Here is a 275,853-nt window from a genome sequence, read left to right on the forward strand (position 1 = left end):
CTCAATAACTGAGAAGGCATTCTTCCTTTTCTTCCTTTTCTTCCTTTTCTTCCTTTTCTTCCTTTTCTTCCTTTTCTTCCTTTTCTTCCTTTTCTTCCTTTTCTTCCCTTTTCCTTGGATGCACATTCATGGAAAATGAGCTATTCTGTGCCATCCCAGGCATTTCAGCCATGAAGAATAGCTGAGCTGATGTTTTTAAGCTCTTCAATGTCTAAGTTTCCCCAAAGCTCAGGGGGAGTTCGATACCCAGCATGTCTCTGGTCCTGGGAAGCTTTTACCCTTGAGGAACTGTGCAGTTGATGGAGACGTAAAAGCACAAGCTCTTCAGGTCACCATCAGGTCATGGAGCCACAATGTCTGGCACATGCCAGGTCTTCTCCAGGTCTGTGACAGGCTGCTCATTCAGCAGTATTTAATGTGGAATTTGGAGTAGCACTCCTTGGGTTCTGGAGTCACAACCGAGATGGTCCAAGTTGGTTCTTCCTTTACAGGTGACACCTTTTTGGGGCTAGAACAGCTGCTCACCAGGCTCAGAGCACAGCTGGGAATCATCACAGGAACACTCATGGCCTTGTTCCTCTTACTGCATGGGAGTGCAGGAGAGGAGGATGGGGGGACAATCAAGGATGGGGACATGCATCCAAGGGCAAACATGAGACAGAGCACATCACTGCCTTTTGGAGGGGCTCACCAGAATAAGCAAGTCTGTATAAACTGCTTTTCAACTTTTTTGAGCAGTGGTAGGGATTAGGCAGCACACATAATCTGTTACTGTCTAGCCAGTAAATATAAATATAAAATGCATCTGTAAATATAAAATGCAATCATTTTCTTCCACACTGGATAAAAATCTCTTCTATAAAAAGGAATTTAAGAAAAGCTCACCAGGCTGACCATTATGTACAGTACTAATTCCAATTCTGTTCCTTCATCAAAACAGTTCTTTCCAAGAGGCCAGCTTTCATCAGTAGATTTGCTAGTAATTATTTGCATTTTTAATGTTGGTGTTTGTGAGCTGTCAAAAAGATGTTTGTTTCACCTTTGCATTATCCCAGGATTTAATCACCCACCAAAAGGGCATGGTATCTTTCCTTGTTCTCTGATCAGGACTTTCAGTGACAACAGCAATCAACTCATTGACCAAAACCAAATTGGTGCTAATGAGTGATTCAACATTCAGGGATCAATTTTGGAAAAGGCAGTTTAACTGATTATTCAGAGAGAACATCTGTAGTGCAGACAGATGTTCAAAAGGCCTTAGAAAAATATAGAATTTATTAGTTGCTATTTTGGAATTTAAAATCCTAACACATTAATGATTTCACCACTTAGCTGTGAAAACTTTCAGGTTTAGTTACATTTCTTTTGCATAGAACTGGCCATTGTACCCATTGTTCAGAAGAATCCTCTACTGTAAATTTATGCCCAGCATATTAATGAATACCATTCTTCATGTATTAATATCCTATGTATTCTTGTTTATGTTTGATATCTAATTCCCCAAAATAACAGTTAATTGAACTGAATAAATCACCGTTTTTTGTAAGACTTGTTGTCTTAGTCTCTGTAGGATTTATTGCTTCCTAGAGGAGGATGTTGCTTCCTAGATTGAAGGACATATGTTTATCTCTTACACAGCATTTAGAAAGTCACAGTATTTAGAAAGTCACAGTATTTGGAATTGAATCCTTCGTTCTGCAGAAAATTCCAGCTTTTTAAATGTTTTATATTTGGAACTGACTTCAAATGGCAGCAGAAACCTGAAAGGCAGCAGACCAGCTGAGTGCAACAAGGCCAGAAATATTACTCTGGAGAACACCCATCTTCCCAAACAGACATTTCTTGTATCTTTTATTATGCAATGTCCACCTAGATTTAATAATGTCAGATCATACCACTGGGGAAAGGAAAACATTATCTTGTAATTAATTACACATCTGTAAGTGTCAAAGCAACCCACCAAAGACTATAGAGAAGAAAAATTCATTGAGTGTAATATGTTTTAGTGTGAGAAATGCAGAATAAATGGATTTAGCTCCTTTTAAGAGGAATTGCAAGGCCAAATTAATCCCTGGCCTAACTCTCTCTGGCTTTAGCAGAACAGCAGCTGAGTGAAGGTGGCCCACAGTTCTTTTATGACAGGAGTTCCCATGAAGACTCTTAGTACCTTATTAAGTTGGTTCTATTATTAAGATACTCTTACAAGTACCTTATTAAGTTGGAGTCTGCTGAGTCACACTATTTTGGATACTCCTTCTGTTGTCATTGGTAAAACATGGCTTTGTGCTGAAATCTTAACAAATAGAGCTCTATTAGCTTCACACCAATTTAATATCAGATTGTTAAACGTTAATGCACTGCACCCTATAGCTTTAAATAGGATTAGATATGTTTACAGCTTTGGTTAAATGCACCTTGTTCCTCCACATTAAATTTTATTACTGGAATCCTCCATCAGCAAATAGGAGTAAATCATATTAGTGTCACAGAATGTGTGGGGGTTGAATCTGCAGCCCAAGGAAAAGGTATTTTATGGCTCTTTATTACAACTTTCTAATTGGTAGGTGTGGTCAGCATGTCATTATCTCTGCAACTGCAAGCAAATTATTTGTTTTAGTATAACTGTAACGTAATTGTGGGGTTCTCTTCATTAAAAAGTTCAATAAACTTGTGTCCTTAGCCAGGGTCTGGCCAATTGTTGCTGGCAAAGAAGGACTCAGACCAGAAAAGATTGCATTTAATGTTTAATATGTAGGTTAAATTCTGCTTTTAGAGGGCTTCTCCAAAACATCTCTGGTGAGTGACATCCAGATGCAAAGACCCTTTTTGGTTTCAGTCTAACCTGCCAGGATAAAAGACAAAATTCCTAAATTTTACTGCATAAATGGTCATCTCAGTTGCCTGCACTGATGGAAATGTACTCATTCCATGTGCTTTGTTCCACAGCAGGCTTGATTCCATTTTACTACCTTGGTTGGGCAGATCAAAAGACTGCATGTCAATGGAAGACTTGCATAGCAATAGGTATTTCAGGAATCTTCTTGAAAAATCCCTGGCTTGGCACCTCGTGTCTCTCTTGCTCCTTACCAGCATTGCTGGGCTGTTTCCAAACCCCACAAAGGGCTTTTCAGTCTTCCACCACTATGGTCAGAAATGTTCTGGCAGCCCTTTGTGGGCACCCTGCTGAGACCTGCTCAGCTTTTCATTTTAGTGACAGGGACAGCAACTGCAGCTCTATTTCCCTGCTGTGAGGATCTGAGACCTGCTCTCTGAGGATCTGCCCCTGCATCCCACACCAGGCAAATAGAAGCTCATGTCCACAGAGGCAATCTCACTTGGGTTGTGGTCCTGGCTAGGGAAAAACTCAGGGGAAAGGGACTGGTTTGGTCAAACACAAACTTTCCCTCATGGACTTGAGTTAAGCCTTGTTAAAATCCTGTCTATTTGTCTGAAGCAATATTTTGCCATAAGGAAATGAATAAAACTTCCTACAAGAGTGCTTTAGGGCTTTGTACATATAGCTGTGACAAGACAAGATCACCTGTGGGGCTTTGCCTTCCTGTTCCAGGCTGGCATCATCTTGGGCACAATTAACAGCAGTACATAATTACCCACAGCTCCACATCTTTCCTTGAGAAATTAGCCATTGATACTTTTGGATTATCCTGAGGAACTAAAAGGCCTGCAGAAACCTCTCTGACTGCTAAGACAAACTCTCTCCTGACACTGGGGAGGGTGGAGGAGCCCAGCACAGAACAAAGACATCACATAAAATATACAGGGCAAAAAACCACATGGGGATGGGCAGCAGCTGTCACTTTCAAACAGTAACTGGGTGGATGTTCTCCCCTTACCAAGAAAGCAAATAAAAGTCACTGAATACTGCTCAGTGGTGCTGCACCATTTCCTCCACCTCTGATTCTTCCTGCTGTGCATAGGAACGAGAATGAAAACTGCTCAGCACTGACTGTAAAGGGATTTTTCAGGCAACCAGTTAAGCAGCTTTACACATCTCTTTCTCTTGAACTAGTCCTGTGGGGCTGAAGCCAGAGAGTTGGACCAGGGATTAATTTGGCCTTGCAGTTCCTCTTAAAAGGATCTAAACCCATTTGTTCTGCATTTCTCACACTAAAGCATATTATACTTGGTGAAGTTTTCTTCTTTGTAGTCTTTCAGTGGGTTGCTTTGATACTTATAGATGTGTAATTAATTACAAAATGATGTTTTTCTTTCCCCAGTGATGTGATCTGACATTATTAAATCTAGGTGGACATTGCATAAGAAAAGAACCATGGTCTAAGTACTCAGGTCAGAGGAAGGTCAACAATTTTGCTATTCAGCTGTTATTTTCTACACGACACCTCTTCCTCTTAAATGGTCCTGCTTTGCAACTGTACTCTGCTCTCAGAGGAAAATATGCCCTTCAAATCCCCCAGGCAAACATAGCTGTGCTCACTTCTACCTCTACTTCCTCCTTGCTTGCTTTCAAAGAGACAGGAGAGGACAGAAGAGGAACTAACACAAAAGCCAAAATTAGTAAATCACCATGCACATGATTACAGCAAATGGCAAAGGCCACTGCTATGTATCACTATAAAAAATAACACTAATTGGGATGCTTTGCAATTTCCTGTACAACCCATAATTAGGTTAGATAAGAAACTAGCAGTGTCTAAGTGCTATAAATGTCTAAATTAAGTTATTTTGAAAGTGCTTGGCGCTTTGACATTTGAGAGTTCAGAGTAATTGGGGTATAGAAATAAAATTGCTTCTGTTATTTAAAAGGTCATTATCTTCTTTGGGTAGATATATAAGGACTATTTTCTACTCTACTGAGCTGGTCTATTTGGTTCAATTAGACCTGCTTCAGTAGATTTCTAGTGGCCTTCCTCCCACTTATCACAGCCCCAGCACTGGCACAGAGAAGGGCCTGTAAATACAGAGCCCAGATATGGAGTATATATTCAGCTGATAACCAGGCTCTGAGGAGCTCAGAGCTTCCCCCATGAACACCACAGGCTGCTGTACAAGGTGGCAAATGAGTCCTTACACAACGAAAGCCAACAAATGCTGGCTGGAGCCAGCCTGCCTGGCAGAAAAAGGCTTTGGAGCAAATCAGGATTTCACCTTCCCAACCAAATCATCTCATAGCCTGGCAGCAGCTCTGGTTATTTCCATAACTACTGGAATTCCTTGTTTACAACACCCACTGTCCCACTGTCACACAAAGATATGCCTTCCTGTTTGCTTACTAGATCTGGTACTCTACAACTGTGTCAGTCAAAGGTGGGAATTGGAATGACTGCACCTTGACTGCATTTGATTTTGGTCAGTCCAGCAGTGTCAGTAAAATGAGTATAAAGACAGGACATTGGCCAAGGAGACTTAACTTACCACCACTTCTCCACTGGAGATGCCACAGCCAGGAAAAGGTAGGGAATGGACTGGGCACTGGAGGGACCAAAGAGCTCTCTCACTATTCCCTCCTGTGGCTTACTTCATGTGCTCCCCTCAGGAGAGCAGAGAAACCCATCAAAACTGGAGTAGTTATGGGAACGTGAGGTTTTGTTGTCTCTCTTGGCCAGAGAACGGATGTGCAAGGGAGAAGCAAAGTCCTGAGAGTCTCATGTCCAAACGGAACAAGGAGACAATTTCTGACCTGAAACAAGGAGCATTCCCATGCTGCTGTTGCCCCCATGACTGCTCTACACCGAAGTCTCATCATGCATAGAGTTGCAACACCTGAATATGAAACACACCAAGTGACTGCTGAACAGAGGCACTGCTGTCCCCATCAAAAGGGCAACATTTGCTGAGAACTCATTACAGCAATTATTAATCCTGGTCACTAATATTCCAATGTACTGCTGAAGGCTGCCTGGTTCTGGGCACCACATTTCTGTAAGATATTTAGCCTTAGTGCAGGGAATAAGGGTGAGCCTTTTCAGATGACCCCTTTAAAATTTTTCATGTGGCAAATTTTCATGAGCTTTCTGATGCTTGGGAAAAGCTCTGATGACAAACTGTCAGAAAAAAGGGTTGGCATTCCTCCACAGGAATTACACCAGCCTGTACCCTCTCACACCCCATCAGCCTGGCTGACTTCAGTGACAATAATCGGCATGCACACATCTGAACACGACACCAATGATGCAACAACTGATCCCTGAGTTGAGAAGAGTAGCACATAGTGACAAGCACAGGGAAAATTTTCCTGTGGGAATTACAGATTGCCTTGCATAGATTTCTCAAAGAAGGTTTAAGTAAGTTCTCTTTTTTGGCAATGCAAAGGCCTTGCAGTGCACAGGCAAATATTGTTTCATGAGTGTTAACTAGCCTGCAGAATGCTAGAGATCAGACTCTATGCTCAATGTAATACTTTCATAAGACTTCTGTTGCTGAACAAGGAAGCAAGATGGTCTTTGTAATAACCAAATAAGTGTAATTAAGGCATTTTAGGATTTATGGTACTCAATTAGATTAAACTGGTTTTTAAAGTCTCAAAGGTTTGGTTATTCCACATTTCTTCATTTCCCTATAGGACAGAGTTAAATCTTATTTCTGCATTTCTTATCCTAATGGCATTAGATTTCTTTTAAGGATAATTCTCACCCTGAGCTACTTACCCTGTGCAAAAGTTGGGTCTGAGATAATTATAACATTCTGTTGATGTTCACACTGTTCCACTTACAGAAACATTGGAGTTGTGCTAAAAGTATTTGCTGTGGAATTGCTTTATTTAATTTTTCAAGCATATTCTATGTCTGCAACCCATACATCCCAAGCATGTGTCACATCAGGATACTCACAATTCACACCACTACTGCCCCTGACCTAGCACCAAGTCTTATCTATGTATCAGCTGATGGAATTTCCTGGACATTTTCATGAACATTCAGAATTTACCACATATGCAGGTGACCAAAAAAAAAATCAAACCAGGTGATTGCAAGAGGGTTGCTTTCAGGTGATCCTTCAAACATTTATTACAAATTTTGAGCAAAAACTTCCTGTCCCAGAGACTTACCTGTAGAAGAATGACCTGGTAGCACTCTACCCCTGTCACACACACTGGGTGTATCAGGCCTAGAAAATTTGATGACTGCAACATGCTGACATTTGTGCCTTAACTCTGCAGTCTGAGTCATGCTTTTGGTATTCACAGTGTGTGTTTCTTCCCATGATTTATGTCATTTGGGAAAAAATTCTCTGGAGCTAGAGAAGAACCCAAAATTTTCTCAATTAAGCGTTGTTGTTCAGCAAATCATTCCTAATGATTTTACCAGGATGAAATTGCAACCCACTTCTATTCATCTGCCTTTTATGTTCTCCCAAATTGCACTCCTTGAAGATGAGAAGCTTCACTTGGGAAAACATTTAACGTGCTGACTACCATTCACACACTCTGGACCTGTTCTCTGTGATGGAAAACAGTGCTGAAGCAACTATTGAAGATTTAAGAGAACTGATGTTAGGTACAAGGAGATGAGCCTGCACGATGATCCATGCATGGCCAGCCTACAGCTGGCCTCTTCTTGTACCAAACACAGCCAGGTTGATGTCTAGAGCATTGGAGCCATTAGAGCAGCTGCCCAGGCCAGCTCTAGAACAGGGAGCATCTGCTCTCGGCAGACAGGCTGCATGAAAAGGCTGAAGAGGAGGCAAGCTATTCAAGATGCTTACCAGGTAAATGAAAACACAGGTAGTGACCTTCTTTCACAGCTCTTAATCACCTTTACCATGGTTCAGTAAAGCTGTATTTGCAGCTGACAGGAATCCAAGTCTCGCTGTCCACATATGCAAATCACAGCTTATTTCTAAGGAATGTGCTGAAGGAAGAGGAAAGAAGTAGTATACTTTTGTTGACAATTAGCATTTCCCTAGTCCTTAGGAAAAATAAAGATAGGCACAGATCAGCTTTGCTCTGTATTTTGATTTGAATATTGGTGTGTCTCATCCTGTTGTCAGTGTATGTTTCCCTCAGCACACAAAGATTAGTATTTGACTCATCAAGTCCTGCACTTGGAGGTCAGAAAGGATTACCAGGCAGGTCATCTGTGTAGACATAATGCAGAATTCCTTGTATGCCTGCATCATGAGCTTACATCTAATTACTGCATTTTCCACAGGCAATTACCTCACTCACTACAGAGACCAGGCTGAACCATGGGGAGGTTGTGTGGGGACATGTCTCAGCACTCTGTAGGGAAGGAGACTGTTTGCTACAGGAAGATTTGCTCACTCAGCAACATAATTCAAAAGAAGAGTCATTAGCTAAGCAGTGTCCTATAGGAAGAAGAAAGTTGATCATACAATTAAATGATGACTGGTAAAAACCTGTGTTCTATTCCAGGTTCTTCCTAATGATGCTAGCAAGTCTCTAGCACCAAGGTTTGGCATACAGCAGCTCCTCATGTGCAGCACGCATGGGGCTGCACTCCTGCAGTGCTGTCCAGTCCCAGTGCACTGGAAATCAGGGAACTGTCTGCTCAAGGATGTGTTTGGTGGTTTGGAAAAAAGAGCCTTCATGCCCACAGTGTCCTTTGTGTTCCTCCTGGCACGCAGTCTGTGTGTTCAGGACGCTGCTCTGCCCGTGTGGCAGCTCAGCCCTTCTGTATATGAGGTAAGATATTTAATCTCTTCACCAGGTCAAGGAGGAGCAGAAGAGAGAGGGAGTTATCAATTTAGTTCCTTTCAATTATGCTAAAATGTTAAAGAGGCTGATTTTTCACAGTTTTTCTATCCCCACTAGGGACACAAGTGGCACTTGAATTTATTACACTATAGTCTCAGCCTTCATTTACTGCAAATACTCACTTTTACCATAAAGGGAGATTGTGGAGGTAAATCCTGAAGTATGTCTAATATACTGAACTTTCAGAGAGTATAAGGAAAAGCTTAGAAAGAAGAAAGAAAATAAGGAAAATTAATTAATATGTTGACTATATCAAAGCTTTCTCCTCACCTATTCCATATATTTTTCCTGCCTTACTTAAAAAAAAAAAAAAAAAAAAAAAATCAGAGATAGGAAATATTGCACCACAACACGTGTTCACAGTGGGGCTTGACAAAGACACCAGCACCAGGCTGGGAATTCCAAACTTCACTTTGCAAACAAAATAGCTTTTCAAAAGGCACACATACATTTTTATGCAGATTCAGGGAGAAGGGAAGAGTAAAGAATGGAGATATTAATATTCTTGCTTATCAGTGAAGAACAAAAATACTGGAACATACTCACCTGTTTGAAGCCTGAGTATTTTTTATCTCATGATATTAAAAATACAATAGGTTATTATTAAACTACACTGTTCTTTGGCATAATCAAGGCAGTTTTATTTGCTAAATAATATTGTGAAATACAATGTATCATGTCAAATTCAGTATCTAAAATAACATTTTAAATACAAAAGTTTTCCCAAGACAAATACTATAAAAATCTCATTGTCTATGTGCGTATCTGTCAGTTTTTCTCACAACTTTGGGGTCCAGTGTCTGATTTAAATTATGCTTGACTGCAGGGTCAGTCCAACAGCTCCCTTAAGATTCAGTCCCAAACCAGAGGCATCCTGTTTCTCTGGTTCTCTCATGCTTTGAAGGGTAAATTTTCTCTCCATCCAAAAAGTTGAAAGCACAAGAACTCTTGGCTATTTCTTCTTACCCATCCACAGACCAACAGCAGAGTCTTCCCCAGTCATCACCAACTAGGAGCTTGGAGGAATTTCTTGATAAAGAAAGAAATAGACAAAGAAAAGCATGTCTAAGAAGATGATGAAAATAGGATCAAGGTTTTTTCAGGAGTGTACATTATCTTTAAAGTTAAAATTGAAAACCTATGTTAGAGAATATTCAGAATTTGATTCTTCAAAGATTGAGCTTAGAATTGGGTCCAAAATTTCCTAGAGTTCAGTGGATGATTTGGGGACAACTTAACCAGATCAGAAGCTATTACCCTTCTCTGAGATTCTATGGATGTTAAATAATCTGTCCAGATTCAGAATTCAGACTTGTTAGCACGATGTCCTGGTTTCAGCCAATGAAATCTCTGCTGTATGCAGTGCCACCAGCCCTTATGAAACTAACCCTCGCCCAAATGTTCCCCCTTTCAATGCACACCAGCATCACATGAACCGCTCTAAATCTGAGCATGCAGAATGCAGGAACGTTTTATCAACTGCCAACATTTCAACACTTTTGGAGAAAGAGACAGTAACAGTTTTACAGGACATCATAACATCCTGGAGTAGGAGATAGCAACAGAAATTACAGCCAGATGACTGCAGGAGAGGCTTGAGTAAACTAAAATACTGCTGGTTGTGCAAACTGAGAGGAGCTGAACAAAGTTGTCCTTTGGGCAAAAACTTCCTGTTCACATTTTAAGGAGGTAGTATCTCCAGTAGCTCCTGAGATAGGAGTTGTTTCCGTGTTGCAGAGATGGTGTAGCAGCTATTCTGGCCAAAACTCACTATGGCAGCTGGCTTGACTCTTATCTGTCCAGGGACTCCCCCAGCATCCTTCATTAATGCACCTAGCCAGGCCAGCCCCTTGAGGGGCTGCTTTAGGCTGCAAGAGGTCAGACTGACCTCTCAAAACCCCCAAACAGAAGGAACAGCCTGAGCCCAGCCCTGGTGATGGCCCCACCTGGACACGGCCAGCGCCGTCACCGCCGGGCTCGTCCTGCTCGCCTTGCCAGTCAGGGCAACGCTGGGATTCAGCTCCCGACAGAGAACAAGATGTTTTCCACACTTGTTACCTGTTGGGTGGTTTAAAAATAAATATTTAGAAAGTGTCTAGGGGGCAGCATGGATGGGATTGTTATTATTTACGGTCAGCAAGTTGTTAAGTTGAGAACAAATATATTTAATCTTGGCCCGTGCTGTTGCAAAATAGGCCCATCCCAATTTAATTTGTGGCTATGATAGTTACATGTGCTGACGTGCGGCTGTATCAATTGTGTGCTAAATTGGATTTGTGTATTATTGCTTTCTAAATTGCATGCCTAGTTCAGCAAAATTGTTCATCAGTTTTCACTGGCTCTGTGCTTAATAAGATGCCCCACAATACTTTGCTGCCAGGATATAATACAGCCCATAATTGCCTAGTAAAAAGAAATTACATAAAGCCCTGGTATTATCAACTTATCTAAATCTGCTCATAACAGAACCAATAATTAAATGCTGCGGACATTTCACATACACACACACGAACACACGCACACCTAACAACATAACTCAATCACAGTTACTCTGGTCTTTTTAATGACTGTGTTTTGTATTAATTTTATTTTCTTTAACGCACAGAATGAAATGTGAGAATATTTGGTCATTTAAAATAATTCCGAAGTCATCTGAATAGGTTAAGGGAATATGACCCTGCTTTGATTACACCTCTCAACTGTTTATTAAAGAATGCTGTTCCCAAATACATCTGAAAACATACAGCCTTATGTTCATGTGCAAACAGGTGTTGTCTCTACAGATCACCAGATACCTGGGATATGGTCCTCTTGGAAAAAAAACCACAAACAAGAGTGTTCTGCTGTCCTCCCATGGATGTCTTTTAAGTCTTCATTTAGAAAACTGTTTAAGATGCACATTTACAAATAGCTAAAATATCAGTCTGTTAAAAAACATGCATATGCAATTATGCCTGAAAAGACCTGCCATGGGAAGTCATAGACAAGAACTTCAGAAATTCTTAAATCAAAGCAGACTTTTCTATAGGTAAAGACAATCCACAAAATGAATACAGAATACCACAGCAATTTTGGAAAGAATGTTAAGTCTTTTGGCTTTGACTTATTGACAAAGCAAACTTCGATTAGAGATGAGAACAAAAACAAATATGAAATTACCACAGTCAGACTATCTTACATATGGCATCTCAGGTGTTCTTACACCTTCCCTAGAAGCATCTGGCTTAGGCTACTCTGAGGCATGACAAAAGGTCTGATAAACATCAGGTTAGGGCATTAAACATACAGAGGCATATTGGAAATATTTTCACATAGCAATCTAAGTAATGTTAAAGCCAAGTTCCATGAACAGCACTTCTGAAGATCTCTGTGGTAATGCCCAATTACTGTATAATATCTTTTTTTTTTTGCAGATGTTACATCTATGGCTCTATATTTATGCAAATTGCATGCCTAAAATTGAAGTAATAGAGAATGTCTGTAATGAGGACCATGGCAAATAAGTGGAGTAAATTATACATAATAACACCACAATTCCTTTCTCTTAGAAGAAGCGTTGGGAAAAGAAGAAAGCTGTGCTATTTAGGATGTGCCTTTAAAGCTTTCTGACAGGTTTCAGCTCCTGTATTTGTTAGCACAGGGAAGTGAGGTTGAGCTGTTTTTAGTACCAGTCAACACCACAGTCCCACAATCCTATTAACCTCAGCTCTGTGAGAACTCCATGGTATCAGCTTCAGCTGCACACAGCCTTGAATAAACAGTTCTAAGATCTAGGGTCTGCTGCTGGCCTCCCACCAGTTTGAAGGGCCTCTGACTTCTTTTTAGGGGGCAAAGACAACAAACTTCTCTGTTCCATCCCAGAGCAGGATCTGGCACTGCCCACTCTGACATGATGCCACAATACTTTACTACAAACCATCAGCAGAGGGGCCAAGCCAAGGCAGTGGACTTTTTGGAGCCAGGACTATTTCCAGCCATTGGTTTCACAGGTTCATGCAGAAAAGTAGTCTTCTGAGGCTGACAGAACCCCTGAGAGCCTGGGAAAAAGCCTTCAGCTCCATCCAGGTGTGCCCATGAGATGGCTGGCTCAGGTGTGCTCTGTCTCCAAGGTGAGGCAGTTGCCACCCACCACTGCTGCTGGTCAGACCAGTTGCCCACACCATGTCCCCTTCACACCACCGTGCTCACAGCCCCTCTTGTTCCCCACAGCCAAGCAAGGCTTGCAGCACTGGTCACACTGCAGGTCCCAGCCCACCCTGTGGCCGTACCTGCGCCGCCGGGCTCTTCAGCCGCGCCGCTCTGCACTCTCAGTCCAGCACCTTGCTCTGGGGTGTTGCTGTATTTCATCTTCCACAGCTGGGCCAGGCAGGGGGCAAAAATGGAAAACAATAAATATGGATTGCAACAATGAGAGAAAGATTCAGCTCCTTCTTCTCAGCAAGCGTAGGGAATTGGATTTCTAACACCAGAAGAGGATTTTGCAGCTCTCTCCCTCTGTCACTGTGCTGCAGGGTGTCACACTGCAGAGAGCTGGTGGGGTGGCAAGGCTGACACACTATTGAAAATCCCACTAACCCAGGAAGTTCACCTACCGTACTGGAGGCAGAATCAGCAGTGAATTCCTACTCACAAGAAAGGAGGACTTAGTTTGCTGAGCTGTGAACTCTCAGAAACCATAGTCAAACATGTTTCTGAGGAGTGATAGAATTCTTGCTTTCAGAATCACCGCAGAATCACATTTTCAAAATTCTCCCTGAATGGCAAGAAGTCCTCTTGTCAGGAGGATAGAAGTTGATAGGAAGCAAATATTTTACTCTGATTTTCATTTTCTCTGCCGCACTGTTAAGAAAGTGGCATGGGCTTTTAGTAGCTGTGTCCCTCCAGTCTACAATGAACCAGGATTCCTTTTCCTCTCTCCCATCCACCTACCCTCACCACCCCATCTGTGCTTCCTGTGACCATGATGCTGCGTGTGTCCCAGTCCATCACTTCAGCAAAGCAGCAGCAAACGATGTGGCAGGAGGGGCTGCAGGCAGTGCTGATGCTTGCAAGAAGCTGGCCATTGACTGTCCACAGGTACAGGCAGGACCCCGCACAGGAGAGAATGTCACCCTGCAACACAGCAAGAGGCAGTGTCTTCAAGTCCTACACTCATAACATTTAAATGCTAATTAGAAACTGCTGAATTGCTCTGATTTAAATTCTGACCATTGTTTGTCTTCTGGGCAGATGATATAAACCAGACAAAGTAAAAATTACTTTTTTTTTGTTGTTCCATGATAAATTCTGACATTTTTGCAACACAGAAACCTGAAACAACTGTCTCAGATTTAGCAAGAAAAAAGTTTTTTAAATTACTTAATGACATGTTCCCTTTCTGTTTTGCATAAAATCCAGGTTTTTAGAAAAAAAGCAGATTGACAGACTGACCTAGCTACTGTCAGGGACAGGGGCTGTGCACAAGCAGCACCTAGCACAGGTTCTGGGCCAGGACTAGTGCTTCTATAAGTTTTACAAATAAGCATTCTCTGAAACAAGGACGTGGTGTTCACCTACTTAGGAAGCCTTTGGTGATTTCACAATCCTCCTCTGCCCCTCACAGGGAGCTCACTGTCATCGCATTTCTGCTCTGTGTTCTGCATTTGACCAATGACCAGCTCTGCATCCAGTGACCTGCACTTGTGATACAGAAAGCATCCTTTGCACAGCCCCTCTCCCCTCCATTCCATGCAGTTCCAGCCTTACCAGAGGCTGCTTATAAGGAGCAAATACGCAGGTAAGTGCTTAGGGAAACACACAGAACCAAGAACCAATGCTGCAATTGTAAATGATCTAATCTAATCTAAAGTGCATTTTGATCAAGTTATCAATTGAAATTCTACATAATTTTTCTACTCTTGATCCACACTAAGAATCAGTTAAATAGAACCTCATCAGCAAAGTCATCTGATTCTGAGAAAGGACAGTGTGTCCTTAAGTTAGCAGTGTGTATCTGGTTTAAGTCAACAAACACCTTACTTCACCCCTGCCTCATTTGGGGCCAGGGCTCTTCACACTGCTGGGCAGAATTCTGAAGATAAAAAATGATAGCTTGTCCAAAAGAGAGCTGCCAATAATTCAAGAGATTAAATTTCAGCTACCTTATCTGCACGAGAGTACATGATGTCCAGGCATTTGGCAATGAACTACAATGCTTTCCAGGCCTGGATCAGGGATTTAAAGCTGACTGAAATAATTAGTTACAGCAAGCTTTTACAATTCTCCTTAGTTTATGAACTTTTTGGGACAGTTCTTATCTTGTTTCTATGTTACAAAAATACCATGAGGTTTGGATCTATAGATGGAACTTATAGATGCTCAAGCAACTCCAACAATCACATAATGAAGAGCTAATAAAATAGCGTTCTTATTTCACCAATTTTTTTTTTTCTTCAAAACTTTGCCTTGAACCATTCTGAATTTTTTCAGGAAAAAAATCTTGCTGCCAATCATGTAATTTTGTGTCAATCAAAATACTGTAGAACAAGGGAAACACTTTTTTTTTTCTGTTTTCGTGTTCCTCTAGACATGCATGCAATTCTGGCCAGGCACAAACTTCAACAGTTATACCCATGGCTGTCAGGAGCTCTCCCCACATCTGGGAGTAGAAAGGAAAGCAAAAAGCCAACATTGTCACTGCAAAGATGTAAGGCACTTGCCAGCTGAGCGGGCAGACTGCAGTCTAACATGTCTCAGCTGCATGAATGTGCAGCCAGGATGAGGCTCTGCTGCAAGAATGTCAGGAGAAATTAATGAAATAACAGGGCAACAAGGTTATGGGTAAGCCAAATCCAGGAGGTACTAGGGTAATACTTCATGCTCCATAAACTAAAAGTTGTTTAATCCTGCTGTCTCTCTATCCACAGATGCTTCTACTTAGCTACTCAGTCTAAGATGTTGCTTTTAGTGCTCGCCTCTCATCATTAACAACACTATTAGCAATCTCTCTAGAAAGAAAAAAAATCAATGTTATCAGACTCTCAGGATGTTTTTATGTTGGGAAAAGCACCCATTACAGTATCATGAAATGTTCATGGATGCATCAGAAGGAAGATGATAAATGAAGATCTTACTGTTGAATTGTTGATGGCAAGAGAGCGGAGGCTTTCCTGGTGGGCAGGAAGCTGGTTTATGAACGTCAGCTGGTTCAGGTCCCAGATGATGCAGCTCCTGTCATCGGATCCACTCACAAAGATGCTGTAGGTTACAGATGCAGCAAGGCAGGTCACTGCCTGAGTGTGTCCATACAAAGCCTGGTGGGGAAAACCCAACCAATAAACCACAGCAGATGGTGGGTGATTTACTAGGGAGCCACAGTCCTACCTCATTTGCTTAGTAAGAACCAGCAATCTAGTCATTCTTTGCAGAGCTGAAGAGGGAATGAGGGGGAAATACCAAAGGATATTACAGAGAAGCATCCTTGTCCTCAACTCACAGTTGAAGAAAACTGAGGGTCCAAGAGATTATATGACTTGCCCAAATTACACAGTGATTCATGGCCCTTGGCCATGTCTTCAGACTCTAAGACAGTGCTTTGTGCACTGAAATAATAATTTTTCACTTTGGTCCATGCAGTTTTAACTAAAATTTATGATTGGAAATTTCTCAATATTTTAAAAACTTTTTGAAATACAATTTATCAAGATGCATTTCAGTAACCTTCTCACTCTTATATTTCTGTGTATCTGAATAAGTACTAACACATTTCTAACACTGGTTAAGAAGAGAAACAGCATTTATGGAAAATTCTTGCTTTAAAGCCAAGTAGGAGTTCCCTTCTTTTTCATCATTATACAACATTCTTTTTTTGTTGTTGTTTTATAGGTTCAGAGACATAAGGAATGCCCTATTAAACTCAGCCTTATTTAAACAGTTTCTTTTAAAAAGTAACATGCTTTAGGCAATTTAACAGCACAGATAGAAGGCATGGATTGAAGCATACTGCTAACAATTGTTTTATGCAGCATTCTCAAGTGTACACTTCTTCTACATACCCATAGTAAATGACAGTGAAACCTGTAGGGCAACAGAGGAAAAGTCCTTCACAGTGTTCCCAAAAAGCCTTTCAGGGCTCACTTTTTAGCTGCCTTACTGTGAAAAATCAGACCCACCAGTTTCATATTTTGATTTCCCAAGGAAATGCCGATTGCCTGCTGGCTTTCCTTCCATGACATTATTAGCACATTTCTAGGTTCTATCTCAGTTGGAGCAGGGGAGCCGCAGGTACCAGATGACTTTTGTGGACACACCTCATCCCTTTTGCAGCGTGGGACAGCGATGCCCTGCCACTTGCCAAGGTCACCAGGACAAGAGCAATCAAACATGAATCCACTGGGGAAGGAGCTGAGCTGCAGCAGGCTCTGGATTACTGAAGGTGGCCCACAGCTGTGAGGGATGACTTTCAGCTTGGGAGTTACTCCATTCACATGAACTGTCAGCTATAATTACTGGCACAAAATTAGGTCTCTAACTGTGGTTTTCAGAAGTCAGAAGCACTCTCACCTAAGCATGGAAAAGAAGGCTCAGTGATAGCTTTGGACTGGCTGTAGAACATTGTTTTTACAAAGGACTGGGCAAAATCAAGTGCCCATACTTGAGAACTGTGCAAGACTGATGATGCAAAAAAGGCTGGGACAAGGCAGGGTCAAGGGCTCAAAATTTCCTCTCCTTTCTCCAATGCATAAAAGAAAACATATCCAGTGCGAAAGCATCCAACTGCCAAATCAAGCCAAGCTAAGCTCCTGCACAAGCTTCACTAAGACATTGTTCCTCTTTTATTTTAACACATGAAGATCCTACATGGCAGTGAAACACTTTAAATACAAGCTGAGTGTGGAAGAGAGGGATAGACCTGCACACAATTACAATATCAGCTTCAACCCAGCAGTCTCAAGGCACATTCATGAAAAACATCTCATGCTTTTGGCTCCCTACATCTTTTCATTATCACTCTGCAAAGACTGACAGATTTTTCCTTAGTGGGAAATATCCTGCAGCATATTTGCATAAGGATCTCAAGGCTTATTTCCAAGGTATTTTAACAAATATCAAAAGACAAAAAAGAAGGCCAGCTTCACTGCAGGAATGTTTGTCCATGAAAACTTAAACCAAGTTTGACCATTCAGCTTAACTGGCTGACAAGGACACAGACACTGTACAGACAGGCTCCACACCTTCCTGAGAGGTCTGTGAGGCACAGAGCACACCTTGCTCAAATGTTTCATTTGGCCCAGAAATTCTGGCAACTGGATTGCACAGATCCCTCTGCCAGTAAATTGCACGGATCAATACACTCAATCTTTAGTGTTCCACAAAACTCTGGAAGCAGATCCCACTAGAGAGGCAAAAGCTCCTTTTTCTGCAGAAATATAGTTTCTGTACTTTGCTACATTCCAAACCAGAATGTGTTGGTCCCATGAGACAGCTGGTAAGTGAATAGCATCCACTTTATAGCACATAAGCTGTTCTTAAGCAAAGCTCACTCTCTCAGGAAATTTTTTTGTTCAGCAGAAAAAGCAGCCACCATGAAACAGTGAATTACATGAAAGCAGAAAGTAATTCACTGGAAGACATTTAGAACCATAGTTCAAGTTTACATCCAGTCCAGACAGTCATAAAAATAAAAAAAAGCCTCTTCTAGCAAAGTAAAGGAAAAATACAGAATTTGTTATTGCATGATCTCATACCACTTTGTGGATTTTGGGTAATACCAAATTAATCACAGTGGAATACATCAGCAAAGCTGATTTTAGATTGTTAAAGACATTATAATGCAGATAAAAGACAGCCTCTTTGGTTGCCTGAAACTCAGACTGACCCCTGACTGGTATCATTTAGATGCTGATAAAATTATTGCTTATGCTTTTCTCTACTGCTAGTCCCTTCATTTCTATGTTCATGTTCTCCTTTGGAATCATAACTGACTGGATTAAAAGGTCATCAGATCTTGTCTCATATTTCTGTCTTCTACAGCATTAAACATCATAAACCTCAAAAGAGAGGATGCTCTGAAACAGTTTCCCCTGCTAATTTCAACACAAATTGCAACAAGGGCTTTGGATAATGAGGACAAAAACTATAGCATCCTTATTGGATGCATCCCTCCCTCACAGAGTGACAGATAAACCTTTTATGTTCTGAATTCAGGCTGAGAAAAAAGAATCAAGAGCTTTGCCTGGCTGAGCCTTCATCTGCACCAGCTAAGTTTGCAGGATATTTTAAATATCCTGTCCGTTGCTGTAGCAGCCCAGAACAAATTATAAGCATCTCTAGATGATACTTGTTTTTGAAAATAACCCAGGGGCTGCACTTCAAGAGAGGAGAATGTGCCTTATCTTTATTATTTCTTTTATCATGATGAACTTTGAAAATGCTACTAAAGGGAAAAAATCCACCAAGTGGCACTAATAGCTATGAGCTGGTGGTATAAGGCATTTTATCAGCTCCTGCCCTGATACAGACTGTCACATGATAATGCTTATTACTGCCTTTTTCCTGCCTTCTTATTCAACAAAGGTGCTACTTCTGACAATCATCCGAGAGATAAAAACCTTATCTTCTGAGTTTCATTAAGTTTCCATAGCTGAGGAGCCACAGCACTTACCTGTCTCAGGTTCAGACATTTCACTTTGTCCTTGACCAGGGAGAATTCCCAGACACACACAACTGAGCTTGTTCCAGATGTGATTAGGGTAGTTGCTGAAGGACACACTGCACAGAGGCACTTTCCCCAGTCTGCCATGCACTCAAATGTAGTCACATTCTGTTCAAGAAAGCATCTCTATGTCAAATGCTCATCTGGTGATACCATGTATTTACTATGACCAAATGACAGATTCAATTTTCAAAACTGACCCTCCATATTTTAAGTCTAAGAAAGAAAAGCTCATCATAACCAATCTCTATGTGAGTACAGCTGTGAACATATGGACATGCTGTGCCATCTTCCAGGGGCTAAACAGGAATGCCGAACAAAGTTCAGTATCTTACGTCTTAGGAGATCTGGATCCTGATTCCTCTTGTGCCACACTTCCTACACAACTTCAGGAAGGTTGTTCTGCCATCATATTGTAAAAGAAGGTAAACATTCCATGTAGATTAAAAAGAAGTTTCAGGTCTTGATGACTGCTGCTAACAGAGTTACTGCCAGGCCCTGCAACCTGGCCTCATCTGGATTGAAAAGCCAAAAGACAAAGCACTAAATTCTGTTCTGTGCTCTGTTAGCAGCACTCAGATCAGCCTAAAGCAGTGTCAGGTTCATTACACACTGCTACAATTACAGCACAAGCATCCTCCGGCACATTCTGCATTCCCTCTCCCCACACAACCAGGACAACACCGTGGTGCCAATGATTCTGGTGCAGCTGGATGGCAGAGCTACAAAACCCCTACCACAGACAGAACAAACCTTTACCTACTTACAACAAGGACTAAAGTTTCTGATAATCTCATGCTCACTGGCACTGTTGATCCAGAGAAAATTCAAACTGGACTCAACTCTTACTCACAAGGACTGTGTCATCACACACACTACGCTCAGTGTCACCCCAAGTTTTGAAGTGACAAACTAAATAATTGATGCCTGCAGCAACACTGTGAACTGCTAAGCACTGATTTTATTAGACAGGGAGCAGAAATTAAAATATATCTCATGGCTTTTTCATTTCTGTTGACTTTGGGTATGTCTGTAAAAACATAATGAATGCCACTTGAACAAATATCCAAGTCACTATCTTGCTGAATTACACATTAGGCTATTCTGGTACCTAAGCTAACTCAGAATTCTTTGCATAACATTGTCCCAAATACATTAAAAAATCAGTGTATTTGTGGTAGAGGAAGAAACTAGATCTATCAAGTGCCCTAACAAGCAGTGTGAAGATATACACCATTTATTTTTAACAGCAAAGGAGTATTAACTTCATTATTTTGAATGAATGCACTGAGCTATGCTGGAGCCAGAAGGGAATTGACAGATGGTTCTGTCTTAATTCCAGCAGAAATTTCTGCACAATGAAATTTCTAATCAGTAACCAGACCTTGTGATGTCCTTACGACCTATGGACAACACAATCACTGGATGGAAAACTTGAGATAATTTAGATGCAAATGCAGATGATGTTTTTCAGCAGTGTAAAATGATTTTACACTATCTTGAATATCCAACTTGAGATTCCTTAAGAAGCTTGACTGTGAGAAAGTCCTGTACAGCATCCTCTGAAATCAGCTCTCCAACAGCCTCTGAAAAGGGTGCCCAAAGCAAAGACCACAACATATAATTAATTTCTTGAATTCTTAGAGTTTGTCTTCTTTACCTTCTCAGATCCATAGTTGCCAAAGCAGCAGGTGAAGTCCTCAAATCCCCAGCAGAATGTTTTGCTCCAAAGAGGAGGAATCAAAATTTTATTTTTTTCGACAGCCAGAATGCCTTTCTCTGTATGAACAATGTGCCCAATAGCTCCCTTGGGGTAGTCTGTCAAGACAAAAAAAATATATATTTCTGTTGGGTTTAGAGCACTCATGTTAAATTTTCTCCTCGTGTGTGAGGCTGGTGAGTCTCACATCTGGGCTCAGTGTGTGGCCAGGCCCACAGACAGAAATCCCCTCTGAAACTGAGATTCCACACACACTAGTGGAATTGCTCCTCTCCAGTGGACTGCATGAATCCATGCAGACAGGGTGATGTCTTAAACAGAAAAATCTGTTCCAAACTGCAATTGAAGTTTGAAGAAGTTTTAGTGCCCTCTCCTAATACAAAGATACAAAAATCACAATTGGCAGAAGGGATCTTGATTGAACCAACTTGTACAAAGCTGTGTGACTACTTTTGTGATGTTGAAAATCCAGATTCATCCTATCCAAGAACTGTGTACTTGTTAGCTCAGAAAATGGATCACAGCCCCTGCAGCACCTTTTATGGTAATTGGTGAGAGCTTCAGATTTTGCAGACTGCTCACAAAAGGAGGAAGAATTCCACTTGAGTGAAGGAACAGCCCAGTCTCTCTTCCTGCTGAACTTTTCCCTTGAGCATTCCTAGATGGATGTGGCTTCGTGAAGAGCTAGAACAAAGGAATGTAATTGAAAAATAAATCTCTATTTGCAAGACCATGCAGGAGAAACACCTGTTTAAATCATTAATCACAGACTCCAGGACTGCCATACATGACCATCTCAATTAAAATAAAAACTTATACATACTAGGTTTTCATCAGACTACATCCCTCCCTCAGGGAGGGACAAAAGCTAATCCCAGCAATTCTGGAGAAGAAAGAAAAGTGCAGGTGAGACTTTGAGCTGAGTTTGAGATGATTAGACCCACTCCAGACTAGTGATCACTGGTGTCACTGTACTGAAGGAGCAGAACCCAGAGCTGATGCTGCAGCTGTGTGGCACACAGCAGGAGAGCATGGTTAGGAATGGGGGTGCATTCTCATGTAGCACACAATCTGGAAAAGCCTACAGCTCATCTTTCAGCAGATTTACATCTGAAGATGTTTCTGATTTAAGTTGCTATTACTGGTTTCCAGTCAAAATACTGTAAGATCAAGATGGATTATGTTCTTTACTTTCATGATAAAGTGGTACCTGCTTTGGTATCTGTCCAAAGTTGCTGATAAATCCCAGGATAGTGCTCTTAATCAGAGGATCTTTAATGTTGTTGAGGTCCATCTTGTCTCCATAGAAGTAAGGGTGGTAGGTGTTCACTGCCTCCACTGCAGCTGAGCCATGCTGCTTGTGGCCAAAAATAAGGTCTATCCAGCGATGGAGGTGTGCACTGACATAGTCACTTTCCAGTGCCTGAAACCAAAACAAAATGACTTAATTCACAGACTGTATCCACTACAAATGCATTACTGCTTTCCAATCTTGCTGGAGACAAATTCTCTGCAAGACTTTCATCACGCTTTCAGTTCCTCCAGTACCACCATTCTCAGCACATCCTCATGAAACACTGAAAGAGACTGAACTGGACCCCCAGAGGAAAGAGAAGGACAGAGTTCCACATGTTTGACTTCAGAGACACCAGGAGCAATATCCTCAGAGACAGCACAGGTGGGCTCCACAAAGTAAAATGAAAGCATTCCACAGATCTTGGCACCCGCAGTGATTGGCACATGGCTTAATAGGACCACAATGAACAATTACTACTGGACAAGAGATGCTACAAGGTAATATATCCACCTAAATGTGGGCTCTGTAGAAAGCTCAATGCAATCCCAGAGGAAAACTTGTGCTTGGAAGACCCAGACAGCAAGTTCATAAGCAGGGGACACAAGTTCAAGCTGAACCTGTGCCCACGACCAGGTTATCCAGTCTTACCTGTGAGGCTTCACTAAATACTAATGCTCCTGCCATCACCTGCCTCACCAAATTTCTGTGTGTTCTCAAACAGCCTTGCCCAATGATTCAAGCAGCAGTGTCAAGCATTATTAAAAGCACTTTTCTATCTCTGAATCATTTGACTGAGTAATCCCTGATGTTCAGTGAAAGGTCTTCCAAGCAGACCAGCCCACCCAAAGCACAGCAGAAATAAACAAACTAATGGAATCCAGAACAATGGCTCATTTCACAGAGCAGCCAGTTGCCCAGTGCAGCTGGTGTAAATGACCCTGCCCACAGCTATAATGATCACAGGGCAGCTCACAGAAGAAGCACAGTGCACAATCTGTCCCTGAACAGACTCAGAACTCATTAATAAAAGCAGTTAGTCCATGAATTACAAACTGTAAATTTTGACTGGCATTCCTGCCAAAGCAAAACAAAGCAACTAACAGAGCTGTAACTGTGCAGCCTCTCAGTATTTCACTGAGCACCATGGCAAGCCAAGCCAGGGAGGGAGAACTTGTGCTTTAGGGAGGAAGTAAATACATTTATTTAGTGAACTAGATCCCTAACTTATAAAGCATGAAACAGGAAGCTGTTCAGAGTTTTATATCAAGAACAATTCTTTGCTCTCATATTGTTGAAAGCAATAGTCAAATCTCAGAACAGTGTCAACCTCTATCTGTTTTATGCACAAAACTCATTGTGAATCCTCCTAAAAATGGCCACAATACCAGCAATTGATCCCTCCAGCCTTTTGGATGATTTCAGAGGAGACAGAAACCTTCATGTTTCAGAATTCAAGATCTCTGACTCTTCACTTCTGGGTTAGACAAAGTCTCCCAAGCAGGTTAATTAAGATGTTTTGCATTCCCCTCTGGAGTACCTGGTATCAGCTATGGCTGAAGAGACAATACTGCACTGACTGTAAGGAAATCTGATCATGTCTGGCAAATTATTAAGAAGACAAGTCTATAAACATGATCTTTAATTTGCTAAGCTATTCCTATTTGAGATTTAAATTAATTTATCAGCTGTGCCAATGTTATTAAATACTGCAGCCCAGTGGAAGCAGTTGTGTAGACAAATGGTAGAGAGCACCCTGAATCCACATTAAATGCACTCTGGGGGCTTTATTTCCAACTACATCCAGACTGCTCATGCAGGCTGAATGCTACCAGCATCTGGAGCACACAACTTTTCTTTTCAGAAAAAAGAAATCAGCTTCAAGAGTGCAGCTTTTTTTTTTCATTTAATCCAAACAAATCTAGTTCACACAATCTGAGGTCATGCTATGGTGAGAGCAAACCCATGCTAAGCAGGGATGACTGTAGTTTCATTTCCAAACTGCACCATTACTCCAAAGCACAAGGTAAAAGCAGATTTCTCATTGTATCCAAGTGCCTTTGGAGTGTTACACAAGCAGTAAGGAGCTCAGTAGTTTACACTCCAAACAAGCCACAACAGAATAGACAGGATGTCTCCCCACGTCTTTCTTTAAAAAGCATCAGTGTAAAATTGCAGCATCTTTCAGTCATCCATGGCTTTTTGTCTGCAGCACAGCTGGTAGGGAAGGACAGTGCTGCATTTCCCATGTTTGGGGAAGTGGAAAACAGAGATTGAGCACCTTGGAAAAACCACAAGACAGAGCAGTGAAAGAAACCAGACAGCCCCAAAACCTCTATGCCTTCCATGGAGCCTCTGAGGAATATGAGGGAACTTGCATATTTGACCTCAATGGCCAAAACCTATTTGCAACAGGTAGGAGACAGGGCATTCACTGGACTCAACTCTTCATTTTAGCAAGGACTGTACTTCCAGCAGCAAGTCTACAGAGCACACAAAACTTAAATGAGGATCTCCTTCCTCCTAGTAAATATATCATCATGTGGTTATGGGCATTGACAAAAGCTCAGATCTGTTTTCCCTTCCATCATCTTTCAGTGTGAGCAGAGTTCTGAACCTCTAAATCACTCTCTACACAGCTTCAGAGATATCTGTCTCAGTAATTATTATTGTGTATGCACAGGAAATTATGCATTCTGAACACTGCTTTTAAACTATTTCAGTTCTTTGGCAAAAAAAAAGAACTCTGGTGGATGATTGCATTTTCAAAATTATTGAAGACAAAATTTTTAGGAGGTTATCCATAACAAAAGTTATCCATTTCAAATTAGGTAAAGCAGCAAGACAGAAATTTTACTTCCTTTAAATAATTTTTAGCATTGTTCTGACACAGATGTAAAGTGAAGTGTTCAGGTCATAAATTCAAAATAGAAACTAAAGAGAGCCTCTTAATCTCTTAAATGAAAAGATGAAATATCTCACTATATAATCAACAGTCACACTATATAAGCAACAGTCATTAAAAAAAAAAAAAAAAAACCAAAACAAAGGCAGTATTATTGCACTAAAAAAAGTAGGCATGCACAGGCTCAGATCATATCCATGTTCACTCACAGGAGTAACCTGAGTGTGTGTGGATGAAACCAGAGTTGAACTGGCTCTCTCTCATACTCAGTCATTCACAAGCCAAAGAGTTTGCAGCATCAGGAACCTTCCATACCTAAGGGGAGGCCTACAAGAAAGCCAGAGAGGAACTTTTTACAAGGGAATGTAGTACAGGATAAAGGGGAATGGATTTAAACAGAGAGGGTAGACTTACATTAGGTATTAGGAAGGGATTGCCCGCTGTGAGGGTGCTTAGAATTTAGAACAGATTGCAATTGTGGATGCTCCATTCCTGAAAATATTCAGGGTCAGTTTGGATGGGGCTTTGAGCAGCCTGGTCTAGTGAAAGGTGTTCTGGCCCATGGCAGAGGGGCTGGAACTAGGAACTTTAAGGTCCCTTCCAACCCAAACCATTTTATGATTCTATGAAAGTAATGGAATCTTAGTGGGAGCATCGTGGTTGCTGTTAATGGTTCAGAGAACAGTGAAGAAAAGTATTTACTTTTACTAAATAAGAGTATGACCCTGGTTTTGTTCAAAAGAAGAAGTTAGGGTAGTAAGGAGGTCAGAGGATTTAAGCCAGCAGTTGGAGAGGTCAGCTAAGGAGAGGCTAATTTGGAGATACCAAAATAGAAAAGATGGTTGTATCCACAGGCTTGGATGCAACCACCTACAAAGTGATTATTGAGAGAGAAAGTTGAAATCCCAAGGGCAGGACCTGCAGGGTGGAGGTAAGAAGAACCCAGAGGCAAAACCTGAAGCAAACATGACAAACCAGGATAATGTAATGCCTTGAAAAAAATCATGGGCTGTAAGTTTAGCCCCACCAATGGTAACACATGTATTCATCACAGCTGTACACAGCAACAGTCAGTGTGCACTCACACATGCAGCTCACCCAAAAAAATCTGATGGGGTCCTGCAGGAGCACTAGAGAGACCTGCACTGTGATACTAACGCTGCAAAATCTGAGTTCAATTCAACAATCTTCATACAGAATGCTCTTGCATTCACTTTTATGTAGATGACATCACATGGAAGACTTTCTAACTATTAATAGATAGCACTAATTGCAGTAAGTCTCAGGACCTTAGAGCTATTTGCTTTCAGATTGCCAAGGCTGACTCCATTAAGGGCAGAGAATTACATTAGGTTTCCCCCCTCTAACCCCCAAAACATAAAAAAAAAACCCTTTAGTTCTAGCATGACTCAGAGATGGAAATAAATAATTTAAATAAACACAAAGATTATTAGCAACAACATGGAACTGTATGCATATAAATTCCTGTGCATTATATTATGTTCTGTTACACTTGTGGGCTGAGATATTTTCATGCCACAAACCTGCATATAATCCACATCTGGTCTGGAAAGTTTGCTTTGATTCAAGGTGAATTGTTAGGCATAGAAACAGACATGCAAAGTTCAGAATCAACACAAGCTTCACAAAGGCAGGATGCATTTTGATCTAACATTTTCATTTGTGACTGTGGCCTTCAGAGCTTCATGTTCAGTGGGACTCAGGTAGGATTTTGTCACAAATCTTTATATTCACTGACCTGTCTGTGCAGGAGAATGAATTTATGGGGGTCCCCATCTGCCCAAGGAGGAAGCTGCACATCTCCCAGCACTGTTCCATCCTGCATGCAGCCTGCAGGAATTACAAAGGGAGAATCCAAAACAAGAATCAGACACACTGAAGATAGGGACAACTTTACTAAAACACTGAAGTCAAAGGAAATTGAGGTGATTTTCCCACATGCGGTTTCAGGTTCATAAAATTTAGCACCACAGGAGACTGAAGAACCAGGGTTCTGGGATTTCTAATCCAGTAATAAAGCAGTGAGAAGATGTTCTAGTAATTGTCACTAATGCAGTAAAAACATGCATGTCCTCAGTACAAACTGCTTTAGTACAGAATGCAAATGCAGACAAGACAAATGTGTTTGCACAACTTTCTTTTTATACATAATCCTGGGGCCTAACTGCCAAATATTCCTACCAAAGCAGCCACTGAGAGGGATTTTGTTCTCAAGTCCTTTGCAACCTGATTCCTTCCAGAAGATGAGCATATGTTCCTAATTCAGAGCACAGTGTTGTGCAATTGGATGAATTCACATCTAAATTGAGGTTCAGGTCTGGGACCACAAGTTTCCCTACAATTTAGCAGCAAACAGATTTGAGTTCTTGGCTTTGCCTATTTTAAAATCTTCTTGTATATTTGCTCCATATTGGCAAGATTCTGGTGTCATTTGGATGTCCCCATTCAATTCCACTCAGGTCAGTCTGCATTTTGATTTTAGCCAGGTTTTGTTTCTTGGCCTCCTCTCAGGAGGAAACTACCCTAATTCTTTTTTATCTTTTAACAAACTTCTAACAGGTTTTTTTTCCTTATTCTTATATATAAATATAAACTTTACTATCTTTTAGTAAGAAATTAATGCCTCATTTCACTGAAACCTTAAATAGAATTATAGCTAGATTTCAATGGGTTAATTTGCCTTTGTTGCCACAAATGCAGGGTTATTCTTTAGGTATTTTTCCTCTGCCTTATTTGTTAACCAACCAGTTTCTATTAAAGAGAGCAGCTTTGCATTGCAAATGTATGAAAGTCCTGTAAAGTGAAGTGAACCAGAACTACCATGCCTATTTCTGAATAGTGTTTTTTCTGGATTCTCTCTGAGCCTTCATCATGGATGCAGGAAGGTCAAGACACAGTGGAAATTCTGAAGGAATTGTGATCTGCTTGAGGACAGGGAAAATATATCAAGTTCATGTGAGTTGTGCAGAACCTTTGAAGATGAGTGTCAGAACATTTGGAAACTAATCACCTTGTAATCTCATGCAGATTAAACAAAAAAAAAATAAAACCACCTTTCACTAACACCATTTAACAACCATTTGACATATCTCCTAAAGAATAACACATTTTCAATAGTTACATGGATGTGATAATACAGGCAAAACTTTCAAAAGCAGTCAACTAGCTTGGTTACATAAAACTCCATTTTTGTGTGACAAAATGTGTAATTCTTTTGCCTAAAAATTAATAGGAACTACTTGCTCCTTCCTGGGCTGGAAACTTGGTTATTCTGACATAATTCAGTTTTCAGAAGCTTGTATTCTTGTAGTGTTATTTGAATAAAAATTGATCTCATCATTAGAAAGACTCACCCACACAGTCCAGGGACCAACTCTCAACATATGATCTGGATCTTTCCTTTTGGAAGGGCGCTAGGCACACTTCTAGAACTCACCAAGTTCAAAGTGATTTGCATTGGTTAGGAACTCTGGCAAGTAGAAGAACTCAGGGGTGAGCTCCCTGACGTCACTCATGTTGTCCCTTGATGCTGATTCCCACGTGCTCTTGACACTGTGAAACATCCGGTCTGCAACATCAAAACTCCCACCCTGTGAAATGGAGACAGACAAAAAGACTTCAGTGTGAGTACTCTGTTAAATTAAAAGCATCTTAGCCAACTTTGCAATGCCCTTTATCACAAAATTGATAAGGGGATGTCTCAAGATCTGTCCCATCTCCATATACTGTGGTCCTGTTAGGAGCTGTCAGTCCTGATTTGTTGATGTGTATGTTGAGAGCACTTAAAGCTTGGATTCTTAGCACAGCCTGCAATAACAGAGCAACAGGAGTCATCATGGGCAGCTTGAGAATATCCCCATGCCCATTTTTAATACTTCTAAAAACAATTAATTTATTTAATCCCAGAGTGATTTGCAAGCAATGGACCACTTCACTTGTGACCCAAACAGTTGCGAACAATCTTATGTGCAATTCTCCTGTGAAAAAAGTCCTTGGAGAAGGGGAGGTTACCACTGAAGTGACATTAATTAGATCCAGGAAAACAGGAAAGACCCAGTGCACAGGAGTGTGCAGGGACTGGTCATTCTGTATGGGAACGAATGAAGAGGGGAGAAAAAAAGAATTTTGGGACCTGGGTTGAGCTGGTAAGTCATGATGGAGGTAAAAAAACTACCTCACATCTTGAGAATATTTGAACAAGTTTAGACTAATGAGAGCCAAGCATTAGACAAAAATGGCCTTAGTTTCCCAGGACATCATTCCAAACTAAGGCCTCAAGAGGAAATTTTTTAAAAAGTATTTACTGAATGAAGGATATATGCCTTTAAAATTAATTATTCCTTCATAATTTCCTAATGGGATTTCAGATATTGTATGCATTTGTGAAAATCCAGGTTTACCTTTACATATGGAACCCTACATGGAGTATAGAAGAATTTAATGTAACATAAAATTTCTATAATAATGGAAATAACCAAATAAAAATCAGTTTGTCAGAAACACCAAACTATTTTAGACGAAAACTGACTTCTTAACTGTATTAAAGTGACAGAATTGAATTGTTTCTCAATACCTAGTTCAGATGCTGGCAGCAGTGCTCCCAGGCTAATATAGATATTTCTCATTGGGGTTAATTAATTTGGATCATGTGTCATGGGACATAACTCTACAGCCCACTGCCAAGGCTCAGGAGAGATTGTCAGAGATGGAATGAGTACCTTTAAATAGTTCTGCAGTACAGTGAACATGTATGAATGATTGCTCACCCTCAACAATTCAATCCTCAGAGCTGCTTCCCTAGGCAAAAAGAATAAACCAGTAGGATTGTATAATGAAGACACTAAAACACAGATGAGGTGCAAGAGTCAATCTGCTAAAGACATGAGATGGAGTCAGATCCTGCCTATGGCTGACCTCTTGGGAAAACAAAACCTTGAGTTAGTTTATTCTCTGCCTGTAGACTGTTCCAGATGAGGAGGATGTTGTACTTCTGCACAGTAACAATCTGCTGAAGTTTTGACTTGCAATCTATCATATAGGCAAACAACATTTAAGCACTGATGCTGTGAGGATGGGATCCCACTCCCATGGATCAGATGAAGCCCAGCAGCAGCTCCCACACGGGTTTCTGATGCTGACAACCACTCAGTCTGGCAACTGCAAGTCAAGAAGTAATTTTTGCCATATCTTTGGTTAGGGAGAAAATACCTTCATGGATAAGTTCTCAGAAGACAGTAGTCAATAAATCCCAAGTGCTGAAGCCCCATTCCTAGCTTGTCTTTCGAGATAAACTCACACCAAAACTTAACGTGTATTCCAGTTGGAAAGATCCCACCCCTCCTTCCCCCAAGGGAAGGCTTCTGGCCCAGCCTCATCTCTAAATGACAGCATAGCTCAGCTTTAGCTCCTTGTCCTTCTTCCTTATACCAGTGACAATTGTGAAGCCTTCCCACACCATTCAAGGGACAGAGTGAAAAAGTGGCTAATCACATGAGCAAGCCTATCTGGAGTTAATCTGATGCACAAGGTCATCTTGCTCTTGATCATTATTAGGCAGGGACCCTTGGAGTCAAATTCAAATTGAAATTAAAACAGAGTAGAAGGAGGACTATAAATAAATCAACAGCTAACAAGTATCTCATTGAAGCATATTAAAGGGCTTTGTATATTTAATCTGCACACAGTGTGCTGTGTCTGGTGGTGATTGATGCTTTTTCATCTTTTTTTGCAGCTTTTATGAGAGCTGGTGGTAATCTCCTGAGAAACAATATGATTTGTAATAAAAAGATTACCTGTATTAAATAAAAATAATATATACATAGGAAATGCTGTTAGCGCGACAAATCTGGTTAAAGATATTACCACCACGAAAAAATGTGATTTTTTCCCTGGCTGTCTAATTCATTTTAGGGAAAAGTAATATCTTTAAAACTTAAGCCTGTATTATTTATAAAGGAAGCAATAACTGATTTTCCCATTTCCTATATTAATAAATTTATTTGCATATATTTATATCAGAATTAATGAGTTTTCTCTCTCTATGAATGCAAAAACTGCACTGAAAGGGAAAAAGAGAATCAGGAATTGCTTTATGCTTTTAGATTGCAAGAGAACAAACTCGTATGACTTTTCTACAGCTAGACTCAGTAGTTCTCTGTGTTCTTTCCTTTCGGTAGAGGCCTTACTGTCATCAAAATACTGGAAAAATATGCTTTTTAAAACTACAGTCCAGCAGGGTATATGCAAAGCAAGTAGGCAAAATGATCCCTAGAGAGAAGTCAGAACTTCCCAGATTTGTAGCACCTTGGTGGTGCTCTAGACCCAAAGACCTCAGTGTATCTAAGAGTTGCTTTTGAAGGTGCAAATACTTTCAACGTGCCCAGAGATGGTGAGAAGTTGTTACCTGCTGGTAGTGCTCAAATGACTGCTCCAGAGACAGTAACACCATGAAAGACCCTGCTCTCTGTAACTAGTTTTGAGAGGGAAATGTCAGGAAAAGTCAACCTGATAGCTGACATGCAAGAAAAGAAGGGGATAAAAAAGCTGAGTTGACCAAAAGCAAATCTCAATATTGAGGACAGGAAGTCCTAGAATGCATTTCCAATAAAGACACTGAAATGGAAACCTTTACTGCTCTTTTGGGGTGCTGAGACCAATTCTTGAAAGAATCCCAGGAGGTATTTGACCAAGATAAAGTGGGAGGTAACAACCAATAGCTGTTTGATAACAAGCCAATTTTTCCACCATTCCAGTACAATAGGCACAGCACATACAAACTTTTATTTGGAATCAGATTTCGACACACTTTAAAAAAAGTGAAAACTGTACAGTCCCATTACTGAAGGCAATGCTTCCTCACTCCCATCTTCTGTGGTCAGGTGCAAATCAGCTGTTTGACTTGAGAGACAAGACGTTATGCCAACATCAGTTTTTCACAGAGTGCACTCAAGTTGTTTCATGTCCTTGTCATGTACTCAGACTGTCCATTTGCAGATATAAATGTATCTTTTTCACTTTTTAAGATGCTGAGAAGCTTTCACAGCTCCCAAAGGCAGCAGCATCCTTCCATGAGCTTAAGTGTGGGAGTTCTCTTTTTGCAACCTGACATGGATTTGATCATACAGTTCTCAGATCTGCTGTTTTCCTAACAGCATCTCACAGTTAACAATTCCTAAGCTACCACAGGACCATCATCTGGGGGAAATGACAGCAATGAACTCAGCTGAATATGCCCCAACATAAAAGCAAAAGAATAAAAATAGAAAGATTCCAACAGTTTCTTTTAGTGGATCTACACCCAGAAAAATGTTTGTGTATTTCAGATCTCAGTAGCCTTTGAAGATAAATATCCTCACAAAACTGCTGGCTACCTGCTACTCATACAAACACAGCCAGAAAGCATTCAGACTGTGAACTCATTATGCATGAAAAGTGTGCCAGGGAGATCCAGCAGCCTTTGTTGTTTACAACAAGAAATAACTGCTCCACAGTCATTCATGACTGCAGCTAACATATGGCTCACAGAGTGTGATGGCAGCCATTGCCTCAGGTGGTTCACTAACCCATCAGCTACTGCTGGTAACAGCCGATATCACAGGGCTTATTACTTAATTAACACAGCACTTTATTTGTATTACTTCACTGAAAAAAACCCAAACCAAAACAGCAAAGCACTTGGAAAGCTGCAGGAGACATGGCCATCCCTCACTATGCATACAGCAGTCTCCAAGTGTGAAATATTCGGGCCAAGCTATCTTCCTGTATTTCTCAACAAGGATAGGTAGATTTCAGCAAGAATAAAACTACACCTTGGAGGATCAATCCTCCTGGCAGACCCCGTTATAACACAACACATTACAGAAAAGAGGGTAACAGCCCTCTGCTACAGCCCAAGTTCATTTGCTTGAGCATTAGCAACTGCCTGCTGAAAAGGGGCAATCAGGAAATTTAGTGCCCCTGTATGCTGGGCAGATGGGAAAGGTACACTCAACGTTCAATTTCCATAAATTCCATGGTGAGTGCCAGCTTAGCCCTGTATAAACAATAGCAAATTCAGAACAAGATTACACAAAATATTCCTTCTGGAGCATTGAATGTAATCTCATCCCACTTCTTTAGGAAGTTGATCCCATGATCTCTATAATTTCCCACCTACCAGAACCTGTATGTACTCACCTGGCCCATGAATGCTCTTTATGCCACCACAGCAAGCTCCAAGTAGTTGGCAGTAGCCACATGACTGTGCTTGGGTTTAGAAGACCTGCCATTTTATAGAATATCATACCAAGTCTCATCTGCCCCAAAGTCAGAAGCTTGTGGTCCGACAGGCAATAAAACATTATTTATTTACATGCCTCAGCTCTCACAAAGCTAAATAATCTTTCTCCCTCGCATGAGTCATGGTCCCCTTAAGACGTTTTCACTGAATTCAACATCCATGGCATAAACGTTGCCCCAACGAAGCCCCAAGTCCACATATAGAGTACATCAAATATCAGATCATCACACAGCCACAGTAACACACATGGTTCATAACACAGTGTGGGAGGGAAGCTATCCTGCCCCCTTACCTGCAGAGAACAGAAGGTCTGTGTAAATGGCTCCATTCGGACCAGGTAAGATGCCACTATAATTGCTGATGAGTAGTGAGTACAGTAATGGCACTGCACTGACAGGTCACCTGGAAATTGCACACAAATCAGATTCCAGCACAAAGTCCCTCCATTTCAAGCCCACAGCATCCAATTACCACAGTACAACTAAATAGGGAACAGATATTTTAAGCAGATATGTTCAAAGACCTGCGAGCTACAGCACACCTTGCACTGAATATGTGCATTGAATGTGCACAGTTACTATTGAACTGTTCATTTTTTTGCCTTCCACATTTCATTTTCTGAAGAATAAGAAACTTTAATATCTTTTAACTTTCCAGACCATCCCTTTCTCTAGAAGTGCCAGAAAAGGTCTTCATCTCCAGAGGTCAACAGCCTCAACATTCTGTTTCCTTTCCTTAAGGTAGCTGTCAGTTAACCTGCGTGCAGCAGTCTTCTACATGTAGCTTAGCTAACAAATAAGAACAATGTGTGTAGCTTTGCTAACAGCACAGTCTTTTCCAGGGAACATTGATTTTTGCTGTAGCTTTTCTTCCTGTCCAAAGGAAGGGAACAGAATGCAGCAGTACAAGGCACATAAGGCAGTACTCGCAGGAATTTCTCTTTGAATTGTTTGTGTACAGCAGTGAGAGAGGCGCTCCTCTCATGGTGTTTCCCTTAGCCAGAGCTCTGCAAAGTTATTGGGTGTTCTGAGGGGACTCAAGCCTCTGTTGTCTATTAGCCTTCTCAAACACTCACCCTCAGTTTTTTCCACTTCATTGAAGCGCTGGATGAATTTGTGTTTCCTCTCCACAGTCTGTGCTCCCATGGGCTTTGACAGGTCTCGAAATGTATGAGGATCAGTGAGGTTTAGAGTCTGAAAAGAAACCCAGCAGACAAGGAGATTTTTAAGATCTTAGACATCATAACTATCCCAGTGACACTGGGAGGTGGCAAGGCTGTGTTGGAAGTTTCACTCATATAACAAGGTCACTGGTTTACCCTCCTCTGGAACTTCACAAATAAAGGACCTGGCAGGTTGTGAATTGCTCTCAAGGCTTTTCTGTCCAAAACTCCTTCTCTGTGTTCACAGAAACCTGTCCATGCCTATATTCTGAGCAGATGCAGCATGTCCTTAACTAGGTCTGTATTAAACAGATGTTCATCCACAGAACATGATCATCGGTATGCTGACTTGAAGATAAAGCTAATCTAGATGGAATCAGCACAGTCCAAACTAACTACTTCAAATTTTAAACCATTGATCTAGACCCCTCTGCTTCAATGCCATCATTCACCAATCCTTTGTGCAGTTGCTACCATGGAAAGTACAGAATTCTGCAGCCAGCACTGACCTCAGAGTGGTAGTCAGCAAGGACCCACGGAAACACAGGATACTGCATGTAATCATTGTAGCTGCGGCCAGCCAGAGTGTTCAGGTACATGAGGTAATCAAAGTTGCTGATCTCCCTCTTCTGCAAGGAAAGGAAACAAGCATTAAAATCTCCAGACTCTGCCCCTAAAATCTCTGCAAAGGCACCCTCACAGGACTGTGGTTCCCAGGTTCACCAGGACAAGAATTATTTAAATAGTGAAATAAATCACCCTTTGCCATTTAGATCAACACAATAGCTCTTACACAACAATCTGTGTAACAGAACCTCTCTTCATTCAGTCTCTTCTTCAAACAGGCCATTTGCATTTGTCTATGATCAAGTGGTGTTTTTATGCTGCATTTGCAAAACAGGGCACTTTTTCTGGATTTAAAAGAGCCAAATGCATGCAGCCTGGATATTGGAAAACCCTGGACAACTGCCTATACAGAAAAGGCTACACGAAGTGCTACATATAAGAAAGAAGGTATGAAGAAGGTATGGATTTCTTAATTTTTCTTGAGTCACTAAGACCATGACTACAGGAAAGTAAATATGTCTCCCAGCTCAGCAAAACATCTGTGCATTGATTTAGATGTATACATGATCTGTGAACAGGCATTCAACTAGGTGGTTCTCTTTGGTCTTGCTTTAAAAATGTGCACAAAATCACACTTAATCTGCCAGACAGTAGCACCATATGTTTCATAGCAGGAGGAGTAAAAACCCTGCAAAAAACAGATGTAAATATTGTGCTCCTCTTGCCAACAAGCTCACCTCCAGCAGTGAGAGAACAGCTTAGCCTTGAGGTACTTATGTGTACACACACAAATATCTGTGTGCAGACATATCTGTGTGGTGAAATTCTTTGCTTAATCATGTGCAGCCAAGATTTACCTTACCTGCCATTTCTGGAGCATTGTCTTTTCCCCTCCTGAGTGCTTCCTGTACGGAACAAACATTTGATTGAAACAGCCTACTTCAGAACAATAAGAGAAAGTCAACACATTAACATCTGTGCTCCCTGCTACCATTGCACAGAAATGAGAAAACACCAACGCTGGAAGGCTGAAGTTTCATCACTGACCAAATAATTCCACAACCAGTGTCATTGATAAGGTTAGTGCTGTTCTGAGTTAAGCCATGCTGCTCAGTCTGTACTCCCAGTCTCCTGCCATTGTAGAGCTATAGATTGTCAATGACAGGTACCATTAAGCCTGTCTGCTTCTATTCTGAAGCCTTATTCTCAAAAGCTCATGCTTTTCTGAAGCATTTAGAAAATGCTGGCTTAGAAACAGAAGTCTCTCAATCTCCATATCAAAGACTGTTGTTGCACAAAACACTTTGAAACTAATGTAGGTCTTAAATAGTGGATCGTCATTTTGATATTTTTTAAAGTAACAAATATGTGTTTTCTACTTTTTTTGTTCTCAAAATGCAACTTCTTATTAAAACTTGAACAAAAAAACCCCCGATGAACTAAAAGCAGGGCAATTCACTTGAAAATAAGAAAGAGTCAAAGGTTCTGAGAAAACTAAAGTTGTATTTCAACTGTACTGAACCAGAAAATATGTCAGTATTTGAAGACCATGGACTTGCTCTTGTCAATATCTAGAGACCAAAGTGAGACACGGGACAACTGAATTATCATGGTTTAACCTCAGCTGGTAAATGAGCCTAACACTCATTTATGCACTCTCCCTGCATAGGGATGAAGGGATTGTAGGAGAAAAAGTGAGAAAACTTGTGGGTTAAGATAGTTTAACACATAAAGCATAGGACGTGCATGCAAGCAAAACAAAACAAGGAATTCACTCACTACTTCCCGTTGGCAGGCCGGTATTGAGCCATCTCCATGGCTCCATCACATGTAACCATGACTTATGAAAACAAACATCACTTGGAATGTCCCTGCCTCTTATTCCCCCCAGTTTATATTCCAAGTGTGGTTTGCTGTGGGACACACCTTTGGCCGGTGGGGATCAACTTTTTATGCGCCCCAAGCCTCGTCATGGTCCTGGTGGGACAGTTTGAGGGACAGAAAAAGCCTTGACCCTGTGTAAGCACTGCTCAAGAATAACTAAAACATCCCTGAATTATCAACACAGCTTCCAGCACAAATCCAAACACAATTTGTTTCTACAATGAGGAAAAATTATCCCAGTATGCAGACTGAAGAAACTTTTCATCTGCCAAAGTGAACAGGCTTGCTGGTGTGATACAACGCTGATGGTAAGAGAGGCTCTTCCCTTTAAGAGTAAAACAAATCTTAAGGTACCAGCTCAGAGTCAGAAGTGTATGGAAATCAGTTCAGCATAGATTATAAAACTACTTCAGGAATAACTAGCAGGAATAACTATTTTTCACTCCTGTGCTCTCTATTGGATCACACTAGAAATCCACAAAGCAAGGCTTAAAGTTGCTTCAAAGATCTAACTAAAATACCTGAATGGTCTATGATCATTACTTTTTAAATTGAATTTGCAGTAGTAAATTCTTGTCAATCACCTCTCATGATTATGAATAATTGTTTTACTGCCTATTCAACCCTGGACCAGTTAATAGTATACAGAAAGGAAAAACACTGCTGTTTACACATTATTTTATTTCTTGCTTAGGACTCTCTTCAATGAAAAGCGTGTGTCTGAGAGAGGGATTTTGAATGCATAAACATGAAAGACAGGATGAATTCTAGCACATGGCCTACAATTCCTAAGCTTTGCTTAGGTCTCCTGCTAAGGGTATGAAACCTAATAATGATAGGCTATGTTTCTGGAAACCAGTAAACACAAAGGTGTAGAGTTCACATCCAGTACAGAAAAATATGATCTTCACTCTTTGTCCAAAAAAAGAATCGATTATACAATTTAAATAGTGTAAATCAGAAGAAATTCTATTGACAAGAGTAGTTGTGTTGCACCCCCAGTTTGAGCAACACATGGCTCATGAATGTGGGAACTCCAAAGCACACAAGAGGTATGAACACTTACCCTTTAAAATTAAGTCCTCTCACACTCTAAGTACATTTCACAGAGCTTTGCCCCAGTGGCCTTTGTAAGGCCTCCAAGACACATTTGGAATTCAGAGAGGGTATCTTAAAGGGATGTAACAGGATCAGGATTCCTGGCATTATTTGAAGTGTGGCTGGATTAGGCTGTTTGTTACAGAGCGATCAGGTTAGGTTCTTCTCTTTCCACAGGGGCATACTAAAACCATCCAGGTTTATTTTGGATTTCTGGCTGAGTTAGAAAGCAGGGGAGAGCATTATAAAATGCTTCACACAGGACTAAACTGGGCCAGTCTCGTGTGTATGTTATGCAACTATACGTATGTTGACTTGTGGGTGCCATGACTCCCTAGTGAAACACTCGCTCTGCTTCTCACAAGCCCTAAACAGGTAACAAGAACATACAAGGGTCAAAATAACCTACATAACTCAAAGATGTTGACAAGTTCACCATGTAATGAAAACAAACAAGGCTAAATGTAGCCTGTCCCCTGTAAAAGCCATCCTCCTGGGTCTCAGAGGATGCTCCTTCTAATTCCCCAGAGATCTGAAATTCTCCATTCTCCTCTGTTGACTCAGGGCCTCAGAACAAGAATTGCATTACAGGCAGCTCAAGCCTCTTCCTACCTTCTCCTTGATAACCAATTAGCATTTTTCCAGCCAACACCTCTCTAGACAGCACAGTAAAAGCTCAGTGTAGATGAAGGTCAGCTATCCAACTGCAGCAAGTGCATTTATAAATAAATAAATAATCAAAGACTGGTTTGTAAAAGAAACTGAAGTATTTTATAAATATAAATAACTAAAGTTCCAGAGAGAGTGAAATTATATGAACTCAAGAGAAGCACGTACAGATCTATCTGTGTCTTAATTTATAAGGCATTTGTAGGGTACCAACCATGGCAGAATGTAAACACGATGTGTACTAATGATGATCCACCTTCAGCTACTCTATCCATAAGTGATTTATTAATCTCTCTTCCATTAACATCAGACTATGATCTCACCCTTGTGATAGCCAATGTGCCATTTGTTAGAGACAGGTGGACCTCAACCCATTTGGAGATTCATTGCAGATGAGATAATCTCAATGAATGAGATTCTACCCTCACTAAAATTAATACTAAAATTTCAATAAACTTAATAGATTCTTAGATTTCACAAAACAGCTTAAATTTTATTTCTTTTCTTCCATCCTCCAGACTACAATCTAAAAATGTGTGTCGAGGCCCCTCTAAGCCAATTTTTCTTTAAGAATCTTTGCAATTACCAAAGATACTTTAAGGAAAAACTTCTTTTTGGAAAGTCACAACTTAGGTCCAAGTCGTATTATTAACAGAGGAAAGAAGACTTCAAAAGAAATACCAGCTTTCCCATGTGAAAAAATCAAGTCTCTCTCAAACTTAGAAAAGTGTCAGGTTAGATTATTTTATTCTAAAGGTAGTGTCTTCCTTTTTTGACTGCACCAGTCCATCTTCTGTTTTTGCTTAATTTAAAGAATTAGATTGCTAAGAAATTGAGACAAAATTCAAAATAAAAAATAAATACCATATTCAAGTAAGGCTCCTTGAAGCAGGGTGTCTTGAAGGGGCTATGAGGGGGAGAAAGGAATCTCCCTCATTTATGGAACACTGCTTGCACCATGTGCATTCACAGTGCTTAGACCAAAGGGATAAGATTTCCACTGTGGAGATGCTGCACTCAGGCATACTTCAGGTCAAGAAGAAACACATCAAGTAAATACAGTTAATTTGTGTAGGTGAGCAGGATGCAATCTCCAGCTCTGGAATCAGACAAGTACATTGACATCATCAGCTTCTCTATGCCAATAATATCTTGGACCTATTATCAGCAGAGAGGCCTCAATGTTGCATCTCCTGTGAATATCACCGAAACAAACCACTCAGTTTCTTCTCTTCCATAGTAGGATGGATTTCAGATATTATTTTGGAATTATTGTGATCAGTTACTAAAAGCTTGAGCTTGGTAACCTCAGTCATAGATACAAATTTCAATAAATTCACATGCTCCAGAGGGAAATCATTATACCAAGTGCACTTTTAAAGGATCACTGATAGGTATTGCAGAGAGATGCGACAGATAGATACATATGCACAGATTGCTGCTCATATATTCTCTGCAGCACCACTGAATGAGCCTTCCCTCCTGTGTCCATACCTATCCCATTTGGCACGTCCTAAGGATGGTATCACAATGTTGTGAGTTTTAACACACACAGACAGGAATGTCTCACTCTGCTACAGCCAAGCAAAATGAAATAGTCAAGTGACTAAAATGGACAGTTAAGGCAATGTTGGAAGCAGCCTAACAGCATCTAATGAGCTTCAGATGCTTTTTATTTCATCATAATTTGAAATATAACATTTCCAGGCACTGCATGCTATTCAGTTCCTTCCATCTCAATCTTGCATTCTGGAACCAACCATTATGCTAATGATCTCCAAGGACATAGCACTCCTGTTGCTCAGTAACACAAGTTTCATAAGCAGCAGAAGGAGCATTGAAGAGCAGGACTCTGGAGTTAGGGAAGACCTTCTGCCACTCCTCACCGTGGCACGCTCACACAAGCTTCTTGAAGAGCTGACATTTCCATCAAGGAAGTACGATTCAGAACTCACAGGACTGTGGAAACTGTCCTGTGTTTTGTGCTCATGGGTTTATTCACAGACTGAAAGACTAATGCATTATTCAAAGAACAGCAGACAGAGGACAACGGCACAGTAACAGACTATGACTGCTCAGCCCACACTACTGAGAAAACCTGAGCGGTTTGTGACATCTGCACCTCACCCTCTCGGCCTCTGGAGCTACTTAGCTGGTAAGATCAGATGCAGGGGGCAGCCTGGCAGAATTGTTAAGATTAAACTGTTCTTACTTATTCTTGGTGGGCCTTGGTTTTGCAAGAGACTTTGCACTGTGTGATAGTACAGTGGCCCTGAAGTTATCTGGAAAAGTAAGAATATTAAGAAAGGAAACTTTTCTCAAACTATGAGCTCATGACTGCATTTAAGACAGTCAATGAATTAATTTCTTCCACAACAGATCATATCCAACAAGAAATGGTAACAGGTTTGTAAGCAGGGAAGTGGAACTGCTTGTCTCCATGCAGAATCACTTGCTGTACCAATGCTGGTTTAAGCTCTGCATGCAAGTATTTCACTATAGATGAGAGTATCACCTGTTCCATGGGTGAATTAGCACCTCACAGCCTTCCTGCCACCACAGAGGTGCAGGGAATGAGGAGCTCTGCTGGGCTTGCCTGGCCTGCTCTGCAGCACATGGAATTCCAAGAGCAAAGACACAGGAAATTTCACACAGAGTGGTTCAAGATGGGCTCAAGATGGTTCTGTGCAGCTTTGGGTGCTGCAGTGAATTAGGAAGCACCAACCCTAGAAGAAAATAACAGGCAGAAGCACGGAGAAGGAGGTCCTGAAGCACCAAGCAGTGCTGCCAGCAGAAGGCCAGCTCTTCTCCCGCCTGGGCCAGGAAAGGAAAAAGAAATGTTCAGGGTCCAAATATGCAGTCTTTTAGGATCAGATCGTCTCAGGGCAGGCTTAAGATGCAATGGGTCATGACTGACCCCTGTGCAAGTGCTTAAATGCAGGTAAGGAATAATCCCCCCTCCTTCCTTGCCCCAGAGAGACACTGACAGTCTTACTGTGATGCTCAGGTCTGTTCCATTCCTGCAGCTCCCAGCACCACTGACAGCATGATGCCCTTGACATACATTTTCTCTTAATTTCTGTATTGGACCAAACTCTAGCCTGTGGGCCTGTTAAACACTCCCAAAGCTCTGGGCTTTCAAAAGCCCCTCCAAGCCAAAGATTCTGACAAGTGTGGATAGAAAGGGAAAGGGTTTTCTAGTCAAGATCCATTTTAGTGAGACCTTATCACAGAAATACAGCACCCTCCATCCCAGGCTTGCTAACAACTCAGGGGGTGAAGCTGGCAGTGGGGTGAAGGTTTAGAGAAAACAGGTAGAAAGTCTCATCATCATTTCTTAGGTGGTAGGGTAGCACATGTACCCCTCTCTGCCATTCCAGGAGATGCACTGTGAACGTAAGATTGAACAGGCATAACTAACATTTAAGCAAGGAGGATTCCTGTGGTTCCTGCATTTTTAATATCAGTGGCTACAGAACTGGGGCCCTCTTACACAGAGCCAAAGACAATGAGACATGGCTAAGTGCTAAGTAACCTCCATTATCTCCAGCTACAGCCCTGTAAAACACTCATAATTAGTTTACAAGCACGCAGAGGCAGGAGACCTGTTCATCCCCTTCAAGCTGCAAGCACACTAAAATGTTTCTGCAGTCCTGTAGTACTAATCCCTGTTTTTGGAATTGCAAATTATATTTTTCTAAGTTTGAAATATGGCTCCAACTATTAACCCAAACTAAATAGCACTTAGAGTGAGTACACGGGAGGGACTTGATCAGTGCATCGGAGCTGGATTTTAAAACATCTGACTAATGAAGGCTGTGTGAAGAAACTCTTTGGAGCCTGGACATTACACAGTGCATCACACAAAGAGATTTGCCTTGAGAAAAAACACACTGATCTGTTTGTCTGGACTTCTTAAAAACCTGAAAGGTCCAGGTTCAAACTGTATTAGCTTGGAAAGGGTTACTGACAGGGCAATTCTCAAGCCCAGCAGGCTGACCTGCAGCACTGGTCCTGCCAAGCCTGGAGCGCTGAACCTCGTACGCCAGGCTCCCTCTAGTGCTGCCAGGCATGCACAGCGCACACCGGCACCGGCAGCCAGGTACCACAACACTGGCACAACCGAGTGACTCTCTGCCTAGATGGTATTTTTTAAAATAGGAAAGGAAACCGTTTTGGCTCAATGTTTCCCTCTTGGATTTTAAATGAAAAGTAACAGAAGAAAATGCATAGGAATGCAATACTACGTTTTCTGAGATTTAAACATGTTTTTAAAAAGCATTTTAAAATAAATTATAATTTTGAAATTAGGAAAAAAATGTTTTTCCTTGAGGCTCCCATTAGTTTTTTAAAGGCATACTTGTTTGAGAAGCTTTACTTATCAAAAAGCACTGAATGTCTTGGTCAACTCGTCCAACACAAAATTCAAACAAAAGAAAAAGTCAGACCCAAAGGTCAACTGGTTCATGTCAAGTACAGGAAGCAGAAAGTCTCTTTCCATTCCATTTCCAACACATAAGAGAGCTCCCGTATGGATCTTTTTCTGAAGCATGGTAGTCACCCCTGCTCTGTGCACCAGAAAGGACTCAGGGTATCCTGTACCAGCAGCAGGATTCCCCATACTGCTCAACTTTATCTTCACAGAATTGCCAACAAGAATATTGCATAAAATCCTTAAAATTAGAGAGCTGTGATTAGAAAACCCTGCTGTTCTGACCTCTAGAACTTTCTACTCACTCTTGGGGCAATTATTTACACTAACATCAACAAAGGTGGAAAGAGTACTTATTTACATTCTAGAGTACAGTAATTTCACGAATACAAGCCGCACCAATTTGACTAAGATTTTGCTCCTAAACCGGAAATGCGGCTAATAATCAGGAGCGGCTAATACAACCTCAGAAGTGCCTGCCAGAGTGCTGAGCCGAGCAGCTGCAAAGTCGGCATTTTGCGATTGTTACAAATCGCTACTCTGTTGCACCGCGGGTGGAGCCTGGCTCCCTGTAGGCAGCACGGGGGGTGGGGAGAGAGGCGGGAGAGCTCTCTTTCCTCCTCTGCCACAGCCCAGGGGAGAGACGGGGGGGGCCCGGAGCCGCCATTGCCGCGGCCCGGGGAGGAGAGGGGGGACCCGGGCCGCCCCTACCGCGGCCCGGGGAGGGGGGGGGGAAGCCCGCGCCGCCATTGCTGCGGCCCGGGGAGGGGGGGAAGCGCGCGCCGCCATTGCTGCGGCCCGGGGAGGGGGGGGAAGCGCGCGCCGCCATTGCTGTGGCCTGGGGAGCCGACGGGAGCCCCGCGCAGCCATTGCCGCGGCTCGGGGAGCCGACGGGGTGCTTTGTCCCCGCCCGCCGCCGCGGCGGCAGGAGCGGGGAAACTCCGTCCCTGCCCGCCGTCGGCGCCACGGGCGCGGGAAAGCTCCGTCCCCGCCCGCCGCCACTGCCGTAGGAGCGGGGGAAGCTCCGTCCCTGCCTGCCACCGCGGGGCAGCGCCGACCCGGGGTGACCGAGCCCAGTGGCAGCACCGGCCGGCCCCGAGCTGCAGCACCGTGCTGGACCACCTGGCCCCGTCAGCGGCCCCTAGCGGGCCGAGCCTGCACAGCCTTAGCTCAGCCAGTAAACCCCACCCTCCCGCGGTTCTGTTACTAATTGCACGCGGGTCCTCGCTGCGAACGACAAAGCGGCTTATATTCGGGTGCGGCTTATCTATGGACAAAAACCGAAATATTTGCCAACACCCAGAGATGCGGCTTATAGTCAGTGCGGCTTGTATTCGTGAATTTACTGTACTTCAGTTACCAGTCAACATACCGCTAGAATAGCATTGACATTGCCCCTTGGTAATATGGTTCTGTAAGAACTCATGAGAGACAGAAACATGGGAGTGACACACAGAAACATTTCACTGTGTTTAAATATTTTCATATAAAATAACACAAAAGCTATTTTGGAACACACCCTCAGGGCAAGACTGAATCCACGGCACTGCTTCTAGTATTTGCTGAGGCATCTGCCTCATTACAGAGCTCTTGGGAGAGTGGGTGGTAGCTGGGTTAATGCTTTTGCATCATTTTGGGCTATGGCATGTAATTGAAAAGAAGCTGAAATGCCTTAGTTGTAGCTTGAGCTTCATGTATTCACACATGATTAATGAGTAGCCAAAAAGCCTGAAGGGTTTGTAGTGAAGTCTTTCTAATAAGGACATGTATTGTCGACAAATCCGTATTTTGTCCTAAACAATCATTCATCAAAGCTGCAATTTGACTCTTCAAAATTAAATGCCAGAGCACCCAGACCTGAGATTACTCAGCTGTAACCTGTGCTCCTCTCCAAACTGAGGGACGTTGACATCCACTTCTAGGGAATCAGCCTATTTCCTTTGCCACTAGCCATAATTAGCATATTTGATGACCTTTGATCAGAAAGAGTTCACGAAACCTGAGAGTAAGTGGACTATACTCTTACAGACCTCATTCCAGGTAGCATGTAGCACATGCTGAGCATCAGAATGAGTCAAAAGTCTGACTACTACACCTACATGCATTTTTCTGAGGGCAGGGCAGTGGGAGACCCTCTATCCCACAGCATGAACAAAATAACAAGGTTAGAGTATCCAGAGGAGGAGACACTTAGCAAGGGCGTGGTTTAACACAGCATTAAGCAGCATTGATACCAATCCTTGTCGCAGTTTGCCCTGTAGGTGATGTATGAATTGCCAATAGTTCTGGCAAATCTGGGAGCCCATCATGCTCCTGAGTCCTGCTCAAAATAAATTATTAATAATTTCCTTTAAACTTTAAATCTTTCAATAACCTCCAGAGCCCAAATCTCAAGTCCTTTACCCAAGAAATTTAAACAACCTGTTAGCAAATGCCAGGCCTGCAAATACAGTGTCTGCTCATCTAGGGTAGAATGACACAATTTTGGATAGCTTCTTTTAATGCAGTCTCTAAGGACTGTGTTGAGACCCACAGTACAGTGATTTCACGATTATAAGCCACACTGAGTATAAGCTGCACTTCTGGGTGTCAGCAACTTTTTGTTCTTTGTCCATATATAAGCTGCACGTTACAATACAGAGTGTGATAAAAGGTATCTATTCTATCACCATCTGTTGAGGGTGGGGGCAGTGATCCTTATCTCCACAGGAGACATTCTGCTAATGGGCCATCCATTGAAACCAGGCAGGGCATTGTTCTTTATCTTTTCACAACCCATCCTTCCTCCAGCCAGTCATTTTCTGCTAATGGCCATTGAGTCCCACTGTGTGACTGATAAAATTACTGCATCCCATTGGAAGTTGCTCCAGCCAGGGGGAAGAGCCCAACATTTCTTACCAAGATAAAAACAGAGGTTTTGGGACACTAAGGTAGCCCCTTTCTCCACTGGACTCCAGAGGAAAACCGGATTTCTCCACATCACCACTGGAGCTCCGGAGGGAAACTGCACCTTGTACAGCAGCACTGCTCCAACTGAATCACATCTGTCACTGCAAGGGACTGCAACCACCATTGAATGGGATTGCTACCAACACCCTGCCTGATGGGGTGCCAGGTTGTACTCTGACTTTGTCAGGGTTTGGAGTTTGTTTCTTTGTAGTACTGTATTTCTATTTTAATTTCTCTAGAAAAGAACTGTTATTCTTAATTCCCATATTTTTGCCTGAAAGCCCCTTGATGTCAAAACTATAAAAATTTGGAGGGAGGGTGTTTACATTCTCCATTTCAAAGAGAAGTCTGCCTTTCTCAGCAGACACCTGTCCTCCAAACTAAAACAGCAACTTTTTGTTCTTTGTCCATATATAAGCTGCACCTGATTATAAGCCACACTTTAGGTTCGGACCAAAATTTTAGTCAAAATGGTGTGGCTTATAATCATGAAATTACTGTATATTTTTCTCCAGTCCTCAACCAGCTGATGTTTAATAACATATTTTATTCAGCTTCATTATATTCTAAGCTCAATTCAGTATTTAGGAAAGAGACAGCAAATGTCTCCCACTTGTGATTTCACCCTGCAATGTCATATAGATGTTACATTGCCATGAAATAATATTGTAAATTATTAGAATTTCACCTACCGAAAATACTTTCTGGAAGAATTTTCAGAGTTGCAGATTACCAGTTGAAAATTCTGATGTCAAAAAACCCACAATTTCTGAAAAGTCTTGCAGTAATATTAACATATAACTGTGTGATTAACAACCGTGGCTTTCAAAGGCTTTCTTAGAGTTCTCACATTTTATCCACAGTGTCTGTCTGTCAGCAGAGAGATGCCACCCAAGGGAAAAGGTCCACAAGGAAAAAGGATCACCTTGAAAATGGCCAAAAATTCAGTCCGGGTACTTTTTAATGGAAGGCGTCGTCTTGAGTTAAGCAAAATGGGCATTGCCACCTTCCCCAAGTGCCTTCTGGAACTGGCTGATGTGGAGGAAATTGATTTGAGCAGAAACATGTTAAGAAAGATTCCAAACTTCATTGAGAAGTTCCAGAATCTGATGTGGCTGGACCTGCATAGTAATCAGATTGATGAGCTGCCACCAGAAATAGGCACACTTCAGAACCTTACTTTCCTGAATTTATGCAACAACAAGTTGACCACGAAAGGTCTACCAGAAGAGTTGACCAAACTCAGGAACCTGCGTACTCTCAACCTTGGCTTGAACTGTCTTGAGACTATTCCCACCACTCTTGGGTCTCTGAAGGAACTTATTGAGCTAGGTCTCTTTGACAACTCCTTGACCATCATCCCGAAGAGCGTGAAAAAGCTCCCCAAGCTCGAGAGACTGAATGTAAAAAGAAACCCTTTGCCAGAATTTGCGAAGGAAGAAGAGCCAATTGACACCGTTAAACGCGTAGAATCGCTTTACTTAGTAGAAAAGAAAGACCTGTGCAGAATCTGCCTGCAGGTGTGTCAAGGTGAGAGGGATGAGCTGCACAAGTTAGAGGATGCGACACCCGGCCCCTCAAATAAGCCAAGTTTCCCTTCACTCACTACACCCAATTCCACTGCAAGGGATAACCAGGAAGAATGGAGAATGAAAGAAGAAGATGACAACCAGGAAGAGTTGAGAATAAAAGAAGACGACGATAACCAGGAAGAACAGAGAATAAAAGAAGACCACAATCCTTGAAATATACCAAGGCACTCTACAAAACATGTTCCACGAAGTCCAGCCCAAGCAAATAAAAAGCTGATCTCCTTCTCCATTTTCCTGCAATTCTGCTTCTTTAAAGACCAGTTTTGTTTTAGAAGCAGATCTCTGTGGTCTCTAAAATGAAAACCAGAACAGCTCAACCAGATACGTATTTGAAAAAGACCATTTACATCTGGGCCTGTCCTACAACATGTGCTCTATGTTTGGGCTTTTTGGGATCTTTTGTGTGTGCAGTGTCCAGTGAAGGGATTTTAAAAAATAGGTTTTTCTAATAAATCCATTCCCACCACTAAGCCCCAAATATTATTTCTGTTCATTTTCATAGGGTGAGATACAGCTCAACTAGTCTCAGGAATTGCCATTTGGAGGAAAAGGCAAAGACCTGGGAACCTTCTGCTGCTGGTGCCTGCCACCAAGCTCTCAGAGTCTCAAATAGGCACTGGCAGGGTAGGAACTGCGTGCCTGTTCCAGTTCAGCAGAGGCAGCAAACAAATGTTATGCTCAGGAGTAACTAAGCAGTACAAATACAATGCTTAGAGACAGACAACCAGTAATCCTGGGTGACATCAGGGGGCCGGATTCTGCAAGTTCTTTGAGATTTTGAGTGCCATACCTAGGTGCAGCAATCTCCAAGCTGCACAACACAAACAGCACAACTGCCCATGCTCAAAGTGTTCTGCCAGCCTCTGAGTCTCCAAGGAAGGTATAGAAAGGGTAGGAAAAATAATTTTCTTTTTATGGGTCCCAGGCTTATTACTTAAGCAGTGACTAAAGTGATTAAGAAGAGTCACTGTCTTTCATGATCCAAGAGTCAGCTTCTGAATTGATGAAGTCAGAATTGGCATCTCCACAGCACTGTTTTCTGTTGACATGTACATATGCACGTGTGCACCTGAGCACACACATTCACTTACTGAAATCACATCCTTGGGGCAGAGAGTGCTGACATCCTGCAAACAGCAATATACAGGGACAAGAAATGAGCAGATTATAAAAGCGCTCCAGCATGACATGAGGAGGGCTGGCAGTGGTCATAATAACCTATGGTGACAGCAATCATTTAAGTATATTTGAATGAAGAAAAAAGTGCCAGGAGCACTTCATTTTTTAAATCAGTAGAGCCCGAGAGTCAGAACTCCTATGTATCTCCTACGGACTAGGTGAAAAAACTGATAAGGGATTTTCCAGAAATTCTATTACCTCAATGTCATATGAAGCATCAAACTTCTTTCCATGCTTCAACTGTGCAATTATTAATAGTGTGTCTGAGCAAAGAATTTAGTCTGGCTTGACTCCTTGTCTCAGGTATGGTAGAAAAAGCTGGAAAGCTGTGGAAATCCCCCTAGATGGGGAAGGAGCCTAGATGGAAGTTCCCCCTAGATGGGGAAGGAGCCCCAAGTGCTGCTTTTGAAATTTTCTAACTCTGAAACAGCTTCAAGAATTCAAACAAGGGAAAAGTAAACTCATCAAGAACTCAGTCTGTTAGCTCTGACTGGTGAAGGGAAGCACACCTACTGAGGTAATTTCCTCTAACTTTCCACTCAAATACAACTTTTCTGGCTTCAGTACTTCAGCAGTGATTATAATAAATGTTTATTTTATTTCAGTTCATGCTCTAACATGGTCCATGTTAAGCCAAATGCCCTTTATGTTCTCAGAGTGAGTATGTTGCATATGGGCTTCTCTCAGCTAGTGGAGAAAAACTGAAGACAGAGCCTTACTGGGATTCAGGACAGACTACTTTAGACCTAGGCATGCAGCCTGTCTCAAATTCTCAGGTTAACCATGAATCAGGTGTTTCTTGTAACTGTAACCAGCCCAGTTAAGCCCAGATTTTTTGATGCTCTTCTGCATCTTCTCTCAAGACATTCACGCCTCTTGAGCTGCCAGCAAGCAAGGTGAAAGGAAATCCTAGAGTGAGTTACTGTTTACACAGAGCAGATATCACCCACCACAGCCAGCCAGCACCTCTGGCATAGCTTAGGCTGGTTCCATACTGCACTGGTACTTTTAGACAGCTGATGACTGGAGCTCAGGGGTTAAAATGCTCACTTACAAGATAGGTAATGATCTGCAACAGGTAGGCTGAAAATTAAAATGGGTATAGCTGACACAGGCAGAAGAGTTACAGTAACTCATGGCATGCATGAAGCATTCTCTCAAGCACCTCCCACTAGGAGAAAACTTTTTTCCTGCAATGGCAAATCTGAGGTACATGTTAGAATCTCCACTGTGCAGCTACTACAACATGCCAAAACATCCATGTGTCTGCCCTGAATGCAGTGAATGCAATGAAGAGGTTGTGCAAAAGCATTATGGATTAGCTCTGTCTTCACCTCAGTATCTCTCCCCACAGTAACCATCTGTGTAGAGTTAACCAGTAAAGTGATATTAAGGATGTAACAATTATTAATCATCTATGCACAGTCAGCTTTTTGACACTCATCTTCATACTGTGGTGAAGCATGCTAGAATGCTTTTTGAAGTTGTCACAACACTTTTGATTCTTTAAAAGGAAGGATATAAACACTTCTATATGCTTTTTAAGGTGCAACTTATGCACATAATTGCATTTATTACAGTTATCTAATGTCTCTCCTATGTTTTACCTTATATTTAAGGATTCTTCTGTTATCCCCTTTGACTTCAAAGCTGATTGGAAAGAGCAAAATCTACAGGAGATATGAAAGATCACATTACAGTCATGCAAATGGCTATTAGGACACATTACACACACATATATATATGTACATATACATATATCTATATAACTGTTATGTCCTCACAACTTTCTTCAGGAAGCCACAGCATTGTCCTGAGATTCTAACCCAGGACAAAGCTGTAAGACAGCAGGCAAAAGCATACATCTAATACTAAGGAGTTGCTATGGGCTGGATAAAAGCAGTTTCTTTTCCCAACAGGACTTTGCATTTACATACAGGGTTATAGACTTTCTGGTTTAAGGTGCTATTAAGTCAGAGAATAAGAACCCACCCAGACATTTATTTAGCAAAAATGGCAGAAAGAGCACCAACCCTCATCTCAACCATTCATATTTACATTTGCTGTGGGTTTATGATACCAGACAAACTATACCCTTGAAATATATAGTTGTGGTGATCTTCAGTTGAGGATTAAAACCTTGAACTGCCTTTGAAAAATTCCCCCAAGAGATACTTGCAAAAGACAGCAAAGATAAGGGCTGGCTCTGGGGCAGATCCTGGTGATTCTAAGTAGTCACCCTGTGCAGCATGCTTGGAAAGGAAGAACAAATAAACCTGCACTTTTTAATTCAATACTGCAATAAGGACTGTTCAGAGATTTCAGGAGCAGAAGGAATTTCTATGATTCTTTAGAAATTAACAGTACCAGTGCTCAGTTCAGGCTGCAGAATTTAGTACAGGAAGCACTAGTACTGAAGCAGATTTTCCTGTGTAATGGCCAGTGAATGCAATCCTGATATAATGGCCAGAACTGCAGTAGGCAATAACATGCAAGAAAACAAAGTGCAAATTAATCACTTCATAGTCTTACTTGCAAGTTCCATTTAACAAAACAAGCACATAAGAAGATTTTTTTTTACAAAAATGCCATTGTTAAAGTAAACTCTAGAAAGATAAAGTTGGAGAGAAAAAAATGTTATTCCTAAAGAATCTAGTGATACTATGGTGGTTGGAAGAAACAGGAAGAAATTTTCTTTCACCCAGTACTGTGAGGTAAGGTGGAGGTGGCAGGAAGGAAAAGAGCTGCAGTCAAAATTTCCTGGGATGCAGGGACACAGGACACACCACTGAGTGCTAGAAACATTAGATCCCTTGGTAAGTCAGTGGCTAGATAATGCTCCAAAGAATTCACAGGTCAGCAAAAGGAAATTTTCACAGCTAAAGTCTAAGTTAACACATTAAACCCATTAAAGCTTAAGGAAAAAAAGGAAAAGAAACCTCCAGCAGCAACACAACACAGACGCCTGACTCTAGGATAAATCAGGGTGGTATAGCAGGAGCATCACCAGGAGCATTCCCACGTTATTGTGAGACAGTCATTACCTTTTAAATATCTTATTTCGGTCACTGTCATGGAAGACAAGAAATCTGGAGTAACCATTTTTGAAGAATATTTCCAAGGCGATCTCCTGGAAAGGCAAATAATTCACAGTGTGAGGAGCTGCAGAGTAAAGCCTAGTGCTGCAAAGGGTCCATGATGGCCTGCCCAGTTCTTCAGGGCTTTAAAAAAAAACCTCAACTTTTTTGACAAATATGCAGAACTAAGGCAAAATATGGCTAACATCCTAAATTTCATTAGCTGTAGGGATGGTCCTGCTAGGTGACTAGGAGTTCAAACACTTCTTTAAAACAAAACCAAACTCCAGATATTGGTTCCATCACTCACCTTTTCCTGCTGCTTCTGAAACATTTTTATTGTGAAATCTCTGTGTGATTAATAAGACAATAGTAGCATTAATTTCCAACTAGGTGATAAAACTAACACAAAGAGGGGATTCTAAATAAGAGTTTCTTTTAGAAAGCAACCATACTGATTTCTAAATTAAGACAGAGCTCAACAGAACTGCCAAATAATTTCTCCTGACTAGAAGCACCAAAGGAAGAAGGGGAGTTTATGATATTTCACATCAAAACTTTGAGGAATTAAAGTTGAAAAAAAACTTCCCTCCCTTTTCCCTCTGATGTCTTCATACATCATTTTACTGGGCATTTGAATATAATCCTATTGTTTACTTAATGAGAGGTCCTATTTTCCTCCAAGTCATTCAAGTAAAACTATAAATAACATCTAGTGTCTGGGAACCCAGACACGAGTTTCAGTCCAAATGTGGCAGGTGCAATACAAACCTAGAGAAACACTCAGATGGCAGGTGGCCCATACATGATTCACAAATAAAATATAAAGCAGAAAGGTAATATGAGAGCAGTTATGACAATAAACAGCTTGCAGCATTTGCTCTGAAGCTCAGCTTTCCGAATGAATTCTGCTCAAGTGTTGCCATGACAGAATTGGGCCAGTGCTTTACTAGGCTGGGCTATGTGCATGGACAAGATTTCCATGCAGGGAATACTCAGGAATCAGCCTTCCTCTTTTTCCACAACAACTTCTTTCCAAGAAGTTTGTGGCATAGAATCCCAGCACAAGCCTGATATAGATACCTGAGTTTCAGTTCATTAACTGAACAAAACAACCCTGGAACAACCACAAATAACCATGGAACAATAACAAAAATCCCCAAACCACAAAACCCCTCAAACCAACAAGCTTAGCTTTTGCTCCAGGCCCATTCAGACTTTCTACTCATCTCCACTTTTCACTTTGGGTGACACAAAAAATTTCTATTTTGCATGTTTAAAAAAATCCATGCCTACACAAATGTGAATACATGAGTAGCTGGAAGTCTTCTGTTGGCAACTTTGATGCTATCCCCCAAGAAGAAGAGGTGACAGTTCTGCTAAGACTGATCACCAGTGATCATTAGTAAGCTTCATACAGTTACTCAGAACATGACTTACCATTCCTGTACATGCTTGCTGAGTGACCTAACCACTGCAATATACTGTATGCTGAAGCAAGTGTCACCTACCAGAATTTCCCAGTTTGCATCCATAATTAAATAAAAAATAAAACAGGGCCGACTCATGGATGAGTACCATAATACATGACATAAGACATTTATTGGCCCCATTTTCTCCAGCTTCTGAATTTTCTAAATGATTTTGTAATTCCCAGCTGAATCACAATGTTCTAAAAATGGATTCAAAATAATGAATACTAGTTACAGCTGCTTCCAAACTCCATATTTTTATCAAATCTGTGAATTACTCCTTAGACTGTGGCAAAACCCTCTAAAGCAAGTACAGGCTCAGTGTTGCAAGAAGCTCTAGTTACAACTCTTCTGTGATTCTCCTCACAGGTTCACCAAAACAGACAAAACTGAAAGGGAACCAAGGTCCCTGGTGATGAGTAGCTCCTGGGTATTACACCTACAGGCACAGAATCCTCTTCTTTGGCTTATTGGTCTTTAATTGAACCACATGCATGACTTGAAAGTTATTCCAAGAGGCCCAGGATAAGTGTGTTAGTAATCCATTGTACACTGATGCCATGGCAACTGAAGCCTTGGCAGTCAGGAGCTTACTGGTAGCTTCCATAAAAATAAAGAACATCAACTTCAAGTCTAATTTTCAAAAACGTTGTGTGAACAATGCCATTAACCCAGCAATTAATAAGCCAACCACTCTAGTCAGGGTGTTTAAACACTGTGCTGAGTATAGAAAGGAGTTTGTATGAGCAAAGGCTAATGAAGCTATGATGGGACCACAAGCATTTTCATACTCAAGGAAAAAACATCAACAGTCTTAGTGAAAACTGAACAAGCAGTTTTCAGTCACATGTCATTACTGCTGCTGCAGCTCTCCCTCAAATGACTGAGCACATCAGTTCCTACCTGTAGGAGGAAGCGCATCAGATGAATCTCCTTGATATCGTGATACGAATAACGGGAACACATCTGGTCTCCCATTGCATGATCTTTATGACATAAGTTGAAAATAAATGGATCGCTGATTCTGGAGGAGAAAAATAAATTTAAAAAAAATAATAATTTGAAACAAAAAAGACCTGGAGAGCTCTCTTGAACATTCAAGTTTTCCCCTAAAGAAACAATACCAAGAGATATCAAGATCAATTGGGGCATACATAAAATGAAAACAAGCTAAACAAATAAAGCTAAATACTAAAGGCGGATTTTATACTAGTTACCAGAATAAAGAGCCTGTGGAGACTAAGGGTAGATTTGGAGTTACTTTAGTACATGAAAATAGGCAGACAGCAATGTTTTGCACATATTGAAGTCTGATAATCAGCAAGGGAAGAAACTTGTTGGGAGAACCTGAAAGCCCAGTCAAGGCTAAACATCATATGGACACACAGCTATTGTAAACAGCAATTACTTGGAATTAATAATTAAGCAATTAATTATTATTTTAGATGTACATATTAGAATTGTCATCAACAGTCTAGCCCACGGAAAATCCCTTAGAAAAACAACCTAAGCTTTTATCAGATCCAGTCCAATCGATCCTTAAGTCATCTGATCAGATTGACTGATATTAGACTTCATAAGATTCGGATGCAGAGCAGACAGTCAGGGAGTAAAAATGCTGAGCTACTCACTGTCCCACTGGGCTTTGCACATGAGCACACAGTATGCACAAAGAGCTTGATCTAACAGACTCATTTTCAATATTGATCACTTTCAATAAATCATGAGTCAAGAGATGATAGCAGTGTGCCAAATATTAATTACCATTCTGTCTTGGAGAAACAAACAAAAAACTTACGAGACAATGAAGCTAAAGGTTCTTGTACTAACTATTCCATATGAATAAAAGATGTGAGTTACTCAGAAAGAAACTTTAACAACACTATAACATAACTGAAAACCAGCTATGTATGTGTGAGACTGTCCACCATCTCCATCTCTTGAAGATGGGTGTTCCCATGGCCCCTCCAAAGCCTGTGAACAAACACCTACGTTAGTTATGTTAAACAGTTTCTTAGCAAATGGAAAGGCTGGCAAACTTCTGGCTGTGCTATTATTCTGCCTGAAATCCCCACAAAATCTGTGCAAATTCAAGGTATCCAAGTGCCAATTCTGAAGCTGACCGAGCAGATGTGTGGAAGGAAGGAAAGAATGACTCACCTGGACAAGCAGTGACGAGTACAGTAGACTTCCTGCAGAGGGGACAACACAAAGCACTCACAGATGTAAAAGTGCTCTTTGCCAAAGAGCAGCACCCCTTCCAGTGCTGTGTGACCCTGCACAACCGCCACAGAGCACTTGAACGTCACCTAGAATGGAGGCAGGCAGAATAAGGCCAGGAGCTGGTAACACAGGAGGCAGAGGCAGCAGGGAGCCAGTGCCAGGGATGCAGAAGAACAGATGTTTGTCCCAAAAAAGCCTGCCATATTGATTGGCAGGTTCATGGGGACAAAGTCACAAAATCACCATAGGACTGACAGAAGTCTAATCAGAATATATGAATCTATCAATTGCCTTAAAGATTTAGATAAACATTCTAGAAAATATTTTAAAATTTCCCTAGGCATCCTAAGACTCAATTTCTTGTTTTTACTCCCAAGTAAACTAACTTGGCCCTTACAATAGAGGAATTTCTGAAACACAATTTAAAAACATGGGGAATTTTTCAGCAAAATATTTTGTTTATCATGTTTATGCCAGTTCATAGAAAGTGTTCTTGGGACTTAACAAGTTTTGATAAAGAAAAGAAAGCCTTTTTTCTGGAACACTTTCTATGGCTGAAAGATGGTGCAGAAAGTAAACAAACCAATTTAGAGATCAGAAAATGATGTGGCCTGCAGAAAATTTTAAAGTTCTGATTTTAAATCAAGCAGTAGTTCATTAAAAATAATTTCCCTTACATTTAGAAGCATGGAGTTCCTTATTTTTATCTGCTCATAAAATATTCTATATATAATCACCTTCAAAAGCTAAGTCCACTGGTTAGTACAGTCAACTGGGATGATCAAGGTCAACTCAGCACTAGTTGTGCCCAGTTTCTACCAGTTTTCCACCAGTACCTCCACTGGTCCCAGGAAGGGGGCAGTAGTTTATCATCTATCAGCTCAATCTCAAAAATATTGCTCCCAAAATCTTAAAAAAACTACTACTTACTACTACTTTACGTACTAAGAAAACTGCTCACTGCTGAGCTCCTCTTGTAAACTAGCACAATCCTGAATTGCATAGAATCCAGAAATTAATGTAAAATTTTGCAAGCTGAGTCCATCTGAAGCTGCAGTGACCAGAGGGCTACATACAAATGGATTAGAGGGGTATTTAGATAACAGGAGAACTTTCCTGGTTCAGAAATGTAATGCAATGCCCTTAAGAGAACACACTGACAAGCATGAGAGGTATCACAAAATCTGTTTTTCTCTTAGGATCCAAATGATCTTATCTCTAGCAATCTTTGTAAGAACTAGGGAGTTGTGTTATTTTATAGGGCATGCAAAATTTTCCCAGAAATGGCATTGGTTTTACTAGATCATGGAAATTTTATATGATAATATGTAGATAAAGTATTGTTCTCCTTTGCTCTTTGCCTTTGTTCCTAACCTCACTATTTCTGGAGTCAAATCTACAACCTTCCTTGCCATCCCAAACTACACAGGGTCCAGCTAAGGTCAGCTGGAACAGACCCACACTGCTTCACTAAAGCTTTTAGTCTTTGATGTCAGGACAGCATAAATATTAAATTCATAAGTAAATGAAATAAAATCTTGTGTTTCCACACTTAAATACTTTACTGAAAAGCAATTACTTTACCAACAAATGGGTGCTTCATTTTGAAATCACTTAGTGGGCACAGAAAGGTGTTTTCTTCATTCTGGTTTTAAGGGAAAAAGCAGCCCTGGGAGATTTCTGTGAGTAATTTTTCATCAAAATCTCTTCAAGAGGAAGGTAGCATTTTTCCATCACCTCTCCCACAGGAATGCCTGTCTCTGCAGGGATATGCCAACCACAGAACTCCGGACTGGAGATGGGTATGCTTGCACTGAGAATACTGGGGAATTCTGCTCACATTAGCAAACCACATGGTTTCCTGAAGTAATTAAATAGGAAAAAGATTGCTTCTTCCCAAAAGGAAGGTAACTGAATATTGAAACATCAGGCAGTTGCATAAAGCAGCTCACAGACACAAAGCTGAAATTCAGACTTCTAAGAAATCCACCTCTTCAAACCCCGAGATCATGAGTGTGGGTATAGGAGGCACATGGATCATGAAGGAGGACTGCTTATGATCAAAAATGGTCTGGCACAAATAAAGACTTTGCTGTTCTGCCTAAGGCAGAACCAGGGAATGTTAGTAGGCCTTGTTGAGGGAGAAGAGCACATACCTCTCTTTCACAAACCTTAAACTCTAAGCCTAAGTATTCTGTACTGTCCAACCAGAAACAGTCAATAGTGTCAATCCCTCTCTTCAATTTTATATTATTTCTTCAAATTGATTTTATTATTAAATAATCTGCATTATTTAAATACAAGAGCCCTGAACCTGAGTGATTTTTTTTTCATTTGGGGAATGTGACTTATATTGTTGCTGATGAGTAATAAAGATCTGACTGAGGTCTACTGCAGAATCTCCACCAGGACAGTGCTGTACCTGCAAGTCTTGTACCTTCAGTCTTATATTGAAACACCAAGCAGCTTGAAATTACCATAAATTTAACAAAAACTTTCATTTTCTGTCAAAACAGATCCTAACCCAGTTCACAAGCTACTAGAATCATTAATCAATGAAGCAAACATGACATAAAATAATTGAATAATTACCTTCTAAGATATTGCCCAAAGCCCTACATCTCTTGATTGCTCTGTTCATTCAGATGTACAAGGGAACACACTCACTCAGAATCACACACACTCACACACACTCAGTGACTTTTCTGAGCAGTGCAGGAATTGAAATGGCTCCAGTTGCCTGATTAAAGTGCAGAGAGCTCAGGAGGCAGCCCCTGACAAGGCAGGACCGCGGTGCACTAAGTGAGCACAGGACAGCTAATGTCACCCCCCGCTGCTTTTGTTAATACTTCTGTCAGCTCGGCGAGGCACTGACTGCTGCTGGAAAAAAACATGCCTGGCATTTCTGATGGCTTCCTGCAGAGTTACATGGAGAAGAGACAGACAGCCTGAAGGCTCAGAATGAGATCAGCGCATGGAAATCATGCCTCGCATTTTCATACCCATCGCCTTCTGCTGGGGAGAGGTATGGGGAGGAAGGGGCAAAAGCAGGAGGGGCAGAGAAATGAATTCTGTTACAGACACAGACTGCACCAAAAACTCTGAGAAAGTCATATTAGAGAGCACAAGTGTGACCCCTTAGCCACTAGCAAAGCATCAGGAAAATCTGGTGATGGCATTGAGATGTTTTAATAAAACAGTTATTTCTATATCGATGTGCAACTATCACAGCACTGTGATGTCTGAGTTTAAATACTACAAGTATTTGGCTTCCACTATGGGATGCTAACTCCTGAACCACTGAGAGAAAGATGCCACTGAAAAAAACAGTGCAAAAAGATCAGGGAATGAAGCCAGGTTGTCAACTTCATGGAAGTTGTTTCAAATTGACATCAAAGTTACATATTCCTTCCTAAGTCATCCTTATTTACTCATCTCCTTCCCCAGTGTTCCTGAACTTAAGCCTCTTCCTTATATTGGGAAGAAACCTTGGTGAAGGGCATCCAGTCCAGTACAAGAGCAGAGAAGGAACAGAAATGTTTTGAACAGCGAACACGTGATGGAAGCATCAAAGAGGAAGCATGGAAAGTTTCTATGGCCTTAGAGGGAAGAATCTGTCCAGTACTCATGGGGAAAGAGAAAGAAAGACATGTGAAAGGAGGAAGGCAACATTTTCTGGTATTCTTCAGGAAGATATGCAAACACCACTGAACTAGCAACCTATACAAAACTAGTATAGTCCTCCAAGGGTTATAAATAAATTCAATGTAGGCACTGCTTTGAGCATGAGTAATGGTTCTAGGGCAGCACAGGAATTCTCAGAGCATCAGAATTTCCCACATCTTAGGCAAATTCAGACAATAGTGTCTCATAAGAGAACATCTAGCTTGCCATGCCCAAATTTTTTTCTCTTACTTCAAGGAATTAAAGTTAATTGCTCTTCAATAAAAGTCTGTACAGGAGTTCATATAGAGGGTAGAAAACTGTATTTGCTCTAAGGAAACAGAGAGTAATGATGTCTATAGTCTGAATCCACCTGAACCCCAAACTGAAAGGAACAGAGAGGCCTCCATATCCAATTCACCCTCTAAAATGCCATGTCCATAGAAAATTTTCTAGTTCACCTTTCCTACCTTTTCATTCTCTACAAATTCCTGCAATATAATTTGTCTCTCCACACACAGTTCCAAGAAGTCTTCTGAATGGAAACTTTCATGTAGAGCTGGGAAGAATGTGAGCTGGTTACAGTCCAAACCCTCCTGATCCATCTCCCTCTCTGCTCCATTTAACATCAGCTCCCCTGTATCAATATAAAAGAGATTGCAGTTTTAGTGGCAGCCAGATGACACCAAAAGCATTTGTAATTTAGTCTTTCACTCAATCTATTCTACCTTGGGAAACAGCATTATTTATCAGCAAAAAACAGGCAAGAGGATTAAAATCTGTGACTGCTGAAGAAGGATGCTTATTTCAGGGAACCAAAGACAGATACATGCTGTCAGTCATAATTCAAACAAAATCCCTGTAATCACAGAAGATTAGGAAATTAGGAAAAAATTTAAATGGTAGTCATTTAGGGATGTGGACTGAGCAGGATCTTAAGAAAACCCAAAGAGAGACAACCCACTTATATTTTGCCCAAGCTGTGTCCCAAGTTTTGCAAACTCATGCAATGCATGCAGATAGCAAAGGCACAATCAGCCTTCTTACTCAGGCTGGCTGTAACTGCTTCATGCAGAAACCACCTAGTGCTTCCAGCTTGTTTGGAGTCTAAAACAATGAGCTCCACTCATGTGTTTGCTCATGTTTGTTTCTATTACAGAAAAAAAATATACAATACTGCATATTTCCAAAAGCACTTCTTTAATTTTTAAGCAATTTTTAAGTTTAAGAAATTGGGAACTTTCCAGGTGTCCAAAAGCGCCCAAAGCTTACACTTCAAAACAGCTTTTTTGCTTTAGACCTTTCAGGTGGAAACAAGTGAGCAGCAAATTCTGAAGACAGTTGATATATCACCTATGAAATTTGCATCAGTTTTGTCACAGATGTTACAGTGACATTTTAGCCCAGAGCACCAACAGAAAGGGTTTTTTTGTTTTTTCTGGATTAAATTGTGACACTAATTCCCATTATCTTTTACTGTTTATGTCCACTGTCTTGATGATGCAATGTAGCCCTAAAGGGTTACCTGGATTCACTTCAACAGGGGAAGTTGTTTCCTTTATGTTTGCTAGGAGAACCTGAAAAGAGACTAGATGTGACTACAGTGGAACATGAAGGTACATAAACATAACTTAGAACCTTCTTGGCAGAGAAAAACAGAGATTTAGAACTATGCTGCAAATGCCTTGGAAATTCAAATTAACTCATTGGAAAGGAACAAATAAACATCGCAGGAAAGGAACCCAGAGGAAGACATGTCAATAATTAAGCAAAAGAACTATTATCTTTCCAAAGAAGATCATGCACGAGGTCAGTTATAGGATACAAATAATATTATTCAGTATACAGAAAACTGCCAGAATCCAAACAGCACAAAACCTGCCTTAGAGATGGGAACCTTATTTTCAAGTGCTTCAGCCTTTCATTGATAGAATTTGGCATTTTGACATTAGACAGACAGCAGTAAATACCCCACATTCACAGTTCAATCTTAGTTTAAACCTCCTATCTCCCCTTTTGGCCATTCACCACTTTTAGCAGCACCAGTGACTGACATACGACTAACAGGACAGTGCAGCCTTCTCACTGGACTCTGCTGCACACACTGCTGAGATACTACTAGCAGAAAAGTATGGACAGCTTACACTGGGGAGATTTTATGCAAAAAAAGAGGAAAAATCATTTAAATACATTGCAGCCTTTCTTACCCCTCAAAACCAGATCCCTTTAGTGGGCTCTCTATACATGGACCAGCGTATTCAGGAGCCAGGTGATGAGAACCAGAGGAGAGATGCAGATATTTGTCAAAGGTTGGACTCTATGCTTTTGAAGGTCTTTTCCAATCTTAATGTTTGTCTAGCTCTATAAGTCCCCATCAACTGTTACAGACATTGTGCATCTCCTGCAAAAGCTTTCTAAAGCTCTGTACCTCACTCTTGGTTCTCACTGTTGCCAGCTGGGTGTTCACGTGCTGAATCCTCCTCCTCATTCGCGAGGGCCCCTCGTAACAGTCCAGAATCCATCGTGCCTCCAGTGGTCGTGAAGCATCTCTCCATGAGCCTCCTCTGCAGAAAAGTTGCTCCTCAAGTCTCATCCAGTCCTTGGCTGCTTTGCTGTAAGCACACTGCTGCATCTGTGGGACAGAACTACTTTGTGCTGGCTTTTGGACACCTCCCTCCTCTCAGCCACCAGTGGCACCACCCCAGAGATTCAGAGGGATTTACCCAACCCACCAGACGGGAGTATTGCAGAGAGAGAGCTGCAGACCCAACAGACACAAGTCCAGCTGACCACTGGAAGTGTGCTGCAGGAGATGGTACTGTGATAAAACAGTGATAGTCTGAGTAGATGACACAGTGACAAATAAAAGCGTGTCACAAACTTGGAAATGGCTGCTATTATTAAATTTCCAACTCAAAAGCAGTGAGCCAGGACAACTGCATCACAGAGGTTTTTATTCACTGCGTTTTCTTCTGGTAAACGTGTGTGACAAATGGCAACAACCAGGTTCACTGAAAACAGCCTCAATGATTCGGTTGTAAGGGTACTGTACTCCCTCTGAGTAAGGCATAAATGTAATTATTTTTAGGTGTTGTGTGCAAGAAGTTAGGGAGCACCAACACATCAATTTAAAGGAGAAAAGAGGTGAGAATTTCAAAGAGGTACAAGTTTGTTGGTCCCTGATGGTCAAACCTGAGACAGAAACATACCTGTGATGTTTTACTGTCTATGAGCTCGAGATCTATTTTAAAAGTTTTACTGGCTACTAAAGAAAAAAAACAAAGAGAGGTCAAAGTTCTTACTTTCATTTCTGCCACTGGAAGAGTGGAATAATTAATTTAAAGAAAGGGAAAATAGGTCCTGAAAATAAAGTGGGGAGTCTAATTGCTGAGTGATGCTGTATCACACTTCAGCAGAAATGTCAGGGGAGGAGTGTTGCCTCATCAACTCTCAGCAATTCTTTATGCACAATATTCATCTCATTTCTAAAATGCTCTGTTTCTCAGGGTAGTCCAAGAGTAACCTTTCAACAACAGAAAGCTGTAGCCAATATTCCTGTCCTTTACCTGTACGTGGTCCTTGTACAGAGAAGCATACAGCTCCTGCCCAACTCTTCGGTACCGTTCCATACATGACACAAATCCCTAGAAAAAACATCAGCACACATTATGACAAGGTGCTGCAGGTGTAAATCCCATGAGGGGCAGAATCAGGCATTAGTTGCTCTTTTACAAGAACAATTAAGGAATATGGTCTGTGCCCGCAAGTTTGATGGCTCTGCAGGTAGTGTAGAGATGAGTCAATCACCTGAGAGCAAGCTGCACGCTTACATCAGGAACATAAACATAGATATAGACATCATCTTAATGAGGGCCATTAGTGGAACTACTCAGAACTTTCTCAGAAGGAGAAGGAAAACATCAAATACAATTTAAGACTCCTCTTTTTGCAGCTGAATTGTACTGCAAATAGCGTAAGTGACAATTATCTGTTGCAGAGACCCCAACTGAGGTAAGGATCTATAGTGAGATTACACAGGACAGGTGAGTGCCCCAGTGCCATAAGAAGGCTGTCACATCCAGCTCAACTTCCCTGACAAATGTGAGATTCCTGTGAGTCACAGCATGAAGCTACACTTGCTGTGGAAGTCCCAGCCTTGTACTACCTAAAGCCAGGGATCAGATAGGTAACTTTGAAATGCAGGGACTCTGTGCCACGCTGGCAGTGATCCCTCACAGCAAACTGCCTGGCTGCTGCTTGCACTGGGCTCTAATTAAGTTAGCATACAAGGTCTGGGTGTTGTGCGTTGCTGCTGGCTGCCAGCCAGGTCTGTAACCCTGCCGCGAAGTCACATTTATTGGTGTTTCCCTGCAGGAAGCTCCTGTTTTACACTGATGAAAGTCATTATAGTTTTGTTTGTTTAAAGCATCATTAAACCTGTAATCACAGTTGTGGCCTCACAAAACTATTCCATAATTCATATAAAACTCCCATAAAGGCTGACCTAGAAAGCAACAGCATCTCTGTGCTCTTAAACCAGTCCTGGTATAGGAGAAGAGCTGAGATCCTAGCTCTGTGTGGACTTGAGGCAAAACCAGAGTAGAAAATAATCCATTTTAGATATTGACAGGCCATTCAAGCCAAGTCAGTGCTCTCCTGGAAGCTATTTCAGCGTTGCTCACAGTCTGTATTTCACTCAATGAGACCCCTAAGGTCAAAGTCCACATTGCAAAGATTCTCACTGACACAGCTCTTAGCCCTTGAAACATATAAAGGATCCTAAGAAGTAAAACTCTTGCTGGCCACATCTGGTCAATTGAAGACTAAGCACCTTGGCTTTCAAATGAGCTATAGCTAGCCAGTTTCAACCATGTCCCTATTGATCTCACAGGAAAACCCTCTGGATGTAAAGTGAAATGAACAGTTAACAATAATGGAGATGGCTATGATTGGAACAAAAAAAGAGAAAGCCACGCAAGTCAAACCAATACACAAAAAAAAAACCCCTGAAAAAGATAACCAATACACATGGAGAATACAGACCAGGTTATTATTTACTAAGTGTTCAGTCAAAACAATTGTACTGTAATGCATAATGAATAGCTAGTGCAAACAAGTTTATAACAAATAAACAGGTTCCATTAAAAACTGTGGGTGCTTATCCTTTAAAAGAGCAACTCTTTATGGAGTAGATTAAATGCAGCAGTGCCACAGTAAAATCTATCTTGAACAAGAACATGCTGTCTTTGATAATTGTTAATGTAGTATAACATAAGGTTTGAGTTTCATATGCAGAAAAGTAGGTGTAAATGTAAAAACTGTAATACACATTTTTGGGAAGGGCATACTAAGGGACCTTCCTGATCAATCCTTTCCTAAAAATCTGAGTAGGAAACCATGCCTTTTTTTATACAGATTTCTCTACTATGCAGCCTTAGGCAATCACATTGTATCAGATGAATCAGATCATTTTGCTGCCACATATTCCCCAGCCAATATTTAGAGCTTGAAAAGGTGATAGAATTCACGAGTTATTTTCCTATTAAAAAACCAAAACAAATCACAGACTCAAAAACTGTTTCTTCTCTTGCTGCATGGAGCCCTCAAATAGGAGAGAAAATGATTAGCACTGAGGAAATCCAGGGTGTGAATTTTCTATAATTTCTTTCAAGTAAAGCAATTGAGAGAGTGTTTGTAATGAGAAACAGTTGAAGAAAAGATTGAAGTGTGACTTATAAGTTAGCAAAACTCTACTGAGCTTTGGAATGCTTTATGTCTGATTTTTTTAAAACATATATATATAGATCACTTAACACTCCTGCACCCCATAAATATTCAGGCTTGCCATAATATACTCATACTGCATGATACAGACACCACACATACCACAGTTCTTTCCTAAAGAAACATTAGGTCACTGGGGCTCTGCACTTGGAGGTTTTCTTTGTATATGTTGTGTTACAGAATACACATGCCCACAAAAGTATGCCAAAACTCTTAATGAATGAAAATAAACATCAAGACAAGTTAATTTTGGACTTATAAGAGACACAAGGAAAGCCCAAGTGTTCAAATCCCTCACTGGGCCAAGTGAATTATCCCATGGATGATAGTGACAATACCCACATACTAGTTTTGAAGCATGTCTTTTATTTGTTGGTATGGTAAGGACTAGAACTAGTGATATTAGTCTACTAACTTTAGCTCTTCTGAACAAAACAAATATTGTAAATATATAACATACATAGTAAGAGCATTAATGTAGCATCACAGCTATAACCCTTGTGCAGTACTTATCTTAGATATCTTCATGAAAGAAGACAGTCTTTAGTTTAAAGATGGGGAAACTAAGTGAGTTTCTGGAACATCACAGAATCATGGGTTTGGGCTGGACAGGACCTTAAAGATCACCCAGTTCCATGGGCAGGAACATCTTCCACTAGACCAGGATACTCAGAGCCCCATCCAGACTAGTCTTGAACAGCTCCTGGGATGGAGACTCCACAACCTCCTGTCACTGGGACATGGTTGCAGGGATAGGGGGTGTATGATGGACAAACCCAACCTGAATTAATTTGAAACAGCCTGATAAGCCCCCAAAGAAGATGCATATGGTGAAAGCATGCAGTAGTGGGAGAGGGAACCCTTTTGATGAACCAGTTTGGAAGTCCCTCCTACTCTTACGTTCTCAGTGGCAGAGAGTACTCTAACATAGCTGATGTACCAGATATTAAATCTCATATCCTAGGCAGAGTTCATGTACTTAATTCCTTTGACTTGGGCTTTCACAATTCCACAAGGAAGGTTTTTTAAATCTAATTATGATTATTCAAACAGTCACTAGGTTTTGAGAAAGTATTTATTTCATGGGCATAGAAAAAACAGAACAGCAGGGAGTGAGCTCTTAGGCATGCCAGAAAGTGCATGTGAATAGCATGTGACAGTAGCAAAGAGTTTGTGCACGGCAGAAACAGATCTGATGACTCTGATTCAAGAAATGACTGTGTTTAGGGATGTGCTTAGGCATGCATTTCACAACCTTTTTGTACAGTTTGGTTGCTAGTGAAGGGGGGTAGCATTGCCTTTAAACCAAGCATTAAAGATATCAACTCACAGATAATATATATGCAGCACTAGGAATTCAAAAGTGACAATTAAAAAAACTTAAGATCTCTATGGATCATAACTCCAAAAGAAGAAAATAGGAAATTAGCATCATTAGAATGAGAAAAATTACATTATACCAATGTGATAAACTTCACATCTTGAATCAAACAGAAAAGGAGATTAAAAAACCACTAAGGAAATGTCAATTTAAAGAGCAAATTGTTCCATTTTTCTTTGGTATATATTTCCCAGCAGCCCAACATTAAATGGTACCCATTTTGGTGCAGCATTGCTCTTCTTGGCAGCCCCATATGCCACCTCTGTCTGCTGGACTGCATGCCCTAACCTGTGTGGATGAGGATGTGACCTAGTCAAGAAGGAGACAGTTTCTTACAAAAGCAAATTATTTTTGCAGGCATCATCTACAGCCAATAATTTTTCCATGGCACATTCCTGAACTGCTATGACTTACTCAGGCAAACAGCCAGATTGTCAGTAAAGTTTTGAGCCTAAACTCTTTGGAGATATGAAAACTATCTTCTTGTATTCATGGAAGTTCTCACACTCCTTGTTCTTCCACACATCTACCCAGAATGTGCAATTAAAGTTCAATACTTCTGGTCCTTTCTTCCTAAATCAATCAATCCCTTCCTCATCAGGTTTGCTATAGAGGACAGGATTACAGCTACTATGGCAGCTTTACAGAGAAGCACTAGAGTGCTGTAGTAAACTACTGGAGCTGGGCGAAGTCTCCATTGCACCAGCCCTGATCTATTCAGATAGACACAAAGCATGTAACATCTCCAAATCTGCTCCTGCTACTCAATCTGACACAAGGACCAGGTACACTGCTACCTTGTGCAAACAATAAGCCACCCATCTTGAGACCAGATTGCTTTTCAAGTAAGTGACTATGCACTAGGCAGGAAACAGGTGCATTTCAGAAGAGGAAAAATTGTTCCATTACTCCCTGAGTAACAATCACTAAACTAAGGCAGATAATGTTTTCCTTAGCAGTTTAAGGAGAGTTTATCCTAGTCCTTCACATACACTCTCCACACTGAGGGTTGTTTGCAGGCTCTTTAGAATCACAAAATTGTTATTGCTGTGTGGATTTTATTGTTGCTTTGCCAAAATTCATTTAGCTTTTCAACAGACTGAGTTCCAGCAGTTAAGTGTTGCATGGCAGCATCGTGCCTCAGCCCTCTAGGAGGCTAATGCAGTGTGCCAACTGCTCCTAAGGATCATGGATGCATTCCTGGCATTGCCAGTTGGTTGGGGAATAGCAGACCTAATGAGAAAATCCTCCATATTTCAGTGCATCATCAATGTACCCACACACAGGGGTGGGTTTCAAAGGGTAAACCTAAAGTGTGGTGTGTACATGTGCTGAGACTTCCACCCTGTATTTATCAGCTAAGCCCAGCCAGTACAGAACCCAGTCTACTTCCAGAGTAACCATCTGTCTGTATGTGTGCATGCATACACACAGCCCTTCCACAGATGATACTGCTGAAGGATAACTTGCAAAAAAGCCACAATGAGAGTCAAGGCATGTTTGTTCTTTAATCCTATCTCTGACAATGGCTGCTGTGACTTTGGGATCATTCATTCAACCTCTTGAGGAATCAGTTTCCATTCTGTTACAGCAGAAGCATTAGGTTTTGCCTCTGAAGTGAAAGGTGAAGCTCTGAATTTGGCATTATGGGGAATAGCAGGGGAGTCTCTTCTTGCCTTCACTTGTTCCTACTCACTGTTTTCTTATTTCTATTTAAAATGTGAAAATCCTACAGGTGTATGTAACTTGGGCTTTATTACCCACTATTATCTAACGCATATGTCCAACAGCCTCAATGCACTAACATTTTCTGTGTGCATTTGAATTATGGTTTTTATTTAAGAAAATTTGCTCTTATAGTCCCTTAGCTGATGAAAGAATTCTGTAAACATCAGTATATGCTTAGAGGTCAGAGTACAGAAAAAAGAAACATCTCTCTCCTGGCCTGTAAAAATAACAGTTTTCCTAAATGAATTAAATTTAAAGGTGACAAGACTATTTCTAGAGTATTTTAGTGCATGTAGTTCAAGCTGCTCTGCAGCAGAAAGCATAAATAGAGCCCAAATAGACACAATCAAACTCTAATTTGGCTAGCAATGATGAGATCAACAAATGAATGCTCACAGACTTCAGCAGAGTTAGCAACCTATACCTCACTTAGAAGAAACATTTAACTCAATCTTGCAAAGATGTATAGGACTTCCCTTAATTTTCTGTTCTTTATTTTTCATTTTAAATTGACACTTCAGTCTTTTGAATTCAAACCATTTCTTTCTGAAATTATTATAAATAAAATGTTAAATAAAAAAACTGGAAGAAAACAGACATATTTGAACCAAGAAATATGAAAAATTATATGTCTACATGATGCCTTGGGTTTCAGCTTTTATATTTTTCAGATTCTCTGCTGCTTAGTGTGTAACTCTGAAACTTCATATTAAGTGTTAATAAGGTCTCTTCTCAGGGTAGTTAGATAAAACAATCCCTTTCTAGCTAGAGAATCAAAGACACCCATTACCCAGAAAGCAGAAACAATGGCGAGAGAAAGGGGACAAATCGGGGCTGAGACTTCATAGCCTGGAGCTGTGGCTGGACAATGGACCCCAATAAGTAGATGAATCAAAACTTATACAAGTGGAGAAACTTGTGACCAGGATCCATCATGGATTTGACTTGGGTGTAGCCCCAGCCAGGCTCTTGCACTGCCCAAAGTGCATCCTTTCAATAAATACCTATTTTATTCCTTCTGATCTGCCTACTCTCTGTTCCAGGTCAGCCTTTCCAGGCATCATATGTATTCAGCAAAGAAAAGAGTAATCTGTCTCAGTGGCTAGCACACATTTCTAGGGTTTTTCTGCAACCAAATCAAACTCCTCTTTCATCCACGTTGACACCACTCAACTCATTTGGCATCAGCTCTGTTATGTGCAAATAAAACTGCAACCAGCAGCTCTTGAAAGATGAGACTTTGGTGCCAACAGCTTTAAACATTAAATTCCACTTGCTGAAATCCTGTATCCAAAGCTTAAGCTTGACCCAGCCACAATCTATAGCTTGAAAGGAAAAAGTGTATTTTAAAACAACATGCAGAAGAAATAACAGGCAACATTAAAATGTGCAATTCAATGAAAGGACTTCACTCCCACAGAAGACCACTGAGTTTAAAAGCACAGGAAAACTCCCTCTGAACAGTTACCCACTCTTGTAAATTCTAAGTAATATCTCTTGTGTCTCAGGTTTTAAGATGAAACTGATACCAATCAAGAAAGAAACTAATTTTGCTAGGATAGGAGATCTACTGTGCACTGTGCTATCACACACCACCTCCTGTAGCAGCCTCTAATGATTTTTAGGGCACAGACAGAGGGGACTGTGAATGTGAGTCAGCCTAAAGACTTGTATTCATCACACAACATTCATATTCCAATTCTCAGCTAAACATTTCTCTTCAATGAATGGGGAAATGATTCCCACTTGTTTCAGAAAGTTCAGTGATTTGTATCACATAGTATGAGATAGCTCTATATTTTATGGTTTCATGCAATTCTTATCTAACACTGACCTGTTGAATTATTTCTTTATGATCTTGTAAACAATTTGAAAATTATAAATGAGCAGCACGTCAGATAAGTGTGTAAGAGGACATGAAAATTTCTTCGTTCAAAGTTAAAGAAACTTTTTTCAGCTTGCTACAGCATGCTGTAATTTAGCTTTGAGCCAGTTATTAAACAAGACAATAATATTATAATGGAAATTGTTTAATATACATCATTAATAGTAAAGTGCCTGCTTTCATTGAAGTAAAAAAAATGTGTGCTATGAGCAGTTTTGAAATGAATATTTGATTCCAAAGTTCCCTTGTGCATTTAATGACATGCTAATTTACATTTTAATTACTTCCTAAGAAATCAAAGCATTTGTTGACAGAAGAACATAATGTCAACTTCACGGTGCACTGTTGGTGGATAGTTAATGAACTTAATTAGATAATTAGTGATGTTAATTATCCTTCTATTATGAAGATAAACATGTTACACAAATGATGCTCTTTTCAAAGAAATATCATTAAATGTTTGCTTGTTTTAACTCAGTTAACTTGAAAAGCTGATAAAAGAACAACTGAGTGATCAGTAAGAAAAAGATTTAAGTAACATTTCTGGCTTTGCATTTGCATGTTGGGAGTCTCTTAGCCTCTTCATTCTGAAGAATGGGATTAAAAAGGGAATTTAAAAAGACCTTTTCTATTTCTTTTCTATTTTTATTTTTAAGTTATATGGGCCTTGGGCATAGAGAAATTAATCAACAAAAAGAGTAGAGGACAGGCACGATCAGGCCCCCTGTAAAACTGAGAAGGCTCTGCATTTCTTGTAAAGAATAACAGCTGTATCTACAGTTCTGAGGCAGTGTGTCAGATGGAAGCATGGTGCTTGTAACCTTGCTCAGGCACTCATCCTAAAGAATCTCAGGACAGCTATGGAGAAGCTCTGACTGGTTTACAGTTGACTGAAATAAAATTGCTACAGTGGTTCTTTGCTGCTTTTGCACTTTTTTTGAGATATCAAAACCAGTCCTGGTCATTGTTAACTTACAAATTAAATACCTATACCAGATTTTGACAGTAAAAATGGGCAGAGGGGAAAGGAGGAAAAAAAGCAAGAGATCCAAAGGCACACTTTGAAACAGGAAAATCAGTGATTTGAAACCTTTGGCACTTCCTGCTGGCAAATTTACCCAAGTCATCACCTGTAAACATAAAAAAATCCAACTTTGTACAGTCCTGCTTATGCTTCTGCATGACTACTCAGACTTCCAAGAAAATACAATTACCAGAGCAGATCATGGCATTTCTACTACCAGAAATGTATTTATACTCTCTCTTCTAAAGGATCATCCTTCCGAGACAAAGCCATAAGCAAAGCATGAGCTAGCACAGTGTATTCAGAAATATTCAGAAAACACAGCTGCGTTTGATGGCTGATTTTCATACCACCAAAAGCAGGAAATTGGCTTTGCTGATGATGGAACATGAGTAAAAGTACAACAGAAGCATGGGGTCTGATCTTTTGTTGGAGTGAATAGTTTGAATTTTGCTGTTTTTTCCAGACGGAGGATTGGCTCAAAAGCACTCTTCCTAAATTGTAAATAATCAAAGGGAAACATTTAAGAGGAGCATTTTGCTGTGGTTTTTTTGCTTGTTTTAATCTGCAGCAAATACTACTACTGCTTCAATGTCTTTCTTTACTTTTCAGTTGATAAAGGAATCAAGTTAATAACCCAGTAAACAACCCATTTCTTCTTTCTACTGGGCACACCTCTGGAATCCTGGGTGAATTTCTGCACTTCTCTCAGTAAGGAGCAAATATTTTTATTTTACTATGGCTTTTAAATTCTTTGTTCCTCACTGTGTAGTTCATGCTGTTATTTTTCCTTTAATCTCCAGGTACCCATTGCTGTAGGACATAAGTCCATAACTGGCAGAGGTGGAGATCATCAGTAGTGATGACAGAAGTCACGGGACAGAAAATGATACAAAATTACATTACAGCACTTTTAAAAGTGATTACCAAAGTCGTCAAACATACAAGTTAAAAATCAAAATACTATTTACTTTTAATGTAACTTTTTAAATGTAAGTGTATGAAGGAAGAGGGCTGTTGAGAGGCAACTCAACATTTTCTTCCTCTTAGATTTCACCTCTCTAAAAAGTGCATCAGACTCTGAAAGGCATGCTGGAGGGAGAAAGGGGGAGAGGGAGAAAGGAAAAGAACATTTGGAACTGTAGCTTCATATCTCATTGAGAAGAACAATTTATCAGAGCTATGGAGCTGTCAGTACTTGACATGATAAGGAATAACACCAAGTGAGTAATGTTTCTTCCAAACCCAGCTCCTTTAATTACAAGCAGCTTCCTTGCAGAAGACAGACAGAAGATGTAGAAACACCAATTTCATGCACTTGTGCCTGAATAATGTCTCCGTGCTGCCTTTTCCAGATGGCAACCTTTTCACTGGAGGAACTAATGATGTGGGCATATTTAGGGAAAAACCAATAACAGAGTCTTTAACCTTCAACAGCAAAAAGCATGTTGTACAAAATGTTCCTTGGGATACATTTACAAATATCAATTACATTGCTCACTGAGGTGTAATCAGCTGTAATAATCAAAATTAATTTTAAAAAATAATTAAACAGACCCCAGGGCAAATAGTCAACACTGTTGTAGTATGACATCATAGTATACATATGTACCTGGGAAGAGCTTTCTCACTCTGTAAGCAGCAAAGTGATTTTAAGGAGTGAGAAGGATTCTGTGGCACGCTGAAAAAACCCTTGCAGCTCAGGAAGGCACTACCAGACACATTAGCTGGGTGTCACAGTCTTCTTGGTCAACATACCTGAAGTGAACCAGCATTACCAGGCAGAAAGCTGCAATCTCCTCCAGCTTGAGCTAGAGGGTTAAGGCCCCCTAAAGTGAGGCTAATAACAGACTCATTGTCTCCTCAGGAGGAAAAAAAAAGACCTTAATATGTTGAGCACCACAGTAACATAAGCTTGGTTTTAAAGCTCTGAATATTCTGTCAATGCGCTTCTGCCCTACCCTATAGCTAATTACTCTACCCCTGTACATGTTAAAAGTAGCATCTATCTAGTGTTTTTTATGTCTGTTTTTGACAATGCTAAGCAAAAGCATGGAAATTGCCCTTTTTTTAGCAAAGAAGAAGGTTAGGCATGGAAAAGAGAGTTCACATCTTCACTGCTGACAGTAGGAATTATGCATATCCTCCAAACCCATCCCTGGATTATATACCAAGACTTGTTTCCCTATCTCTAGGGGCTAAATTAAAATTTTGACCTTTAAAACTTCACATTGAGTAGAAAATAGGACAATACTATGACAACACCTGAGCCTTTGTACTAATTCAGTTCCTGAAAGACAAGGCTTACATAGGGGATGCAAGGCTACAGCAGCAGCAGAGCTGGCATCTCCTCACTTTGCTCCACCTCAAGCAGAGCTGTAAGCACAAACATTCCTGGGCTGCTTAGGTTTTCCAAGTGCCATAACTGGGCTCTATGCAGAAGGCATGCATTATTAGACTGCATGAACAGGCTGCCAAGAGCAGTCCTTCAGGTCACTTATCCTTGTGATTATTTCCAGTAGCCTAGAACAGGAGCCTCAGTTGCTGTCTAGTTTACAACGGAAATGTCAATCCACAGACACATTCAGAAGCCTCCCAAATCCAGAAAAACTCTCCAGAGCTATAGAAAAGGCAGACCAGAAAAGATAGACCCAGAAAATATAAAGGGCAAAATTTACCTCTGATTTGCATGACATTTCCTTTGTGCTTCGGCCAGGTATGAACCTAATAGCTGAAGAGAGGCTTTCACTCCAGGAATTGTGCTTGCTCTGGGATGTGCTTGGCCCTGCTCTATTCTGGAGAAGCTTCTTTTCAGATACTGCAAGGGAAAACAGACAAAAAAAGCTTTTAAGGCTTGAAGTTAAGCCTGTCAGAAAATAGAGGGGTTCTAGCCCCATTACACAAGACAAAACAACATGGCAGTATGTCACTCCAGGTGAATAAATCTCTATTTTTATGAGAAGTGAATTAACACATACTTCTCAAGCTTTTATTTACAAACCTCACAGAGGTCTGCATAGATCAGTTTCATTACACAGGCATGAACTTTGAATCACTGCAGCACTACACACATTGCAATGCCCTTTTTCCAAACATATATATCCTTTCTTCTAAATCTTCCTATGGGCTACAATCATCTAAGGAGATTTCTCTTTCTTGCAGTTCAACATGAGCCCTGTGACACCACCAGGTGATTACAGAAGGGCTGGGTATGACACAAAGTAATGACAGAAATTGAGAATCTGCTTTCTCAGCAGGTGAGGAAAGGTATAACCAAGGAACAGCAGCTTTCCACCAGGCACCCCATTCACCACAGAGCTTTTGCTTACTACAGTGAGTGTTCCATAAAAGAACAGAGACCTAGCAAGTGCTGCCAAGCTTTTGTCATAATTTCTTCCCATAAAGGAGTGATCTCTGTTATCTTCATGTCCCTCTCTTTGTCATTTCCTTTTACAGAAAGATCCATCTTGTAAGTGTCCTCCAGAGCCTGCCGCCTCTGAGAAATGAGCTGCTTCCAGATGATTTCTACTGCTCTCAGAATCTCCTGGTGGACTAGGAAACAAAAGCAAAAAATAAGTCTTCATTTATGTTTTCAAGTCAAGCAACAGGTAAAGCAAAACCATCTCATTTGGAAAAGCACTGGTCCAGAGTAACTGCTGGAGTCATTGGAGTTGTTCCTTTTTGCCCACTGTCTCCATAGATTGTAGGTAGATTAGTTAATCTAATACAGAAAACAACAGGACATTGCTTTTATATTTCAACTCCTTGAAAGAAACAAGCAGGAGTGACTTGTGGTTTTAACTGGTTTCTACTTTGGAAAATCATTTAATCAGAATTTTGATGATCTTATTATCATATATAGAATGCTAAAGCACATAAAGAGCATCCCTTTATGTTGCCAAACATCAGTGGAGACAGAAGGACAAAGGTAACCAAGTTGTGTAGCAATTTGATACAGCAGGAGGATACTGTACAAGGAAGTGCTGAGTTGTTTTGCTCTATTTTGCTCTATTTCCCTGCAAACCAGACTGATTTGTTTGCATTTTAACCAAGCTAATACATATTAAAAAATAAAAATAAAAAAAAAAAAATCAAAACACTGCTCTGCTGCAGGATTCAGCTGACCACACAGAATCCAACCCAAAATTTTTTGTGTTTCTCTGAAATGCTCAAATATTTCTTTCTGCCTGTAACAGATACGGGCTACAAAGAGAGCTACAAATAGTATATGTATGTGGCACCTTATACTTGCCATAACATGGAGGAGAGCTCTCCAAACTGATACTCACTGCTCCTGAGGATGCTGGGTGTGACTTTTGAATAAAAAGGCTTGAGGCAAATACAAGTAATTTTTTAGCACAACTGTCTCTGTGCTGTGCCTGCAGTGCCTGTACACCAAAGAGGAAACGAATGGCACTTGCACAAGCTGCTCTGAGACTACTGCTTGAGACAGGTATTTTCCTTCTCTGTAAGCCACAGACAACACGAGCCATAAATTACCATCATCTGGAGTGGGCAGGCTGCCCTTTTCCTCTTCACTGGGTGCAAGGAAAATCTGGTGATAAGAAGCCAGCTTTGGTTTTGCATCCACCCCAAAACCTTCTGAACAGCTGTGACAAAGGGGGAGAAAAATAAAAAAGGGACAGGTGAGGAAACTAGACTTAGAACAAACTGAGGACAGTGAAAGAGCTACAGGTGTTTCTGCACATCCAGTCCTACTTGACTCATTTAGAAGATGAGTATTTTCAGGTTTGAGAGCTTATACAAGTCATGTAATACCACGGAATTTTCAGCAAGTGGGAACTTAACAACTGCCAGTCTGGTTTTCAAAGCAGTCATCATGACTCTGTAGATCACTCTCTTGTATGTGCCTTACCCCTGCACTTTACTGCACTTCTCTCTACCATTCACCCCACTTAGACAGAACACAGGGCTGTCCTGATGCAGCCAGTCTGCATCCAGCCTTCTTGCACCTCCCCTGGGCATCTTGTACTTTGTACTTTACACTGAATTCCTTTCCTAGAGGAATCTGCCACTGTGTGGAAAGCAGTGTCTTACTGTACCCTACACTTGAACAGCTTAGTCTGAGGTTTTTGTATCAATGATGATTCATTCAGTTTCTGAAGCACTCAGCACAAAAAAGCTATAAAATTAGCAAAATAGATACTGTTAGCATGTAGATGTGATTACTGAGAGCATCACCCTGGCCAAGAGAACTTCTTTGGGATTGGAGTCTGTGCCACAATCTACAAGTCAGGAGGTAAAGGACACTAGGAACATCAGTATAGCAGTAATAATTACCAAAAAAAAAAAAAAAAGAAAAAGAAATAGGCTTGCTTAAGGTATCCAGACAATCTGGAATTTGCCACAGAACTGCCGTCAATAACAGCATATACAGCCACTAGTAACACACTAAGTTCTTTCAATTCTGAACAGGCTCTACTGGGAGAATCAAATCCTTGGGTATGCAAAGGATTTTTTGTTTCTGATCTTCTTTAAAATACCACAGTTCTGATACCCTGGACTTGCTATGTTTAGCTCTTGGATAACAAACCATTCTGTACTTCAGTTTTTTAAAAGAAGTTTTTGCTCTTACTCCATAAAAGCAATCCTTAGCCTATCTCAACAGGTTTGGTGTGGAAATTATTATCTGACTGCAATAAGAACATCCAGAAAAGACTTCAGGAAGTGCAGCTCATTTCTGGTGTGATACTGTATTAATGGATTCAATTCAGACCATCAAAGCAGTACAGAAAGTTATCATTGAAACAAGAAATATTAAATTGAAAAATGCTCCTGCCAATATGTGATTTTTTTAAACAAAACTAAGCTTCCAAGCTAACTCCCCAGCTTACATTAGCAAGAGTACATCTGTTATAGCAACATCTGTAAGAATAGCAAACATGGGTATGGATGTTCTAGCCCTACCCAGTGGCAAAGGGCAAAAGTCCCAATGTCAGAGCAACTAAAATGTTGCAGCTCATATCCAAATAACAATAACACAAAGATCACAAGATCCATGCACACTTCTATATATGTTTTAAATGTACCCCCACACAAATGACTGCTGGATCAGAAAAAACATCTCTCTCAATTACCCCATGCAGATGTCTTGGAGAATGACCACCTACAGGATTGTGGAGTGATCCTAACCCACATCCCAGGAAGATTGCCAGATGCTCATTTTCCTGATGGGCTTGTGAACCAGCTCCCCTGAAATCAGTTCAAGCTTGTTAACTGCAGTTACTACTCTGAAGTGAGCAGGCTGCTGGAATTGTCGCATTCTCAGCTTCCAGTGATTGCCCAGACTGGACATTGCCTAAGTTATGTGACATCTCCCCCTCTGCACCCATTTCCATAGGTACAGCACAGAGATATAAGGAAACAGAACAAGATGAACATTTGTACCTGCCCGAGTTCAGCTGGCAAAGGCAGTACATCAGGCAGATGACAAAATTACTGTTTGAGTTGTAAGTTGCAAAAACAATGTCCCACTGCTCTTGCAGAACAATGAGAGTATTCAGGACATTAAACTGTTCAGGCAGTGACTGTTGTGGTCTGGATAGGCAGTATAGGATGGCTCTGTTTAGGCAGCTGTACAGGGCACTGATGAAAACTTCCTTTTGAGAAGCAGAGCTTTCTAAGACCTGTGAAAACACAAAACAGCAGAGTACTTGGCTTGCTCCAAGAACTTTCTCCCCAAGGATCCACTCTTCCCACGTAATTTAAGCGTTGGAAATTTATTTCAGCAAAATGCCCCTGAACTGCTACATAAAAATACTATTTTTCTGTATTTCTGCTAAAGTCCCCAGAACTGTGGAAGACATTAATTTATCCCAGTTCAGCAATGTGTACACAGCCAACAGTGTCACAAAAGAGTTAACTATCCTTTCTTTTTGCTGTAGCATCTATCTGTAATTATAATTTACAGCTGTTATGTTCTCATGCAAAAAAAACAGGAATAATAACAATCACCAAATGGATTACAGCCATCTTCTTCAGAATTGCAGAATCACGACTTCAGTGTAAAAAACCAGCATGTTACAGCATGTTGATAGAAGTTGGGGAGGAAAAAAGTGACTCACCCACACAATCTGTTTGGCAATGAAGATCAGGATTTGCTTGGGGTCAGCAGCAAACATTCTGCTGTTCAGTTTCTCAACCAGCTTCTGAACAAAATAAGCAATATTCATCATGGATAGGGGTGCAGCTGATTCTGAAGCACCATGAGGATCACTGCTCCCTGGAGAGGATATAAAAGGGTTGATTATTCCATAACAAGAGGAAATTTTAAAAAAGGTGAAATGTGAGATTGCCAGAGCTGAGAAGGAACATTCTCATGTCCTAATATCTCAGAGATGGGACATGTCTAAGACTCTAGGTATAGCAGAAACACCTTACTCAGCCTGGAAATGACAGCTTCATCTTAAGGATGGAACCAATCTCACTAAAATGCTGTAATGAAGAACTGTTTTAACTAACAGCTCAAAGGAGACCAGCAACAACTAAGTTAATGGGACTGCTTCCAGAAGCATTCAAGGATAAACCTAGGTTTCTTCCTACATACTCCCTTCTCAATATTCAGAATCTCTTCCAAAAAAGGAAAAAAGGAAGAGGCTCTCCATAAAAATTATAAAATTACAATAACTTATGCAAATTGGCTTACAGCAAGATGGAATGGAACCTGAGCTGAGCTGGACTGTCCTTCTAGCTATTGTTTCCAAACCTTTTTAATAATTACACCTACATGCTAAATATCAGTTAGCATGATATTTAAACAATAATTAAATGATCTGTTTCTCACCACGCACCTCTTGGTCTTGTTTTCCCCTCGCCTTGGCTGGCAACTTGAAAGACATCCATAGCAGACAGCAGAACTTTTGTCTGAAAAAGTCTCTTCTGCTCACTGGTGGCACCTTCTGGATAAGCCTACACAGTGATGGCATACATATTAGTACAGCAGGAAAATGGAAAATCTGACTCCACTTTCAGCAAGAGTGCATATGTGGACAGCTGCTGGACAACAGATGAGATGGCAGAACTTCATTCCCAGCTGGAAAACCAGGAAATCTTGCATAGGACTACACCATCTAGCTGACTGCCAGCACAGTCACCCTCTGCACACTGAACAGAAACAAGGTTTTGCAAAGGGCCAGAATTTGGCTCTTTGGGAACAGGTGGTTCCCAAGAGGTCTTGTGGTCAGAGACTTTGAGCTCCATTAGCAGGCTCAGGATTCAGTCAGAAATCCAAACTCTCTTTTAACTGTGCCAAACCTTGGGATAGTATATGTATGTCAATCTTCAGGGAACTGTTGCTCCACAAGAGGATTTAACTCAGTACAATTACAGTCAAGCTTATGTTGATTACTATTCATATTACTAAGTTAAGTCTGCATCAGAACTCACATTTGGGATACCTGAACTATTGACAATTTGGAGCTGAAGCCTGAATTTTTCATTTTCCCCTTTTTCAGACTACTCTGATTCTCCTCCAGAGTGCTTTGAGTGGTTGAAATCTATTATCCAGACTCAGCTGTTACAGCTCATATTGATCTGTATTTAAAGTGGAGACAGGAGTTTTTTTGTTTATTTGAGAACTGAGATTTTTTTATCTCACAAATTGGTACACAGGATGCTCCATGTGAATATTTCTGTTCTTAACAAATTCAAGGGGGGTCCTAATGCAGGTACTTCTAAGGAAAAGAGATTTTTTTTCACACCTTTCTTCAATATTAAACATTGCCTGGAAAATGTCTTTTATGTTTTCCAGGGACAGCATTTTCTTAGTTCACATTAATGCAGAGGAATTAGAGAAATCCTTTCCTTTTGCCACTGTTAGCTCTTTTTTTACTAGGTCACTAGCAGGATATGTCCTGTCCTTCCACCCCCAGTGCAAGGTAGAACAGCAAAGCCTGCTGATAGGAGAAACCTCAAGAAGCAGCTCCAGGGGATGTCCTTGCTTGTTTGCTGGGATGTTGAGAAGACTGTCCATCAGGAGGACTCGCACAAAATCCCACACTTGTTTCTTGGCAGGGTGTGGCAGGAGTGGGAGAGAGGAGGGATCAGCACAGCCTTTCCCTTCAGCAATGGCTGGACCATCAGGAGTCAAAAGGCCTTCAGTGCCACCCTGTGAGAGCAGACAGCAAAACATTTTCGCTCAGTCTACTGTAAATTGATTTTTTTTTTCTCAGTGACCCATCTCTGGTCTGAAGGGCTTATGCTGGCTCCTATACACATACCTTGGGTGGTTCTGAATGAAAAGCAAGCATAGCCAAAGTTTTCAAGAAGTCAGGACAGTGCCACACGGGGTCCTGTGTATAACTGTGATAGATCAAGCGCAGAAACTCGATAACATTCCCTGGATAGGCAATTGCCCAGGAGGCTTCTGCATCTGCAATAGGCTGAACAGACAAATGTGCATCTGATCAAGGCAGCTTTCCTCTCATTCATGAAAACCTATCTTTGTTTCCTCTTTAGGTATTCCTAAACAAACATCACACAGCCACAAAAGTCACACAAGGTGCCAGTAGCCAACTCCCACCTTGAAGACTGAAGATACACCCAACCAGAAAGGTGACATATCATCATCAAAATGAAAAAAATGTACTGCTGTGGCCAAGATCTGTCTGTGGTCTCCCTTAAACATGAGTCCATCACATCCTGTGCTACATAACCAGGGCAGCAGTTGTGTCCCTTGGAAGTCCTGCTCACTGTCATGTCCAGTACTGCCCTCTGGGGCAGAGCAGGGGTTACAGGTAAAGGGGGTTACAGGTAAAGGGGGTTACAGGTGAAGGGGGTTACAGGTAAAGGGGGTTACAGGTAAAGACTGCCACCAGCATCTCTCACACCTGGGCTCTTCATTCAGCCATTCCCACTGCACTGGCCTTGCACCAAAACACCTACCTTGTCCACAGTGAATCTAACCATTTCCAGCAGTAACACTGCTGCCTCTGCACACAACCCAAACTTGGAGACATTCTCTGTAAGGTGGTTCTGCAAGAGCCACTGCAGCATAGACTCAAGATCTTTCTACACAGGAAGAAAGATACTTCATTAAGAGATGGGAATTATTTAAGATACATCAAAAACAATGCCTGCTGTCTCTACATCAGAACAAAACCAACATGTGTCTACCTCCAGCAGCTCTTTCCTCTCCTATTAAATTTTTAACATTTAAAACCTGCATGAACAAGGTTGTTCTGAGCATAAATTTTCTTAAATCAAAGTTAACTTAACTTAATTTTAAAAATATGAATAGTTTTCATTATCACAAAACCCAAGTAGGGTTAACTTCCCTGAAAATCCCCTCATGGAAGAAGGCATAAAATATCAAAATAGTAATGGAGTAGCAGCTTCAGGTGATTGTCTGCTATTATTTTTTTCATACCTTGACAGCTTCAGGTGGATCAGACTGTGGCGTTGCCAGAAAGAGCTCTGCCACAACCAAGTAGATCTCAGGGATGTGAACATGATCAGTAAGACATCTTTGCAATACAGAAAATCCAAAAATTAGGAAGTAGCCATTGTCAGGAAGTGGAGGATGACTTTTTAAATTATCTTTAAAGAAAAAAAAAAGGAAAGTGTCTAAAAATAAATGTCGTATCAGCAGAAGGATTACTGACACAACTTTATCCTCATTTGTCTCTGTCCCAGAACACTCAGTAGTCTGCTAGTCTGCAGTATGAACAGTTTAAAACATATCCCTGGACTAATAGATAACAATTTTTCCCACTATCACTTTTGTTAAAGGACCTTATCCATGAATTATTCTTCTTCCTTTCTCATCCCTTTCTCAGAACCCCAGGTCTAATTATCAAAAAGTAGCCTGAACAAATCTTTAAGAAGCAAAAGTTTTCAGAGCACAAGTTGACATCTGAACACCTTACAGGCTTATCAAGTGCCCTGACTTTGTGCAGATCCTGCAGATGCTAATCAGAATTGCTAATTCCCTGCAAAGGCTTTCCACTTTCCAGCACAGAAATGCTGAAGCACCAGAACAGGTTTGCCCTAGAAAGTAATTTAAACTCTTGGTCTACCGAGATCAGTGGGAATTCTCCTATCATGTACACAGTTATCTTCTCTCACTGAGCTGGATCAAGGCAGCGATTTGGGAACACTAACACATACCTATCAGAATACTCAGCCCTGCAGAGCTGTTCTCCAGCCAACGCCCAGCCACTATCCCCTCCTTGAATTTGTTCAGCAGCAAACGATCGTGGAGGAAGCACAGCAGCAGTTTGATTCCCAGGACAACTGTGCTGAAGTGCAGGTAGCTCTGTGTGAACAGCAGAAACCAGTCTGGCCCCAGTGCCAAAAATGTCTTCTCCTTTTCCCTAGGACAAACAGGTAAATGAAAATGAAGGGAACATGATGGAAGACAGAAAGGAAATATTATTTAAAATTATCTTGAAGTTATTTAGAAGCTCATGTTTCTCTAGGAAAAAAAAATCATATTAAAGGTGTACCACAACAGAGAATCACAAAGATTTAACAAGACTCATCCACACAGCTGAAGTCATTCAATTCCTGCTACATCTAACCTTGTATTACTGTCAGCAAAACAGTTCCCCTTCTGAGAGTGTGTACTGATAACTGAGGCAAGCTACATCACAGACTAGATCTTTCAAGTTATGAAATTCAAAATTCTGGTTTGAATTTTCAAGTTCAAGATGTGCACAGTTGCAGCTCCCAGCTATGAAATCTGCCTTTCAGTTATGAAAGGTAGAGTTATAATAACAGCATTCTCATGGTTATGATAGAGGGGTGCAAGTAATCCCACACTGGACTGACTTGATTTTCAGAGACAGATGGGATTTCTTCAATGCCTACTATACAGAAGAAACATCAATATCCAAGTTCCCCTTCACCATACTTCCTGAAAACATGAGACTTTTTGCAAAATGGAAATCAGATGTGTGATCAGACCACACAGCTGTGTTAATGCCAGATAAATCATGGACAAAAAAGCCTCTCTGAAGCCAGTCTGCACTTACTTAGTATTTGTTGAAATTCAAATATTATCTGTATGTTTAGTCCTGGTTAAGCACCAGGAAGAAGAAAAATCTGGAAGACAGAGACACTTAAAATCCTAAATGTTTCTACTTACTCAGAGGACAGGTGAAGTTTGTCTGAGCGTATTACATCCAACAGCATCTTCAGTAGCTGGTTTCGAAGACAGATTGTCTTTCCAGATGTTTGGTTTGAGGCTACAAATATCAGAAAGTAATAAAGAGTAATGAAGAGACAAAACATGTTCCATTGCTTTGATGAACAATTTTGTTTGCACCAAATTAGCCTTGCAGAAGTACTTATATCAGGGGTTTTTGGAGAGTAAGATGATGCAGACATCAAATTTTAGACGTAAGGATTCCTGCTAACATAAGAAACAACCTGAGCTAACATTGCCAAAGTCCTCTCTTTAGAGTTATTTAAAACTTGTTCAGACTGCATGTTGAACAATAACTCACAGGAAGCAATCTCAGGTTCACTAGAAAGGGAAATGTAAGCAGGCAATCCGACTTGTATTGCCTAGTTGAGATGTCTATATACAAACTACAGTTACCAGGGTCTCCTTAACATCATCTGTTGTTTAGAGGTGCAATAACAATAAAGCCTCAACTGGCAGATCACAGTGAAAGGCCCAAATGACTGGATGTTCCTCCACCTGAACCTATACTTTAAGAGGTGCAGAGTTCAGCATTATTATTTGCTAAAACTGTAAGGGTAGTAAAGTCTTCACAGAAAATCCAGGAAGCCTATTGAAATTTTATTCCTTGCAACAGCCCAGTAAGTTAGTTTGGGGGCAATTTCAATTTAATGTCCTTTCTCTCTGTGTATATCTGAAATCCAGCATTGTATCAGCTCTGGACAATGCAGTCACCGTTCTGCTGGTTTATTAGCAGAGAGAACAAAAGGGTCATCTCAGTGCAGCCTGTCCCTTTCCACACGAAGAAATCTGAATTTTGCATCTTCCTGCCACAGGGGGCAGAAGCTCTAATGCTGCAATTAGGATTCATCAGGTTCTGGGGAAGGAGGCAAATACTGTAGTTATCTATTACAACACATACCCCAAAGGCAGCCCTCACCTTCAGTGGGCCTCTCAGCCACACTATCCAGGTAAATCTGATTTTCATCCACAGTAGACGGTTTCAAGGTGTAAACAAGGAACAATCCAATCCTAGCAGAGGAGTGAAGCAGTTGTGGTCAACAGAAAGATATTAAATTAAGTACTTGGAGATTGTATGCAAAGCTGAGTACTGGTTAACGACGATATAACAACCATCATTAGAAATTCTAGTCACTTCAGAAACAGGATGAAACCTTCATAAATTAGGAAGTAAATTAAAAGGTCACAGATTGTGCTGTGTGGGAAGGTACCACAAGGATCATCAAAATCCAACTCCTGGCCCCCAGCAGGACACCCCAAGAGTCACACCTGTGCTAGAGCATTGTCCAAATGCTTCTGGATGTCTGTCAGGCTTGGTGATATCACCACTTCCCTGGGGACCCTGTTCCAGTGCCTGACTACCCTCTGGGAGAAGAAGCTTTTTTCTAATGTCCAGCCTAAACCCCTCCTGACAACTTCAGGCCATTCCCTCAGGTCCTGTCCCTGTCACCACAGAGCAGAGGTCAGTGCCTGTCCCTTCTCTTCCCCTCACAGAAAGCTGTACCTGCAGTGAGGTGACCTCAGTCTCCTCTTCTCCAGGCTGAACAGACCCAGTGAACTCAGATATTCCTCATCTGGCTTCCCCTCAAGGCCCTTCATCTTCACGACCTTCTTTGGATGCTCTCTAATAGCTTGATATCTTTCTTATATTGTGATGACTGAAACTATCTACAAATCTAAGTAAAACATATTCTGCTATGGAAATGTTTTCTCTATCTACTTTAAAGATCTTTTACCAAGAGGAAAGGAATACTGAGTAAAGCACTCAGTTTATATACAAGATTCTGAGCAGCCTGTGGCATTCCAATATCAGTGTTATCACCACTTGGTTTCCAAGCATATAGAGGAGAACAGAGAAACCTTAGCAAGTCCACTGTGAGGAGGACAGTAATTTTTTCACCAGTAATTTGCTTTAGCACATTACCTGGTCCTAAGGACAGAAAGATGAATGTGATAAATCACATTTAGTGAAAGTGCTCAATCTCCTCTGCCCACAAGAAGGATATTTCTTAAGGGACATAACACCAATTGTTCTGCAGGAATGGCCCACACAGTAATTCCCTCTAGAAGTCCAAATTTGGGACCAGCAGAAACTCCAGCACCTCCAGTGCTGCTGAGAGCTGGAGCTAAAAGGACAGGGACTGTGTCCACTCTCTCAGCACTCAGGATTGACAACTGATCATATTGCCATGGAATAACAAGTCATGATTGTTGAACAAAAAATGCTCATTCACACTCCTTACAACAGGACAAATTTGATACACTAAATCCATGGCTCTCACCTGTCTCACCACCTATATGAAAAAGAACAGACAAATTCTTACAATCCCAGGGCAGGAATATACAGACAGGTAATACATAGCCAGGAGCACACATTCACAAAAGAGCTGGCAAGCACCAAGTTGATGTATTGGCTTACTCCACAGTTAACAATTACAGGTGCTCATACTCTCCCAACAGAGCAAAAGGCAGAGTCCACAGATTTGACACACAACTCTGTTTCTGCATTTTATTAAAAATAGAGCTTTAGAAACAGAGCTTCCATCTGTGCAGTGCATTTCCCTGGGAATTAGGTGGCTGTAGACAGCATTATGTGGACCTTCCTCAGTTCAAAGGTTACAGGCTGATGCAATTAGGCTGGGAATATAAAATGAAGCAGTGCTTCCATTCTGTGAAGAGCAAACAAGGATTTAAATGCTAAGCTTCATGAATTCCTGACTAACATAACTGATTGAAATTCAGGAACAAAAAGGATTGTTACTGGGATATAAACCAAACCAACAAGATTAGGTACACAGTTCTTTGGGGCCAAATTGTAATACTGTAGTGATACTTTAGGGACAAGGCTTTAATGAAACCAAATATTAAGGACATATTTGAGTAATCCCAGTTATACCTACAGAACTGTCTGTGCCACCATTATAACAGCCATCACCCAATTCACCTTCACATAAATATAAGGTTGGAGTGAATGAAAAAAGTTTTTATCAGTTTTTCAGCAGGGGATGCTGCAGTTGCCAAAGATCTGGTGTTCTACTGAAGACAAGGTGAGGGAAGCTCTACTGTCGAGCTGTCTCCAGCTCAGCTATAGCTCATCTGCAATCTGAGGAGAAGCTAGAGACCTTGAAGGTTACCTGAGAACATCCCTTGTATTAAAGTATCCTAACAAGAGGTGGGACAGGATAGTGCAGGCCACAGTGATCTTGGAGCTGCTGATTTCAGGATCATTGAACAGGAAAACAAGCTTGGGCACCATCTGCACCTGGTAGGCAATTGCAACATTCTGACGTGCATCTCTGTAAAAAAAAGCACAGGGACTATTAAAGGCTTCTACTGGAAATGACCACATTTTCCGAGTTCCAGCTAAAAGGACTCTCAGGTTGCACTGATACTTCTCACTTTTGGCTTCTAACATTGTCTTTGTAACATTTGAAACACTTGAAGTGTTGACATATTGAATATACATGTTGAACATGTGTCAGTGATGGAGATCTGAAGACTGCTTTTTGTGTTCTACTCTTCTCCTCTGCCCTCTCCCAAGAAACTCCTGCATTCCAACAAGTTCAAATAAAACATTTTTGCATTTTCAAGCAGTGAGCTGGTAGCAAAATATGCTATTCCTGTAAAACTTAGCAAGGGGCACCAGACAGCTCTGCACAGAGCTTTCTGCTACCAAAAAGCAGGAATCTAGCTTTACTCATCCCCTCTGCCATGCTTCCTCTCTTTAGATACATTTAACTCCAGTCCAGCTGATTAATATTGATTAAAGGGTTATGTTTTGATTTTAAAAGCAACTTCCATAATGAATTTTAAATATTAAATTTAAATAGGAAATAATTTAAAAAAAAATATTTCATCGTCAATTCAAACATTCAGATTTCCCCTCCCCAGCACATATTTAAGCTTTCATTGTACAGCAGTGATTCCACATGAACCAGGTAACTGGATATCTTTTCCCAGTCTGGCCCCAAAGTCATCTCAGGGGCTGATCAAACCACTAACTCCAGGCTTGAAAGAGCAATACAGGAATGATTCACTCTCAGAATCCACTGATTCCAACTGGGATTAGACCCTTCATATCCACCTCAGAGCTCCAGCTTCTGGTTACAGCTGAGTCTGGCCCACAGTTTTGTGACTCAAACACATGTTTATACCTGGAGGACTGCAAGATCTCCACAAGATGGGAAAGAAGAGCAAGATCGAGATTGTCTGGAGCTTTCATCCAAAGCTGAAAGACAAAGGAAAGCAGAGTTTTACTGCTCTGCTGAGCTGTGAGAGCAGTAGCTGCATCAGAGAAACAGTTAAAACCAGTTTAGGGAGGAGAACATGAGAAACTTTCATTTTTCTGTACTGCAGCCTGCAGGCACCGGGAAGTCCCTGCTGGGGCAGGGAAGTGTAGCTCCAGTTCTATTCCTGAAGAGTAGGCAGAATACACAACCCCATCCCAAATACTGGATCCAGTAGATGCTGTGAACAAAGCAAACCTGGTACTATAAAGCCATCTTTACTACACAGAGTAACATGAACAGTTTTACCTCAAAGTTGCAGAGATCGTGCTGGAACGCACTACAGTTCTTGATGACAGAAGACTCAAAGCCCAGCTCAGTTGTGCCCACTAGGGAGAACAGTAACTGTAAAATCCTGTTGTTGAGCAGCTGACTTTTCCTCTTCAATAGATAGCTCAGCAACTGAAAAAAGGAGAATGAGTAAGTATCTGCCAACTAGAAATCTGTATTTATAAACTAACATATAACACTTCTCTTTAATTCAAGACCCGCATAGAGTTTACTCAGGTGTAGCAGTTGTGCATGCATGCATTTTGCATAAGCATCAAGAAGAAAAAGAAGATTTCAGTCCAGACATAAAATTTCATGCAGAAAGTGTAAGGATGAATTTTTGAAGGAACTTGGCAACTCTGTGGCATCGAACAGGAGGAAAATACATGCCATATTATGCTGTGTAAAATTTTTAAAAAGCAGCAGACAAATATAACTGTAAATAACCACAGTAGGTGTTCTATGCTATTCTTCATGGATGTATTTTTAATTGCTTACAAATGGTGTTAATTTTAAAAAATATTCATTTTTACCTCCCCAAATGAAAAACATTTGTGAAACATTGCCAGTTTCTCAACTGAGCCTACCTTTGATTATCCAACAGTTTCCACATACTGTGAGAAGAATACTCAGAAAGACATTACATTTTGAACAAGTTGGGAGGAATAGAAATTAATTTGAAAGTACATATCAAGACACATTTATTACTTGGCTGTTAAAAAAAAAACTTCACTCCATTGCAATATGATGATCAGTGACATGGAGAGAACACTATTTAGCAAAAAATCAAAATATACACATACACAATATAAAGACAGGCACTGACCCACAAGAAAGGACTGGACAAGCAATATCTAAGTAGGATAAATATATTCATATAAATAGCGATCAATTTATGAACAATTTGCATGTTGGGAAAATGGAAAGTTTGTAATAAATCATTCATGAAACCCTAATGTTAAGAGTCTTGTTTGGAACCTTCTATATTAAAGAGTCTTCTCTGTTCCTTCAGAGTTCTCTGCTTCACCTACATAGCTCAAAGTAAATGACACGAAACAAACTTCATACTTGAGCCTCAATCCATCCAATATTACATATATTACTTTACATACAACCAAAATCTTCAGCTTTCAGGTTTAATGTGGGATGGACCTAATCAATGAAATTCAGGCAGCTCTTATTTATATCAGCATACACAGTGAAGACTGAGGCATAGGAATTCACTGTCAGCCCAACCCTGAGCAGTCTGGAAAGGGGAATCTTAGGCTGTATGAGCCAAGGGGAGGAAGAAAAGCTGCTTGAGAAGTGGTCTTTGTGTGTGGGATCAAGTGTGTTGGTAAAAGCTGAAGAGGGGGTCAGTCAAAAATTTGCTGCACTGGTTTATTTAATTAAATCATGTCTGACGAAGAGGCATCTGTCTTCATATTTCCTTCAGCAGATAAACTGTTACAGAGGTTCCCAGGAACTGTAAGCACAGGATGTAGAGCATGATCCTAAATCCCCCTCCCAAATTACAAAGTTCAAACCACAAGTGGCTATAGCCAGGATATGTTTGGTTCATTCCCATCGATAGATTTGGGGATGAATATCTACAAGAGAAAGGCTATAACCAGGATGAATGAACAACAGTGTGCCTACCTGGTATCCATGGATGTGCCTCATCAGTTTTTCACTCAAGGGGCTGCTGTTGAGGATGGAGTTGAGGACTTTGACAGCTGCATACATGGTGTGGTCATCACGGGCCATAGCAATGAGACCCAGGAGAATGGCAGGGCCTCCAACAAAGTTCAGGCTGGTAGCTGCTGGAGAGGACTGGAACACTCTCACCCCTAGGAAATTGCAGTGTTACTCTACCAGGAAGTTGCACAGACTAGATCTGTTATTGGACAGCAAAAAGCTCCACTCTTAAAAGAAGATTAAACATTAAGACAAGTGCATTTACCATATTGGCCCACAGCAACTGACCCAATAGTCCTCAAGGAACCTGAGAGGTGTCCAGCAGTATTCTTAGCTAGGAATATTGGAGTTGAACTGTCTCGAGAATTAATCCCAATCTAAAACAGATAAAGGGCATTTTAAGAAAAACTTTGGTAGTACCAGGGACACTAAAAGTAACAAATGCATGCTCTAATACTTTAGATTATTTTATTATTTTAGGCTAGGAAAACCATTTTTTTTAATAAAAAGTTGATTGTAAGGACAAATATTCACCCACCAACATCCCACAATGCCACTACTTTCACATATCAATAGACCTGGTGTTAGCAAGAATGGCAGAACGGCATGTGAAAAGTCCTTGTGAAGGCATTAAGATAACACAGACTGAAACAAATTACCATAAAACCTGAAAATTATGGCTTCTGTTCCTGTTCCAAAAAATGCTTTTAGCATTTTGCTCACAACTGTCCAATCTATTTCTCTCCAGAGGTGAAAATTATCCTATGAGTAGATCAAAGTTAAGGAATGGAAAGAATGTAAAAAGAAGGGAAAAAAAATCACTGAAGGTACACAGGCAATACAAAGTCAGAAACTTGGCTCTAGTAAACTGATTGGAAACTAGAGAAAACTTGTTTAAGACAAGGGGAAATGGTGACCTCTTTGGCAATCAGCCGACCATCCACTTCATTGTAAGAGCTCTTTATGTCTTGGACTGTAGTGAGAGATGAGCACACGGCATTGATTCCAAAAGAAATCTTATCTTCTGCCACCAGAGGTGCAATAGTATGATCACTGCACTGGTCCTCACCTAAAACAAGAAAAACTGTCAAAGTCTGAAGGATCTTCTCTTGTTCACTATGCAAGACAGCAGAGAGGCTGATGAAAAATAACTGGAGGAACCTGATGCTTAGGAAAAAAATTTACTTTGTCTTAACTATAAGCAGAAAAAAGCATTCACCCTCTGCAGCTTGCATCACCAGCAGTTGTGCTTGGCTGTGTCTTCTGGTCGCTGCTTTGCCTTGATTCTACATCCTCTCATAACATCTCATGAAGCTCATAAATGTCCAGAATAAAATCTCTCTCTTTCCACACAATATAAACAAACTTTCTGGAAATAGAAAACATTTCAGAGGCCTTCTGTGTTTCTGGTAACTTCATTGGTGTATCCAAAGCAAAGATTTGTGTGGAAGGAGAGCAGAGGCAAAAGTTAAGAGCAGCCAATTCATATTCGGGAAGTTTCTAAAAAGTACCAGGTTCAGCAGTTTAATATGAAATTCTCATATGCATTTCTTTAAAGAATTTTCTATTCCTGCTCACAATTGGAAAAACTATGTGTACCTCTATTAAAAAAAAAAAAAGCCAAGTTGCATTTTTGACAACTTTATAGACTGGGAAAATAGCTGACTTACAAAACTATTTACTAGTGCTGGTGACACAGCACTTCCAGGCAAAAAATTAGTTCACATGCCACATGAAGATTAAATAAAATGCTTCAAGAGTGTGTCACTATTTTCCTTCCAGCAGGACTTGGTCTGCAGACTAAGCCTCTGCACAACTGCAGCTGATTAGCAAGAAGCAATGAGATAGTGGGGAGACAGGACACAACACTGCCAAGAATTCCCTCTGCTGCTTGCAACAAGATAATAAATCCATTTTAATGGAAAAAAACCCCATAGTGTTTGGGGGGGATTGTGGTAAAACTTTTTTAAAGTCAAAATTTCTATTTACCTAAGTTCCTTTGGGTGTTTTGATGGAATAGGGAGAGAGCAGGGAAAGAGAGAGATCATTTCACAATTAGGAGATAACATATGTTGCTCTCAGATTTCCCTGAAACAGGGCATCACTAGAGTCAGATGGCCACAATCTATGATTACTACTAAACCTGGAAAAAACCGTGCAGAAAACAAGCCCCTCAGACTTCATAAAGACTCAATAATTCAAAAAATCAAATCCTTCTGACTTCTACAGGTAATGCTTTTATTTCAGAGCTGTACTTTGACACCATTTCTCTCTTAACAATCCCTTCCCACACTTGACTTGCAGATTTTTGTGTGTAGATTGACAGCATTCTGTCTGAAGAAGTACACTCAGCCAGTCTTTCTACATTGTTTTAGGCTGGCGCATCACCAAGAGAGATTATTTTGCTCTTTTCAAATGAGAAATGATAATTTCATTCCAAGCTCTAGCAGAGGCAAATGCACTACTTGTTGAACAAACAGTAATCAATAACTGAAATGTTTTGTCTCTCTGTTTTCTGTCTGTTTAATAATTGAAGCTAACAACATAGTTCAGTTAAAAAGCCTCTTCATTAATGGAATGTAACTTTCTCCCCTACCCCTCTCTCCCCTGCGCTCTCTCCGATTTTGCAGGCATTTGCAGTTAAACTCCAGACTTCTCTTTCTGCCTTCTTGTTCCCTGTTAGCACTGTTAATGCAGAATGTCTCGGTTAAAGCTTCTGCTTTAACATTTGTCCAACAGAAATCACAATCTTGCAGCTCAGGACATGTTACCCTCTTTACTCTTCATCTCTCTCTGCTGCTTGATTCCTACCCTTCTTTCCAATCCACAGTATGTTACAAGATGCTCATGTATCTTACTACAATCTTGTACAACATTCAGCAATGCAGTTTTCCAGACTTTTAGAGTGATCTCCTGGACACAGCTGGAACACTAACAGAAGGTTATAAGTATGAAAAAACACTGCCTTGACAAATAAATAGTGGCAGATATGAGAACTGTCACAAACCTTGAAGTTGTACGGCTTGGAAATTGCTACAATACTGAGGGCCAAGCTTAATGATAACTTCTATGGTTTCCACAGAAATGGCTTCTTCAAACAAGTGTGTAGGACCAAGGCGCCAGGTCAAGGAGGACTTGTGTTTCCAAATTCGAGGAGTAGCTATGTACCCATAGACATCAATAAAGGAAGAGGGCTCCATGGAAGTACAGCAACCTGGTAAAGGCTGCAGATACTGCATCTGCAACAGAGAAGGAATTCACTGAGGGGATCCAATACACCCAGGGTGCCCTGGGCTCTTGTCCCTGTAAGGCACTGCCTGCCACCTCTTTGCTCATGGCAGTCTCAGTCAGCTGTGCAACACTATTATTCTGGGCCTGGCTGAGCCAGAGATCATTTTCCCACATCAGCCCTCAGTGCTGTGCTTTGCACTGGGAGCTACAGAGGGGCTGAGAACTCATCAGAGTTTTGGCTGTTACTGAGCAGAGCTGGCAGCACCAGCGCTGGCTGTCCATCATTCCCCCAGCAAGGGGTTGGGGGTGGCAAGAGGCTGGGAGGGCACACAACTAAGCCAGCTGACCCAAGACATATTCCATACCATATGATGCCAATTCAGATATAAAAGCTAAGGAAAGGAGGAGGAAGAAAAGGAATTCATTATCTACAGTGCTAGGCTCCTGTAGAAACTGCTCCATGTGCTGAAGCCCTGCTTCCCAGGAAGTGGCTCAACAGCACTCACTGATGGGAAGTAGAGAATAAACCTATTTTTTTTTTCTCTTTGCCTTTGCACATGAAAACTCACTTCTGCATTAATTAACTGCCTTATCTCAATTTACAAGTCATTTTCCATCTTATTTTCACTCCTTTGTCCAGCTAGGGAGTGATACAACTTCATGGTGGGCACCTGGCATCCAGCCAAGGTCAACCCACCACAACAATTATCAACTACTGTTCAGAAACTGGAATTTGAGAAGTACTGTAAATAGAAGAATTTGGAATGTTTAAGCCTATTTTTTGTTCCAAACACTGAAAATGACTTTCACGTATCGAAAAGAAAAACTCTATCTTGACTCCAGACATACTTTTCCTTTCCTAACTTCATAACCGTGACATTAAACACAGAAAGACAAGTTACAGTTCACACTTTCTACTGGCATAAATGGAGAATAAACAGTTTTTGAAGAGTGCAGATTGTCCAATTGCATCAGTAAGCTTCAGTGGAGCTAACACTGTTTAGGAAACAGGGCCATTAATTTTTGGTAGCAAAATAATGTTTTGGCCTCCTAAAGTCTATTACTTTATTTAACTGTAAAGAGACCCATCAGGAAGTACTTAGAATATGGTAGAGAAAAACTATATTGTACTTTGAGGCTTAGCCCTGTCTTTAACAATTTGCTGTTAGGATGGGTAACTCCAAGCAGTCTCTGACTGCTGAGATTTAGAAAACAGGGCTGGTCAATATTAAGAGTGGTTGACACTTGAGCAAATAAACATTAGACCTGATGCAACACAGTAACGCACCCCACTCCAGCTCCACCAATTAAAAACATCAATTTCTAACTTCTCACACAGTCTTTTCTTTACTGTACATATCAAGATGAAGGCTTGCATTAAGTCAGGGAACTCAACACTAGGATGATCTTTTGTTTACTAAAGGATTATTTTATTTGTATGAGCTGTTTCACTGAGTGGTAAACACACTTGCTGTGAATTCTTCCATCAATTGCAATGTTTAGGTCTGGTTTTATTGATGACTTTCAGTCTCATTTGAAGGAAGTCAAATTAAATTAAATTTTCATTCTTGAAATGGATATAGGTCCCAAAAGGCATTTATAAGACAGATCATTTTTCTCAAGTATGGGAAAGAGAATATTTGGAATTAAACAGGTTGTATTTACAGGAGAAGAATAAAATACACAAATGAGCTTTGCACATTCTGAGATTGAATTGAAATATGGGAACAAAAAGCAAGAGATGAAGGTTACAAGTTTCAATTAATAAAAGGATTCTACTCAAAAACCAAAAATCCACCACACCAACCAGAGATATAATGGACAGGACAGGCTGCTTTTTCTACACTGTATTCAGAATCCAAAAATCAGATTTCTGAAATAGTAGGAGACTAACTGCAAAACCAGGAGCATGATGATATTAATAATAGAAACCAGGGGCTATTCTCATTTATCTTGTAGATTATGAACCCTTCAGGTGCATTTGGATTATTTTGCCTGATATTTCATGCAACCTGAGAACTGACTGCTGTGTGACAAAAATCACAAGAAATTGCATATTAGGGGAAATACCATTATACCAATATTAGCAATGAACTCATGAATTGATATAATCTCATACACTGAACAACCAACCCAGAGGAACACCTATCTGTTCCTGGGTGCTCAGTGTGCTAGTGAGGAAAAAGACCACTGAATGATTGTTCAAAGGGTGTAAGAGAAAGAGGACAGCTTGAAACATGACCAAATGAGATGCTTGAGGAAATTCCTCCCACTTTTGGATTCTTGCAAAGAGCTGGCCAGTCACATCAGCTTATTTCTCTGTGACCTTTGCACTTTTCCAGAGCTTTCTTCAAAAGAAAGAGTGGAGATTCACTGGGTAACTCATCACTTTTGCAGGGTTTTAGCCTAAATCCAAGGCATCCTTGATTTAGGGCTCTCTGGTCCCACCTTGATGTGAAGTATTTTTGCAGCTGGCAACTTCTGCAGATCTTGGGCTTAAACTGATAGATCCTCTGAACCACTAGTAAAGTCAGAAAACTTTGACCTAAGGGTATGACTGGATTTTAGCAACATAACTCTGAGCTATCTGCAACCTAGGTAGCCCTGAATCTAGAGGAGCATCACCACACAAATTCCCCTGATTATTTACATGCTGAACAGAGAGGGGAGAACTAGTTCAAAGCATCAGTATAAGCTGAGAACATACTTCTGAAAAGCAGCACAAGTACACGCTGTTTTGCATGGGTTTCTGACCACTCACACCCAGCACAGTGGCAGGCGTTACATGCGTTAATCACCATGCTTGGAGTTTCTCAGATTAATACTGAGAAGTCATGGTAGGTGCATTGGGAGGTGAAAATGAAAAGCAATGCAAGGCAAAATCAGGCACAAGATCTGTGCAGAGAGCCTTTACCTTTGCAGAGCCAAGCATCTGACCATTGACATAAGCTGACACAACGCAGTTCTTCTTTCCTTCCTTAGCCACAGTCACTGCGAGATGATGCCACTGGCCAGCCACCACAAGTTTACCACAGCCAAACTGGACTTGCCTTGGAAGTGGGGAGGGATTCAGCACCTCACCCTCAGGTTCCATAATATCTGTAACAGCAAAAACAGGGATAAGACAACAGCAAGTTATTAATCTTCACCTGCCTCTGGAACACAAATTTCAAATGTGACAGAAAGAACATGACACCCTGTGGGTGCAGTATGATTTGATGCTATTATGTCTGATGTCTTCAAGACACTGCCCAAGGCCTGTTATCAGGACCTATAACTTGCACAGCCCTCAAGATCCCTCCAGCACCCTGTGTCACCCTCCCAAACAACACCTGCTATCTGCCTGGACACTGTAAAACTACCCTGAATTAGGACAAACCTAACATATTCTATTGAATATAGAGGAGAACACCTCAGTGTATTTACAGAGTTAGCTGACACAGAGAAAAAAATCCTAGCAAATCCATGAGATTATAAAAGTCTCAATATTAATTTGTAGCTTTTATGAAAAAAGGCAAGCTGGAATTTTCATCATCTAAAGCAATCACAGCACTCACACAATGTCAGCTGTGCATGAAAAAGTCCCAGCTACTATTCCCGTTCAACTTCCAACCTCCTCTGGAATATTCAGTCACATTTACATTTGAAGTACCTACTCTACTCAATAAGGAAAAGGGGATAAATATCAACAGGGAACAGACAATATTAACAGACTGGCAAAATAGAAAACATTCCGAAAGCAAGGAAAGGAAATGAGTTGTTTCATTAGGAAGCTAGATCACTCCCAAAATCCTCAGTCCTGCTCTCCAAATCTGATTAGTGTGCCACAGAACAGACTGGTTCAACCCCAGTCTCCACAATTGCACACAACAGTATAAGTGACACTCAAAAATTTTCCATTGAATATTTCAGTAATTCACAATGCCTACAGCAAGCTTAAAAATGAAACACGGGCAACAATTACAATCACAACTGGATTCAAGAAGAAAAGCGAGGAGAAATCCCATAAATATCCTGGGTACTTCAAAGAAGAGGAAATTTATTAATGAAAAATTCCAGGTAACAAGAGGAGACAGCACTGCAGCTCGACTGCAAAGAGCCTTACCAAGTGGCTGGAATTCCACCTCTTCTGTAGAAATGACCAAAGAATGGTCCTGTGGGAAGAAGCTTACAGAAAAGCAAACAAATTCCTGCTCTGTCCTTGACATGTGCCTCACGACCGTAAGGAAGCGGAGCGGGTGGCCGTTGTGCCCCAAACCAAATTTGCTAACCAGGAACCAGCAGGAGAGTGTCAGGCCACTGGAGGGAGGGAACATTCTGCTCCCTGTGGACAGAACAAAAAAGCATTAAGTTTCTTTCCTTGTGCAGCCCTTAGCAAGCTGCTTTCTGTTTCATTCCTCCATAGCATGGAAGAACCAACATTAGATTATGGGGTTTAATTTCTATTCTGTTGGATTTCGTTGCCTGTATTGAATATCACAGGGATTGCACATACGAATCTGTGCACATCATCAATTATCTAAACCTGACTGATGAGAAATGACCAGTAGATCTCCATGGTATGGAGCAGATGAATTAGCAATCTCTGAGCCAGAAACAAGTTCTCAAATTTCACAAAAATTCAGGAAGCAATAGGTACAGCCATTTCCCAGTCCACCCAATAGAGGATTCTGTTGTATAGGAGAATTCCATCAAGTGACAGCTCCTATTCCTTCCATATGAGATTACCCTAAAATCTAGTGGCTGTTATTTGCTAAGACTGTTTTCTTAGAAGCCTGCTTTACATTTGTATTGCCAATATTAATCTATCACACTACAAAGTTGCACCCAATTCCCCACTTTGCTGAGAAGTACAAGTTACACAGTTCAGAGCTGGTCTGGGACACAGAAACAGAAATGTTTTGAAATGCACAGCTTATGTGCTGCCCTTTCTTACACTGTTGAATGCTTTCACTGGGGCTGGGAAGTCAGTGCTCCCAGCAAGCTGTAGGTGAGGCAAAGTGCTTACCCATGCCAGTCCCTCCCGAGACAGATTGGTCTGCACTGGATCCCATGACAGTGGCCAAGGTAGGGACGTATAAACATCTACACAAAAGGAAGAAAGAACCTGTCACCAGAAACAAAATCATCCCTGAGGATCACCAGTGACTTCTGGTATTATGAAATCATGGCAGCAAGGCAGAGAGTAGGCTGTCAGCAGTAAGACAGTAATGAAATATGTTGGGAACATTGCTGCATGGAAGGCAGTCATAGGGTACATAGATCAAGATGCAGAGAGAAGTGAAGTTACTGTGTTCAGAGTAAGAGCTTGGAGACTCCAAAGCAGCTAAAATAAAAGCAACAGCAGCAATACCCATAGCCTTCCATGGACATGTCAAACTCCACAAACGATGGAGCTAAAGCAGTGCTGTGCAGCTGGAAGTTCCGAGGTGATGTCATGGAGATGAGGCTCATAGCAGTCTGGAGTGCCAGTGCAGATCCCTTAGACAGCCAAGGGGAGGTCCTGACAGCCACAATGGTCTGAGGATCAGATTTACTGTGCACCACATGCTCTTCTGAACCTGAAACATGAACGCAGTGCCTAACCAGATCAATGTCTGCAAGTCTTTTCCCAGTCACAGGTATTGCCCATATTCTATACATCCCTGCTCAGAACAGCACTTCATACTCTCGAGATAACACATCAGCAGCAGCCTACAGAAATCCTACAGCAGGACAAAAAATATTGTACTGAAGGCATTTCAAAATGGGAGGCTGTCAGGAGAGTCATAGCCATATTTTCCTCCCACATATCTTCAGGCAGCTCCAGAACTCACCCTACTAAAAAATGTCCCAAACCCATGGGTTCCATTTTTCTTACACAAAGACCATTCATTCAACTCTGCTGTGACAGAATTGTCACAAGCAACATGTGAGAGCACATTTGAAGAATGACTACAAGGAATATATGACCCAAGTACAGACCCCACTGTATCAGATGTCTCAGGCATGAGACTTGTTTAAGCACCAAATACTGCAGCCCCTCATCTATGAAATACATTAGAGCAGAAAAACTACTCAGGTGGAAGATAGTTTGCATAAGAAAGGCAGATTACTAGGATATCCTAGGGACTACAAAAAGCAGTTCCCTTTATTCCCATTCTTATTTTATTTCTACCTATAAATCACAGGAAAAAATATACTGCAAACAAAGGAGACACTCCCCTTGGTTTGTAGAATATAAGTAGTTTTATAAACCATGTTCATGTCTGATCCAGCAAAATCATCTTCACAGTGACTGTCTTGAAGCTACCTACTCAAGAGCAGTTTCCTGTCATTTCAGATACACCTTTAACTCAGCACTGTATCAGCAACAGGCTGCTCATTGTGTGCTTACCTGCATTAGCTGAATCACTCCCCTGACGTGGAAGGACCTTGGTCTCGTTTGCACTGGGCCTAGAAGGTAGCAGTGGAGAACCTCCCAACCACAGAAATTGCCTAACATGAAAAAAAAAGTGCCATTTCAAAAAAGGAAAACAAGACACTTTTGGAGTCATAGCAACTATGCAAATAGAACTTAAAGTTCTGGAGAACAATTTTTTTAATTGAACACCAAATTTTAAAGATATCCCGAATAGAACAGAAGAAATGTTTCCCATTGTAGCAGTACAAATATTTTTCTTGCTTTACACTTCTTTTCAAGGTTTTCCTGTTGAAAAAAAAATCAAAGATTTCTCTTCTTCATCAATACTTTTGAACAGCCCTATTTTTTCAGAAAAAAAAAAATCTATGGGTTGGGGTTTTTTATTGAGCTGTTTTTCAGAAATCCTATTCCGTATTTGAGTGAAATACAGTCTTCCACTGAATATTTAAATTCATCTGCACTCTGGTACCTGTTAGGTACAGTAGTGTCGAGCCCTTGTTAGCATTAATGAGGAACGTGCAACCTCAAACTGGAAACAGAGACTGAGGAAGAAGACTGCACTTTTAATTTTTGCATCTGTCATTGACGTGGATCTGAAACATGAGGAAGTTATTTTTACTCTGCAGAAAACAGCTTCTCCATATAAATACCAGGAGAGAATAACCCTGGTTGTTTTGCAATGACTAAATTAGTTCATTCATAAATGACTTTACAACCCCTGCAGAGATGATGCAGCAGAACTCATACCATGTTCAGGAGTCATTTAAGCATATATCCTGCAATCAATGAGAAAAGAGGATTAACTGGGACTTCAAAGAAAAGACTGAGTCTTGCTGAATTAGAACACTATGTGAAGCATCTAATTATTTCATAAACTTTGCAAAAAAATGGCAGCACTAAAGCAAATTGCTTCCATTAGGTACAATCTTCTACCTTAACACATGGGGCTCAACAGCCTGCGATGCGAGCTTCTCAAAGAGCCTGGTGAGGGGCAGGTGCAGGGGGTGCCTGTCACTGCAGAAAGCATCCTGGCAGGAGGTTATGACGGTGCTCAGCAGCCCAGACTCACACATCACCTGGCGACTCTTCTCTGACTTCACCAGGGACTGGATATGATCAACCACAGCACACTGGATTTCCTGGGAAAGCTGAAATGGACACAGAAATAAAGTCAGAGGGCTGGAACTAAACTGGATAGGGCAACTGATTTATTCTACTTTAATTTATTTTTCAGTTGTCAAATCCCTGAGTGTAAACATCTGGTCCAGAAAAGAAGCCCCTAAGGCAAGAGGCTCAGGCAGAACTGCATGGCTGTTCTATCAAGCTCTGCACTAAAACACTGTGCATATATTCATCCCAGCAGCTGCCTGGCCATCCACAGCTCAGCTTTCCTGCCTTGACTCTATGGCAGTGAGGGAAGAAAACAATCAGCTGTCATCCAAAAACAAGGGACCATCACCAAGGGCAGGTCATTAGGCATAAAGCTCCAAGACCAACACAGGAACTCAGAATATATTTTACATTAAACCTGTGGAGAGCCATATTGACATAAGCTACTCTTCATTCTAAAAGCACTGTTCTTAAACAAAACTGTATCAAGCAATGTCTTGAAACAATTTTAAACACTTCTCTCTATGTTTTGCTGAATTGAAGCTTTGCTTTATTATTGCTTCTTAATGATCTTAAAGTCTCTCAATTATCATAAATTATCTTTAGAGCAATTTGTTCCCAATTAGAAATGCATTGTACCCCATTGACCTAACTAGATTTCATGTAAAAGTAACTGGATCATATATTTAAACATGAATCTTAAAGATAAATTATTTCTAAGAGCTTTCAAGCTTTCTCACACCCTCTTCTAGGAAATAGGTATGCAAACTCTTCAAGAAAAGGACAACAATGGTGACAGACACACAAATGAAGGCAATGGGATCTGGTTTTATAACATGAATGAGAAGCAACTGATTCAGAATAATCTTATTAAGTGTAAGGAGGAATTGAGCTCTTTTGCATTCTCCCAGACAAAGCCAGTACAGGACAATTTCAAAGCCAGCAAGCAATTTGCTTTCAAAGTGTCCCCAGCTGCAACACTTAGAAAACAATACATCCATAGTAACATACATGCTGTTTTTGCAAACACACATTTGTCACATCTGAAGGGTGAGTTCTTTGGATAACATTTTCTTCTCTCTGAAGGACAATTCATTGCCAGGACATATGTTTCACTGTGCATTACATTGCACATAGAAAGCATCCACCAGTCTAAACTACACTATTACAGTGTTTCAAAGTCTCACTTACAATTTTTTTAATATTTTAATTAACATTTTACTCCATTTCTGACTACATGCAGGAAAGTATGTGTCAATATCACTAAACAGAGAACAACACAGGTCTTGCCTAAGTGAAGCAACTGGTTTATTCCAAAATAAATCCAATAAAAGCACAATGGTGTACAAAAAAGATTGATTGTTTTCATTAGTCTAGCAGCTCTGTCAATACCAATATTGCCTTGTTTGGAATAAAATGAGCTGTTTTCATGGATCTTTGTTCCAGTAAAATGAGATTTTGGTGGAAATATTAAAGGTGGCCAGGAAACTATGCTGTGTATTTTTGTATGAAGGGATTGATTTCTTAACACATATTACTTGCACTGTGAATCAGGATATTGAAGGTGCAATTAGAATGAGGCTGAGCTCTGCCTCAGATTAGAGTTTTAAGAGCAAATGTCACCTAGCAATTTGCCCAATCTGCTGAAGTAGTTCCCAGATTCTTTCTCCTAAGAGCCCACAGTTTCAAAACTTGGTAGCTGAATTTAATTCACTGTTATTCATCTTAAAGATTATTATGCTATATTCAAGATAAGCAGAAATGATGAACTTTTGCCACTTTGCATTCACTTCAGAAGGATGAAATTCCCTTAGACTGAATATATAATATAGCAATAATTATGTGTGCAGAAATACTTTAAAATTTTCACTTTTTTTAACATTTACAGGGCTAAGGGTCTTTTTAAAAGGTGCAAAATCCTTATTGATGGACAATGTTTTACTTTTACAACAGTAACCATGACAGCAGCTCATCATACAAGAGATATGGACGAAAACAAAGAGGAAGAAATCCAGCTGAGGAAGCAAGAGTATTATTTAGTAAAAGTATAAATAATTTACATGATGACTTGCATGAGGATTACTTTTTGTCTGTATTCAGAGAAAACCTGCCAGGATGATAAGAAAGAATTGAATCATGCTTTTATTCTTTTCTCAAAAGTTCTTTCCTTTCCCTTACTCACCCTTGTCAGATGTAGACAACCTCTGTATCTGACATTGCAAATAGGAAAGATTTGTCATGTCACTCTGGAATCTTAACATTTCAGTCTAGGATGAGATGTGTCTGAGTGAAACTTCTTTCTTTTTAAGGTAGAAAATATGCTGTGAGTATCCTGGGCCACAGATCTAAAGTGGATGCAAGCCTGTCTCAATTTGCTAAGTGTTTGAAACATGTGCAATGCTGTCTTTCATCACCAAACAGGCAACATATTAATAACAGGAAAGCCTTGTATGTGGTCAAACAACAAGGAGTCTGATGGAAACTGGCTTAGTTCCAGTCATAGGCATGAGCATGAGCAGTGTCCTCTAAATACAGCTCACTGACTCAAAGACTGTTTACTGACTCAAAATATTAAAGTTCTAAGAAAGATTCTGTACTCGTGACATTCAAATGATTTTTTTATCATGCCTGGCAATGGCAGGAATATGCACCCACAAATCTCTTCTCCTCAGCTTTTAACTGTCATTCCAGATAGTATAAGAAATGGTTGAAGTGCAAAATCACCTGTTTTACTGTCTGCTTACTGGGTTTTCTACTCTGACAGGCTCAACATTGCTGCAGCCCATCATTTCTAGGGTCTGACAAAGGCCACTGAGAAGTTGCAAAATTGTCAGGAAATTGAATTATTTCTGAAGCCCAGAATCAAAAGTACATTAATTTTATTGAGTTCCATTAATGTTTCTGTAAAAGCAGTGCTTTCTCATTGCCAGTTCTGTGAAAGCAAAGGAATTGCACATGACCTGAACAGATCTGAAGATTTTTCCAGATTAATCCTGGACACTCGGACCTAAAATATCTATCACAGCACTAATACAAGCAGAAAGAGATGAATTATTGTCTCTTCTTCTCCACATTTGCTCCTACAAAATGTGTTTTTTTGATTCAGTCTCAAATTCAGAGCAGGAAGCCCCTTAAGACTTTTATGAAAGTCTGCAGTACATCTACAAATCCATCATTTCATCTCATCTAGCTGCAAATACTGTGGCACTAGAAAAAAAGATTGTACTCTGTTTGGGACAGAATATATCTACCTAAAGAGTAATTCAATTATTTTCCTCCTACCAAGTAGCTCCCCTTCACTAGCCACTGAAGTTAAACATTCTGCATCAGATCTTGCCTGACTCCTGTGATCCAAGTAGAATCTCCTGGCACAAGGGCTCATGCAGTGATAAATGTTATGATTAAAGGTATTAAAGTCCAACCTTTTATGTCTCTACCTGGCAGCATCAGTGAGCTTCCTAAGCTCTGAAATATTCTATTCATTCTCTGTCTCATTCAATGATTTTTGAATAGAAATAGCCAGGAAAATTCTATTTTTCCTTTATTCTTTTGTGTGGGTTATTTTATGAGAAGTCTTCAAGATATTTGTTAACTCCTAGCTAGAGTTTGACTCAGCACCTTGCATAATAGTGGTCCATTTTTACCTGAGGCAATCATATTCACAACAGCAATACTAAAGCACAACCAGTAAAAATTTCTTATTGACTAAGAAAAAAGGAGTGAGAGAAAAAAGAAAATACGAACATACTTAAATACATAACTGAAATTGCTGGAATTTGTGCTCTGGTCCTTCATACTTTTAAGAACACTGCCATCTACTGAGGATCTGAGAGGCTCTCCCTCTTACAGAGCTCAAGTCCTAGAGCCAATTCCAATTTCGTGATGACACTCTCATCCAATTAACCATTCCACTTGTTTCTCAGAAATTAATTACTGTAATTAACAAAATTTCACTAGCTGATGTCTTGTTTCCGATACAGAGTTGGAATGTGACAGCAATTACTTGTCCCTTTCAAAGCTCTGGATGAACAACCTGGTTTTATTTCAGTCCCTCCGTGTGTACTTTGACTGCATTCAAGTATTTTAGACCAAACGGCCAATACAATATAGGCAGTATCTTCATTCACAGTGGGTGTGTATATATATGGAAGGTTTGATAAAGAAATTCTAAGCTGCATTAAAAGTTTATGGGCCATTAGGTCTGAAGAGTCAGACTTCTGGTTGCTAGGCCTGTTGGCAATACTTTAAACAGTTTTCAGGGCACTTCTGCATTCTGCCTTTGCAATCAGTATTCTGGGACCAAAATCCATGTACTGCATCAGCCAGGTACAGAAATACTTCAGCAAACTGACAGCCAAAAGTCTTTGTTGTTCTTACATCTGTTGACTCAGTGAAATTTGTGCTGTTCCTCCTGACAGTGTTTTAGGTAAATTTTAGTACTGCCACATTTGCAAAGACTAAGCAATTCCTGGAAATGAAGCTGTACTAGAGAAGTAGAAGACATTGTTTAGATGGCATTTTGATATGTTCAGACTCACCTGAGCATGTCCTTCTTTGTACAGCTTTGGCAACAACCTCACCATGACACAGACAGCACCTGGATGTACAATGGTGCAGTCTCTCATTTCCCACCTGCAGTAAAAAGACACATCATTATTATTATTAACAACAGCAAAGAGGTTCTAACAATGTTCCAGCAGAGCACAGCATTAAATCCTCCTTGTAGCAACCAGGCTCAGCATTGGAAACTAAGCAAATAGTACAAATGTCCCAGAACAGCTGAATGCCTCCTTAGAGCGACAAAGACAGGATATCAGCTGCTCATGAGCTGACATTTCAAGGACCTGCACATTCAAAGATGTGTAGAAGCCTCTTTAAACAAATTTTGCCTTTAAAGGTATTTGCAGAGCAGAGAACAGACAACCAGAGGAATCACTGATGCATCAGTCCACAAGCAGTGTTATCCTTTTATTTTCTAGGAGTTTATGACTTGGGTTATACAGTAACTTTAGTTCTTTAAAACATAATGGAAACAAGCAAAGGTGAGACAGTCTTGATGAAATCTGTATGCCACCCTCCCTTCCAACACCAATTTGCCTAAACTAATAAACTAAAAGTTGAATATCTGCTTTCTCACCAGTTTTCATTTTCACTACTTATGACATTCTTATGTTCAGGCACAGGAAGGAACTGAGGAATCAGAGACATCACAGACAAGATCTGCTAATACCATGATGCAGGCTTGAGGTCAAATACATCTAAAGATGAACCCACAGCATAGCAAAAACTCAAGTTTAGGCACTACAGGCTCATCCTGTTCAGAGTATAATCAGCATTTCTGGGGGCACCTCTGAACTGGAGTTGTGACGTGTACACTGTCAGAAACATCTGTCCCAAGCAGATCTCACAAGAAAAGCAAAGGCAACATCTAATGGCTGTAATTAGACTGACAAAGCCCAATATGCTTTATAGACTGCATAAAATACAAGGTACAAGAGTAAACATTAAAAAAAAAAATTTACGAGGGATGTAAAGGAGGGTAAAGAGGCTGCAATTAAGCATGTTTGTTAGCCACTCCCAAAAAGGCTCATCTAATACAGCAGAACAGGGAGTAATGTGTAGCACACTGCCACACAGTGACAAATGATTTTTACTGCACCCTCAAGTTAATTTCAAATTAATTGCTCATTTGCAATATTTTCTGTGCAATAAATCAAAATTTGGTCTGGTATAAAGAGTTGCAGCAGTGGTTTCAGTGTGAATACATACACCTGTACTTGGCATGAACGTGGGTAAGTTTTAAATGTCAAAGGAAAAAGTACACTGAAAAATGCTCTCTTCCCATCTCCCTGAGAATAACCACACCATTTTAAAAGAGAAAAAGCCAAGCTCACTAAAATCAATAGGGTGGAAATCAAGGTTGGAAACCTGCCTGGCTGGAAACAAACTTGGCAGGTGAACATGAGCCAGAGCGTGCCCAGGTGGCCAACAAGGCAATGGCACCCGGGCTGCATCAACAAGAGTGTGGCCAGCAGGAGCAGAGGAGTGATTCATCTCCTGTCCTTGGCACTGATGAGGCCACACCTGGAGTGCTGTGCCCAGTTCTCAGCCTCTCACTATAAGGACATTGGGGTGCTGGAGTGTGTGAAGAGAAAGGCAGCAAGGCTCATGAAGGGTTTTTAAGAATATTATGTAAGCCTTATTTCCAGCCTTCTCTGTGGTTTTCTCTGAGGTCCTCATTTTATGGCCTTAGTACAGAAGCTGTGCTCCTGTTCCTGCTCCTCACCTCTGCAAATACCCCACATCCCACACTCCTGCCCCAGGGCTATCCAATCAGCCCTGGGATTCCACCCCATCCATCACTCCAGTATCCTGCTGGGAATTGAAAATCTGCTCTGCACTGGCACCACTTAAACGTAAGACAAATAAGAGGTTTTGGGGACAAAATGAGATGTAACAAAGAACCTGAAGAGCCATTAGCACAGCGAGCTGTCTGTGCTAACAGCAGCAGCCATGCTGCTTGGGTGGGCACAAAGAAGGGCTTCCCTCCCAAAGATCAGCCCCAGCTAACACAGCTTACAGCCAGCTATGTCTAATCACCAGGAACAAAAGGAAAACCTGAGACCCCATCTGCACAAAAGGTGTTTCAAACATTGCTGCAGGAGCAAGAACACAGAGGGCTGGGTTTGAGATGGGAAGGACAGGGTCCATTCCTCTGTGTCCCAGAAGCTTTTGGCATGCTTTACCACAGGACAGTGGAAAGGACTAGAATATTATCCAGCATTAAAATGTTAACTTTCCTGTGCATTAGTCACAGGCAGGATCACCTCCTTTCCCTGCCTCCTTGGGAATATTAAATATATGTGGCAAGATGGGGCATCACAGGCCACCTACACTGGCTGCATTCAAGTTCCTCCTTTCAAGCTGCATAGCTGCTGCCTGAAACCTTTTCAGGGGGAAGTGGGAGTGTGGAGTACAGCTAAGAGGAAGCTGCTTTAGGGGAATAACAGGCTTGCAGAAACGATGGGATTTCTTATTCTTATTTTCATAAAATTTACTGGTGGAAAAGGATACAGGCTATACAGCTTGAAGATTGTCAGCTTTCCAGTCCATGTTCCCCTTTTGTGTTTGCATACACTTGTCATGGACAGTCTCCAACCACCCCTAGCTAATCTGGCTTCCTTTTGTGCCTTCACGTCCCAGAACCAAGACAAACAATCTCAAATCAGACACTGGGAACTGAAAAGGTCCCAGTTTACAGTGCTATTACACAAGTGCTATTCAGTTACTGTACAGCACCATATCTCAGCAGGCAAAACAACACAAGGACATAGCAAGCCTTGCTGGTTCAGACCTAGTGACTTCAGAAAGACAATCAGAAGACAGAGCCACACCCCTCCCAGCATTGCCCCAGCCTACTCTTGAGCCCTTAATATCCCTGGGCCTCCCTTTTACACACACTTCAGCAACAGACAGTGTTGACAGACTTCTCACAACTACCACCATCTGTATACTCTTTGCACATGGACCCATATTCTCCCAAATCAGGCTAGGAAGATCTGCTTGGAAAAGAGCATATCTGGATATCTAACCAGAAATTTCCATTGTAGCTTAAAGAGTGGTGAAAGGGAGCAAACATCTCCATGACTGCTTTAAAATCTGCTGCACAGGGAACAAAGAAATCCATCCCATGTTTTTTGCTTGCTTCAAACAAGTATAAATATAACCAGAAATGCTTATTCAGCCTGCCTCAGTACTCAGGGAAAAGAGTTCTGCTGACTTCAGTGGCTGCTGCTACAGGTGGCAGACATCATGTCTTGGTCTTTAACTTGGAAGATGACTTTGCAATAATCTACAATAAGGGTTGAAGAAATCTCACACTTATCAACTCAGTTTTTTAAGCATAGCTCCAACCGGAAACATAAGTTTGATAAAAGGACTGAGATTCAAGATAAAGCTAGAGAAAAATGAATGGAGAGAAAAATCTCATGAGTTACAAAATGCAGTTTATTCAGACCTGATTCACAGCTGACAGCTATGCTGATGTCTGGTATAGTCTTCCCTTCCTGTCAGCATGAATAAATGAATGTATTTGTACATGTGCTTGGACACACATGCACGAGGGAGTATTTAAAATACCTTCGTGTAGCTTTTATTTTTAATGTATCAAGTGACTGGAAGCAGCTTTCCACATAATTGAAAAAGTCAAAATTTTGATCAGGGCAGGTTCAAGCAGTGGCTAAGCACAAGCTTTAAGTCCCAGAAACCTTCTAACACTCCATTCCTGCTCCCACTTTGGAGGTGTCAAAATCTTCAACATAAACTCTGCAACTCTTGGGGGTGTGTGTCCCACTGCTGCACTAAATCCTTATACCACAATTTTTTCCATCATTTATCTTTCCAAAAGCATTGATTTCTGCTGCCTGGAGGCCTGGGAGTTGGGATTCAACTGACTTGTTTACCTTTGGCAGGTTATATCACACCTTACCTCAGTTACTGCCATATAAAATGCACATACCAGCCTTAGTACTCTATTTGCTGTAGTAAATAAAAGCTTACTTCTCTTCAGGGTTTCCCCATAGCACATAGGCAGAGGCAGGTAATTTGTTGCCTGGTCTTTTGAAAGCAACAGGATGCTCTTCTTGAGCTTGGGATGCCTCCTGATCATCTCTTGATTCTTCTCCCATCTCTGGCTTCCTCTCCTTAAAGTAGCTTTCCTGATGGAGGGTTCCTTTGACCATATGATCAAGAAAACTCAGAATCCAAATGCAGTTTTTCAGCCACACTGGGAAAGGTTCTGATGAACAGAATGCTGCATCCAAGAATTCTGCAAATGTCCTTTTCTTCTCAAGGCTCACAGGAATTTGCCTTTTCCCTTGTGTCCAGAAACATCCAAGTGACCCAAGATCCTCTGCCATCTTTTCAAAGAGGCCATTTCTCTGGAAGAAGTTGCTGTTGACAGGGTCTAGGTGCAGAGCTGCAGCTATCCCCTGAAGAGTGTAGAAAACCAGCTCCAGTATGCAATTCTGTCCAACTGCTGCCCACTGTCCAGATGGAGGGTCCTGCAATGCACCTTCCATGTCTGAGAGGAGGGACAGGAGCCCATTGAATCCACTGCAGGTCCTGAAAGCTGAATGGCTCTTGGGACTCTCCAGTATCCTCAAGAGTGACTACAAATGTTGGGAAGAAAGGAAACAAAAGCACTTAAATGAAAGGACAAAAAAATTTAGAATATTTTAAAATTCCAAGTTTGCACAACAATTCTTTCACTTAAATTTCCCTCTTTATGAGGGTAGGGGAAGGTGGTCAAAATAAATGTCATCACTGTACAGCTTCTCCCTTCCCCCATACCAAATGAATCATACAGCCAGCCCTTGACTGCACCCTTAGGAGCTACTAAAGCAGTCAGCCTAACAGGTACAGAACAGCGCCCACAGGAGGAAGCAAAGAAATCAAATTTCCTGCTTTATGCATCCTAGCCAGTTTGGCCAGAGGTAGTGTCCTATCTTTGGCTGTTCTTCTATCAGTCTTCTCGGACTCTCTCAAGAAACCTGCCTTTGCCCTAGATAAATGGAATAAAGATTCAATTGTAAATACCCTCCTGGAAACTGGCAGGAAGGCACAGCTCTCTACTGCCAAGTCTTCCTGCAGCCCTGAATGCACGTGAGAATCCACACCAGACTTTTGCTCATATGATTGAGAAAGCCCTACCCAAAAGCAGAGTGACACAGGATGGCACAAAGAATATTGCAAGCAGCAGCCTCTCCTCACTAAGAAAGACAAGAATACCTTTTCTCAGTTGAGGTATTTTTAAAGTTTGCACAACACTTCAAAGGAAAAAAGCCATAAAAAGTAAGACCTCAAGACAATGAAGTCATTAGATTTTATATAACTTCAATAGGTTTAAAGCAGGTTATAAGTGAATGCCACTTGACAATATTACACATACATAAAACCAATTTAAACTATTTGTCAATTTTGAATGCTATGGGCTTGCCATTTTAAAACAACTCTGGAAAAGTTATTAAGACCTGTGGAAGTAAAATCGGTGAGAAAAAGGAGCTTGCAAGGAAACAGTCTACTGCACTTGAATATAATTGATCCCAAGTTTTTGGGATGTCACACAAGTCATTTTTTATGGGGACTTTTCAAATTTGATGCTGTACCTTTGCACATTGGAAAGGGTTAATTTTACATATAGACCTCCTCAAGAGATACCCAATGAAAGAGTTTTACTTGACAACCTCCTGAGGAGGAACAGTTTTTAACAGAAATATATCTGCCTCTAACAGGATCTAGGACTGTGAGAAAGGGTTGCCAGAACTGAAGGGGGAGGGGACACTCTATTACTGCCATTCAATTTTGTATGATAATGTATCAAACCAGGCAGAGACTTCTGAACAGGGAGTAAATTTAATAACTTAGAGTTGAAGTTATCAGGATGGCTTTAACACATTCCAGAGTAGGTCAGCAGTAAACACATTTCCTCCAGCTTTAACTCAGTTAGAATTTAATCGCCTATGAGTTAGTATTCCTCTGTCTTGAATCTATAAAACTGATGTCTGCTGGAAACCCCCTAACTCAGTTACTGCTAACAGAATTTATTTCGCACATTCCATTATTTGTTATTCCTCATAATTGTCCATGAGCCACACTGGAATACGGCAGTGCTAATTGCATTTGGGCTCAGGCTTTAACAGCTAAATATACATTAGCAAATCAATCTGAATTTGTGTGTAACACAATCACAGTCCCAATGGATAAAGAAAATAAATTCATTTGCTTACATTATGCTTTAATACAGTTATCATTTGTCAAAATTAGACACTGAAGTTGCATTTATTTTCATATTAGTTTGGACACCATACTCAACTTTTCCACAGGTATTGTTAAAGTTTGCTGTTTCAAATAAAAGCTATAAACTTTGTCCTTTTAAATTTTTTTAAGAACATGGTTCTTTTATTATAGAAGTAATTGTTATATTGTACAGAAAAGGGAATTCCATTCACACTTGACAGAGAAGGTAGAAAGAAATTTTAAAATCAGTGCTTACAACAGTGCTGCTTTTTAACTGGATGCCTATGACCCAACCCAAGATAAAGCACAGTGATCCTTTCCTCTGTTTCATTAGGGATCAGACATTCTGGGCTCAATAGAGGCTATGACTAGTTCTAATTTCTTCCTCCAGACATTCATAAAATTCTTCCTTTCCATTGCCTCATCTCTTTTTACATGATACTTGTGTTTGTGAGAAATGACAAAATTAAGTACAACAAAGGTTCAGCTTTGGAAACCAGAATGAAGTTGTTCATCTCATGCCTACCCTGGCTCTTCCAATCTTACTGTTTCACATCCTCTCTCCACATACCCACTTTCATTCAAATTTATTTCTCCTTTCTCTGTCAAATTGCATGGAGCTGCTTATACAATTGTGCCTTTAGCATTTCTATTTGTCCCTCTTGCATTACTATTTAAGTCTTCAAAATACTTCATAATCTGATACTGACTGAAGGCATTGACCACACATGCATTGCTAAAAATCAAAGTGCCCAAGTTACTATCATCTAGAGCTGGCCTATGGCTCTTTCTTCTGCTCTTACCACCTTGAAAAAAGATAGTTCCCAAGAAAACAATGCCCAAGTGAGAGTCACATTAATTACCTTCAGAAGATCTAGTTTCAGATGCAGTTCCCATTGAGTGGAAGAACAGAGGGCCCCAATAATAATGCTCATGTATTCTTCACAACTGATGACTGATAACTGCTCCAAGATGCTGAGAGTAGCACTCCTGTAGCACTCATCATCCAAAAATATCTTGACATATGGCACCATTCCATAGTCCTTCAGAACAACTAGGGACAAATACATTTTCATTTGTTAGTTAAACTATCCTTTGCTTATAGTTTTTACAGGCAGATTTTCAGTGCTGGTGTGAAGTGCCACATTTCTACAAATACAGCAGGACAGGTAAGAAGAGCAGCTGGTTAAGCTAAAGATGAGACAAACTGATTGACACAACAACAAGGATAAAATGACTGAATGACCATGATTTGCAATCATCAGAAATGACAGTTTCCCTATACAATAATAAATGAAAAGGAAAAGACACCTCAGTTTCAGCTTAAGCATCTCTTATTTAGGAAGGGAACTTTTTGATGGTTTCTGAAAATATAGTTACACTGTGCAAGAGGCTGCAAACATGATGATTCTAGGATTCCAGAGTGAATTGAGTGGATTCCAGTATTCAGTGGCATTTACTCCTGTACTACTATGTCCCACAAGATTTCCTACAAAGAGACTTCTTAGGTATAACACAAATGTACTCATTTTTTACTCAGCGTGCACCTGATCCAATCAAGATTTAACAGATATATATTACATAACAGGTATTATAGAGGAAAATCTGCATGAACAGACAATACACAAGAGTCAAGCACACACACTTTTTTCCCACAAGCTGTTTGTGCATCCTATATAAACACTTCAGGAGCTTGCACATGGATGAAGGAAACAAGCTGACTACTGGGACAAAGCTCATTATGCAGGATAAGAATACCTTTGTCACATTTCTTCCTAGTGTAACACAGTTATCCCTACACTTCTAGCTTTTTTTCCTCCATTTTTGACTAAAGCACAAAAATCAGAAAATTTGCTGGTGCTCCTTAAGACCATGGCCACTTACCACCAAATACCATGAAGGTAATGCACTCATATGTATTTCCTTACCTGTGTTCCTCACAGACCTTGCTGTAAGGGCAGCCACCATCTTCAGCATCACAACATTTAATTCCTTCTCAGGGCCTTCTTTCAGACCAGGTAGATCAGTTCCAGCTGTCAGTATATTTAAAGTTATGTTACAATATACAAGAAATGGAAGGAAGAATTTTTCTTGCTCCAATCTCAAACATGCATTCTAGAGAAACCCAAGTTAAGACCTGTTCTAAAGTGTGGGCTGAAGGGTGCCACCCAGAATAATTCAGCATACACTGGCAAAGAAAGGCCCAGAGCTGCTTAGGCTAGTGAACAGAACATTAAACAGCAAAGATTTCAGAGACAACACAGCGTATGTGTCAAATTTAGGCCAGGTGGCTTGAAGACATCTAGCTACTCAGTATATATAAATTACTGTAGAAAGAGATTATTTATTCCTAATGATTTGCCTACTGGAATGGTCATTGTGAGTGGCATTAAATTGTACCTGATTTCCTCAGGATCTTGGCTTCCTTCCTCAAAAGTGACAGCAGTAGCCCTAGAAGCCCAGAGTCACGGAAAATATCACTAAATAGCAGGTCCTTGTGGGTCATGCTGAGAAGACACTGGAGAGCTGTTAAGGTGCAGAATGGCACTATGTTTTCTTTTATCAAATACTGAACCTTCTTCAGAATCTCATGAGGGACATAGGACAGGTCTAGGACTATGGACTCCACCAGTCTGAAGAATTGGACTTGCACAGGGTGTGGTTTGAAATGAATTATGTCAGTGAATTGGTTGATAGGTTGCAGTGTCCATTCCAGAAGAAAGAAGTTCACTCTGTCCCAAGCCCATATGGTACCAATTGCGGCCAAGATTCTTCCACACAAGTGCTGATCATTACTTCTCTGGAAAATGGATTGCAACACTTGAAAAGGCTGGAGGTTCTTAACTGTCATTCCTGTGGGGAAAACCCAAGTGAGATCATTTTTACATGAGTGTTGTTTAAGTCTGCAAGGACCGTAACTACAATATTAGATCATCTGAAAGTGGAAATAAGAGCAACAGCCATGAGGGATGTGACTGGGTGGCATGTTCTTGAGCTTGGGTCAGACCCTAGAACAGACATGGCCATTTCAGTTGGATGTAGGTGGCATTCAGGCTCCTGCAGCACTAACACATAGATCTGAAGATGCCACATCATAGTCCTTTCCTTCTTATTAAGACACAAACTTGTTGAAACCTTGGAAACAGGGAGTTTTGAACATTCTCTGCTGTCAGGCACTGACCCCCAGAGGAGCACTGGTTTTGACTTGAGGCCTTGGGGAAGGCTTCCAAAACTGAATGATAGAACTAGAATCACTGGGGGGTAGTTTGAATAGAAGTGTGTAATATCACATGGTGAAGGACTTGGAATTTGGGTTTTTTAGAATATAGTAATAGGTACGGGACAAGATGGAGGTTTTAGGGTGGTTTTTTCTTTCTTGTCCCTCTTCTTCTTGGGTGTAGGTGGTTAATTGTTAATTGTTAATTGGAGAGAAAATGCTGCTCTGTGGGTCATGGGTGTTTGGCCATTGGGTCAAAAGTATAAATAATTTGGGTGTTAGTTTTTAATTGGACTGTTTGGCTTTAAAAGACCTTGTAACAAGTGAGATACATCACCATTTCTTCAATTTTGGCTTGTTAGCTAGAAGTGCTGTAGTACTCACTGTACTAGAGATAAGATTTAATAAACAACTGAGTCTGAGCACAAAATTCTGACTCTTGTGCTTTTAATCCTGACTCTGACTGAAGAGAAAAAAGAAGATAAAAAGTAATACAAAATGAACAGAGTTTCATTTTCCATGACCCACCTACCCAGCCACATGTGCATATATATAGATATATATATATATATATGTATCTACTGTACCAGAAGACTGTGTCTGTTCAAAATCAAAGTGTGGCAGTTGTGGGTGTACAATATTGCCAGAAACTTTCAGTTCAGTTTTTCCACAGGTTGTAAGACAAGTCAGCATGTCCAAGATCTCATCCAGAAAGGGGTCTCCTTCATTTTGTTGCAGACCCTCGCATCTAGGAGCAAAACTTGGGAAAGTCATATATTCATGTCTTAATTATACAATTATACAAACAACTTTGGATACATCATCAGGTGTGGAGCACATAGGAGCTACACAGAGCAATCCACACCATGGTGGCATCCTGAATTAGAACAAACCAACTCAGCCTGGTGTGACAACACAAGCTGACAAGGAAAGTAACAGATTCTGCTTTGTACTTTGGATTAGGATAACTAGAGGGGATTTTTCCTAATATGTTTAGGCTCATCTTGGTTCTGAAGAATGTAAACATTTCAGATATAAGTTTGGGTGGGTTTTGTTTGCTTGTTTTTGCACAGCAAGGAGATAGTGTTTCCCTTCCTAGCTGACTGCATTCCTGGATTAAAAGCTCACCTTAACTGAGACAAATGTCTGGCTTACATCCTCTGTAGTACTAATTGATGAAGAACATTTGTCTTATGTTCCAAAAGTCCCTATCCCACCTGCAAAGTAACTTGCCCTATACTGTTCTCCTTCTGTTATGTTTTAAGTAGTAAAAGTTATGTACTGCTTCCCTTCCTCATAAAGCAATGCTTTGCATCCACATAGAGTTACCGATATGATTCATATTTTAAGAGACCACTATGCATTCTGAAAATTAAGCTTCACCATCCTCTAGAAGCCTACTAAAACCCTCTCTTACCGGAGTAAAATTTTTAGCAGGAGTTGGTAGCCATCATTATTTTCAAACTCTGTTAATAAAGCTGATGATACAGGATAAGAATCTTTCACAAAACACAGCACAATGCTAGCAGCTTCACACACATCACAAGCAGGTAGAGTATCAGCCAGTGTGAAGAGATTCTGAACAGCTATTTTAATGCAATCAACAGCTGTGGGGAAAAAAAAAATACAGCAGGTATTTAAGAACTGAATATCAAATAAATTAAAATTTACTAACAAAAATTAAACAAATTTGAAATTATTTCCCAGTAAAACAGGAGTCAGATAACTGCTTTTCTACAAAGAAAATAAAAGAAGATATATGAATATCATACTCATTTCAGAAGCTATGTGAAGAGCATTGTTGGCTTTAAAATACATCTGCATTTCTTTTCTTTACTACCAGAACGGATTTAATCTCAGGAGCATAAGCTTTCAACCCCCCAACTCACCAAAACTGATATATACTGAATCCATCTGTCTGAGTACAAGGTAAGCAGAGATTAACAGATTTAGCTGTCTCATACTAAGTCAATCACACATTCTGTGCAGGGTTCACAGATTAATTCTTTGCGCAATGAAGTTTATTTAATGGGGTACACACATTTTGCTCTGAGGAATGAAGCCTAATTTTCCTGTCTAGTCTCATGGCCAGTCCTTCCAGGGTAGCTTTAAAATGTCCAACCAGTTCTTTCCATCTTACTCAGGAAGGCAAATTTTAATTTTAAAAAATAAAAACATCTATATGCATTTACTCCATGACATGGAATACTGATGGTATTTTGTGTATTATAAAACTACTTTCTCACTTGTAAGAAATTGAGACTTGTGGCCTTTGCACTTCTGAATAAGAAAAAAGACTCTTTGAAGTAATAAAACCTATAAAGAAATGAGGACTTAATCAACCATGAAGTTCCAAAAGATACCATTACTCTGACAGTGCTCCCAGCCTTGGGGTCATGAGTCTCAGGCCCACAGACTGAGTCACACAACTTAAGAAAAAGCATAAAACATCTTCCTCTTGCCTACGTCAGTGTGATGAAGTGGGATTGGCTCTTGCCTGTAATTTGAGACTTTTTTGATGTTGAAAACCCTTCAATTTCCAGATGGCTATCAGTGCTAAATAAAGCTCCTCTCTGCTAAGTCAAGAGCCCATGCTGGATGATGTAAGGGAGATCACAGATGATGTCATCTATCCTGGGGAGATTTTTGGTAATTTGTTCTCAGGGAAGCTGTGAGGAAAGGAGGAGCCAATTTACTAAACCAAACCTTGTAGGTGCACAATGCTGGTTTTGGTCAGAGCCCTTGAAATTGTTCTTAGTACACGGCCTGTAGGTACTTTCCATGAGTGGCTGCACTGGTCCCACAGAGAAGAGGTTGCTATAATTAATGACTGAAGCTTATCAGCTGCCAGAAGTTCCTCTACACCTTGTTCCTCCTTGTACATGTTAAGCATTATCTGAAAAGCAAACAAATGTCAGCTACAAGAAACACCCAGAGATACCCAGGAGATGAAGAAAAATCCATTGAGGAAGGAGATTATAAGTTTGATACTAATGCCAGGAGAAAGGATGCAGTGAAATGAACAAGTAAAACTACTGCTAGGATATACTTAATTGATTTTTCCCACTTAAAGTCATGCTGGTTTTCTTAGTTAAAAAAAAATAAGAGATTGTTGATATGTTTTATATGGCTCCTGATGCTTATTCAATATTTTTCAGTACAACTGTTTTTGGCAGTTTGATTCAAATAAACAGCTAAGAGCTGAAGTGAACATCTGGGTACCCAGGGCAAATGAACCCCCAAATGCACATCTCACCTGAACAAGCATTTCCTGAGTCTGGGCATCATCCTCACTTGTCTCCCTGTCATCACTGGTTTTCTTCAGAGGGACAGTAAAGAAAAGGTACAGGCACTGCAGCAGAGCAGCTGGAAGTCCAGATGCAATAATGTTCCACATAGTCCTCTAAGTAGGAAAAATAAGATCAGTCCCTCCAGAAGCTGACCACAATTTCCTTGTGTTTCTGCACACTGAGAATAGTCATGGCAGATGAAAGACCTGCTTGAGCATTTTACCCTCGTGAGTGCTCTAGGGCACACAAGACTGGCACAGCAGAGCTGTAAAATGCACTGGGCAGAATGAAATACACTGTGTTGCTGTAGCTGTTCCCAGGACTTCTTGCTCCAGCTGAACTGCAGCTTTGGCAGAAGTGCTCTGTCCTGCATATGGAGACCTGCAGTCAGCGAAGCACACAGCCTGCAAACCAACAGCAACTGAACCAACAGCAAGGCAGGCACAGACAGAGTCCCCCTTGCCATTACTGTCCAGGACACTGCAGCTAGAGAGGCCAGGTATGCTGAAAGTGTGAATTCTCCATTCCCTCCTTGACTCAGCACAGTAGCAGTTTATCTATAATGCCTTCCCTTTTTTAACATATTGGATAACTGCACACACTTCTAATTACAGTTTTCATAAATGCAAGTGACAGTTTCTTCACAATGTTTCTCAATATTTAGTTTCTTCCCATCTTCACTATGGCTGTACAGAACTTCCAGTGAAGTCCCAGTGTGTGTGCTTGGCACACAGTAATCATAACAAAAATCAGCACCAAACCAACAGAAGAATGAGGTTTGTGACATGAAGTTTTGCTAGTATGTGTGTTACAAAAAACAGCAACATCTTAAATCTGTGAAAAACACAAGACTTATCAGAAACTTCATGTTGGGACTAGCTATATATATAATTTTATAGAGCTCCTTATGACACAGAACATATCTACTATAATCTGACAGTAAGATTTTATTTTTGTGTGTCTTTGGACAAGAAAGACTAAGACAAACTGTTTAATTGAATGTCATGGATAAACACACCACAGATGCCCATCAGCAGGCTGTACTCCTGATGCCAGTCTACATTTGGGATGGCTGTACAAGTACAGTTTGTGAAACATTTCCAAGAGAGAGGCTATCAGGATTGAATACTCAACCACTGTATTACCAGACAGATTATTACTATTCATCTTTTTGATATGTAAGCTAGACTGATAAAGAATACACAAAAAGATACACAATGGGGGGGAAAAAGCAGAGAAACACTAGAAAAACATATGCCTGATAATCAAAACTAAAAAGGTATCTGAAAGCACAAAATGCTTACTTCTCTCTTTTAGAAAAGCCTGGCCTGCAAGCCTGGTGGTGTGTCCTTTCACTGTAAACCTTGGGCATGCTGAAGCTCAAAATATTAGGGATAATGCAAATATTGAGACTTGGGTGTTCCACTGTTGGGGTGCCTACACAATTTCTCTGAAATAAAAAGGAAAACATGCTTTGTGGTACTTTCTCTTACCAAGTCAGTCTGTGAGAGCAGATACACTGATTTCAGGAGCAAATGGCCATCTCCTGCTTCCCCTTTCTGTTGCAGCAATTGCTCCAAAGCCACACGAGCTTCTTCTGTTTTCACAAAAACATTAAACTTTAATTCCTTAGTGAAAGATGAAAATGCTGTATTTATGCTTTCTTAACAAATCTGACAAGTTTAACAAAATTACAGCAGCAGGAGTCTACTGAAGTAACAGAAAAACATAAAATTATTTTGATTCAGCATCAAGCTCAGTTCATGCAAACTACATGTTTCAAACTGACAGATTTCACCAAGAATACCAGCTCAGTTCATGCAGTCTGGCAGCTGACAGCAAAAAAAATGTACAACAGCCCCCAGGAAAGCCATATGTGATTAGCAATGTTTTTTCTCATTTAAGAAAGCTCCTCAAAATTGTGCATGACCTACACTTTAACTCTTACATGCATCATACATTACACACTTTCAGCTGCAAAAGTTCCAAACTAATGATTAGCATGGCATTCAAGGGCAAATTTTCAGTGCAATCATCTCAAATCAGTGCTAGTTCTCACCCACTAAAATATCTGTCTTGCTACACAGCATTTTCCTGTTCCTCTTTATTTCCAGCACAGAGTACAGCTGAAAGACACATTTCCAGAATAACTGGATCCAATGGATATGGTATGGGATCATTACCTGCAGGTTTGCCATTGAGGTTCCTCTTAATTTCTTTGGTCAGAAGCTTGGAAACCTCACTGGCTAGCAGCAGAATGTTGGGGAATACGATTTTTCCAGCAGACTGTTCCCAGGCCTGAAATCCAGGTGTAATTGTTAAGCTTCTGACACATCATGTCTTTGATAGATTGACAAAAACTAATGAATATAAATAAAGGAGCATAAGGCTAACATTCCTCTATAAAATACCCTCCCTAGTCCGTATAGTCCATTAAGCAGTATTTCCCAGATAGGCAGGAGTATGACACTACAGAAACAGAAGTCAAACTGGAACTACTTTTTGAATCATGTAATGCACCTACTAGAGAGTTTTTAAAGTATTTTCTACACTGAATACAATCCAAACAATGTAAATGTTGGCCATACCCTGGGTCATTAATTATTTATATCAAAAATTATGCTAACCCCTTTCAAAATATGACAAACATCCTGAAGAAACACAAATTTACAGACAATTTTATAAACAAATTATAAATAATTTTATAATTCACTTTCTCTAGGATGGACAAGCAATTAAGTACAAATCTTACTAGATAAACAACAGGAAGATTTGTTGGTTCCCTGAATCTGACAAACAAACCCCTCTTAAATGTTTCTTAGCCCTGCCTTTGGGGGAAAAAAACTAAACATCAATAAAGAAAATATTCCAGCAGACTAATACTATTATACCCAGCCAGCCTCCAAGAATCAGGTTCCAATTCTTTTACATAAAACATCTGATGGTACACACATTAATGTATCAGCAACAGTTCAGCATTCACCTCTAAAGACCAGTCTGAGATAGCTCTGTCCTCAGCAACCTTGAAAAATCTTCTTTAGAAAAGTCTCCTCCTTTTAGAAGCTCTAAAAAAATCAGGCTGTAAGCCCCAATGATTAAAGGAAGAAAAATGACATATGTCTTCCTAAAAAAAAATTGGATCAGACATCCCATAATACTTTCTGCCAAGAAATCAGTGCAAGTCTTCTTAAATGAAGATCCTCCTCAAATATTATTTCCTTCCCTACCATTGCTTTCAATTTCTTTTCTTTCATCACAGATGGACAAAGTGTCAGTCATCTCTCAGTAATCAGGCAAGCACCTACTTTTTACTTCATTTCACTGCAGTCAATAAGCAAAGTGCACCGACTTTCTTTCTGTGCCACGAGACAAATGCAATTGCACAATGTGCCTATTATTAATTTTTATCAGTCAACAATATTAAAAGCAAACTATCTTTTTTTTCTCAGATTTTGACCATAAGTTACTTTCAGAGACAGTTGCAGAAGCGAGGTCCACCAATTCCTCCTCCTCTGATGCAGAAGGCAGGGCAGATCTGTATGGAACAGAAGTAAGCTGGGCAAACACAATGACAAGAAAGCTACAGCCATTTAAAAATACACCATGTTTGTCATTAAGCTGTGCCCTTTTTCAGAAGAAAGCAGTGAGAGATTTCTGCTCATCTTCCTCCAAGAGGAACATCCTCTTAACACTTCAGAAAGGCCTTGTTGTACTCACTATTCTGCTAACAGAATGAGCAGGATAGGTTTTAGAAGCTCAGACCATACACAGCAGAGAGCAGCAATCAAATGTTCACAGCAATGGTACTGGTCCATCTCCCTGCAAAACAGGCCACTTAGGTTCTGATTTGATTTTGTCAGTGCTCTTCCTGAGGGTTGGACACCAATCTTTAGAATACAGTGTCCTTTAGTAACAGACCTAATTAATTTCATATTCGTGTCTGAGCCTGTAGAAGATCTATATCTGGAAGCGTATCAACCTGACTCCATTGTAGGACATCTGCCTTTAGAGGAAGCTCAAATAATATGGTATCAATGTAATCTGATTTTCTTTCTTCCTCTCAAACCTGTTTTACATATTTAAGATTCTGCCACAAGTTCCCTGTGTCTGCTGTTACCATCTGCCCTTCCTCTTCCATGGTTCATGGAGAGATACTAGCTCAAAAGCCAGCCGCGTAATAGAACGTTCTGATACTTTCTGAGGCACCAAGAGGGAAGGTACAGAAGGCACATTAAAATGACTCCCAGCCCAGGCCTGAATCACAAGCAGATGGCTGACATTTCCTCCCACACCTTTTCCTTCTGCACCAAGGAGTATCAGCAAATAATGAGCCCCCACACCCCAGGTGTCCCCTGCTTGGTGACCCCTCTCTCCAGCTCAGTAAGAGCTAAAGCACTCTGAAACAAAAAGGCAGGGATGCACTGGCACCTGCATGATCAAAACAGGAAAGTAAAAACAAGAGAAAAATCTTCCAAGGGGGGAGAGGACTCACACAGAGTCCACTGTTAAACAGGGGGAAATGAGGTCGTTCTGTAAGAACTTCACAACATGTACAACTCAAACTGAGATGCATTTCCCCAAGCCAGCAGAAGGCTGGTATACGAAGGGAGCAAAAGCCATGTGGTGAAGGACATGATGACTAAAAGCTAAAGGGCAAGATCCTCCACAAGGTACTCTTAAATGAATGATGAAAGGCCAAAATGCTCTAGTGACACTTCTGGACCTAAATGCCTACATAGTGCAAAGCTCCACTAGCACATCTAAGAAAAGTGGAGAGGAAGAACCTCACACCTGGGGCACAAAATCAAGTGTTAAGCTAATGACAAATTCACTTTTCCATTATGAATATAATTTGTAGCAAAGTTTCCTTTGAGAATTTAAAATTCCTTTTTTGCAAGAATTACTGAAATTCAGGAAATCAGTTTCTACAACCCTAAGGCTTGTGAAGTTCAGCCCTACAGAAAGGAAAGTCTCAATGGATATGCATATGCACAACATTGCCAGTCCCTCAACAATACTCATCTTGCCTCCTGGAAACAACTTTGACTCTAAAATACGGGTACTAAAATTTATTTACTTATTTATCATGAAATGTGAGAATTTACTGCTTTGCTGTCCAATTTTTAATTCCTAAGACTTCTAGATTTTATAACTTTTATCACCCCTGTTCAGTAACAACTTTCTCAGTTCTTTGAAAATTCTACTCAAAAAATTTATCACCACATTAAAGGCATTCTTGCTTTTCACACTTAGTTAAGGATCAGAAAATCTGAAGATATTGTATATAATCTCATCTCATCACAACTTATTTATTTCATCCTCACTACATGGTATTCAAAAACTAAAGCTCTAATAGAACTCAGAAATGTTGAGATCTTAGAATTTCAATTTAATTGTAAATTTGAAGCAGGAAAACCTCAATAGAAGAATGTCACATGAAGTCTGCAATCCATTGCTTATGAAAACAGGAGGAAGCAGTTTAGAGATACTATCTTCTATAGTAAGGTCTGTTCACTGGGATGAATTAGTACCCTAGAAGCATTAAGGATGTGTGTTTTCCATGGACCTTCAAGAGGAAGTGCACTGGTTTGGGCTGGGGTGGAGTTAATTTTCTTCACAGTGGCTGGTATGGGGCTGTGTTTTGGATTTGTGCTGCACACAGGGCTGATAATACAGAGATGTTGTTGTCACTGCTGAGCAGGGCTCACACAGAGCCAAGGCCTTTCCGTGCTGCCACGCTGCTGAGGAGGCTGGGGGGAGACGCAGCCAGGACAGGTGACCCCAACTGACCAAAGGGATATTCCAGAGCAGAGGGCATCCTGCTCAGTACATGAAGTGGGGGAACAAGGAGGAAAAAGAAGTGGGGGATGTTTGGAAAGATGGTGTTCTCTTTTGCACTTCCAATTCTCTCCAAAATTTCACTGACAGGGGAGTAAGCAAATCACTGTGTGGTAGTTGGTTGCTGGATGAGGTTAAACCATGTCAGGAAAAGAAGACGAAAGATAAAAACAGTGCTAGGAGGAAAAAAAAAAAACAAACACAAACAAACAAAAACCCTAAACAACAAACCCAAAAAAATCTAAGTGGCTCTCATTCCAAACTAAAAGGTTGCAACTTCTTGCAGTGTTGTCTCAGAAAAAAAAAAAAAAAAACAAAACCAGCAGTGAAACTTTCAGCATACCATTTAAAAAGCAGATCCATGGAAAAAGGAGGTGCTCCTCTACAGAAAACTGTCAGATTATCAGCCCAAATCTGATTTTGACATGCACTCTTTGGAGGCTGAGTAAAGAATGCTACCCCTTTGAAGAGCCAGTAATTTGGTGACCTGATAAGGCAGTGGTGAGCTCCCAAGACAGCAAAGACCACCACAGCTCAGGTAGTGCCACTTACAAAGAGATTTGTTTCCAGTGACAGGCTTATAGAGAGAGCTACAGTTCTGTTCAAACATAGCCTTTGGTTTGGGAGGAACACACTTCTGTGCAAACAAATCCAGAAGTTTAGAGGAAGTGGTGAAAAGTGAAAGTTTTGTTCAATAAACATAAAATCTCATTTAGGTTTAATGAGGTCACCTCTGAGGCACCAAGCTATACACTCACTGTCTTTTCAGAGCCTTCCACTCATTCTGTATGCACTGCCTTGGACCAGGGCAAGCTTGTGCTCAAATACCACAATCTCTTCACCATGGGCACTTCCAGATCCTGCCCACAACTCAATTGTTTGCACCATGTTCATTGACACCAGTATCCACAATGATTTCACTGTGCACCATGACTTAAAAGCATCAAAGGTTCATTCTGCATCCACTTAAGTGAAATGTTTATGGCTATCTGGAGGTTATTCCCACTTTACTCTCATGGACACCAAAGATGTCACAGGAATTTTCCTTCACACTCAGTTCAAAATGCAGAGTATGCCCTTGAATGCCTCACAGTGCCTCCATATAAACAGTGACCATGCATGAACTTTTTTTTCCTCACCTACCCACTGACTTCTATTTTAGAAATCTAACCCAGCTAGGTAAGGAACAGACGGATCTGAGTTCCATCACTCAAGAGCACTGAGAACTCACAAGTACAGATACCTGAAATATGCCATCATTAACATATGGTTTCACCAAAGAGATGTTTTTATTCTCCTTCAGAAAGACACAGTGAGAGGGTAAAAATGCAGATTCAACACCCAAGCTAATCCATGAGAAAAACAGTTATGTACTTGTACATAGCCACAGTACATTTTAAAAGAAGCCAGTTTTTTGCTTCATTCAGCATACACTCTGCCATTCTGTCTCCGTATGGTCAACTCAAGAAGTTCCCTGTATATTGCACAGACTCTAGCAAAGAAAACCAACCCATAAGGCTCATTCATTACAGAGCTCTTCTAGTGCCACCTTTCAATATGTTCATCTCAGAAATGGTTGGCTGATGGCAGCTGTAGGGCAGCCTGCTAACTAAAATGTTCTAGTTCTCATCTGTGTCCCTGGTCCATGATATGCCCTTCCTCTTCTCACTCCATAGTTTCCTCATCTTTCACCAACTCCTCTCTCAAGCACTAAAATTAGATACAAGCATTGTAATTAACCCCAGCATTCCATCTTAAGGCTGATTTCCCTGCATTTCCCCTAACTGGCTGCCTGCCACAACCACATTTTCTGAGACTGAAACTGTGCTCAGCCCTCACTAAGAAATAAAATAGATCAGGCAGACATGAAGTGACCTCTTCACAGGGTACTCACTTTGTAAGATGCCTGTCACACTCCTTGATTTCAAGAATACAATTTAGCCACTCAGGAAAATGAAGCAGTGCTCCCCCATGTGCTTCTTTCATGCAAACCTAGCAGGTAAGGTAGATGAAAGGAGGACAAGAAACTGCTTCTCCAGGCTTCCAGTGGAGTAAAAGAATTTATCACCTAAAAGATTCTCCTTCAATTAACTATACTGGCTGTTTAGGTGACCACAGAATGGATAGGGCAAAAGAAACTCAAATTGGCATCTGCACCAAAGGCAATAAAGAGAACAAACCTTTAAGAAGAGAGGAAGAAATTCCAGCAGCCTTCTCTGTTGATCCTCTGGGATGAGAAATGGAGCCATTTGTTCATACTCTACAAACTGTTTGCCCAGAGTCTCCCACAGGAGGGTGTGGCTCTGGGGTAGCTCATCCTTGCTGTGTGCAGGCTGCTCCAGCACTTCTGCTGCGTCTCCATCATCAGGGCTCTGCTCCTGCTGTCCTGCATTGTCAGGGGAATCCTCCTGCTGCCACATCAGTTCAGCTGCTTTGTCCATGCTGAGGTGAGACCAGATAAATGTGCTGTGTTATTTACATCTCTTAACAGTCAACTCTCCCAAGAAATCAGATACTGACAGTTTTAACTGTTGGAGCTAGAGTTTAGAAATATGGAAACACTCTCAGTCACTGACTCTTTTCCAGTTTTAATGGCAAAGCACCCTGCTCCTGGACAAGGACATTTACTGCCCTGCAATTACATGAACAAGCTCTCTTCCATGAGACATATGCATGTGCTACACAACTCATCTGGGCTTTGGCAGAACAAACCAGAAAACCACAGAGCAAATCTGGATTCCAGCCCCAGCTTTGCCACTGAGCCAGATCCTCTCCCTTATACCTCGGTCACCCCAGCTGTAAAACAAGTTATAACTATTCCTATCAGCAGATCTGCGACAGAAAAGCAATAAGAACCAGGTTACACATTCCATTGAGCATGGATGCTAAGTCTAGCTGCACATCACTGATACATTCCCCACCTAGAGTGGGGCTGAAGCCCATGTGGTGCAGTAGCTGTGTGGAAAAGCCAAAGATTCCTTACAGAGCTCTTCAGGCCCAAAGAGGCAGCAACATTCAGCTCTTCTTTGTGGCAGCTCTGTACAATAGGCATTTTCACAACAACACTGCTTGTTTTGCTGATCCTGTAACCTGAAGTCGATATGCTATGATGAGGGAATATGGTGCTTCTGTCACTATCATTATCACTATCAAAATTAAAATGGGTCCATCTTGCACCACACATCGAGGAATCCTTCAGGTACCCTCATCTCAACCCCAAGTACTCTCATCTGCTTTACAGCCAGTCCTCTCATCTACTTTACAGCCATGTTTTCATCCATGGTGTTCTGGGGTCACTCCTTTGGCACAGCCTTCTGTGACTCAGCCTGTTCTACAGTGTCACTTTGCCATTCCACCATTTTAATAAAAATTCAAAAAAAGCAAATAACTAAAAATCTGAGTCAGATATGCACTACCAAAACATACATACATTAAAATAAAATGTAAAAGACAGTATTGTGAGCCTAGTTTAGAATTACGAGCCAACACTAAATTGGGATCCTCTGCAAAAACGGCATTTGGTATTCTCTTCCTTCGTCATCCATCAGTTACACAGCTACCTCACTGCTTTCACTCTGCCCACTCCATGCCAGATGAACTAGTTTCACTTCCACACCCCTGCAGTAGCTCTCTAGAGATGAAGGACAGGGCATTTATCTTGTCACTGTGCACCACACCACCTCCAGCAAGATGATGGTCCCAGCAGATACCTGTGCTTAGGTGCAAATGCTGCTCCTTCACACTACAGCACAGGCTAACTTATTTTACCACAGCCCACACTGTGCCCTTTGCTAGGAGATGGAGGCCTATGTAATTTTGACCAGCCCCCAAAGAACAGTCAGTCTAGAACTTCCTATCTCCATAACATTTTGTGTTTTGCTGCTGTTGTTTCCCTTAATTATCTGTATTAAGACAACAAGCCCTATGAGAAGAAAAAGTGTGGTGACTGCACAGAGTAAACAGGAAGACTCTGTTCCTCATGACTGTGTGGGAGTTACATTTGTCATATGTTATACTTAACTCTGGTGTGGGATTTTGACCCACTTGAGTCATCCTGAAGCTGTAAGTGTGTTGGCTGAGAAAGCCTGGGTGCTGTTCTAGCAATGAGCATAGTTCAGTTATGTTTTCAGTGAGGCTCAACTTGCATCCCAAATAGCAAAGCCATTCTCTTCCTCAAGGAGATCTCTCACCTTGGAAGCTGCTCTGCTAAGCCCAAATCAATGCTAACAAGTAACTCACTCCAGTGCCCATGTTCACCACGCTCTTCTGCATAGAGAGGCCCAAAGTGCTTTATAGAGGCATTGTAAAAGTCGTGAAACTTTGTCATGGAGAGGTGAAATGTTTTCACTGGCCTCAGAAGAAGGTCAGCGACTGATGAGTCAGCTCCCTGAGCTGCACTGCATGGCCCTGCAAATGTGTTTACCAATTTTCTCTCTCTATTTATACTTGACTGAAAAGGCCCTTCTTGTTGGTGGCAAGTTAAAGCAAGCAGGGATAGCCTCTCAGTGTTCACTCTATGAATCCATGGAATGAAAGAGTTCATCCCAGCTCCACAGAAACTCTTACAACAGATACTCACAAACAACTTCATTATTGAAGAATTGTAACAGGCTATGTAAGACATTTAAAGTGTATGGAAACACTTTAATCTCCAAAATTAGATTAAAGCAAAAGGAAGATTATGATATTCCTCACTATCTATTCCAACTATCTAGACTACAAAAGCCATATCAGACTAAATATCTGTCCTCCAGTCTGTTGACTCTACTTGCACTATATGCTTTAGATATTACTTCTCCTAGAAGTCTTTTCTTGCATCTACAATTTGATTAGGACTTTTAAATCCTTTCAATTTTCTATTCATCTTGGAGGACAATTACTCTTCTAGACCAACCACAAAATCACATAGTTCAGGATTCAAATATCTTTGGTATTAAAGATAACTTAGATATTTTGAAAAGGTCTTGTATGTTGTCCCTTGTGCAGTCCACCAATTGTTCTGATCCTCAGTGTAAGTTACAGTAAATTCACGAATACAAGCCGCACTGACTATAAGCCGCATCTCTGGGTGTTGGCAAATATTTTGGTTTTTGTCCATAGATAAGCCGCACACGAATATAAGCCGCTCTGTCGTTCGCAGCGAGGACCCGCGTGCAATTATTAACAGAACGGCGGGAGGGCGGGGTTTACTGGCTGAGCTAAGGCTGTGCAGGCTCGGCCCGCTAGGGGCCGCTGACGGGGCCAGGTGGTCCAGCACGGTGCTGCAGCTCGGGGCCGGCCGCCGCTGCCCCTGGGCTCGGTCACCCCGGGTCGGCGCTGCCCTGCGGTGGCAGGCAGGGACGGAGCTTCCCCTGCTCCTACGGCAGCGGCGGCGGGCGGGGACGGAGCTTTCCCGCGCCCGTGGCGCCGGCGGCGGGCAGGGACGGAGTTTCCCCGCTCCTGCCGCGGCGGCGGCGGGCGGGGACAAAGCACCCCGTCGGCTCCCCGAGCCGCGGCAATGGCTGCGCGGGGCTCCCGTCGGCTCCCCGGGCCACAGCAATGGCTTGTGTGGGGCTCCCGTCGGCTCCCCGGGCCACAGCAATGGCGGCGCGCGCTTCCCCCCCCCGTCCCTGGGCCGCAGCAATGGCGGCGCCGGCTTCCCCCCCCCTCCCCGGGCCGCAGCAATGGCGGCGCCGGCTTCCCCCCCCCCTCCCCGGGCCGCAGCAATGGCGGCGCCGGCTTCCCCCCCCTCCCCGGGCCGCGGTAGGGGCGGCCCGGGTCCCCCCTCTCCTCCCCGGGCCGCGGTAGGGGCGGCCCGGGTCCCCCCTCTCCTCCCCGGGCCGCGGTAGGGGCGGCCCGGGTCCCCCCCCCCCCCTCCCCCGGCCGCGGTAGGGCCGGCCCGGGTCCCCCCTCTCCTCCCCGAGCTGCAGCAATGGCGGCGCCGGGCCCCCCCCCCCCCCCGTCTCTCCCCTGGGCTGTGGCAGAGGAGGAAAGAGAGCTCTCCCGCCTCTCTCCCCGCCCCCCGTTCTGCCTACACGGAGCCAGGCTCCACCCGCGGTGCAACAAAGTAGCGATTTGTAACAATCGCAAAATGCCGACTTTGCAGCTGCTCGGCTCAGCACTCTGGCAGGCACTTCTGAGGTTGTATTAGCCGCTCCTGATTATTAGCCGCATTTCCGGTTTAGGAGCAAAATCTTAGTCAAATTGGTGCGGCTTGTATTCGTGAAATTACTGTAATAGCTTATTTCAGTTTTGATAATTTTTTGTTTGATTCTTGATTAAGTTTGATAAGATACTTTGTAGTAAGTATCACAATGATACAAAAAGTAAATGCTAAATAACAAATATTTTAAAAGATATAAAAGTGAATATTAATCAAATAAATCTGATATCATTCAGAATGCAGCATCAGGCTACAGAGAGAAAATGGAACTTAATCATGTATTTTCCCTTTTTTTTCTAAATAAAGCTTGTGTGAAATCACACAGAGATGTGGCTACATCTTCCCAGACTGAAAAGCCAGAAAGGAAGAAAGGCCTGACCAAAACTGTCAGAAGGACCAGCAGAACACTGTTACTAACAGCTTACCAGTTGAACGAACTTGATTTTTAAATGACATTTTAATTATATTTATCTGTGGTCACCCCCCTCAGCAGTTCATAGAAGGATCCCATTCAGATAAAAAAATCTCAATTTGCACCAAGACCAAAAGGGAATCAAGTTTCATACCAAAATTCAGGCCAAAATTGATCCACTTTTTACAATAAGTTTCTTTAAAAAATGTTAGTTGAGTATACATGGAAATCTTTAATCTCTAAAAGTACATGAACACAAAGACTACAATTGGCCTCCTTATTTTCTCCAGCTGTTCAGATAACAAGAGATATACTGGACAAAATATCAGACTCCTAGTTCTAGGGCTACCTGCTTTAAATATTCTTTATCCTAATATACTTTTCTTGACCATTAAGTCCCAGGATTCTGTGGATTACCAGATGCACATAGCTCAGATGATCCCAAAAAATCCAGTGTGATATTCCTTTATACTCCCTTCCTTTCACTGGCAGCCAAGATGACTGTTTAATGAACACAGTTATGACAGCTAATAATTGCAAATGCTAAAACCAGGAATTACACTGCTTCCTAAGGAAAGCTGTCTTTGCACTGCAGTTTAGGATGAACTTTGAACGAAACCTTCACTAATTGAAAGCAAATCACAACATACCAGTTGCAACCCATATTGCACATTCCTTCAACATTTAACAGTCTGTTCTGCCTGCATGCACAGAAAATCTCTTGACATACCTGGGCTCCTAGATTGGGCAGCTCCTGCTGCAGTCAATAACCATATCCAGAGCAATGAGTGCTGCTGCTTCTGTCCTACTAGGCCTGCTGGTGTAGGCAGCAAATCCCACTCTGCTCTTTAAACTTTCCACTGTGAATCACCTGATTAGCTGCTGCACTTACTTCCTGAGGAAAGCAGAAGTGAAAAGCAAATGAACCACAACTCAGGAGCCATCGAGCTCCCAAAGCAATTTAGAACAGCTCAGCTAACACACAAACCTGGAAGGCACAGCATTCTTCTCCCTGCATCATGAGTAACCAGGTATTTCCCCCTTGTACCATATTCACAAGGGGGAAGGGGAGTGGGATTTGTTTCATTTTGGTTTTAGATTTAAGGTTTACAAAACTACTACAGGAATACACAAAACTCGTGCTCTCTGTGCAACAATCTATGGCCAAAGTCAGGCAACTGTAGAAGTCCTTCCTCAAATGCCTCACCCTTAAAATAAATACATTTGAATGGCCAGGGGAATTCTGTGTCCCTGACCTCTTTACTGAAATGGTCAAGGCAGCTGCTCAGATCAAAAGGGAAACAAGTACTATAAGCTCACAAACATAATTGAACCTTGATTAGATAGGGGCTTGGGGGAAGATTACTTCTTGGTTGTCTAGTTGCTCTCTTGTTCTCCCTAATAACACATCCGAAAGGCTTTATAATTTTTTTTTAAGGGGAGGTGAAGTATAACCATTTTTAACAGGAAATTCAAGTGTTTGCAACTGCTTCTCCCCAGCAATTTTACAGTGACCATGAGAACCAATGGGATCATGTCCTTTCAGTGACTGAAACCTGACTTTGCCCTGGGTGGTTAAAGCCACCTGCTTTCTGTTAAAATCTGCTTTATTCAAATGCTTGAAAAGGCATTCAGAAGGAAAACTAACCAACTTTCTCTTCCAGCTGATGCCTGGAAAGGCTGACCTGGAACAGAGATTGGAGCAAAGTGAATAGAATAGGTATTTATTGAAAGGGTACACCTTGGGGAGTGCAAGAGTCCAGCCGGGGCTACACACAAGTCCAATCCAAGATGGATCCTGGTCATGAGTTTTTACACTTTTATAAGTTTTGGTTCATCTGCTTATTGGGGTCAATTGTCCAACAGCCCCAGGCCATGAAGTCTCAGCCCCTTGGCTTGCCCCCTTTCCATTGCTGTTGTTTTTGCTTTTTGGGTACCAGTTGTCCTTGATTCTCCAGCTAGTTGTCTAACTACCCTGAGAAGAGACCTTACCAACATCTAACATGAAGCTTCAGAGTTACACACTAAGCAGCAGAGAATCTGAAAAATATAAAAGCTAAAACCCAAGGCATCACAGTTAAACTGCAACTTCACTGCATAAAGAGCTGCTGATCCAGGCTGAAGACTCCCAGTGAGTCATAAGCCAGGACAGTAATTGCCTGTAGCCCACAGGGACCTCTCTTGCTGCAGTGGTGGTCCTGGAACAGAGCAATCCCAGAGGACTGTTCTCAACTCTTATGGGGAATGTCTTGTACTGGAATCCAGCCAACAGCAAAATCATGGGTTTAGTTCATCCCTTTACACATTCTACCAGGATTTAAGCAGAGCTGTAGCTTTGCTGCAAACAGAAATGTACCTTAGATCCCAAGGAAAAGACTCTGCAGCAATGTATGCACACAGTAGCCTGTAAACTGACCAGATTTTGGAAAGCATTAGCTAAACTAAGTCTAATTTATAGAGTGTTTTCCAAGGAGATGCAAGGTCACACTGAGCTCTGCACACCCAGGGCAGCTCCAGTGAATGGTGCATTTGGCCTCTACAGTGAGCCCCAGAGCCACTCACAGCTCTGTGCTGCACTGGTGGGGCTGTAGGGCCCTGGCAGCTCTCAGCACAGGCTGAGCAAGCTCACACACCCTCTGAAACTCTGTGCCAACACATCCACTACTTTCCTGCTGTAGGCCATTCACATACCAGCTGATGCACTTCCAGCTGCAATCTAGCCAAACCCACACTGGTGAAGTGAATGGCAGAAGCACAGAGACTCAGAAGAGAATATGAATACCAATCCAGAGAGAACATCACTGTCTTAGACTTCCTAACTCAGAAACAAGCCTAAATGTGCTCCACTTCCACCCTTTTACTGCCACTTTAAATGCACAGAAGGTCATTTGCAGCAGCCCCACCATGCTGTTGAATCACAGAGGTTTATTGCCCAGGGATCTTCCCAGCTCAGTGCTACCTCCTCACTAGATGATGTCAGAACTCAAGCAGACACACAATCATTTGGAGAGTGCTTCTACTTGATACCTGAGGAAAGGAGAGTCACAGCAGAGGAAGCACCATTTCTCTTTTTCATGCTTCACTAACTGTTGATGTGTCTGAAAGTCCAGTTTCAGCACTCCCACCCACTTAATCTCTGCTTCACTGAAGCAAAACTGATGTAACCAAATTAGCTGTAAAAATAACTCAAGGGGTAAAGACAAACAGTTAACATACAGTGCCACATCACCCTTTGTCAGTCTGGGTTGTTTGTACTACAAACCCCTTTGTAATGTGCCTCCACCTACAAAAACGGGAAGGAAAATCCTTCTTTGGCCTTTGCCTTAGAGTCTCAGGGAAAGAAAGAAAGAAGAAAAAAAAGAGAAAAAAAGAAAAAGACGTCTCCCACATGCATTGATGCATTTGCATCTATTCAGGGCACTTTCACATTCAAGGTGCCTTCAAGGGAGCCTTCATTTTGTTTGAGACATCTAGAAAGGGCACGAAATCTCCTGGTCCCAGGAGTCAGCTCGACCAAGACCAACTGGAAACTGCCATCTGGTGGGGCACACTGTGGTGCAGGTCATCCATGGCCCAGAGGAGATGGTGTCCTGCCTGAGCCAGACATGCAGCTGCCTTTCTGACCAGACATAACAATAGCTACAAGGCCCACCTGTCTCACAGCATGCAATACTGTCCCTCATGTTCCTTCTTGTCAAACTTCTCTTTTCTTTGCCACTCCAATCTCCACACACAAGTGGCAAACAGCAAATTCGTGCCTTTACATGCATGATACCAGCCACAGCAATGTATCTTAGTGGTTCAGAATGCCAAGGATCACAGTACTTCTTCAGGCTGAGGCTGGAGGTCAGCAAATGCAGATTTCCCCAAAAACACAACTTGCAGTATGCTTCAGTTCATTCACCAAATGTCTGACTGGCTGCAGCAAGAGCAGACTCATCCTCTGGCTACTGCTGTGCAGTTGCCTTTGCCTGAGGGGCTCACAGCTCAGCCCAACTGCAAACCCAAATGGGATGGGGCTTTGCTGAAAAGCCTGAATTTCTCCCTTCAGCAGGTTTGTCTCCTTGTAGACATAAAAAATAAAATTCAGCTGAATTTGCTGAGACAATAAATTTTTGTGATGCACATTTGTAACCTTCAATCTAGAGAAGAAAGCAAGTTAAACATGTTCCTTTCAACATCTCAGTGTTCAAAAGTTGAATTATCTGCAGGCTTTTTCCCTCTCTTTGCCTTTCTTGCTAAAATCCATCATCTTTTATTGATAAAAAGAAAGTTGATTAAAATATGTTCTTAGAATTATTCATTTCTTTAGGGAAGTGGCTGTGTTTCATTTTCCTCCCTTCTTTTCAGTGGCAGAACAGAAGCTGACAGAGAAACCGCACAGAAAGGCAACACAGAAATTTAAACCATCTGCTTAACTATCATTTTCACTCATCTTTCTCAGCAAACCTTGAAATCGGCAATGGAGGAGGCATTCAGCTCCTTCAGCAACCCTCCCAAGGAGGCAGAAGCAGCAGGCTGTGAAGGACTGTGTGCCTGAGCAGCTCAGCTCCTCTCCCAGGGCACAGAGGCCACCCCACCTCTTTGGCTGGCTCTTCTCTGGAGCTCAAAGCCCTGCAGAGGTGGAAGGAAAAGACAGCTCCTGGTGGTGCTGCCAGGCATCCCCAGCAGCCAAGGGCAAGAAGGCAACAGGTGCCAAAGCACAGCCCCACTGTGCACATTCCATGGAACCCACGGGTCTGGGCACCTGCACAGGCTCAAATTAAATGGAGCTCATGCTGGAAACCATGGGAGGGGGCTGGTGAAGACAGTACCCACAAGGAGAGCATTTCCTGCCTGCCAGCATCCCTGAGCACTCACAGCCCCTATGGGGAGCCCCAGACACTACTGTGGGTTTAAAAGGACAGGGCACATTGCAGCCTTGCTCCTGCAGTCAAGCTCCTAACTTGTCTCAGGAAAGCAATGCATTTCCTTCCCCCATGTTTCCACCTGAGCAAGGTCAGGAGTTCTGCGGGTCCTCTGTGCCTCCTGGACCCAGCCAGCCCCTTTCACCAGCACTAGCAACGTCATGCAGTTAGGAAAATTTGTTTATGTACTAAGGTTAATTTGTCACTTGAATATTGCTATTTCAAAATGTTTCATTGAGAAACAAATTCCCTGCATCAACGCAAATCTGTAAATCAAAACTATTTTTTTCTAATGTTTCTGTTTAAACAGGAACCAACAGAAGTGTATCTGCAGGCCTGCATCTTACATGGGCTGCAACAGTGGTTTTCAGTCTTTTGATTTCTGTGCAATCCTGAGGTGGTTTCCTACAAACCATTATGCAGCACATGTAAATCAGATGGCTTCACCCTTTGGTCATTTCTTTTGCCTCTGTTAAAATTAGTCAGGGGAACTGACTGGATGATGTAACTACAGAAGTACACTGAATAATTTTAAGCTACACTTCTTTAAAATTCTGTGCATAAAAAAAATCTCAAAATTATTCCAGAGTCATTAAAATACCATCAACTTTTAAAAACACAGGAAAAGAGAAGCCTCATTTAAAAATGGGTATGTAGCAAAAGTGAAAACATTTTTGTTTGAAATTGTCAGACCCAAACAGAACTGAATAAATAGGTTTTCCCCAGAATGAAAAAAAAAAAAAGGTGTCAAAAAAAAGTTCCTCTGGGAAGTTGCTATTTTCATTAAATGTCACCTACTGACTAGAAAAGTGTTGTGCAGGAGAATTTTAAGGCAACTTGACTCAACACATGATCTCCACACTAGGACCCATGTTAGTCTAATGAGGTTGAGGAAGTTGAAAGGCTGGTGCAAAAAATATAACTGGCATAGCAATAGCATGGCCCCTCCTGTACCTCAGATTAGCTCTCCACTACAGGATACACAGGAATTCATTGTTTCCATATCAGCTCAAAAGTTGTTGAATTAAACACTCATGATACAGAAGTCCTGCAGGATTTTTTTTTTTATATATATTTACAAAGCAAAGTTAGACTTTAACAAAGTTAGACACACAGTGCACACATCAGAAAATAGCACTCATAGACAGCTGCAGACAAAAGCACAAGATGTAATTACAAAACACATACTGACCATGAGCTGCTTTTCTTGGAAGATTTATTCTTATGCTTTTCTTGGAAGATTTACTCTTACCCTCTCTCTGCAGAAGGATCACCAAAATCTCTGCAGACAACATCACTTTCTTAAGTTTCAGAAATGGGTCCTAGTTCCTGTTTTACACCCCCTTTTGCTTTCTGCAAGGAAATTGTGTTGCTTGCAGAGCCTACAGCAACACCCATCGTCATCTCAGAGGAAATAGGGAGCCTGAAGTTCAGGCCAAACAAATTAAACAAGATCCTTCAAACACAAGTGTGACAGGAGACTTTTTCCCAGCTCTGATACGTCCCCTGCTAGCTACTGTTTTTTGTTTTGATTGGTTGGTTTAACTTTTTTGTTTTTTTGCAGCTCCCAAGTCCGCCTCTTGTGACCATTTTCTTCAATAAGTTGTGTCCCTAGAGAGACTCTGCAGGTACCCAGGAAGGCTCTTTCCCACACTCATAACTGCTCAGGTACCTGCAAGTGCCTAAAAAGCCAGACTTAAGAAGCTGTCACACCCTATTCATGGATAAGCCTGTTTTTTCTATAGATATTCTCCTGGCTCCGTGGACTAGACTCATGTATCTTCCCTTGCCTTCAATTCTTTATTTATAGAACCAATACCCCAATTGCATTTGGCTTGCCATGTCATACACAATTCAGGACAAAAGGAATGGGGATGAAAACAGTGGTTTTCCTGTCTGGTATGTTCTTATTAAAAAAAAAAAACAATTCTTGAAGCTGAGTAGCTTCCCTGGAGATTGTTGCTTTTAAGGTGTTCAAATGACCCTGTTCAAGGCTGGGAAATAATAAGAAAAAAATTTCCTTAATTTCTACCTAATTTGTGGCCAGATTCTACATTAATATTTGCTTTTGTGCTAGGAACTGGGCCAGTAAGGATACACAAAATTGCTGCTGCTCATCAGAGAGGTAATTTTAGCCCTGAAATTAAACCTGAACACTGCACAAGTAGAAAATACTTTGTTAAGGGGGCAAATTAGAGCAACCGGGAACTAGTCATTGGCTGTGATCATTTGGGGCTCAGAGCATTCAGCAGAACTTGAAAGCAGAGCTGTCACAGCAGGGCCAGCTGCCACATGCAGTGAAGGAGGAACTGGTGAAAGAATGCAGTCCTTACCTTGCAGGGGGCTCACCACAAGAGGGAAGTGCAACAGGCTCCTCAGCAGCTCCTGGCACATGGCAGTGCCTTTTGCTGCTGTGCCACTGCAGGGCTGCAGAGCAGTGGCTCAGATTTGACAAAGCAGCAAATTCCTTCTGCAGGGCTGCACCTCAGGATGCCAGCTCAGACACAGGGTCTCTAGAATCACTGCCTTCAAGAACTGCTGGCTGTAAGCAGGGAAATGAGAATGGCAGGCTTCACATGGAGGTCTACAAAGGCTTATTCAGTAACAAGGGTTGCTAAGCTATCTGAAAAACAGGCAGCAGTCAAAAGGTGAAACTTAAATTATTGTTTTGTATCTCAGTACATCAATCACAATACAGATACCTCTAACTTGAAGGAAGCAGAAACTGACCTTGTCAAAGTCTGGGACCTGTATGAATTCAGAATATAACCTGCAAGGTTTGCCCCCTTCATCCAAATGCTCAGCAACAAACTAGTACCAGACCGTGTGCTCAGAACATTGACATGCTGAAAAAAAAAAAAAAAAAAAAGTCAAAATCAGGCACATGGCTTGTACTTTATTCAGCACAAGTGGAAGAATAGCTCAGAGGGGGGAATCCATCTTAAAAGACATCTGAAATGCACAGATGACGAGTGTATGACTAAACCCTTAATGAGATAGGCCAGGATCTGGTGGTATTTTTATTTCTATTTAATGTTTTATTCTTACCCTTTTTTCATTTCCACTAAACTCTTACTTTCTATTTTTATTTTCTTCTTTCTTTTTTTTCTCAAATGAGATGAGAATAAAGATGAAATATTCAGACAGACAGCCTTTGCCCAATACAGGCATTCCCACCAGAGATATTCAGAGCTCTCCCCTTTCCACAGGTCTATTTTGTCCATAATAGGTCCTCAATAGGAAACTGTACCTCACAGTCTTTTAGCCTCTGTCTGAGGCCCAGAGAACATGGCTTGCTTTGTGGTTCTCAGCAGTAACATGGGCAGTCTTAATTCTGAGCATCTTTTGTGCTGGCACCGTCCTCCCTGAGCGTCACGAGGTGGCAGCACAGCAGAGGGGCTTGCAGAGGCTGCTCTTACATCAGGCAGCCAGGATCTCACACACCTGCAAGTACACAGTTCATTTTCATTTTTTAGAGTTGCAGCTTCCATTTCTTTTCCAGAGATTGTCTTTAAAAATGAGATAGTAGAGTGTCACAGCACAAAATATAACACTTACCTGCCTATGTGCTTTCAGCTATTTGAGCATTTATAGGATTACATTTTCACACTCCCTCCAGCGTCTGGAATTGACAGGTTTTAGCTGGGCACCCAGCAGAGAAGCCACTTAGAAAACAGTGGTGTACTTTGACCTTCTCACTTTAGGGACACAGCTTATAAAGGTGTCAGCATGTTGCAGGGCAGACAAAAGATTGTGGATGAAGAATGGAACTGTGGGGGAAGCAAATTACTTTTAAATTGTGGCAGCATTGGCAAAAGAAAAAAAAACAAGGTATATTTAGTTTTTAAAAATGGGTTTTGATAATTTCAAAACCAAAGTAGCTGATATTTTGTTTTGGAAAGGCATTTTTTCATTTAAACCTTGAACAAAAATATTAGTAAGGCTAGATGAAGGATAACAAACAAGAATATACTGAGACAAATGATATTAGTAGGGAGTTCAGGTGGGTGATTTTTAGTGGATTATTTTGTTGCTTTTAAACAGAACAGAAATCCCATTCATAAAATTTTAATGAATAGTTTAGTTCTCTCTGAAAAATCCAGTAATATAGAAGTATTCAGTACCTTTGTTTTTTTTCCAAGTTGAAATTCCCTGCAGAAACACAAGCTTAGGAATCTTGTTAAGGATTTAGAACCATGGGATTTTTTTTGTCCATCAGATTTCTGACTTTTTAAATTAACTATTTCTATGCAGACTCATTGTACTGCAGCTATGAGTGGACAACCTCTACAGCAGGTTATATCTGAGAAAAAAATTGTATAAATAAATAGTAAGTGCAAAAGAGTCTGCTCCACATATGAATATTGGGGTAGGCAAAGGGAAGGAGCATTTGTCATCTTCCAGGAAACTGATGTCCTTGTAAACAAGATACTGATTATAAAGCTAAGACAACCTTTAACAGCATAATATCTGCTCTAAGATAAATGATGCTTTAAAACACTACCATTCCTAAATTTTCTTTACCCGTAGAGAAGTTGAAAATATTTTTTAAAATAATATCATGGTTTTTTCCATAACATTTTGATCCAAAAATATTCATGGGAACATATTTTCAGATAACACTTTTACACAATAAATAATATTTCTTATATTAAATACATTTGTTTGGGATTTTTTCTTCCATACATCTTGGAAAGCTTATCAGGGAGGTCAGTTTTGCAGACTCCATTTCATAGGCTGGAAACAGTAACATTAAGAATTGAAAGGACATACTCAGCCAGTGGCAGAGCCACAAATAGGACCTGGCCCTCCAAAACCCAAGTCTGGAAGTCATTAACAACTCCATTTTAATTTCATTATTTTCTTCTTCTCTGCTTCATTTGAAACAGAAGAAAAATGGGTCAGTGTTAAAATAACAGCACATTTGAAAATTTTAGCTCCCTCCATTTTTCACCTAGCCTCCAGTTTTCACCCTAGTTCCATTTTGAATCAGATCTGCCTAAATGACTATATTTTCCCCTGAGGCAGCAGCAGGAGATACATTCCTGAGGATGCCAGTTTCAGTCCCTGGTGTCTAAAATATGCATGCACTGCTCTTTGATTCCTACCACTACAAGAAAAAAAAGTTACATTCATTCTGCAGAGATAGAATTCAAGTTTTAAATAATGCATTTCTTTATCTCCTATCCCAGCCAAGGACCTCATTTCTTCCAGGCCCATAGGTGACAGATAGGATAAGCAATTGCCCAGGTTACTGAGTTTTATGCAGCTGATTCATGAGCTCCTTGCCACAGGATATATTGCTGACACTGTTCTCAAAGGTGCAGGAAAGGTCTGAGGGTGTACAGAAACAGATGAACAAGTGAGAAATCAATAATGTCTCCAGACTTTTACATCCTCCCTGTCTCAGCAACATCAAAGAAGCTCAACCTGGCAAATTTTGTTGGGTGATTGGAGCAGACTGCATAACTGTATCGGTAATATGATTAGAATCAGAGATGTGAGCACAACAGCACAGTTAACTGGGACTTGGTCATGTTAAGAAACTTCATTTTGAAGTTTGAGATGCTTTGCTTACATAATGCAAAATCCAAACAATGTGAACTACTCCAATAAATTCTGATCCAGCAGGTCAGTTAAGCATGTATTTTGATGTGACTCTTGTGAGCACTCTCTCACGATTTAAATTTAACCTTCAAATGCTTTTCTTTATTGGAATCAGGAAATTGGGTTCAGAAAGATCAGCATACATTTCACAGAGAAATTCTGTGAGAAGAATCACCCATTTAAAAGAGGCAGTGATGAAGGGAAGATCCTCAACTGTGATTTCCCTGATTTGACAGCAACAGGAGCCCTGTTAGATCTGTGATGATCTGAAGGTGATAGTGAGGCAAGGGCTAGAGAGAAAAGTAGCATTTTGTTAGATCAAAAGATGTAGCAGCAGAAAAGAGGCTTTTAGACTCTCAAAAATATTGACAGAAGGGACCACTGGAGGTTACTTAGTTCAGCCTTCTATTTGGAACAGAAGCAGCAGCAAAACCAGACTAGCCAAATCATCTTGAAAACCTCGGAAGGCTGACATCTCTCCTGCTCTGCTGGTGTCTCTCCCAGTGCTGCATCATTATCCTTCTGGCCAAAAGTTTTTCTGGGCTCCAGTCTGAGTATCTAAGGTCCTGACTTGGAGGACATTGCTTTTTGTGTTTTAGCATCTGTGCTACCAGATGTTTGATTTCATACTCTGAAAATGTCCTTTAACTGCTTGTGGGCTGCTATTAGATTCCTCCATTAGCATTTTTGCCAGGTTAAGCAAGTCTGTTCCCCTCAACTCTTCCTTGTAGGAGACGTGCCCTAGTCCTCAATATTCTCAGTAGTCCTTATTCAGATGTGAAACATATGTCAAACCAAGTATAATTTGGGAGATATTTATTTCTGTCTACCTTAATTGTGTTAACTCTTATCTGGCTGTGAGACACAAGTTGCAGTGTCATTGCCAACTAGTGTCCATTCTAGATTTATCTCCTTATCCTGTGAAAAGCAAATGTGATACAATATTTGGAGTCATCCTGTCTCAGTATCCTTATGTTCATCTTCATTACCAAAGGAAACTTTCCTTGCAGACATGTTTAGGAATATGGAAACAGCAGGAATTTCTAGTACTAAAGGGGATATATAATTTCTGATCCTGGTATAATAAGGACAATACCACAAAGACAAAACAGAAAATATTTCAAAAAATTAAAAACTAGGAATATACTTTGTCTCCCTATTTATGAAATCTAGAATATCTGGATTTATAAGACACTTACTGTTCTTAAGAAAGTTCTTGCATTCATAATCTCTGTGTTTTGCTTTCCTGTAATGCATGCAGGTGCATCACACAACACATTTGGAAATCTTTATCAAATCATTCAGAATCATCTATCCTTTTTTTACCACCTCTTCAACTGCACTGCCTAATAGCGTCTCAAAAGTTGAAAATTTCTGTTTAAGGTTTTGCTTCTTGTTAGAATAGTGCACCTTGACATGGTTAGAGATCACTGTTTATAAATAAATCAGAAATGGCACATCAACATCTCTGATGTTTGTCAAGTATTAAAAAAAAAAAAGGGAAAGATATCCAAGTCATGCTTTTTTAATCTAATATGTAAAAATGCAATTTTCAAGGTGTTTTTGCAGGCCACTTGTGTAAAATATCTATTTTTCTTACAGGGCACTCTTGAATAAATTTGGATTACGTTAAGGTATTTCCAACAGTAGTAGGTGAGTTCTTGCAGGGCTATAGGTACACTTGGTATATGTTCACCACTGCAGAGGAGAAAAAAATTAGTGTGTGCCAGGAATATCTCTGCAGGGTAGTTTCTTGTCCCACTGAAGTCCAAGGCAGCTGTGTTATAGGCATCTCTCAAGCTACAGCTGCTCTCTTGAAATCAAAGATTAATTACTCCTGACCTATTTGTGGAACATGACTACATGGGAAGGAGCATTGGCTATAAAAGAATAATAAAGACACACAGAAATTCCCTAGTTTCACTCTGAAAAACATTAAAAATTATTCTTGCTTAGTCTCCCCCTTAGCCCTCATTCCTGAATGTAATTGTATAAGATCATAGTTCTGTCCTTCCCTAGCAGTCATGATCTGTTTGGCACATTCACTGCCTCCTGCTGTAAGCATTACCCCTAGGAAGCCCAAGATGTCATTAGGCTTATGCATTTTCTTACTTTTCAGCCAAACCTAAAGAAATTGCTCCCTTCTTTGTCCCTTAGTATTAGATAATCCTCAAACTAAATTAGCTTTTTTTTCCTCAAAGATACCTTTGAACTTCCAGTTGTTTCCAGAGCTGCTCTAGAACATCCACACAGCTTTCTCCATTCTGCATCAGCAGATTATGTGGTACTAGAGAGGCCATATCTGAAGAACAGGGAAATTCTCTCTTCCTGGTTTGAGTTTCTTGCTATAAGCCTCAAGACTGCCAGTAAAATCACTGTTTGCTGGCAGCTGAAAGACCAGTAGCCTTTTTCACCTGGAAAATCAGCTGGCATCATCAGCATCAAGAGGTTTCAAGTGGTGATCACTTAGCCTGTAAGCAAGGACTGTATGAAATTGAAATTCCTTCTGGTCATTAGATACTTGAAAATTGTTAATTTATGCACAAACTTCTTCAGCAGAATTTCACAGTTCCTGAGTACATAACAATTCAAACTGGCCTTGCAGAAGAAATGCTGCTGCAGTTCTTTGATCTCAAAATGTGCACCATGGTCTTTCCTTGTTTCTCTGGACCCTTTTCCAACAATTCCATTTTATAACATATTAAAACAGATTGCAATTTTGGTAACAGTCTAAATAAACTGGATGTGAAATTCAGTGGGGCCAAAGTCCAGGGTGATTTGATCTTGGGCTGTGATCCAGGTGCATCATGCCGATGAGCAAAGCAAATGTTATCAGTCAGCTAGTTACAGCAAGTCCTTGGCCTGCAGATGGAAGCAGAAGATGAGGAGGAGGAAAAAAGGATATACCGTGTGATAATTGGTAGGTGACAGCATGCTGTGTGTGCAGCCTGGGGAAACAGAGATCCATTCAATCCTCCTCACAACAGCCCCAGCAGCTTCCCTGGCCCACGCACGCTTCCGTCCCAAGCACCCGCCGTGTTTCATAGCCTCCAGTCATCAGCCTTGGCGCCAACACATGAATCATATCTTCTGTGAGTGTCCCTGCTGCAGTAACTTATCATCCTCTGCAGCTAGATAGCACTTGCCAATCCTCAGTCTCAAAGCACTGCATTAATATGGACATGGCCTGGGATTTGATACCTTGCTTGTAGCCATGGGAAATCAGCTGTCATTAAGACAAGAGACCCCATCTCCTCACTCTCCTTAAGCTTTCTAATCCCTAGGTCACATCACCTGCCTTCATTTTGTGTGCTTAACCATCAATGGGGAACACTTATGATAGACAGAAGAGTTTTCCACATTCCAAAAAGGCAGCAGATAATTAATGTCCACGTTTATTTTTAGATCCACATAGTAGCACTTTTCCAGTATGTGGTTAGTCAACTGATTTCTATTTTCTAGCCTACTAGATGCTTAGCACTCTACAATAGACTTTCATTCTGGATTTGACCAAGCAGAGGAATATAATCATGAGAGCAGTGGTTTGCAACAACTGGTACACATTGTCACTTTGGTATCCCAAGCCATCAGGGATGCCCCTCTCAACTCAGATTTGCCATAAAAGCCATGTTTCCTACAGCTTAGTAAATTCCTAAGTCACTCTGAGAAGCCTGCTAAATGGGACAACCCTTAGAGCCCAGCTCTGGAATAGAATGACCAGCACACATCCTTTTATCCCAAAGGAAACGAGAACAAGAACGCAGCAGGGCAGGCCACAGTCCCCATGGTATGCCAATGAAATAAGGAGGAAAGATTCAGAAATGCCCAGGTTCAATCAGAACTCAAGCACATCAAACACATTTATGATGATGAAGAAGCAGGTCTAGGATTAAGCTAGCAAACCATCCCAGAGCTAAGAGTGAGAATTATATAGAACAAAGATTTTCAATACCAGACACAATCTTCCAATTACTATGTAGAGCCACAGCATTGAGGGAAGATGTAAGGCCTAGCTGAAAAAACAGTCTATAGAGCATAACCCAAATTCTTACATCACTACAGGCATAATGACGAATAATGCTCCTGCTAGATAGTTTAAGCTGGATATGAAGCCCAAGCCTGGGCTTAAATAGAGACCCTGGACCTGTGGACAGAGGGTGTGGATGGTGACCACATTAAGGCTATTAATGCACTTCAGGATCACAGCAGAGTTTTCTCCCATCTTTGCAGAGTGTGCTTACATGGGAGAACATCTCTGCTGCTGGGAGGGAAAGGAGCTGTTAAACTCACACAGGAGAATTAAGGTAAAGTACAAACCATTGAGATAATTTGTCCCAAATATCTTCCTTAGTTAAGGCAGTTCATATAGAAGCTTTAGGAATTAAATGTTCCTGTAGAATCTGGTTGCTTCTGTGCTACCTTTCTACTTGATCCACTCTTAGTGTTTCTTTGAGGAACAGTTTCTCTAAATTTTCAGATCAAAGTATTGCAGGTAGTGTGGAACCATTTGCTGGAGGTGATTCTTTTGTTGTGTTTGGTGTTTTGTTTTGTTTTTTTTTCTCTCAGCTGGCCTGTTTATTTGAATTTGGTTTGGTTTTCTTTCCTTGGCAAGCAGTTTACTTCCCCCAAATAGTGTCAGAGAATTTCAGACCTGAACTTCAGAACAATAGTTAAAGGAGGGAAAAAAACCCAGCCTGCCCCCACTTTCATAGTCTTTAAAAAATCACTTATGTTTATACTTTGAAAATTGCTTTAAGAAGGGCTGAAAATCTTTAAGTCAAAGCAAAACAGAGTCAAATTGAATGTTTCTATTTGCACTGAGTATTTTTTATTTAACAACAAAAACTTGGAAGTTAGCATTTGGTGTTGAACTTGGCTTGAATGTTTTCATTTTAGTCATAAACATGATAATTGCTTATATAGGTCACATTCTATATTTTTTTTCCTAGAGGGGAAATCAAGTTTCCATGGGAAACTTTAGCAGGATGGAGTGTTCTGTGCTTCCCATGAGGTTAAAAGTTCAGTCGAATTTATCCCTTGTCATGTTTACTGTACACACCTTTTGACTTCCTGTTCAAACTGCAAAATGATATGTATAAACAGCACCAAAACAGACAGGAATTGCTAAAAATATGGAGAGAAAAAGAGTTCTATTAAATGGTTGGTCAGAATGACTTTTTGATCGAGTCTCAGGTTGGACAGAAAGGCAGGAATGTAACACCTTTCTCCTGCCGCTACTTCTGCTTATCCACAGTGTCAGGATGCTTTCTAAATTTGCTGCCCAAGGGACCAGCAGTTCATTGTGCTGAAACCCAGCCAAAACAGATGATTAGTGGGGAGGTAACTGCAGGAGGCTGTGTGTTCAGAGCTGAGACAGTAGTTCAGATCCCCCTTCTATCCTTGCTTACAGGTGTGTAAGTTGGAGTTCATGCCACCATAACCTCAAAGATTTACAATCTGGTTTTACCAGTAGCTAAAGGTCCAAAACATCTTAGCCTTTGCTGCAGTCTACACATTGAGAAGTAGAACCTCTGCAAAGAGCCAGAGAACCTCTTCCAGTGTTGGAGATATAACTTGATAGCCAGCATTCAATATCCAAGATATGATAAAGTTTGGAAGAGGAGAAAGCTGCCAGTCTCAGATCCCTTTTGTCAGTACAACTCAGCAATACAAACTCGTGGGGTGATCCTGCAGGGCATGTACACTGCTGGGGATGTATTTACCCCTTTTTGGCACTCACAGAAGTAACTGCTAGGTGGATGGAGCTACAAGCAGTCCAGGGTTGGATATGTCCATTACTCAGAAGCAATTATCATCCAATTATCTATTTATGTTTTATAGATACTATTTAATAGTTTCTATCTATTTCAACAAACAATTTGTCCTTTCCTCCTCTTCATTACTGACTGCAGAACTGCAGACTTGCCTCCCTCCTGGGGAGGGGTGAGGGTGAGCTTAGCAAACAATTAAAAATGATGGGTGCTAAAATGTAATGTAATGTGAAATGTAACGAAGACATTGCCTTGTGCCTATCCTGCGAGTCTGCCAGTGCAGGCGAGAGGTGTTTTTCTCTCTCGCAGAGAGCAGTGGGTGGTTTGTCCCTCGGCTCCCCATCCCTCCCCGGGATGCGTTCCCGGAGGGATGCAGGGCACAGCAGGTGGCCCGGCACGCCGCTGCCCTGGGGACCAGCGCACTCGCTATTTCTTCCAGCGCAGAGGAAATCCCGCTGAATCAGGCTCAGCTGCTGCTCTGGTGCTGGTGGAGCCGAAGCGTGTGTTGAGCGGCCGGCAGCGGCGGCGGGCGCAGCCCGGAGCGGGGCGAGCGGCGCACGGATCGCGCACGGATCGCGCACGGATCGCACACGGCAGCGGCGGGGCCGTGCCCGCCCTGCGATCCTCGGACAGTGATTGCAGCACGCTCACCGCCCGCTCCGCATGGAATTCACTGGCGCCGGATCGATAAGGCAGCGGGGCTCGGGCAGCCCCGCGTGAAGCGCCCGAGCCGGGCTGGAGCGATGCGCGGGGCGGCGGCCGGGGCCGGGCGCTGAGGCTGCGGGCAGCGCCCAGCCGGGAGCATGCTGAGCCCCAAGATCAGGCAGGCCAGGAGAGGTGAGTGACCCGTGCCCCCGGCGGGTGGGCACGGACACGGGGGAGCGGCGGCGGTGGCAGCCTGCAGCGCTGTCCCCACCCCGCCGCGCTGGCCACTGCCCCGCTGGCCGGAGCCAGCCCTGGGAGGGCAGCGGAGTCACTGCTCGGGGAGAATGAAGCCTAAGGGGAGGAAACCTGTGCTGGTGTTCACCGGTGTGTTCTGCAATGTCTGGGCTGAGCAGCAGATATAAATTAAATAAAATTCTACTCTGTCCTGAGACATAGCCTTTTCACCTCTGCACTGGTTGCTAATGCTGTGTTTCTAACGCTGAATTCATTATAAAAGCTGGAGACAGGTGTGTCTAGTTTACCTGCAGCATCTTGGAGAAACAGTTTGTTGTACCACATTATCCTTACAGCGCTGGATGCAGGAGGTGGATATTCGTTCTGTGGACAAGACAAAAGGATGGAAGTAAAACCTGCCCTGGGTTTGCAACAGATGCTTTGAGCAGTCATTCTGAGCTGCGAGGTGTAGTGTGCCATGTTTGTGAAGCAGAGAGCTGGGGCTGGGCACAGCTGTTGTCTCGATGTCAGGTCACCTGGAAGAGATGCTCTGGCAGGGAATGCGTTCTGTGATCTTCAGGGGCAGCACCAGTTACTCGTTTGACATGGCATTTGGAAATCATCATTGCCTCTCACAAACTAATGCCAATGTCAGAGGGGTATCTTCCTGTCCATTGAAAACAGATTAATGTCATTTAGGAGCTAAAGCAAACACAGTCAGAAGAGTATGTAAAGATAAGGGCTTTCTTCAGCCATGCCAGTACTGTCAAATAGAAAAAGTATCATTTGTTCTAGGTACTCTGATTCCAAGACAGGTGCTTTCAGCCAAATGTCACTGCATCACATATTGAAAGCTGTATTACGTGATGAACAGTCCTTAAAATACCAACAGCCCATTAAATAGCTGTTAGCATCTTGGAAAGAAGAAGCTTCCTGCCATCTGGAGGTGTCAGGATCAGATATGTACTGCTGCACACAGTAAAATCATAAGAACTTATTTTTTAGTTACACTATGTTGTAGAAGTTCAGCAAGTCTTTTGTAGATGCTGCCTCTTTGCCCTTCTAAGGGAGTCTTTTAATACATGTGTTATCCAGCATTTCTGATAGCTATTAGAGCTCTGATGAGACAAGCTAGATGGTGCTACTAAGGTCATGCAGGAAAGCTTTGTCATGCCTGCCATTCTTCCACTTCTTTCAAATAATCTGGGAGAGACTAATTTGTGTATTAATTTATTTTGAAGTCTAGTTATGGGACAGGCATTCTAGATACCTAGGGGCTACTGATACTTAGGGGACAAACTATAGTGTACCTTGGTGATTCAATTTCAATTTACAGCAGTATGTGTCATTCTCTCCGGGTTTGTTCTATTTGGTTCATTAACTGTGCATAGATAAATTTATTTCTGAATGAATTTAGGACTCATTAAAAGAGCTGGAATGCTGGGTTTGGAAACTTCGGGAATTTTCTTACTTTTGCAATGTTGTGGCAAAGCAGTGGTAACCTGTTGCAAAGCTCACCAAGTAGGAGCTAATCCTGCAAGGTTCTTCTACAGCTCTTGTTCACAGGAACTGTAAACAGGCCATGCTGGAGATGCTGGATGCTTCTTTGAAGGTAAGTGTCCTACCTTGCAAGACTGAGCTGAACAGGAAATGGCAGTTCCTGCTCCCTGGAGTCTCAGTTGGGATTGCTGATGAGGATTCAGGTGATAAACAAGTGGACAAACAAAGTATTCGGCAAGATGCAAGAATGTTCTGCGTACTGTGAGGATCAACAAGGACAGTTGATCTGCTGCATCAACTTGGCTGACTTTTCAGAGTAATCGCTGTTTGTTCTGCCATTGAGGACTCAGTTGTGGAAGGAGGCAATGTGACTTCTCTGAGCAGACAGATTGAAGAGAAGGGACAAGGAAGGATACTCAGGGTACAGCCTGTGGTTTTACTTGAGTGTGACAGAAGGCAGCGATGTGGCTGAACCTAGGGATGTTCATGTATTTGCAGAGTTCTTGAGGTTCAAACCCCTATGTGTGTGTGTGGCTAGCTAGCTCTTTGCTTCAGGCTCCCCACATTTGTGCAAACAGGAATGCTTCATCAACTTCTCTTTTATTTCAAATTCTCTGCTGAAACTGCACCTTTAAACATTGAATTGTGAAGTCTGATGCTGTCATTTTTGTTTGACTTGTAAATTGTTCTTAAGAAAGCTCCTGGGTTTAAAGACATTCAGCCTTTTGAAAATGAGTGGTCTGGACTTGAGCCTGACACCCAGGGTGTAGTTCCTAATGTCTGTGAAAGGGACAGTAGAGAACAAAGATAATTTGCCTTATTAAAAGTAGCCATCAAGTATAAGGCAGTCCTTGCTGTTCCACCAGCAACCTCACATCTGTAACTCCAAAATATGTGTTCAGAAGTACATGTTCTTTTACTGAGATCTAGGAAGGTGTAAAATCTCACAGATGGAAAATCTTAATGTGCATAAATGGGCCTTCTGGGAAATTATTCATTCTGGCTAGGTCTGAATGGATTTTGCATTACTTTTTCATCTATAGGGGTTCATGTGCAGCAATTGGCGAAGTCCAGGATCCCAAAATAAGTGACTGCAATGGAAAACATCTATTTTCACATTCTTCTTATGTGATAGGGCATAAAAATATAGCCTTGCACAGTGGAGGCAAGAGAACATTTTGTATATATTGGAGAGAAGACAGTTTTCAGACTACATCCTTCAGTCTCAAGGAATGCATTTTTATTTCATTGTATGTAAGAGATTAAAAAATAAAGCAAAGCATTTGATCCTTGGCCTGAAAAGTCCCAAAAAGGTTGCCAGCCCAGTTGCATTTAAATGTGCTACAAAATGGTAGCTGGACTGACTACAGGCTCATGCATTTGTATTTTAATGAGTGATATGATTGCCCTCTACAGAAAGAGACTTAGTCTGCTGCCATGATATATCATTTACATTATTCCTGTCTTCAGCACAGTCTGTCTCAGTTGTAGAGGCACTAAGGATAACCCTTCTCCCCTTATTAGGACTTTCTATTTTTGGGTGACACTCTGACCTAGTATTTATGTTTGTGACATGCTCATAAATATATTACAGTACGCTGAAAATTTTCCTTACAGTCATAATAATAAAACTTTTTTTGGGGTCTGTTTTAATTAAAACTTTGAGTCTGGAAAAAGTGATGGGAGACATCTTAGGGTGCTGCAAATGTGTTGATATCCTTCACCTGCCTGTAGTAGAACAGAGTCATTTCCCTGATGCTGTGTTAGGAGCCACCCTTTCCACAGCCAGTGAAGGATGGAAGAAAGGAACTTTCATGTGACTAGTGCCCCCCACCAAATGCCAGCTTAGCCCCTGGAGCCTCAGCTCTGGTTTGAGGGGCTGGTGCTGTACACAGCTATCCCAGAGCACGTGGGAACCCAGCGCCTTGGCACCTCAGCCTACCAGGCAATGGTAACACCCAGTTTCTTACTCCTGGAACCAAGGTAAACAGCCCTGAAGCTGTGAACTCCTGCAAACACTTCCTCCAGCCCTCAGAGCCCACCAACATTGCTGGGAGCACACGAGGCCCCAGGGTGGGAGCAATCCCAGTGACTCGTGCAGCTGGCAGAGAGCAGCCACCATTAATGAGCAGCCCACCTGTGAGGGGGCAGGTCACTGCCCCACATCCTTACAGGATGATTCTCATCCTTACAGTGATTCTGTAAGGCAGGAGAGGCAAGTTTGGGAGCTCTTCTCTGGAAAGGTATGTGGGTAAAAGGCAAGGATGAGGTGTTGGTAAGTGTAATTTGGCTTATAGCTCCGTTTGGTGGAGGAAGACATCTCTGAGACAGTGGGGAGGAAGAGGTGGTGGTAGGGCTGCCTGCAGCATGAGCCTGGATTTTGTCAGGTTCCTTTGGAGGAGCTTGAGGTGAAACTGCTGAGTTAAAAGCCTAAGGCAGGAGTACAGGGCTGTGAATGGAGGCATTGGGCTGGACTTGGTGCTGTCTTGGATTAACTGATCTGAAGGCAGTGTGAAGAAGTAGGACCAGATAAGGGGTAAAGTGGAGTACAAGTACACATTTTCACAGTGTGCAACCCTAGGGAGGTGAAGGAAGCGTGGAGTTACTTTTGTTCCCTGGTACAGGGTCAGGCTCCTGCACTGTGCTGCTCTGCTCCAGGGGTGTGTGGCAATGAGCTGTGTTATAAACTGTGGGCTCTAATTTTTCTTTTTGTTTCTGTTGTCCTGATTCAATATCAGTGTGCATCTAGAGACAGGGTCAAGAAGGTGATGTTTGTGGGATTCTTCCTGGGATAGGTTCACTTTCTCACTCTTACTTTGTGGCATGTCCCATGAATAAGGACATGAGCTGTTCAAAGGTGCAATCCTCTCATCTCTTTGGAGATACCCCTCTCCAACTGACTTCATGGTGTGTGCTGGAGTAATTGCTGTTTGTGGCAATAGCAGCTTTCTGTTCCTGCCTGAAGGCTCATGCAGGCAGTCATTCTCCTTAGAAAAAGCCCTGAAAAGTTTGCAGGCAGGCACCAGCTTATTAAGCACAGGCAGTCTGAATTAGAAATAAGGAAGCATAGCCTCACCTCCTGGGGAAGGAAAGGGCATTGAGAAAGATTTGAATTACTGCTCTAAGGGCAGCTGGACTGCTGGGGAGAGCACTTGTGGGGAGGGAATTAAATATTAAAAAATCACAAAGCCATAGGCTCTGTAATTACTAATAGAACATCACTGAGGGAGTACAGGGTGAAACTGGAAGTCTGTAAATAGCACGGTGGAAGGGCTACAAATGCTTGAACCTCTCTCCTGAGAGAGCAGTCACCTGCACTTTTACTACCTGTATAAATGTATTACTCTTTATTGTAAGATTACTACCAGAATTACTTTCTTTCCTTGCTGGTTTCCCCCTTACATTTATGGTAAATGATGGCAAGGACAGCAGCATAAACAACTTACAGTAATTTCACGATTATAAACTGCACCATTTTGACTAAAATTTTGCTTCCACCCCAGAAATGCGGCTTACACTCACGAGATGTTAATATGTGAAAAATTTTCTGAAATTTCCAACCCCAGAAGTGCAGCTGAGGTGCCGAGCACCTGCCAGTAAAACCCGGCATTGCGCGATTGTTACAAATTGGTTACTGTGTTACACGGCGGGTGCAGGCGGGCTTAGTGCCGGCAGTGCACCGGGTAGAGGGAGGCGGGGGCTGCGTGCTGCCATCCCCTCAGCCCGGGGGGGAAGTGGGGGGCTCCCACCCCCGCCTGCCACCGCAGGAGCAGGCAGGCTCCTTCCCCTCCTGCTGCCGCCACCGTGGGTGCCGACGGGCTCCGTCCCCGCCTGCTGCCACTGCTGCGGGTGCCAACAGGCTCCATTCCCGCCTGCCACCATGGGGCAGAGCCGGACCGGGGCAAGCGAGCCCAGCGGCGGCTGGCCCTGAGCGACCCCACCGAGCTGGGCCACCTGGCCCCGTTGGCAGCCCCGAGCGGGCCGAGCCCACACGGCCCAAGCCCAGCCAGTAAACCCCACCATGCCGCGATTCTGTTACTAATTGGCAACTTTGTTGCACGCGGGTCCTCGCTGCGAACGACAGAGCGGCTTATAATTGGGTACACCTTATGTATGGACAAAGAATGAAATGTTGCCGACACCCAGAGATGCAACTTATAGACAGTACGGCTTGTAATCATTAAATTACTGTAATTTGTTTTCTTCAGCTCCTTGCGGTATGGGCAGGGGTAGTTTGATGCAAGGATAAGGACTCACTCATGGGAAAGGGAAACTCTTTCACAAGGCTGCAGTGTGGGCTATGTGCTGAGCTGGAAGAGGAAAGGATCTGTGCCTGCACTCTGCCCAGACCTGCACATATTTAAGTATTTAAACTAACATGGGGGAGGAAAGTTCCTGCTGACAGTCTCTCTAACATTTATTCCTTACACAGAGCTTTTCAGTGCACCCTTTGTGCCCAACGAGCTGTAAATTAGTCTTTATGAAGATCTCCTCAAAGAGGGGAGATACTAGATTTTTGCTGTGGTTGAAAAAGGTTACTTGTAATATTCTTCCTCCTAAAAGCAGGTGCTAAGAATTGTTACGCTTCACTAAGATTGTCGTCCTGTGAAATGGTATTCAAGTTAAAAAAACACAACCTGTGGTATAAGAAATAAATGACAAAGAAGCTGCATGTGTTGTTTCTAAAGTGAGAACTGTTTCCGTGGCATGGGTAGGGGTTGGGCTGCTCATGATCTCTTTAGAAGAACTGTAAGCACAGGGTTAATACTTACTCTTTTGCAGACCTCCAGTTTAGGAGGCACCACCTTTGCTTTAGTAGCCAGTGATGTCACAAATACTTATGGCTCAATAATCTGAGTACTTAGATTCAGAGTATGAATTGATGTAGGAGTAAGAATTCCTGTATTTCTTCTACCTTTGTCTCCCAGATCAACTCTGGCAGTGCAGCAAGTCACTTAGCTGTTGCACACAGTAGGAAACAGAATTTGTTTGCACATTAAAAACAGGTCCAACAGTGTTGAAATAGCCACACTGAGCTCTTGGTTCAATGTTATGCCCTGAAAAGTAGGGTAGGAATGAGTACCCTCAGATCTTTGGGTGACTGAAAGATGAGAAATAAAATGTTGTGGCTGAATTCAGGGAAGTGCATTGCTGGGTTCTGGTATCGCTTCATCTTTTGGCCAGTTGCTGACAAAATGCCTTGAGAGAGTTTTCTCTCCTCTAGATTCTAATTTTTTCAGTTCAGAATAATCTTGGTAAGTGGTATCCTGTGGAGCTGGGTGGACAAATGTCTGTGGTGCTCATAACATCAATTTTAGGAACCACTGATGCTGGCAGCCACTGTTTGAAGAATATGGTCCATGTGCTTGGCATGGCGCAGACAGTATTTAGCAAAAGCACATGGGTGACTGCAGTGCCTCTGAGGAGCCTGAGTTTTTACTCTGCAGTGGACCTATGCTGCATCTGTAGTGCTGTGGAGATACAATTTTGATCAGAACTCCACAGTATTTGGTGCCGTACAAGCTCAAGCCACAGTCCCAGCTCCAAACTGAATGTTACTGTGGTCAGCATTTTTTTGTTTGTTCCTTAATCTACTATGACTTGAAAGATTATTAAAAATTAATAGCCATAGCCATTGGGAGGATTACAAGGGGCTGTTGCAGATTGCAGAGGGAATTCAAGGTATTCATTCAGCCTTCCTTCCCTGACCTGATTTGACTCACTAAAATAGAAGGAAGAAAAAAACCTTAGAGCTTTCTACTTTTCCAGTGAGCAACTTTTCTTATATAAAGGTCTCACCTTGTCAATGTAGGAATGTAGGGCTGGGTGCATTGGCAGATGGAAAGAGCAGAGTGGAAGTAGGAAGAAAGGAATAAAACTTTTTTTTCTGGCAGTGGTGAGCTGTAGCTCAGTGTGGTTGTCCATGGGATTACAAGAGTTTTGCCAGCAACAGAGATGCCTTCAGCAGTGTGGGGTATGCAATTCTGACCAACCAGATACAGAAGATGTACGGTTTTCCAGAGATTGCGCCAGGGCTCAGTGGGAGTGGAGAACTGGTGCTTGGGTTTGCTAGATAACTTTGTGGTCCATAGTGTCCAACAGGTGCATGTGCTTTAAAGCAACACATCACATAGCTGTGACCTAAGTGCTGATCTGTCCCCTGAACAGTCTGCAGTGGATCCAGATGGGACTTTAAAATATGGTCTTTTCCTGGGAGCAGTTTCTGTACATGTTCTTATATTATCAATATGGTCTGTAACTCTGGTTTTGCAATAACAAAGTCCATGGGCTGTTTCACTTTACTAGATTGTAAATTGGTAGGTCAATCTGTTGTAGCAGAAGGAATTAAGTCATTATCCCTCCATCTTGGCACTTATCCACGATCTAATGCTAGTGGTTTGAAAAGACTGGCATGGTTTTATGGATTTCCTGGGCAGTTTTGAGAACAACTGGGGGCTGTTACCTGCAGTATTTAAGATTTGTTCATTGGCAGGTGTCAAAATCACCACACATTCCTACAACTTGAAGCAGTAATTCAATTTCTTTTGCAAATGCAAGGTTAAACTCATTAAAATAATTATTTTGTGGATTTGAGACCTGCTGACCTTCTTGCTGATTAAATGCAGGACTGCTTTGTACAATAGCTGAAAGGTCTCCAGTGTGAAATGTCAACCACAACAGCAATGCCCCTTTACCTATAGGGTAGTAATGGATTGCCAAAATCCTTCACTTTTCTTGAAGTCCAAAATGCCATCAATTTGTAACGATAGTTTGAAGATGAATGTCAATTCAGGAAAAAAAAGATTAAATTATCCCACTGACTGTATGTTTTGGGTTGGGCTTTTTTGGTGTTGTGTGGGGTGGATTGTATTGATTATCAAGTATACTTGGGTTTTCCTTGACTTGTGGAAAGGTCCTGCATTAATGTATATCAGTTTGTGCTACTGTGTGTGTGTTCTCTGATGTGATAAAGACAAGACATCGCCATTGGTCAGAATATCCCATGGAAACCTTGAATTTGTGTCATTGGAAAAAAGAACTATGATTGAAGCTGATTCTTTTCTTTCTTAGGTCTTATCTCTGCTACCATGTTTAGATAAACTACCTGCATACTTTTGACAGTAACTCTGGTCAGTAAAGTGGCTTTTATGGTCACATCAGCCAGGTCACTGGAGTATAAAATTATTTTTCTGATTTAGAATGTGCCTTATACAGAGCTGACTGTGCCATTTGTAAGGTGGTGAAAGGTCATGGTTCTTGAACACTACAAAGAAATCAGAGATTAATTTCTTCATGCCAACCAGGAAGCAACTTCCCTCAAACTAACATATCTTTGCCTTGTTTCTGGCTGTGTTCCCTAAATGCTGTACTGGTGGAACAGAGTCATAGTTTTTCTATGTATTCTACGAAGGAAATACTGTGAGCTTGCTGAAGATTGGTGTAAAACCTGGGCCAGCTCTGATGACCCTAAAAGAGGCTATAGGCAACTTTCAGTGCATGTTGGTGTGCCTGAGCTTATGGCACACTTGGGCTACACAGATTTCAGTGCCAGATGCAGTTATGTGTATTCCAGCAGGGTTGTTTGGGTGTGCCTAGCCTATGCACTGGCAGGAAGTCTTGCCTCCCTTTCTGCCAGATACTGTCAGCATGTTCACCCTTAAAACATGCTGATGTGAAGAATTTGTGCAGTTTAGTTCTTCAGAGCTCATTGGTGCATGTGCAGTTTGCCAGTGGAAAAGCCCTGACTGGTGTGGCAGTGCAAAAGGGATACAGGAGAAATCTTGAAAGCAGAACCCTGAGCTTTTGGACTTTGAGAGGAGATGAAACAGGGTGCTCCTTCATGAACAGATGTAGCTTCCCAAGCCATTTGAGCTCCTTTTTGGGCATCCACCTTTCCTTGTCAGAGTCCTTCAGGCTGGCTCAGATTCTTCAACCATGGCTGAAATCTGCTTTTTGGTAATTGCCTTGCTGTTCAGATCTTTCTTCATCCCTCCCTTTGCTATTTTGCTGCTCAAAAGGCTGTCTGTGGCTGCATTTGATGTCTGGGCTTTTTTGTTTGTTTATTTGGGTTTGTTTTTTTTAAAAACAGAATGTGCTTACCTACAGGTAAATAATCTATAACCAAAGTTTCTGCTCTTCAGTTAAGGGCTGAAAGGTATTTCACACTGTAAATATAGCAAATTTCTAAGAGCAGTCATTCCTAGTCTGAGAGTGAAATTACACTGGTTATGCTACAGTAAATTGTGCCATTTCATGTTTGATTTTAGATTTATAGACTGGTCTTTGGGCATGCAGTTTTTCTTGCAGGAGCTTAATAAAAAATAAATAGTTCTGGTTTTTTGGGGGTTTTTTTGCCCTGGTTTGGTACTTTCAGTCTAGTTTCCCAGCCACTGCAGAAAATGCAAGTTAGCAGACAAACATATGTAAAGCTGTCTGCCTGCTTTTCCTTGGGTTGGACTGTATGATTACAGAACTGCTTCCAGTGTAATGCATTTAAGGGCTTTCTTGGGGGAAAAAAAATGGGTTTCCAGATGCATTTATTTTTCCTTTATTAGTTTTTATTTTGGGCTGAAAGAAAAACAAATCAAGGGAAGGAAGTAGAACATAGCAGTGCACTTTGCTCTATAAAATGTTCTGAGTAAACAGGTGCAGGTTGGTTGAGTAGAAGTGATGGAGCACAAACTGCCTCTTATGGTAGTGCTTCTGAATGTGGCAATTCTCTTCCAGATCACAAAATGTGAACAGCCACGTGGCTGTGCATCATCTTTTTGCTTCTATAGAGCTTGCTGCTCTGTCTTGAGGGAACTAAAAACCTTTACCAGGTCCTTATAACTGAGATTCTTCTAGTTGCCTAAAAATATCTTGTCACCAACCACTTCAAATATTCTGCCTTTAATTCATTTTTTATTGTGTTTCAAGATCCCTAATTCTCAGATTGTGCTGAGGAAGTATCTTGGTTTTGTTTCTGCTTACTGATTCTGGTATCTTAGCAATCAAATTCAAAGACAAATACGGTTCTGTGATGGGCACAGAAAAATTTAAGCCAAGTATTTAGTTGCTTATGATGCAGTGAAAGGAAATTCAGTACCTCTTTATAGCCATATTACCTGCAATTCCAGTGAGTCCTTTTGATAAGACCAGATTTGAATTAAATAAACCAACTGAGAGTACTGTTTATAATATGGGAAGCCACTTCCCTTTGTGGCTAGTAGTTTAAACAAAGACTATATTAGAAATAACATGTAGTTGTCACTGTGTCATCAGACTGAAGGAACACCAGAGCAAAGTGCCTTTATTGTAGGACAGTTTGTTGGCCAAAATCAATTATAATTACTATATTGATTTTAGCTAACTGCCTATGAAATTTCAAAAGATTACAACTATAATTGATATTGAATTGCATTGACTTGATTGATTTCCACGTCTGGTTTAAGTAAGTACTTACTGAGTGCTCAAATCTCCAGTGGTGTGCAGAGCTGGGAGTGGGAGAAGGAGAGCAGAAGAGATTGTATAATATTGCCAGGCAGGAAGGGGGGATGGTGTGGGTAGGGAAGGGAAGATGTTGTCTCTGTTATGTGCATATTCAGGGTAGAAAATAGATGTGATGAGAAAACAGGGATGTGGATGTTGCTTGGAAGCAGGTCTGAGTTGCAGAGTAGCTGTTGTAGTGGTGTATGGCACTCGGGACAGGGATTGCTGCCTCTGTAACAAATGGCAGTGTGACTCCATCCAATTTCACCCATCCACTCTGTAGGATAATCTTTGATTTTACTCTTAGAGGCATGCCAACCAAGTATGGGGTTTTGGAGGGGAGTTTATTTCGTGTAGTCTCAGGTATTTGCACAGTGAGTGTTGAGCAGAACTTCAGTGCCTTGGCTCATATTCCTGCTCCTGCCTTAATCTGGATATGAGAGCTTCGATGAGCCAGTGTCACTTCCAGTCACAGGAGTAATTTGGAGGTCTGTAATTGTGATTCTTGCCTTGTATTGCGATTTACCATCCCAGAATGGCTCGACTCGTTAGTGCCACCTGTGGGTGTGCCCAGTGCTGTCACTTTGCTGTGCTGTGAGTGCCTTGGTCCCTGCCTCTGGGTGGGTATGGTGTGGGTGTGTGCTTGGCATTTCACTACTGATGTGCTAAACCTTTTCCCTAGGAGAGCTGGAATCCTTTCTACACGGATTTCTGATTAGAACTTAGGTGTATGACTAAATCAATAATCAGCTAATGACAATGTGGAGAGTGAAACCAACCTGTGTGGTGCTTTTGAAAATGCATTGCTGGATCAGAGCTCCAGAGCATGTAAAGTATTTGCTGAGTTGTGAGTCTGATTTATTGATTTGTTTTCTTCCTTATGTTCTGCTGATTCCATAATTCCATTAAATAGATAAGCACAAATAATGTATTTCTACCATTAAGAATCAGGGGCTTGATGTAGTGCATCAGATTATCAAAGCAGATATTTTGGTCCCAGTAATCTGAAATAGCTGCTGCTTTAAAGGCAGGCTGTGCTCATCCATAAAAGTTTTCTTCTGACCTCTATGCAATTATTGTATTCTGTGAAGCATGCAATATAAGCATCAATGCTGTTAATAGCCATAAATAATTCCTCTTTCTAAAAATTTCTATCTGATCCATGTTGTTGACTTGCAGATGAAGTTGCTAAGTATCTCCCTAATGAAATTAACTATTACAGTCACGACCAGAAACTGAGGAAATGGAAAGCTAAGGCAGCATGAAGAATTAACAATCATAGCAATTGACTGAGACATGGTGCTACATAAAATAATGTAAGAAAAAGATGTGCGTTCTCCAGAGGCTGATAATGAAAGCTTTAACTCTTGACTAAAATAAATAATTACTAGGTGAGCTGTACAAATTGTATCAAAGGGGGACTGAGGGAACATGCAAGGTAATATATTTGGTAACGTTTCAAGGCAAGATGTTTACTGTCTTTTGTGAGGTCTGTGTCAATATAGATGGTAGATTTCCAGTTAGATAAAATTAATTTCTTTTTAGAGGGGGAGGTAAAGTAGCAGAGAGTGTATATGGCTACATGCAAGTCAGGAAAACTGAGGGCTGATGGGATTTTCATGCCTAAATTGGAGAGTACTAAGGTACTTCAATGTGGAAATGACTTAGGTGCTTATGGAAAGATGGATTTTGATATCATTAGACTAATTGGTTACTTTAATAGCCAAGATGTTGCCTAAGAGCCATTATAGTGCCTTCGATAAAAGCAAATTTTTGAGATATTTATTTTTGTAATGACAATATTTGTAACATGAATGTGGATTGGAATGTGGTCAGTATAAACCAGATTACAATTTGTTTGTAGTTGTAAAATGTGGCCTGGGATGAGGCAGAGAGGTTTTATTCAACTCAATTCCTATGAGCCTCTGCAATAGATTTAAATGTGACCAGTGAGTTTTTTTACTGCCTGTGTGTGAAGTGTGGTTCCTCATATCCTGATGGTGATGGGGCCAGGTGCTCTGGTACCTCTGTATCCATCTGCCAGAGGATGCTGTGCTGCCAGGACTGATACTAAACCTGCGGATGTTTGCTCCATGGGGGAAAGTGGTTCTTGATATTTAAAGGAATGAAAATACCTGAGAGAGGTCAGACTCAGTGAGTGAGTTTAGAGAATATACTTGGATACACCAAAGCCTGATATTTAAGTGAACTCTATATTACAATTTTTTTTTTTTTTTTTTTTTTTTTTTTTTTACTATTGTCTTGGCTTGTAAAAAAATCAGAACGAAGGAGTACTGGGTTACTTAGGAGAATCCAAAAGTTGCTGGTAAATTTTACTAATGTAGGAGTAATGCTATATATTAGCTCACATTAAATTCAGCAATGTATTTTGGGTGTAAATTAAGGGAAAAGTAATTCTGAAAAAGCTAGGACTTCTTACAACATTTCAACTTTTAATTTTATTTTGAAGTGAAACTAAAAACAAAATAAAAACTTAATTTCTTACAGCATGAAATAGTTATAATTTGAAACCTAATTTCTCTTGATTGAGCCACAAGACAAAGCCTGTTATTCAGTTTGTTGAAAGCAGCAGGTTTTACCTTAGCACTTTAGAGAAATGGAAAAAAAATCCATACTGCCTGTCAGGGCTTTCATGGAGTCTGAAATTTAACAAAGTGATACCATCTTCTGTCTATAAAACTGAAAGGTTCTTGGGCTCAGAATGAGTGTGTCCTGCAGGGTTACAGGAGTGGATCCTTAAGACAGAGTGGAAGGAGAAAGTATACAAAACTGTAAAAGTGGAGATTGTGTCACTGAGGCTTTCTGATAATGGGAGGATGTGATCCCATTCAGATCTGCCCTCTGCTGATGGGAGTATTTAGTGTGTAGATGTGCTGGTTTAGAGCTCTTTATAAAGCACAGCACGATGACCTGGATGTCAGGTCATGAGGAAGGTCAAAGCAGATTTTATCACAGACACCAATGTGATTTCCTCACTGGATTACACTGAGGAGGCTTGTTAAAGATCTGACCTAAGTCCCTTATCAGCCTCTCCTTATGTTGCAATTTGCTTCAAGGAAGTGAAGAAATACGATAAATTTTAATATTGCAGATGTGATTTTTTTTTTATTCCCCAAACACCATGACATCCACATTACTTTTCTTTCTTTGGCAAATGCTGGCAGTTTCCTCACTGTGGTGAGGCACCAGGAGCAGAAACCAATCACATGGGAAATCAAGGCCATGTTTAGTTCTCTGAACCCAAGAGACAAAATCAGACAGCACTCTGAGAGGCAGAGAGTTGGGATGGTTTTTTTGTGATGGTTTGAATTAGCTATAGTGTATCAGGAATACCTGGATAAGAAGCTTGCCTGGTTTTTAGCTGCAACAGTTCAGTGTTAATGTGAGACATCAGTGATGCAGATTTACTGGTACTGGCCTGTAAACTCATGCCTTGTTCCAAGTGGGCAGTTATAAATTGTGCTTTAAGTTAGCTGAATACAGAAAATGGGAAGCAGCAGGATCACATTAGCACTAATGAAGGAAAAATGGCATGAAATATTAAATAACTATTCTTATAAGAGTTCGTAAATCCAAAGGAAGTAGAGGTGGAAAATGCCTGTGAGGTCACCTAACCTCTCTGTTCTGGAGGGCTGCCTTGCTGCCTGCAATATGTAATAATTGTCTGCTACTGCAGACTAGCTCTGAATGCCTCAAACTTTAATACTCTTAATGCAAGAGAGGAGGAAAGAAAGGGCCATAGACCTTTTTTCTGCTTCTTAAACTTTTCCTCATTTTTCTGTTTCTGAAGCTCTTCTTTGGATTTATATGTTGGTTTTTTTTCTTCTATTTTGTCTTATTTTTATTTTTTTTAATTTTATTTTTCTACTTCAGTGTCAGAATGCCCTGAGGAGTGAGATGACTTTAATAATTCTGAGTAGCTGTGTTATCTCTGTCTTTTGTGTGGATCACAGTCACTACTTTGATTGACAATTCTCTTTTTTTCATCATCCTCAGTTTTATTTTTTTTTCTCTCCTATGGCAGCTGGATTCCCTGGCTAATAACCCAAATTTTTTATACTCCTTCTTTCTTCTCTTTGTGTCCCCTCACTACACGTTTGAACATCCTCATTGGACAAATATCCTGTTAGGAGAGAGCATGTAGAGAGGGAAGGCAGCGATGATTTGCCACAAAGATTGGCAATATGAGCAGTGAAACCTCAGTGGAGGTATTGTGTCTCTTTAGACACTCTGAAGTACCAAAAAAGTGATGTTTGTCCGTGTTTGACTGTCATGAACTTGAATGAAAAACAAGTACCTGTTCAAAATAGAAACGTTGTTCCATATCTGAGAAGAAAATGTGGAATTAATTAGTTAATTAGCCTCTTGAAATGTTCTTACTAGCATTTCTTTGTTTCGTTTACTCTGTAATTGCCTTTTCAGCCCGGTCAAGGAGTTTGGTGATGGGTGAACAGATTGGGCCTCCCTCCAGACCATCTTCTCCAAACCCTCAAGAGCGGGTGCTGAAGTGTGGCTGGCTAAAGAAACAAAGGAGCATTATGAAGAACTGGCAGCAGCGGTGGTTTGTGCTGCGTGGGGATCAGCTCTTCTATTATAAGGATGAAGAGGAAACGAAACCCCAGGTATGACTACAGAGCTGTAGGAGTTACTGGTTGTGACTTGTGTGATCGCAGCAATTGATTGACAGCTCATTTCAGTTGTTTTCTGTCCTCAGCTAACCATCCACACTTAAGGAGGTTCAAAGGCACGAGGTGTTGCAGGGAGGCTTTTCTACTACCAGACGAGCTGTAGAGCTTGGGAAAAGGTTAGAAGGTGTTTACTTACCCACTAGGGCATGCTGACCTCCAAATCTTGGTATGGTCAGCTATGAGACTGGAGTTTGACGGGAACTGTGGAGTTGCAGATTACTGAGGCAGGAGTGATTAACCTTGCTTGCTCAGCTGGGAGTCGGTATCTCCCAACTAATCCATTGCTAGCCAGGAGGTGAACCAGCTGCTTAGAGCTGGCTTGTGTGTGTGGAGTGTGCAGGTTTGGTTACATGCTGAGAATGGGCTGGAATATGTGTTTTAGTGTGGGGAGGGAGTGGGTCTTGTGCTATGGACTAAAGCTTACTGAGGAGAAGAAGAATTTCTTATTCATATTTTCCTAATGCCTGTAAAATTCTCTTACATTTCTTTCCTAGTTGCTGTAGTAGATTAGCATCATAATTCACATAGTCATTGTTTTGACTGTCAGGCCTTTAACCAGAGTCATTGAACAGAGGGAACATAATTGAATGAGCCAGACAATGTCCCTGTACTGCTGGCTCCTGATGAGTCAGTACAGGCATTACAGAGTGACAGTCAGCCTGTGTAGTATCATCACCATCCACACACTCATTATAGACAATTATTAAACTGCTTGGTGCAGCTGCCTGCTTGACTGTCACACATAAATTTCATGTAGAGTGAGAAGGGAAATTAATATTCCCCTGTGGGCTTGACATAAATATGGTAGATGAATGAGGATGTTGACTGCATCTTATATCTTGCACTCTCCTGATCAGGGATTTGGTCCATAACTATAGAAAGTCTGCAGAGTAAAGGCTAGAGAGATTTGAACTTGATGATGTAACTTGATTACCCAGGATGTTGCAGCAACAGCTGGATTTTGCACTTTCAAGCCAGGCACCTTATTTTCATATGCAGTACAGGTGGGAGAGCTGGGCACTTGTGATCTGTGTCAGTGAACATGATAAGGAAGAAATGGCCTCAGATAGTTATGTTGTAAAGGGTTTCTTTAACCCTGACCCTTTCAGGGAACAAGGTTGCCATACATTTATCACTTTGGGAAACCATTTGGTGTATAGGATGATAGAGGACTACGTCCTGACTATTATTACAGAAGCTGCAAGTTAGGATTTGCATCTGACTTCAGCTAGGGTTGTATGCATCCCACGGGTGAGATGTACTTTTGGGGCTTATAGACAGCTGTTGCTTGGTATTCTCTGGAGTGAAGGGGCAATGGCACATGTGGGCCCATGCATCTTAGGAAGACAACTGAGACCCTTTGTTGTAGGAAGATCTTTTTTATAGGCCATGGAGATGTTTTCACCAGTTGTTATTGATATTAATCCCTAATTACCTTCAACCTTAAAGGTACTCATGCTTAATTTAAATCTTTTTGTTTTATTTATTAAGTATGGCCTTTAAGCTTGTGTGTAAAAACTAAATCAATAGTTTCACTGAAATTCCCATTGATCTTGCACCTATTTGATTATTTATGCATACCCTGGAAGAGAGATATACTGTTGTTTACATGATAAAGTCAAATGAGATTTATGGCCTATTGTTTCAAAAGAGAAACATGAAACAACATATTTTTCTTTATGGATACTGCATTACCTATTTGTATGAAAGCTTGCTCTTTCAGATTCTTAGAGGAAACTGTAGAGCCTCTTCCTTTAATAATATTGCTGAAAAGGAGAAGCTGTCATCTAATGGCAGGAGAATCACACAGGCTTTCTGGACTGACAAGGAATTATTATGTTGTCTTAATGGACGGAGTACTGTTGAAGGTGTGTATTTTTGTGGGCCACGTGACAGATGCAGTTGCACAACCCATTCCATCAGAGACCAAAGGTTAGAGGGTGGACTTGCAGCCATTGTTTTTCTGCAGAGTTTTCTTTTTCTTGCCCCCATGAGGACAGGACTGACCTGCAAAGAGGTTTTAATGCTCCTGCTGACTCTGTCAATATGTATGGGTTTTTAAAGTAGCTTTGGGCTCATTTCTATTCCCAAGAAAGGAGGAAGTATGCACCCCTCCCCAATTTCCTGGGGAACAGAAGCCACTGTGCAACTCTAATTCATTAACCCTTCCTTCAGTATTGACTTGACATGATAAAAGGCTTTAATGCATCTGCAGTGGGCTTGAGTTTTCTAGAATGTGTTCTGGCCATTGGACTCTAAAGATGATGATTTGATGATGATTTGATGATGATTTATACAGTACTTTTTGATACCATTTTGAATAATTTCAGATGCATCTGCATTTTTGTCAAGTTGCCTTTGCTATGTTTTCCTCTTATCTCTGGAACGTCTTCAGTTTATGTTCCAGTTTCAGTGAACTTCAGAGTCAAATTGCAGGGCAACACGACTGGGAGATAAGGGTGCTGAAGGCTTATCCTGTTGTGTTGACTCATTTTACCTCAGTTTTAAATCTTACAACCATTCTTGAGAAACCACTCAGCATGGACTTTGCTAAGTGCCCCCCTACATGGTGTCCTTCCACAACCTTACCCTTACACTAGGCAGGGAACAGGAGCTGAGCCTTGACACTGTTGAACAAAGCATTTGTAGGAGGATGTACAGTAATTTCACAACTATAAGGCGCACCCTTTTGACTAAAATTTTCCCCAGAACCCAGAAGTGCGCCTTATAGTCCGGTGCGCCTTATCTGATGGACAAAGTTCAAAAAATTTGCCTACCCGGAAGTGAGAGCTGCTAGCCACGGGGGGAGCCGGCAGGGCCATGGCTGCCAGGTGTAGGCGGGGCGGAGTGACGGTGGGCACGCCCCGGCCCTGTGGAGGCGGAGCCGCCCCTCCAGAGGCACCCCCCGGCCCCGTGGAGGCTGCACAGAGCGGCGGTGGCCACAGCCTGGCCCCAGAGGGGCGGCGGGCATGCCCCAGCCCCGCCGGATACAGATAGGCCTGGGGGCCCACGGCACCCCTCTTGCTGGGTACAGGTGGCCCCGGGGGCCAATGGCTGCCAGGTTGAGACAGGGCATTGGCCAGCAACCACGTGGGGGGAGCTGGGGGCGGAGCCTCGCTGCAAAAAAAAAGTGCACCTTATAGTCCAGTGTGCCTTATATGATCTACAAAGTTGCGAATTTTGCTGACTCCCGGGGGGTGCGCCTTATAGTCCGGTGCGCCTTATGGTCATGAAATTACTGTATATTCCTGAGGAGCAAGGCTGTGGAAGCTATACTGAATAGTGGCAATGAAAAGTGACACATCTGGTTTCATTGTTTTACAGAGGTCTTACAATGAGCTGTCTTCTGTTAGTTGAAATCCTGGGTTGTCTGTCTCATGAGACACTAATTGTATTGCTCCATTAGATGTGGATCTGGAAGCTGACAAATAGCATAACTAGAATTTGTTTTGATTACCAATGTTATGATGATCCAGTGTGTCTTGGATTTGGTTGTTGTCAGATGAGTAAACATGAATAACTGCATTCTCATCAACCATAGGTATATGTGAAAAACCTGACTGAAACCATGTTCTTCATTTTCTGTTCATCAAGAAGAGATGCTTTGGACCCTGTCTGCATTCCAGGGCAATTCAGTGCAGGAGAGGGAACTGCTGATTACCCTCTTCATGGCTTAACTCTTGAGTCCCAGTTCTTATTGTATTTTGTCTGTCTGATTGTGCATATGTCCTGAAGAATGTTGGCTGAAAAACCTTTAAAATATCAGAGATTAAGTGCTTGTTTCACTCATGTTACTGGACAAGAGCTTCCTGTGATGTCTTTCTCAGCTTTTCTGTAGATTAAGAGGATTTTCTTCACTTTGAAGATACCGTGTCACAAGCTATGCAGAATTCCCAAACTGGAATACATTGTGTTAATTATGCTTGGGCCTAAAGTGGAAATGAAGCTGAATATTGGCAGCATTGAACTTGAGGCTTTACTTACTTGGAAGAAAAGGGGCTCAGGTTTTTTCCTAGGGAATCTGTAGTCTTTTGAATTAAAAGGTAGTCTGTCGTCTTGCAAACCTGAATTAGCCCCTCTCTTCCAGTATCTCCCTGGGAAATTCTGTGTACTGAGGATCTCTGAAAAATTTGCCATTGTATTCAAATGCATGCTGCAACCAGAAATTCAAGGGCATAGAAAGAGTAGATGTAATGTGAGATGAAATTTTTACGGGGGATAATTAGTTATGGAGACCAAAGAGAATCACTTCTGCATGCTCAGAGTAGTGTTATTGCAGAGGAAACAGCCTTTAGCCACCACTGTCCAGTGTGAGAGGAAGGACAGTGAAGCAGGCGCATGCCAGTGAATCTTTCCTTGCTCAGAACTGTGAAAAGGTGTTGGAATCAGTAGATGGGCAGGACTTGAATTTACTATACATTTTATCATTTTTTGCTTACCCTTTTAGTGGCCTTTCCCTTTTCACTAATATTTGTGTCCATTACAGGGTTTGATACTACTGCAAGGCAGTCAGGTGAACGAGCTACCTCCTAATCCTGATGAACCAGGGAAACATCTCTTTGAAATTACCCCAGGTATGCCAGCTTTTTTTTGTGCTTTCACCATAACATCACATCATTCCCATCAGTAGTCAGTAATGATAATTGAGTTGTACTGGTCGCTCCTGAATGTTCTGATACACTGGCAAGATTATCTGGTGAGACTTGGCTACATGGTGTTCTTTGTTCTGGATATAAGTGCTGCTATGCTACCACATTTTCATTTTATGGTGGTTGAGATGCACCATGGTCCTTGACTTTCCTGTTTGGAGAGGCTCTTTGTTTGGAGCATTGTGTGGTCTCTCAAATGGTTGCATTCTTCTGGCTGTTACAGAAGAAACAGGCACAGAACACTGTATGGAATTTATGGAAAAGGGACATGGAGTATCTGGATGCCATTTCTTTCATGTATAGTAGCTATTTTGGGAAGCAGGTGGGAGGGCAGGCAAAAAGCTTCAAAACACTTCCCTTTTGGAAAATAGATGACCTAGCATGGAAGAGAGGTTGGAATGTTTACAGGTAGAAAATAGAATGATCTGTCACTGTAGTATTAATGTAAAACTTCTGCAGTAATTTTAGGTCCCATGCAAACACTTGCTGTGGACAGAGTTGGTATCTCCAGAATAGATTTAGAATTAAGTTAGCTGTTGCAGTATTGGAAGAATTGAATTCAGTTAATTTAGTTCTGGTTGTGTTTGGAGAGGCCCATCCCTGTCCACGGGTTTGACTGCAGTGTATTTTGGAGGTAGTTTCAGGTGGCAGGATCTACAGAGCAAAAAAACCTGTTGCTCTGCTACAGTGTTAGAGCAGAGGAGTGAGAGCTGTGAAAGGACTGAACCAGTTCATCCATCTCCCAGTACCTGAAGACCGAGATCCTGGCAACAAAGAGGCAGACAAATGTGACAGTGCTAAAAATTCTGTGAGTGCAGTGATTCAGTCATGCTCCCCTTCACTGCCAGCCTGTCCTGCATGGACTACCTGTCCAAGCTGCTTAGCACTGTCTCTCCCCACAGCATTGGTGCTGTCAGGAGGGTAGGTAAAAGTAATTGCTTTAGGCTGCTTCTTGTTTTTTAATGGAATTTTTAAAAAATGAACACTTGCCCCTGTATTTGATTTGATGATTCCACAGTTGCTGTGGAGTGGGGTGTGCTTTTACTCTTTGGGGTTTTTTTCTTACCACCTGTTAGGCTGGCTTAAAAAACCCTTTTTTCACACCCACCTTGAGACAGTATCATGCAGAGCAAGAACAGGTTTTCAGCTATACCATCAAGGAGTGTTTTGCAATACCTTAGTCACAGAATTCTGTTCGACATGCAGGAAGCTACTTGGGGAGAGGAGATTTATTTTTTATCTCTTACTTACCACTGTGCACTATCTTTTAATGCCTTTTTTTCCCCTGATGCTGCACTCATAGGCAGGGCCCCACAAACAGCAGGGCATTGGGCCACAGTGTTGCCTGTAAGGAGGATGTGCAGGAAGTGGCATTCATTTTTGGTCTGAATGTGACATCTCTGCACCATTTTGCAAAGACTGCGCCCCATCATGTTGCAGAAGATCTGTGGACCTGCAATGTGCAAGCACTTGGGTTGTTGTGATTGTGAATGATCCCATGTGTTCTGGCAGTGATCAGAAATAATTAACTGAGCCACAGACTTGATTGGGTTTCCTGCAGGCTTGAGTTTCTTCTGATTCCAGATGGCAAAATAGCAATTCTGTGCTGTTTGTCCAACCTATCAGGTTATATTGCTGTACCTGCAAAAGAATTATCCTAAACTGCAGGTGGCTGTTGCTTCAGGTTGTTGGTAAAACATGTGGCTAGTTGAAATGGGCTATTTAGAAAAGTGGAAAAAAGTGACCCTTTTTAACATGGTTGTGAATCCCAGGATATTTGTGTTCAGTCTGAGGTTTTGGCGTAGCACTTTGCTGTTTTCCCAGTGTTAGTGTACCACTTGTCTGTAAAATGAAGATGTTTTCCCTAACTTGTGCAGCTAAATCCCGTTGGTAGCAAACTTAGTTGCTACATGGATAGTAAGTATTGAAAAATGCTATAAATAGCCAGTCAATACAGAATGTGATTGACACAGATGTCACTGGAGAATGTGGCCCGAAGAGTTCCCTATTTTGTTCACAGTACGTTTATTCTGTGCTGGTTTTGGCATAAATGCCTTTTCCTTTTTTGCATGTGTTCTGAAATGACCGTGTTCTGTGTGGTTGCCAGCCTGCAGAACACCCACATAGTGAACAGCTCTGAAACAGATGCCAGATAGGAAAAAGAGCACAAATGATCTTGCAGGACCCAGATCTTTATTTCCCATCACTGCCCATCTTTTCCCTGCGTTGGATGTATGGCCATGATCACATTTCTGCCGAATTGTTTCATTTATCCCACTGTAAAGAGTTTCTATAGAGATAATAAGATTTATTTTTTTTAAGTTGTCTTGGCTAAGTTGAGGATTTTGTGAATACAGATGCATTCAATAGCTGTAAGTATAGATTGGGGTTTTACTGTGCCAGTAAACATCAGAGCTTTAACTAACAAAATTAAGAATGGAATGTAACATTCCTCAAATGTACCTATAGCTGATACCAGCTTGTCTGTCAAAGAGGCTGAGATCTGAGGTATGTCCAAAGAATTCCAGTCTGTGGTACCAGTTGTCTCCAAACCCCTATTTTGTGATTAATAGCTAAGGTGTTCAGTGTCCTTGTCATGAAACTGCTGCTGAGATCCTGCCACCTTTCCTCTGCTGCAGGCTGTGTTAATTTTGGCTGTGGAGCTGTTCCCTCAGAGCGCAGGGACCAGAGTAACAGCATGTCCTGTGCTGTAACAGAGCATGTATTGATTTTCTGCTGAGTAACAAGAACTAATGATGGGCATTGTGTATTATTCATGTTTCATCAAGTTCATTTCTAAGCTGTATAGGGCAGCTGGGAGAAGGGTTAACTGGGGACATGAGAGACTGCAGAAGAGTTCTACAGTCAAACCAGTGTTAGATCTGGTGACAGGACTTCCTGAAATATATTCTCCATATTCCTTTTTGGGGAAACTGTGTAAATTTCTGGATCCTTTTGAATCCATTCATCATAGCTAGAAGTTCAAAGTGGAGTGGTGGGGCAAGTTGTGGGTGCAAGTTGCACTCATACTCCATTGCACATTAGCAGGTGATGGGGGATGTTTTTGTAAAGTTGTGAGGGTAGTATGAGGTCAGGTGCAAATGTTGTACCATTTGGGGAAGTAATTCCACAGCAGCTGCTATTTATGGATGGAAATGATCTATGTTGCTTGGGAGAGGAGTCCAAATCTGGCAACAAAAGCAGCATCTGCTGTTGCTAGGGGCTACAGAACAGCTTAGTGTTGACCTGGGGTTACAGTGCAGTTTGGAATGGTCTAATGCAGCTTGTGAGAAGCCACAGGGATTAAGCTCTGAGAAAGTCTTAAGGGATGTTGATGGCTTAAGTGCTCCTGTAGTCTCACCTTTCAGCAAACTGATGTTTTAGTGTCCTGTGGCAAGTGGTCTACCTAGTTTCATTCCCCAGTTTTTGCAGCACTTTGAGCTGCTCAAGTTCTTCTGCAGACAGAATTTCCTGATACAGTAAGGTTTTTAGAATCAAGGAGGGGAGTGGTAACAAGGTTCAGAAGTTAGGAGGTACTCATGGTACACATTTTGATGTCTCCTCATCACTGATGATAGTTCCTGTTAGTTCCTGTTTCTTGCCACAGTGAACAGTGGCTTTCTGCCAAGGTGAACAGTGACAGCTCTCAGCTGAGACTTTGTGAGACTAAGAGTGCAGTTTTGTAAGGAGTTTAATTTTTGCTGAATGGGTTGATCTTGTTTCCAAATATTTAATAGTATCTTTCCTTTCAGCTCTTATGACTGAAAACAATTTCTCAAACCAGTTGGACTTCAGGTCAGTTCAACTGAGGTGATGAAAACTGCACCTTCAGGTTGTTTTTTGTGCTCCACTTGAGTTAGCACCAGCCCTCTCTTTAGTGAAACAGTTCAGTCCTCTTCATAATTGTTACCTTGGTCTTTTTTGCAGGCTTAGCCAGAGCAAGGTTCACTGCCTATACTTGATTTACATGTCAAAAGTTATTGTCAAAACTTTAGAAGTCAGTTCTCCATGGTGTGCTTTTTGAGCTAATTATAAAGACTTAATTCAATATAGGCAACTTTCCCTTACAAAAGGGATTTGCATCAAATACTGAATCCTTCAAAGATGGAGTAGTGGCTGCATTATGCCAAAAGTTAGGCTGGGGCAAAATAAAATCCCTCATGCAGAAACTTTGTGCAGGGTTTATGTAGAAGCTACTTCACTGCCTTAGTTGTGCTATACAACAAGAAGGAAAATCAAGAAAGGCAGAATAATAAGGTAAGAGTTCTAATTCTTACAGGAACAGTAATTGCTGTCTACTTGCTCTGTAGGAGTCCATTTGTGTTGTTGACAGAATCTGACAGAGAAGTTGGAGTGGCAGCTTGTTTGTCTTGTACCAGCAGGTGGAATGATGCCCACAGAGCAGTCTGATCTGTGGTACACTTTTACATCCCAGGTGATTGACACCAATTAAGCTGTTTTTGTGGCCTTTTTATCTCAGTTCCTGTTGAGATGGTGTATAATTAAAATACCTGGAGGAGAAATTAGAAATTCATACATTGAAAATCATTTCATGTTCTCTATTATTCAATGCAAATTGCAATTCTAATTAACAGCAGGATCCTGAGTATGCCATTGGTAATTAAGTTTTCTCCTGAAGTCTACAGCTGAAAACTGACTGTGCATATCTGAATATGTGATGTTGATATTTAGATTTCCGTGCTTTGGCATCCACCATATTGACTAGGGAAATGACAGCAAAATAAAGTAATTTTGGGTCCTACTAGAAAGTTTAAGAAGTGTAGTTGCAGCAGTGCATTCTGGAAATGCTTAGCAAGAGAGAGCTGTGGATGTTACTATGTCCATGGTTTTACATTGCCCTGGAAAAGAAGATTGGTGGTCTTAGTTTTGCAGTGGAGGGCCCTGTCAGATCTGTGTTTATTACTTCTAGATGTCGGGAGCATAGCTGAGAGCATGTATGTCACTAAAAAACATAACTGTCTCTTGGAACATGAGATAGACCTTTCCATTTATTGAGGGGTGAGAAACAAAATGTCTTTTCTAAATTGTTGTTCCAAAGGAGTGCCCAGAATGATAAAATTGTATGCTTTCTTTGCAGACAGAGTCTTGAAACTGTTTTGTATTATTATCTTTTATCTTGGGTTGAGATCTTTAAGGTAATAATGTTTTAACACTCAGATGATGATGGTACTCCTGCTTTTCTTTTCCAATCTGCAGTATTGTTTTATGCTCAAGTGCAGTTTGAGTTTCCCCAACTGTGTATCCTGAGCTCCTGTGCTGGGAAGTGTGGGTGCGTTGCTCTCTGCTCTGCTTGCTCCGTCTCTGCTGAGCACTAGATGGTGCTGGTTCTTTCCTGCTGCTGCTTGACTCCTGCTCTCCGTGATGGCACATGTCTTGAATCCTTGGAGAGTTCATCCTCTCAGAAGAAACTAGCTACTCTATTTTGTTCATTCATGTCTCCTCGAAGCAAATCAGGAAGCAAGAGTTCTCTAACAACATCTTTGTCCAGCCTGTGAAGCCAACGCTGTGCTCTGTAGGCAGAATACAGTATTAAATACATTTCTGCTCATTTGCTCAGTTGGTTAGAGCATGGTGCTAATGATGCCAAGGTTGTGGGCTTGATGCCCATATGGGTCATTCACTTAAAATCTGGGCTTGATGATCCTCATAGCTCCCTTCCAACTCAGGCTCTTCTGTGATTCTGTAATATTCTATATTGAACACATTCTATTTATTTAAAACATACAGCTGTTGTCTCAGATGCCAAAATCAAGTCTTTGAAAACATTCAAGTTAAAATTGATAACCTATTTGATTCTTCTTTTGGTCTTAAAACTGTCATATAATAGTAGAATATGCTCTTTATAGACACACAGTAATGACTCTGGGGAAGTCACTTGGATGTAGGTCTCCACTGTTCCAAGTTAACATACTGACCCAGTGCTTATGGGCTATTTAGTGGCATCTGTCTGACTTTTCCTCTCCTCCCGTTCTGAGACTGTTAAACTCATTTTTCAAAATATGTATCTTCAATTTTAATGAATTGGCATTTTCCAAAAGGTACTAACTACCTTCCTTGGGATTAGTCCTTTCCTAATTATACTGAAATTCTTTTATTGAAAAAAAAAAAACAAAAAACTTTTGTGGTCTGTCCAGACCTTGATAACTTCCTTTGTGTTCTTCCTTCAACAGAAGTGTCAATCAGCTGCCCGTATTTCTAGGTTTGTTTTACAAATGGGTTCAAGTTGATGAACTGTTACTTGGTAAGCTAAGAGGCCCTCATTTCCCTCCTGCAGGTAAATGCTGGCAGCTCAAATCTTTTGCAAGCAAGGCTTCTCTGCTTACTGATTTTCTGAATGCTTGACTGTATCATGTCACTGAATTCTTATGAAAAGAGAATGTGGGAAAAAAAGGCCTGACCTCTGCTCCCAATTAATGTGGCCTTACTGATTTCAACAGTGTTGTGCTCAGTCCCAGGCTGTATCCCCACAGCTTGACCAATCCACTTCTGCCTACTTAAGGTGATGACTCACTGCAGGTGAAGGTCTTCAGACTGCATCCAGAGTTTTGTGAAGAAAGGTTATTAGGCTCCTCTTATCCCCTGAGGGCTCTGAGGCTCTCTGATAGTTAAGAATGTTTTGGCTCACCTTACCTTATCAGTTTAAAACATCTTGAAGGGCATCAGGAGGCATCTGCAGCCTGTAAATTGCTTTTTGCATTGTTTTCTTTTTTCCCCTAGCATACGCAATGCCCAAGGCTTATGTTTGCATTTGGCAGGTAATGATCCTGCTTCATGAAGTAAACAAGATCCTGCCTTTGTTTTATTAGAGGTGTTTGATCTACTTGGACTTGTTCTCTCTCCATCCCTCGGTGCTCTGGGCTGTGGGCAGTTGAAAATGGGACTGGAAGTGGGCTGCAATAGCATATATGTGTTCTGCTGTCCTGGGATTTGTGGTCCAGGAGAAGTTCTGCATTTGATCCCTGATCAGTAGCACCCAGCTGTCTTTAATGCACGTGCTGGCTTTCAACAAGAATGATGGTTTATGAAACTTCAATTGCAATCACATAAGGCCTGCTGTGAAAGGAGCATGAGACTTAAGAAGTTTCCTTAATAGGGCTTTCTGCTGGTGCAGATCATTAAAATGTAACCTCTGACTGGTTTTGAGCAGTCTTCCTTAACCCACTGTATTCCTGGAAGACAAATATAGCATTTTATATAGGTTACCCTTTGGGTGTAGAAATATGTCTTTGTAGAGTGATGGCATATTATAGTGGAAATGTGCAAGGCATCATTTGACCCCCTCAGGTTGATTTTTCAGTGCAAATTAGATAAGATTTTGAATACTTCCTGCTGAGACCTTCCAGAGTGAGTTCTACTATTGAATATTCTGCCTTGAGGATAATGTATTAAGTCCTGAGGCATGTATAGTTAGTAGAGGGATTTTCTTTTTAAAGTATTTTGATGCAAGTACAGCTTTGTTACATAGAGATATGCTTATGAAACTATCAGCATGATCAGTTCTGTAGTACTATCTCTGTATTTATTGCTAGTTTGTGAGAAATCAAGCCTTCGATGATGTTTTACACTTCTGTGCTCTGTTGCTGCTGTTATGGGTTTTGTTCAGCCCCAGAAACAGCTGTGTTCCTATTTGCAACAACAGTGGGTGAATTCTCCACAAGATTCATGTAATGTCTGGGATCCCTGAGGCTAATAAAGTACTCTATTAGGTTAGCATGATGAAGTAAAATAAGATACATGATATATGACAATGTCAGAGCACACACTAAATTCTAGCAAAAGTGAAATAAAGACAGGAGGAAAAGGCCTCAAGCTGTGCCAGGAGAGGTTCAGGGCAGAAATTAGGAAGAATTTATTCACTGAAAGTGTTGTCAAGCCTTGGAACAGGCTGCCCAGGGAGGTGGTGAGGCCACTGTCCCTGGAAGTGTTCAAGAAAAGACTGGACATGGCACTTAATGCTATGGTTTAGTTGACTTTGTGATACTGAGTCAAAGTTTGGACTCGACCTTGGAGTCCTCTTCCAGCCCTAATGATTGTGTGATTCTGTGCTATGGCACTGACAATCCTGCAAGGCAGTTCCACCCATGCTTTTGAGGTACCTCTTAGCACTGTACCTCACCTGCTCACTAGAGTACACTGACTTGGAAATACCACATGGAAGTCATTCTGGGAAGCAAAAGTATGGAAACTAAAATATAGGTCTAATTTATGGGGCCACAAAAAGTGTGAGGGGAAAGGGAGGTGCAGCTGATAATGTGCTGGTCCAGGACCCAAAAGAGAATATAACTGGGAAACTGCTATCTGGGGTGTTTATGAATGCACTAGGACCAGTTTGAAGTGGCAGCTGGCCCACTGTCAAACACCTGTGAGAGAGGGTTCACAGGCAAAGCCCCTCTGTATTTGTCTGAAATGCTCTAGTGCTAATAGTGTGCTATCTGTGAGAACCCATTTGCTCTGGGCTTTTTGAACTTCATGGGGAGGAGGAGATATGACAAGGATGTTGTTACACCTATGGTGTAAGCCTTACAGCCTAAGAACATGCAGGGGGGGCTTTTTTGTTTATTTGGTTTGATTTGTTTGGGGGTTTTTTTGTTTTTTTGGAGAAGGGTGTTTGCTTTTTACTGGGAATGGATTTAACTCTCTGTGCTAGTTATCCAGGTATAGTTTCACTGTGGGGAATGCATGAGTGCTGAGTGCACTTATGGCAGTGTGACTAATCTGTGTTGAACTTACTAGCATTGCAACAGCTTTATTCCCTAAAGTCCATGATAAGCTTCTCAGTGTCTCTCCAGTACTCATCACAGGGGCTCTGCTCAAGGTACTGCTCTCTAAAGGCAGTGAGGCAGCTGGGGTCAGGACTGTGGTCGGTACAGTGTAGTACATTCTGATGAGCTTAATGTTCCTAATTTTTTTCAAGCACTTTAATTGAAATTAATGTGATTTCTTTCATTAGGAAGCCAAAGTTCAGGTTGTTGGTCATTGTAGAGCTTTTTCTTTTGACAGACTTTTTAAATGTTTACTTTACTGAAGTTTGTGTCTTCTGTGTCTGTTCTACCAGGTGCACAGGCCTGTAAAGACATTCTTTCAAATTCTGCCTTTGAATCTTAGCCAGAGTCCATTGCTCATCTAAGTGAAGTCCACTTAAGGTGTTGATACCCATGTCTCCATGAGTTATCAAAGATGTTATGGATCATCCTGGACTCCTAAAGCACTGTTATTAGTTCTGGGATTTGTTTTTAACCACCAGGCTGTCAGACAGACATGAAAACTTGGAGGAAGGGGCAGGAGGAATTTGAGAAAACAAAGAAAAGAGCTGTGAAATCAAAAGTGTACGGTGTTAAAAGGGAGTGTGTGTTAGACAATAGGGAAAGACTGCTACAACCCATCATGTATTATTTGCATTGAGGGATAATTGTGCAAACTGTGGTGCCTCCCTGGATTTTGGGTTGTGTATTTTGCAATGAAGATCTGTAAGCACTCTGGAAACTGCTAACTTGAGAGATGAAGAGCCTTGTCTACATTAGCAATTCTGTTCCAATATAACTGTATCAAAAGAAAACCTGTGCTGGCATAATAGTGTAATGAGGAGAAAGCTTACTTTTATTAACACAAAGAGAAGTGTCTGCAAAGATCACTGTTGTGTGAGAATCCTTCTGCTCCACAGAGACAATAAAGGCTGTGCTTTTATAGCATGTGGTTTGTGTATGAATCAGACTCAAAATCATGCCTTCAGAGAGGTTTAAGCAGAAGATATTTTCTAGATTAAATTAATTCTTGTCCACTTTGAGTGGACAGACCAGGCTTCAGCTGCTTATTTCTGTCATGTTTAGGTCTTGGGCACAGATCTTAAGTGTCATGTGTTGTTAATGCTCTAGAACACAAAAGTAGACATCCTACCTCTAGTTAGCTCTGTGACCCGTTCACATCACAGCAGAGAATAGAGGAAGTTAGTACAAGTAGAAATATTGTGCTTATGATCATACTTTGTAAGAGAAATGTTATCACCTCAGCACTGTTTCTGAAGCTGGTGGAAGTCTGTGGAAGGTGTCATAATTATGGCTGTGGGCCTGTAGGGTGACTGTCTTGCTGAAGGGAATACATGAGGATTGAGGAGGACCAGAGAGAAGAAGTGCAGTGTTCTCCCTTAGTAGTGTTTTGAAGTTATAGCTGTTTCCTCTTGGAAAGCACAGTTTTGCCTTCAGTTTCAATGCCAACATCATCAGCACACGGTTCTGTTTGGTCTTGGTAACTTCAATGAAAATACTGAGCTACACATAAGGAGTTATTTCTTAATCACCTTCAGCAAGACTATAGGAGTCCAAATATTTTTCTATCAAGCTCAGACCTTTATGCCATTAGCTTTAAATTCTGTAGTCAGTGAAGAGCTGTCTCTCTGAGCCAAAGCAGATCCTCCCCTCTCTTCTAGGAGCAAGGATTCTTTGAAGTTAGTAAGTGCAAAAGCTTGCATACATTAATAGTAGGCTATCTGCTCTTTGTGTACACTGGGTCTGTTAGAAAAGGGTTCCTTTTACTGCAGTTTAAAGTGCTAAGGGCAGCAAGATGCCTTCAGGTATTTGCAGTAAAACTGCTTCTTATAATCTGTGTGCTTAGCTGATCTTCCCCTTTATGTTCTAAGCTGGTGTGAACTGTTCAAGAGCAGCTGTGGCTCCATGGCAGTGCCAGGCAGGAACTGCTGATGTCAGGCAGTGTCAGCTCTCTGGTGCTGAGAGCTGAGCTGGCACTCCAGCCAACACTGCCCTTCTACCAACAAAAATGGAGCAGTCACAGCGTCAGCTTTGCCACAGCCAGTTGCAAAAAGGGCTTTGTCCATGTGTAAGGCTTTTCCTCACATCCCCTACTCAGGGATTTTTTTGTGTTCCCTCTGTTCTTCAATGCCAGAGGCCCAAGAACTTGCTAACCTCAAAGCAAAAACCTGTGGATGTGCTCTCTAGCACAGTGTGGCTAAAGCTCTGTTGGAATTTCCAACCAAGTTTTCTTCATTTGTTGATCCTTGCACCTAAAATTCTTTTATTTTTTGAGTTCATCAGAATTCAAGGAAATTCCTTTTTGCACTTCACAAGGCTGCCATCATTATTTCAAGGAAAAAACAAAGAAGGTGGACACCTATGAATCTCCTTAAACATGACCATTAATATGAAAAAATATCCAAATGCTCATGAAAATTATTGTCATAGGAGTATCAGATGGTACGATTGTATTTCTATTGGAATTACATTGATTGGAGAGAGAAGAGAAAGCAATAGATGTAGTCAAACCAGAATGAAATTTTATGAATTCTTTTGGCTCTTTTTCTGGACTAGTAATTCTTCAATAGGACAAGGCCAGATGTTTTGAAATGTTATTTCTGACAGGTGACTTTTGATCCTTTCTTTTTTTTTTTTTAAGCCTGTGAGCCTTAATTCTTAACAGAGCTGTGCTCTATTGTAAACTCAGCCTAACCTGGTTAACAGGAATGCATTTTGGATCACTTGGGGCAAGACAACCTGTGAATACAAAATGTGTACTTTCATGCTGTCTCTCATACAGTCTGGTGATATATCTGCATCAAACTCATATTTTCTGTTCTTATGTCTTCTGTTAAGAATAGATGAACTATAAATGGGTCCTTTTAGCAACGAAGCTCTAATTCTTCTCTCAGCAGTTTATTTTTCAGAGTCTTAGGAGCCCAGAGAGATAGAATTTTCAAAAACATTCCCTTTGCAGTTTATCTTAAACATACTAGAAGTGTGTATTTGGAGAGGAGAGGATAATGAAGACTGGGGCTTGAAAGGGTGAGGATGGTTTAACTTGCTCTACTCTCACAGAAAAAAAGCCTCAGGGGAGATAGCTTGTCACTTTATTAATAAATACTAGGCTAGAAAATTCACTTTGTAGTTTCAGGCTCTTGTAAGAAATATAGTAAGAAATATAGTAAGGGAGTTAGAGTATTTAGATATATATATGAACTAAGACTGGTTGTAATGTACTCTTGTACCTCTGTTATTACATTTCCAGAATGGTCTTTTCTTTCTTCTGAGTCCAATGGCTATTGGGAAATCTGAGGAGAGTCATAGTGTGTTCCCACTGTGGCCTGGCAAGCCACTTCTACTTGCTTCACCATGTATTTTGGAAATTCTGGGAATAATGTATGCTGGATCTGACTTGGAAAGTGAACTTTTCATTTTACAAAGGCTTTAACTTTTGAAGAAGTCTATAATTTGCCCTGACTTACAGATTATTTGATTGATGTGGAGAAGATCACAGTATATTAATTTTACATATCACACAAAACAAGTTTATATTGGCCAAGCTTGAAAATACTAACATATTCTTCTGAATTTTGAGCATAACTATTAGAATAAATGGTGAGCTTTTCACAAATGCAGGTTTCATACTGTCTGGCTTAGGTCCATTCTCTATGAAGCCCAGTTAACCTGTTTAATAGTAATGATGCAAGGTGGTGTTAAAATTTGTGTTCTTCAAGACAAGTTTGTGCCTTTTGGGAGGAGAGAATGGTGAGGGAAAATCCCCAAAGCTATGTAATCCTGGCCTTATGTCTAAAAAAGGTTCCAAAATGAATGCTTGCCCAGTTCTAGAGATGTAACTCTGACATTATAAGAAACTTTGTCTCCTAGTGAAGTAATGGTTAATAAATACCTTCAGCCACTAGTACTCTGTCATATCTGGAATGAATCATTGAACTAGAATAGCATATTCCTCTGCCATCCTGCAATTTTTTGAAATTTACTTGGTTAGAGTGTTTTTCCGCCAGAATATAAGTGGTTGGCTTAACTAAAACTGAAATCTTTACCTCTGGCTTCCAGATACTTAGCATTGTCCAGAAATATAAAAGTTCATTATTCACACAACAGAATTCAGCAGCTGAATTTCCTTTTCAATAGCAGACAATACATTACTGCATCTCATAAGAAATGAGAGGGAATGCAAACTTTAAATCAAGAATTTCAGATACTTTGGATGGCTTTCTAAAAGCCAGTCAGTATTGGCTTATTTTATTGCTGACCTTCACTGTAATTTTTGCCATCTGGAGAAAAAGTGAGGGAAGGACTAAGTTTTCTTTAGCTCCATTTTGCACAGCAATGCTTTTGGGTAAGATCACACTATGTCCACACGGTAAGGATATCAGAGGCCCTGCCTTCCTCTTGCATGAATGCACTTGAAGATTGTTATTTTAAATGCATGGTGATGGTTATTGCAGTAAATGACTCTCAGCTATTTTCATCTGGGACCATTTAATTCCTTTAGGTGATGGCACATAATCAAAAGGTAAGACAAACTTTTTGTCAGTTTTCAGAATATTTTGTGAAAATAAGACCAAGCATGTGTTCCTAACCCCTCATCAGACTCTATCTGTCCATGTGAAATGATGTAAGTAATAGTTCTAAAACTTCTTAAATACTCAAATTTCAGTAACTTCTAGGTAGTCTGGGGGGTTCTCTGATACACAGCATCCAGTACTATTCCCCATGGAGCTAACTGGGCTGCCAGGCTGTAACAGCTGGAGAGGAGGGTGCCTTCTCCATCCCTTTTATCTACCACTGCTCTGACTGTGCCAGCAGTAAACACTTTGGCTTTTCCAGACCTTGGAAAACCTCCCCCTGCTGGGGGCTGCCTGGGTTTGCTTTTAAATGAAATGAAGGAGCGTTGCCAGGAGATTGTCCAGCCCCTCAAGCAGGTGGTTTACGAGCCTCTTCCCTGAGATCAGATCACCCTCTAGCAAGAAGAAAGGAAGTATCTGCTGCTTTACAAGGGCAAGGGAGCACTTTGCACAAGAGATGGATTTCCAAGCAGCTGTCAGCTATTGGCACTGTCTAATGAGTTTAGAGGCTCAACAAAACAACTGAAATGAATTCTCACGCATCGATCCAAGAGGAACAAGTTGGTACCAGCAAAGCCAGAATACTGGATTGCCTTCAGTGTTCTTGCAGGAATATCTTCAATTTCCTCTAAGATATTTGGTGGTGTTGGGAAAGAATTCCTGCCCTGTTCATCTTCTATCCTGTGTGGGATTTGGTTTTGTTTTGAGTTTTTTGTGCTAGCTAATGAATGCTCATACTCTGGGATTGCTCAAGTGTGCAGTTAACAGCTGAATACTCTGCAGAAGGACTTCTCTGTAGAACATTATTGTGGTCTTCTTTTTTTCTTTTTTTTTTTTCCTTAATGATGGGAGAGCTGGTAGACATCTACCCTTTAGGTTATTCATTTTCTCTCCTTGAAGAATTTTAGTTCAAACTAAAGAGGCTGAGATATGTACTGGGAGCTGGAGCTGCAGGTTGTCATCAGGTCTTGGATTCAGGCTGTTTCTGGTTTTTTAACTGTATGGAAAGATGTAGCTACTTGGTATTACCTTCCCACCCCTAAACCTCTGTTTGCCTGGCTTTCTCCCCTCCCACCCAAACTGTAATTTTTGTGCATTGCACACTGCTATCAAAGGGTGTATTCTTCTGCATTGTCCAGCCTGGAAAAGTCTATCATTCAGTTGCTTTCTTGTGACATCCAGCTTCTGATCTAAGCTTTGCAAAGGCAGCCAGTTTGCCTGCGAGTTGGTGTATAAAACAAACTGCAACTCTGCTGCAGTGCTGAGGGCATTTCTGCACCTGGGCGCAGGGGTTTCAATAAGCAGGGTCCCTGCTGCCTCAAGTGAGGTGCTGCAGGGTCTGGAGAACAAGCACAGAGTGATCAGAGATCCAGCAAACATAGGGATGTTGTTCTTTCCTTACCCCAAAACAAAGCGCGCTTATCTTGTCATTGTGGCTGGTGCCTCAGTTAGGTTAATGCAATTAAAAGTGTGTAAACAAACCTTCTGAATATTGCTAGAGCAGTGCTGACCTTTGCAAGAATGCAAGGTCCCTGTAACACTCAGTATCTCTGTGGAGACTCAGATATATCAAGTGTTTACTCTTGTGGGGGTGTGTGATGTGGGGGGATACCATATGACCCTGTCCTGAGAGAATCTTGAAATAGTTTTTCTGGTGTCTTTTCTATGCACACTGAAGGTTGCCCTCTGCCATCCGAGAGCCTCTCGCCTCGAGCAGGCTCCGGTGGCTCTCAGCCCTTCCAGGGGCGGCTATAATTGCTAGCCCGTGCGGTCGGAGGGCAGGGAGCCGTGCAGCGCTGAGCCGTGCCCGGAGCCGCTGGGAGCAGGGGCGGTGCGGGCGGGGGCTGCCGGCCACGGAGGAGCCGCTGCCTCGGAGCCGCTCCAGGGATGCTGCGGGCGGCCGGGAGGGACGCTGCCACCTGCCATGGGGCTGTGCTCCTGCAAGGGCTGCCGCGAGGAGCGCACAGGTAACCAACCCACCCATCCATTGCTCCGGGATGTGCCGGAGCCGCTCCGTGAGTGCCGCAGAGCGCGGCTCGGGAGCCCCGCTGCCTCCCGCGGGACAGGGGAGGGGAGCGAGCCCCTCTCAGCGTCCAGTCCCTCCCGAGGGGACACCGCTTCTGCCTGGCAAACTCAACCAATCCCTTAAAACCTGTCTCGATAGGATCTATGCTTTAAACACAACCCTCTTTTTCTCCACTAACAAGTAAGATTTGATGGGAGGGAAACTGGTTGTTTCTTTTCAGATGGGCTCTCAACGTGGCAATAGCATTAGCTGACAATCTTTCCTATCTGTTCTTAGATATTTTCTGAAGGGTCAAGCTCCCAGTGGTCTAGAAGAAACTGCTTTAGGAGGCAGAAACAGTGTCAAGCTACTGTAATTCTCCTAAGAATTTTCAGTTACTTTCAGGATGGCTCCTGCATGGGTTTATGTGTTGGGACAGCCTCTGACATTCTGCCTGTTTTGGGGAAAGTTTATATTGATATTCAGGAGCTGTAAGAATAGATGTTGTGTGAGCCCAAAGAGAAGTGTACTTTCCTCAGCAGAAAGCAATCTCGTGTAATGACAGTGTTCAAAAATGTTAGTGTGCTTGGAGTTTTTAAAATAAATGCTTGACTGTTTTGACTTTTTGACAGCTGAAAATAATTCTCTTTTAGTAATCAAAATCCTCAAGTCGGATTCTTGAGATAATAGGGAGGGAAATTGCTTCCTGTGTAACACTTTGGAAGAAACACCTTTAATAGTCTCTGTGTTGGAAGTATGATTCAGAAAATGGTAGAAATTTAGCACACGTGCTCTGCTTTTGAGACAAGGAAAAATAAACACATTACTGGAAATTTGGTGAGAATGAGGCTGCTGTCTTCACCACAGCTGCATCAGGGTAAAGCTTATAAATGAAGGTAAGCTTCATAAAGTTAAAGGTGGCAGTATAAAAGATGCAGGAAAAGTGTGCTGATCTGGGGTAATATCAGTAACTGTCAGTTATACTGGAAGCATAAACATTGGAATATATATTTCCTGTCAGGAGTAGAGAACACCAGGTAAAGCTATATCTAGTCTTTCAATTCTTATTGAGTTGACTATACCCAGATTGTCAGTGTGGCATCTGATGAATGGACCTGAATTTCCATCTAAAGAGAGGACAAGGGAAAAAAAAAGGAGCAAAATACCCATGAATTTTGGATTAGGAATACTGTGGGATTTTTCATATGCTTCTGGTTTTAATCTGTTGAGGATGGGGAGACTTAGATTGGGTGTTATCAAAAAACATTTGTCCTAGTTCTGGCATGAATCCAGTCACCTCATTCACTTGAGTGAAATTGTATTTATCTTCTTCGGGAAGAGCTTCTACAAACAATGGGTGTTTCAGCTAGCATATTGCATTCAGGCTTGAAAGAACAAAGTATGTTTGTCAGAATAGCACATTTGTGTAAACCTGCAGACATCAGTGAAGCAACACCGTCCTCTGAGGACTGGTACAGTTGAGACACATATTTGTGTTAAATTATACTTTGCTTGTGGAACCCTATCGAGTATGAAATACTAACAAATGTTTTGAGGACTTCTTTCAAGGCTAGCCCATTAAAGGTCCTGCAGGATTCTTTTGTCTTATTTGGAAAATATATTTTAAGTATTCTGTGTAATAGAATAGATCTATCTCTTAGTTGACTCTCTTAACCTGTGTAGGAGCTTGAAGATTGCATAAAGATTGTGTACATGAAACTTAACAAGTGTCAAGTTTAATACAACTTTGATACTAATATAATCAGTGAGGTAAAAAGTCCATGCCCTGTCTTGCTGATCAGTCACTGTGAGGGAGGACCAGAAGTGCCAGGCTGTCATTTGTATTCTTAATTGGGGACCAAATTTGGCTTTGATGCTGCTGAAATTCGCTTGTTCCTTGGTGCTTGGCATTGGCCCCTTTAAAACAGTAAGTTGGTTTTTCAGTGCTTTTCAGATGGCTCTAAATTTATTAGATATTTAGAGAAGCCACTGATTTAGATTGTCCCTGATGATTTGCTTTTTTTGGCTTTAAGGAATGGTTTAGTCTAAGGCTGCACTGGCCTTTTGATCATGAGCTTCAAGGAGTCCTGCTTTGCTGTGAAAATACTTTTGGCAGATGTGGGAGGGGTGTGGCTGGGGACCTGGTACTGATAACAATGTTTTGTGTTGCTGCATTTGCCTATCAGCTTTTTCTGATCGCCTTTTAGCACATCGGGCACAGATAGGGCGAACTGATGAGTAGATTCCTATTTCTTGGAAGTTGCAGGCTGAAGTGTCTCCCTGATCTGCAGATAGCAGAGACAAGCTTAATAAGGGGAGTGTTTAAGGATATTTGCATTTGTTTAAGGCCAGAATGGAAAGCTTGAGTTGTCATCCTTCCCCACTCATCTCCCCTCCTGTCCCTGTGGTAGAATTACCCTACTGGCTGGAAAGTAACAGATTCCTGGGCAGGAGTACTGAATTTCCCATTGCCCTGTCCATTAGATTCAGCTGACTGCTGTGTGCTGAAATCACAATGTGGGAGAAGGACGTGACTGCTGGTAGGAATTGGAAGGGAACTAGAAATTAAATCCTCCTCCCTCCTCACCCTGTAGTACTGCTGGCTCCCACTCCCCTGGAACCTGGAGTTGTTGGGAGAGTGCTGTGATTGAGGGTTTATACTTCACTGTTTCCTGAGCTTGCTTGTTCAGTGTGATTTGTACTTTTTTCTTGGCATTTTTTATAGCCATCAGATTGTCAAAAAAAATCTTGCACTCTAGTGTTACAAAGATTTCTGTTGACTTTCCAGTGATGCAATGTAACCAAGATGGTAACTTCTGCCTTTACTTGCTTTAATCTGGTCATCAATTGGTCCTGCTCAGTTTAGGTCTCCTGGGGGCACCCACCTTGGGTTCAATATGAAAAGAAGTTTCACATTGGTGCAAGCATAAAGGATGAAGGAAAGCTCTAGTTCTCAGCCAAATGGTATTTACCCTTTCAGTCTTGTCTGGTGTCAACTGCCAAGGTGTGCTTGCTCTTACAATTTTGTGTTTAAGAAGGTGCAGTATTTATATAGGGCTTCTAAGACAGGGAAAATGAGGGCTTATGTGGGATATCAACACTGGCTAGGTTTTTTGATAATGGTTGGGCTTTGTGTAAAAGGAATAGAGGAGGGAGTCTGGAAAAAATCAGTTGCATCTGTTGGATGACCTTAATACTTTTCCTGTGTAGAAGCAAAAAGGGTGAGGATTCAGGAGAAGACCGTACTTTGGAAGTCTGCAATTCTTAATGCAAATAAAATCTGTTCAGTATCTTCCAATCTGAAATACTTTAGAAATGTGGCCTTGGGATTCATAATACTACCTCAGAGCTAAGGAACCAATTCTACTGTTAAAAAAAAATAAATTACCTTATCTTCTTTTTCAATATTCTTTTTGAGCTTCCACAGTTAATAAATGTCCAGAATGAGTTCTGACTAGAAGTACTGAGTAGATTTTGACCATAATCCTATACATTTGACTCTCCCAGGGACAGTGTGCTTGGGTGTGCAGTCATGTGAAGAACACAGTAGCACAGTTGCAATATTTTAGTTAAGAAGTCCCAGCATGTGTATGAATAAACTCGTGTGCTCATTATGTTGCACACTTTCCTTCCTGTGAGAAACAGCTCTCTGTGATGTGACCTAAGCTCTGTAAAAACAGAGCTGTGTTGGGTGGGAATGTATATTAACTTAGGATGTGAACTCATTCCTCATTTCAGCACGGTGGTCAGTTTACATTATAACTATAGTAGCAAAAAGGACTTCAGAGTCTTCTGCATTCTGCATTTTCTTGAAAACTGAAGACATAACAAAAGAGATAAAGGAGGAATTCTCAGTCTCTTCCAAAACATAAGATAAAGTGAATTAATTTTCTTGATGAGTACAGCAGAGTGTTACCTGTGTGAACCCTAATGTGCTTCCTCTCCTTTTTCCATGTGCCTATAGCTACTAAGGGTGACATTTTGGAAGGTACATATGGGGTGTGTGGGAGACTAATTATTTTTGCTGAAATTCAAAAATTAACTAGGAATTCAAAAAGCTGACAGATGTGTTTTAGGAAGAAATATTATCCTGAAGTTATCTGGTCAATGAGTACTTATCTAGGAAACTTCTCTGTGACTGGTTTTGTCAATGAAAGCAAGGAGTAACCTTTGACCTAGCACGGCAGAGCTGTTGCTGTGTTAGTTGCTGGAAGAATACTATTTACCTTTATGGTCTCTACTACTTATGCTCTGAACAGGAAAAGAATTAACTGATAGAATTTCAAAGGCTTGATCATATGTTTGGTCTCTTGTCCAATTCACCATCTGTTTTTTGATGTTGGCTAGTTGCTAAGCAGAACTAATTGAAATTCTTTTGTTGAGACACTTCATTAAAAAGACCTTTTTATTTAAAAGTTGTATTTCTACAGTTCTTGATTGCTGCAACTTGGAAATAACAGTTTCAATTAAAAAGGTTTATTTATTCTCACATTATTAATGATTTAACAGAAGAGCAAAGTATTTTCTGTTGTAATTTTTATCCTGGGAAGCGTTACTTTGTGCAGTGTTGGACTTTGTCCCTCAAAAATGAGCAGATATGGCATATTAAGTGGAGTGGGATGCAGCTTTGCAGGACAGTAAATATGGGTCCAAAACCAGAAAAGCAAAGCAGTGGATCACTACCTGTATGTAAAAGAGGAGCTATGGAATACTGCTACACTGAGCCAGGTGCACAGAGGCTTTTTAGTGTGTAACAACCACATAAGCTGAGAAACTGAAGCAATTATTTCCTTAGCCTGTGCCCCTCCAATGAACTGCCATTTACAGGTTAAACTGCCTGCTGTGTTTTATCTGTACACAAATGAACTAACACCTGAAGGTTTGGTAACATCTGCTATATACATAACCTCTGGCATGTGTTTACTGTCAACAGTCTTGTTACTTGTTGATCTGAATTCAGGCTTTCACAGTGAGAGAGCTCATAAATGCAGCATGAACCCCTGCAGTGGCATTGCTTCTCTCTCTGTTACCATATCACTCACTTGTAATAGGAAAGCTTTCTAAAACTGCACAAAATGGGATGAACTCTCTTCTCCAGCTTGTTTATAGCCTCTCTTCTCTTTTTTCCTAAATACAGTGTTCATCTCTACATTAGGGTTTTCAGTCTGCTTTCTACTACAGGCAGAACTTGCATTCATTGTTCTTGGGAACATCTCCCAGGAATGGTGGCTTCACCACTTCACTGGGCAGTCTCTTCCAAAGCTTAACTACTCTTTGAGTAATATCCACCCTGAACCTCCCCTGACATAACTTTTCCTCTTGTCCTGTCACTGGTTGCCCTGAGAGAAGAGGCTGACCCTTGCCACAGCCTCCTTTCAGGTGGAGAGTTATAAGGTCTCCCCTGAGCTTCCTTTTCCCCAGGATGAACAGCCCCAGCTCCCTCTGCTACTCTTCACAGGACTCAAGTTGCAGACTCTTCTCCAGCTCTGTTGCCCTTCTCTGGACATGCTCCAGCACCTTAATGTCCTTTTTGGAGTGAGAGTCCCAGCAGCAAACACAGGACTTGAGCTGCAGCCTCACCAGTGCTGGGTACAGGGGGACAATCACTTCCCTGGTCCTGCTGGCCACACTATTCTTGGTAGAAGCCAGGATGCCATTGGCCTTCTCCGCCACCTGGGCACAGCTGGTTCATGTTCAGCTGCTGTTAGCCAACACCACCAGGTCTTTTTCCTCTGGGCCAGTTTCCAGCCACTCTGCCCCCAGCCTGTAGTGCTAACAGTACTTTTGAGGTTTAAAGTGTCATTGGAAACAAAAAGTGAAGGTGTGATGGGCACTGCAGGTCTGCCATCTTTGCTACTCTATTTTAAATGACTGTCTACTTGGAAGTCAAAGCAAGTTGGATACTTGATTTACATTCTCTTTTCCTAGCCCACACATTCAGTTTGGTCTGGAGCATTTATGTTGCTATCTGGATAAGTAACAGTGTTCTGGAAAGCAAATGTAGGCAAATAATTAGCTGTTGTGGATTGGCATGATACAGAACTTGTTCAGTTCATATAAATTAATCAAATGAGGTGTCTAAGTGTTTTAACCAGAGGGTGATATGGAGACAAACCCTCTGATATGTGAAAACTGAGCAAAGAGGTGGTGTTCAGACAATTTGGTGGTTAGAAGCTGTTGTGGCAGGATTTTTCTTTTTCCTTTCTTTATTTTTCCTGAATAAAATTGAATAACAATGCCACAAAACATGATGTTTATGCTAGACACAATACTCAGACTGAAATGGCAGTAATGGAGCCTATGTCTGGGTACCTCAACCTGCTTGTGGAGCAGCTGGCTGAGCAAGGTTCAGCACTGCTGAATCCCCTGCTGCCTTCTGGGGGAGCCTGGAAAATCCAGTCTCTTCTTCCCCAAACAAGAGAGCCCCGAGTGTTTCTGGAAACAATGGGGATCATACCTGCACCACTCAAAACATTGCTGAAGGTGTGTTGGTGGTGTCTGACCTGCTGCTACTCTCAAGACATCCTGGGATGTACCTTCCAGGCTTGCTGCAGTCCTGATTGCTGCAGGTATCAGTCATCAGAGGGGATTGTATGATGCAGCTGTGAGTGACAGTCTTGTCAAAACATCTGGGGCATGCTTTCTGACTTCAAGGAGTTAATGCTTCTGTTTCACGTGATGAAAATAGCTGTGCATGGGTTATCAAGTGGTTTTACTGTAATTAATATTTGATGCTTTGTTCAGATGTCAACACTGTGCCTTGTGTCTGTTTTAAGTGAGCACAGTGCTTTTAGCAGCTGCTACAAACAAAGATTTTTCAGATGAGTTACTGATGGTGCTTAGGGATATGACTAATTTAACAAAAAAATAAGCCCAAGCCCTCTGTTTGTTGAATGTTTACTGGAATAATAAACAAGAATATTTTGTTGATTCTTATTTATTCTCAGGAAGTATAATGTTAGCATTATTAGTAAGTATAAATCTAGCAACAGCAGCGGGCAATAAATGTTTTTGAAGAATGATGTTATTGAAAGCTTTGAGCATCTTGTTTTGACTTTCAGAAAGTTCCCTCATGGTATAATCTTGCAATTTATTCCATTAAAGAAAGAATGTTGCTTGACAGTGGGGACACTCCCCTCACTACTCCCCAAACCATTTCCATAAAGTAGGCTTTTCTAGCATTTGAACTGAATTGGACTTCAGTCAGTTATTCTTTTCTGTTCTTAATACTTAAGTTATTAAAGAAGCTGACACTAAATACAAATACAAGTCCTCTGTGAATTAATAGCTTTTTGATCCTGTGATATGAGCACTGGTACTTTGAAATAAGATGGTAATCTGTTCCAACAAATCTGTATTTTCAAGTATAACTAAACTATTAAAAGTGAATGACAAGAGAACAGAAGAACAATGGGTGGTATTGTAAGTCTAAAAACTATTTTGCCTTTTTTAAGTGGCATAGAAAAGAAGTTCAGGAACTGTTTTGGTGTTTGTTTGGGATACTTTGTAGTAGCAGATAGGCTCTTCATTTTACTATTTTAACAGGTAAATCTTTTGCTAGTGACTTTTAATTTCAGCAGTTGCATCAGTCTAACTAATGAAACAAAAGCCTGAAAGCTAAGTTCTGCATCTCTGGTGTAATCACTGGTTTCTGAAAGGAATAAGTAATGAAACTTGGCTTTTAACCAAGAAGAGGGCATGTAACATAAAACATTACAGCAGGTATGTACTGTGTTGGTGATCCCATGGCTGTGTTTTCTGCACCACAGCTGGTAGAGGCTACATGAAGAAATGGGGTGGAATTTGCCATAGCTGACCTCACAGGATGATCCTTTTGCACTTACAGGAATTCTTGTCATAAAAGTTGGTAGTGAGGAGGCAGAGTTCAGTGTGCTCTCTCTGGCAGAATCTGTCAATAACTGGAAGTGATCTGGGGACTGGTTCCTGGAAGAGCAAAACCAGTGGATTTCAGTACTGCTTTTGGAGCAGCTGGGGTTGTGGTAGGGTCTCTCTGTCCTCCTACAGCCTTTGCAGTAAAAATGTTATCTCTAGGCTTTCAAGGTGCAGGAACATCTGTGAGTGGAAATGGATATTTGGTTATGCCATGATGCCAGGTTTAATGAACTGAGCAAATGAATCTGGTGGGGAGTTCAGAAATGAATGAAATGAACTCTTTTAAATTCTCCTTTTAAATTAACTCATTTCTAACATCTATAAAAAGGCCATTACCTTTCAGCTTGGAAGTGTAAGTATGCACCAGTTCATTAACAACCTGTGATGCTGAGCTGTGTTTGAGGCCCTGGCTGTACCAGGAGTATGAGGTACAACCTTTGCTTCCCGGTAACTCCAGTTGTGGCTTGTCTTGGCAGGACCAGCTGTAACTCAGTCAGTCACTGAGTTGGCTATTACCAACCAAATGAACTGGGCTGTGCTGCTGGTATGAGTGTGAGACGGGGGGAAAAAATCCTGTATTAATTTTTTTCCCAAAAATCTTGTTTAATGTTTTGTGTCAGAATGGCAGTTTTAGTGGTTACAGCAGTACCTTACCACTGCCTATGATGGGATAGCCTTGTCTCCCTAGCAGCTTTTGTTTATCAAACCAGAAGTGCAGTTGGCAGAGGAAGTCATTATCTCTGTAGATTGTGAAGTCTTTTCTACTGGGCATCCTGTTTTTATGAGGTTGCTGGGATATGCAGTGAACTGCTGCCATCAGAGTGAGAAATGAAAAAGGCTGTGTCACCATGATGTTTTCACCTGTGTTCTTGCTATTGGGATGGGGTGGATAAAAACTTGTATGTGGAGGGTAAGAGAATCTAACAATGTCCAGTGATAAGGACACTGGTTTTTGAGACTTAAGTTTAGTACATGACTCTGCCTTAGAGCTTGTTGTGACCCCAAGCCAATTTCTTGTGAAAGAACATCCAATGATGCCTGCAATTGAAATTGAACACCAAAGATTGTAATTTACTCAGATACTGTTGTAGAGGGAGCTATATTATTGTCACAACTTTGAGAGATTGTATGTTGTTTGTATGAGTAAATGTGTTATGGGGAAATCAGAAAAGGTAAACCTTATGAGCTGAGAGAGAGCAATTTAGTAATTGTAACAAAATATTATTATAGTAATACCAAATACACCAGTAATATTTGTAACAATTTTAATAAAAAAGAATGGGAGAGAGAGAACAGAATTCAAAGGAAACCAGTGATGCACAGTACAATTGTTCTCCACCCACTGAACAATATTTAACCCATCCCTGAACAGCAATTGGCCCCTTTGAAGTAATTTCCCCATTTGTATCCTGAGCATGATGTTTTATGATGTGGAACATCCATTTGAGCAGTTTGGGTCACCTATCCTGGCAATGCTTCCTCCCAGCTTCTCACTTGCAGAGCACAAGATGCTGAAAAGCCCTTAAGACAAACACTACTTATGAGCCAAAACATCAGTGTGTTATTAGTGTTATTCTCACACTACATCCAGAAAAACACACCACTGTACCAGCTACTGAAAAGAAAATTAACTCCATCCCAGATGAAACTGGGACAGCATGACAGACAAATAACTCATGAAGAAATACATTAACATACCAGTAACTGATCATTCTAGCAGTAGTAGGCAATCCAGAATGTATAATTTTTTACTCTCTTTACTGCAAAATGGTGCTGTAAATGTAATCATCTTTTTTCTCCCCATCTTCAACCATTTGTGATTCTCTGTAAAGTTCACTGTGGAGATGGAAGCTCTCTAGCAAGTTTTCCAAGGGAAATTTTGACAAAGTATTGGAAGGTTTGGGGAAAAAAAGAAATCAGACTAAACACTGAGAGCAAAATAAGAATGAAAGCTTTATTTTCCTTGTTACCAATAGTTCTGTGTACTTTTTGAAAATCTGATAATGGCAGGAAATTAAAATCCTTAATTTAGAAAATTTTCTAGCACAAAAGCCAAGACTTAGGTAGTTTTGATTATGAAAATTGGGTGTGTTGTAAGTAATCACTGACGTTCTTTGGGGAAAAAATAAAACAAAACAAACTTCTGAAGTAATTTCCCTAAATGTAATGAAAATGGAAAATAGAAGGGCTGTTTTGTGCCCTGAAATGTTCTACATCTCTCTAGGATGGTTCATGCTCGAGAAGCTGTCTCTGTGCTCATGCTCGTAGTCCCCATTCCTTTAGCATCCAGTGCAGGCTGCCACCATCCGATATACCACACCTGTATAACTGGTGAAAATGCTTTGTCTTACTGCTAGGCCCAGGTCTGCCTATTTAGCTTTATAGTACTGTCCTTGCACTTTTTAGGGTGATGTTATTTGTATGTAACCATTGGACTCTGATGTTTGTCCCCTGACTTTCAGGAAAGTGATCTTTATTTTTTTCCTTTATATTTGTCCAGAGTACTGTCAGCACTAACCGCTCTTGCTTTTGGGATGAAGGCTTCCTTGTCCTGCAGCAGCAGCTGTCCCACAGAGCCCAGACTGCCTCCAGTGACACTCGGCAAGGGCACCATTAGGAATTAAGTGGGGACTGGGGTATGTCCAGTCTGTTTCCCACCACAGTCTGCTGTCCAAGATGATTTTGCCTAGAGTTGCTCTGGATACAAAGGCAGGTGCCTAGGGTGAGAAAGAGAGAAAGAGCAGTCAGTCCCTTAAAGGAAAATTCTTGGATGAACCTTCTGCTTTCCTGCTGTCTCCTCATACCCTGTGAGGGCTGGTTTCTCTTCCATGTGGAGGGCAGCATCTTCCTGAAGTTTAAACCACATTAAGCACCTCTAAAAAGGTGGAATCTGGGACTTTGCTCCCACTGCCCAAAGCATGTAGGCCTTTTGTGTCTAGCTCTTCAAGTAACGCTGTGAAAAACCAGTGTTTTGGCTTTCTGTGTGGGAAAATCTGTCTGTGCCAATGTGTGTGCCTTGCTGATTAGCCCAGTGGGTCAGACACCCCTCCAGAGCACAGAGCTGGGCTGGAGGGTGGTGGGAGGGAGGGCTTTGACTCCATCAATCCCTTTCTGTCTGTACTCTCAGGAATGCTGAGAAACCATATGCAGTATTGTTCCCCCCGGCATATTCTCATGTGCTTTGAGTAGCTTGGCTGTAAGCAATTCAAGTGACAGGCATCCAGCTCTCCCTTGGGAGGCAAAATATAGTTCAGCCATCACTATAGGAAGGAGAATGAGATTCCAAGGAAATGAGGGGAATCTGCTTGAAAACAGCAGCAATGTAAAGGGGCTCTTAGACTTTGCTGTCAGACTTTGCTCTTAGACCTTACCCAGTCTCAGCCAGAGACAGACTGGGGCAGTTTTGTACCTGCTCGTGGCAATGACTCAAGACCTTACTGTATGTTTCTATATTATGTTGTAATTTTCTTCTGATTCTGAAGATTTGATATTGCTATATATATGATAGAGAGACTTTAGTATAGGAGAAACGCACAAGGGAGTGTGTGACTTAATATTTTGAAGCAAAGGAGACAAGACTAGTTGAGAGGCTTCATAGGCTGTTTAGGGGCCTGGAAAGGGTCCCTGAGCACACTGATGGTGAGATGATTTATGAAATATTCCTTTAAACATCCTGGTTCCTTGCTTATTAATACACAATGTGTATTGCTGGATCACCTGATAGTATAAATTATACCTGACAGTATAAATTATTTTATCCATGTGATCAGTTTATCAGTGTTTATATTGGATAAGGCAGAGTACATAGTAAGGTTTCATGGTTGTTCTTTATGCCTGTGGAAGCAGACTATGCCTGATCTGACATAAAGAAATTTATCCTTTCATAGCATTTTAGTACAGCTGAAACAGGCAGACAGAATTTGCACCCTTGTTTTGTATTGCACAGTTAGGATGCTTTTGGTATTATGGAAGATGCCCTAAAATTTGCTTTACTGCCTCACAGAGCAGTAGCTTTCTAGTCTGTTGGCATTGCCCTCTCCTGTTTCCCACAACTCTGTATCTTCCTAGCTCTACACTACAGAGCCTCCCACATGAATTCATGGTAGTCTTAATTAATCAGATCATTCCTCTCACTCACAACATCCCAATGATTTATCCATACTGAGTAACTCAACCTGTTAGAGACATAAGCTGGTGTTACTGACAGATTTGGCTAGCTCAGGGTGGGTTGAAGAGTCATTCTCTTTTGTTTCTCTGATGCTGCAGGTGAGTGGTTGTTAGTGTATAACTGAGCCATGAACATTTGGAGTCAAGGAATACAAATAAAGCTTTGGAAGTTTGTGGTTTCTTCTCAACAAAAGTAAAGTGTACTCTGATTTCACGGATTTTGAAGTTGTTCTACCTCTAATCTGCTTTCAGCACTCCTTCCTCAATTACCTAAAGGAGGAATAATACCATACTTGAGGAAATCTCTGCAGCCTTTTTCGGATAATAGCTAAACCAAAACATGCTCAAGGTCTGTTTTCACTAGCAGTTGAGTTTCCCTGGACAGAACTCTTGCTGTGCTGTTAATATCAAACTACCAAGTCTGTTGTTTTCTTTTTCTGAGAAAGCAGCAGTTGCTCGACTGGGTCTAACCCAGGGTCTGGTATTTTGTCTCTGGCAGTGGCTAGCACCAGATGTCTCTGAAGTGATTGGACTCTGGAACAGCAGGTGGGAGTTAATCTACCCCTACACTAGGTTTTATCATGTCCTTAACAGCTAGCAATAACTTAAGCTCTGGAAAAGACATGTCAATATTTCAGCTAAATGTCTGTTGTTGTAGTGAAGTGATCCTTCTGGACAGTCTTGCCTAGCACAGAGACTATACAGTATTTTTGAATCATAATTGTTTTTGAGTTTTCCTTAGTCTTTTTTTTTTTTCTTTTTTTTCTTTTTTGGGCTAGTGCCTCAGAATATCTGTTGCCTTTATGCGGTGGCACTGCTCCTGTTTACTGAACTGACTTCAGATTTTGCACTTTTTCTTCTTAGCTTCTCAGTGAAATTGTTAACTTTTTTCTTTATGAAAGAGACTTTTCTTTCTTTGTTGAAGCCAGCTCAGCTGCAGTGATGGTAAAAGTGCTTTTTGCTATCTGCTACTGTAGGAGACTGCTCTGCTGAGCAGTGTTAACCTGTTGTTGCCTAGGTGCCATTTGGCCACTTGTGCAAGCATATCCAACACTACCTGCCCTGGTCTTTTGTTAGCTAGAGTTCAGTTCAGTAAAAGTAGCTCCACTTCTATAGATGTATTTTCTGTGTGTTATAGAAAGGAAAACGGAGGCAGAGACCAAGAATGTTCTTTTATCAGCTGGAATTTGAGCCAGGGAATATGGCATCTCAGGTCCACTAATGGGCACTATTTCTTAAGGGAAATGTCTGGATTTGAGAAATTGGTCTGTTAGTTCAGCTAAATGAAAAGTGTATGATTTGAGAATCATGAATTCTGAGAATAGAATAGGCTCAGTAGCACTGAGCACCACCCAAATATCACCACCTAGTGTAGTTCAGATTCAGGTCTCAGCGGGACCGATTTTCTTGCAAATTTTAAGAGTGGTTATTATTACCCTGGAGCTGCTTGTGAATATTCTGGAACTGACAGCTAGAAAGTTCAATTACTTGAGTTTTCAGAGCTGTATTGCTGGAAGAGGCCTCCTGCAGCAGCTGTAAATCTGGAGTTGAGTGCTCCATTGATTCAGAGCAAAATAAAGGCAGAAAATAAATGGTGCCACACACTAGTGGAGTGCTTGGGAGTAATTCAGCCGGAGTACAGGTCTAACCTATTCCCGATTTACTGATGAGATTGAGACATTGAGGAGTTGAGGGATTCAGAAATGCAATTGAGAACACCCACTGAAAGCAGTGGGAGATAGGAGGGCATGGCAGCTCTGAAAAGCAAGTTCTGGCAGACTGCAGGAGAAAAACTTGGGATTCCTGTCTCCCAGCATAGATTAGCATTCAGTAGTCTGTCCAAAAAAATACATGCTTAAATGCAATGTTGATAAATGTCTTAACCTTATGCTTTGCCGTGTGACAATGCAGGTTTGTTTCTGTCTGTTCAGTTGTGGAAGGAATGCCGAGCCCCAGAGGAAAGAGGATGAAGACTTATGTAGGCTATTTTGAATTAGTCTTTTTGCTGTCTTCAAGAATCAAAAGGTGCACAGACTAGTCTTTCATGGTGTCAATATGTGGGATATTTTTTGATTCAATGAAACATACTGAGACAATTCTCCTTAAATAGCAGCAGTGCTCCAGGGGTCTTGGTGTCCTTTTGTCCTGGAACACTGGGAAAGTTTTGCACTGAAGACATCCTGAAATAGTTTGCTTTTGTCTGGTTTTCATCTTCTTCATATTGTGCACAAAAATGCTTTCTGGGCTAAGGTGTAACAAGACACTGAGAAATGATTGTTTAATACCATCAGGGTGGGTGGCAGTCCCTGAAACTGATGCCTCTGAGTGAGCTCCATAGAACATTTATGTGTAGCTAAAGAATAGATCTAGAGGCTTATAGCAGAGTGGATTTTACTCCCAACCCTTTCCTTTTAGCTTCTTTCAATTTAAATTCAATTTAATTCCAGATTTGAATTGGAGAAGAACTTCCTGTATGTGAGACATGAAATGTCTGTGCATGTGACTTCTTGGCTAAACCTCTGCTGCTGTATCAGTCCAGATAAACCAGAGTGCTGGGATGTCATCCCAGGAGATACACATTCAAACCTGTGTTATTTAATAGCATGGTAGAGGAGATCTATCTTTTGTCAGTCTTAAGTGAAATCCATCTTTAAGGCAGCAGAGCCCAGCTGGCACTGCCTGGGTCCCAGTGAGACACAGTGGCTTGATGAGTTGGGAAGGCATGCCAGTCTCAACAGCCAGTGTCTGATCTGCAGGGGAGGCATAGATATTTTAGTGGCAATTCCCTAAATGATACACCCTTTAGTGTCCAATACTGGTTCTGTAGCGAGTGCTCTTCATGCAAATAAATGTCATCAAAGTCAGGGATAAAGGATCTGATAATCTGGTCAAAAATCATAGAAAGGAGAAACTCAATTTATGATTGTGTGTAGGGATGAGGAGGGTGATTTTCCTGGGCAGGTTTCTCCTGGGGAGAAATCAGTTACTTCTGACATCCTCAGCCTGTGTTAGGATGTTGTGTCCAGTCAAATCTGAGTAATAGTCCCAGTAGTTTTCAGTTCTGGCAGATTTGTTCTGTTCTAAAATGTAAATGCTATAGGGAATCAATGTGAACAAGATAATAGCTTTCAACTGAAGCCTCCATCAAAGTCTGCTCCTCTGGGAGTTCTGTAATTACTGCCACATGAGTGGACGTGATGTTTTGTGAGTTGTGTGCAGAGCTAGTCCAGGTTGCCATACAGAATTCAGCAGCCATGAGAACTTCTGAAATAATGCATTCAAGCACGTTTTTACATCTCTGTGATTTCTGCATCACCAAAAGAGACGAGCCTCAGAAAATGCAGGGGAGGATGCCCTCAGAAAAAGGAGGGAAGGCAACTTCTGCTTGTGGACCTAGAAATGGTTGTGTAGGGTTGGACAGCAATCTGAATCCATGCAAATGAACTGGAAAGCCTGAGAGACACAATATTGGAGGTTCAGCTTATAATGTAATGGGGAAGAGTCATAATTTTATGTAATATTTTACCCCTTGCAACATTCAATTACCTTTAATTAACCTATTAAATACCCCTGAGATACTTACAACTATTTTGTCTACACATTAACACCATATCACCATCAGGTTTATATTGAATATTCTGGTTCATTTTGGGAACATGTCAAGAATGGCATAGAACCAATTTACATCCTAAATAAGACATGCACATATCTTTTCCTTCCCTGCTACAGGCATTTCTCTGTTTACTGCAATACAGTGGTGGCACCTTCAAAGCAGTCATTCTGTTTCTACAAGTGGATGTATCTGCTTAATATTAGAGAACATCCTTCTATCCATTGGTTTGTCCAAAACAAAGGAAAAATCTTCCTTCTGTGATTTCTGAGCATTCACAGGATATACAGAAGCATGTATTTGGAGGAGGGTCTTTTTTGCAGGACAGTGTAGTGAGGAAGATGGTGTGTTTGTTGAGAATGTGGAATGCAAATCTTACAATTCCATGCTCTTGGACCTGTGGAGACTTGTCTTCTGCTTGGTTACTTCCATTCTTCTCCTGGCATTCTTTCTCCAGTGAATCAGATGCAACTTTCTACTTCTTTACTCCTTATGCATAGTTCAAGCTCTTCTGTCAAAGCTTGCAGCACCTCTGTTTCCTTCTCTTGGTGTAATGAGCTCTCTTAAAAATAAGAGGAAAGTGAGGTGATTAACTATAATCCCTCCTGAGTTTTGTTGTTATAATCATCAGAAAATCTTTTATTCTCTTTTCAGCTAAGCTTGCTGTTCTGCTCTTAGTATTAGGATGGAGCTTTGTGATCACTGGCTAACAAGTTAATACATCTTAAACTTTCATCCTTCTCAGAGGTGTGATAACTTGTGGGTATACCTCTCTTATGTTGGAAGTGCAAAGTAAAATGCAATACCTGAGGAATATGCAGTGTTTGTGCATGTCCCTTAGAAATGGACAGTGCAACATGTAAGGGCTGGCAGTTTCTGAAGATGTGCTGAGTAGATGGTCTGACCATAATTTTAGTATTTTTACTTATTGTGTGTGCACTGCAAGATCTGCCTCTGTTCTTGTCTGTTTCTTTGATGCAAAGGCTTTTCCTTTGATATTATAGTAACTTTATAGTAATTGCTCTGTGACATGAAGGAACAGTTATTGTCCCAGTGGAGATTAAAGTAATTTATCTATTTTTCCAGACTAAACTAAATATGCAGGAAGTATTCCAAAAAAGTATACACTGCTTTTGAATAGCTTCACTATCCAGAGTGCTAATCTGTATTAAACGGGGGGGGTTTTGACAGTAATTTTCAAGTAGAGAGCCTGTTTGGATTGCGTTGACTAGGGTTAGTCTGGGGGTGTTTTTATGCTTTTAGTGCCCTGTTTCCAGGGAAGCCAAGGTCATTACCCAGAGGCTCCAGTGCTTATTGAAAGGAGGCTCTGTTTAGGGAGGGTACATAAATGCTGTCATCCAAAGTGTCCCCCCAGGATGGGGATTACTGAAAGGGACAGGACAAGTTGTTTTTCACTGGAAGTATGTTTGGTCCTTGGCAATACTGGCAGTGCTGTAAGGGACTTTCAGAGCAGTCAGATTGGTGCTGTAAGGTGGTCCTTGGTGTTGTGTATCAGCCTACTCTCAGTGTGCTGAAGGAGGTAGCTTTATGCTGTCCTGCTAGGGGAGAGGTGTCTCCCTTCCTGCTGCACACCACTAACCCACTTTGCCTTCTCAGCTGGTTTTAGGAGGGGCAGCACTAAAACCAACAAATTCTCAGTTCCTAGTATTGGCCATCTAAAATGGAGTGGAGAGCTCTCACTTTGTAGTTTCTCTAACTTCTTAGTCAGTTATTGGATTTCAAATACCATGTGAGTGCTCACTAATAGTCGTGTTAGTGATGTTATCCTAATGGACCGGCTAAATTGTGTACATGCAAGTAGCTATTGACACACTAATTGTTCAGGACTGGTAATGCTTCTTAATCAGAGGGATGAGGCTACTGATTTTGACAATGATTTTTCTATTTCCTTTATTTTAGCATTCATGGTGAGGAAGTAAAACTTTGCTGCTGACACCCTAATTCTTGTTATTGCCTAGAAAAAGTTCAAGCAGTTGAAGTCTATCATAGTGTTATCAAGTTGGATTGAAAGGAATTTATTTAAAGCATTAACTATTGAAGCTCCATTTGGAGCTGTTCTGGCACGCAAACTTTCTTACCAATACTTGTCAATGGCTATGCATTCTCCTGCTGTGGGTTTGTGGGTAGATCAGACCAGCACACTGCACCATTTGCAAAGAATAACTCCAGGTTTGCTTCAAATCCAGTGAACTTTCAACAGAAGAACTTTTCGAGTAGGTAGATGTAGCATTACTTAAGGAACCTAGATATTATTCACAGCCTCATTATTCTCAACACAGATGCCAAGGAAACATGCAGTTTATAAAGCACAAAATGCATGTGTGAATTAATAAAATCTTAATGCTGGAGAAAAAATGGAGGAATGCCTCTTCAGACTCTAAAATACTTCATAAACTCTACTCAGGAGTTAAGGCTTCTAGCCCAACTTAGACCAAAAAGAAATACTGAAGAAAAAACACATGGGAAAGGAGAAGTATATTGTATATAGGAATGAACTTTTCACCTCTTTATGCAAACTGATGAGAAGCTCTAGATCAAGCTGGTTAAACTAATCAAAGAATAAAAAAATTATACTGAAGGCGAGATTTAGTAAATTCAGAGTAGCTAATTAGCAGGTGTTCATATAACAGAAGAAGAACTGATTATGGTGCCTGTGGTGTTAAATTCCTGTTTCCACTGAGGTTCCCTCCTGCACTGGTTTAAAATCTTCCTAGGTTTCAATTATTATTTCTAATAGACTGTTGGCCTCTTAGTGTATATGTATGTTAGACAAGACACATGCAAACATTTCTATTGCTTGCTCACTGTGTTGAAGTCAGCAGCTGCAGCAGTACAACTCTTCCTGGCATTATGGTCAGCTTGTTTTCCACATCCTTATGGACAGTTCTTACCCTTAAGCAGTGCCTAGGTCTTTCTTGATATGTGTCGTGACTGCCTGGGCATTTCTGACCTTAGAGCACCATCAAAGTATTTAATTTGCATAAGATTCTCATGTTGTTTGTTTGTACTGAAGATTTCTTACATGCTGTGTCAGATTATAGGGTCTACTACTGTAATGACATCCCAATCTCATGGGGAGACTACTAGAGTAACAATTTTAATATTTAGTGCCTAAACATGTAATAAAGGAAGGAAAGCACAAAGCAGTTATGCCTGTGGTATTTTGTCTGCTTTATTTAATTCTTACAGCAAACCTTTATGGCTAAATAAAAATTTTGTACTCAGCTAATGGTCCTCACTGGGTTACTTATGTCAGCTTGCTTGCAAGCTATCACTTTGTTACTCATTTGAAAAATATTTTAAGGGAATTGGCTCTTATAATATATATGTTAGAAGAAAAAGTTCATACATAGCATGGAACCTGTCAACTGTGGGCAGTAAAATAAAATTGTTGCAATTTGAAGTAATGTGTCATTTGCTTGTTCTTAAAATCTAAAAATGTGATACACTAAGATTACTCTGTATCTGGGATCTGGTGGGGTGAATTCTGTTTTCAGTTCTTTGGCCTGCCTCCACCATGTTTAAAGCTGCAGCTGTTTGAAGATATGTCTGTCCCTGCAGTGATACCCTTGTTTCCTCATCCCAGCTTTCAAGGGCATGTTGGATTAGCTTGAATAATGAATGTGTCTAATTGAGGGGAGTTGACATTGTATGTAGCTAATACAGAATGGGGTTGGAAACAGAGTGGGTATAATGTAACCTTTGAGAGGGCATACTAATTTTTCTTTGGAAATGTGTGTCCTGAAAGACCATTACTACAGGTGTTGACATGCTATGGTTCTTAATATCCTGTTCTGTGAGACTTCATAGATACCAAAGCTGAATTTGCTTTGTTGATCCTAATTTTGAATTGCTTGGCAACAGTGACATCAGGACTGCTGTTTGTGTCTGCATGCAGAGAATGGCCTTTGGTCCCTCTGTTTCCCCCCCTTCCTAACATCTTTACTGCTCTACTGCTGCTTTTCCACAAAAGCAAGTCTCACTCCTGCTAAAGAGATAAAAGCTTATGAGAGAATGAGTTTTACATGATAGAGAGTACAGTTTACAACGCAGTCACAATGGGGCAAATATGAGAATCACAGGAGGTGGTTTAAAACCACAGCTATAAAGGAAGGAGGTGGTATGATGGGATCTCAGATTTCTGCTATCAGCACTTTATCTGATGCAAGTGCCACTATTAGAAGTGAGGAGAGAGCCTCCGTTTTATTTCCTAACGGCTTTTGGGGTTTTTTTTTCTGTGTTTACTCAGCAATGTGTGCTGGCTCATGCTTAAAGTCATTTATTGAATGAATTGAAGGTTTTGTTGTTTTGAAAGGGAAAAGTAATTCTCTTTGCCACAAGAGGGAGAGCATGAGAAATGTCAGAGGAAACTGTGCTGCGACGGCTCTGCTCATGTCTTCATTTTAGAAAGGGATAGGGAGGTTTTTGGAGCTGAATTCCTCCATCATTATGCCCAGACTCACTAGGAAATGCAGGTGCTAGAGGCAGTCAAAGTCTAGCAAAGCCTTGCCTAATCAGTGTTGCCTGGTGGTTCTTGCATTAATTGTGATTACATTGTAGCTTGAGATGCATATCACTAAGGTTTTATGAATTAAATTGGCAGACTAATTTATACAGCATGTCAGTCATAGTGCTGGAGCTGGGATTTGGAATCTAGAGAAGAAATAACAGCAGTTGTTAGAATTCATCATTGTTTGTGTTTGGTTGGCACTCTATTACTGAACACACTTAACTGAATGGATATTGATTTTTAGTTAAAGCACTATACAACCAAGTCATGCTGATACACTTTTAATGTACTCTGACTTTAGTTATGCTGAAGGGCTACATCTATTTTAACTGTGTTGGGGTTTGTGTCAATTTAGTTAAATCTGTATAAAAGTGAGAATTGACAAACTCGAAGTGTTTCCTAATGCAATTTTGCATTGTAAGCTCATTTTCCATTAGGGTCAGGTTTAACCCCATCTTCTGTTTTTTGTTTGCTATTTGGTAATAGCATTTTGTAGGTTTCTCTTATTTTGTTTTATAAAATTCAGCACAAGAATGATTGAATACTAACACTCCAAGAATCAGTACTTCCAAGTCAAGAAATAACCTAAATCTACCTTTAGTTTTGTTTCCTTCTCCTTGCTGCAGGTGTGCTGTAATAATAGACATCTCATTCAGTTATTTTACCTCATGTAATATTTTGTCCTTTCTCCTTTCATAACAGCTTTTAGATACTTTCCAATCCCGTAGTATTGTGATTAACTTGCAGAGTCCATGAAAGGTGTCTGTACAAGTTCATTACACACACACTGCTCAGCTCAGGTGAGTGGGATACAAAGCAGAAAGCAGATGTGCTGGGAATGTGTGTATCTGTGTGTGACAGGTTCCTGTTGTGGCAGTGGATTAGGCATGACACAGAGTGCAGCAATGAGTTCCCTCTCCTGCTCTGTTGATGCCTGTTGAGAGGCTGGGAGCACACACTGCTCCCTTTGTCTGCCTGCAGTTCCCTGCCTGTCTCTTCTCTAGTCTGTTATGATGATAAACTCTGCAGGGCATGGACCAACTCTTGTTGTGGTCTGAAAAAGCCAGGCACATCCTCATTAGCTACTGCTCCCTCCTTAGACTATTTTTAGTCATTGTTTGTCTCGACCAGTTGTTACTTCTATCTTGCAGACAGCAGAGACTGCCAGCTGCATGCTTAGACAGCACCCAGCACTTGGCAGCCCAGACTTGGTGAGCATCTTTAGTCCCTGCTGTCACTCCTTTCCACCACAGCTCTATATTTTAGCTATGACACAAAGTCTTTCTGGTATCACCTGAATTTTAGCTGTGGCATATTTCAGTGCATCTTGGGCATAAAGTTCATAAGCTAAGTTGGGAGAGACAAAGTTTGAGGCATAAACTGAGGGGACAAATTGCATAGTAGCAGTGTATGTATGTAAATGAGCTCATTGACTTCTATTTCCTGAAAACTGAGGGGGAAAAAGGCAACTCTCTTTAGCCAAAGTAAATTCTTTACAGTTTAGGCAGATATATTAATTTAGGACATTTCATCCTGCATTTACAGCTTTTCAAAACTATCAGGGCAGCCTGAGGTTTCAAAAATATTAATCCAAGGATGCCAAGCATACACCAACACAGGCCAGAACATTCCCATTCCCATCTTATTTGTTGGTGGTTCTTCAGCTGTGGGCAGGAAGTGGTTTGAGGACTGGAGGGTTTATTCTTCTAGTCTTGTCCCTGCTATGCTCCTACCCAGAGGCTCCATAGATTTTTCCCAGAACATGAAAAAAGTAAATTTTCTAAGTGAATGACTTTCTAGCAGCTCCTATGCATGCAATAAGAACACATCTGGTGATGTGTTAGAAAATGCCAGGAACATCTGCGTTTGACTTTGTCACATCCTGTAACAAGATGTCCCATGCCTCTGTTGTGTGACACTTACCTGTCATGTGGTTTCTCTAACGACATGATGGGGTGCCTCAATGCTTAAGACCCTCTAGAAGAGTTGATTTGCTCCATGATCTGGAGTTATTGAACCTTGTGGGACACCATGAGTGGCAGACTTTCAAGTAGACCCTGAGTACAATGCTCTGGGATCTACTGCTAATCTTGTTCCCAATCCACTTCCACTGACCACTCATCCAGTCCACACTTCCTGATTTTGCCAATGAGCATGCTGGGAGAGGCAGGGTTGAAAACCACACTGAAATCTAGGTAAGCAATCCACTGCTCTTCCCTCATCCTGACAGGTAGTTGTTTCATCATGGAAGGCAGGCTGGCTGGTCAAGCATGATTTACCCTTAGTGAATCTGTGCTGATTACTCCTGAGCAGCTTCTTGTCATCATGTGGGAAGAGATGGCCTCCCAAGGAGGTACTCTGTCACCTTCCCAGGGAATGAGCTGAGGCTGACTGGCTGGTACTTCCCCAAATCCTCCTTGCCTTATTTGAAGATCCAGATAACACTCACTTTCTTCCAGTCCTCAGGCATCTTTCCTGATTGCCACAGCCTTTGAAAGGTGATCGTGAGCGATCTTGCCTTCGCATCTGCCAGCTCTCTGAGCACTTGTGGTTGTTTCATATCGGGGTCATGGACTTGTAGATGTCAAATCTGTTCAGGTGCTCTCTAACCCAGTCCTCCTTGAGCAAGGGAAAGTCTTCCTTCCAACACTCCTTTACCCTCTGTTGGGTCTCTTGGGTAAGAGATGCCTGGGGGCTGGTCTTGTCAGTGATGACTGATGCAAGAAGGTGTTCAGTAACTCTGCTTTCTCTGCACCCCCTGCTCCAGGTACACTTCCTTTTAGCAATGTTATTCTTTGTTTTCCTTTTGTTGTTGATGCACTTGAAAAAGCCTTTCTTGTTGTCTGTAACACCCTTGGGCAGATTGAATTCCAGATGGGTCTTGGCCTTCTGTTTAATTTCTACTTATTCTGGCAGCCTCTCCACATCCATCCCAAGTGGCCTGACCCTGCTTCCATGTCCTGTATTTTTCCTGTTTACACTTAAATAATGGCAGACAGTAATGGCAGGAAGCTGTGAGACTGAGGTAGCTCCCATGCTGAAGAAGACAGGAGGCTGACTCCTGGCTCCTGTGACTCCTGCCTGCTCTCCAAGAGCTCACTCATGCTTAGCAACTCTGGTGCTGCAAATTGAACTTCATGGTGGAGTTAGTTTTGCAAGGTGAGGGCCATGTGAATAAGGGAAATGGTGTCATATCTTTGAGATGCTTAAGATGCAGCCTGTGCTTCATATCTGGAGTCTGTAATATGAATCTGTTTTAATTATAAACATCTACTCCAGCTAGGCTTGCTACTTTCTCCCTTTTTTTTTTTTTTTCTCATATGGTAACAGCTGCCTATTTTTATGTGAGCTTATGGGAAAACCCAGTATTTCTCCAATTAAAAATAATTCTGAAGCTGTTCAGATAGCTGCACTCATACAAAGGGCAGCCTAGCAGCCAAGGCAGTAGCAAGGGTTTGTGCCAAGGACCATGAAGAATTCCAGCTGTGAGTAAATGTGAGAGAGCAGCCTCTGGGTACCCAAGTACTGTTCCCTCCTAGCTATCACTTCTTTCACAGCTGTGGGAATGCTTAAACATTATGGATGGCAAGGGAGGAGGGGAAAAAAGATTACAGTGACTTTCAAATATTTGGATGAAAGCCAGAAACATTGTGAGCAGAGATTCAGCATTACAACTGCAGCCACGAGAGAAACTCAGAAATGATTGGGATTTATTTTTAAAGTGTACTTAATGCCAAGCTTCTTTCTCAGAACATGTTGGCATGCTGAGGTCCAGCCTGTCCTTTCTCACTCTTCTGGTAGTATCACTCTCCCAGTCTGTCTCACTGATTCCCCTCAGCTGTTATTAATAGAAATCACTCAGTTAATTTTTCATTCTCCTTCTTTCAGCTATTTCCACTCCACTTTCAATTCCTCAGGAAGCTCAGACAGCTGAGATGGAAGTGGGAAGCTGGGTTGAATAGAGAAGTCAGGTTGCAGTCTCTGAAAGACATTCACCTGCCAGGTTATAATACCAACCCTCACATCTTTGGGGAGATTTTAGGGACTTACTTGCAACAATTGTGGTTAATGATGGCTCAAGCTGGTCTTCACTGGATATCAGTTTGAAATTCTCAGCTCATGTAACCAGTGTTCTTTCCAGTGCAACTATTCCTTTGGATGTGGGAGTTGGGATAAGGAGGTGTCCAAGATATGTGAAATTTCATTGCTAGGATTTCCCCTGTGCAACCCAAGCTTTTTAGGTTTAGCTTGTCATCAACAAAAACTTTATAATCAGAGGTAGATTAAGAGATAATATTGTAGATTGCTGCATATTCAGACATTTGTTTGTTTTAGAAAAAATGAGGGAGACAAAACATTCTTTTAATTTTTTTTTTTTAATCTCTTGGAATGGGTGTGAATTGTATGGGTGATTTTCCACAGAATCACAGAGTGGGCAAGGTGGTTTGTCAGCTCATCTGAAAAGTATCTGAGCACTAAAGAGACATTATGATAAAAGAATGTATTTATTTCTCAACAAATGCTATCATTCATCCATCTATATTTTAAATAGTTTCTAAGAAGATGCAGAGACTCCCTGCTATTTGTAGCTTCACAGCAAATTCAGTTTCAGTGCAATTTGGGCAGAAATGTTATTCCATTATCTTCTGCCCCATTAGCTTCTGTAAAAAATGTTGGCTTGTGGGCCATCATCCACCAGAGAGTAGGTAACATGCAGTTACCACTTACCCATAAACATGTTAGTTATCATCCTTAGAAGGACCTCTCCTTCATGGCCCAGTGTAGTACAGCATCCAACACAGCTCTTAAAACCAAAATATATTTCTATATAGAATTAAAAATATGCATCTTTATTTTTATATAATCATTCAAGTGAGAAGGATGAAAAGAATTTACTTGTAAGGGTGTTTGACTGAAATTAACCATGATAGCAACCACATAAGGTAAGGGGTAAACACTATTAAAGAAAGTTTTGATGGATGGAGAAGTTTAAAAACCCTCATTCAATGAAGCTATCAACATCAGTATTCTCTTATTTTATTTACTTCGTGTTTACCATACAAGAATATTGGGAGAGTAGAATTCATTCCAAAGCAGTGAGGTGTATAGATGGAGTAAGACTGCTAAAATATGAGATCAGAGTAGATTTAATCTTAAATCAGCAATGAGATGGTGAGTCAGTCTCTTTAACTGTGACTCAAAAGACAATCTTGCTATTACTAGAAAAAACAGCTTTGTTTGTTGCACCGTGTTGATTTGTTAATATTGTAGCAGTTGAACCTTTGAGATTAATTTTTGTCATAAACGGTCAAGTGGTGTATGTGTTGTGATGAGCAGTGGTAAATAACTTGATTGGGAAGTCTGTGTGCCTCACTGCTATTGACACCAGTCCAGCTGGACGGGACAGACAGACAAGGCACTGTCTCTGTGGCTTCTAGCAAGAGTTCCCTGCAGGCAGGAGGAAAGCAGGGAGTTGGGAAAGATGGGTTCCATGTTGTATCATTATTGTTCTGTCCTTGTTTTCCCCTTTAAGCCCAAAATGGCATCCCAGCTGCTTCTGGTGGGAAAGATCTTGCAGGAACTGAAGGTCCTGGCAGGCTGGTGAGGGGCCCAGCTAGCCTCTGTCCCTGCCACTTTGGCCTTTGGTGCTGAAGGTTGGTGGCTTTCAGACAACTTCAGAAATTTTTTCTTAGTGGCATGGCCCTGTGATGTTTTCACATCCCTTTCAATAAGTTCTGCATCACTTTTTTTTGTACTCACTTTCTTGTCTGGAAACCATGGAGTGGTTTAGGGGAGATGATTCCATCAGAAATGATTGTCTGCTCAGGATGAGGGTCAACTTGAATTGTTCCTTGTGTATGTTCTCCATGGTTTGAGGTTTGCATCATGCTCTCTGGCTTATTTCTGGGTAGTATTGTAGACACTAATGCTGAAGCTCAGTTTTCTGATCCCATTTCAGAAGATGTGGTCTAAAAGTATAAATGGGTAGGTTTACAGAAAATCCCAGGGAAACATGAGGCAGCATTAAGGAATGTGTGTCAGTGTAGGACTGTAAGGTTTATATCCGCTGGTGACAACTGTGGAACTGCCTGCCTGGTTGGATAGCAACTCAACACACTCAATATTAATTTATAAGAAAACCTTGCATGGTCTATGTGCAGGGAGAGGGGTAGAACTTGTTCTGAATCACATAAGTAGTTGTCATAACCTTGAAAAACTCTTTGCGCTAGCTTGTATGTAGGCTGTCTAGTAACAGAACAGCCAGTCACATTTTACTTAACCTTGCTTTTTCATGACTAAGTCATCTAGTGATTTTGTTGATAGCAAGAGCTTTCACAGAAGTTTGATTTTCACAGAAATTAGTCTTGTTCCAGTTTTGGTAAAATCACTTAATTCAGACAAGAGTAGGAGGAAAGGAGTCCTGTCTGTGAGGCTGAGAAGGTGTTCAGCTGGGCATACAGTAGGTAACTGTACAACAACATCTCAAGTTCACAGAGCCATGTAATATGTTGGAAGATTGATGTGAGATCTCTTATTTTGCAGACCAAACAATGCCTTCTTTACTGCTTTTATCACATACAAATTCTTTCATAATTAACCATTCCCTGTCAACTGTGGTGGTTTCCAGGATTTACTTCCATTACACATGTATTATTTTCATATAATATTCAATATTATTTTTCATCTCATGTGGTTGTTTTTGTCTTTGTAACCTATCTAGGATTCTTTGTTCTACTTCTGTCACTGCAGTTTGCAACACTTGTACTCTCTTCACACACTCACATATTTCTATTTACAGATCTTTATGAAGATATTATCTGAACACTAAACAAAACATTAAAAGATGTGATCCCTAGGGAGAGAGAAAGGTTGAAAGCCAGAGATGCAAACAAAAATCTAGACACAAAACTTGAAGACCAGCTGGGACTAGAGCCTCATACTGCGTGCATTTGATGAGAGATATAACATGTACTGAAGAGTTGACAGTCTGTGACTGTTCAAAAATTGAACACAGTTTTGGAGCTGTTAGTACCAAAGATGTAGGCATATGACCCAAAGTACTGTTCTGATATAAATTTTTCTTGAGATTTCAATTCTTTTTTTATAAAAAGAGAAGATGTGCCCCCCAGGCTGTAACTAGCAAGTTTCATTTTTACTCAGATATGGTCTGCTTATATGGACATGGTCTGCTTCTATCATTCCAGTTTTGTTGGATTAGTTATCTTTTCTCCTGCAGCTGGCATAAAGCTGATGTAAACTATTGTGTGCTTCCCCTAACTTGACAGAAATGTGATTGTGTCTGTGCCTGATCTAGCTCAGTCATGCCTTAAGTGATTTTGTAGCTTAGAGCCAGCATTAATTGTAGTGGGGCTCCTGCCATGTTACACGAGACAGAAGTAAACTGTCCTCTTCCCCATTTCGCATATGGGAAGCTGTGGCAAAGGAATCAAAGCCATGTTCCTGTTCAGAGCAGAACTGACCTCCTCTCTGTCAGCTTCCTGCTCTGCTGCTGCCTACTGCATATTTCTTTTCAAGTTGAATACACTGTGTGCTATGATAATGCCTTTTTGAGAAGCCTGTCTGAGTTTTGAGTACCTCTGACAGTGTTCATATTCCAGACAACTTGAGTTTCAGTACTAAGGAGTTCTGGAGCCATGGATACTGAAACAAAATCCAAGCACATTGCCCCTGCTGCACTTTGCTTGTTTTGCAGCCTCCTTGCAGCAAGCTAGACCACTTTGTCTGGAAGACTTTGCCCTTTATAAACCAACACTCTATCTGAAATTCATCATTTGCCATCTTCCTATTGATTAGTGATTAGTTGCCTTCATAGTACTTATGTTCTTGCTTGGACAAGTGGTCTGGCTCAAGACAGTAATTACATGGATTATTTTTCTTTCTTTTTATGTCTGCATGTAAAATATAAGCCATGGTAACACTAAGCTTTATAGGTAATTGGAAATTTTGTACTTCATAATAATGTAAGCTTGATCCTTATGTTCAAAGGGACTGTCAATCCTCAGTGCACCCCTTTCTGCCCAACCCACAAGACACAGGTAATCCTGTGTAAAACAGTGACTGAAGGAGACTTACAATGCCTAGTGCTGGGTAATAACACAAAATGCTTAATTTAATCAAGAGTTGAACAAGAGTTGGGCAGTTTTAGTTTTTAGCCCTACTTACCTTTCTCAGTGAATTATTGTGATGAGATTACTTAGGCTGACTGGTCTGATCCAGCCTGCTCTTTTGGTGGCAGTGCTGTGGATGCAGTGTTAGGAAAGGTGGCTTCAGAAAGGTTCCCTGTCCATGGATAGCAGATTGGCAGTGCTCAGCACTGTGTCTGTCATGCACTCTGAGTTGCTGCACAGTGAGTTTTAGAGCACACTCTGCAGTGTGCTTCAAAACAGGAAAAGTCTGACACATCCTTAGCTAAGGTACTGCTCACTCTTATTAGCATATCAGAAAAGATCTAAGGAGACAAGACGACTCCAGAGAGGGTTCTCACACTGGTTGCAGCAGTCTGTTCAGAGATCCTAAATATAGCCACTCATGGATCAAAGGCATGAGTGCTAGGACTTAAAATGCAGACATCCCACTGCCATGCTCTGGAACCACATGTGCACAAACAATGCAGGAATGGGGAACAAACAGCCAAGCAAAAAAATCAGATGAGGAAATGTGTCGTTTCCCTTCACAACCACAATACCAACAAGAAGCTGGTATCCTGGGGAAGATCATCAGTTTCTTTGTTGAGATTAAAGTCTCAAGTTTGTGTGACATTCTAAAACTTGTTTCAGCTAGCAGCATTGAGGAGTACATGGTACACCCTGAACAAAACAATTTTTTTGCTGTTGATACTGCGGGCTAGAACTTGTGAATCAAGATGTTCCAGGCTGCTTTTTTTCCAGGGATCCAACCCTTTTGAGCCTAAAATATATGAGGCTTTTGAATACCCCTGCTCTGATCCTTCTTCCATTCTGAGACCTCATCCCCTCTCTCCCCATCCTGGGCTGCATTATGTGCATGACAGAAGTCATTTATCCCTTGTTATCAAATCTAATAAATAATGATTTCTCTGTCTAAAATATTTAATTCTCACTCTTTTGAAGTAGTATCATGATGGAAAAGCATAATTTTTGTCAGCTGTGGGGAGCAGTTGTCCCCAGCTCTAAAGTTGAGATTGTCATTGTGCAGGTGATGGGGTGGGGGGCTGTATTACCTGAGGTTTGTGTGCAAGTGATTAGCAATAAATCATCTTAACCTGTTATATGAGGGTATTTGCATCTCTGCTAGTGGCTTTTAGAGTTAACATCTCAATTACTGGCTCTTCAGATGTTTGAATGTGTATCATGCATTGGCTTCCAGTGTGCTGGGATATTTTTCTGCTGTACACTGGAGGAAAAAAAACCTGGAGGGGAGGAGCCAGAGTGCAGTTCGAAGCAGAAAGGAGATGAATTTGCATAGTACATCAAGCCTCACATCTATATTTTGAGTATGAAAGGTGGAGAGACTGTTTCCCTCCATAAGGACAAATGAGTAAAGCAAAGCAGTGCAGACTGGGAGATGAACCTGTGGGCTGTGGACCTGTGTGAGCAGGAGTGATGAAGATGCTGACAGTCCTTATCAGTGAGGCTGGTGGTGTGGAGTGTTTAGTGCTGGTGTTGATGGATCAGAGCAGCTCCAGCACAGAGTGTGCAAATATCTCCTGCTCTGTGCTACCCCACAGGAAAGGAGCTGTCTGAGCCCCTGTAACACTCTCACCTGCAGGGCCTTTTGTGAACAAAGAAGCTTTTAGGGTTTAATCTGGATACCACTGGAGAAAAGTAAAAGCGTTATTTGGTTTGTTTAGAGGAGAGGGTTGTGGTTTTGGTGGTTGTTTTTTGGGGTTTCGGGCTTTGTTGTGGGGTTCTGTTTTTCTTTAACTTTTTTTATTTCTTGCCTACATTTTTTTCTTGTGAAAGTGATGATCTCAGGGTAAGAAATCAGGGGAAAGGTGTCCTGGAGAAAATCAGATGACTGAGATGTTGAAATTACTTTTCAGCAAAGCAAAATATTCATTTTGTGTTATCCCAAGACAGCAAAATGTCTTTTAAATGTTTTGAGTTTATTTTTGCATTGATTGCTTTTGCCTGAGCTTTTCTTCTGTTGTAGATCAGCTTTTAGATAGAAACCATATTTATCAGTAAAGACATATTACATTTTGCAGAAAATATTTCTATCTTGAGAGGTTTTAATTTAGGCAAACTCATTTGCACTGAATTAAGCTGTTCTGATCTCCTTGAAATACTCTATCATTTCTTCTGTCTCTGTTCTGTTGTGAAGATGTTTCTGTGAATAAAGGTACTTAAATTACTCTAGGTGTAACAGTCTGAAGCTGAATGTACATTATACTCTCTTTACTGGTCAAGGATGAAAATAAATGTCCTCTCTGATGAACACACCTGCCTTAGCAGACATTGCCAGTGCAGTCAAATATCCATTACCTGTCTGTACAGGAGGGTGTTGTCAGCACGGACCACAGGATGTGTTATGGTAGCAGATGTGCAGCTCCATTTCTCTAAGCTGAGGCTGTACTGGAATGATGCTTCAGCCTTCTACCCCTCTGGCACCACAGCAAAGCTCTGAGCATAAATCTAGCCCTGGAGCTCAGTGAACAACTGGAGCTAAATCTCTCAGCTGTGGTTTTGCTGGAAAGAAGTGGGGTAAGATCCTCAGTGGGGGATAAATCAGGCTGTGCTGACATCATTATTGCTGATTGTAAATTTGCCCAGTGTCATGGTTGTATTTATTTCTCCTGCTGTACCTTGAAATACAGGCAGCTTTTGCTACATTGAATAAGTGTGTTTTCTAGCTGGGATAATTACTGTTGTAATTGTCAGTTCTGAAGAGAAAGTGTTTGCCTGCTGTCATCTCTGGTAGAGGCAAAGGGAAAATAGAAAGGTCACTGTCAAGTTGCTGCCCTGAGGAGATGTCATCCAAAAAGGAATCTTGGCTGGTGCAGGACTAAAGGGTGCAGGTCCCTTTAGGAAAGCAGTGGTGTAACCCTTAAAGATGATCCATTCTTGTTCAGGAGTCTTACAGGAACCTGTGCTGTCTGTTTCCTCACATTTGTGCATGAAAGAGAAGTTCTGTCTCAGTCTCTGCCCGATGGAGGGATGTGAAAATAGAAATACTGAAGTATAGTACCTTAATTCTTCTGCCTGACTGTAGCATAGAATTCAGATTCTGTTCAAAGCCACTGACTTGCCAAGGCAGATGTTATATGCTTGAATGAGTTTAATAGGATGATCAGGACTCTGTTTATCAGTTTGGCTTGCTTAGAGCAGTGCTCCAAACATCCAGGGAAACAGGAAGAAATTGTAATTAAAGGCAGCTTTGAAATTCAGTATGTAACTGATTTGCATTTAACTATTTTATTCCTCTTTTCCCTTCCTCTGTGAAAGCCTGGGGAGGTTTGCATGGTGAGACTGGCATTGCTGTGGTGCATTATCTATGCTTGAGGGACTGTGGAGTGGCAACTGTGTAATGAGGATGAAAATGGGAGCTTACTCTGAAGAGGGAAAAAAAAACCTTTTCCCTTAACTGGTGCCCAGGGCCTTTCCTTGTCGCAGCTGTGCATGTGGGGCTGAGCTGTGCTGGAGAATCCAGCAAGAGCCTTGGGGGGCTTGTCTGGGGCTCCTGACCTGTGGCTCTGCTTTGTCTCAGTTTCCATTATTCTGTTCAGGGTGGAGAGTACGTGTGTCTGTGCTGAACTTCTTGCTAGGAAGAGAACTGCATCTATTTCTTGTGCTGAGGCTGTGCTGTAGGCAAAAGCTCCTTCCCCACTCTCACAACGCTTGCAGGTTTAGTGATTTGTTCTGTTGTGGTTTACTTACTTGTCACTAAAAGCTATGCTTTACTTTTTTTACTGCCCAGTTGAAGCTGTAAAATTGTCCTACCAATCAGTTTATTGTATCAGTATCTCTTAACAAACCTCTATAGACTTACCATTTTGTCTTATTCTATTTTGTAAATGCTGTAAATATGTTTGTCCTCATCTTGTTCTAAGTACCTGAATAATTTAATTTGTTTCATTTCCAAAATGAATTAAGAAAAATGTGACAAGGCTCTGGGATTTCCTGTTTAGAGTACACAGGCCTAAGGTCATATGCTGTCTCATCATGTATGTGTTTTCCCTTGAAAACCCTAATTCTAAATACTATGATTATGTAAAACTTGCAGCTCTTAATGCTTATGGATTTAACATAAAGATACCAAATAGGATCTGCAAGGGCTCAGAAACAAGAAGATAGATAAATAATAATGAAAAATTCCCATTGGTTGGAAGCCCATCTCCTGATTTTGGTGACCTGATATTTATGAATGCCTGGAGTAGCAATGATTCAGAAGCCAGATTGTGTTCAGGCTGGTTGACCAACAAAAGTCACTGTTACTTTAAAAACATGTCATTCAAAAATCAGTTGAGATAAAAATGCCTTTTGGAAGCTATTGGTGGCATTCCTACTGCACTAATCTTGTGAACCCAGGTGAGTTTTCATCACATCACATCTACCCAGCACATCTATCTACCCTCCATTTAATAGGGAAACAACCTCTCTTTCCCTACCATTGCCTGTTCCTGTTAGGAAGGAAAAAAAAAAAAACAAAACCCAGAGAAAAGTAGGGCAAACTCTGCAGCCTTTATGCAGGGAAAGTCCCATCAACTTCAGTGGGAGACTTGGCTCAGGGAGAAGTACAGGAGCCAGGCCAAAGTTTTCATTCTGGTTTTTCAGAAGCTAGTATTCCATGTTTGTAGATTAATGCCATATAGCTTTGTAAAAGTGGCCTATGAAATGCCTTCAGCTCAGTGGACTTCTGCCATTTAATTCCTGCAACTTCCAGTTGTTGTGTTTTAAAAAAAATCTATTCTTCATTGGAACGTGTTTGCCTGCATGTGACATTAGGAATACAGCCAGCAGTGCTCAAATATACATTGGCATAAATTAAACCCCATCCTTGCTAAGGGACAGATAAGCATGAAGGGTCTCGGTGTTCTCAGATGAATCATACTTATCTCATCAGTGGGTGCCTTGATTTAATGAAGCCATAGTATGTTAATGTTAACACTGCAGAAAAAGCTGAAAAGTTACAGGCAGCCATGCTAACTAGCTACAAGCATTTAAAAGCCTGGGCATGAGCTCCTACTTGGCTATTCTGGCCATAATTAATGATGACAAGTATGTTGGAAAAATAATTATTTTGCTTGCTTTTAAAGACAATTACTTTGCTTGAGGCAAATGAGGGGGTGGGATTTATGTGGCTGTAATAAGCATATGTAGATGGCATCTTCCCAGAAGAATATTATAGCCACAGGATCTTTTTAATTGACCTGAGATTCCTTTGTTCTGCAGATACAATTTATGTATGTGGTCACAGACTAAAATGACCCTACTTGTTCTAGGGCAGGCTTAGTTCTAAACTGCTGAAAGGAAAAGAAAGACTGCTTTTATCAGCCCAATCAGCAACAGATAGAAATCTCTCCTGGTCACTTTGTAGGGCGGAGAAATCTTTTTAAATTGGTACCCTGAGTGCATGCTCTTTTCATCTGATAAAATATGAGTTGGGGGTATGGGAGCAGGCTGAAGTGAGTATTATTGCAGTCATCTGGTATCACTCCTGTGTCTGGGCTTGCATAGCACAGCAGCTTTTGCCTGGCACACCACGATGCCATCATCTGACAGCCACCTGCCTGCTCACTTCCCATGCTGGGCTGCAGAGCCTTGGTCCCTGTCCAGCCTGCACAGGAGCTGGAGTCAGGGAGGGAGCACCTGCTTCTCTCAGCTGCCATTCTAGAGCATCCTGTGATGGGGGCACCTCCTGCCCACCCCTCACTGCCATTCAAGGGCTGTGAGAGCCACACACTCTTATCACATAGTCTGTGATCACATCCTGTAACAATAAGGCAGTGCTTTATTGCTTTTCTCTCTGAGTTTCATGCTAACTGGGCCCAGGTGGGAAATGACAGCAGAAAATCCCCCAAGACAGTAATCCACTGGAAAATTTCAATGTGTGCAAACGACTGATGACCTTTCATAGAAATCAGGAGTTTTCATGTTTGTTGCCAGTTGTTTTGTTGTTCGTCTAAGGTGGTAAAATCCTCTTGGGCCACAGAGGAGAGAAGAGGAACCAAAAAGCTTTGTGCTGGTCACTTACATATCAGAAAAATCTCCCTGTTGTTCCCGTTTTGAATCGTGTGGTGGTTATACAGAAGTCATCATCCCTTTCTCCAGTTCCCATCTGTAAGATGGAGAAGAAGATGCTGTCTTTCAGTAAAGTGTTTTGAAACCTGATACTGAAATTTGTTGCAGAAAATGCAGTAATGAAAAGTCATAGGTACTTTTCTCCACACTACTTAACCTGCTGCTAATAATAAAGCTTGTTCTCAAGTCACAGGATCTGAAGTTGGAGGAAGGAGGATGAATAAAAGAGGAGAAACCCACTAATTGTATGTTAATGTGGTTTTGGTATGATGATACATAACTGAAAAATTTAGATTTCTTGCAGTCCCAGTTGTATCTAGACCTTTCTAAAAGCATTACTAAAGGAGGCAGCCAAAACAGTGGGTGAATGATAACATTTGATGCTTTGTGTCCAATTCATTCTTTTCTGGGTGTCTGCAGATTTTTGTCAGGACGGAAATTTTTACCTGATTTCAGTCTGTTTGGAGAACTGATTAAGGAAAACTGTGCCTGAGCAACAGAAGAGTTGCTAGTACTAGAGGATAAACAGTTCTCTCATCATGAAAATACAATGTCTTAGGGTTTCTCCAAGTAGGCTGTGGTGGTAGGAGATGGGGAGAGATAGAGAGAGATCCTGTGTTTCATTGCCCTGGATGAGAGATACAAATGTTTGTTTACCTAAGTTCAAAGTTCTCCCTGGAAATTGCAAGTCTAACAGGAGGGCAACCTCTGTTTTTAGCTCCAAGGGCAGAGTGAGCTGGAAATGAGGCAGAATATAAGGTACTGGAGTTAAAAGCACTAGGGTTTTGTGTAAGGTCATTAAAAGGGCAGAATCTTAGGCAGCTGGGAGGATTAGTGCATTAGTCTGCATTTGACCCTGTGTTAAACTGGCAGAGAAGGGAGTTCCCTTGTGGTTGTGCTGTGGTTTTTTGGTTTTTACTGGGTATTTCTTTTTTTTAAAATTTACTGAATGCAAAAAGGCAGACTTAGTTCATCAGGAACTCCAACCTGGTGTGTTGCTGAGTGTGGGACATGATTTCTGGCAAAGAGGAAGCTGGATGTTCTGAGGGCTGCTTGGGCATGACATCTTTTCCTATGTACCACACAATGCTAGCATGAGGAAATGTCATGAGGTTCAGGCATGAGCTCAGAGTTTATCCTGACTGCTGAACTTCTCCTTCTAAGTAACTAGATTCTAGAGCAAGTCTGGTTTTGGGGTCTGCTGGAAGGAATGAGGAGCGATGGAAAGGGCCCACACCCCCAAATATTTCCCAATATCCATGGAAAGATTTGTGAGGCCATAAATTATGTTAAATCTGGGAGAATGTGTGAGGTTTTTTTTGATGACACAAGATCAGGCAGTGTTTCCAGATTAAACATGGTGTAGATTGGGCCATCTCCAAGGCAGAGCAGTAACAAGCTTGGGCTCCCATTCCAAGGTGATCTGTTGCTGTAGCAGCTGAGTAATGCAGAAGTTCTACCTGAAAAAATGCTTCCTCTTTCTATGGTACTGTACATTCCCCAGTTCCAGCCCACAGCCTGCAGTGGCTCTCAAATGGCAGCTGCCAGTATCACTGACTCATAGGGACTCTTCTCAACTCTTTCCTTTCTGCTGTTCCTCTCTGCTCCATACCTGCTTGAGAACCAAATAGGATTTTACAATATCAGGTTAACCTGACCTTAGCTTGAGCTGTGCTATGGAAGAATTATTTATGCCTGAAAACTTGTCAGCTGATTTCAAAACTACCTAATAAAAAGCAGACAGTTGTTGGATTGTTTGGTTCATGGGGTGTTTTTTTTTTTTTGTATGATGGAACAATGACATCCTACTGAATATCATGGGATTTATGAATTCTAAACTGTGGTGAAGTTTTGTAAATGGCAAGCTGAATGGATCTTTTCTTCAGCATAAAATTTGTCTTTCCCAAAAAAACATAATATGTATTTCTGTGCTGTCAACAAATGGTTCAAGAAAAGGCACAGCTATGAGCTTTCTATCTTGTGAAATGCAGCTCTGGTTTTACAGTCTTCATTATAGCACTGTATATTCTTTTACCTTATAAGAGTATTACCGATTTTCTTTGTATCAGTTCCTTTGCCAGTCTAGAAAGTTGACTTCAAATCCAGTCAGTGGGTTAATGGTTATAGATTACAAATGTTTTCCCCTGCTGACAAGTAGATGCTTTCTTGTACCTTAGTGCACTGATGACTTGGCAGTACCCCAAGGGCTGGAATCAGTAAAAGCCAAGAGCTAAAGCACCACTGGAAGTATGGATTATTTGTGTTTATGCATTTTCCACAAATCCATGAACCTTTAAAAGGCTGAGTTCCATCTTTGGGTCATGACACACAGAAGGACTTGAAGCATAGAAACATTAGTATGCCCAAGAATGGGTAGCCAAATTTCTGGCATTATCCTTTATACTGGAAGGAATGAGGTGTTGCCTGCCCAAGCAATATGCTGTGGTTGAGTGAATTATGGGTTGGTGACTAAGAGGGGGCAAACACTGATAAAAGTCATTGATGTTAAATGTACTGTCCCAACTATATGGAATCCACAAAGATATGAAGTCAGTAGCTAACTCCTTTAAACTCTCCAGAGAGGCAGCAGAAGCAACAGAAATAAGACTGAAATTCAAAGTCAGCTCATCTTGGTTGCATAAAAGCAAGAGATTTTTAGGACAGCTAAAGGCAGCATGGTGGACTAAGGGGAAATAAACAGCTGTAATTGTGTAGGACAAAGCAATGGGGTTAAGCCCTGGTTCTTCTCTAATTGCTTACTGCCTAAGAGTCTCAGATTTTTTTTTGTCTTCAATTAAAGCACTGTCACACCGTTGCCCCATTTGAAAACAGGGAAACTGAGGCAAGGGAATCAAAACATCCTGGAGCACATTTTCTTGTGCCTAAGTGGAAATGAGGAGATAGCCGGAGGTGCCTAAGGAGGAAATGAAGAGATAACCCAGTGACATGACAGGACATATATAATGCTACACTATTTGAGACAAGAACTGGTTAATAGAATCAGTTTTTTTTACGTTATCCAAACCTGTTGTGGTTTTTTTTTTTCTTCTTCTCAACATATGTTGCTGTAGCAGCTGAGTAATGCAGAAGTTCTGCCTGAAAAAATGCTTCCTCCTTATATGATACTGTACATATTGTCATGGAAATTGTCCTCATTTCCCCCGAGCACACTTTAAATAACTCGAACAGCAGTGCTAATGAGCAGAAAGATATCTACAATCCCCACCGTGCAACTTGACATACTTTATCCCACTCTGAATTCCCTTTGCTCATCTCTGAGCATTTTAAAGATCTGGTATAATAATTTGCTTTCTCTCTTTGGTCTGTTCATTTTGCTCTTAGCACTTGATAATAAAAGGTCAGCTTTGGCTGAAACCTTAGTGTTGCAGCCATGCCGTTTTTCACTGCCAAATATCTTAAGAAAAGCAAGTGTCTCCGAAAGGGTAAGTCACGATATTTTTGGTGTGTTTAGTGTTGTCTGTTTTGCTTTAAATCACAGTAAAGGATTTATTTTGAATTAACAAGCAGTGGAAATGGATCTATTCATACTGACTGTCGTCTAGCATTGGGGGTTTTGTTGTGCTGAGTGCAGTTTTGGTTCAAGATACAGTGTCTGTTATTATCTTGCATTTTACATTCAGAAAAGCCGACTAAGCGAGAGGATGTTTAACTCTTTAAACATGGAACATGTGTTTTGCACAAGGATGGAATCTCTGATGCAGAACAAAACAACAACAGAGAATATGTGTGTTTGTTTTTACAGATAAGTTTAGGTAGCCAGCTGTGTAATGGTCCATTATTTTTTGTCTCTTTTGTACAAAAGGAACATTTTATTTTCAATCTACAATGAAATGATACTTAGTGAAGGAAGAGCATATTTCCTCTTAGCATCTTTCCTGTGTAGGGGTACCTGAGTGCATGACTCCACAGAGATTTCAGCTTGCTGTTGTGAGGTTCACTTTGTGAATTGCTGTGTGGGCTTTTTCAGAAAATACCGATTTTTCTCTAGGTACATATAAAATTCTTCATGAGAACAATCTGCCTCTAGCATTGTAGAAATTGACAGTGTAGTAAATCCCAGCACACACTGTAAATTATTTTCTTCCTTTGCATGTGTCTTCATTGTGATATTTGTTTTTTAGACAGCACTCCAGCTGTGGGGTTTGCATAGAGGTGAATGGCAGTGATTTCATGTGTCTGGGACATGCATTTGTTCTAGAGGATCTGAGGAATCTGACCTGCTCACCTGGCTGATTTTATGTATATTATTTGACATTTATGTAGGTGTTTATTTAATATGTGCATTTCTCTAATTCCTTATTTGAACATAAATTTTTTCTAAAGGATACATGCAAATGGGAATTGTATAGGTTTTCATCACTGGTGCAAAACTGAGGAAAATGTTTTGGGAAAAAAGTGAATGAAAACCAATTTGCATTACCTTTGTGTTTTCTTCTGGCTTCCTATTTTAAAATGGGATTGCACAAGAACTAGCCGTTGAGATGTGATAATTTATTTAAGCTGACCTGTAGATGCTGGTTTCAGCTATTTGGTATTTTGTTGAGTGAAATGTGTACACATGTATACAAATTTACGCAATAATTCAGAAATTCCTAACGATAGAATCACCTCAATAAAGCTTTTATTAGAAAGAAGGAAAAACATTATAACTCGATTATTAATTGATTGTGCTAAATTAGTTTTTAGAGTTTTGTTGTACGTGTGTACATATAAATAAATGCCACTTTACAAGGGGGCATGGGATGATTTTTGTTCGTCTCCTGGGGGTCCCCAGCTGTCCAGTGCTGTGCTCCCTTGTAGTGTGTGCCACAACAGCAATCGTTTCTAGGAAGGTGCCTGCCTTACCTGTGTCTGCATTGCAGGGAGGGGCTGATGGTACAGCCAGGAGAGGGAAGGCTGGACCTTTAAGAAACATCTGAGGGATGTTCAAGGAACAGCAGCCGGTTGTACTTAGTCAGTCACTACCAGCAGGAAAATTGTCAGCCAGCTGAGCTGAGGGTGTTTCCTCCTGGAGCCTGTTTCTACCAAAATCTACCTGATCTGTGCAATCCATCAAACTGTCCAGGATGCCTCCTGAATCGTGCCCTCTGGCAGGGTAGGGATCCTGATTCCCTGTGGTGCCCTCTCTGCTGGGTGCTCTCCTTTCTCTTCTTGCTGCCAGGGCAGTCCAGGAAGGGCAGTGCTGAAGCAGTGTGTGTCTGAGTGGGAAATGCTGAGGTAGCTGAGCTTCTCCAAGAGCTGTTCAGCATCAGTCTCTTGCTAATCATCCTTTGAAGAGGCTGGACTCCTGACAGCTTTTGAGCCACTTCCCATCCAGTTACTTAAGGCAATCCCCTTTAGCTCCCTTTCAGAAAGCACTTAATTTGCAGAGGGTTTTACTGCCATCTGAATAAGGACATCCTTCCCAGTAAGTAAATGTGGTTGTTCAAAAGCATTAAATGATTAGAGTGCCCTAGGCATAGCATCAAAAATGTGGTTGCATAAAAACTGTAGTAGCCACAGGCTCCAGTGGATCTGACCTTGCTGTTCCCTGTGTATCTGAACAGGGAAGGAGCAAACCATCAGGAGTTGTGAGATTTAGTGAATGATCCATGGCCTCTTCCCAAAGGTTCAGATGGTCTAGGGACAGCTGCTGGGCTATGGACAAGTTCATGGCCAGAAATATTGGTTGAATGGGAAACAAAACTCACAGGTAAATGCTTCTGGTTCAGCCTTGAGAGGGGACTCGACCAGATTAATGCAGGAAGTGGTCAGCAGAGATGGGAAGTGGAAACTGATTCTCCAAAGCCTTATAGCCTGAAATCCCAGGAAGTGCAGGATTTTGTGTCTTAGCTCTTTTGTTCCAGGTTGTAGCTGGAACCTGTTTCTTTCCAAGTGAGATTTATTCTCACAATGTGCCATTTTATCTCCTCACTAGTATTCCAGACCAGGCCACACTGTGTTTTGAATTAATTCTCTATTTGTTTTTGTGGAGGCTGCAGGAGTTTCCAGACATGCCTGAAATGAAACAGCCAAGCCAAAGTAGTGTTCTCTCTTGCTGAATATCCTTTGCTATGCAGACTGCTGGGCCCATGAAACGCCCTGTAGGTTTCACTAGGTGATGCAGCCTTACCCTACTCAAACTCTCTGTTAAACATGCAGCAATGACAGATTTGGGATTCTAAAATTCCTTTATTTTTCCTATTATCAGTTTTAACCTCCATCAAACTCCTGTTACATCCACACATACAGCTTAAACAAGGCATCAAAACAATGAAACTATTAACCTCTGCAGCCTGTTGTTAAAACCTTCCATTTTCTCATGTCTTTTTCCAATAATTTTTTATTTTCTTTGGCAATTCCCTGAGCACTGGCTCAATACTATTCAAAACTGGACTATAAAATGTATAGTCATAATTGTCTCTGATCTGGAAAGTCATTATAAATTTTTCACTTATGTCTTCACTTCTAGTGGGCAAAAAAGAAAGTTTCAGCTTCAGGAAAACCTTTTTCACTTTAATTCAAAAGAATTTAATAATGAATTGTTTTATTGCCAAGTGGTCCTTACTTTTCTGCAGCTGTAGATTTACAGGACTTCAAAGCTGGATGATTAAGGTGTAGTTTTAGTTTGTAGCCAAGCAAGCCAAACAATCTAAACTTCAAAGGAGGGGAGTGTTCTTTAATGTTGTGGGCTCACCCTTTGTGTTCAGCAAATGGAACTGCTGGGGAAAATGCCATGTGCAGCAGACAAGTGATGTGGCTGCCACTCCTGGGAGGGGGTCTGCAGGTCTGCTGGCTGCTGCCTGAGAAGAGCAGCCCACACCCAGCAACCTCAGGATAGTTGATGGCTGACAATTACATCATTTTTGCACAATGTTGACCTTGAAGACTTTCTGCTTTGCTTTTAGTATTCTTAAGCCTCCTGTCTCTGAGGACTTCCAAGGCTGGTCATGCTAGAGGCAGGATTTGAGCCTGAGCTCTGCTGCCTCCCCTGCTTCATTTTGTCTGTGCCTGATTGTTTTCCTCATCTGATGTGCTCTCAGGGTCGATGGTTTTATACACGTTATGAAAGTTGAGAGAGGCTGTCCCGGCAAAAGGAAGCATTCAATCCATACACTATGACTTGAGAGGAATATGGTACAGGACTGGAAATGAGGATGCTCTGCATTTATGGCAGTCATGTTGAAAAGGGGCCACTGTTATTTTGCTCTTCTGTTAAAACTTTTTGCAGTCAACCCAACTATACATCTCCAGTTCGATATAGCAGGATTAGAGGAGAGAAAAAAGGAGCTAGATAGATTCATCATTAGATGGATTTGGAAGTTGTGGTGGTGTGTGGCTTTTCTTTTGGCTCTGGAGTCCAAGCAATGCGACCTAACCCTTTGTGTTTTATTAAACTCCTTATTGCACTTACCTGGTGGATGGCCCAGTTCAGAAAGCAGAACAAAAGCCTCATGATGAGGCAGAAAAGGACCTGGATAATTCTCACTTCTTGAACTGGTGTTGTTTACTGGGACTGTTTCCTTGACTAGAAATCAGTCTTAATGACCCCTACAAATAAATTCATTCCATAGGTTTGGGATGCAGCAAGGTGCAAGCATGCAATGGTGATACCCCATGGTATTTGAGATTAAAGCAAGGTGCTTGGGTGTAGAGGATGAGTTCACAGTCTGGATCCTGACTGTACACCTGACTGTTTAGAGTTGTTGGAGCCCCCAGGAAACTGTGCTGGACTCCATGGGCTGGGAGATATGAAAGGAGCCGTCAGGACACCACAGAGACGTGACTTGTTCCGTAAATGACCTGCAAAGCCATGTGGCTCTGGTGCAAATCTCCCTCATCAGTATTAAAATCTGAGTGGAGTTGGGGCTTTATCCAATCACATCTAGGCTTTTGTGGGATCTGGGCCACTGTCCCCACAGGGATTCAGCAGCCAGAGGCCAGTGCTGCCAAGTGCTCTGGAGGCAGAGTTGGCCAACACTGGGCTCCTCTCAGTGACCATGTGCACACTGCTGACAGAACGGTGACTTCAGCTCACCAGTTAAGGCTCTCCGAAGAGAGGAGGTGCCAGGCAACCTCTGGAGCTGCTGAGTGAAGAAGCAGCTTTGTGAGACACAGTGCACTTCTAATTTCTGATGTGGCTTTCCCTTTTTGAGAGCACTGCTTTGATGAGAAAATGGCCTCCTTTCCTCTCCCATCCTGTGCTGGGAGAACAATCTTCATGCTGTTCAGCTTTTTTTCTTTTGTTCTGTGCTTTCTACTTTCTAGGGCTGGCACTGCCTTTGCAGCTCCACACACCCAACCCTCTAAACAGTATTCCTTGCTTTGTGAGACTGAATGTTTGATTAATCCAGGTTGCCCAGATAAGGTAGTTGTGTTTTTCATTCTGACTCTGCTAGCTGATAGCCAGTATCATACTGGAAATCACTGAGTGTCTCTGTACCTCAGTTCTGCACTGGTGTGTAGGAATTTCTCATTGTGGCATTTAAAGGATTTTCTGGGGTTTTTTTTGTTAAATACAGAGAAGGCATTTCTCTACTGATGCACAATATAACCTTGGAAAGTAGTTTCAGTCTCTGTGCCCATTCTCCCAAAACGCTAATGTTTACTTCTATGTGAAAAGCATATTCCAACAAGGGAAAATAGGTTTTTTTAAACTTCTTTTAATTTATTTGTTAATAGCTAAAGCATACACTGAAATCACTTCTGTTATCATATACTTGTTACAAGATCTGTTTGCAGTTACTGTTGTGTGACTATTCCATATTTGAAAGAAGCCATCCAAGCTGTGTTGGATGTTTTTAATTGGACAGAGCAGTAACAGAACTGGACTAGATGAAGCTGATCTTAGGATAAGGAGTATGATATAAAGAGTTCTTCTTACTGTTGGCTTCCTGAGAATCAGCCTTCCTCATACTTAGACTCATAGACAGGACTAGAATATCTGCAAAGAGGAGCATGTGAGGCTGTGCTTGGCTGTGCACTTAGAAATATGCTCCTTCATTATGATCATTACAAGCATGTAATGCTTTCATGATTAGGTATACAGATCACCTAACTGGTGATCTTAAATTAAACAAGGCAAGAGAATTAAAACCTCTCTGGAAGGCTGAAGGAACTGTACCTGTTTAACAAGTGCTTGCAGATTTGCTTCAGAAACCATGGATTGAGTTTTCACTTGGAGGTAACTGGCAGAGAACAGACATTGAATACAGCAGTTTACTGCTGTCTTGGGTTTCTGCTTCCACAGTATGAACCATTTAATAAAGAACATGATACAATGGAACCTTCTGTGTCTGATGCTAGAGCACTGAAACTGCAGTCACAAGCCATAAAAGCTTATAGCCCTGTTATTTTTCCCTATGTTTTAGAATTTTGTCCCCTTTTAGGGACTTTAAAATTAGTCTGATTGCTTGTAATTGAAAAAATATAGAAGGGAAAAATAGGGAGCGCTTGCTCTGCTCTTCTCTTTCCCTCTGTTATCTGACTGGGGCTCTGACAACTCATGAAGCCATCAGTAATTTTTTTTTCAAGACATGCAGACCATTAGCCCAAACAGTTCTTTGATTTCTTAACCATGTCCTCCCAGCCCCCTGTGAGCCACAGCTTCACTATAGATACATAATTCATTATCTGGAAAGCTGCTGTTTTAATGTAATATTAAACAGGCAGCAGCTCAGCAGGTGTCCCCAAGGTAAGGAAGGCAGCTTGCTGCTGGCAGCAGCTGCTGCCTTTAGGCTTATCAAGATTTCTTTGTTTTGAAACAGAAGCTGGAAGGCTTTTTAATACATGCCCTGTCATTGGCTGAGCAGATCCTGGTTTCTGGCTGTTATTCTGCCTTCGACTACAAAGACAAATTCTTATAACACATTCTGCCTGCAATGGCTGCATACAGTTCTGTGCTCTCAAGAAAGGAGCAGGGTGAGGAGAGAGAGGAGGCTCACAAGGCAGATTTGTGTGCCCTGTTTCCTCCTTGCATTTTTCTTAGTGGACCAGCTGGGCTCAGTGACTCTGTGCAGCAGCCCAACTTATGTCAGCGTTTTCAGAATGGGCTTTCTGCTTCTATAAACATAAAAATACACAAATATATTGCCTATAGAGGGCATTCCAAATAGTGAGGGTGATATTCTGCTGGTCTCATGCAAGTTCTAGTCCTTTGTGGCCTAAATCTGTGTAATTAGATTTAATTTATGTTGCTCATACCACTGGCAGAATCAGCTCAAACGCAATGCTGGCATTTCCTTTCAAGTAGTACATCACAACAAGCACTGAGCAAGGCTTTTTAGTTCTTTGGGATAAGAACTTCATCTTCTGTATCTGAACATCATAAAATATATTGATGGCTGGGCTCCCCCAGAATATGTGGGTCTTAAAATGGCCACGTGTAAATATGCTCTTGCCCCAGGAGAAAGTTGCTCTATTACACTTGGTTGCTGTACATATCTGTATTAGCCTCCAGGACTTTTGGGGCAGGTTACTGTGAGTTGTAATGTCTCCTGTGCATTTGTCTCCTTTCTGTGCTCCTTCGTGGAAATTCTTGTCTTTTCCCTTGTTAGTAAAGAGACTCAGTCTTTCTAGGAACTGTGACCCAACTTTCATCAGTCACCTTTGCTTGAAACATGACAGACCTGTAAACTTTCAAATAACACAGGATTGTTTAGAGGACTTTTTGGAAATACAGTGTAGCTCTCAGTAGGTGTCAGTGTGCTTTGCTACGAGACTGTGAGTGCTGGTAGAGTGGAGAGGAAGCTGCTGAGGTTTTCACACACAGGGATTTCCCTTCTGCCAGATGACTGTTCTGGATGAAGACTATCAGGACTACAGTGCCTTGCAGATCTAGGAAGACCCACGAAGTTCAAGGATTTCCATGGGAAGGATGTCACTTCACTGGGGTTTGCCCTAGCCCAAGTACTGAGATGTCCAGGTAGGAATGTGGTACCAGCTCAGAAGCTGCTGTTTGGAGGAGCTGGGCAGCAACAGCTCATTGCTGATTGATGCTGGTGAATCTTCTGCACTGTGGGAGTGGAAGCTTGCACAGCAATGCTTGAGGCAGTTCTGCTGTGCTAGATGAAAATGTGAAGAGTCCCAAACCCTGAACTGTGCTTCTATGAGTAGCCTGCCTGAACTGTGATCACTAAGGTTATGCACCTGAGCTTTACTCCCTGCCTCTATAACTCAACTGTGTCAGCTTGTCAGATGAGACACTGCCTCTCATGGAGACACACAACTGGCAGGATGGGATGCACTGGAAGGGTACATCTGTGTGGAATATCAGCAGGGAATGTGGCAAGACAGAACTTCTACTGGGAAATCTGGAGTCAGAAGCATTCTGTGCAACATTCCCTTGAACTTCAGTGGGAACAAGGCCACCAGCTGAAGACATTTCTCAGGATGACTTGTTGTTTACCTAACAGGTTTTTTCATTTCTTGTTTGAATCTGATCTAAACCAGCATGTTTCTGAAAAGTGAGATTATATCAGCTAATAATTAACCACTTCAAAGCAACTTCTGTAGGCATTCTGATAACGCTGTTAACTGGGAGGAGTTTGTCCATTGCCAGTGAATGGGCAGAATTAGAATTGATGTTTTTAAGCATTATTCTAGAAGCAGTTGTCCTAAAGTACAAAGAACTGAGACTCAGCTTTTTGCATTGCCAGCCTGGAGTCCTTTAGCCATCCACAGTTGTGTTCTGATGTCTGCAGTGCTGGGCCCTAGTGACAAGCATGTTCTTCCCATTTTTTCCCAAGGAACATTGTTGTGACAGTGAAGAATGCTGTCTTCTACACAATCGTGTTTAGAAGAGTTATTGATCACTCAGTGCATGACCAGATACTGCTGTAAAACTGTTAGTCTGTGCAAACTGTAACAAGGCTACAGACTTGGATCAGAATACCCCTGAGCTCTTAAGTTTGGATGTGGATCAGCAGCACTTCCATCTGCATTGTCTCATCATTAGTATTGGCAAGGGTTTCCTCAAACTTGTCAACGTTTTGCCAAAGGCCTACAGTATATATGCTTTCACATTTCAGTCCTTTTTCTGTGCTAATGTGACAAATAGCTTCGTTTTTTGTAAAAACAAAGTCTGCAACTGTTGAGTCCTTAATGATAGTCCATTAATTTGCTGCTGCCAAAACTGTGCTTGTAAAGCTTCAGTTACTTTACTAAAGAAGATAATAATGTTCGTAATTGGTTGGCTTGAATTTCTGCAGTACTCTGTATTCAGTCTACAGAGAATCAGAGTCTTTATAGGCTCAGCTAAAAGCTCTGGCATCTGCAGCCTGAGCTTCACCAGTGGATGGCTTCTTTTCCTTTCTCCTTAGTTCAAGGTTCAGAGCACTGACTAACATGAAATTATTAAAAATAGATAAGAATTCACTATTCTGATGTTATAGTAAGTAATTTCTTGTCAGAATATAAAATTTTCCTCAACTTTTGTTTTTGGTGTGAGAGATTTGGAGAAATTTATGAGAATTAGAAAATTACTTGTGGTTGCATGGTAATGCATAAAAATTATCCAGTCATTTTCATTCAGATTTTTCAAAGCATAAAGTACCATCATCTTTGGTCAGGAAGGAATTTCCTCCCTTATAATAGCATGTAAACATAACCACAGTTGGAATATATAATTTGATACATTCTTCAGAAGTGTTGAGCACTTGCTGCTTTGGAGAACCATGTGGAACCATATGGCCTGTTTTGCCTAGCTGTGCTACTATTTTCTGAGTCTTTCATACATATATTTGTAACTTTTTTTGTAGCCTCAAATTAAGTTGCCTTAATTTAGATGCCTCCTGCGATGTGCCTTGTAGGGACAGACACACAGCTCCTACCAGCTGGCTTAAATTGCCTCCTTGTGAGTGTGTGGCTTCTGCTGGCCTGAGAAAAAATTCATTTCCTCTCCTTTCAGATCAGAGGTTAGCACAATGACTGTAGGCACATAGTCCAGGCAGTTCCACACCATCACCATGAAGGACTGAGCTCATTGTAAGTCTCTAGACCTGAAATACACTGAGGAAAAACAGTAAGGGTTGATTTTCTGGAGTGGAAGAGAGGAAGGTAAGGGAAAGCAGCCTGCTATTGGTACAAGGCTGTCTGCAGAATATGCTGGGGAAAAAAATTTTACACTCCCCCTCATCATCCCCACTTGCCATTACCACGGCTTCTTCCATGAGGGAATTAAATTAATTCTTTCCCCCCCAGCACACCTGTAAAGAGGGGTAGAAGTTGTCCTTTTGTTATTCTAAGACAGACACATCATGAGGTGAACAGCTCCCTGAGAGCTGGTGACATGTCAGATTCTAAAGGAAAGGTTTGTGAGTTCTGGAGCACCAGTGTGTGTAAATGAAAGAAGCTGAATTGCAACTATGCCTAGCCTCCCAACTCTTTCAGATTCTTTTCCATTTCAGATTTCCATTAGGAGCTCGGGCAAGGAAAACAGCATTAGCATTGACAGAGGCAACACTATACCCTAAATTTGTCTGCTTTGTCAGTAGACACTGCTGCAAGAGGCAGTGCATGTGCCACTGCACAGTGAGAGCTCCACATAAGAAGCCTCTACCTGTTTTCATGCAGGCTTTGAATTGAACATGCTCAATCTCCACAGCTACCTCCTATCAGGAAACCTCCTTTGAGTCAAGAGCCAGAAGGGTTTAGAGTAGTCTAACTCCTGAGGCATCTTTGGACATGACTAGAATATTTGTACTCTGGAATTCACACTTGGGATGAAACATGCAAGTTGCAACAAAGGTGAAGTGGTGTTGTGCAGCTCCTAGAAACTGCTGGTATAGTAGTTGTTCCTCATGTTAATTATTGATTAAATGTTGATTGTCTCCTCTTTGTGACCCTCCTTGCTGACCTCTGAACTAGCTGTGACCACGTTGGAAAGTTTTCATCCCTTGCTCCCAGCTAGTAGAAGCTGATAACAAAGCAGTTAAAACACAGCTTGTTCATAGGGATACTGTACAGCTTTGGGGGCACATTTCACAACTCCTGAAACATCTGTGTTTGGGGAGGCAGTGTGATCATTGTTAATGTCTGTTCCTTCTCTGGAGCAAAGTAATTGTGGGCAGAAGGTGGAGGTATGGTGCCTGAGCTGTGCGGGTACAAGGGAGATGCTGCATCCTTGAAAAAATGTACTTAGTCTCAGGTCATGCCTGGGCTCATCTGAATTCTAAATATTGGGCTGCTGCAGTCCAAGCAGCCTGTCCTCAACCGTGAAGTCACTTCAGCCAACCTAAGCTGCATTGTGTGGCCACAGGGAGCAGCACATCCCAGGCAGAACTCTTCTCTAAAGTTCTCTTCTCAAACAACTGGAAACAGGGAGATATGAGAGCATGGGTGTACTGGTACCATAAATATGTTTTTAATGGCAGAAGTATAACTTTAAAATGACAGAGCCTTTTTTAATGAAACTTTGAGAAGTTCAGACAAGGGCAGATTAGGAAAGATCATCTCAATTAGACTCAAACATTACACAGCACTGAACTCATGTAAGCAGGTTTTACGAGCAGAAGTTCAAGGTGAATCTTGTGTGCAATTCTGCTTGCTTTTTCTTGAAGAGTACTTGAAGTTATTTTTCTCCCTTCCTCTTATCTTTTTTTTTCCTGCTTGCCATGGTTCCTGGAGTGTGACATCACTTGCTAGCATTTGGCCTACCTGGAATATGGGGTTTGTTTATTTCCAAAGTATTGCTTTATTTGAAGTGGTTGGTAGTCTTAAACAATTCTTCACTTTAATTAATAGATAAAAGTGTAGAGTAATAAGGTCACATGCATTATCAAGAAAGACATCTCCAGGCAGGAGAGTCAAGCTAGCCAGACACAGGTTTTATGTACAACAGGACAAAGATTTAGTTTACTCTTCGTTTCTTTCATATAGTTTTAGTAATCCTACACTTGATCCTGACACAGATCCCTGGCCTTAGGTTTATAAGGGTTTTCTGTAGTCCATGTACTAGTACAGAGAAGCTTTATTAGTGACTCTGTTCATGTTAAATCTTGTCAGATGTTTTTGCATAAGAAACCACAGTTCTGAGGTCTCATCTCTTTGTTGGTGCATTTTTAAAGCAGTTTAATGGCTTCTGAAACCACAGAAGGCATGGGAGGGGAGAAGAGATCACAGGCTTTTGGATTGCTTAATAGATGGCAGTGGCTTTGGAGTGTTTACCTGCTTTTGCTTTATTCTCTGCGATGAGGTTTATGATACAGTATCAAAAAACCATTTACAGACTCATCAAAAAATCCTCTGCAGCGATTTTGACTTGGAAAATTTTATCAACTTCTATTTGTAATTACTACAGAACTTGGTAAAATAAAAAGTGCTTGAGGAAATTAGGCATTTAATATCTGACGGCGACGTCAATGAGATTTTAGTGCATGCTTGTAAATCCTGCCCTAAGAAAATGTGAACTTGTGTCAGTTTGAATTCAACTTCCTCATTACAGTAAAAGGTATTTAGGTTTCCTTTTTCTCACTGCCACAACTAAATGAATATTGAATGTTAAAATCCCCCTAAACTCCTTCCAAACTGTGGAAATGAAACACCTTTCACCAACAAAGGTGCCTGTTTCTTTATGAAGAACTGCCATTATATTGTCCATTGGAACTGTGAGATGGTGAATGTATTTTGATTCAACGCTTGTTTCTTTCACTTGCACTCCACATGACAATAAATTCTTGTGCCTTGTTTTTTCTTAGTTTTGTATGCCTTTTAAAATATGATCATACATTTACTCATCTCCAAATCAACTTCCAACTCATATATTCCATATATAGATAGATGGGTGGGTGGGATAGATGGACAGATACAAACAAAAAAATCATGGCAAGCACCCATCACTGTTTACTGTACTGTTTAATTCCTCTCCAATCATAACCATGCTGGGAAAGCCCCAGTTTTCCTTGTTTTTATCTCACTCCTTGACTACTTCAGATTTTGCTTGCTGTTTTTTTCTGCTCTCAGGCAGCCTAAATGGACTATTTAAATATGGGTTTCATATTCACAGCAACTTTTCCTTTCTATTAAAGAATAATTCAGAAAAAAAATGGGAAAAGAAAGCAGAGAAGTTTAAGCTGATACTGATGGCAGGTTAACCCAGGATTCAGCTGTAATAGACAGGGTCTATCTCCAGCATTCAGCTCTGGAAAACCTTTGGTTGGGGTTGAAAGTGCTCAGGGTACAGGTTCAACATTAGCTCGAATCAAAGGTAAGAAGACTGAAGGAAAGGAATTAGGTTTCAGTTGTCTGTTCAAAGCATTCTTAATGAACTTTTTACTTGTTCATTGATCCAGACTGATTTTCTTTGGTGGTTTTTTTTTTCCTGAGGTGCAAAGAAAGATTCCCTCTAACAGAGCTGCTCTTGTTCTTGACAGAATTTATCTCCTCATTTTTCACCTTCTTTCATTATCAGAGAGATCTTTGAGCCCTAAATTCTGATACTCACCTTGAAGTCAATTACAAAACCCCGGTCAGGGAAGATGAATGATTGCAATTGTTCTTTTCAGCAGTGAGAGCTAGTTTGTGACCATTTGTCAAGATCTTTGCTGCTGCTTGTCTGCAGTCTAAGGCTTCCTGTCACTACTTGCTGTAGCACTGAGGGCAGACACGTCAGCTGGACCTTGTGTTTGCCACCAGCCTTCCTTCCCCAGTGCATGGCCAGCTGGATTTCACTCACTGAAACACCCCAGCTGCTGTCCACACCAAAGCAGTGCAAACAAACATGCCAGTGTGGGCACATACACAGGTTACTGTCGTGGTGTAACTCCTCAGGAGGCTCATGTGAGGACAAGGCACGAGCACATCAGTAAGAAGAATGATGTCAGAAATGGGTGAAAGGGAGGTGGAAGTAAAAGAAGTTACTTCAGCAAAGAAAGAAGCTGCCAACTTCAGAACCCAACAGCTTTGCTTGAGAATATAAAAGTTCCTCCTTTTACATGCAATGAGGTAGTCTCATCTCCCATGCAGAAGTTCAGTCCTGTTCCCCTGAACTTCTCCATAGAGACAAAAGGGATCAAAGGCTTGGCTTCACAAGCGATCCTAAGAAGGTTAAGCTTGAGTGAATGAGGCTCAAGGCAAACAAAAAATTCCAGCTTTTCCTCGTTGGAAAGAACTGTATAAAGGCAGAGATGCAGCCTGTCTGTTGCAGGATCTTTGAACAGGAAGACATGGCAGGACAAGTAAGTGTAAGAAAATGATACCTTATGTTCTGCACATTCCACTGAATGCCTACCTGTGTAAGAATGGTCAAAAAAAGAATTTTCGGTAAACAGGGCCTTGAAGAGTAGGATGTGAATCCTGCTGCTGTTGAAGTACCCCATCTCACCTTTAGCAAGATTCAGCCCCAGTGGTTTTGCATTTGACCTTTTCTTTTTGGGGGCATGGGGGGAAGCTGAAAGGAGGATCGTTTCTGCAGACTGGGAGGTGGACATTACTCTGAGGTGACTGCTGCCATTAGCAGGTCATGGTTCCCAGGCATGTGAAATGAGGAAAGCATGAGTGGAGGCAGAGGAGAGCAGTTCTGCCAGCCTGAATTAGTCTGCTCCTGGAGAGAGAGCATTTGTGCACTGCAACTGGAGGCCTGGAGCTAAACCCTTCCCCCCAGGCAAGGATGCCTACCAGGGTATGCAGAGCACTTTGACAAAGGTCAAAGGGACAGGGGCAGCAAAGCAGTAAAGTCAGCTGGGACCTGCAGCCCTTTGCATGGGGAGCAAAACCAAACAAGTCTCTTAATCCTTCTGGGCTCTACATTTGCTGTATATATGACATGGTTGCCATCACCTTTCCTGCTCTCCAGGTTGTTTGGTTTCTGCATGCGTGGATGAGAGGCAAATAGAGCTGCCACCTTGCTTCATGGATGAATTCCAGTGCATCTTGTCCAGCATGCACAGGAAGTCTGCAGCAGGCAGCTGAATGCGGGATCCCCTGGTCACAGGCTAATACTAAAGCAGGTGGACTATTCATCCCCAAAGTTAAGACCCCTGTTTCTGCCACATCTTTTGAGATACTGGCACTCTGTTTGTGTTTGCAGACAGTTTTATTTTGTCTCTGGTCTGGAGATGAAAGTAGCTTTGAGCAAAAGGACTGGAATGTCTGCCCATGGCAATCCTGAGCTATGCAGGGTTTGTGTCTGAGGCCCAGTCTTGTTTATATGGAAACTTGATTAAAGATGAGTGAGAAATTCTGTACAAGGGTATGAAAACCCTTGTCTGTGTTTAAAATCATTAACAGAGTGTTCTTCCCTGTCATGGTGCTGAGTAGCCAGATGCCTACTATTCACAGAATAGAAGCAGAGCTTGTGTGCTTCAAGATTAGAGTTTAACATCAACCATAGTAAAGGCTGGAGCTCCCTTAGTGGCAGAGAAGATAGGTGAATTCAGTAGCTGAATATAAACTTCATTCTACTGTGAGATACAAAACTAAAATTTTGTTTTCAAGTTTTTCTGGGCAGGAAGCTTTGAAATTGTTTTCCTAAAACAATTCCTAAAGTCTAGTGTGTTTGAATTGATAGTGTTGTGTTTCCAATTCAAACCTGAAATCCATGATAGGATCCTGCTTTGTGTCTGAGCCCATGGAAGAAATCATCTGTGAATTTCAGGTAAAATTCTAGACTTCGAAGAAGTTTGTTGTGACATTGTTTCCTTGGGATGTTTGTTTTTTGTTTGTTTGTGGAGGTTGTTGGTTTTTTGTTTGTTGCTTTTTAAGAAGATCTAGGTATTTGAATTTGGCTGTTTCTCGTTCTTGTCACTACTAAGACTGAAAAAGCTGCTGTCACAACATGTCTGCATTGTCACAACAATGTAGAGAGATGTGTCTGAACTCTGCCTTTTAGTAACCCCTAATTTTGCTGCTTGATGCCTCAAAAATGTAGTGGAAGGAACCAGTCAAGTATACAAAGAAATATGAATAAAATGTTATTAAAAAAGAAAAATGTTTACAGGGGGGTCTCCATGCTCTGCCACTGCACAGTCACATCATGCTAACATAATAAGCAATTCTGAAGTGCTTATTATTATTTTTATAATTATTTCTAAGCTGGCCTTCGTGTGTGGAATTGCCTTCACTTGCTTGTACTTAATCTGGCTCTCCCACAGGCAGATTGGAGGGTCATGACCTTGCTCCTATTTCAAATTTCAGTGGGAAAAGCCAAATAGGGAAGAACTATATGTGTTCTTTGGCAGAATCTCAGGTCTGGTGTCTACAGAAATCTTTTTTTCCCATAGAGATTTTGCTTTTTGCAGTCTCAAATAGAAGTAAAAATGTTTTGAGTTTTTTTCCCCCTAAATGCTTGCATGATAACTGCCTATGAAGGTTTAGAAAGCAGTTGGCTGGTCCAAAGTGATATCTTAGGGGAAGGGGACTTGCAGCCAGGTCCCTCTGGTACAGTGATTCCTTGGGAAGATGCAGATGCCAGTATTGCAGAAGTCCAGTAAGTCATCTTCATCCTCTGCTTATTGTGCTCCTTATGGCAATCTTTGTATGGGTTAGTGCAACTAAGTCCACTAAATTTACAGTTTGTGATTAATTCTAAGATAAACTTCTGCTGTCTTCTTGCCCTTCATGGCTTGGATGGGCAAGATCTCAACCGATCTCTTTAACCTTTCTAAGAACAAGGTGTATTTTTACCTTGACCAAACTTAGTTATTTGCTGCTGGTGGGACCCATACAGTAAATGTCTTCTTGAGGCTGTTTAATTCCTTTGAAGAATTCTGGCCTAGCTTGAGCTCAGGCCATCCATCTGCCAAATGCCACATCCTGAAACGCATTTCTGATGTGTATTGAGGGCTGTGGAAAGCCTCTTTCAGTCACATCTCCTATGAAACATTTGATTGTGAAAAAGGGAGTGTCAGTAGCTCTGCTGGGTAAGGTGCAAGAATTAGACTTCATGACCTCAGCTTTCACCAAGGCTAAGGATGTTGGTAAAAGAGATTTAGGCAGTGACAGGAATTTCCCAGACTGCAGTTTCCTGCACAGCCAGTTCTGTATGCAAAGGATGAAGTATGCCATCCTTGCAGTGGAGTATGGTGGGACATTGATCTGTTCAGATGCCTTCATCCTAGCCTTGAGCTAGAGAGCTGTTCTCTTTATGTACCTTAAGGAACATAAATAATTCAGTAAATTTAAGAATGGGACACGGTCCAAGAGGATTTGGGCACATGTGGGGAAAAAGCATCATGGTTTTTGTTTCTTAAGCTGCACAACTAGTCCCTGGTGGCTGTTGTTTCTCCTCTTTACGGAAAGGCTGCCTCAGTTTCCCATTCAGTGAATTGCTTCTCGGAGAACCACAAAATACTTCCCAACAGATCTCATTTTACCACTTCTGCTTTGCAAATCAGTAAATGTTCCGTGAGTGTGTCAAGGCAAGAAAACAATTAATAGCAAGAAAAGTACTTCCTTGGCTTGCAGGCAGCTCCCAGCTTGCTTCTTTCCCCAGATTAGCAAGGATTTAAGAAGCACATGTTGTGTGTATGCTAAATCAGCTCTGCAGAAACCACAGCATACCATCATCCTGCTCTTATCTCTGAATTCCACGGGCAGGCAGCACAGGCTGGCAGCTTTAGCTTTAGGAGGTGCTGAAAGCCATGTGAGTGTGGAAATGGCAGTGACACACAGCTCAGATGTTATCTCTGCAGCAAAGCCAAAGGCAGTTTCCATAGTGATGGAGAAGCTCCAGCCACTGGGGATGCAGCTGCTGAATCGGACAGGATCAACAGCCTTTTCATTAGAGCCTGTTCTAATAAAGCTTTTATGTGTTTGTGGCACTCACTCTGTTGTATCCAGCTCTGGAACACAAAATAAAGGATGAGGGGAAGATGTAAATTGTTGGAGTAAGTGCTGACCTAAAAATGAAACAACAAAAGCAGGTCAAAATGTTTCAAGTATTGGAGTATCCACAAGGGACAGGTTTTTTTGTGACAGCTTGAGTGAATTTAATACTCTGGTCAGTGCTTTTCTGAGATGTTGCACAGCAGCATTAATAGCTCCTAAAATTTTTACATCAAGTAGAAGAGTCAGAATCATATCCCCAACTCTTAACTTTCTTCTGAATTGGATCCAAAATCAGAAAGCATCTCTTTCTCTGTAGAGATTATAAATATCCCAGAGACTTGGGGAAAATGGACCTCAACACCTGAAGCATTTTAAAATGTCTTACACTTCACTTGGTCCCTCTTTTGGGTAAAAATCTCTCAATATCAAAGCACAGGTATGTGGCATTAGTGTCTTGCTTTTCCTAGAGAGTCTTACAACCTGTGCTTTCACTTTTCTTATTGCTGAGACAGCAGATGCATCATCTCCAGGTTTCCCACACTGGAAATGCATGTTTTGCACTTCTGCTTTGATCTTCTATCAGCCTGTGCTCTGTGGGTGCGGCTGCACATCAGCAGGAATTGTCTGTGAAACTGCTCAATTGAAATAATAATCTGATTATTTTGACCGAGATTTTTGATGGTGTTAAACTTTGGTTGCTGTCTTCTGAACTGGATACTAAAAGAGATTTGTATTCTGTCTTTCAGGTGGTGCAGGGGACCGGGAAAAGATGCCTGTCAATCATGAGGCTTTCCTGCTCATGGCTAATTCCCAGAATGAAATGGAAGATTGGGTGAAAGCCATCCGACGGGTTATATGGGCTCCATTTGGTGGAGGTATTGCAAATAGCTCACATGCACATAAATTAAAACATTTGCCTCAAGGTAAAACATATTCTTGTGATACTAGGATATGTGTAACACTGTAAAATCACTGAGATGTCTAGATAAGCTCTTGATTGTCTGAAGTGTTTTGAAGCAAGGGATGGGGTTGATTTTTTAATTTATTTTGTGGGGGTTTTGCTAGGGGATGGACAGGAATGAAAGGGAAGTGCACATCCACAGTGTATAACTGTCTCAAAAATGGGAGGTATTGACAAACATACCACTATTGGTCCATATTCAGTTCTTGACAGCAAAATATTCTGTGGAATATAATGGGAAAGAAGGATTCTGTCCAGTTATCTCAATTTCCTTCCATAAGGGCAGATGCCCATCTTGAGCATCCATACAGCCAGCGACAGCAAAACTATAATGAAGTTAATGTAGGGCCCAGGCAAAGCTTCCACTGGCTGCAGTGGGAGTGCAGCCTGAGGAAGAAGAGGGTCAGGCTGAGAGAACACCTGCAGGGTAATAGAGCTGTTGACATCCCTGCAGTTAGAATGAACACAACATCCTGACTTTCACTGTTGATGTTGTACCACAATCTTTGAATGCTCAATTCAATAGATTAGATAGGAGTTGTTTTTCTGGTTTAGCATGGAACAAGGAGTCACAGATGTTGTCTTCTGGGCTTGGTGTTGGTGACAGTAGCTACTGGCCTGGTACAGGTACTGTGCTTTGAAGTGACTGGGGCACAACTGATGGAGTTCATGCAAATAGTGGTATCGTATGCAGATAGTGCTGTCAACCTCTTTTGAGAGGTGCAGATAAAAAGTACCAGATAAGGGTTAGGTAATGCAATTGCTCTTGCTGAAATGAAGTTAGTAGTTTCCCTTGATCTAGGGAGAAAAAAAGTGACCTTGATGTATGAGACCCAGTTTGTGTTAGTCAGTTTTGTCACTTTTGTCCTGGGTTTGTTTTTTGGTTTTATTTTTTTTGGTTTGTTTTGTTTTTTGGGGTTTTTTTTTGGTTTGTTGGGGTTTTGTTTGTTTCAAGTGACTCTTGAAATTTGGAGTCTCTGGGTAGCAGCACTTGGTTTGTCTGGAGGAGACACAATGTGTATTGATGTATTGATGCAGTTCCTTCCAAGTCCTTCTTTCACTTGGAAGAGAGGGTATAGTACAAAAGTTAGCTTGTGTCTGATCTGAGGTTACATGTGATGCTGTTGTGCTGTGGGCAGAAAAAGCCCACTTTGCTAGTAGAATACTGTTCTACCAGAATTACTCCTCAGACTTGAGTATGTGCTTCTTTTGCTCCCCTTCTGAATTCCAGTCCACAGTGAAGAGTCTTTTAGACTGAAGTCTGTGCAGGTCCTCCATCAGAAGTCTCAGAACCTCAGAGTGATATTTCTGTAGCCATTTGTAGTTGACCTTATGGTGTGTATTTTATAACTTTCCAATGTATATTCAAGAAATACTGTGAGGGAAAAGGAGGCATTCAGTCATGATAAATGGTGCGTTCTTAGCAATAGCCATCTTTAGGGCATGATATTGTCAGCACTGCTGGTATCAGTGGAAATTTGGCTTCATGTTTTGCTTGTGTTTGTCAGTCTCTTGAAGTAGTTTCAAAACAAACATCTTTAAATATTAAAATGATAAATAATTAAAAATACTATTACTTTAAAAACAGAAACATGGGAATAGCACAAAGGTAGTGATGGATTTCCTTTTTGTTTGTTTGTTTCTTTATGGGGCTAGTATTGTCCTAATGAATTGGCTATGTTTCTTTACCTTTGAATTTCTCTGCAAAGAAGTCAGATAATATTTTGGTCTTTTCTTTAAATGAGGCAGATACTCTTACATTGATTCCAGGAACTGGAGCTTTACGAGGCACCTAAAAACATAAAATGAAATAATGAGAATGGGGAGATTAGAGCAGTGCAAGGGGGAATATAGCAGCTTCTGTTTGTTGCTATTTTCACATCCTGCAGACTTGATCTGGTTCAGTGATCAAAGTCAGTAAAGGCTGCTCTGGCTGTTGGTGAGAGGAGCTGAAGCACTGTAGAATGGAGGCACTGGTGTTTGCAGAGTTGGAAAGAATTGCAGTTGTGTATCAATGTTTTTTCTCTATCTGTGGATAAAAACTGGCTGAGCAGGTGGGTACATGCTGGGCACTCAGTCCAGCCTGAGCTCTCTGCCCTAACACTCAGCTGCATTAGCCTGAAGCTAGCTTCAGCATGCCTGTTTGTAGTCCAAGCTGCAAGAGCAGATTCTTACATTGTGGCCACTTCTCTGAGCTGGTGAAGTGCCAGCTGCTGTCAGAAGTGGTCCTCTACCCCCAGCAGCCATGTGTTCCACCACCCTTCATTCTGCTGGTGCTGGAGGTGATGAGCTGTGCAGGAGGAAACGACCTGGCAGGAAATAAAAGGGGGGAGGATTCATTTGTAGGTAGATTGATTCCTTGGCCCTGCTAACCACGCAGCTGCTACACCAGTAATTCCAGCACAACGTGGGCAGTGGGGAGATATGATGGTGTGGAGAGGGGCAGGCTTCTTCATCCTGACTCCAACCCACACATAAATTGGTTTAAAGAAACTGTCCTCAGTTTCTTTGCACTTCAGAAAGAATTTATAGGAATTCTAATAACTGGGAAACAGTAAAGATATTCAAGCTGTTGTTCCCAAATGTTTTTTGCCAATTTGGGGAAATGATCAAACCTACACCTTCTCCATCATAATCAGAGCAGGAAAGTTTCTCTGAGTGAAATTCTATCTTAACTCAAATGTGGGAGGACAATAAACATAGCTATCTCTGTTTTAATGGAATAATTTGAACTCTGCTTTGCCACCACCACTAATTTGAGAGCCAAGTCTTATCTATCAACACTTTTTAATACGTTAAGAGAAAGGGAGGAGTTAAAAAGCAGGCTTTATTATTAATATGCAAATATCCAGCCCTGGAGAAGGTTGATATGGTGTAAAAATGAATTATGCTAAGATAAAAGGGGAGGCTTAACCACACTTTAATCTTTGCTGATGTATTTAAGAAACATAAATAAAAAAAGGTTGAGGGTACCTTCTTATGTGTTGATGTGGGCATATGAACTGTGCTTAAAGGTGAACAGCAAAGGCTTCTTAAAATAAAACAAAAAACTCCCCAAAGCTGCTGAGGATCACAAATTACTGATAGAAGACACAGGTTTAAAAGCTATATGGAATGTGTTCTTTGAAATTCACTTCAAATGTGGCCTTAAAATAAAATCATATAGCTCCTAAGTCTTTTGAAGAAGAGCTGTCTTGTTTATAGGGAAAATAATCTCTAACAACTTTCCTTGAGTTTCCTCAATTCCTCCTGAATTCTTGAGTCTAGTACATCTCATTTAGAGCAGAAGATTTTGTAAAATGAGATTTGTGGGTACTCCAAATATTTTGATTGTCCTTAAGAAAGGAGTTTGTCACAATGACTTGATAAAAGTGAGTTTTGGAGCACATTCTGACAGAGGGTGATTGAAACTGTTTTCTCTATTTCTTCTTACCTCTGTGACAAATTTTGCTCCACGTTTACAGCAGTAGAAGCTTGTCTGGAGAGTCCCTCTGTGTCCTACAGTCGTGCTGCTCAGTGGCTGCTCATTGATGTGAAGTGCTGGTAGCAGTGCCACAGTGCAAAACCAAAGGGTTTGTGGCCTTAGGCTTGGGTGAGAGTGAACTTGGTCTTGCCCTCCCAAACTGGATTCATTGGAAGTGTTTGATGCAGCTGGGGAGAGAGGACACTTGGTCTGTACAAGTGGTGGGACTGTACTTCTAGTCTGAGGAGGTGCAACCACTGCAAGGGAGTTCCTTTTTGTGCACCTTCTTCATTCCTGTCTTACATCAGCTGTAAGACAGAGTTAGTCTAGGATTGAGTTTCTAGTCATCAGACACAAAACCTAAGCTTTTTGGTGCCTGAGTTGAATGCCAGGTGGCATAATTCTCTCACAGCACAGCATGGGGACAGAATCATTCTGTGCTAATCTTGATTTATGTTTGTGTTTGTTTTCTTCTGTTTATATATTCTGTCTTGCCATGAGCAGTTCCTCACTTCTATGCCAGAAATACATGTCTCAGCCCCTTTCTTTCTCCATTACTTTATCCTAATTTCTTCTCCTCTTCATCCCAAGCTTTCATCAGTTACTTGTGATGGAGGGGAGGTGAAGCAGTTGGAAGGGATGTGTTTCCCTTAGGCAAACATGAAGAGTTTTACCCTGTGACAAAGTAATTGTGTTGCCAGAGCTTCATGGGTAGTTTTTCTGCTCAGGAGGAGTAGTCACTGTTAAACTGGTGGAGTCTGAAGAAATATCCCCTGAGGAAGCTGTGCTGCTGTCACTGATTCCAGACATCTTTCCCATATAGATAAACCATGATGTGTGGATTCTTATTCTTCTGCCAGCAAATGCACAGAGAATGGGGTTTTTTTTGGGAACCAGGGCTCTGTGAAATTATGTCTTGTACTAGGGGAGAGCTGAAATATGTGGGGCAGGGTGTCTGAGGTGTAATTTAATTCCTGGCTCAGTGTCCTTATGGGTTATGGAAGACTAGCCCTGCACAGGGCTAATTAGGGATTCTGCTTTAGATGAGTAAATGTCTATGAAATAACATCTGCATGAGAGCAAACATGACTATTTTGGTCAGATATTGATATTAGATGCATCTCCACCAGGATACCAAACTATTTAGAAGCTAGGATACAACATTAAGTTTTGGGAGTCTTGAGTTTTAATGTTTTCACCTTTAAGACACGAATTTTCCAGTAAGAGCAGCAAAAACCTAGAGCCATGCCAGTGAATTTAAGATGTTAAATTCCACAGAAGAGGTAATGAAGAGTAGGAGGGAGGTGGCTTCTGTTATTTGCCCAGTCTGAAGATGGAGAGGTGGTTTCGACTCCCTTTGTTGTTTGTGGGCTCCCGCAGAGTGGCAGCCTCTGCAGGATTCCTGCCGGGTCAGGAGGAGCTGCTTCAGGAGGTGTCAGGGTGGGCTCCCCTGGTGCAGGCTCCCCAGGTGAGTGGGGAGTGGCACTGGCTGTTTGTTGTGCCTGATACCTGCTGTTATCTCTGTGCCGAGATAGCTGGCGCCTGCTGCAGCTTATCAGTGTTTGCTCTTGCTGCTCTCTAATGCTGGGAGATGGCCCAGCCAGGGGAAGAGGAAGATGATGGGGGTTATGAGGAGAGGTCTCTGCCCAGGACTAGGGGATGCCTGAGCCATCTCAGATGCAAGGAGGTGCTGGGTTAGCCTTCCCCCCAGGGAAAAGTGTCACAAATGGTACACCGGTAGATATGGAAACTAAGCTACAGCAACTGAAGTAAGCTGAGACTGATCTTGCTGCCAGAACTGTTTACAACAGAGAATGTTTTAAGATCTGTTTCTGAGACCCAATTGAGTTCTTTTTTTTCTAATGTATCTCTGTCAGATATAACTGGGTCTTCTACACTGCTTTATGACCAACATGTATTTGCCATCATGTTACAGCCTTGAGGTAGGGAAAAGGGAATTGTCCTCATTTTTTGTTGCAGAAGGATCCGAAATATTGAGGTGACAATGACTCTCTGTAAAAGAACCACTCTGGCATCATTCTGATGATTCTGGCGTCGTAATGCAAGGCACGTAGTTTACACCCATAGACCTTGACTGCAGGCATATGTTTGGAAGAATGCCATGGGATATGATCCTGGAGAGATGAGGGCACCAGGAGATCTTGTGGAGTTTCAAGGATTGCTTTCCTCAGTCTCCAGAACAGTCCTCTTCCTTGTGCAGGAAATGTGCAAAGGTGGCAGAGGATGCATGGTCGAACAAGACGCTTGTGACAAAGCTCATTAGGTAAAAAGGAAACATAGAAGGTGACCTAAGAGGAGAAATACAGAGAAATTCCTAAGCATGCAGGAGTGGACTTACAAAGGCTAAAGCAATCTGGAGTTGGATCTGGCAAGGGATGTGAAGGGCAGTGCTGGGGCCAGTACTGTTTAACAGCTTTGTTAATGACCTGGATAATGGGACAGAGTACACCCTCAGCAAGCTTGCAGATGATATTGGGATTGGTGCATCAGATGATTGTGTCACAATTTAGAAGGGTCTTACCAGCATGAAGAAAGGAGTGAACAGGACTCTGATGAAGTTCAGCTGAGAGTAATGCAAAGTCCTGCACCTGCACATAGGCAGGTGCACAGATGATGAATGTAGGCAGCGGCACAGATGGGGAGTTCACTGACTGGAAGACATCTTTGCAGAGAACTGGGATGTTCTTGGACAAGTTGAACATGAGCCAGCAATGCACTCTTGTGGCCAGCAGATTCCTGGGCTGCTTTGGGAAGAGCATTGCCAGCAGGTTCAGGGAGGTGAGCCCTCACCTCAGCATTAGTAATTCAACATCTTTTGTGCTTTGTCCTCTTCTGGTCTGCCTGGGACAAGAAGGCCATAGGATTACAGGAGTGAGTCAAGTGAAAGGCCACTAAAATGATTAAAGGATTATGCAAAAAAATGCTAGGAGAAGCTGAGGAGGCTTGGATTGTTTAGCCTGAAGAAGAGAAGGGTTAGAGTGGTTCCTATCAAGGTTGGTGTATAGTGTGTAGAAATATTTGTTGGAAGGGTCTAAAATTAGAATCAAAACTGAAGCATGTCAAGGTGTTCCTTACTGACTTTTAAAGATCTTAGCTCTAGAAGCCAGATCCTGTTCCCCTGCTCCTTGCATGTATTTCACCTCTGAAGCTGCTGGCTCAAGGCTTTCGGTGACATTCAGTATTCGTGCCCAGCTGGTCTGGATGCTGTAGCTTGGTCATCCCAGAGCAGGACTGGGTGTTCTTGGAGTGCTGTGTCAGAGCTCCTCAGGAGGAAAGTCCCCCAATACTGGTTTCTAAAGCTCTAGGCAGCAGCATGAGTTCTGTACTCCAACACTGTCCCTGGCTGTCAATAGCCAGCTGGGTTCCAGTGGTTTCTGAAGGATGATGCAGCTTGGCATCAGGTGAATGAATTTCCTTCATCTTTTACCGTGGACAGTCTGGGGCACCAAAAAGTAGGGACCCTAAGCTGGGGAATGGCAGGCATCTTCTCAGTGCCTCTCTTCAACCAGATAGCAGAATGAGGGAAAACTACAAACAGAACTCACCTCTGTTATATTTGCAGATGAGCAGGGTAAAGCTTTTTGTGGGATTTGCTTGATGGATCTTCTTTTGGTTCGGAAATGCTGGCTTGATAAAATGAAACATCACATGGGTATGTTTTCATTTGAATGAAACTTGTGCTATGAAAGGTTCTTTAAGCTCTGGGTAGAATTCTTAATACCCCCAAATGGTCTTGTATTCCAGAAGCTGTATAAGCAATTAAGATGCAAAATCTGAATACTATTCCTCAAAAAAAAGAAATTTGAAAAAGGTCCTGGGAAAAGAGAAGAAGGAAAGAAGATCTGATGGATAAAATGACACATCTAAGGAGAATTTGAACAGTTATGCATGGTCATGAGGTTTACACCAAGAAAAAATTGTGTTTCATGCAGTGCACAGTTGAATTGTGAAACTCATTGTGACAAGATGCAGAAATAAAAAGGATTAATTAAAAATAAAATTAGATGTGTTTGTAGAAGGTAAGTCTACCTGGGCAGTCAAAGAAAGATTTCTGGAGGTAATCACTAGCTTAGTATGCCCCTTTTACCAAGAGCAGTTCAGCTTTAGATAAAATGTGATGGTTTGTGTTTGCTTTCCTCTTCAGCTATGATGTGCCATGGAGAGCTAACAGTAGCTGTGAATTTGCTGTGCTGTTGGTGGCTACTGCCTGTAGCACACAGTCTGACCAGTACCACCCCTACACTGGTGGTTCCTCAGTAAGACTGTTCCTGTAATCATTAGATTCATGTTTGACATTTGAGAGCTGACAGTCTTTAAAACACTGGTGGTTGTCACTGCACGTCCTGGCAGTGTATTAATGGGACAAACATGTTCCTGTGGTGTTTCTCAGCTTGCAGGCAAGTATTTTAATTTCTGTGTATTAGTCCTTTGATGAATATTATGAGAATATGTGATTACTGAATGAAAGAGCATGGTAGCTGGCTCCTTGCAAGTTGCAATTTAACCATTTAGGAGTAGAGAAGGAATAAATTCACTCTGCCTCTCTTTTCCTATTTTCTTTCTAATTTTACCCTTCTCTCATCCACAGTTGCTCTTTTTTTCTTCTACTTCATCATTGTGTAATTGGACTTGCAATTTCCCCTTCTTGTTGTCTCAGTTGCATGTTAGAGAAGGGAACACTCAGCTCTTTATCACTTCTAGAAGTGTTCTTTAAAGGCTCGCAAATTTACTGGAGTGTTTTACCTATTTTACAAACAGGAGCTAAATGCTGTCCCTTTCCCAAGCACAGCTGCTCAGGTTCAGCTGTTGCTGGAATTTAGACAATGACCTTATTGCTTGGGTGGGGAAGCTGTAAGATGGTGAGCATTTTAGCTGGACAGGGGAGGATAAAGATAAATAAATAGGAATTAGGCAACAGATTTTCATCATTGATTGAGTTTGAGGTTGCAACAAAATGAAACCATATACAATTGACCTGGTAGTGAGTTTTACAATTGAAAGTTAGAGAATGACAGAGGTATTTATGATGAAGTTTGATTTGGATCAACATCCATATGTTCAGTGTTGATCCTGTCTGCATCTCAATGAATGGGATATGGGAAGGCTTGGGATATGGAAAAGTTTCAGGACATAAGCTTGTTTGGCTTTCTGAATGGGTAAAATTGCCTCATGTGCTAAATGTTGGCTGTGAGTCTGGATCACAGTCCCTGCCAGGCTCCTAGATGGCCAGAAATTCAGGTGAATAATTTCATTCTGTACTAGAGGTTTCAGATTCTGAGATCCTTTCCTTTGAACCCACAGCTGGAATTCTCATCCATCTCTAGTGATGAGAGACTGGTAGTAACAATTGCGCTATGTCATAACTACTTTTTACTTTCCAACACCCGGAATTTTTGTAGAGCTTTTCTGTTCAGGAGGGGATCAACAAACAACACCACTTGAAAGAGGTGACCTGCTGATCGAATGCTTTCTACAGACACAACTTCAGGAAGTGTATGGAAGCTGTCTTTCAAACATAGAGAGACATATGCAAGAGTCAATAAGTTAAAAATTCTGTAAAATATGGTCTTGGGTTGTGGAGAGAAAGAAGTTGTCCAGGACACATTGGTCTGATCACTGCTTGCTAAGAGGCATTTTTTGCTGCTCTTGATGTTTTGTTCTCTAAATGCTCTTACCTTTGTTTAGAGAGAACTGGAGCAACAAACACAGGGGGTTGGCTGTGGGTTCAGAACGCTGTGGTTAAGTGATGTTTAGGTCTGTTTGTCGTCTTTTCTCTGTGAGCACAGTTACAATCTCAGTTTGGAGCATAAACTGGTCAGTCCATCACTGGGAAATTTACAGTGCTGCTTAGTTCCTTTCCTGGCATGTTTTAGAGAGATGGGAAGACACATCACACGGAAGAATCTTCTGTGGTAGAAAGGTGAGCATAGCTATTTGCAAATCTTTAACCCAGAGTGAACTGTTTTATCAGTCAGTAAACAGAAGCCTGTTTATCCTCAAAAGATTTAATTTCACCAGTAAAGGTTGAGACCCCAAGCCCAGAGCAAGTGAGGGGTGTGGGGATATAATTTTCTTCAGAGAAGGATCAGACCAAAGGGATTGGAGATGAAGAAAATGGGGAAATTTCTTTACAGAAGACATTAGTGCTGAGGTTTTTTCTGCTAGGTTCAGCTCTGTGACTGATCATCTCTAGCCAGCTTTCAGCAGACAAAAGATGTTCAAGTGTCCAGGTTTACCTGGGTTAAAAAATGAGTCTGTACAAGATTTAACCTTATTGAAAATTGGATAACTTCAGCTATGGTTCTAGCTTTGGTACTCGACCCTTTCTGTACAAATAGAGCAATTTCCTAGATCTGAGCTCCCTCGGATCTGCTTGAGTGTAACTGTATATTAGCTAATCCTCTAAGCCAGCATCTAAAAATACACACACCCCATGGGCACTTGCTAGACCTGTGCAAGCCAACAAGTTTGCTCACAGTCAGAGATGAGGAGAAATACTCCGAGTTCATGCAGGTTCACCATTCCTGTCTGTTGCAACCAGACTGAAGACTGAATTTCACCCCAGTTAGATGCCAAGCCTGAAAAATACCTGGATTGTCAGAGGTTGTGTGAGCTGTAGTGAACTCTCCAGCCAATCTGGAGGCTTATGGTGAGGTGTAAAGGCAGGATGCTTTCTGCCTGTTCTGGCACCTGCAACAGAATAACTGCAGTGGTGCTAGCTCATGAGAGCTGGGGGCTCTCCCTGTAGTGACACTGAGAAAAAAAATGCCTCCAGTTCCACTGCAGCAAGTTCATGGGAGGTGTAACGTTTGAACAGTTTTATAATCCTAAATTGTTTTATAGAAAATAAGAGCTGCTAAACTTTTCTACACTTAAACAACTTCATACCAGCAGGGAAGAGGGTGTTCAGTCTCCATTACTCATTCTCTCCTTGGCACATGTGTATGGGGAGATCTCCAGGTGAAAACTTCAGTGACATTTTATATGCAATGTGGAAAATTATTTGCATTCTATTGCTACTCTTGCAGTATCAAGTATACTTCTGGAGTCTGCAGCTCCTCCAGTCCAGTGATTATGTGTGAACCTTGGATTTCATTTTTGACAAATGTGGTTAACAGAGAAAGCAGGATCCAAGTGAGATGTGCAAATTCAAAACACAGAAGAACAAATTTATATGTATATGCAAATGTAGAGAGAGTTATTTTTTTTCCAGTCTCATCATATTCCATAGTCTAAGTCATTAATTTTAACACCATGTTTTTAAAAGGACTGAGAGTTTCATACAAGAAGATGTGCTACTAGTGGAGTGTGCAGCACAGTGCTGCTGTCACAGGACACCTATAGCAGAGTTCCCTTGCACAGAGAGCAGCACTGTAGCAGTTGCCATTGTCTGCTTTAGTTCTGATGCTTATGTGATTGAGCCCGAGCTCCAGCTTTTTCCTCTCACCAGAGCTGTGTTTGCTCTTTGGAGAAGAGTTTGCATCAGCTTCATCATCTCATTGTAAGTTCGACTGAAGTCTGATCATGCTTTGAGTCATGCTATGTTCTTGGGCACAGAGAAGCTGTGAATTTCACAGGTTAATTATACTTTGGGTGTAACAATATCCATGTTAAACAGTATGAGTTTCTATTTCATCAGATACCTCCTTGTTCCTGTATTTCAAGAGATGGAAAACAGAAATGGAGAAGTGAACGGAAGGACAAAAGTCTGCATTTGCTATCTCCTGTGCTCCCATCCCAAACACTGAGTCTAGGCTCCATGATGTTATTAGCAGATGTGACACAATTTGAGGTATTACTCCAGTAGTGCCAGAAATTCTGGTGGTGTCTCAGCCTTTTGATAGTGGATTTGTCCTGCTCACCAGTTATCATTGTTGGCAGGTTCTCCCCAACCTGCAGCCTGCTGTGCTCACCACAAGGGAAGAGAGGATAATAAAAGGGTGAAGAATACTCAGGACCTCAATTTGGTTTAAGGATTTCCATCACTTTCTAAATAATCTCTAGTATGTTTTAAATATTGTCTGGTGTAATGACTGGGCTTTTGGTGTCTAACTGTGCAGTACCATGCTACTTATACTTAAGGTATACCTTAAATAGCTAAGGAATGCCTTACTATCTTGCCATTCATGGAATATTTTGATTTGGAAGGGATCATCAAATCCCAGCTTCTGGCCCTGCACGTGACAGCTCCAAGAATCGCACCATGTTCAAGAACTGAAGTTTTGATCCTGGTTCTGCCTTCACTTGCTGAGAGGCACTCTTTTCCTCAGGAGCTTTTGGTCAAAACAGAGAATACAGAAAAGTTTGTTGTGAGACAACACTGTCTCACTGGCTAGAATCTCGTAACTTGTCTGCTGTGTCGGTATCTACTTGGAAGTGTGTGTTCAAACTGGGCCAAACTGGTGTAGCTAAGCAAGGGGTGGCCACTAAGTTCAGGTGAATGTACTCTGTGTAGTGACCACTGACATTTTAACAGCCAAAGCAGGCGAGCAGCTGTGGACAGAGGTTTTTTTGATTAGTTTTTTCCTGAAGAGGGAGAAAACTTAGCTAATAGTGATAAAATTACTCAGAAGCCTGGTGCAAGGGTTTTGCATGGTGACTGCTGCAGATCTGCAGTCACATGAGTGCATTTTGTGAATGGGTTGAGGGCTGACCTCTGTCTAACTGCACAGGGCATTGCATGGTAAGCGTTTTTGTTAATGACATGCTTCTTACCCTGAGAGCAGGAGCAGGGGGGTGAATGTTTTCCTGCAAGTGAAGTGCCTGGGTATTGGTTTACATGTAAGGAGTTATGCCTTCCTCTACCAGCTATTCAGCTGAGCTATTAATTCAGGCTTCTTCTCTGTAAAGAGCTAAAGCAGAGGCAGTAAGCACCAAAAAGCCTGCACAGGTCAAGGAGTGTAACTTTTCCCAAGCTTTGTTAGCGTTTCCAACATGTCCCAAAGCTGTGGAAGTACTCTCAGAGCATGCTAAGGCTACTGTAGGGAAATGCTCCCCTCCAAAACTATGTTTCTGCTTGTGGTGCCTTGAAAGCAGATGGGAGGCCAGACCGGGGCACCAGGTTGCCTGCAGCACAGTAATATTGCCTGTATCAGGAAGGATCCAAAGTGTGGCATGCAGACAGCAACTGTTGCTCAGCTTTTCCAGCTATCTAGAATAGATCTGACAAGCAATTAGAGCATGAATATATTACAGAGCCGATGGGGGATGCCTTTGTTAAAACTTGTGACCCATACTTAGCTGCTGTTTACATTGGCGGCTGCTTCGAGGGTGGGCAAGACCCTACCTGCCTGTCTTTCTGCTCTCCCCTTCCCTGCCGGAGCCAGCCGGGGAGCTCTGCATCCCATTGGATATTTCAAATGCTTTCTGCACAAGTCATAATTAATGCCGAGCCGTGGAGCTAAGACCAGATGTGCTGCCGAGATTATCTCCCAGGGCAGATGGGCTGCTCTGTGCTCCGCAGCGCTGGGTGCATGGAAAGCTGCCAGTGCTGGGACTCAGAATGTGTCTGATGCCTGAAGTCAGGACTTTCTTTCTCTGCCGCTCCTGCTGTCTGACACTGCCTGGTTTCTGCTTGAAGCTCAGCGCCTGTCATGTAGCGGAGTGCTGCACAAGAACGAGAGGTACGAGATGATTTTCCAGAGTTTGGATTTGTTATGGTTTCCTTTTGCTAGAGGAAAAGCAGATATTTGAGTGTAGCCTTAGACAGAGGCTAGGAATCTTAAATAGGAGCTGACTTTGCAAAGGGGTAAGAGTGGGAAGGACACAGTCTATGGCCAAAAATACTACTGGATACCAAGCTAGAATGTAGAGATAGCTCTGGGGAGAGGTGTTTCTTTTTGCATATATGCAGAATATTTAAATGGATGTGTGTGGATTAGAGCAACCAGCTTCTTGTATATGGACACTGCTCTTTCTGGGAATGGGGTCGGAAGACACCAGGTTGTACCACAGACTCATTTGTGTGACTTTGAGCAAGTTATCTCGTCAACTTTTCTTGATTTCTAAGTGTCTTTTACTTCCTTCACCCCCCCTCCCCCAGTTCTTGCATTCTTTTGCTGGATTGTTTAGTTGCTCAGGACTATCTTTTTTTAGGTACATAAGACTCCTACCAAGAAACTCTTTTCTGTTACTGCTGCAGTAATTCACGTACTCTGTGCTTGGGTGGGCTAGGGGAGGGGAAACCAGTTAAAGATTTGTGTGTGTTTTGTGCTGTGGAAGCATATGCATTTCTGAATGTCTGCCCGTGATTTTTTCTCAGTGCTTTAATGTGTGAGAGGGACAGATAAATGGGAACCTGCTCATGAAAGTGGGAAGGTAAAAGCAGGCACTTACCTGTGCAGGTGAGCACGTACACAATCTTTATATCCATAAACTGCCTGTCTGTGAGGCACCACATGCGTGCGCGGGTGTGAGTGCTGCTGTACAGCAGCATCCAGGTGTAAGCCTGATTATCTTCCCACACATCTTCTAACGTGGTGCAATAAGCTGTGCATGCAGCTGACGTAGGTGAGCCTGGACTTTTCATATTTTGAGCAGATGCGGAGTCCTTAGTCCTCTGTATGAAGAAAATCTACCCAAAAACCGACTTTATCTCCGTCTTTAGTTTACTTTGGTTGAACTCAGAGCCTCTGATGAGGAAAAATGTAGCAGAGAGCATATATTTTCCTGCCCATTGCATGTCTGGACAGCATAGCTGAATGTATAGGCTTTGTATGCCTGGAGCTGGTGGGTGAGCTGTTCAGGCCAGGACAGAGAGCCTGTCTGTGTCTTAGTCAGTACATCATTCCTGGCTTGCTTTTTCCACAAAGAGTCACCTAAATCTTTAAAGAACAGAGGGAGCTTGTTGGAGTAGAGGAAAGACATTCTGTAGCTCTGCTAGCTCATTTTTTTAGTATCTCTTGAATCTTTCTGAGATTAAGGATGTGGTTCCAGGCATGCTGGAGTTTTTTTCTGCTTTGAAACCAAACAAAAGAGCCTAGCTATAGATAAGGGTATGACAAGGAAAGTTAACCCTTTGCTAGTAAACTTTTGGCTTTATTTCCAGCTTAACTCTGTCTGGAGTGTGACTGGATGGCACTGGCTCCCCTTCTTTAGAATGAAGAAAAAGACTTTAATGTCTTCCAGCGGGATCATCAAATGGAGTGAAGTGCTGCCAAGTTCAGTCGGAGCTGCAGGGTGCAGTGATTAAAAACAGTCCTGTGCCTTGAGGAGCCGGCAGATGAGGCTGTGTGTGACTGACTCCACACTGCTGCTCCTGGACAGGCAGGGACAGCAGTCCCTGTCCAAACCAGACACGCTGCCATGTTCTGGGAGTTTCAGGGACATTTTACTACATCACTTTTACAAGCTCTGAGATCTGACAGAAATGAGATGAATGATACAGAGTCACATATACAGAGCCATGGGACACCAGCTCCTCGGTTTGCCCTGTGTGGCACTGGGAGGCTGAAGTAGGCACATCTGCTAAGTCTGTTGCCGGTGTGGCTGAGAGGGCCCAAGTGATAATGCTCCTGAACTTCATCAAGGTCCCCCAGCAGATGCCCAGATGAAAGATTTCTGCAAGCCTGGAACTGTCAACATCTCAAAGTTCCCTTTGACAGCCCCTTTGCAGCCCCACTCCATAAATAGCTCTTAGCTTGCTCTATTTTTCTTTTCTAAGCCATGGACAAGTTCTGTAACCACTGCACAGATGAGCAATTTCTCCAAGGCAAACTTTCCAGTCCCACTAACTGCAGCTCTGTGCTTTTTCTCTCTTAACACCAACAACAATGCTCTTTCTTCCAAAAGACTTGGCCTGGGTGCAGTCTTTCTTCTGAGCAGCATCTCAGAAGTGGTGGCCCTTGTCTATGACTCAGCAAAACAAAGGTAGGATAGAAAGAAAAAGCATGGAGCTGCAGTGTAACTGAAAAATGTAACAAAGGGAAAGCTGCAGTTAGCAAAAGACTTGGCTTGGGTGAAATATTTTATCTGAGCAATGTTTGGTGATCCTTGTTAGTGCTTCCCTGGGAAATTAGGGTTCAAGGGAAAGTGAAAGGGTCAGAGCAGGGCTGCCAAACCAGGGTGGGAGGCAGCTGGGCTGTGAGAAGCCTTTCACCCTGCAATGGCTTGGATTTTCCCACCAAAAAATGACCTATGCAGACTGTGTGATCTCACTAGCACAGCCCTTCAGCAGACACTGTCACACAAGAAGAAACTCACAACTGTGCCAGCTTCTTTCACTCATCCTATGATAGGCAGATCATCTTCCTCAGTCATGTTTGGTTTCATGCCTGGTTTTTCTTGCTACTTATTTAAAATGGTTTGGAGGGAGGTGAAGAATATTGCAGCGTAAGAATATTTCAGTGTCTTTATTTCCTCCAAAGATTGTTTTTTCATCAAGGAGAAAAATCTTACTGACCTCAAGGTGTGAGGAGGAAAGATGGGATCCCCAGCACCTGTCTGTGCTGGAGACACCCACAGTAATGGTGATATTGTGTTTGTGAAGGGTCCATCTGCTGCTCCATCTGAGTCTCAAAGGAGATCGCCCTTCCATCTCTGTTACCTTAGCATCACATTCCTTAATCTCTGTGTTGGTGGTCTCTGTTTGAATGTAGTCCTCTTGTCTCCAGAAGTCACTCACAGGTAGATTGCACCTACAGAAAGTTGACTGTGAAGGCAAGGACTGATATTGCCTGAAATGTATTAGAGATGTTGCTGAGCACAGACTGGTCAAAGCTGGGGAAAAGTAGATCCTCTTCAGTGGAAATTATGCATACAGTTGTTCTGGGTGTGCTTGTTTATGTGTGTGTCTGACTGCCTTTGTTCTGAGTTAAGTGTAGACCATCCGAGTAAGAGTTTATAGAAGAACATTGTATATGTGCTTTGTGCCTGGGGAATGCAGAACATTTACCCCTTTCCCAGAGTTTTCTCTACACAGACCCATTAGGAAACAGATTAAGTAAACCATGATTTGAGAAATGAGGGCTGCTATTGCCCTGACACGTGCCATACCCTGACCCCTCTGAATTTAAGTCTTGCATCTAGAAAAGTGGACAACATGCATCATGTTAAGGAAATAGATATGCCCCATCATGACAGCAGGGATTACATGATGGGATTATAAAGCAATCCATGCAAAAGCAGAAAGAGATTCTCTATCCAGGAAACTGACTTCAGAGACACCCAACTCAGTGAAAATTCAAAGAGATTAGAAATAAGAACTAGTAAAACCTTTACTCTGCAATAAACCCAACATATACAGTGATAAAGATAAGTCATTCCCATGCTCCAGGGCATGTCCTCCTGCCAGGATGAGGGAATTTCCTTTGAGGCTTTTCACAGCCCTCCGGCTTTGATACTGTAATGCAGTTGTGTAGGCTGTGGTGCAAGGAAAGTTTCTGTTTTCTGATGCATAACAAATAGGCAGGGAAAGGAAACTGGACTTCAGGTTTCTTCTTGCAGCTTTTCAATGAATTGAAACTGATAATGAGACCTTTGTTTCACTGAGGATTCAGCAGGGTTGGACTGAATATACAAAGCAGGTATGGTTTGACAAGGTGTCTCCTATGAGGAACAGTGATTGGTGATCAGGGAATGTCCTACCAGGAGTTATCAGCCTGTCATGAATGTAGCATTGAAAAAAAAAAAAGGAAAGATATAGTCACTAGTGGGGGAAGGTAAGTAGAGCCTTCAGAAACGACCAAATTCCCTGGCCTGGTATAAGCACCTATGTGCAAGCATTAAACACTGCTTCTGGTGTGAAACAGGGTGACTCCAACATTGCATGCTGCTTTTTTTTCATGAATGAATGATCTAAAGATCCTTGATATCTGTTGAAGACTTCTTGTAACTTTGAGAAATCCCTGAATAGAATTTCCTACCTGCTCTACTCTGGTGTAATCTGAAATTCTGGGAATAGGTTCTGCAATCCTGGGAGCAGATTCTGGGAGTAGATTCTGGGATTCCCTCACTTACTGAATTTTTGTTGCCAAAACTCGATTAACTTGGCTACCATCTTCCCTTACTCCACCAAACATTGTAGGGTGCTGGAATTAGAATCTCAGATCAGTGACTGTCCTTTTAGGTGGAGCAGTCTCCTAGAGGTATGGATTGAACTAAGACCTCTAGCTCTTACAGCCTGAGCCCCTACTGTGTTGCCAAAAGATCTGATGCCAGAGGTGGCATTCAGCAACTGGTGTTGGCCAGGAACTCCATAATCCCCAAAGAAACACGGTGCTTCATAGTGAATGATATATGTCTACAGTGGATCTGACTAAAGAATTAATCTAAGCCAGTCTGGTTTTACAGAATATGGTGCTTCTGATATTTTCAAGATGCAAGAAATACAGCATACACTTTTTAGTAGGAAGGGCAAGGGATTTTGCATGAATTTTACTGGGGTTTTTTTTTTGGGGGGGGGGGGGTTTTTGGTTGGTTGGTTTTTCTGGGGTTTTTTTGTTTTTGTTTTTGTTTCTTTTATTTTCATTCAGCAAGTTAAAGGAAAAGAAATAGAAAGTGTCTCCCAGGATGGTGGAAGATTCTCACAATATCCAGTTTTAATGTAGACATCTGTACTCTGCTGTGTTAGCAGTCCCCTCCTAGTGGGATTGCTGCTTTTTGGGCTGGCCAGCTGCAGACTAGTGGAGGGCAGCTGTGTGACAGTCTAAGCAGTGGGTGCGTGCAGGAAGGACATGTGTCCCATAAGGTCAGTGTAACCTTTGTTTTGGTCTTCTTGGGATGGAAGATGCAATGGAAGTATAATTACTTAATCTAAATCCAACACAGTGTGTAAAACCATAAACCTAACCTTAAACCCACCTTCCTTGGGTATGAGACATAAACCAGCTTAGGGCAGAGGATAGTTTAAAGCACTGTTAAGCAGAAAAAAAAAAATTTCATCATGTAATTCTTCTTTTTTAAAATAGCTTTATTCTTCAGAGTCTGTTAGAAACTGGACCTTCACAAAGGCTGCCCCCTCCATGTGAAAGCTTCCTTCCTTGTGTGCCCCAAGCAACAGCTCAGGAAGAGTTTAAGCTGACACCCAGCTGTCTCTCTTGCTCTCTGCTGTCAGGGATCTTTGGACAGCGCTTGGAGGACACCGTACAGTACGAGAGGAAGTATGGCCAGCGCTTGGCCCCGCTGCTGGTGGAACAGTGCGTGGATTTTATTCGGGAGCGAGGTCTTACAGAGGAGGGGCTCTTTCGGATGCCTGGGCAAGCCAACCTTGTCAAAGACCTGCAGGATTCTTTTGATTGTGGAGAGAAACCCCTTTTTGACAGGTGAGTTGACATCACCAAATTCAGGCTGGTGCGTGTGTGACACGTAAAATCTGCCAGGAATATCCATGCAGTGGCAATCCTAGCTTACATGTTCCTTCCACACCATCATTCTATCTGTTAAAAGCACTGATGGAGCTTTCTCCTGCATGGTGGTGGGTGTGGAGGCCTCTATTCAGGTGGAGCAGAGCTCATTGGGCTGTGTGGGGCTCCTCCAGTGTTTCAGCTTAAGTGCATGTTGAATGAAAAGCATTGCTAGACTGGGTGCAGCAAAGGGAGCAGTTGGTAGGATCCCATCACAGAAATGGGCATGACAGAGGTGAGCTAGGTGATGTACTGCTTTCAGATATTGCACTCCCCCAGCAGATGTGCCTGGAGCAATATCTTGACTCTGCCACCAGCTTTCAGGATAGTCACCACCACCTGACATGTTTTACCTGGCTGTTATGCCAGCAGCTGTTTTGTAGATTCTCAGCTTAACATGGGTTCCCACGGGAAGAGTGTCAGCCTGTCTCTGAGTGCTCCATGCAAGGGCAGCAAGGGAAAGGGCAGCTCTCAGCTGTGCTGTCTCTACATTGGCCCTCAGGCAGTCAGATGATCAGAAAAGAGGATGCTGTCAACACCCTTCAAGCCAAACACTGTCCTCACCCTGTAACTAACATTTCATCCACTCTGTCACACACATCCTGCCTGGAGTGAAGGTCAGTATTGCACAAAGTTTAATAGCCCTTTGTGAAATAGGGCTTGATCCTAACAGAGACCTTGAACTTCAGGGGTATTTGGATCCAAGAACATTATCTAGACCTGGTCTGATCTCTATCACAGGTCCATAAGTGAGATCAGATATGGGATCTGGCCTGGCACCATTTCTTGCTGGAACTCACCAGCCCCATTTTTCAGGTGATGCTGGTGGTATCTGGTGTATTACCAACACATTAACCTTGGGGGTTTGCTTCCCCTGGACCTGCAGCCAGTCTCAACACTGCCAGTACCTTCCCTGCCCACCACTGCAGGAAGAGCTAGCACTCTCTCCTGCGTGGGCAGAAACAGTGTTTGGTCTCATCTTGGGAAATGTATCTTCAGAGTTTATTTGGAACATTCTTCTAATTCTTCCCTTCCCTCAGCTTCCCAGACCACCCATCCTCCTTCCTTTGATTCCTAACCACAAACACTATTTGCTCCCTAAATGGAAGTGGCAAACATTTAGAAATATTTTCATGAAAAAAATAAGCTTGAAATCATCAAATTGTCTCAGTTAATCTTTTCTTAAACAAAAGATTTGATTTTTTAAAATTGAATTTTTATTTTGTATTTTTAATTGAATGTCTGGGTGTTCTAGTTCAGAATTAGAATCTTCTTAATTCAGGGCTTACACTCTGGAACAGGGGTATCTATGGAAGGAATGAATTAGGAGTGAAAGTTTCAATTTCATGTTTTATTTTAGCTTTATCTAACTTCATTATTCTGTAGATAAGCCAAACCTCTACTCAGCATTTTTAAAGCAAAATGCAATTGTACAATGGTTTGGATTGGAAGGGACCCTAAAGCTCATGTCCTTCCAACCACCTGCCATGGGCAGGGACACCTTCCACTAGATCAGGTTGCTCAACCTGGCTTTGGACACTTCCAGGGATGGAGTATCCACAGCTTCTCTAGGCAACCTCTTCCAGTGCCTCACCACCTCAGGTGCAGAAAGCACCTTCATTTCCAGAGGCATTTGGCCAAATAGATCAGTGCTAAGTGTCCCCTTTAAGAGAGGCACTGAGGAGCTCCAGGAAGGAATGCCTGTTCTGTGCAGAATCAAAGGCAGCAAGCCTGGAGTACCCGGAGTGGAAAGCTGAGGGTGTCCCAATTAATGCCTTTTGCTCTTTTCACCGTGTCCCCATGTATACACACAGCCTGTCTTATGTATTTGTAGTCACAGACAGCAGTCAGGGAGAGGCAGTTCCACTCTGGCTAAATGAAATGCTTCTCCTAGCAACCATAATTTTCTCTGTGTGTAACTATAGCTTATCTCTGTATGGCTGGGATACCTTGGCAGCAGAAGTGTGAAATCCTTATGCTTCTTTCCAAATAAGGTACAGTGAAAGGAATATCCTTTCTTATTTCCCAGCTGCAGTCAGTGCTTTTAGACATCTTTTGTAACTACAGTGATATCCCAGGTGCTTATGGCCTGCCTGCCCCATTGTGGATCAAACCTTTGTGATGACTGACAATTAAAATATTTATTTTAAAAAGGTTTTCTTTTCCAATGTTCATATGAAAGGCCAGGTGTTGCTGTTTTGAAAGTACTTATAGCAGTCTCCTCCTGTTGCACTTTCATGCCGCTGAAAGTCTGCCTGTATTTCATGTGGGTGAAACAGTTTGTGCAGCCAGTGGCCCTGAAGCTCTGTTCTGGGCTCTGCTTCTCAGTGATAGTCAGATCCACCATCCATGCCTGAAACTCCACACCAAAGGAAAAAAAAATAATGGTACTTATGTCATTTGTAAAACACTGTGATCAACTGAAGAAAACCACTGTGTGAAACTGTGATGTTCTCAAATATGATAGAGCTGTTTAATAGGAGTAGCATTAGCAGGATTAGGAGTAAGTTGTATCTGCTGACAGTTTCCTGTTGTAGTTTTTCCACTTTTGTTTTAGCTGTGTGTTCCAAAAAAGAAACATACTAGGTAGAAGAGATTCAGTTTTTGGAGAGAGGGGAGGATTTGAAGCTCTCTTGCCCAGTGTTCACTGATATATTTTTCAGAATTCTTTAAAGGCTGTGAGGGCAATGGTGGGTAGGGAGGAGCTGGTGACAGAATCTGTTTAGACTTCCAACAGTCAAAACCTTTGAGGAGGTCACCTGCAATGATTAACAACATTGTACAACAGGAAATTTGGAATGAGGGAGAAGCTGGGTAGATGGAGAGGGTTCATCTGCATGGGGATCTAACACCTCAACCCCAACTTTAAAGCAAAGGAGAAAGAAGAGGAAAAGAAGTTCTTGGATTGGGAGAGAAAAAAGCTGCTATCCTATCATAACAGGTGGGCTAGGAAATTCCCGATACCACAAGCCAGGCAGCCATACCAAGGGACAACAGAGGACCTGGAGGAAATACAGTTTCCTCCATTTTTTCTGAATGACTGACCAGGGCACATGGAAGCCCAGCCCATCAGCTGTACGTGTGTCCTGGCTGGGGAGAGCATCAGGAAGGATCAGTGAGAGGCTCAGAGGTTATGTGGCAGGGAATAGGGATGAGAGGCTCAGAGGTTATGTGGCAGGGAATAGGGATGAGAGGCTCAGAGGTTATGTGGCAGGGAATAGGGATGCAGAGCTCTGTTGTCAATGCTGTGTGATCACTGTGCACTTGCCTGCATTATTCCTCACATTTCTGGTCCACACTGGCAGAGGAACCAGAGTGTCACCCTACCTTAAGCAATGTCATGGGCATATCCCTTCCACTGCCTGTGTTCCCTGAGGTGCATTTCTGTCTTGACAGAATGGAGATTTCCCTTGTTCCCAGGCGGACCTTCCTGCCTAGTACCAATGATGGCACAAGAGCTTCCTTCCATGTGCCTACTTTGTCCCTGGCCCTAAGAGGGACCTTGATGCACCCCCAACAAAAGGCATCAAGCTTTGAGGTAGTGTGGGTTTCTAAATTTCCTTCCCTCTCTCTATTGCAGCAACACAGATGTTCACACTGTGGCGTCCCTCCTGAAGCTTTACCTTCGAGAGCTGCCAGAGCCTGTCATCCCCTTTGCCAAATACGAAGACTTTCTTTCTTGTGGACAGCTACTCTCAAAAGATGAGGGAGAGGTCAGTGATCCTTCTAATCTGCCTCCTCAGAGAATGTTCCCAAGAATCAATGTAGTACAGGTTTTTTTCCTTATCTCTTCAAACTTGATTTAAATCAATGAAGCCCCTGGGAACCTTTCCCTGAATTTTCCCGAAGCTGTGAATTGGATGCTGTTATCACAGGCTGCTGCTTAAAAAAAGTCAGTCTTGTAGCCTGGTGCTTCTTTCTTCTGAGCAAAGCTCTTGTGTAGCACAATTGGCAAGAGATGCAAGGTGGGAGCAAATCTGGGTTCCTTTCCCAGCTTTGCTGTTTACTCACTAATAAGCTGTATGGAGTCACTCCCTTTGTCTGTGTTTTCCATTTCATATACCAGAACAATGTATTCTCCTTCCCAAAGATTTTGGTGGATGAGAGATTGATCAGTGCAATGATCCCTGCTTGTATTTCTTAGAGGAAAGGCACTGTGAGAAGGCAGGCTGTGATATTATCCTAGAATGGGGGGGGAAATAATGCTATGAATACTTTGCCACAACTGTCTTATGATGTTCTCTTTGGTTTTCAGGCAAGGGAAAGGGCTAACAAAAACTACCAAGTCTGTGGCAGGAACAGGACAATTTACAGTATGTTTGATTGATCTGTTTCATCCATATTGTGGCACTCCCTTAGCAGATTGCAAAGGCACGTTAGATCTTGTCTGATGTGGGTGCCACCTTCTAGAACAGAAATTTAAAGAAGCTGCAAGGGCAGTTGCTTATGTCTTTGCTTTAAAAAAAGACCTGAGGGCTTGTAAGTTGTGGTCCACAGTTCTGTCCCTTTTCTGTGTGTGGTCTTGTCTTTGTGTCTGGTGGGATTTGTAAAAACTCTTCCTCACTGTGAGTCTGGGGTTCACGTTCAGTTCAAGTGGCAGAAGGCTCTGTGGAGATTGCCCTTTACGTGCCCACAGGAAGGTGCTTCTTTGCATGTATCAAATGTAGCATATGTGGCAGTATAAGTTTTTTATTGTTGAAAGGCAAATAACACTCAAATAATGGAACCTCTAGTCAATTGTGAGAAAGCAAATTTCTGTGCATGACACAGCAGGTTACCACACATGGATGTGTACTTGCATTCTGGGCACAGCCGCACCAGGGTGCCCGTGCACTAGTGTTGCATTTCAGTAGGTAGAGTAATAGGTGTGTGTCTCCTCCCCCCAAAGCTTGCTCATTTTCTGCCTTATCCTCAGTGAACTCAGCCATCTCTGCAGGATGCTGTGTTACAGACCCCACAGCAGCTATTTCACAAGAACCAACAGCATTTCTGAGGCAGTGGAGCTAGTTTGATTTTGGTCATAAGATGTGCAGACTGGGAAGTTTTGGATCCATTAAGCACTATTGCACAAGAGTAGAGACACTGCCAAATTGGGCAAACATAATTGTACATCACTGCTCAGCTTATTAACTATGTTGTTTGCCTGATTTTGTCTGCACAGGCTGCAGCAGTTTGGGAAGCAACATCTGTGTGAGCAAGGTCAGACTCAAATGACTCGTAGAACAGAATTCTCTTTAGATTAGGAAGGCAATAGGGAGCACTAGGTAGCCAAAATGAACACTTAGAAAATACAGCACTGCTCACAGCACTGAGTTGTTTTGTTAAGGTGCAGTTGTAAACATAAGCAATTTTGGTTTTGTTAGGGAAGCCTGGAAGCTCAACGTGGGCTGTTTACCTTTTGAGAAAGCAAGGTGGAGTGCACACACCACACAAGGTGGAGAGGCTGTACGTGCACAGCAGCACGTGGAGCAGAATGCAGCACAAAGTCATACCTAGCCTGTGGGGCCTGACTCGCCTCCCACATGGAAAATCCCCCTGCTCAGAAACGTGGTTTCATTGAAACCATCATTTTTAACACGTAATGGTAAGCAGGGAATTTAAAAATCAAATGTTTTATTTTGTAAAAGTATTTTTGAACAAAATGTAATTGTACTGGTTTAATTTGAAGTACTGTTTTCTTTTAATGTTTCACTTGAAAGTTTTGAATGCGATTTTTGGACTCTTAACATAATTTTCATTTTGTACGTACCCTCACCTCACATCTAAAAAGCCAGAATTGCTCACAGCACAATAGCCTTTTGGATAAAAAAGTTGGCACTTCATATTGCTACATTGTGACTATGGACAGGAATTGTTGTGGTGATTGTTAAACTGATCTAGTTCCAGTACTGCCCTAAATTTTTATTCAAATTACTTTTCATCTTCATTCTACCCCCATCTTTGGTGTTCAAATGCTAACAGGGTCATAACAGAGACCTTGGGTGGTGCTGAGGTCTCCAGGTATTTCAGCAGGATTACAGCATTAAAAAATACTTGATTCTGATCCCAACTGATTGGGAGGAGGGTTTGAAAATTTAGAGCAAGAGAGATCTTCAAAAGCCTAAAAACTCATTTGAGTCTGAGCTGCCCAGTACTACTACCTGTACCCTAAAGATGCACACAGCAATTCAATGGACTGAACACAAGGCTTCAAGTGTTTTTTAAAGAGACATGGGAATTTTTATGAACATCTGAAGTGTTGTTAGTTTTCCAGCCAAACTAGAAGCTCTGAATTGGTGCTGATCTGTTGCATACATTGCAAAATCCTTGGGTTTAGCATCGTTCATTGGAAAGCAGCATTTTCAAGGAGGTAAGAGTTATTTCTGCAAAATCCCATGATAAATAACAATACAGTGTTCCTATTGCTTGCTGGGCTGCAGCCATGGGAATGATCACTGCTATTTGTTACTACAGAAGTTTCAAGCTTGTGTTTTCTTCTTTGCTGTCACTGTGGTGTTCCCAGGCTAAGCCTCTGACTTCTGTTGGCCAGGCCTTGGTAAGGACAAATCTGGCAGAGCTGATAAATGCTGCAGTAGGAGACAGAGCTTTTTTTTACCTGTCAGGTTTTTGTACTTCAATGAATATAAAGATACTCTCTGTGTAATACCATGCCCGAGATTCCTTGTGACAAAGCATGGATTATAAATGTTTAGAACTCTTTTTTCTTTCAGGGAGCATCTTTTACCTTTAGGTCACATTTCCTGCTATTCACAACTGCCTAAGTTTCTGTTCCAAAGTTTTCTCTTGCATCCAGTTGAGCCAATGGCATTTTAATTCAGAGCACTTGAAATACAATGCCAAATACCATCCTGATTTCCCTATTTATAGATTGGGTTACAAGGCAAAATTCAAGAGGGAATTAGGTCTGTTAGCTCACCTAGTTCTGGTACAAACTTGTCACTTGAAAGTTGGTTGACCTGAACAACTGACCTTAGCCTTCACATCAGTAGCAGCTGTCCTTGATGTCCTAAAGCTGTTCCTTTAGAAGTTTAAAAAAGAGGATTGAGATTTTCAGAAGAGACTGGCCTTTTAATGGCAATCACCATTAAACCAGCATAGTGTTTAAGGAAAGGAATTATAAAGTGGTTATTGCTTTTAAGAATTTTAAGGTTTGGGTTTTTATTAGAGTATTTTTTTTATGCTGGGATGTACAGAATAAAAAAGTACCTGTCTATTTAAAGTAATGAGGAGGAAGGCAGGAATAGACACTGCTCTATGGATCTTTCTGACTTGTCTGGACCAGAGAAATCAGGACTACAATGCAGGAGTTTGGCCAACAGGATTCCTTTCCTATCAGTCCTTAAAAATTCAAGGAGAGTTAGAAATGAGTGTTCAGATGCACTTTTTTGCAACCGTTTGCTTCTGGAATTTCTCCACTGTTAGTCAGTAGCTATCACTCTTCCTTAAAGGTGCTTTGGTATCTGTTTTTCCACAAAAGGTTTAGTTGTCTCCAAAAATAAGCAAATCTCCAGGACAACAGCAGCATTGACAGGAACAAGCAAATGATATTTGGGATTGTGGCAGGACAATAGCCTCTGAGTCAGAGGTTTCCATTAGATGATTTAAGTAGCTTCGGGGGTTTAAGTCAGTCCTTCAGCTGATGTGTCATCTTACATTTTAATGTAAAGACAGAAGTATGTCCCAGGTCAGAATGACTGCAAATGGAAGTATGTCATTAAAAAGGAGGCAGTTGACTTGGGCTCATGTAGAATTTTTAAGAAAAAGCTTTCCTCTGCTCAAGTGAGCATTACTGCTATGTATTTATACTGCACTTGATGCCTTGAGAGGCTGACCTAGAACAGAGGCTAGACAGAGTTAAAGGAATAAAGCAGGTATTTATTAAAAGGCCTTCAAAGGATACACCCTGGGCACTACAAGAGCCTGGCTGGGGCTCTGCCCAAGATGGACCCAAGATGGACACCTGGTCAGGAGTTTTCACACTTTCATAAGTTTTGGTCCATTTACCTATTGGGGTTAATTGTAAAATTACAGTTTCAGGTAAAGAAGTCCCATCCTTCCAGACTGCTCTCCTCAATTTGCTGTTTACAATTCTTGGGCCTGAGGCTGCAAAAGTGTCCTTGGTTTTCAGACTGGAAAAAGATTGTTTTGTCTGACTAACTGTGAAGAGAACTTGGTAACACTATATGAAGTTCAGAATTACACACCAAAGCAGTACAGAATCTGAGACACATGAAAACTAAAACTTATGGGATTGCACTCAGTGCCTCCACGTTTCAAATAGGCAAAGGCACATCTGCTGGTACACTGATACCAATGCCAGTGGGCAGGCTTTAAAGGCTGGCAGGCCTCACTAAAGAAAGAGAAACTGAGAAATGAATTAAGTTCCGGACATTGGGTTTTTGGTAAGGCACAACACACTGGATGACACCTCTTCTAAAGCAAAGCCTCTGTGTTATCATCTGTTGTTCAGCATTTGGCTGTGGAAAGAGGACTTTGTAGTCCTGAAGGAAAGTCACTCTGCTTTGTAGCATTTACATTAATAGCTCTGCTTCTTGTTTTTCCTGTCCCTCAGGGTACCCAGGAACTGGTTAAACAGGTGAAGAATTTGCCCCAAGCCAACTACAACCTCCTCAAATACATATGCAAGTAAGTGAAATTAATTAACACTTGGAAAAGTCTCTAAGTTTTGTGAGGCTGTCTTATATGCAAATAATACACTCTGAAAGTATGAATATTCAAAAACCACTTCAGTGTAAGTTACCTCTAAAAAACTTTGAGGTGAATGCAGCCTGCCTGAAGGAAGCTCTTGGTTTATCCAAGAGGATCACCCAAGCAAATTGCTGCCACCTGCAGCCTTGGCAGTAGGCACGAATGATACTAATACATTAGATTGTTTATTTCAGAAGCACCTACACATCACTAAAGATAGACACTTATTCCAGATACTGCACCCTTGGAAGGTTTATGACACAAGCTGAGTCGCAGATGCAGTCAGAGTAGCCAGTCTGGCATTTGTTCTGGTTTGGAAGTGGGGACAGTAGTGGCTTTCTCTTGGATTACCAGGGACCCCACAGCCTTGTCTCCTTTCATCTCTGCTGATTTTCCCAGTTTTTGGGCTGCCTCTTTATCTGGGGATTGGAAAGAGTTGATTTTTAAAGGCTACTTCCAACTCCAACCATTCTGTGATTCTGTGATCTGTATGTTGTTAAATTCAAGCCAAGTCACAAAGCTCTTTCCACAGCAGCCAGTTCTTAGGCAAGGATGACTTATTACTTCTGTTATATCTGTAAGAGAAAATTCTCCAAAATCAATCTATGTAATTTGAGGATTCCTATAAAAATGCAAAAATCTGTCCTTTCAGACCCAGTAGATGGCTGGGTCCCTGCTGGGTGGGTACTTCTGGCAGAAAACACCCTGTGTGAACATCTCTGGTTCATACACTAGGAAGGACCTGGGGTTATACTGAATGTCTGAGCTACAGTAATTCCTTGAATCATTTCAGGTGTCAGGGTTTTATGAAAACAGGACAAAACTGAATGTTTATAGTCTGAGAAGTGACTTATGAATTTTCTCATCCTTTGATTTTTCTGGGGGGCTTTTCAAGGTTCCTTGATGAAGTTCAGGCTCACTCCAGCATTAACAAGATGAGTGTCCAGAACCTGGCTACAGTGTTTGGACCAAACATACTGAGGCCCAAAATGGAGGACCCAGTGACCATGATGGAAGGTAGGTGCTGTTCTGGTGGGATGGCACAGCAGCTGTGTTTTGGAGCTCTAACTGAAAGCCATACATTCCTTGGTAGCTGTACCAGTTGCCTGCACAGCCAGAACAAGTCAAGCCATCCCTTTCACCAGGGCCTGTGAGGGATATTCCAGCTGGCATCTTATCCCACTCGCCACTGCACTGGGAGTGTCTCTCCACCATATGGAGATGCCTCTGTGCCCTTGAAATTCTTTTTGAACCTTCTGTTAAAATGAAAGCTCAGCCGTTTTTTCAGAAGCACTGTGCTTAAGTACCCAACTGCAATCATTTAGTGTTGGTGCATTTCAGTGATTATAAGCTCCCTGTAGAGAACATCCAGGCCATGAGGAGAGCACTGCAGTTCTGGCTGTGACACGGTGGCTATAACTAGAAGTGTCTTAGAAGTGTTGTCTTTTATTTAAACTGTATGGATCAAAACTTCACAGAATCAAAAAAAGAGCTGAAAATCAGTTAATTTTGGATGTAAAAAATCTGAAGCTTTAAAATTATTTGCTTCCATATGAATCAAACAGGCTGACATTAGGGCTGGGATACAGCTCCTCTCCCAGCTTGCATTGAAACACAACTACTGCGGTGTAAGTTTTAGCAAGGTTTTTGCATAAAGTTTTGTAGAATTTTGGCAAGCCTGCAAAAAGAATTGATGAATTAATCAGGCACAGATGGAGATACTGTGCCCAGGATGCATGAACTTGGCTCTGGTTCTGCTCCCTAGCTGTCAGGGACAGCTGACATGGCATTTTGTGTGAGGCAAATCCTTCACAGAGGGCCAGTATTGTCATGCCTTAGCAGCAGCAGTGCCTTTAGCTCCTCACAGGTGACGCACAGATGTGTCCCCCACCACGGCAGCTCACTGTAAGGCAACAGGACAACTTCAGAGTATGACCTGATGTATTATAGTAGTTCAGGGACTCGAAGCCTACCGCAGAGATGTGGACCATATTATTAAGGGTAAATTTGATACCCTCCCCTGGAGGTGTGGAAGTACAAAAATCAGGGAGGAGAAGGGAGTACAGGAGCAGTGCTTCTTATTCAGTACTGGAGGTGGGGACAGCTGAAATCAGCTGTGTGCAATGCTGGGACTTCCCCTAGTGGCCACCGGGCCAGCGCTGGCACAGCTCTCACAGCCTTGGCCAGCAGTGTGCCCTCTGCTCAGCTGGCACAGGGGACAAGTCCGGGCTCAGATCACCTCAGGCATTTCATTCTGCATCTCACCCGATGGCAGAGGTGCCTGTCCTCTGTGCGGGTGCAGGTGCTGGGTCTCTGTTAATCATCATATAAAAACACTACAGTGATCTGACCTGGAATTCTATATTGCCACAGATCTCAACTGCAGAAAAATTGGGATGTGTAGGCTGGATTTTTAGACTTAATCCTTTTTCTCATAACAGGATTGGCAATGTTTTATTATAGTTGAGAATTTAGTTGTGGTTGGTAAGATAAAAGTAACATAGAAGTTGAAAGACTCATTTTCTTTTTTCTTTTTTAGTTTCAGGGTAATTGAATCTTTGAAATAAACTGATAATGAGATCTTATCAAAAAGCACTTTAATTGTGTCTCTCTGCAAATTTAAACCACGCATTTCAAATAGAAATATCTAATGTTTGACAGCTAAATTGTTAGGAATGCCCTTATCTTCAAGACATTTAATTCTCTTCCTGCATTCACAGACATAAAATAGAAGTGGAAGGTGAACTCAGTATATCTAGCTATTAGGTCAAAAACTCATCAACAAAATCAGGCTCTTGCCTTGAACGCAAGTATGTTTACCTTATTCTCTATTTGAGGCAATACTTAAAAACAGAATTGCTTATTCACCCCTCTAAAGGTTTTCCTCGTTTGTAGGAAGTGCTGTGTATTAGGTTTGGTAAGTGGTGTTCTCTATTAGTTCATAACGGTCTGCTCCACTCCTGGAAAACAGAGGTAGCACATTTCTGTTGATTTAAATAATTGTGAGCACTTTCTGCACTTGCTGTACACCCTCTGCAAGTGCATGTATAATGCAGATGTCATAGTTCCAGCAAGTTCCTCTATACACTGAGTGCAGCAGAAGGCCTGAGCTGAAATTTGTGTTTTTTCAGTACGCAGTAGCTCTGGGCCTCTTCAGACCAATAAACTGAGTGCAAATAGGCTGGGGTGAGTGCAGAGGTCTTGCGTGTCTCACCTGCTGGCCTTTGTTTTCCATCCACAGGCACCTCGCTGGTTCAGCACCTGATGACAGTGCTGATAAGTGAGCAGGGGCGGATCTTTGCTGTTCCTCAGGCGGAGGTGCCAGGGAGCCAGCTGGAAATCAGGCCCATGCGCCAGCGCAGCACTGTCGAGTGGATCTCTGAGGAGGACGGGGAGGACAGCAGGTCACAGAACAGCGCTGCCAGCCCTGCTGATTTGCCTTCTGGCAATGCTGTGGCTCTCGAGGCCACTCCAGGACCTGCAGTGAAAATCACTCCTCCAGAGCACAGTGGCAAATCAGCTCAGCCTGCCACGAGCCCCAGTAAAAGGGTGCAGACGCTGCCTCCATGGAAATATTCCTTCCGCCAGCAGGGAGCACGGTCTGTGAGTCCAAAGCTGGGCAGCTCATCCTTAGACATCCCCAACCTCTCCTCCAGCGGGAACTGGCTGATGAATGGCCTGTACTCCCTCCGGGGCCATCGCCGGACAGCCTCTGGGGAACGAGTTAAAGACTCGTGCTCCTCCCAAAGACTCTCCACTTATGACAATGTCCCTTCGTCCAGCCTGTCCCTCAGCACACACAGCATGGCCAGCACCACCTGGTCTACATCATCCTGTGAGATCTCCGTGATGGACTCAGTGAGCAGCTGCCCAGCCTGCCGGGCCAGTGACTCTTCTACTTTAAGCTCCCTAAAAACCGAGTGGGTAACTCAGGGCTCGCTGTCCCAGAGCGAGGTCAAGACAGCAGATCTGGAGAACAGCATGGACAGGTTTGAAGCCTGCAGCAGCAGCAGCGAACAGAGTGACCCAGCTGCAGCTTCCCGAGACTCTGTCCAGTGCTCCAGGGCCTTACAGAGCTTGGTGGTGGAGCTAAAGACAGAACTGAGCAAACAGAGGACTGAGTATGAGACTAGTATCAAAAGGTAATGTCATCTGCAGGGTGCACAAGGAAGTCTTCTGTCAACATTCTACCTGTTGGAACATGGGTGTGGGCTACCAAAAGTACCAGGTTCTCAGCCCTGAAGTTTGGGGTTGGGTAACAGCAGATTTGATTCTACTTTTTCCTTGCTACTCTCCGAATCCAACTTTTCTTTCTTTAAGAGAGCATCAAAAAGAAAACACAGGGGAATTTCTATGACACAGAGAAATCCAGTAGTTCATATTCTGTATTTTCACTGTAAATGAGAACTGCACAGGTAATGTCAAAGTCTACTCTTAGTGTCCTCAGAGAAACAGCAAAGCAAACATCTTGTAGGGAGGAACTGGGGTCCAGGATGGTCAAGCCTCAACAAGAATGCAGGTGCTGAAACTGGTACCAGACCAGTCCAAAAATGAGGGCTTCTTGTTGTTTTCCCAACAGCAGCATTCTTGAAGAAATTGTTCTTGACTATTTTTCACAGTTTTTTTTTGGGGTGGTGGTATTGGGACTGCATTTCAGCTGTAATGTTTTCAGCAGCCCTTTTGTGCTGAACTTATAGAAACCTCACTTTGGGTTTCTGATGTAGAGAGTGGTCCTTGGCTGATGGGGCAGCCTAGCTTGGGGGAACAGTGTGAACTGTGTCATTTGACAGCTGGTGTTTCCTTGCATAACTGCTGGTGCTGAGATCAGAAAAATTCCTTTCAGTTTTCAGGAGAGCTGTGTGTAGGGCTGGGGCTGTAAGAAGTAGAAAGTATTAATAACAAGGGAGTCATTCATTTGTGTGAGTATATTAGGTTTTATGAGTGTATGTGATAATAGAAAGACTTTTAGGAAAGCATTCTGGGAAATGGGCACATGAAATATTGATGCTTAAAGGAATTAGATATATTTTAATATACAGCCATGTGCAAAATTGCAAACCATATACATACATGCTGCTCTGCAGCACCAGTACTCTGCACTGAAGAAGGGTTGTAGTCACAATTTTTACCCAAATTGTCCGGGTTTGGGGTGCTTTTGTGTTAAGGTGTTACTGTTATACTCTTTCAATCATTACAACTCAGATTGGAAATTGAGGTATGAAATGCTGCCAGTCTCCCAGACATGGCACCAGAAGCACGTAAGACTGTTGGGATTGTACAGCACAGCTTTAGGCTGCAGTTTCTGGTGCTTCTTTCTTTTGTTCTACATTTCTCAAAAATGTATCTGAACTATGATCTCTTCCCATGGGCCAGTTAAGGTAGGAACTCTTCTTGCTATCTTCCTGCTTTATTTTATGATTTCCTCTAGTGGTGACTTGCCAGCCTCTGTTGTGTTTCTGCCTCTTCCACTGTAGTGCTTTGGAGCGTGGAGCTGGAAGGAGAATCAGGCTGTGCAGCACTTTCAGTTCCCATCTAACATCCCCAAGTGGGAAAAATGCCCCACCTTGTTTTGTTCCAGGTGTAAGAGGTTATGAAACACCAGCAGTCGCTAGCATGGGATGTGGGAAGGGTCTGTGAATGAGGGTGGAAGTTCATGGCTTACATGGTTTGTTTTTCTAGATGCTCTAGTGATGCAGAATGGGAGGGAGGTGAGGGTATGTGCCTTATATTTAATTGTGCAGAGCTGTCCTGGCAAGCCTTGTTGCAGGGATACAGGTTAATAAACAGAAATACCAGGCTGCAGAACCTAGAAATATGTAGCTGCACATTCTTGCCTGGTGCCTGGGGGAAGAGATGATTTTCCACCTCTTATCAGCAAAACTGTTCCAATGGGGCCTTAAGCTGCTGACATCAGGGGTATCCAGGAAGACCTGTTCTTCGTTCCAGCTGTTGAGCTGCTTCAGCACCAACACCTGCCTTTCCCCTGCAGCTGGGCAGGACAGGGAGCACTGTGGCTCGAGGGGAGGACTCTAAATTGGCCAGGTCTCACAGGGCAAAGTAGCTGAGAGGAAAATGTCTAATGAACTAAAGTGTTTCGTAAAACCAGGCAAAATGCAATCACTGCCTTTTTGTATTAAAGAGGATGACTCCAGCTGTTCGGGGTTACAGCCTGAAGGACTGTGCTGTCAAGTCTAAGAATTTCAAGCCAAGTTTTTCAGCTCTCAAAAATTTTGCAGCGTTTTTACTACATCTGCAGCAATTTATGAGTGCAAAAGTACATTCCTTTTCAGACTGCTACTATGGAAAGACAGGAGCTAACTAGCAAGGAAGGGAGGCTGCTTAGCATGAAAGATTTAGGCTGCCTCACCAGCCTTATTTTATTGGAGATAATTTAGTCCCCCAAAACTGTACATATGCTTGTGTGGTTTGCAGAACTGTGTGTATCTAGCAGGACATATTTTAATGAAAGAATATGAGCATTTTTGTTGGCACGTACATAAGTGAAGGGAAAGTAGTGAGTGAGCAGAGTGAGTACCTGCCTGAGGCAGAGGTAAGGAACACTTGCTGATGGAAAAGCTGTTATTTCTCATCAGCTGCCCATTTTCTCTCTCTTAGTCAGAGGGAGGCAAGTTTTATGGCCTGTAACTACTCTGTTCCAGAGCATTTCTCCCTCAAGGTTAATACAATTATCAGACATTTTCTGTTGAGTTTCAGTAATTCATGTTTACCACCTGGGACTCTTAAGAAAGTGCAAGTATTTGGAGAGGACTGTGAATGTAGACATGCTGCAAGTACTGTGACCCTGTGTAATTCATTCCAGGCTGCTGTAGTTGACCCCTAAACTTAGTGGTAGAAAAAGTAATTGGCAGCTCAGAGCTGGTATGTGTGTGTGTATGGGGAAGCTTCCCAGCTTCAGAAGTGTCATATTCCAGCTGACAGCTGGCTGGAGATAAAGGTCTGCCTTCATCCACAGGGGCTGCTTTTTGCTGAAATTGGTGCAGGTCAGTGAACCCATGACTTTGATTCATTGTGGAAACAGTGACAGTAATCAAACTTCTATCTTTAGCTCTATGGAAAGGAACAGGAAAGTTTAAGGTGATGCATTGTAATGCCTCTTGGTATTAAAGTGGAATTCAGACCCTTCTGCCCTTCTGGGACTGCCCAAGGTCCCCTTTTTTTTCATTTTTGTTTTGTTATGGAGGCAGTAGCATGGCCTTGATAATCAGTTACCCTGACTAAAAATAATCCATTCACAATTCTACTGGGATGCCACACCCCAGCTTCAAAGTTGAGTATTGGACTGCTCAAGAAAAGGTGAGGATGGTTTTGTGTTGGAAATTATTTTTAAATGTTATATTTATTTTAATTAGAGAAGGAGCATTTTTCATTGTAAAAGCCTAATTTTTAAATTCACATTCTAGCAATGAGTAATTCCCATCTGAAAATATTCCATCCTCAATATTAACACCACTACTTGGTCTTGTGACAGGGAAACACAAGGGGGAGAACAGCAAGTGGTGTGCTTCTTTGAAATCAATAAACCATGAACCTTGTTCTTTGACCTCCTGAGTGAAAAGCTCTGAATTTTGCTTCAGAGCTTTGTCAGTGACAAACTTTACAGAAAATACCATCAAATGGATGGTGAGGAAGGACTGTGACCTCATTCCTGTCTGATCCCTGAGGATGTGCCTTTGTACTGGATATCCATATAGGGCTACACAGTATCAGGATGAAAACAGAGGTTAAAAGATTATTTTGGAATTATATACTTGAACTCTGCCTAACTGAGGAGTTAGTACATCATCTTAGCCAGGCAGTCAGGTGCTGGAAAGTAAGCATTGTTTTCTAAGATTTGAGCAGTTTTCTCAAGATGCAAATAAAGGAAGCTGTAGCTTTCAAGGAATCTCTGCCCTTAAATTCAACAGTAATGAAATGGTATTTAGTTCCCTCCTTTAAAACTGCCTCTTAAGAATATGTTAAATCTAAGTTGTTCCTCTTAAGAGTTTTTATAGTTATCAGCTGTATTTATCCATCCACTTTAAAAATAATTTTTTTTCCTCTCTCTGTTGGTTTTAAGAATTGAAGAAACAAGTGCAGACCTGAGGAACCAAGTGGTTAGGTTAGAAGAAGAACTGGACCAAGAACGAAAGAAATACACAATGCTGGAGATAAAGCTGAGGAATTCTGAACGCGCACGTGAAGATGCCGAGAAGAGAAATTACCTCCTGCAGAAGGAAATGGAAGAATTTTTTTCAACATTAGGATGTTTAACTGTTGGGAGTCAAAGTGCTAAAGTCCCCAAGTAGAACAAGTATAGAAAATCCTGTTCCTGACACAACGAGTGAAAATGCATATTTTGTTCTGGTATACTCATGTATCATGAGTAATTCTATAGTGATTGTGCTCTCAGTGACAATTATCCTGTTGTCTTTATATGTGCTATAGTATTTGGGCCAGCTGGGAAAGACTGCTGACCATAAAGCTTGAAAATTTAGTGTCAGATTGCCAAGAAAGAGTGGGTGCTCTCTGTATCCACAGAACACAAGATACTCTTCTCCAAAATGTCCTGCTGCCATCTTTGGACTCAACTGCACCATCCTTTTGCTGGCTCAAGGACACTCAAAGGTCCTGCAGGGTGGGTGGATGCCAGAGCCGATAGACAAGCTGAGCCTGGAGCTGAGGGATTCCTGCACTTGTGGCAGGGAAGGGGGCGGTTCCAGTCTGTCACCACAGCCGGGGGATTTGCCAGAAGGATTTAATGAGGTGGTTTTCGCCCCACTCCCTCCATAAAGTTTGTTCAAATTTCTCATTCCTAGAGTGGTATTATTTTATGAAGATATTGTGAAAACAAGGTCTGCAAACATGCTGAAGATATCAAAATCTGTCCTTTACCCACCCAATGGTTTCAGTGTTTCATAAAAACACAGCTTTAAATTAAACTGTGATTAACAATCAGATTGGCTACACAAACTCTGTGGAACTTTAAACATGCACATTTTGCCCTAGGTATCTGAGGGTTTTCCGAGCCAAAAATCTAACAGTATTAGCTGCAAGAAAAAAAAAAATCTCCCAAGTCAATATATGT

General features: G+C 41.6%; 3 protein-coding genes across 6 annotated transcripts; 2 read left to right on the forward strand and 1 right to left on the reverse strand.

Annotated features, from left to right (window-relative positions):
• Positions 1 to 9,355: 9,355 nt before the first annotated feature.
• WDFY4 (WDFY family member 4) lies at positions 9,356 to 137,511 on the reverse strand. The gene is made up of 62 exons (XM_033066622.1): positions 137,455 to 137,511; positions 125,841 to 126,102; positions 120,006 to 120,120; positions 119,316 to 119,419; positions 117,789 to 117,935; positions 117,239 to 117,428; positions 115,950 to 116,139; positions 115,120 to 115,280; positions 113,716 to 114,168; positions 113,244 to 113,348; positions 112,179 to 112,369; positions 109,078 to 109,688; positions 105,057 to 105,150; positions 100,342 to 100,556; positions 99,382 to 99,482; positions 98,359 to 98,566; positions 98,014 to 98,090; positions 97,111 to 97,329; positions 95,920 to 96,104; positions 92,782 to 93,013; positions 90,692 to 90,843; positions 90,040 to 90,151; positions 89,736 to 89,926; positions 88,077 to 88,229; positions 87,696 to 87,769; positions 86,676 to 86,837; positions 84,461 to 84,552; positions 83,482 to 83,581; positions 82,503 to 82,708; positions 81,763 to 81,932; positions 81,279 to 81,404; positions 80,615 to 80,776; positions 80,305 to 80,502; positions 79,187 to 79,304; positions 78,461 to 78,618; positions 77,784 to 78,022; positions 75,876 to 75,985; positions 74,736 to 74,927; positions 74,054 to 74,193; positions 63,140 to 63,217; positions 62,002 to 62,205; positions 61,099 to 61,150; positions 60,044 to 60,210; positions 55,848 to 55,996; positions 54,591 to 54,711; positions 52,183 to 52,268; positions 50,746 to 50,808; positions 36,198 to 36,240; positions 35,278 to 35,397; positions 34,682 to 34,799; positions 33,899 to 34,008; positions 28,765 to 28,918; positions 27,067 to 27,158; positions 22,319 to 22,531; positions 21,645 to 21,792; positions 21,049 to 21,206; positions 19,338 to 19,496; positions 15,808 to 15,987; positions 13,625 to 13,807; positions 12,964 to 13,051; positions 10,642 to 10,753; positions 9,356 to 9,724 (listed from the first exon to the last, which is right to left on the reverse strand). Exons 2-62 carry the CDS (start codon positions 126,099 to 126,101, stop codon positions 9,658 to 9,660), a joined length of 9,579 nt encoding a protein of 3,192 aa, XP_032922513.1. The 5' UTR covers position 126,102; positions 137,455 to 137,511; the 3' UTR covers positions 9,356 to 9,657.
• LRRC18 (leucine rich repeat containing 18) lies at positions 40,824 to 48,429 on the forward strand. Its single transcript, XM_033066624.1, has 2 exons — positions 40,824 to 41,141; positions 47,231 to 48,429. The coding sequence occupies exon 2, from the start codon at positions 47,252 to 47,254 to the stop codon at positions 48,110 to 48,112; it is 861 nt and encodes a 286-aa protein (XP_032922515.1). The 5' UTR covers positions 40,824 to 41,141; positions 47,231 to 47,251; the 3' UTR covers positions 48,113 to 48,429.
• Positions 137,512 to 147,055: 9,544 nt separating the features above from the next.
• On the forward strand, positions 147,056 to 275,577 carry ARHGAP22 (Rho GTPase activating protein 22). Of its 4 annotated transcripts, none has more exons than XM_033066149.2 (10): positions 147,056 to 147,336; positions 162,793 to 162,992; positions 167,545 to 167,632; positions 239,020 to 239,196; positions 257,771 to 257,978; positions 261,640 to 261,772; positions 266,632 to 266,705; positions 267,664 to 267,785; positions 270,010 to 270,910; positions 274,846 to 275,577. In XM_033066149.2, exons 1-10 carry the CDS (start codon positions 147,303 to 147,305, stop codon positions 275,072 to 275,074), a joined length of 2,166 nt encoding a protein of 721 aa, XP_032922040.1. In that variant the 5' UTR covers positions 147,056 to 147,302; the 3' UTR covers positions 275,075 to 275,577. The 4 variants fall into 4 exon arrangements, with proteins under 4 accessions (XP_032922040.1, XP_032922041.1, XP_032922042.1 ...); XM_033066150.2 differs by having other exon boundaries at positions 147,057 to 147,336; positions 239,020 to 239,148; XM_033066151.2 differs by lacking the exons at positions 147,056 to 147,336; positions 162,793 to 162,992; positions 167,545 to 167,632 and adding an exon at positions 220,622 to 220,953.
• The last annotated feature ends 276 nt before the right edge of the window (positions 275,578 to 275,853 follow it).

Source organism: Catharus ustulatus, chromosome 8, assembly GCF_009819885.2.
Source record: "Catharus ustulatus isolate bCatUst1 chromosome 8, bCatUst1.pri.v2, whole genome shotgun sequence".
Classification (NCBI taxonomy): Eukaryota; Metazoa; Chordata; class Aves; order Passeriformes; family Turdidae; genus Catharus; species Catharus ustulatus.

Bases quoted from the DNA above. Each gene is read 5' to 3' on its own strand.
- LRRC18 (XM_033066624.1), top strand. From the start codon at position 47,252: ATGCCACCCAAGGGAAAAGGTCCACAAGGAAAAAGGATCACCTTGAAA.
- ARHGAP22 (XM_033066149.2), top strand. From the start codon at position 147,303: ATGCTGAGCCCCAAGATCAGGCAGGCCAGGAGAG. The intron at 167,633-239,019 runs GTATGCCAGCTT...TCTGTCTTTCAG, and splicing joins TCTCTTTGAAATTACCCCAG to GTGGTGCAGGGGACCGGGAA. The intron at 266,706-267,663 runs GTAAGTGAAATT...GGGCTTTTCAAG, and splicing joins CTCCTCAAATACATATGCAA to GTTCCTTGATGAAGTTCAGG.
- WDFY4 (XM_033066622.1), bottom strand. From the start codon at position 126,101: ATGGACAAAGCAGCTGAACTGATGTGGCAGCAGGAGGATTCCCCTGAC. The intron at 113,349-113,715 runs GTACAATTTAAT...ATATACTGACAG, and splicing joins CAAGATCCTGAGGAAATCAG to CTGGAACTGATCTACCTGGT. The intron at 86,838-87,695 runs GTATAAACATGT...TTTTTTTTACAG, and splicing joins GAGATCTTGCAGTCCTCCAG to AGATGCACGTCAGAATGTTG.